General features: G+C 45.2%; 1 protein-coding gene and 1 long non-coding RNA gene across 3 annotated transcripts; both read left to right on the top strand.

Moving 5' to 3' along the window:
* Positions 1 to 24,604: 24,604 nt before the first annotated feature.
* On the top strand, positions 24,605 to 39,115 carry LOC138266465 (uncharacterized). Its single transcript, XR_011199527.1, has 3 exons — positions 24,605 to 24,759; positions 34,629 to 34,691; positions 38,983 to 39,115. It is a non-coding gene; the product is annotated as an uncharacterized lncRNA (long non-coding RNA).
* A 9-nt stretch (positions 39,116 to 39,124) lies between these two features.
* DGCR8 (DGCR8 microprocessor complex subunit) lies at positions 39,125 to 147,641 on the top strand. Of its 2 annotated transcripts, XM_069215281.1 has the most exons (13): positions 39,125 to 41,937; positions 42,336 to 42,507; positions 55,023 to 55,165; positions 66,082 to 66,385; positions 92,755 to 92,952; positions 97,015 to 97,116; positions 98,279 to 98,377; positions 109,104 to 109,186; positions 110,476 to 110,576; positions 111,093 to 111,199; positions 111,295 to 111,422; positions 134,978 to 135,091; positions 143,330 to 147,641. In XM_069215281.1, exons 1-13 carry the CDS (start codon positions 39,265 to 39,267, stop codon positions 143,411 to 143,413), a joined length of 4,308 nt encoding a protein of 1,435 aa, XP_069071382.1. In that variant the 5' UTR covers positions 39,125 to 39,264; the 3' UTR covers positions 143,414 to 147,641. The 2 variants fall into 2 exon arrangements, with proteins under 2 accessions (XP_069071382.1, XP_069071383.1); XM_069215282.1 differs by lacking the exon at positions 98,279 to 98,377.
* Positions 147,642 to 213,420: the final 65,779 nt, after the last annotated feature.

The raw sequence follows: 213,420 nt of genomic DNA, 5'->3' as shown, positions 1-213,420 counted from the left end.
ACGGTCCAGCATCTCCACTCGCTTGGTTTTGTTCTGCACCTGGTCCTGTAGTAGATGTAGTGTTGGGCCAACTTCTCCAAGAGCCTGTGTGTTGTGTTTACATTTGTCTGCCTACTTCTGGTGGTCGCCCCTAAGAACATTCAAATCAAGGGACACTATGTGCTTTATTCTCCAATACTTCTCGGGTGGCATTGACAGTATTCAAAATCTGATCTAGTGAATCTACAGTCCCTGGGTCTTTGCTCTGAGGCTGTCAGTCCCTGGTCCTGCCTGTTGTCTTGCTGCGACTGGCCCCTTGCCATTATGTGTCACCCCACAGGGACAGCCTTGACCAACCTGGTACAGTCTCTCATGACTCGGTTACCCAAGTCCAGCCACTGAGGTGAGGGAGTTTGCCTCTTCCTTGGCCACTGCATCACTTCCCAAGGTGCACGCCTCAAACCCTCTGCATCTCCTCAGGCCATTGCGGAAGTTCCCAGGGTGAGAGTCTTACTGCACCATCAGTGACGTCACATTGTGCCCTGCACCCATTAATGGTGTCCCTGCAGGTGTGAGCAGGCCTCACCGTATGTTCAGGACCAATGCCTGCAGAATCAAAGTCCATTGCCTCGTTTAGGGCTGAACGCCACCAGACAAACTCCGCTGGCCCTGTGCCATCCACAAGGCGCCCACTCCACTAGCCCGCCACACTGCCCTTTCCTAGTCTCCTTTCCCTGCCTCGACCTCTCAGGCTCCCACCACAGGTGCTCCAGTCCTGCTGCCACCCCTCACTTGCCTCAGGGCTGTCGTCGCGGAAGGCATCAGTGCCTGTGCCTTTTCCTCTGCTCTCGAGCAGGGGCCCGCCCACCTCTAGCAACCTTGGACTTGGCTGAGCAGGCCATCTGAGTCCTTCCTCTCAATCAAGCCTGTTGCACCTGCAGGTCTTGCACCCAGCAGGTACAGGCACCTGCGGTCTCTGCAGTCACCTCATTGCCCGTGAGGTGTCTGCTCCATCATGCCGCCACGCTACTCCTCCATAGGCATTGCTGCCCGTGCAATCCTCTCGGAACTCCTCTGTGCAGCCACTTCATTTTTACCACTGCTGATGCTCTGTGTTTATCTCAGGGGCAGAGCCTCAATCAGTGTTAGAGTCCCCAGCCCGCAGGCAAGGCAGCATCTACTTTGCGCAGCGGATGCAGGTCACCATCTTGGCCAGACTGGCCTCTCAGCTCTTTCCACTCAGCCACATCACTACTTGGGCCACAACAGCAGCCAATTCAGAAGGCAAAAACCCTGCTTGGGTCAACGCTGTAGTTTCCTGCCTCAAGCATTTCCTCCCGGCCGCAGGATGGGTGGGGATCTGAGGGTGCCACACCGGAGATCAGGCGATTGTGACCATTTTGGTTTGCGGCTAGGCACACAGCCACCCCTTGGGACCCCCCACACTTATAGAATGTAAACTTAGAGTCTATGGCACCCATGTTGCATACAGTGTGTCATGGGTATGAAGGAACCCTGAGCATAGATTACAAAGGGCAGATTACAACAAAATCCTAATGTTGTATCCCAGGAATGGGACTAGCAAGAAAAACTATTTGTAATAGCTATTAAAAATCCAACTCAATAGTGGAAGTCAGAAGTTTATCAAATATTAAGGAAAAGTAACTTCTAGAATATTACCTTTTCCCTGCCTGAAGCTCCTGGAAACTAAATTTGCATTTGCTCGCCCATTTCTGCCACCCAATAATTAGCATTTGAAGAGGTGTGAAAACTGGTCCCATAGCAGAGAACAAAGGCCTGGGTGTAGGAAGGCATTGTTGTTCCCTTGACAGCATGACCAGTAGGATTTGGCCTAGGAAATGTATTAACTTCAAAGAGGACTCCCCGGTAACAGGTAAATGTTAGTTGACACCTGGGTAGGGTGCTTCCTTTGTTTCCCCAGCCAGGCAGTGGACCTCTTTTAGACATTACAGTGACAAATCCTCCTGGAGTGTCAATTCTTCCTTGACAGGCTGCTAGGGCTAACATACAACATTAAGGGGGTCATTCCGACTCCGGCGGGCACCGCCCGCCTGGCGGGAACCGCCACTTGGCCGCTCCGCGGTCAAAAGACCACGGAGGCCATTCTGACTTTCCCGCTGGGCCGGCGGGCGCCCGCCAAGGGAGCGCCCGCCGGCCCAGCGGGAAAGGCCCTGCAACACAGAAGCGGGCTCCGAATGGAGCCGGCGGTGTTGCAGGGGTGCGACGGGTGCAGTTGCACCCGTCGCGATTTTCACTGTCTGCTATGCCTGTAGGGGGCCCCTGCACTGCCCATGCCATGCCCACGACACCCGTTCCCGCCATCCTGCTCCTGGCGGTAAAAACCGCCAGAAACAGGCTAGCGGGAAGGGGGTCGGAATCCCCATGGTGGCGCTGCTTGCCATGGAGGTTCAGCCCAGCCAGGGGAAATCCGGCGGGAAACCGCCGGATCCCCTTTTCTGACCGCGGCTTTACCGCCGCGGTCAGAATGGGCAGGAAAGCACCACCAGCCTGTTGGCGGTGCTTTCCGTCGTTCACGGCCCTGGCGGGTTTTACCGCCAGGGTCGGAATGACCCCCATAGTGCCACTCGTGAAAGACAGAAACATGATTCCTGGTAAAATTTGCTTTGTTGTACTAGACTTCTGTCTCTGGGCTTATTGGGGGTACAGTGACTTACCCCAGACTAGATGTTAGTGTTTGATGTGGGAGGACACTGGAATTACCATATTACACTCCTTAGAGCCGAAGTTGAGTGTGACCAACGACTTTCGCTATCTTGAAAAATTCCCAAAGTTTGTAGTTTGGCACTGGGAACTTTTACTCGAGGACTCATTCCCACGCAGTAGCTCATGCCAGGCATACATGTGGCCATTCCATGCACCCACTGCCTGGAGGTAGACTTGTGAAGGTCAGAAGAGGACCAAGCCTGCTGTCTGAGATCTGAGAAGAGCCCAGAAGACTGGACCAGCTCTCCCTTTGGTACCCAGGACAAATAGGTGAGCTCCAGGGGTCATAAGGCTGACCTCCTGTTAAAGCTATATGGACACAATAAGCTACAAGAGACCTTTTCCTGAAACTGCCCAACTGACCAGTGGCAATTAGACCTGGACCCTCCTGTTTGACACCGTGTGAGGTTTAAGTGAATCCCTGGGGTCCTGGGGGAATCCCCTGGTGGATTGGTACTTAAAGCTCTAATTTAGAAGATAAAATCTTTGACCAGGGCAAATCTGGTTGTGTATCCAGCCTGCGCCCCATTTCAGGAAGCCTCAAATCCTGCCTAGATCCCAATCTACTGTGACCTGTGACTATCATTGGCAGTTTGTGCTTTTTGGTGCTATTTCTACCTAAAAGGTAAAAAAATTAATTTCTTTTTCATTTTGGTGTCAATTGGTGTATTAATTTTTACTGTATGTTTGGGGTTTTTATTTTTCTGCTTTTGAGTTTTGACTGTATTACTTTACACATTGCACTAAGTTAAGCCTGTCTTCCATAAGGGAGTTGAGCTCAGGTTACTTAAATGACATTGAGGGTTCACCCTGACAAGGATTGTGATTATTCCTTGAGAGGTAGTCACTTACTCCATAAAACAATCCAATTTCTTAACGGCTGGAATTAGATCATGAGCTGAGCCAAAGAAATACAACAAATCTTGAAGTTCCATGAGTGTGGATGTGGATTATTGGGAACAGCAAACTCAAGCTCTTTGTGCATGTATTACCCCAGTTTACTACCATGCTGGACCCTGTAGGCCTAAGTAGAGTGACCCTGTACTTTAGGGCCCCACCAGGCTTCCAGTAAGCACCACTGATCTACTCTGTGAACGCCCACTCATAAGGCCTACCCCAACTGAGTACTAATCCTTGCAGAGTCCTTTCTATGGCAGGCTCTCTGTGCGCATGACAGTAGCCATACACGTGTAGCCCGCACATACGTGTGCACAAGTGTTCATGGGTAATCAGCCCACTGCCCCTTACCCTTGCTGCACAGCAGAAGCCTTACCTTAAAAAAGCCGACATTGATGGTTAACACGCTCAGTCTAATTATAATGAATTCACCAGACACAGTAGTGAGACTCCCTCTCATTAAAATTCCAAAAACTGGGTCATAATTTGCAAAATAAAAAAACTGGTGGACTGAATGGGCGGGACCCATTTGCTACTGTGTTGGTAACCACAAATTCAGAAGTGTTTAAATAACCACTGTTCTCAAACTTGGGGCCAGACCTATCAAGGTATTGCATTGCCCTTGCATCATGAAGAGTGTTGCAAGGGTAACGCAATCCCTAAGTCAGGTTTACCAAGCAACGCAAGGTCACCGTGCATGACCCTGCGTTGCTTGGTAAATCTGGAGTAAAGCAAGGCAGCGTAAGTTGCTGCTTGGCGTTACTCTGCCCTGAGAAGGCATACCATGGGTGGACCGTGGGTGTTTCAATGCATCCACCCATGAATTTTGGAGCATTCCCAGATTTACCAAGACAGGTAAACCTGGAAATGCGCTGAAATGCTGCGCCTTCCAAGGAGAAGTGAAATAACTTTATTTCTCCTCAGTGATTCTTCATTCTGCGTGTCTAAGGATTGTTTTGTGCAACAAGGTACCCCGTCCAGCACAAAAATAATCCTGCCTGCAACACTGGCACCCTTGCACCCTGGCACAAGGGTTCCTACGTTGGCGCAATGTAGTACATTATGTGCCAGCATAAGGAGAGGACAGGAATATGACATATGATGTTAAATATGACAAACCCCTCAGTTTCATACAGTGCAGACGATATCTTGCTGCATTTTGTTGCATGAAAGTATCTTGTGCCCCTCAGTATCTTGTGTACATTTCAGAAATAAATAGGTTTCCTTCCTACCCATCTTTCATTCTTTAAATTTGTACCTTATGAACTGCTGCAGAGTCAGTACTATATGAAAAATGATTGCAAAGTGCATCTCAGTTGTTGGTGCTGAGTATCACATGTTTTTGGCAAACCTACAATGCCTAAACTTCCTCACAACCAAAAGGGTCTCTTGGGCATAATAGTATCTTGCTTTTGTAAATCAGCCTTTGTGACAAGCAGTAACAGGTGAAGATGTTGCCAGACATTTTGTTTTTTTTCCTACTCTTTTAATTATATTTTTTATGTCACCAGTAAGTTTCTTTGGGAAAACCTTGAGGAATATGCACAATGCCCCCTTACTGAATTCAGAATGTGGTCTAATTTTCAGAAATGTATAGCATTTCGGGGTCACCAGTAAGTTTCACACCTGTTTCCACCACAAACTGCAAGTAGGTTGAAACCACTAAAATTAGGAAAATGGGCTGCCTCTTACAAAAATACCAAAATTGTGGAAAAACACATTTGTGAAATAGCTTTTAGAAAAAAACCTTACACTTTTTTGCACAGCACTTTTTTCAATCTCTGTTTAAGAAATAAAAATGTAGCTATATTTTAGCTATTTTCTATGTTCCCTCTCAGGCATCTACAATCCATGGGTCCTTTTTAGAATCCACAGAATATTGAAACAATGAACACAAATTTAACATGGATACATTATTGAATTATTTGAAAAAAAGTTATGAAGTTGTAAGCGTGAAGTACCCCAAAAATTAAAAAACGTGCTCAGCATTGTGGGTGGAAAAGCCTGTAGGTTAATAGAATACAAAATTTCCTAGCTTTCGTGTCTGAAAGTTTTAGGTCAATGAAGGACAGAGGCAAATATTATGCCGTCTCTTTCCGTAACTTGATTAGTCAGTATCCTATTAAAAGCACAGATGGAAAAACTACAACTTACATGACCAGTGGAAACTAAACTACAAATCATAAGACATTAATACAGCAAATCAGTACAATAAACTACAACATCACCTCTCTCTGCCATTTCATCTTTGTTCTTTTGCAGCAGAGAATAACAAGTCTGGTGTCTGTCGTTCCTTATTCTGTTTAACTTCTGATCATACAAAAATATGAAAAGTATTACCAATCACAACCAACACATATTGTATTATATATTTTTTACTTACTGGGCGAGAAATAGCACAATCAGTTTATAAAACATCTCCTTAATGTACAACAATCAGAATAACTTAAAAGGGTAGGTTAATCCTTGCCTCTGAGTCCTTAACAGAACTAGAACTGTCAGAAGCGAAAACTAGGAAATGTTGTATTCTATGAAAGGACCTCTAGCAAGGATTAAGCCAGCCCAAAGCTTTGATGCTCCCTGTAACACCCTCTACGAGCTGGATGAAAACAGAATTTCTTGAAAGTTGATTCTCGAGATCAATTCGCAGCTCTCAAAATGTCCTGTAATCGAACACCTGTCGAGGGTAAGTTAGTTGCCATCGCAATCCTTACTGAATAAGCTGATTAAGCCACATTGATGGCCGCTGCAGCCATTATCTTCTTCACCCACCTACCGATGATAGCCATTGAAGTTACACAAGAAATTAATAATTGTTTAATTTCTCAGGGTCTAAACTCTCTCATAGTATCTATATATCCTTTAGGCAATCAATCACACCTAATTTAGGATTATCTGGAAAAGTTTGTTATGATATTGATGTAGCAGCTGTCTTGGTCCTTGTAGCAGTTACAAAGGTAATTCCTTCATGGGTGAAATCTTTCCATTGGCATCTAGGAATTTAACATCAGAGACCATTCAGGTTCTCTGGCCATCTCTCCAAAAATGTTAAAACAAAGTAAAATCCCAGTGGCAATTTTTCGGCTTGGAACAGTGAGCCAAACACCTTTCAAAAGTTTTTTTTTATTTTATTCAGGTGATGTTCTCCTACAAATACCTTGACCACAGCAAAGTATCAGTTTAACCTGCAGATATGGCTGACCTAAATGAATTAACAGTACGATATGCCCCACCAGCACCCGCAAATTCAGCCAGAAATTTTGCTACAGGGATTACACCTGCCCCTACAGGACCCCAACCCCATTCCGTGCACCAACCAGTTCATCTAGACCAAGCAGAAGCATATCTTTTCTTCAAAATGATGGCCTGGGCATGATCAATGAAAAAGGTAGGTTCTGACGGAAAGCTCAAAACTTTCAAATGTCCTCAAAGAATTTTACTCCATCAAAGTCAATCTTACAAATTAATGGTAGACGTTGACCCAGATATTTTGTTAGAAGACATTCTGACACAGGTAGTGGCACTGAAAGTCCTATCTCCATATCCATCAGAAGCCAAAATCATACTTGTGATCTCCGGAACGCTATGACAAGAACTAGCTTGCCCTACTTGTGTTATGTTTGCATCTCCGTTTGGGGAATTTTCACATATAGTGGGAATGCAAACAACCTTTGACCTGACCAGTTTTGCAGACATGAATTCATGACCAGTGCTTCTGGATTCCGAAGCCAACTGAAAAAACCCTGAGGTTGATTTGAGTCTTGATATAAAGAGATCCACTTTGCATGGTCTCCGTTTCTTCATCAAATGTAGGAACACTAGAGGATCTAGCTTCCAATTGCTGGAATCCTCCAAGTCTCTGAAGTTGTAGGCTGTTGTGGAAATGCTGATATGTGGGAGGCACGTCAATGGCACCAAAATATTTCCTTTCAGGCAATAAGGCCAGAATTACCTGACCATGTTCGGTAAGGCCTTCAAACCGGTACCTGTGTGCTTTTTTGTGTAATGAACAACTTGTGCATCTTTAATAGGCCACAGAAGTTCATCATGTCCATTGTCATGTATCTGACTGCAAAGGGCCCTGTTAAAAGCACCAGACAACTGATATGGAGCTCCCAGTCCTGTTCTGACCATTTTCTTCCTGTGTAGAATTGAACTCTTTGGGCTCCCAACCTGTTTACATTTGGATACCTAGTAACCACCCAAAAACGGCTTGGCCATTCCAGGCACCCCCTATACGTGAAATACCTACCCTATTCCTGTCTGCCAACTTATGAGAATTCTATCTTCTTATTACATAACAAGCCCCTCCAAGGATGTAAAGTCTTGATTCTCTGTAGGGCCTTGTCACATAAGCCTCGAGGGAAGATGGTATGATTAGAGGCTTAAAAAAGTCTAAACAAAGGTGTCCTGAGCATGAGAGAGGTCTTCAGCTCTCTCGACAGCTCTCAACTGTGCACTTGTGTTCTTTAATGTGGCCTCCATGGCATTTTATTTGAGGCTGAAAAACTCCATGTCCTTTGAAGGATATCAGAGCCAGTTGACCGTTTATGATGAATTCCAAGTGCTGTAGTAACGCAACTGTCATCTCCAGTGTAGGAGGCTGGCCCTCTATGTAGTGTCAAAAACTAGGCACACTGTGCAGGGCATCCAGGCAACCACACAGTGGTTTCCAGAGGTAAAAACTTGATCACCTAATGCTCTAATTTTTATGGTAGCTTAGTTGAGCAATTAGGCTAATCTTGGAGAAGTGCAAAGCATTTGTTGTACTCACAGTATCAATCATGCAACTCACACGTTCGAAGGAATAACTCGACACCAATTTATAAAAATACTTCAGATTTTTATATACATTTTAAGACCCAGATTATCAAAATTGGTTAAGTACTTTTGAAGATATAGATTTGTGAAGTTTTAATAATTGCAGTCTTTGCGTAATTACACACCATAATAGGAAGGCACCTTTAAAAATACATATAAAATCACACAGTTGCTTTACCAAGTTCCGCTTTTGCAGGTTGGTCGAGGTCGTCGGTGGGCACGCTATGCCAGCTGGCGAAGTTTGGGCAGCTTCTGGTTCCGGCGGGAGCAGCAGTGAAAAGTCTCTTGGAGCTGGTGCAGAGCCACTGAGGGGAACCACATGGAAAAGGTCTGTTCTTTCAGATTTAAAGATGGTAGCTTGGGGTCCCCTTGGAGTGTCGAGGTTGCAAGGGGTGAGGGACCCTTGGGGCACAGCGGGTTCTTCATTGCAGGGCACAGGGCAGGTGGGTGCAGAGCGAATCTTTGAGCCAGAGGCAGTGCACAAAGGAGCCCTTTGGATCTGGAGGTAGGTCTCTTTGAAGGTCGTTTACAGGACAACGGGGGCACTCTGGCAGGAGGCCTGGGGTGTTGCTAAAGTCCCTCGACTGGGGCTTCCTCCTGGTCCTTTTTCAGCTCTGGGCAAGCTGGTTTTCCTGGTGTCCGATGTCAGCTGACTAGTACCCAGGGTATTGTATGTATAGCCACTGGAGAGCTCAATGTCACCAAACATGGCACACTTGCAGGGTTTGTCCTCCTGGTTGTCAGTGTGTCATCGGGTCCGACTGCGGCTTCCGGTTCGGGAGTTATTGGCTGGTCAGTGAAGTGACCCTCACTGGGTTGCTGGTCCTTCGGTTGTTGCAGAGTGGTACCTCCACTCTGGAGAGTTCTTGGGCGATTGGTGAAGCCTGGAGTCCTCTGGGTTTCTTGAGGTCAGTTCAGTGTCCAGCTTCTCCACAGCGGCGATTGTTGGGTCCTGGGTGCAGCCAGCAGGGTTTGGTTCCTTTTCTTGATGCAGCAGGTCCACAGTTCTTGTGCCTTGCTTCATCATTGTGCTGGTCTTCTTTGTGTCCTTCAAATCTCCTTATCTGGTCTAGGGGTACCCACTAAATACTTATTTAGTGGTTGTTTTAGGGGGAACCTGGTAGTGTCCAATGGGACACTTACCTTTGGGTGGCTAAACCTACTATAGTGACCACTTCCTGTGGGAGGGGTCACTTCCCTAAACCTGATTGTCTATTTTCCTTCCATCCAAGATGGAGGAAAATGAAATGGAGTGTCCACCTCGCAGGCAACACCTTAGGGGGGGTGTACGCCAGGTGGGGCCACTCCTCCTACCCTTTGTGTGGTTTCCCACCTTTGCTCCTGCCAAAAGTGGAGGCTTGTAAAAGGGGAGGCCATCTGCTGTTAGTAGCAGGCCTGGGGGTCGAGTTTAAAGGGCGGTGAGCCCTTTGTAGTTCACCACCAGGGCAGTGCACATTTCTGAGGGAGGGGTGTTCGCTCTTCCACCCAGGAAGGGCATTGTTTTACAAACCAAAGAGACAGGGCTCTCCCCTAAGGTTTGTACTTTGGCTGTCTGAGGTGGCAGCTGGATAGAATCAGTCAGCAAACATGGCAGGATAGTTAGCTTTTGCAGGGGGCACCTCTAAGGTGATCTCTGCGTACACGTAGGGATAAATCCAATACTGGTACCAGTTTGGATTTATCATTCTGAGTTGTTTGATACCAAACAACCCAGGGTTCAGAGTTCCCATCATGTAGCTAGGAAACATGTGTTGACCAGTGTCCAGCACATGTATTAAAATGGCTGGTCTGTTCAGTCACCATGTCCCAGGTTTGGCAAAGACACAGTGGGGGCACATTGCTCATGCAGGTATTCCCTCACACATAATATGGAGCACCATGCCTTAGGGCTGTGAGGCCTGTGAGAGGGGTGTCTTACCCATAGTAAATGCAGTGTATGGTGGACAGGGCACACTGTTGTGTTTGTGTTTTAGGTTTGCACCAGGACACTCAGCCTGCAATGGCAGTGCTGGGTGCGTGCATCGGTATGCAGGGCCCTAGAGGGTCTCACAATCAGTGCTGCTGCCTTCAGGGGCCTACCCATAGTACCCTATGCCCTGGGTACCTAAGTACCCTTTTACTAGGGACTTATAGTGGTAGCTGAGGGTGTATCCCATAGTGCCAATGCATCACAGTAGTTTTAGGGAAAGAGCTCTGGCCTAGGGAACCTGGTTAGCAGGGGCCCTGGACACTACAACGTCTGGGCTACATCAAACATCAGGCAAAAAGTGGAGGCTAACTGTGTCAAAAAAGGGCCTTTTCTCACATCCATTTGTGGGAGGATTTGGTTCCCTTGTGACATGAGGGTCATATTGTCTGAGTAAATGATAAGCCAGACTTTTCGAGATCTTAAGAATGCCACTGCAAGTCTTATAACTTTAGTGAACCAGCATTGTACCAATGAGAGTCAGAAGGGAGAAAATTTTAAATTTTGACAATTCCACCAAAACTGCAGGAATCTGTAGTGGGGGAAGACTTTTCTGGATGATGCGGACAGTTCCACATTCTCTCTCCCAGATGGCCCTATTAAATATTCCTTGGTTAAAAATATTTTTAGAAAAAGATTTGTGTTGTTCAGAGCCGAAAAGGTGGTAATGAATCAAGATGAATAAGAACTAATCGGGCATCTCTGTGGAAAGCACAGAGTTGGCAAAGCCGGACAGACAAATAGCCCGCTGGACTCATCCTACCAGGATATCGGGATCAACTGTCTTGTTATTTTCTTTCACAGCCAAAGCCAAATCTAATATTTTTGTGAAAGGACCCTTCAAATCTAATAATTTGCCCAGTAAGACACACACAGCAATCCAAAAGCAAAATGGCCACCTTCATCGACCGTGCATCTGCGACCCCTGTCTTTCCCTATGGTGCCTCTGCCCTTGCGACTTCTATGTTAGGTATCAGTCGGATAATACCATCTGAGAGAACTAGCACAGGGCTTTAAGAGCTATGTTTTATTCCACAAAGGACATCTCTCTCTCTCAACACATGCCCTTTTCATGCCGAGGGACCTGCCAAGGATGGGGGAAGCAACATTGCATCTATCCCCGGCTGGAAAGGGCGTGATAGGTGGATGCATTATAATACCTCTTCATGACCCAGGATTCATGGCAGTGTTAGTGAAAAACAGGACGAGTCATGCAGATACCTCTGTTGTGGGAAAACAGGTCTGAATGGGCTTCTGCAGCAGTACTGGACGCAGACTTCCAGGGGTAGGTTTGGGGCTTCTTGCATATGGGGTAGAGTGTGATCTAGCAATGCCAGGTTAGCAGCATGGTAGTTTAGGCGTAAGTTTCCCTTGTGGCTCTGATCATGGAGACCTGCGCGACATCACCTGACCATATTTAAAATGCATGTTTTAAATCTGCATCAGAGCACTGTGCTTTTATGTGAAAGTTATCAGAGCTCTGCTGCTCGAATCAAAGTATTCATTTGGAAGAAAAGTGTTTGGCATGGTTCATACTCCATTTACTGTATCTTCTCCCCAACTAACGCTTTGCTTCCACTGAAACTTTTTCTGCTTCTCCTTCCAGTTTCCCATGAATATAACCCGCTCTCCCAGCTGATAGTTTTTCCTCCTTTTTTTTAATCTCTTGTAACTCACACTGTGGCATTACTTGATGTCTCAGCTGGAGCACTAACACAAGGGAAATAGAAATTGGCTGCACTGCCCCATGTCTGGATCTTTAAACTCAGCCATAATTGGAGGTCAGTTTAATAGACAGCTCATCCTCCTGGTCCCAGGTGCTGCTGCATGTGCTGTGCTATTCATGGCCATCCTTCTTCATTCAGTAGTTTCAATGTCTCCTTTAATAGCCAAACATGTGTTTAGGGGCTTTAGATTGGCAGGAATTGTTTTTAAAATGATCAGAATAAGCTGGAAATGTATAATTTTGTTGATCTAAGGAACACAAGCACAGTATTTACAACACTACACAGGCAGGAAAATTGAGAATTGAGTTGGAATAGCCCTACAAGTTGGACATTGCATTGTGTATCTTTTATGTTCTCTATACCGTAAATCAAAGGACATTGCGTTCTATGTTTTCATTCTGAATTGTGAAATACATGTTTGAGAAATGCAACATGATCCCCAGGAGAAAAAAGAGCTGTGTGTATCCTGAGCACATCATGTACTTACAAGACTACTTTGTGCAAATATTAAAACTTGGGACAGTATGAATTAGTTCTTTTAAATAGAGTTGAAAGTACGATGTGTGTTTGGCAAGTGATGAAAAAGGGTCATTTGAGACTTGATTTTTTTATGTACTGAATTTTGCAGTTATAGTAAATAGGCAGCGTTTAACATGTGTTTGGACCAGTGAATTTTAGATGTTTTTAAACTGCATTCTGTGTTTGCTTTGGGTGTTGCATTCTTCTTCTTCAAATGGACAGAATATCATGTGGTTTATAATTAAAGCTGGGTGATGGGTGGTCTTATTTAGAACTGTATGAGCACTAAGTTCCTGCACTTCCTTTTGGGACTGATCACCGCATTATGCATTTCTTTTAATAAGACTCTATGCATAGCTCTAGACTTGACTGTTTTAAATATGGTTCTTTTCACATACAGGTGAATGTATAACCTATTACAGAAATGCGCTAGATCAATATTATTTTTTGGTGGAACAAAATAAATGATGATAACTTGATAGTTGGTATGTCATGACTAGGGAGCAGCATTATACATTTTTCTTTTTTTTTTGTATATGTTTATTGAGAAGTACATGTCAATATACAAACAATGTGTTAAAAAGAGAAACAATAAATCAAATTATGGTCACATAGTAAAAATATTATGAAATATTAACTTAGATTTCTAAACACAAAAAACATAATACACACATCGATAAATGCAATATATGAGATTATTCATAAGGCATCCATCTCTGAATTAACTCTTAGAAGTATACCTATAAAAGAAAATCTGGAAAGAAAGTATTATGCAATATGTATTAAACCATATATTATAGGTAGTTAGTAGATAGTCGAGGTAGTAATATCATACAAATCCACATCTATAGCATTTCAAATGGAGATATTCCTGCCAATTCAACGGTGTTGAATATGTGAGCAGTAAGTCCTACTTAAAATAACATTGTTAATGGGTGAAGTGTCAATTGTCTTAATAATAACAGCATGACTCATTTTTCGAATTAGACAAAATAACAGGTAAAGACAAATTTCAGTGCAGCATTTCAGACTGTTATGAATCTAATTAGGCTGTCCAGTTTAAAATAATTGCTCAATGAAATGTGTTGAGTCTACCACATGTTGTATGTCATTGACTGTCATGTGCTTAATGCATGGTATTTTTATTTTTTTGTAATCTGAACGAATGTTAATGTTTTGTCTTGCATTGCACATTTTCATAACTGAGCACAGCCATGTGCCTCAAACTGTAAAGAAGTTTCGTTTGACCTTTAAGTGTTGGCCAGTTAAATTTTACTTTTGAAAATAACTGGATTGAGTAATGACTATTTGAGGGATGCTGCAAGAAACAAACTTTATAAACTAAAATCTATGGCAACGTTTCTGCACAGACTTTAGTGTATGTCATGTGTAGAGCTTTATACTTTAGCTTGTTTAGCAACTGGCCAGAATTGGTTTAAAATGCACCAGCCCAGAAACCATTACCACCACACACTATTAGCAAGTTAACTTTCAAAATAGCAATGCAGGGTTTACAGTCTTTGAAGTACAAGTCTTTGGATTTCTTGTGATTTTTTTAAGCTGCAAAGACACCAGGCAGGAGATCAGAATGTGTCATGACTGTGGCCTCTTGCATAGATGGAAGAGAAACTGCTGTAACAGAGACACCTATTGGTTTGCAGGGGAAATGGGGAATATCATAGCTGAAAGTTAAAAAAAAAAAAACAAGCATTGCCAAAGCCAGTAGGTTGCGCCTATGCGAGAGCTCCTGGTTTTGTCAAAAAGTTTTAAAAGAAAAAAAGTGAAATGACGCAGTCAGTGCTGGCTGCATCTTAGCACTTTCGTTTTCTTTACTTTCATCTATACTGCTTTACAGAATAGCTAAGCAAAACATTGACAAAGCCAATAGCTCTTGCGTTGGTGAGAACTGTTGACTTTGCCCATGCTTGTTTAACTGGCTGCCATAAAAGTTCAGTAAAGAAAGTTAAGAATAACCTTTTTTCTCTGTGTCCTTAATAGAATTGAAACTTTCGTTCAGGACAGCTAGGACATTTCTTTTCTCCTATGTGAGGCTTCTAGTGCTTCCTTTCAGCATAGGCCGACATAGCTGCCACGTTTTCAGATTGCATATGTTTGACATTTCTATAGTTTCAGTGTTATTATGATGACCTTCACCTACCTAATGTGTGATACTTAGAGTGACACTTTCTCGTCTGCAAAACCAAACAATGAAGTCCATCTAAAGAGCTAATTATCATAAATTACCGCTTTTCTAGAAGTGACAAGCAGCAGCCTAATTTATTTACAAGTAAAACACTGCCCTTCCCATTCATTCTCATAGCCCCATTGCCAGTCTGAACCAGCCAGCCCTGCCCAGTGCAATTGAACATCATAAACAGCCATCCAAAACTCCAGTGCAAGCCATGTATATTGACCACAACCAGCCTTACAAAAGGCTTTTTACCGCCTGACCGGTATTTTAATGTCATGGCCAGCACACAAAATTAAGAAAATCACCTTAAGCTGTTGTTTTCCTCTTATCAATACATACTTAAAACAGCAAATAGGAGAAGAAATACCTCTAAAATATGTTCTAGAGCTGCCCTAATGACCAGTGAATGAGTAGGGACGATTTTATATAAAGTCCCATTTATCATTTTCATGCCTTTGATGAATCATGAACAAATACGGTATTATTCTTGGTAAAGGTGATGACACAACTGGCCTACAAAAGCATTCACAGCCCTGGTTAACTCACTTGTGCCAAGAGTCACAAGTGCCACTTCAGTGACTCACCGCCAGGCTGAGCCAGGGTGTTTTCATGCCACCAAGCGGGCTGGTGGTAATCAGGCAGTGCTCTGCTGTAATATAGTATTGAATACTGAGATCCTGGGCCTAACTTCAGACAGAAAAGCTGCTCCCTGTAACCGCAGCTCCTGTTTCAGTCTAGAAGAATTAAGAGTCCAGCACAGTTCATCATCTTTGCTGCTGTGGGAGGCAGAAGCTGGGGACAGCTGGGGCAATCTGGTCAGCTGGAAGTGACCAGGGAGTAACTCACAGGTGTGCTTAGAGTCAGTCTGTGCTACTCTCCTGCCCAGAGGGTTACTCTTGGACGAGGCAGCAGCACAGGTACGCAGAGTCAGCTTTAGGGCAGTGCAGCTGCACCGGGTGCGGACCTGGATTGGGGGACACTGACCTTAGGGGGGGTGCTGTGTTTAGCAATAACTTACAAAACTTGCTCTTTAAAAGCATCTGCTGAAAGGTTCCTTGTGCCTCCAGCCTTCAGAAAGCATTTAAAATGTTGAGATACCTCTTGTGATTATTGTTCCTTCTAGGGAGGGAGATGGGAGTTTGTCTAGTGGCAGCTTTGGCCATAAAGTAGCATAGAGGGTTAATATGCCTGCTGCAAAGAACGGAATTATATTTTATGTTGATACCTGAGTGGATTAGTAAAGCCGGCCTTTACAGACGCTTTTAAACAAATTAATGTATGTGAATTAATGTATGTGAAAAGGGGGCTATGGAGAGATGAGGGGCACAGGGCGCCACCAGCGTTAAAGGCCGCCCTGCAGCTACGGCATGAAAACCAAAACCGCCTGCCACAGCCTGTGTCTGCCCTCATCCAATTCTGCAGCATTGTCACAGTGGAACAGGTACCTTGTCGTAATAAGGGGAAAACAGGCAAGGCGCTGGATGCACGTGAGCGACCAAAGTACTGTCTGTGCAGGCAGTCTGGAATGTTTGTATCTGAGGCGTCTCACTTCATTAAACTTCCTCATGTAAGGAAGTGATATCCCCGGTGTTACATACATTCTATGCCATTGTTAGAATGTTGTTATGTGTTAGAAGGGCAAGGAGGTGCTATGTTTTATTACATACATATATTGTTACTATGTCCATCTGTTCTGCATGTACCTTTAAAGTGTAGAATATTTAATGTGATTCCTTTAGAATCAGAACTTTATGTGTCGGCTATTCTCCTGGAGTCGGGTAACCTGTGGCTGGCAAAGGGAAGGATCGCGCCGGTCCAGTCTACAATAAATCTCTATTTGTTTATCATCAATACCCACTGTGTGCAGTGTACCTACTTCATGATGTCACCTTGGAACCCTTCTACATAAAAGATTCCTTACAACAGCTGTCAGTGATGCCCGCTGCAGGTCTTTCATATGGAAAGTCGCTTTCCTGTGGGCTACCCTTTTACACTGAATAAACTTCAGTAAACTCACCATCTTGTTCCTGGTATTTATTCTCAACATATTGGCGACGAGTTAAACCCAGAGGAGCTCACACGGCGATTCTGTTTCTGGTATCTTGACTTATGGGTGCGGACGGAGCATCGGGGTAAATTGTCAGCTATCTGCGAGCCGACTTGAGGCTTTCAAGACATTCTGCAGCCTCCCATACAGTCCTGGTCCTGGCACAACCTAGTGAACCAAGGTGACTCGCTCGTGCAGCCAGTTTCAGAGTTTGACATTGAGGCAGGTCTTGAGCGCAGAAGCACCTGTTTGAGCAGTTTCATCGAGGAAGCTGCACACCTTGGGCCAGATGTATCAAAGCGTTTTACCCATTCTGTGTCTATGGTAAAATGTGTTCGTACATATGGCCCCTTGTGTCAAGCGATTTAGTCCTTGCTCCAGCGCATCGCTGAGAGCTTTATGTCCTCCTTGAAAGCTGCCAATCGTGTGATGTATGAGTCAGGCTGCGGTGTGCACGTTATACAAGGAAACTGTCTTATATGGCCAGGCAGTCATACGTCATCACGTTTGATTTGCTCCAAGAGTACAAACAAAGCGTACTTACGAGCTTGCACCTTCGGTGACAGGCACACCTACACATTATTATGTGGGTAGTCATTTTCAGCTGTAAACAGTCTGTGCTTGCCTCTTCATTCGGTGACAGGCACACCATTATTGACTGCAAGTAAGAACATTTTGCAACAACAGGGAACTGTGTAAACACATGACTTTGCCTGCACTTTCGGTGACAGGCACACCAGAATTCCTCTATCTTTGGTTTCCTAAATCAGTAAAATACAAAGTACAGATTTATGGTGCATGTTTTCTGTATTTTAAATAACTGTCTGTGTATTACTTGCTTTGTAAACAATATGGCTTCCAATCAATATTTATTTCAAATAACACCATTTTTACAGCAACCAGGAAAGCCACCCATGAAGTGGAAAGAATTAGTGGCTGTGGATGGAACTAAATTTGAACCTAGAAGAAAATTGTCCTTACTTTTCAGTCATCCAGGTCAGGAAGGCCAACAGATTTTTGATAATCTCTTAGAACTGGATGCCCCATTCGATCAATTTGGACAGTGGGATGAGTATTTGGCAGCAATTACACAGCTGTCAAAAAGTTTCCAGAGCAATCCAGTTTTCTTTTAGAAAGATTTAACTTTTTCAAAAGGAACCAGATGGCTTATGAAAGCATAGAAGAGTTTGTGTCTGCCCTTAGGCTGTTGGCTTCTACATGTAATTTCAGGGACATTAGATATGTATATAAGAGATCAGTTGGTTTCTGGTTGGTTTGCAAAAAAGATACAAGAGCGTCTTTTGGGGTGCAGAGTTCCCTCCTTAGTGAAAGTTGGAGACCTTGCAAAAGGAATCAAACGTTCCCTGATTTCTAGCAAACTCATGGCTCAAGATCAAACGGTAGTTGGAAATAAAGGGTTAGCAGAACCTGACACCTTGGGCTTTGTTTCTGTCAAAGATAAGAAGTCAAGTATGTTGCAAAAGAAGACACAAATATCTTATTTCGCCGGGGTCAAAATTGCATTTGAGTAATAATGAAAATGTCCTGCTGTGGAGAAGCATTGCAAAAAAATGCAAGAAAATGGGACATTTTCAGGGTGTTTTCAAAGGTGGAAAGAAACAACTGAGAGTTAATAGTGTAGATATTGATATGGATTGTTCAGTACAAGATGTCGCTATTTATTTGTCAAACGTTTTAAATGTAGATCTGGGAGCGGGGCAAATTTCAAAAGTGCTGTTATGTGAGGTTTCAGTGAGTGGTGTCTTGCTTAGAATGATGACAGATTTAGAGGCACCCATTACAATTTTATTGTATATTATATTCTTCATTTTGTAGGGACATAATAAGAAATTTGAGCCATCCGATGTCCATCCCAAGGCTTTTGAGGAACAAGCTATTAGTGTGCTGAGTCATTTTGTGGATGTTCTGACATGTCTGGGTAGGGAGGCTACTACTAAAGTTTAAGTTGTCTTAAAAGGTCGGAATCTTGTTGGATGGCAAGATTTAGCCAAACTAGGGTTAATGTTGGTGCCCGGGGCAGATACACCTGTTGTGGTACCACCTATGCACATTTTGTCACTAGAAAATGTTACAGAAGATGATGCTAAACATGTTATAAAGGATTTTCCATAAGTATTTAGTGCAAATGTTGGTAATACTATTATGTTTGAACACCACATCTGATTGAAGCATGATGCTGTTCCTGTTGCCTACAAGGTGAGACCTGTTCCATTAAGTGCAAGAGGTGATCTTAAAGTTGAACTACAAAAGTTAATTGAGGAAGGTAAAATTGCTGAAACCAACTCTTCGGAATGGGTTAGTCCCATTGTCATTGTCAGGAAGAATTTATGCAGCTTAAATAAAAATATCAAGATTGGCTGTCATCTTCTTCCAAAAATTCACAAATTGTTAGCCAATTTGAGAGAAGCTAAATATTTCAGTATCCTTGATTTAAGGTCAGCGTATCATCAAATACCCCTTGATACTGTTTCACAGGAGTTGCCCACTTTTGTTACTCCCTTTGGTGCCTTTAGGTCTCTCAGAATGCCGTTTGGTTTGGCTTTGGCTGCCAGCATTTTTCAGAAACTTATGAACACAATTTTGAAGGGTATAAAGGGAGTACAAGCATTTCAAGATGATGTTTTGATTTTTGCAGACAACGTGCATAAACATAATTGTATTTTATGGTGTGTTTTGACCATATTTAAGGAACATTGTATTATGTTAAGGTCTGATAAGTGCAAACTTCTGGTGAAGGAATTGGATTATCTTGTTCATAGAATAATGTCTGGTGGTATTAGACCAAAACATTGTCGTATTAAGACCATCAAAAAGGCACCATTACCAAAGGATAAGGATACTCTTAGGCATTTTTTAGGCCTAAGTGAGTATTACTCAAGATTTGTCAAGGGGTATGCCTTTGTGGTGCAACCTCTTAGGTCCTTGCTCAAGAAAGTTGTTAAGTTTGTTTTGCAGCTTGAAGAGACAAAAGCCTTTGAGAAGGTTAAAAGACATAGGGGGTTATTACAACTTTGGAGGAGGTGTTAATCCGTCCCAAAAGTGACGGATATACCACCAGCCGTATTACGAGTTCCATAGGATATAATGGACTCGTAATATGGCTGGTGGTATATCCGTCACTTTACCGTCACTTTTGGGACAGATTAACACCTCCTCCAAAGTTGTAATAACCCCCTTAATTGTATCAGCCCCATTTTTAACACCATTTACTACAGGAAAGGACTGTATGTTGACTGTAGATGCTAGACAAGTGGGTCTTGGTTCGGTACTGTCACAGTGGGTTGATAATAAGGAAGCTGCTGTAGCCTTTGCATCACGTTACTTGAAGATACCTGAAACCAACTATAGTACCATTGCGAGGGAGGCATTAGCTTGCACTTGGGCCGCTGAGAAATGTAAGACTTTTTTATAGGGTGATCGTTTTGCCATTTATATTGATCACAAACCTCTTGTTAATCTCCTCAAAGGTACTGGTACAGGAAAGGCCTTAGCCCGTTTGGTTTGGTTGTTACCACGACTTAAGGAATATGTATTTGATACTAAGGGCCACATGTAGCAAAGTTCAGATTTGCGACTTGCAAATTGCGAGTCACAAATCTGAATGTAGGGCAGTGTCCTTGACACTAACTGCGATTCGCAATGGGGTCGCAAATGCCCACCTCATGAATATTCATGAGGTAGGTCGCAATTTGCTACCCCATTGGGAATAGCAGCCCTCACAGGGATGGTAGCCTGCTGGAGACAGCAGACCACCATGTCTGTGACTGCTTTTCAATAAAGCAGTTTTTTTTTGTAATGCAGCCCGTTTTCTTTAAAGGGAAACGAGGTGCATTACAAAAACTAAACATTAAACGTTTTTGTTTCATTTTTTCAGAACAGGCAGTGGTCCATAGGACCACTGCCTCCTCTGAAAAAAAAAATTCTGTGACATTCACAAAGGGGAAGGGGCCCCAGGGGGACCCCTTCCCGTTTGCGAATGTGTTACCACCCGTGTGACACTGGTGGTAACTGCGATGGCTTTGCGACCGTGTTTGCAGTCACAAAGCAATCCTACATCTCATTGCGAGTCGCAATTAGGAAGGGAATACCCCTTCCTAATTGCGAGTCGCAAACCCGTTACCGAATTGCAAAACTGGGTTTGTGCATCGGGAAGTGCTTTTTGCACGTCGCAAACAACCAAATTTGCTGTTTGCGAGGTGCAAAAAGCTACGTACATGTGGCCCTAAGTATATTTCTGGGGGAAAATGTGAGAGCTGACTGTTTATCTAGAACGCCTCTAGTTGCTAGTGGTGAAGATGACTGTCATGAGGAAGTAGAATATGTTGTTGCTATGGTTGAAGATCTGGTAGAAGGAAATACTAGTCTTGTGTGTGAGGAATGGTTAGACGCTTTAAAAGAGGATAATGTTTTGCAGGAAGTCATACAGTTTGTTAAACATGTTTGGCCCAGAGCAAGAAAGTTGAATATTGCGGTTAAAAAATGTGCACATTTCATTGTAAACTTTCAGTTCACAATGGTGTGCTCATGCGTAATGACAGATGCATTCCACTATAAAGCTTAGAGACACGCTAATTGAATTGGCTCATGAGGGTCATTTAGGTGCAAATAGTACAGCCAAATGTTTAAAACAATTTTAGTGGTGGCCATGTAAGAACTCACACATGATTGATTGGGTCAATAATTTTACTACTTGTCTTCTCTCTGACAAACATTGGAGAACTTCTGAAATTCCTCTGAACACATTGCCCATCCCTGATACGTTTTGGGATAAAGTTGCCCTAGATTTTGCAGGTCCATTTAAGTTCTTAGATGCTGAAAAAATACATTGTTGTGTTGGTGGATACTTTTTCCAGACGGGTGTATATGGATTTTGTACCATCTCCAAGTACTGAGTGTGTGATCCGGTTTTTGGTTAAAAAAATGTCTATTGAGAGTCCACCACACAAAGGGACACATTTTGCATCTAATCGCCTGACACGTTTCAATATATCTTTTGATACCAAACATCTTGAGGAGACATTGTATCCCCCTACTTCTAATGGTTTGGTGGAGAGAGTCAATGGAATCCTTAAAGAAGGGATGGACACTGTTGTAGCGTGTGGTGTGGCTGTGGAAGGATTTGTAAGACAGAAGCTGTGGAATTATCTTATTACTCCACATACCACTACATTTGAACTTATAAGGAGAAGAGTTCCTGAGTCATTGGTGAGTCCAGATTGGGTGAAGGATTTGAAGTTTCACAATGATAAATCTAGTCTTGCTCTGGATGATATGTTGAAAAGACTATCAGAAAAGCAAGTCTCAACACAAGAATGATTTGATTAAAAAAACACAATGTGAGAGTAGTGGCGTCCTCAGTAGATGATTGGGTTTTGATTAAAAAACCACTTAGAGTCCATCAAAGTGAATCAAAATATATGTCTCCTGTGAAAATTGTGAAACTTTCAAAAAATTCTGCCGTACTCTCAGATAAAGGGTGGTGTAGCAAAAGAAATTTGATACGGTTGACGAATTTAGAGGCGAAGAAAATAATTAAAAGTGAAAGAAAGTAAAAGGAGTAGAGCACTAAGAGGTTTGTTGTTTTATCTTGTACACTTAGCCTGGAGAGAGATCTGTAAGAATTGAGCTGATCCATCTCCCCCCCCCCACCCACCACAGACTGGCTCAAAGCGATATGTTGATATCATTTGGCTACTGGAGGCAAGGCTGGTGGGACAAACAAGTATATGGGCCGACTTACTCAGGTAGAGTGTTATCTTGGCCCCGGAATCTGTCAAATAAATGGTTTTAGGATTACACCAGGTGCTGCTATGTGTGACATGTGATTTGGCTCAGCTGGAGCAGTGGGGCTAAGGCATTTGCAGCAGGCTGAAGATCAGATAACAATTGAGAGGCGGCTTGAGTTTGCAGAAGCTTATGGTGATATAAGGACTCTAAAAAGAAAAAAAAGAAAGTGAGAGGAATAATGACTGGCTTGGTTATGATCATTCACATGTTAACAATACTTCTTCCAATAATGTAATTCAAAGTTATTCCACTGTTTTTTTCTCTTCGAGGAATACCTGTAGGTGTTGGATCGTCTGCTGATACTTCAGTTGTTACTGATTCTGTGACTCATAACAAGTTGGTTCAAAATACCAGTGGAAATGTAAATGTTTCTGGTAACAACAGGGTTGTGTTACTTCTGTACCCATAAAATGTTAAGATTTTTAGTTATATTAATGCATGATGCTACTTCCCCACACAGTTATATGTAAAAATTATTTTTGTTATTGTGGTTTATAAAGGGGAAGATGTGTCCCATACAAACTATGTCATTGTTAGAATGTTGTTATGTCTCTATGGAGCCCTTCTACATAAAAGATTCCTTGCAATGGCTGTCAGTGACAGTACTGCAGGGCTTTGATAACAAAGGTCACATTCCTGTGGGCTTCACTTTTATGCATAATAAACGTCAGTAAACTCATGATCTTGTTCCTCGTATTTAATCTCAAGACCCAGCCATGCTGTGGTGAAATGATAATGATAATGTTTTAAAATAAAGATAGTTGTTGCCGCTATTGTGAAGGCATAGTGTGTGTAGCTGGGCATCACAGCACACTCACTGCATAAATAGGGTGACCGGATTTAGAAAAGCAAAAACTGGGACAGGTCAGACATAAAAGTTGAAATAAAGCCCTTAGCCATACTTTTATATCTGGTCTGTCCCGCTTTTTTGCGTAGCTTTTTAAATGTGTATGTATACTGTTGTAAATCTTGTAAATGCGTGCAGATATACACACACACACATTTTCCATGAACATTTACACGCTGTTTTAGCAATGGAAGGACTTCCACCCTTCACCCTCCTGCCCACTCCTCCCCACTTTGTCTCCCTGCTAGGAGCAGTCTCCTCCTGTGCTGCCTGGCGGGAACAGACACTTATATTATTTCAGGCTTTAGCGGCACAAGTGGAAAGGAAAGTATACCTTTCATTTCTCCTTTGCAGGATGACCTGAATTTCGCCCAAAAACTGGGATTTATTTAAAATTAGCAAAAGCGTCAGGAAACCGGACCGTCCACTGAAAACCTGAACTGTTCCGGGAAATGCAGGATGTCTGGTCACCCTATGCATAATGTACTGTGGCCTCCCCTCATTGCAAGCGCCCATTGGGCTGGTCCATGTGTAGCTATATTTGCATGACTAATGCATTTTAGTGTAGTGATTCGGACACCAGCACTGAAATGCGTTAGTCTGACCCCTTATGCGTGGTACTTGGCAGGGCTGAGGGAGTGGGGCCGCCCAGACTGTACCATTTCATGGGATAGGGGTGCTTTCGTCAGTACCACTGCATGGGATTGAATAGACGGGGGCGGGCTCTTGTCTGTGCCACTGCATGGGATTGGCTGGAGGGATTCTGGTCCGCTGCCGGGGTAGGCTGTGGGGCAAACGCTCGATCGTGCGGCAATACCGTGATGCTAAGTCCCTCCCGCTGCCACAAGTGGGCGGGCTTGAGTGACGACTTTAGACGATGACGGGCTTTCATTGGGCGGCTACCCGTCACTCTCGTTGATGGGCCGTCAGAGCGGGACAGGAGACTGAACTTTCGCAGGCGGCCTCAGAATCGAGCTGCGAATCCTGGGACCGCCGCAGATTGAGAGGCGCCATCAGCTGCCGAGAGCCATCCGGCCTGTACCGGCTCGCTCACGTCACATCCAGGTACCCGCGCAACCTTCTTCCGGCGCTGCCGGGGCCTAGCTCCGTTCTGTGGCACCGCGGACCGCCGCCGGCTTGCTGCTCGGAGGTCCTGGGGGGGGGCCCGTCCGCTACCACCTTCACCCGGGGACCGCGCCTACCTCCGGAGCGGTGAGTGCGGCGTCGGCAGGAGAGGGGCGCGCGCAGCTCCCACCGCGGAGCTGTCCTGCTTCCAGGCGCTGCATTCCCTCCTTTCTGGGTGCTCCCCGGCGGGGTGCGGGCTGAGCCCCGGCACTGGCTGCATAGACGCCCGGACGGTGCAGCATAGGTTGAAGTGGGAGGGATCGAAGGGGCCATGTGTTTGTGTGTTTTTATCTTTTTATTTATTTTTTTAAAATTTGTATTTATGTATAAAAAATGTCAGTCTCCTGGGCTGTAAAACTGAGCCTGGGCGGACAGCTCAACAAGCCCCCTTTCCAGGGAGCCTGCTTGTCTGAAAGGGGTGAAAAGGGGCTTGAATTGTTGGAATCACTTGTAGTTTCCTGATAGGTTATTCTGTTTTAGTGGTAGTGCAAGGAATTACCACCCGAGGTGTGAAGTGTGTGCCTTTAAGGGACAGGTATTTAAAAAAAAAAAAAAAAAAATCATTACATGAAGTCTGGATATTACTTAAATCTATTATATAATAATTTGGAAGAATCTTTTAATCCTAACTCTCTTTGCATATTTTGTAGCGACCTATCTAAAACTGTGTGTAATGCATGTTTAAAATCATGACTTACCAAAGTTGTTTTGCTGCAGCAAATATTGATACATCTGGCTCTTAATTCTGTGGCTCTCTAGTTACAGCCACAGACCTCTGCAGTGCATTAACTGATATAGGTTTCATAGTGTATTCCCTACTGATTAACTTAGCTTGTATTTATTTTTCAGTTAAGGTGCACATTATTTTATATGTAGTTAACTGAAGGTAAAATGTTTAAAAAAAATACTTGGATACTTTATTTTTTTGTGTGTGTTTTAGCCACCTCTGACCCCGCCCCAATGCATCCAGCATCACAGTTCCCTACTTTGTTAATGCACTTCAACCCCTGTGTATATAACTTCCCAGTGACTGGTTTCAGCATCACACATGCTGAAATCAGTCTTTTCAGAGAGCAGCAGGTACTGTGATTTTTGCAATATCTGCAGTGGTTGTAAAGCACTGCCCACCCCACTCCCACCTAAGTGACCTCCCTACTCCCCCCAATAACATCTACAACCACCACCTCTTTAAAGCAAAGCAGCAGCAGCTCCCACCCTCACCACGAGATGCAGAGTGTACAAATGTGTTGTGAAGGGAATGCCCCCTCCACAAGCACATTTAGGGGCTCTGTCATCCGGCACTCAGTGGTGATGGGGTTAAGGGTGAAAATTGAGATTTACAAGCGCTGTCAAAATTGTGGTGCAGGTTGATCGACACATGAGGGCCACAGGGTTAGGACCAAGGCTGTACTTTTTCTACACGGTCTGATGTATTAGACAGAGGTCAAATTGGGTAGGATCCGAGGGGCATAACATGCTCATACTTTTTGATTTATGGAAAAAATCGTTCCCCTACTACTCTTAAAAACACAACTGTCCCGTAAAAGTTAAGCTGAAGCTTAATGCGTCAGCTGAAGTGTCATTCAATAAGTACCCTGCGCTGTGAAGCTACAGCTGGGTAGACAGCTAAATACGCTTTCTTGGAAGGTGCCTGCTTGCCTGAAAGAAACGCAAATATGTGCTACAAGTTAAACTCCAAATGTAAAGGGTAATCTGCAAATGTAAAGGATGCTTGGGGGCTGGGATTGCCTTTAATTGATCAAATAACTCAAAGCTTTGTGATGACAAAGATTTATACTTTTTGAATGGCAGTGAAAAGAGTTAGTAACTGAGCTGTGAACTGCATGCTTTTAATTGTAACTGTGCCGCATTTACTACCCCTGGATGTGTTGCTGGGAAAGTAATGTAAAATGTCTTCATTAAATACAGTCTGGGTATTACTAAAATCTATATCTTGGAAGCACTAATTTGTTTTAAACCTTTTGGGCATTTTGTAGCAGTCTGTCCTATATTGCTTTTGATGCAAGTTTAAAATGACTTACATATTCACAGTGCTTTCTGTTACAGACTGCAACATTGTAGTACTAAAAATATACACGTTACTACTCTCCACTGCACCAACCAAGATTTAATTTTGTGGCTTTCTGGTTACACACAGACCTCTTAACTAAAAGGTTTCATAATATACTATAGTGCATTTTGCACTAACAATAAAAAAAAATATATATATATTTTCCATTTAAGCTGCATGTTATTTTATATTTAGCTACCTGGTGGTGAAAGACACCAGGTAGCTAAATATGCATGCAGAATCAGTTCCCATGCTTGTTTTTTCAATGCACTTAAACCATGGCTAAAAAGTCATAACAATAGCCCAGTTAAGTTTTGTAGGTAGGTGCCTGATCTCTTCAGGCAAGTTTTTTTTTTTGTCCTTGGAATGCTAGTTCTTAGTCTTGTTTGTTTATTCCATTATAAACCAGGGTCTTTTAGTCTTGCTTATTCCATTATAAGTCCAAGCCAGCAATTTCCCGTATTTCAAAGGGGAAAAATCCTGTGCTGGAACAGGTGCTCCACCTGGGCCTAGCATGCAGGACCAAGCTGAGATATATATATATATATACACACACACACACACACACACTGAAAAGAATCTCTGGAATGCAACTCTCAGTCTAGGAAATACATTTAATAAATCACTCTGCGATGTGTTCGTAAAGGAAGGTCAGTACAGCTGAAAGTGCACATTAAGAATGTGCTCAACAATAACAATGATTAGACGTACAAAGAATCTTCAATCTATAAACCATATATATATATATTTTTTTTTTTCATACACAATACAAAGCAAATAATTAGTAAAAATCTATCACAATGGGGCACAGTTCCTTCATCTTTCTCCCAGCACTTCAAGCCGCAGACCCCAGATCCACTGTCGGGATCGAGGAACCTGATTTATCCCCACAGGAGATGCCAGGCATTGACGTCTCAATCCTGACTGAGGTCTCTGAATCTCCCCACTGAAAATCCTGGGTCTCTTGCATACCTTAAACAAGCCAGAGCGGATATTTCTGGAAAGTCCCTCCCCTCCCTTCGCAGTTGGCTGTTCAAAAAGGCTGGCTACTTCAGGTCAGTTTTGAAAGGAACATGTTAGAATTGGCCAAAATCCCAGTGTGCCCTCTCTCAAAATAAAACCGTTCCCTGCTGTACCATAAACATCATCATAGTACATTCTTATCTGCCTAAGCCCTTTGTGAGAGATAACACGCAGAATAAAAACATGAGCAAAAAGCACATTGCATAACGTGGGCACTGAAAAAATACTTGCAGCATTTAACTTGGTGGTGGCTAATGCTAAAATAGTAGGAAAAATGAAGTTGGTGGTCACTAGTGTGACAGTGTGCTGCTAGGCGCAACGTGGAGTCTGGTCAAGACACAGATAACGTGGCACTCCACCCTTTCGACCAATGACTCGTATACCCTATAGTCCTAAAATCAACATTACATTTTTTTTTTTTTTTTATAGCAAGCAAATTAAGTATGCATTGTACACAGTAATATAATGAAATGACGAGCAATCACTATAAAGCAATAGACGTGTCACTAATTTTTTAACCATTAGACATGCTAACTTATTGATCTTTCGGGTATCGTGAACAGCTAAACAAGGCACAACTACAATAGAAAGACGTAAGCTTATATCTTCTGATTGGGATAATAATTGAATGTCTGAATCAAAGTCTTCACTCAATTGAATAGTGTCTCTTGGATAACGAGTATGTACAGAGTTAGATGGAAAGATGATGAGCCATAATCAGCAGTCACCGGGTGATAACAAGCCATGCGGTTGGTTCCATTAAAATTGCAATCAAAAAGGATGATAGGACATCCATGGTACTCTGCATTATTCCCATGCAGGACTTTTATCTGCGAAGCACAACTTGCTCCAAATGGATCCATATGTGTTGCCCTTCAAATGCAGCAGGGGTGTTGAATGATCATGATGGGCAATCGGGTTGAATCGGGGGGGGTGTTGGATCCCTCCTGGCCCCACACACCCAAAGGGAGACCACACAGCACACTCCTGGTCAGAGGCAGTCTATAGTATGATCCGTAAAAGAAGCAAGTATGATCTTTCTCGCAAATAACATTTGTCAGCTGGGACTTGTTCCCATTTTTCCTTTCCTGGTATCATGATCAGCAGGACATTATTAGGGCCTTTGGCTATAATTTTCTGCAGGTTCTGGAGATTCCACCCACACCTTAGCACCAGGGTTTTTGTCAGTTGAACCAAAACCTCCCTCCTCACATACTGTCAGAAGTGCTGGGGCAGTCTCCTTCCTCACCAATCCTCCATACACTGGAATTAGGACAAGTTGGGCAATTTTGTAAGCATATAGGTGAAGACCTGCAGATTCAGCTGTGGCTTTGTAAGGAGCTGAAGCTCCAGGTTGTATTCCCCAGTACATGATGCTGTTGGTTGCCACACGTGGTTGTATCAGGGGTGTTTCAGCATTTTTTAATGGTCTGTTATTCAGAATCTGGAGAGCTTCATTTGCATGTTCTCTCCAGTTTTTCAAAGTCTCATCAGATAATTTTTTAGTCCAGAATTCCAGGGGCACCTTTGTTCTTCCCTGCTTTTGCCACCTGCTCCAATTTACATATTGTCCCTGGACAGTTACATGTAACTCGGTGGCTCCTTCCTGCACTGGCCACAAGTCTAAAACCTGTTGAATTGCTTCTTTGCCGAATCACATGCACACTGCTGCTCTTCACCCCATTCAAACTCCTGTTTTTTTCCTTGTCACTTTGTACCAAAGAGTTAAGATTTGACTTAAATGGGGGACATACAGTTTCCAGAAATCAAACAATCCCATGAATCGCTGTTTCTTGCTTAGTGCGGGCATGGCAAACTCCCAAAATCTTTTTTTGCCTGTAGCAACACCTATTACCTTGATTCTACCGAATCCATAGAAACTTCACATTTTGAGAGGGTCCCTGTGTCTTGTCTGAATTAATCATCCACATTTTACTCTCAAAGTTCCACAACCCGCTGCATAAATATATCTTTAATATCCTTAACCTCTTGCTGGGTGTAATCTTCTAAAGAATGCACTTCAAATTCTGTGGGTTACTCCTTCGTGTGTTTTTTTTCCCCTGTACATAATGGCTGTGCACGAACTACGTTCTGCTCCTCTGACTCACCCTGGTCCCCACTTTTGTTAAGCTCTTCATCATTAGAAAAATCAGCTGTCCCTGTGATGGCTTGGTAGATATCAGCTTTATCTTGTAATAACTTAGTCTGACAAGACAGCATAGTTACTGTATTTGTTTTGTCAACATATTGTTTCTCTAATATCAGATTTTCATATTCTAACTGCTTTCACCTCTCATTCATTTTCCTGTAAGCAGAGAGGAGTATCCAACCCCTCCTGTCAAGAACAAAAGGGTCATCATTCCGTTCAAAAGACACCTTTTTTTAAACATGTAAGAACATTAATAATTCTGTTTTATCCAGGCACCCACCCCAAAATTACTGCACCAAAGTGTGTTGCTTCACTGCTGACCAGCTGAACTATATAACACCCCGCCCCCCTCCCCCACACACACTAAAGAATCTCTGAAATGCAGCTCTTAGTTTAGGAAATATATTTAATAAATCACTCAGTGAGGTTCGTAAAGGAGGGTCAGAACAACTGAAAGTGCACAACAATAAAATGAAAACATGTACAAAATCTCCAGTCTATAAACAGAGCATTATTATTATTTATATATATATATATATATATATATATATATATATATATATGTGTGTGTGTATATAATAATGTAGGTATGTGCAAAGATACAAATACCTATATAGATAGATATTCATACACGCCAGATCGACTGTCAGGAGAAACCGAGATCTGATTTATCCTCGTGGGAGATGTCAGGCATTGATGTCTCAATCCTGACTGAGGTCTCTGAATCTCCCCACTGCCGATCCTGGGTCTCTTATATACCTTAAACAAGCCAGAGAGGATATTTCTAGAAACCCCCTCCCCTCGCTCCACAATTGGCTGTTCAAAAAGGCTGGCTACTTCAGGTCAGTTTTGAAAGGAACATGTTAGAATTGGCCAAAATCCCAGTGTGCCCTCTCTCAAAGCAAAACTGGTCCCTGCCGTACCATAAACATCTTCCTTGTACGTTCTTATCTGCCTAAGCCCTTGGTGAGAAAGAACATGGAGAATAAAAACATGAACAAAAAGCACGTTGCATAATGTGGGCACAGAAAAATACTTGCAGCTTTTACTGTAACGGTGGCTAATGCTAAAATAAAGTCAATAGGCAAAATTAATCTGGTGGTGACTATTGTGACAGTGTGCTGCTCGGCTAAGTGCAACCTGGAGTCAGTGGTCAAAACACAAATATTACAGGGATGCCACCACTCTTTCTTTGTTGGTGTCTTCCCAGACGTGCCCACCTGCTTATGCATGATTGTTACATCTTTACATGTTGATTTTCCAAGGAGTGTTAATGTTAGCAGCGAGCTGCTCACATGTCCAATGCTATTTTTGCTGTCTCACCAGCTGGGCTGTTTAACTTTTAGCCTACAAGAAAAGTGCAGAAAGTCTTTTTATTTTTTATTTTATTTTTAAAAAAAAAAGTAAAAAGTTCATTTTGCATTTCTGATGGTTGCCAAGAGGCAGTATGACAAATAAGACCATCAGCCATTGTGTTGCAGCCAACAGCATATTGTATTGTGAGACTTTAGTGTTGCTTTCAGTACTTCTATTATGGCCCAAAGCATGGCAAATGATGATGTAAGCTCAAATGACAGAATTGAGTGATGGTGTTATTCAAGACGCAGAGCAACGGTGTGAAATTTAATAACCTCTACTTGTCCATGTGACAAGTTGCTTCATTAATCTACTTGTCCTGTAAAAAAAAAAAAAAAAAAATCTGCTTATCCCTTTGGTGCCATGCACTGCACTAAATTATGGCAGCAATCTCATTATATAATAGCCTTCAGCCCTCAGCTCCTGAAGAAGATTATCCCTTGGTGTAGGGAATTGGGTTTTTGTTGCAGTACCCCTCTTACCTTAACCCCCCTCCCCCCCACACACACACACACACACCCAGACACATACTTTTTGCCTGGTATTTGATGCACCTTTGACTGGAGTGCACTGGGTCCCTGCCAACCGCTTGAGATGATAAAGAGTGCTGTTAAGGGCTGCAGCACAAACTGTGCCACCCTAAGGGACCCCTCACGAAGCACATGACAGTTTACCATTGTTCACCTTCTTATCTTGGTGCAGACAAAAGTGAACACGACATGGTACACAACCTGTGTCATGTCCCCTGACACTACATGCAATAGATGTCGCCCCTGTAGCAGGCCCTAAGGCAGTGTGTGTTGCATGTGAGAGCATATCTGCACAAGCAGATATGCCCCTGCTACGTCTTTGTCAATTCTCTGACATAGTAAGTGACAAGGGAAGCCATTTTAAATGCATGTGCTGGACACCCGTCAGTACGGGTTCCCCAGCTACATAATGGTTTCAATGAAGATAGAGATGTTTGGTATCAAACATACCAAATTTCGTATTGGTGAATGCACACTGATGCCAGTGTTGGATTTTCCAGTACATGGGCCCAGATGGCACCTTAGAGGTTCCCCCTGAAGCCCTACCAACCTCTTGTGTGCTCACTGACTGGTTTCTACCAGTGTGCCACACTGTTCTGACCCCTAGGGTGAGAGCCTTCTGCTCTCAGGAGGCCTAGAATAAAAGGCTGTCGGGGAAGAGGGTGTAACACATTTTCCCACAGGATGACCTGCTGAATAGCCTCCCTAAGGCGCCAAGCCTCAGTGGGCTGCTGCCTTTGAAATGCGAATCTGGCTCTCGCCCCCACCACCACCACAAGGGAGAAAAACAATCCCCACCCATCAAGAGCCATTTGGCACCTGGACAGGTGGGAAAATTAGCTGGTCAGGCGTGCCACGTGCAGGCTAGTACCACCCCTAAAGGGGCCTACTGCGAGATGGACACACTTTTTCAAAAGTAGCGAACTTTGTAATGGGTAATTAGGAATTCTGGGACTGGGTTATGCCCACTTCCCACTGGAAGTGGTCCTATGAGGGCGTAGTGACACCAAGGGTCGGTAGCCCATTGGCTACCACCCTGCACACCCCCTAACACCCATAAATTCAGTATTTATGGGAGCCCCTGGCACCAGAGAAGCAGATCCTGACTCCCTAAGAAGACCAGGGAAAAAGAAGAGCTGCAAAAGCAGAAGAGGAGAAAAGAAGCAGCAGGCCTTGTATTAACAGCACGAGCCTGCCTGCTTACCTCATTGAAAATCAACACCAAAGTCAACTTGTCTTGCAGCTGTGACTCAAGAAATCTGGGAGGGCTACCTGCCTTTGAAAAAGACTCGAGACCTCCCATGAACTGCGGACTTCTTTTCCAAAAGAAGGGGCTCTGAAGCCTCTGGAATTACCAAAACTTGACACCTGTAGTAACCACTGCCCTGAAGCCCCCCATATCTGGCCCAAGTTGAAGTGGACCACCTGTGCCAACAACGTTCCCCAGTCCTTCAGAGTCTGAATCCATCGTTGTTTCACCCCCTCCTGGACTCACTGATGATGCCTGCAGCCTCTCAACGCAGCCCCCCTCTACAGTGACTGCTCTGGTCAAGAAGACCCAACACCTCTACACCAGTCACCCCTGAGCTGTGGAGAAGAGGATCAAAGGTTCCTACCTGTCCGCTAGCATTGTGAGGCCCAAGCCCTGCAGATGGGTCAGCCCGACCGGCCTCCTGGCCAGAGCCTGCAGCCTCTATCCCTAGTGACTGATCTCCATAGGAACGTATTGGGCACCCACTGCTGGTTTGCGCTTTGCACCCAACCACCCCCATGCCACTGTGGGTTCTGCCTTGTAAGTTGCTCTACTCTACCTGTTTGCAGAACTTGATTAACCTGCCATAGGATAACATTGCAGAACTCAGAAATTGCACTGTCCACTTTTTAAAGTGAAAATAATTCCTATTTAAAAACGAACTTACTGAACCATTTTTCCTCTGCCTAAACATATAAATATACCTGCTATTTTTATAAATTGGTGTGGATCTCCTACTTGCAAAGTGTTGTATCATTTATTGACTATTGTGTGTTTGTAAATGTTTGGCACTCCTCTGTTATCTGTAAATGGAGCACTTTGGGATTGCACAACAAGCACTGTCCATTCACTGATGTACCGCTGGACCCTTTCCTTGGTATTCACATACCACATAAAGGGCCAGCTTTCTACACTTGTGTAAGGTCACATCTCACAGAGGGGTGTGAACACTGGGATGTGAGAGGCTCCTTTGCCCACAATCCTTGCTGATGGTGCAGCGTTGCAGACATCCTCCTCTAAGCTCTGCCTCCTCTGCTGCTGAAGGGAGGGGTGGAGCTAACACTGTGCTCTGCATTCTTCGACTTGGGCTGAGCTGGACCCAATCTTCGTACACCTTCGGAGTCTGGTATACTTGAGTTAGACAACTAACACCCATTGCTTTCAACTGCTAAGCGGTTATTGAGTTTTTGCCTACTCTACATATTATCAGAAGAATTCGGTGTTTGGTAGTTTGATTTCACCTCTTTCAAATTGCGGTTGTAAATTCAATCTGCATGCTTTCCCGTGTGTTAGTAAATACACTTTCTTTAAATAGCAGAGAATAGTGACTACGTAGGGTAAGGAGGTGAATCTTGTAATTAGTACACTGGAAAGACAATTATAAAGTTTCAGGAAAGGAACTAGCTGTTAAGGGTCACTATGCCAGTGCTTTAGAAGGAAAATATGTTTAATCCTATATTTTAATTTCAAACTTTCAAAATCTTACAACTTGAACCCATTGTGAGTAACAAGGTATAGCTACAGCAGGTGAATTTATATGTAGTTTAACTGGCTAATGAGATTTGTTCTACCTAGGCTGTCAACAAACCTGCTTGACTGACCACAACACGCATCAAGGAATCTGAATTTCTTCTCTAGGTAAGTCCTTTTAATAAGTATTGCTTTTGGGTTGCTGTGATCATGTTTGGAGCAAACGTCCAGGTATGTATGCTCTTTAAAATGCTCTCCCTTGCTGTGGAAACTGTACGTCAACACCTAAAGCAGGTAAGGAGAGTTTCTGGTAAGCCTTTGCACACGTGTGCCCTTCTTCCCTCTTGCCAATTTGTGAGTGGGGGGGCCCCCCTGCTAGAGGGAAGTTTTTGACACAGCATTAGCAAGCACACCACAAGATGGAAAATTGTGTTCTTTATGTTGGCCGTTTGATCTTTAATTTGATAGTGTCTGTATCATCAGCATTCAGTTAAACGTAAATCCTTATTTGATGATACTTGTCAGTTTTTCAGTTTGTTCATTTTTCGCGTTATTTTGGAATTGAGTAGTGGCTGAAGACAACCTTAATATAACATTCAGAAGTTTGCTTAAAAAAAAAAAAAAAGTTGGGGACACGTGCAAGTGAATGTTCTTTTGGGGATAGGTAAGTAAGACTTCAGGATGACTGAGTTTCAGTTTTGTTAAGTGGGGTGGGTCTTCGTTATGACTGGGGTTGCTGTCCTCCTTCATCACCCTAAACATTGCTGGTGTTTTTTGCTCAAACTGAAAACCGACTCTGGTTTGTCGGAATCGTTGATTAGGTTGTGAAGACACCCAAACCAAGGAGTGCTGTGAGGCCATGCAAATAGCAAATCAGCACTGCCCAACTCTTTTAAAATATCACATAACTGGAGTGCAGCTAACTAACGGGTCACAGCTTGGTGCATGATTTGACATATGCCAAGGCTAGTATGCAGTGTGAGGCATCATGGTCCGTTTGTACCAATGTGGTATCATTACTACCCTGGTGGTAATGTGCTTCCTTGTGCAATTCTATCGTTGATGCTGAATCAGATTATTGTTAGGCGGGCAAATTGCTTTCATTTTTTTTTTTTCTTTTAGCTTTAGTACTGGCTTTTACCAAAACTCCCCCAATGTGGTCTGATATTTTTGTACACCTTTTATTAACACTTGCTTTTTGGTAAATAACGATATTTATGTTCCTAACTATTCAGACTTTAACACCTTGCTCTTTAACGGTGTCAACGTTTATGAAATGCACTGTATGATTTTCCAGGTGCTGGGCATCAGATGTGTGTGGAACACAATCAAGAGGTATAACATTTGTTTGCCATTTTTCGGTTGTGCGCAAAAGCTTTGACCTGTTGTAAGTACTGTGGGCTTTTAACCATGCCCACGTTGCGCTAATCAATTTCACTCATTTGTGGGCTTGCCTTTCACAAATCACTTGATGTAATTGATAAATATTTTACCCTTGAGTCTGTTTTTGTCATTCCCTGTTACATGAATAATTGCACGATTGCCGATCTACTTCGGTGTGGGCAAAGTTGTGTTTTTTTTTTTTTTTTTTTTTCCTTTTGTCTCTCCCCTTCGTGCTGCATGGCGCTCACAGTGCGAACAGGCACAACAGAGTGAACTCTGTCGGCAGTATTGAAGGGCTGAGCAGATTGTTCAGTTATGTAATCAGTCATTTCTTGTGGCTTTCCCCTTAAAACACTGGAAATTGGTAAGTGCTTTAAGTAAAACGGAAATCCTCAAAGCAAAAGCGGCTCTCCTGACACAGCAGAAGAGTTGATACTACAATATTTACTGCATTTGGGGAAAGCTCGACCCATAATGCTTTGCAGGGCGTTACTTTTACAAAACATTTTCACTCATAACTCGGCTGGGGTGGTCCTAGGACAATGGGACAATGGGACAAGGACCAAAACGTTCCCAACAGCATGCTCTTTCTGTCTACATCATCTTCGGGTCCCCTCACTAGGTTAGTGGGGACCCCAGGATAATAACCCTTTCCACCATTCAGTATCTGTTTAAGCTCTCTCATGGCTGGAACCTTTGTTTTACAGCTGGGAATATCTTGTGTTAAGGGCCTTGTTTGGAGTATCACCTGCTATAGGCCTGCTACCCCTGAATATATGTAATGCAGTATGCCCTCTAGGGACTAAGTGTATGGCTACATTGCATTATTTATTGCCATTTTCTTTTTTGTGTGGTTGTGCCCACTAGGGGCTAACTATATAGTTACATGACCATGTTTCTTACAAATGCTATTTTCATTTTAGGTTCCTCTAGGGCTGTCATATCGACATATTAAAATATTTGTGGCATGGAAACGTACCATAATGCTTTGCAGGGCATTAGTTATACAAAACATATCTGCTCATAACTCAGCCTATGGTGGTCCTAGGACAATGGGGTCACCTTCAAAACATTGACGGCAATGTGCTCTTTCGATCTACACCATCTCCGGTTCACCACACTAGGTTGGTGGGGACCCCACAATAATACACCCTCTCACCGTTCAGTGTCTTAAGCTTTCTCATGACTACAACTTTTGTTTTACAGTTGGGAGAAGTTTTGTTTTAAAGGCCTTGTTTGTTATATCATTGCAGTAGGCCTACTAGCCCTAAAAACAGCCTCTAGGGGATAAGTAGATGGTTACAATGCATTACTTTTCTCATGGGGTTATCCCCTCTAGGGGCTAACAATATGGTTATATGGCCATGTTTCTTACAAATTATTTTTTGGGAATTATCATGGCAGGTTTAATTTAGGATGCTAAATGGCAACACTTTCATTTTTTGCTGCAGGTAAAGGAAGAAGGTAAATGGAAGTGCTTTAGTTATATGCAAGGCACTGAAAGTATATGGCAGGGAAAGACCAAATTATGAGGCAGTGTTGACCAATGTATGTGGCAAGAAAAGTCCAGTTATGGCTTTACAATGCCAATAGCTCTAACTCACGCAAATGAGACCTATTGCATTGCAGACGCTTGTTTGTTTCTGGTTATCTAGACCTAGAAAGAAAAATATTTTGGCACCCTGTTCTCAGCGCATCCATGGGACAGAGAAAATATCCTCCGTCTGCCTGCACAGGTGCCCTTTAAATCTGCCTGCACAGGTGCCCTTTAAAACCTCACTGGAACCTAAGCAGTAATTTTGTCTTTCAAATAAAATGGGACAAGTGCCTCCAAGCGGTATGCATCTTCATTACACCAGCCGGCTATCATTATTTTTGTCAGTCTAACACTAGTGCTGATCAGAAGTAAATCCAATTTTATTACATTTGGGCGTACACAACGTGCAAAGCTGTCTGTAAAGATTTAGGCCTTGAAGTTTGGGATGACACACGTTTAGGGTAGAAAAGGGAGAAGTAAGAAACACTTTATGAATAGAGCTTTAAAAGTAAATTTTCTTCCCTGTAAAATGTCTAGAAGTTATAGAAATGTCTTGAAACACCACGATATTTGGGTTTTTTCTAATGTGCAGCTGGAGATCAAGGCTCTGACTTTTCACTCTTCTCGTGTCTACTTAGCCAAGTAAGTAGTCAATGAGATGTATAATGCAAAGTTTTATAAAAAAATTTTTTTTTTTGATTATTGAGACCCAATTTGCAGCATCTCTTGCAAGATATTGGAATGTGAAACTTGGGGGCGGGGGGGGAAGGGGTAGATCTTTGTCAGGATAAATGTGTGTGCAAGTTGAGCTCACTTTGGTGAGATGCATGGTGTCTTGCCAAGTGAAATCGGTTGTATTTCTAGATGAAATGTTGATGAAGCAAGCAGGGAAGAAATGTGTCTTTTGTTGTAAGAAAATCAGTTTGTCATTTACTGGTAAAGCCTCTTAATCTGCATTTTTCTTATGGAAGTACTTGTAGAAGAGAAGTGTCCTATGCTGTGCCGAAAGACAGAGGGACAGCCACTGAATGAAGGCCAAATCCAGAAAAAATTGATTAGTTTCATTCCATTTTATCTGAAGGCTTATGTAGAGGAGCTCCTTAGTAAACGCAAGTTTGCTCAAGCTGGCAGCTTCCCATCATTGGTTGCTTTCTCTTCAGGAGTTAAAGGTTTTGCTTATGGGATAGTGTGTAACGTCTAGGGTGGATTGGTGATCAGTGCTGCTGTAATTTGCAGGCCTTTTGTTGAAGCTGCTTAATGTAAAAACAGTCGTAAGACTAGAATCCTATAATTTTAAAACAGGTTTCTTATTCACTTCACAGTTGTGAAGGGGGGTTTCTTGTGTCTCTTTCCCTGATGCTTATTTGTTCTTAGTTTTTATTGCAAACTACTAAGTTAGCATAAAGTACATATTTTTCTCTAGCTCTAAACTTGCTCGTTTGTAGATTTTCCTTAATACTTGTATTTGCAGTGTTTTTGCTTATTAACCATGATTATACTCCGTGCCTCTAATACTCTGTTTGTTTGCTGTCTTTGCAGGTTGAAAAAAACAAACCTGGTTTGTGATGAAGAACCCTTCTGCCAACCTTGAGCCTATTTAAGCTGAGTGCATTGTGATTTCCAGTGATTAAGACAGTGATTTTTTTGAAGCTGTCTGCATTAATGAAAAGAACAATGTAGTCAGGTTAACTTAATCATCAGTCCCACATTGACTCGGACAGCTGCTATACTTCGATGGATTTGTGCATGTCAGGAATATAGCATTTCTAACTTATTTGAAGTCTTGTGTCACCCAAATATTTGAGTAATTGTATTTTAGATATGGAAAAATGCAAAGATTTACCACCCCTTCCACAGGAGCCTGGAGGAGAGACTGTGGCAGCGGGTACTGCCTGGCCTTTGTCTGGGGAGATGCATCCACCGCTTTCCCTACAATGTGAAAAAAATGTAAATCTATGCAGTCCCAGCCTTCGGATATCTGATTTAGAGACCATGTCCTCCCCCTTCCAAAGTCAAAAGAAAGAGATCTCTGCGGATGGCGCGCTACCTTTCCCTCAAGGTGACCATAATGAGCTGCCTACAAAACATTTATGGCATCAGATGTCTGCTGAAAGGCCTTTGTTGCCCACCCTGCAAAGTGAAAAAAATGTGATGCCATTTAATCCTCAGCCTTTAATGGCTTGCCTGCAAACTGAACAAGAGAAGGCCACACCATCCGGTACCGAGCCTCTATCTGCTGAAGAGCACCAATCACCTGCACGTAAAAAGCGAAAGAAAAAAGTGTTGGCATATGGTCCAGGCCATCTGCAGGCTTCTGAAGGATCACAGGCTATTCCCCGAAAAAAGCTGAAGAAAAAGGTGGCAGCATGTAGTTCTGGGCCTGTACAAGCTGGTGAAGGACCGCTGCCAACTACCAGTAAAAAGCGAAAGAAAAAACTGGTAACAGGTAGTCCACGGGCCCTGCAGCTTGGGGAAGAACCTGACCCAGACTCTCATAAAAATCAGACGAGTAAAGTTTTCCAAAGTAGTCCTGCTCCTGTACAGTCTGTGGATGAGCTACAACTGCCTCTCCTGCAAAGTGACCAGAATAGGGAAACTCCCTTTCCTGTGCCTACCAACCCACCTTTGTGTTCTCCGCATCCAACTGAAACCGTAGTAGCCCCTCCATATTCTACCTGGTCCGACCTACCTGACAAAGAGCCACCATCAGCTCCTCCACTTCCTCTCGAAGGTGAAAGAGATGGTCTCTCCCTAAATAGCTTCTGCCCTTTGTCATCCTGTGATCCGCCCTTGCCAAGTCCAAAGCATGAGATTGCATCATCCAGTGCCTTGTCTCAGCCTGCTGAGCTGGTCACACCGCTACCTTTAATTGAGGTAAAGAATGAGGACACTCCATACACTTCATGCCCTTACCAGCACGCTGAACAGAATGTGGACACTTCTAATAGTTTCTTGCCTTCACTACCTACTGGGGAGCTTCATTCCCTTCCTTTGGAGAGTAAAATAATTGAAGCAATTCCATCCTGTCCATGGTCTCTGCTGCCTCCTTTAGAGCCTCCTCGATCTCCCCTACACGATAAGTTGTGTGAGGCAACTCCGCATAGTGTCTTGTCTCTCACACCTCCAGAAAAACTTGAAGCACTCCCAGTTCCTTATAGGCCCTGTCTTGAGATGCCGTCCGATAAAGCAACACCACCTCCGGGAAACCAGACAACAGCCTGTAGTCCCTGGCCTTTGCCACCTGCTGATGAACCCACTTCACCCACCCTAAGCATAAAGAGTGAGGGCTCCCCATATAGTATCTGGGCTATGACGCCAGCTGAAGACCAACCATTTTCTTCCCTTCACAGTGTAAAGGAAGAGCAACCTTCTTACTACCCGTGGTCTCAGCAGCCTGCTGACGAGCACACCTCGCTTTCTCTGCAAAACCAGCAGAATGAGACAGCCGCAAATGGTCTCTGGCCTGCGCAGTCTCATGAAGGGCCTGAGCAACCTCTCTTGCAGCCTCAAAAGATAGAGTGGGCTCCATATAGTCCTTCTTCTCCAACACGTGATGAAGATGCCACACCACCTTCCCTGCCTACAGGCATACTGAAAACTGTTAAGACTGAGTCAGACCCATCTTGTCTATCAAGTTGTCAGAATGAGGCCACTCCATCAATCCTGCCGACACCCCAGGAAGAACCACCACACCCCCAACAGATCAGTAAAATTGAGACAACTTCATTTCTCCCCTTCCCAACAACACCGGTTGAGGCTTTGCCATCTCTGCTGCATATTTCAAAAAGTGAATCCTTGCAGTCTTGTCCCGCACCTCTTGAGCAACCCCCACCAGCCCAGCTGCCACGTAAAGAGAGAGAGGTAACGCAGTCTTGTCATTGGCCTCCAGCGCTTGCCGAACAGCCTCCACTGCCTCCCCTGCAAACGTCCAGTGATGACGTGGATATGGACGTTGGCTCTGGTGGTGATGGACAGTCCAGTATCCCCGCTGGAGATTCTCAGCCCTTCTTTGCTACACAGCTCCTATCAAAAGGATCTTCTTCACAATCTTGTAGTACAGTTTTGCAGCCTCTGTTTAGCAGGCAAAGCCCTAAAACATCGCTGAAATTCACCCCTGATCTTAACAAGCTGAAAGGGGTACAGATTAGTGTTCGCTTTACAGAAAGCTCCAAGAGTAAAGACAGAACTGTTCAGTATACCACAGAGGGAGAAGCTGATGAGGAGGATTTTCATTGTAGCGTGGAAAGTGTCAGCGGGGACTTGCATGTTTGTCCTTATGGGGGTAGTAATAAGGACACGGGAAGAAGTGGGGGTGAACATGTTATCAGCAAAGATGATGTGAGTAATGTCGATCAGGAGAATCAGGTGGAGTATGCTGTACTGGACGAGCTGGAGGATTTCACTGATAATCTCGGAGAGGACAGCATGAGCTTCACCTCAAAAGCCATCATTCAAAGGGACCGTGCCGAGCCTGACCTCTTACCCTCATTTGAGGTATGTCTTAATGCATGAATTGTGAATGTATGTGAAATGTTTCATCCAAAGCAGTGTGGTTACAGTTAAAAGTACATTAACCTAGAAGATTTATATATTTTTTAAGTGACTCTCCCTCATTCCCCCCAAAAAACCCTATCTTACCACATAAAAGCAAACATTTGTAGAAACTGTTGCTTTTGAGACCTGTGGTTTACAGTGGCATGTGAATTTGTTTCTTGTACAGCCTTGAATGCTGTTGGTGTCATTTCCTCTCATTTGTGTAAAGGTAGTTTTCTTTTTTTGTGGTTTGTTTTTTGCGTGGCTTGCCTGCACACCATGGATAGCGTATACATCGGCAAGTACTGCTATTTAGGAAACTACCTTAGCAGGATTGCTTCTGCCCATGTGTTTTGCAGGATGACGATGATAACGATTTTGACGTTCTTCTGGAAGAAGTTGATGCACTGCTGGAGGAAACCTACCATGCCCCCAAGCGCAGGCGACTGGTTGATTATGATAGCGACCCTAACTCTGATGGCGAAAGTCTTGTGCAACCAGTGATGACCAAAATAAAAACTGTACTCAAAAGTAAGTTAACAACACTTTTTACATATAACTTTCTATTTTTAATATACCATAAAAGAAATGGGCATGTTTGTATTGCTGTATTCTTTCCTGCTGTTTATTTTATTTTATGCCACCTAATGCCCGGGGTGCTTTACATTAGTACAGAACTGTGCAGATGGTGTTTTGATTTACGTGAACATTGTGCTAACCTTTAGAACACAACTGTGGCTATAGAAAGTGTCAGGCTCTATATATGTAGCAGCGCTCAGACCTGTTCAGTCATATTGCGCATATAAACAGCACTACGGATTGTGTGGGTAAACTGCCTGAAGTTTAGATTCCTCATTTGAACCAAACATTGAGCTGAGTTCCTTCATGCAAAAATCAGCAAACGCATTATGGCGACCATTAAAAAAAAGTGACCAACTTATAATAAGAGATTACTTTCGTGCCATACAAGCATCTCCCCACTTTCTTCAATTCATTGTAAAGAAACTATTTAAATACTGTTGTATTAGTATTCCTAAGGGAGTATAGACGTGATTTTATGCTTAGAATTATTAACCAATGTGTACACAGAATCTGCCCCTTGCTAGATGTAAAACTAGCAAGAAGGGTGTAAAGGAACTTCAATTTTCTTGTTTGGAGTTGTATGCATGAAGGATAATGCACTGTTGGCTAAAGAAAAATTGTATCTTACCTGAATAGTAATTGTAAAATGATGTACAGTGTGAATGTTAAAATAAGTAGAAATAGTAATCTAGTGCTTTTAAAGTTCATTATTAGAAATCACAAGCAACTTTGAGAGCTAATGTTAAGGACAGTTGAGTATGCAAGTGATGTTCTCAAATGTGACAGGTGAAATGTAATTGGTGAAATTGCATAGAATTCTCTGGTTATGACTGAGCTCTTGAAACCAGTGTGCGTATGAGTTCGTTTGTAAGCTTGTCAAGGTGTAATTATGTGGGCATTTTATGAAGTAATCTAATTGAGCAGTAAATATTGGGAAGTTGTCAAACTCTTTCCACTTATTTTTTTGGTTGTGCACTTTAGCCAAGTTAAAAGGTAGGGGTTTGACAATTCATTAATGCTACACATATTGGAACTCAGAAAAGACTACAAATCAGCAAGAATTTATAAGAAATAATATATACTTAACGGTAACATTATTACAAAATCTAACATGTATTTTAGGAGCAAGTGGCTGAAGCTCTATTTTTGCTTTCCTACTCCAATATATCATGGTTACTTATTGCTCTAGTTACACTGCTGTAGATTAGATGGTTAGATGGTGGTCAGAAGGACATTTATATTGAAATCAGTGCAGGAATGAGGACATTGAGTGTGTGTGTCGTGTGTGTGTGTGTTCTTACATATCTAATCATTCGCTCTTTTGTCAGTGATGTTGGTGTAGCTTTCTTGCGTTCTAGTGAAAAGTTAACTGTGGCATTGTGGGCCTCAAAGTCCTTCTTCTTAAAATGAAGAAGGCTTTTGTGATCCCTTACCTTTTTGTTTTCCTCTCTCTGTATATTCTGTAATCCCAAAGAATTGTGGGGGTCACATGACCTGAAGGGCTTTTCTGTGAATACTTCATTAGTACCAGGATATGTCGATGCCATTTTGGCTTTTACCATCAAGATTCATATGTTGAGTGAAAGCTGAAGGTGGTGTGTGTTGTGTGTGGGTTTTTTTTTTGTTTGTTGTAAGGAAATGCCTCCTTGGCATGGTTGCCCCCTGACTTTTTGCCTTTGCTGATGCTATGTTTACAATTGAAAGTGTGCTGAGGCCTGCTAACCAGGCCCCAGCACCAGTGTTCTTTCCCTAACCTGTACTTTTGTATCCACAATTGGCAGACCCTGGCATCCAGATAAGTCCCTTGTAACTGGTACTTCTAGTACCAAGGGCCCTGATGCCAAGGAAGGTCTCTAAGGGCTGCAGCATGTCTTATGCCACCCTGGAGACCTCTCACTCAGCACAGACACACTGCTTGCCAGCTTGTGTGTGCTAGTGAGGACAAAACGAGTAAGTCGACATGGCACTCCCCTCAGGGTGCCATGCCAGCCTCTCACTGCCTATGCAGTATAGGTAAGACACCCCTCTAGCAGGCCTTACAGCCCTAAGGCAGGGTGCACTATACCATAGGTGAGGGTACCAGTGCATGAGCATGGTACCCCTACAGTGTCTAAACAAAACCTTAGACATTGTAAGTACAGGGTAGCCATAAGAGTATATGGTCTGGGAGTCTGTCAAACACGAACTCCACAGCACCATAATGGCTACACTGAAAACTGGGAAGTTTGGTATCAAACTTCTCAGCACAATAAATGCACACTGATGCCAGTGTACATTTTATTGTAAAATACACCACAGAGGGCACCTTAGAGGTGCCCCCTGAAACGTAACCGACTATCTGTGTAGGCTGACTAGTTTTAGCAGCCTGCCACAAACCGAGACATGTTGCTGGCCCCATGGGGAGAGTGCCTTTGTCACTCTGAGGCCAGTAACAAAGCCTGCACTGGGTGGAGATGCTAACACCTCTCCCAGGCAGGAATTGTCACACCTGGCGGTGAGCCTCAAAGGCTCACCTCCTTTGTGCCAACCCAGCAGGACACTCCAGCTAGTGGAGTTGCCCGCCCCCTCCGGCCAGGCCCCACTTTTGGCGGCAAGGCCGGAGAAAATAATGAGAATAACAAGGAGGAGTCACTGGCCAGTCAGGACAGCCCCTAAGGTGTCCTGAGCTGAGGTGACTCTAACTTTTAGAAATCCTCCATCTTGCAGATGGAGGATTCCCCCAATAGGGTTAGGATTGTGACCCCCTCCCCTTGGGAGGAGGCACAAAGAGGGTGTACCCACCCTCAGGGCTAGTAGCCATTGGCTACTAACCCCCCAGACCTAAACACGCCCTTAAATTTAGTATTTAAGGGCTACCCTGAACCCTCGAAGATTAGATTCCTGCAACTACAAGAAGAAGGACTGCCTAGCTGAAAACCCCTGCAGCGGAAGACCAGAAGACGACAACTGCCTTGGCTCCAGAAACTCACCGGCCTGTCTCCTGCCTTCCAAAGATCCTGCTCCAGCGACGCCTTCCAAAGGGACCAGCGACCTCGACATCCTCTGAGGACTGCCCCTGCTTCGAAAAGACAAGAAACTCCCGAGGACAGCGGACCTGCTCCAAGAAAAGCTGCAACTTTGTTTCCAGCAGCTCCAAAGAACCCTGCAAGCTCCCCGCAAGAAGCGTGAGACTTGCAACACTGCACCCGGCGACCCCGACTCGGCTGGTGGCGATCCAACACCTCAGGAGGGACCCCAGGACTACTCTGATACTGTGAGTACCAAAACCTGTCCCCCCTGAGCCCCCACAGCGCCGCCTGCAGAGGGAATCCCGAGGCTTCCCCTGACCGCGACTCTTTGAACCTAAAGTCCCGACGCCTGGGAGAGACCCTGCACCCGCAGCCCCCAGGACCTGAAGGACCGGACTTTCACTGGAGGAGTGACCCCCAGGAGTCCCTCTCCCTCGCCCAAGTGGAGGTTTCCCCGAGGAATCCCCCCCCTTGCCTGCCTGCAGCGCTGAAGAGATCCCGAGATCTCTCATAGACTAACATTGAAAACCCGACGCTTGTGTCTACACTGCACCCGGCCGCCCCCGCGCCGCTGAGGGTGAAATTTCTGTGTGGGCTTGTGTCCCCCCCGGTGCCCTACAAAACCCCCCTGGTCTGCCCTCCGAAGACGCGGGTACTTACCTGCAAGCAGACCGGAACCGGGGCACCCCCTTCTCTCCATTCTAGCCTATGTGTTTTGGGCACCACTTTGAACTCTGCACCTGACCGGCCCTGAGCTGCTGGTGTGGTGACTTTGGGGTTGCTCTGAACCCCCAACGGTGGGCTACCTTGGACCAAGAACTGAACCCTGTAAGTGTCTTACTTACCTGGTAAAACTAACAAAAACTTACCTCCCCTAGGAACTGTGAAAATTGCACTAAGTGTCCACTTTTAAAACAGCTATTTGTGAATAACTTGAAAAGTATACATGCAATTTTGATGATTTGAAGTTCCTAAAGTACTTACCTGCAATACCTTTCGAATGAGATATTACATGTAGAATTTGAACCTGTGGTTCTTAAAATAAACTAAGAAAAGATATTTTTTCTATATAAAAACCTATTGGCTGGATTTGTCTCTGAGTGTGTGTACCTCATTTATTGTCTATGTGTATGTACAACAAATGCTTAACACTACTCCTTGGATAAGCCTACTGCTCGACCACACTACCACAAAATAGAGCATTAGTATTATCTCTTTTTACCACTATTTTACCTCTAAGGGGAACCCTTGGACTCTGTGCATGCTATTCCTTACTTTGAAATAGCACATACAGAGCCAACTTCCTACATTGGTGGATCAGCGGTGGGGTACAAGACTTTGCATTTGCTGGACTACTCAGCCAATACCTGATCACACGACAAATTCCAAAATTGTCATTAGAAATTGATTTTTGCAATTTGAAAAGTTTTCTAAATTCTTAAAAGACCTGCTAGGGCCTTGTGTTAGATCCTGTTTAGCATTTCTTTTAGAGTTTAAAAGTTTGTAAAAGTTTGAATTAGATTCTAGAACCAGTTGTAGATTCTTAAAAAGTATTCCAACTTTTAGAAGCAAAATGTCTAGCACAGATGTGACTGTGGTGGAACTCGACACCACACCTTACCTCCATCTTAAGATGAGGGAGCTAAGGTCACTCTGTAAAATAAAGAAAATAACAATGGGCCCCAAACCTACCAAAATACAGCTCCAGGAGCTTTTGGCAGAGTTTGAAAAGGCCAACCCCTCTGAGGGTGGCAACTCAGAGGAAGAGGATAGTGACTTGGAGGACAATTCCCCCCTACCAGTCCTATCTAGGGAGAACAGGGTCCCTCAAACCCTGACTCCAAAAATAATAGTCAGAGATGCTGGTTCCCTCACAGGAGAGACCAACACCTCTGAAATCACTGAGGATAACCCCAGTGAAGAGGACATCCAGTTAGCCAGGATGGCCAAAAGATTGGCTTTGGAAAGACAGATCCTAGCCATAGAGAGGGAAAGACAAGAGATGGGCCTAGGACCCATCAATGGTGGCAGCAACATAAATAGGGTCAGAGATTCTCCTGACATGTTGAAAATCCCTAAAGGGATTGTAACTAAATATGAAGATGGTGATGACATCACCAAACGGTTCACAGCTTTTGAGAGGGCTTGTGTAACCAGAAAAGTGAACAGATCTCACTGGGGTGCTCTCCTTTGGGAAATGTTCACAGGAAAGTGTAGGGATAGACTCCTCACACTCTCTGGACAAGATGCAGAATCTTATGACCTCATGAAGGGTACCCTGATTGAGGGCTTTGGATTCTCCACTGAGGAGTACAGGATTAGGTTCAGGGGGGCTCAAAAATCCTCGAGCCAGACCTGGGTTGACTTTGTTGACTACTCAGTGAAAACACTAGATGGTTGGATTCAAGGCAGTGGTGTAAGTAATTATGATGGGCTGTACAATTTATTTGTGAAAGAACACCTGTTAAGTAATTGTTTCAATGATAAACTGCATCAGCATCTGGTAGACCTAGGACCAATTTCTCCCCAAGAATTGGGAAAGAAGGCGGACCATTGGGTCAAGACAAGGGTGTCCAAGACTTCAACAGGGGGTGACCAAAAGAAAGGGGTCACAAAGACTCCCCAGGGGAAGGGTGATGAGACAACCAAAACTAAAAATAGTAAAGAGTCTTCTACAGGCCCCCAAAAACCTGCACAGGAGGGTGGGCCCAGAGCCTCTTCACAAAACAATGGGTACAAGGGTAAAAACTTTGATCCCAAAAAGGCCTGGTGTCATAGCTGTAAACAGCATGGACACCAAACTGGAGACAAGGCCTGTCCCAAGAAAGGTTCCACTCCAAACTCCCATCCAGGTAACACTGGTATGGCTAGTCTCCAAGTGGGATCAACAGTGTGCCCAGAGCAAATCAGGGTCCACACTGAAGCTACTCTAGTTTCTGAGGGTGGGGTGGATTTAGCCACACTAGCTGTCTGGCCGCCTAACATGCAAAAATACAGACAGCAACTCTTAATTAATGGGACTAGAATAGAGGGCCTGAGGGATACAGGTGCCAGTGTCACCATGGTGACAGAGAAACTGGTTTCCCCTGGCCAATACCTGACTGGAAAAACTTACACAGTCACCAACGCTGACAATCAGAGAAAAGTACATCCCATGGCAATGGTTACTTTAGAATGGGGAGGGGTCAATGGCCTGAAACAGGTGGTGGTCTCCTCAAATATCCCAGTGGACTGTCTGCTTGGAAATGACCTGGAGTCCTCAGCATGGGCTGAGGTAGAACTAAAAACCCATGCAGCAATGCTGGGTATCCCTGAACTGGTGTGTGTGAAAACAAGAGCACAATGCAAGGCACAGGGTGAAAAAGTAGAGCTGGAGTCTGGAAAAATGGCCCAGCCTACCAAGAGAACAGGAAAGTCAGTTGGGAAACCAACTGCAACACAGCAAAAGAAAGGGAACCTCTCTTCTCAGGAAGAAGTTCTGCCCTCTGAGGGAACTGAGCCTTTGGAGCTTGAACCTTACCAGGTTGAGCTCTTAGGCCCAGGGGGACCCTCCAGGGAGGAGCTGTGTAAGGGACAAGAAACCTGTCCCTCTCTTGAAGGCCTTAGGCAGCAAGCTGCTGAAGAGTCCAAAGGCAAGAAAAATGGAACGCATAGGGTCTATTGGGAAGATGGACTCCTGTACACTGAGGCCAGAGACCCCAAACCTGGTGCCACTAGGAGAGTGGTAGTGCCTCAGCTGTTCAGAGAGTTCATCCTAACATTGGCCCATGACATTCCCCTTGCTGGACATTTGGGACAAACCAAGACGTGGGAGAGGTTAGTCAACCACTTCTACTGGCCCAATATGTCCAACATGGTTAAGGAGTTTTGCCTCTCCTGCCCCACCTGTCAAGCCAGTGGTAAGACAGGTGGGCATCCAAAGGCCCCCCTCATTCCACTTCCAGTGGTGGGGGTTCCCTTTGAAAGAGTGGGTGTGGACATAGTTGGTCCACTGGAACCTCCCACAGCCTCAGGAAATATGTATATCCTGGTAGTAGTGGATCATGCTACCAGGTATCCTGAAGCTATTCCCCTTAGGTCGACTACTGCCCCTGCAGTAGCCAAGGCCCTCATTGGTATCTTTACCAGAGTGGGTTTCCCTAAGGAGGTGGTGTCTGACAGAGGTACCAACTTCATGTCAGCATACCTAAAGCACATGTGGAATGAGTGTGGAGTGACTTATAAATTCACTACACCATACCATCCACAAACTAATGGCTTGGTTGAGAGATTCAACAAGACATTAAAAGGCATGATCATGGGGCTCCCAGAAAAGCTCAAAAGGAGATGGGATGTCCTCTTGCCATGTCTGCTTTTCGCTTACAGAGAGGTGCCACAGAAGGGAGTAGGATTCTCACCCTTTGAACTTCTGTTTGGTCATCCTGTAAGGGGACCACTTGCCCTTGTTAAAGAAGGCTGGGAGAGACCTCTCCATGAGCCTAAACAGGACATAGTGGACTATGTACTTGGCCTTCGCTCTAGAATGGCAGAGTACATGGAAAAGGCAACCAAAAACCTTGAGGCCAGCCAACAGCTCCAGAAGTTTTGGTATGACCAAAAGGCTGCACTGGTTGAGTTCCAACCAGGGCAGAAAGTCTGGGTTCTGGAGCCTGTGGCTCCCAGGGCACTCCAGGACAAATGGAGTGGCCCTTACCCAGTACTAGAGAGGAAGAGTCAGGTCACCTACTTGGTGGACCTGGGCACAAGCAGGAGCCCCAAGAGGGTGATCCATGTAAACCGCCTTAAGCTCTTCCACGACAGGGCTGATGTCAATCTGTTGATGGTAACAGATGAGGATCAGGAGGCAGAGAGTGAACCTCTCCCTGATCTTCTGTCATCAGACCCAAAAGATGGTACAGTAGATGGAGTGATCTACTCAGACACCCTCTCTGGCCAACAGCAAGCTGATTGTAGGAGAGTCCTACAACAGTTTCCTGAACTCTTCTCCTTAACCCCTGGTCAGACACACCTGTGTACCCATGATGTGGACACAGGAGACAGCATGCCTGTCAAGAACAAAATCTTTAGACAGTCTGACCATGTTAAGGAAAGCATCAAGGTGGAAGTCCACAAGATGCTGGAATTGGGAGTCATTGAGCGCTCTGACAGCCCCTGGGCTAGCCCAGTGGTCTTAGTCCCCAAACCTCACACCAAAGATGGAAAGAAAGAGATGAGGTTTTGTGTGGACTACAGAGGGCTCAATTCTGTCACCAAGACAGATGCCCATCCAATTCCAAGAGCTGATGAGCTCATTGATAAATTAGGTGCTGCCAAATTTCTAAGTACCTTTGACTTGACAGCAGGGTACTGGCAAATAAAAATGGCACCTGGAGCAAAAGAAAAGACAGCATTCTCCACACCTGATGGGCATTATCAGTTTACTGTTATGCCCTTTGGTTTAAAGAATGCCCCTGCCACCTTCCAAAGGTTGGTGAATCAAGTCCTTGCTGGCTTGGAGTCCTTTAGCACAGCTTATCTTGATGATATTGCTGTCTTTAGCTCCACCTGGCAGGATCACCTGGTCCACCTGAGGAAGGTTTTGAAGGCTCTGCAATCTGCAGGCCTCTCTATCAAGGCATCCAAATGCCAGATAGGGCAGGGAACTGTGGTTTACTTGGGACACCTTGTAGGTGGAGGCCAAGTTCAGCCACTCCAACCCAAGATCCAGACTATTCTGGACTGGGTAGCTCCAAAAACCCAGACTCAAGTCAGGGCATTCCTTGGCTTGACTGGGTATTACAGGAGGTTTGTGAAGGGATATGGATCCATTGTGACAGCCCTCACTGAACTCACCTCCAAGAAAATGCCCAAGAAAGTAAACTGGACTGTGGACTGCCAACAGGCCTTTGACACCCTGAAACAGGCAATGTGCTCAGCACCAGTTCTCAAAGCTCCAGATTATTCTAAGCAGTTCATTGTGCAGACTGATGCCTCTGAACATGGGATAGGGGCAGTTTTGTCCCAAACAAATGATGATGGCCTTGACCAGCCTGTTGCTTTCATTAGCAGGAGGTTACTCCCCAGGGAGCAGCGTTGGAGTGCCATTGAGAGGGAGGCCTTTGCTGTGGTTTGGTCCCTGAAGAAGCTGAGACCATACCTCTTTGGGACTCACTTCCTAGTTCAAACTGACCACAGACCTCTCAAATGGCTGATGCAAATGAAAGGTGAAAATCCTAAACTGTTGAGGTGGTCCATCTCCCTACAGGGAATGGACTTTATAGTGGAACACAGACCTGGGACTGCCCATGCCAATGCAGATGGCCTTTCCAGGTTCTTCCACTTAGAAAATGAAGACTCTCTTGGGAAAGGTTAGTCTCATCCTCTTTCGTTTGGGGGGGGGTTGTGTAAGGAAATGCCTCCTTGGCATGGTTGCCCCCTGACTTTTTGCCTTTGCTGATGCTATGTTTACAATTGAAAGTGTGCTGAGGCCTGCTAACCAGGCCCCAGCACCAGTGTTCTTTCCCTAACCTGTACTTTTGTATCCACAATTGGCAGACCCTGGCATCCAGATAAGTCCCTTGTAACTGGTACTTCTAGTACCAAGGGCCCTGATGCCAAGGAAGGTCTCTAAGGGCTGCAGCATGTCTTATGCCACCCTGGAGACCTCTCACTCAGCACAGACACACTGCTTGCCAGCTTGTGTGTGCTAGTGAGGACAAAACGAGTAAGTCGACATGGCACTCCCCTCAGGGTGCCATGCCAGCCTCTCACTGCCTATGCAGTATAGGTAAGACACCCCTCTAGCAGGCCTTACAGCCCTAAGGCAGGGTGCACTATACCATAGGTGAGGGTACCAGTGCATGAGCATGGTACCCCTACAGTGTCTAAACAAAACCTTAGACATTGTAAGTACAGGGTAGCCATAAGAGTATATGGTCTGGGAGTCTGTCAAACACGAACTCCACAGCACCATAATGGCTACACTGAAAACTGGGAAGTTTGGTATCAAACTTCTCAGCACAATAAATGCACACTGATGCCAGTGTACATTTTATTGTAAAATACACCACAGAGGGCACCTTAGAGGTGCCCCCTGAAACGTAACCGACTATCTGTGTAGGCTGACTAGTTTTAGCAGCCTGCCACAAACCGAGACATGTTGCTGGCCCCATGGGGAGAGTGCCTTTGTCACTCTGAGGCCAGTAACAAAGCCTGCACTGGGTGGAGATGCTAACACCTCTCCCAGGCAGGAATTGTCACACCTGGCGGTGAGCCTCAAAGGCTCACCTCCTTTGTGCCAACCCAGCAGGACACTCCAGCTAGTGGAGTTGCCCGCCCCCTCCGGCCAGGCCCCACTTTTGGCGGCAAGGCCGGAGAAAATAATGAGAATAACAAGGAGGAGTCACTGGCCAGTCAGGACAGCCCCTAAGGTGTCCTGAGCTGAGGTGACTCTAACTTTTAGAAATCCTCCATCTTGCAGATGGAGGATTCCCCCAATAGGGTTAGGATTGTGACCCCCTCCCCTTGGGAGGAGGCACAAAGAGGGTGTACCCACCCTCAGGGCTAGTAGCCATTGGCTACTAACCCCCCAGACCTAAACACGCCCTTAAATTTAGTATTTAAGGGCTACCCTGAACCCTCGAAGATTAGATTCCTGCAACTACAAGAAGAAGGACTGCCTAGCTGAAAACCCCTGCAGCGGAAGACCAGAAGACGACAACTGCCTTGGCTCCAGAAACTCACCGGCCTGTCTCCTGCCTTCCAAAGATCCTGCTCCAGCGACGCCTTCCAAAGGGACCAGCGACCTCGACATCCTCTGAGGACTGCCCCTGCTTCGAAAAGACAAGAAACTCCCGAGGACAGCGGACCTGCTCCAAGAAAAGCTGCAACTTTGTTTCCAGCAGCTCCAAAGAACCCTGCAAGCTCCCCGCAAGAAGCGTGAGACTTGCAACACTGCACCCGGCGACCCCGACTCGGCTGGTGGCGATCCAACACCTCAGGAGGGACCCCAGGACTACTCTGATACTGTGAGTACCAAAACCTGTCCCCCCTGAGCCCCCACAGCGCCGCCTGCAGAGGGAATCCCGAGGCTTCCCCTGACCGCGACTCTTTGAACCTAAAGTCCCGACGCCTGGGAGAGACCCTGCACCCGCAGCCCCCAGGACCTGAAGGACCGGACTTTCACTGGAGGAGTGACCCCCAGGAGTCCCTCTCCCTCGCCCAAGTGGAGGTTTCCCCGAGGAATCCCCCCCTTGCCTGCCTGCAGCGCTGAAGAGATCCCGAGATCTCTCATAGACTAACATTGAAAACCCGACGCTTGTGTCTACACTGCACCCGGCCGCCCCCGCGCCGCTGAGGGTGAAATTTCTGTGTGGGCTTGTGTCCCCCCCGGTGCCCTACAAAACCCCCCTGGTCTGCCCTCCGAAGACGCGGGTACTTACCTGCAAGCAGACCGGAACCGGGGCACCCCCTTCTCTCCATTCTAGCCTATGTGTTTTGGGCACCACTTTGAACTCTGCACCTGACCGGCCCTGAGCTGCTGGTGTGGTGACTTTGGGGTTGCTCTGAACCCCCAACGGTGGGCTACCTTGGACCAAGAACTGAACCCTGTAAGTGTCTTACTTACCTGGTAAAACTAACAAAAACTTACCTCCCCTAGGAACTGTGAAAATTGCACTAAGTGTCCACTTTTAAAACAGCTATTTGTGAATAACTTGAAAAGTATACATGCAATTTTGATGATTTGAAGTTCCTAAAGTACTTACCTGCAATACCTTTCGAATGAGATATTACATGTAGAATTTGAACCTGTGGTTCTTAAAATAAACTAAGAAAAGATATTTTTTCTATATAAAAACCTATTGGCTGGATTTGTCTCTGAGTGTGTGTACCTCATTTATTGTCTATGTGTATGTACAACAAATGCTTAACACTACTCCTTGGATAAGCCTACTGCTCGACCACACTACCACAAAATAGAGCATTAGTATTATCTCTTTTTACCACTATTTTACCTCTAAGGGGAACCCTTGGACTCTGTGCATGCTATTCCTTACTTTGAAATAGCACATACAGAGCCAACTTCCTACATTTGTTTTTTGTGCTAATGTTTATTGAGCAAGAGACTTTGTGTAGAAGTCCGAGTAATGCAGCACTGGCAGTATTACCAATCAATATAGTTTCTTTAGAGTAATTACATTTTTGTGCCCTAATGCCCTATGAGTCTCAGCGGAATAAACCAGACTGAACTCTTTTTACTCCAAGTACAAAGGCAGCCTTTTGTTATTTGCTAACCCGCTTAAGTTTTCCAAGAAAACATTCCCCCTGAGTGATTTCAGTGACTTAACATATTCTAAAATTGTTACTATTGAAATAGAAATGTTGTCAGAGGTTTTGCCATGTCCTATGTTAAACAGTTGACATTGTCAATATGTATTGTCTTTTTTTCTTTCCCTTGTTTTTTTTTTTTTTTTAAAGGTCGTGGCCGTCCTCCTACTGAACCTCTACCTGAAGGATGGATTATGACATACCATAACTCTGGCATTCCTGTTTACCTGCAGAGAGAATCTCGAGTAGTTACTTGGTCGAGGCCTTACTTTTTAGGAACCGGAAGCATAAAGGTAGGTGATGGGGAGATTTATATGTGTGTGTGTGTGTGTGTGTGTGTGTGTGTATATATATGTGTGTGTGTGTATATATATATATATATATATATATCTATCATTTCTGTTCAATGAACCTTATCTGTTGTATGACTCTGTTCTTGCCACCATGGTATTAATTGTGTGCTTGTAAAAAGGAATGCAAACACGTTCTGCTTTTGTAAGCAGTTGAAAATCTAGTTAGGATTTAGTTTTTTTTTTTTTAAATCTAGAGTTTTTCAGTACTTTTCGGTAGGTTGTTTTTCTGTAATAAAATTAGCAGTCTGTTCAGATTTTTTTCCCCCCGTTAACTTTATTGGTATTTGGGCCGTTTTGAGTCACTGCAACATAATGTTGTACAAAAGTGAAGGGGCTCATGTGGTACACCTGCCAACCTGGCCAACAACAATGTATAGGAGCAGTGGTACCTTCAGGTACAGGTTAAAGTCCTTTATGCCTAAGGGGCCAAATTGACTTTATCCCAGATGTATGAAGGACTTGGGTGTATAGAGATAAAACAATAGCATCACTTCTTATTGGACATAAAAAGCATACCATCCATTGACAACAACTGAACTTGTGGAATAATATTAATTGTTCATCTATGTTAGACAATTGTGTGCCACCACTTTCATCCTACTTAAATCTGCTCCAGTTGGACTGGAGTAGAAGGTTGATAGTAGGAGTTAAGTCGCCTTACTACTTTTTTTCACGTAAGACCCATTAACGTGAAGCAGTTCATTCACTGTATCTTTTGTTCTTTCATGCCCTTGTTTACATTGTGTAACTCACACGGTGCCTCTAATCAAGTCTCCAGATACTATCTTAATACCTTTTGAATGTGTTTTCATTGGTGGTGTTTGTCTAGGTACTGTTATGTGTGTGACTTTGGCTCCATTTGACAAATCTTCACAAAATCTTCCAAAAATGTTTGCCTACTTCAGCTGCGTAGTGGAACGTTTTGTTGTGATAAGGTCCGGGGGGGTGGGGGGGGGGGGGCGGTAGCTCGCTGTAGCAGAATTATTGAAGATTAAGTGGAATTACTTGAGGTACATAAACCTCTTTTAGCTCAAAAATGCACCCTGGTGTCCAAAATGAACCCAAGGGTGCATTTTGTGGTAAGAAAGTAGTGGTAATTGCAACAGAACAGCAGCAGTCGGGATTCTTGCCCCAAATTACTCCAAATACGTGAGTGGGAGTAATTGCTTAATTTTCTGTAATTTTGGGTTGATCTTGTGACGCCCAATTACCAAATTTACTCTGGTGTTTACATTTTGCTTAGGCCTAGTCATGATCCGTCAAGGGGACCAAAAGCAGAAAGCTGACCACAGAAGGCAGGCCGTCAGGGGCAGCAAGCTGACCACTAAGGACCGGCAGAAAAAGGGGTAGGGGCACAGATGAAGAAGGGAAGGCAGACCGAAGCGGTGAGGATGGGTGGGGCAGCAAACTGACTATGGAGAGCAGGAGGGAGGCAGCATGGACACACATCTGGAGAACTGAAGGCAGATGGAAAGGAGGCAGGGGCAGCAAACTGACCAGAGTGCAGGCTGCATTGGGTTGGCAACTCTGGGACGTGGGCTTGCATAACCCTACTCACCCCCTGCACTTGCCTTTGACCAAAGCACCTGTAAAGTTGGATGTTGTCTAAATATGATTTTAAAATATATATTTATATATATATAATATCCCTGACACTCACTGAACAAATCAACGGGTAAAGAGACCTCATAGTTAGATATGGTAATATCTTACCTTTCATTAAACAGCTTTGAACTGAATAAAACAAAGGTTGAAGAGGTCTTCTAGTTAGGTGCTGGTGTTGAAATGGGTTAACAACTAACATTAAAAAAACGAGATGTGCCAGTTATAGTTCATGCACTGCTTATGGCCTCACATTTTACAGCACTCATGGCATTGTTGATGCCATCACTGACATCATCCAATAATATGACAGTTTGGTAAGGTATTTAGCTAGGCATCTAGAAATGTACGTAAGAGTAACCTCGTGTGTGCAAATTGCTTAGAAATGTTACCTTTGTGACTTGGCCCGGTATTGTCTCTTTAGAGGCACCACGCGATCAGCAATTTATTAACCCTTCAATAGCGTTCAGAAAAGTTTGATTATTTATCTTAATAACAAGATGTACCTGCTAAATACAACTGCTTCACAAATGCTTTAGCCAGTGATAAGGCACTAACAACCAGGTCATATGCACAGTCCTCTGTGGTTTGCAGAAATACCTTACACATATGCCTGAAGTGAGCAGATGGGTTATTCTGAGGGACAGCTCTTACAGTCCTTTTGAGGCTTGAACAGTTGGTATGCAAATCACCCATATATAATACTCTATCAATTTATGGCTCAAAATGTTCTCAGAGCTTCTGCAAATAACTGCACCTTAAAATTCTCTTATATAGAAATTGTCAATAGCACTACATGACAACAATTTTAAAATCGGCATGTACAGAAATCCACAGGTGAATAATGTATTGTATGGATAAGGTGTAGTCTCACACATTTTGGCAGCGTGACTGAGTTAAGCCGCAACCTGTTATGTCTGCAACTCCCACTAGTTGCACTCAGTACTTCATTTAAAAAGGGTAGAAACCTTTTGCACTTAAAAGTTTACTGATAGTTAAACTGTTGACAATATAATTTTTATTATATTGAAGCAGTCTCCAGTACTACACTGTTTCTATTTTGGACATGCACACATAGTGAATCTATGCTGTATATCTTTTCGGGCCCTCGTTGTCTACTTTGTTTATATAATCTTGAGGTTTTATAGAGCCGTTTGAGAAGCATTAGCTTGAAAGATGTTGTCAGTGATGTCCTTTTACTTGTCATTAGTGATGTAATATGCAAGATCATTAGCAGAGCATGCTGGGGCACAAGTTAGTTCACTGAACTGTAACTGGCCTTTTGGTTTAAGAACATTAAGTCATTAAGTTTTAACCAAATTCAACACCTGCCTTTCAACATCATCTTAAACTGTTGGCACATAACTTTTGATTGGATGACTTGTTCTTCCACTGCTTACACAAAGGGTAACTACTATCTTTTCTGCTGATTTACCCTGGATGTGCAAGTGCATGTGTTCCCCTTCTACTTCCATTTGCAACCCCCACGCTCTCTGTGATGTTTTCCCTCACCATTGGTTCTATCACCATTACCACTCATTGTTTTTTATTACTACCTTTGTTATGGTCTCTCAGCTCCATTGCTCTCCTTCCTGTCCTGTTGTTTTTTGATGTATGTGTGTATATTTTATGTTAAGATTGTACTTTTAGGACTAATAGTATACTTAAAATCAGTACCCTCAACCAGGCCTTTTTCTGAAAACATGTAATTGATCCATGTCTGAGACTTTCAAAAGTATCTAGTGGCAGTGAAAATTGTACGCCATGTCCCCAGATTAAAAATCAGACGTTCACATTCAAGGGATCAGTAACATTCTTATAGAGTAGTAAAGTCCGAGGGCTCTTTTCATTAATTCTGCATATAGTATCAGATACAGGCATACTTGAAGTAATTTGCAGTGCAAGATCGCTGTACTTTTTGCAGTATAGTTTTTTAGTATATAGCTGTTATATTGCTCTCAGCAAAGAACATGGCAACCCCCAACTTTGCAGTTTACTCCAAAGAGGGCCTCTTGGTATGCTGTCATAAGCGACTTTAGAGTCAACAAACGTGTAAAGCACCTGTTTATTACTAATTGCTTTGTCTCATATGAGGGCCAGTGCCACCAGATTTGAGGTTGTACCACATTTGCCCCTGAAGCTGCATTGATTCCGTTGAATGGTCTGGCGCTCCTCTGACCAGGCTCTGAGGTCATCAGGTAGCAAACTTGCATAAATCTTAGCATCATTGTCAATAAGGGTAATGAGACTGTAATGGCGGGGGTCAGATTTCGTACCCCCTTTGATTGGCTGAATGATAGACCCTCTTGACGACTCCAGGATATTGTTAGTAACCAAGCAGTAGTTGAATAAGGGAGTTAGAATGCTCTGTCTGATGTAGAGGGTGCAGTAGGGAGCCCATTGGGGCCTAGAGCCCCAGCTTTCATCTGTTTGGCTGAATGTGTACGGGAAGGTTAATAAGCTGTCATTTGACGAATCCCTTACTGGTGTTTTTTGTGGCCTCTAGAGTAACGGAGAATCCACTTCACGTGCAGGTTCAGTGAACAAACAGTCGGCTTGCAATACAGAGTGAGCCGTCAAAAATGAAACCCAAGCAGATCAATGATATTTGCATTAGCACCCCCTCTTGCATCCAAGTGTAACGTGATTAATCAACGACCAGAACCTTTTTGTGTTCTTTCCCTTGCTTGCAAGCATCAGTTGGGTCCAAAATACCTCGTTCTATTTCCTTTTGGCATGCCTGATTGCTCTCCTATAAAGAGTCCCTCTTCACTTAGATTGGATTTTACAATTAGTGAAGAAGGCTTTGCGGTTTGCGATTGACTTCACATTTTGGGATCTTCAAGGATTCTGTCATTTTAAGTTTGGATGAAGGAGGATCACACTGATTCATGTATGGCGGGGAACTTAGTTTGAAATTTCTGAAAAATTTGGCAGTAAAAGAATGTCCACTGTCTAATGGGGGAGTTGCTTTGGGCTGTGGATGCAATAAATAGAGCTCTTATCCACAGCAGATGTCCCGTTTTAGTTGTTTTAAGTTTTCAGTCTGCAACCCTGTGCTGGTAGACGAAGCAGCTTTCAGTTTTAATGGGCAGATAGAGCGCCTAATATGCTGTGGTCTCTGATCGCTGTCAGAACTGGACCCTAAGGAGAAATTATCAACATGTCTAAAAAGTCCAAGTGTACTAAGGGTAAAGTCAGTATAGGAGGTAGACTTTCCCACACCCTCGTCCAGCCAGGGGTATGTTGCAGTTGAAGCACCCATTAAGGAGCCTAAGACCTAAGGGATCTCGCACTGTTGAGAAGAAATCTGCTAATTTGCTCAGATGTTTTTCCACTGGTACATCTTGAACTGGGATATCGCACTCTATGTCCAGGTTGTTAGCCCCTCGGCCTATTAATTCTCCAAAGAGTCCTGAATTTCTCCTTCCTACCAGGCTTGGAGGGTTTGACGTAGACCTTGATGATCGCAAGCGAATGATTTTCATCGGCATACTGTATGCTAAGTTGGATTGCTTGGGCCATACTTTAAGGGCAATCTCTTCCACTGGGTGATACAACGACGAGACCATAAGGCCACCCATTGAGCGACTGCAATTTTGAGTTTTAATGGCTGGTTTCTAGACCTTGACGTGGCCAGTCAAAGGAAAAGTTGTTTGGAGGGATTTTGATTCTTATGCTATAATAAACATAAGCTCATTGTGTTGCGGCTTCGCCCTCCTACAATTCGCAGTTTTGCAATTGTTCCATGAGCATATGCGGAGTCTGGTCCTACCTGAGCGCTCTGTTGCGTAGCTTGCCTTTGAGACTGCCGGTCACAAGTGCTGAGCCTTAAGCAAAAGGTATTATTAGAGGTGCTGTTTCTCGCCTTCCTCTCCTGACTCCAGCAGAACTACAAAAGGTAAAGCATGATGTTTTCAGCGGTTTATATGCTCTTGTCTAGGTCCAGACCTAGCAAACAGGGTGGGGAGGGGGCAGAGGGTAGGGGTACTCAGTTGCTGTAAGAAGTGGCCAATGTCTTCCATGCAACACGTAAAAAACCCATTTCTTTCTAAAGATTGCTATTTTTCAAGAAAGACTATACATAGATTTTGATTGCAAGGTGAGGACTGTATTTGTATACCAATTTGTATACCAACTTCAGAAATATGGACGATTCCTTGATGACGCGTTCAAAAGCCCAATGTTCTTTTGGGGTGACTTAACTGCAGAAATCGGCTTTTCTCCTGGTTAGCATAAAAGTGCAAATACATTTCTATTTCAAACGCTATGCTTGGCCTCTTTGCTGCTGCCCCTCCCTCCCATTTAATTCAAGCAGTGTTGTTTTTCCCACTGCATCAGAGTAGAAGAATCTTACCCCAGTAGGTATGCAAAGCTTTACAATCTGGCTCGAGGGATTCACAGGGGAGAGACCATGTTATTCCGAAAAGGTTTTAAGTGTCCAATCCGTCTTCCTTGCTGGCTTTCCTTTGATCCCATCTGGCATGAGTTGGTCAGTGGAAGTAGTGCTAGAATCTGATGGATGCTGGCTGACTCGTGCGCCTGGTTGCTGGTCAGTTTGTGTAAAACTGATTGCAGCACCAGTGGCCTTCCTAACCAGCAACGCTACAAAAATGGCAGCTGCTGTGCCTCAAGACCCCATTAAAGCACAGCAGAGGTGGCTGCAGTTGCCTCCTGTAGCCTTCGACCATGCTTCATTGCGTTGGGTGAAGTGGTGCTATAAATCTCCTGGTACATACAATTCAAGTTTTTGACTGGAAAACTTTCTGCATTATGGAGCTCTGATGCCATATAAAGGCAAAATGCAGGTGGCTTCTGATTTCAACCGAAAACCCATATTTTATTCTGGCTGCTTTTTACCCTGGAGAATTGGCTGAAACCGGAATCCCTAGGTATATCAAAGTACTTGCTTTGTAGGAGGACAAGCAGTGGGCTGGACAGTTAACTTATTTGATTACTGGGTGCAGTGCTGAACAAAAGTGCCGTGCACTAACCTCCATGAGAAGCCTGTGAAGTAACTATTGTACAGATGGCCAAGTGCTTGAACATGTTTTACCTGTCCAAGTTTCCGAATCCATAGTAAGACGGACCCAAGGACACTTGAGGCAAACTCTGCCTGCCCTGTGTTGTCCCCCATTTCACAGCACCCTCTCCCTTCCGGAATGAAGTCTGACAGGTGGTATCCTTTGGCATGTTTTACAGTGCATGTTTAACCCACCTTTGCAGTACGTGCCAGAAATATGTTTCTTCAACAGCAAACATAAAACTGATTAGTTTTATCCTCTTCTGAAGGTTTTTTTTTTTTTTTTGCGCAACATGTGATTCTTTTTGTTTTTATGGTTTTTCCTCTCCAGGGACAGGACTGTACATTCCACACATTATCTCAGAGCTTCATCGGCTCCCCATTCACAAGTGCAGCCAATTCAGCCTTCTTGTAAGGAAATGCCTCCTTGGCATGGTTACCCCCTGACTTTTTGCCTTTGCTGATGCTATGTTTTGAATTGAAAGTGTGCTGAGGCCTGCTAACCAGGCCCCAGCACCAGTGTTCTTTCCCTAACCTGTACTTTTGATTCCACAATTGGCACACCCTGGCATCCAGATAAGTCCCTTGTAAGTGGTACCCCTGGTACCAAGGGCCCTGATGCCAAGGAAGGTCTCTAAGGGCTGCAGCATGTCTTATGCCACCCTGGAGACCCTTCACTCAGCACAGACACACTGCTTGCCAGCTTGTGTGTGCTGGTGAGAACAAAACGAGTAAGTCGACATGGCACTCCCCTCAGGGTGCCATGCCAGCCTCTCACTGCCTATGCAGGTATAGATAAGTCACCCCTCTAGTAGGCCTTACAGCCCTAAGGCAGGGTGCACTATACCATAGGTGAGGGCACCAGTGCATGAGCACTGTGCCCCTACAGTGTCTAAGCAATACCTTAGACATTGTAAGTGCAGGGTAGCCATAAGAGTATATGGTCTGGGAGTCTGTTTTACACGAACTCCACAGCACCATAATGGCTACACTGAAAACTGGGAAGTTTGGTATCAAACTTCTCAGCACAATAAATGCACACTGATGCCAGTGTACATTTTATTGTAAACTACACCCCAGAGGGCACCTTAGAGGTGCCCCCTGAAACCTTAACCGACTATCTGTGTAGGCTGACTGGTTCCAGCAGCCTGCCACACTAGAGACATGTTGCTGGCCCCATGGGGAGAGTGCCTTTGTCACTCTGAGGCCAGTAACAAAGCCGGCACTGGGTGGAGATGCTAACACCTCCCCCAGACAGGAGCTGTAACACCTGGCGGTGAACCTCAAAGGCTCACCCCTTTGTCACAGCACCGCAGGACACTCCAGCTTAGTGGAGTTGCCCGCCCCCTCCGGCCACGGCCCCCACTTTTGGCGGCAAGGCCGGAGAAAATAATGAGAACAAGGAGGAGTCACTGGCCAGTCAGGACAGCCCCTAAGGTGTCCTGAGCTGAAGTGACTCTAACTTTTAGAAATCCCAATAGGATTAGGGATGTGCCCCACTCCCCGTGGGAGGAGGCACAAAGAGGGTGTACTCACCCTCAGGGCTAGTAGCCATTGGCTACTAACCCCCCAGACCTAAACACGCCCTTAAATTTAGTATTTAAGGGCTTCCCTGAACCTAAAACTTTAGATTCCTGCAACTTACAAGAAGAAGAGGACTGCTGAGCTGAAAACCCCTGCAGAAGAAGAAAGAAGACACCAACTGCTTTGGCCCCAGTCCTACCGGCCTGTCTCCTGCCTTCCAAAGAAACCTGCTCCAGCGACGCTTTCCCAAGGACCAGCGACCTCTGAATCCTCAGAGGACTGCCCTGCTTCAAGAAAGACAAACTCCCGAGGACAGCGGCACTGCTCCAAAAAGACTGCAACTTTGTTACAGAGGAGCAGATTTAAAGACCCCTGCAAATCCCCGCAAGAAGCGTGAGACTTGCAACACTGCACCCGGCGACCCCGACTAGACTGGTGGAGAACCAACACCTCAAGGAGGACCCTCCGGCGACTCCAAGACCGTGAGTAACCAAAGTTGTCCCCCCTGAGCCCCCACAGCGACGCCTCAGAGGGAATCCCGAGGCTCCCCCTGACCGCGACTGCCTGATCCTAAAGTCCCGACGGCTGGAAAAGACCCTGCACCCGCAGCCCCCAGCACCCGAAGGAACGGAACTTCTGTGCAGGAGTGACCCCCAGGAGGCCCTCTCCCTTGCCCAGGTGGTGGCTACCCCGAGGAGCCCCCCCCCCCCCCCTTGCCTGCCTGCATCGCTGAAGAGACCCCTTGGTCTCTCATAGGAAACCATTGAAAACCCGACGCGTGTTTACACACTGCACCCGGCCGCCCCCGCGCTGCTGAGGGTGTACTTTTTTGTGCTGACTCGTGTCCCCCCCCCCCCCCGGTGCCCTACAAAACCCCCCTGGTCTGCCCTCCGAAGACGCGGGTACTTACCTGCTGGCAGACTGGAACCGGGGCACCGCCTTCTCTCCATTGAAGCCTATGTGTTTTGGGCACCTCTTTGACCTCTGCACCTGACCGGCCCTGAGCTGCTGGTGTGGTAACTTTGGGGTTGCTCTGAACCCCCAACGGTGGGCTACCTTGGACCCAAAACTGAGACCTTTAAGTGACTTACTTACCTGTTAAAGATAACAATACTTTACCTCCCCCAGGAACTGTGAAAATTGCACTGTCCACTTTTAAAACAGCTATTTGTGTTTTATGTAAAAAGTATATATGCTACTGTAATTATTCAAAGTTCCTAAAGTACTTACCTGCAGTACCTTTCAAATGAGATATTACATGTAGAATTTGAACCTGTGGTTCTTAAAATAAACCAAGAAAATATATTTTTCTATAACAAAACCTATTGGCTGGATTTGTCTCTGAGTGTGTTCCTCATTTATTGCCTGTGTGTATGTACAACAAATGCTTAACACTACTCCTTTGATAAGCCTACTGCTCGACCACACTACCACAAAAAAGAGCATTAGTATTATCTCTTTTTGCCACTATCTTACCTCTAAGGGGAACCCTTGGACTCTGTGCATGCTATTCCTTACTTTGAAATAGCGCATACAGAGCCTACTTCCTACACTTCTCATATGCACACATACACAGCAGTGGACTAACGTTCCTCAACAGTCTAATACACTTCCCCGCAGCTTGCCAGCCACCTACATTCTGCCTCATTCGCGCACACCCCACAGATCCTCAAAAGCAGAGCAGGAGGTCGCTTATTGTGCATTGCACCCGAAACATGGCATGACCTCCATCGCCTTCGAGCTTCCTCAGCATTCTTGAATTCAGCAAGAGGCTAAAGACCTGGCTCTTCCAATAAAACTGCAGGGACTAAACAACCTACTCAAGTATCTGGATACTGTCATGGGTGGTTAGTGTGCTATAAATCAACAGAACAAGGGAGTATAAGTGGGGTGACTTGTAAAAGGCATCGCCAGTTTGATTAAATATATTAATTTTGGGGTAATTTTATTTTGATATAAATATAATTTCACAGTAGTCTTAGCTGTTGCATCACTTGCACAATATTCAAACATATACATTAATTTCATGGCAGATAAAATAACAAAAATGTGCCGAAGTTATCCACGTTCAGTCCTTATAGTCTTGACAAGAAAATTACATAGGTACATTAAGATGCAGCATAACATGAAATTGACTGGTGCTGTCAACAATGTAATTGTTTTTTAACGTAGTATTTAAAAGTCATTGCTTTTCTGTTTTATGTTTTACTCTTTTTTTTAATTCTTTGTACTATGCTTTTATGGTATACTTTTACCGAAATAAAGAGGATTTTGATTTGATTTGACTGGTGCTGTCAATTACATCACTTTGAAACTGCCCAAATTTCAGAGGAAATTGTCTCCGCGTCAAGAACGGCATAAGTGTAAGCCTTGCCTAATATGAAGCATTTCAATTTGAAACACATTTGGGTGGAGTGAGCTGATGTACCACCTCCTGTAATGCCTGGTCGTGTGATTGTTGCCTGTTAAGAAAGCTGCATGGCTTAAGACATAGGCTGCAGAAGTCTGTGGAAAATGGATGTGATGAAACCAAATCCTGGTGGGTCAGCTTTTCGAATTTACGATTTTGATACAAGGAGTTCCTCTGAGTTTGGTTAATGAGGCCTGGATATCAATAAGTTTGTGACGGTCATGAAGGTTTACTTGTTGATCTACTGATCAATATTTGTTTCCTTCTTGTGCTTTATGTATTGTGTGCTGTTTGCAGAAACATGATCCTCCGGTCAGCAGCATTCCCTGTCTGCATTACAAGAAAATGAAGGACATTGATCAAAAAGAGCAGAGTAACGACCTAACACCTTCAAACCAAGTATCACCAGAGAAGCCCCCTGAAATGTCCTCTGACCAAAACTGCCAGGTTGCAGAGCCGGACTCCACTGCCGAACTCAGTGCTACAGCAGTTGTCAGCCAGGACCCCCCAGATGAGCGAGAGGACAAAGACCCCTCTGTGCTTGAAGGACCCTTGGGGCAAGTGCAGGCTAAGGTGGAGGTGTGCAAGGATGAATCGATCGGTACGTATCTCCATTCTCTGCTTAGTGTTAACATTGTGAGACGAAGTTGGCACAGCAGGCTGTGTATGTCTAGTTCTAGTTTGTTTTTAGTTTTCCATGTTTTTTTGCTGTTTTAGCTCGACTTATCTAGGTGGCTTTATATCCACTGACCCATTTCATTTTTAGGTGTCTCTACAGACTACTTTGAGTCTTCTGTTGACAAAGGCATTTGGTGGACAGTACTAATACTTTGAGTGGGCTTTGGGTCTGCTAATTGCTGACTTTTTTTTTTTTTGTTTTTTTTTGTTTTGTTTTAGCTTTGCCTTTCTCCTTGCATGCTTACTATTCTTGCTTGTCTTTCTTATGGACCACAACTTCTTTACAATCCCTTTTGATTGGGTGATTTCTGTTCTTCCACTGCTTACATTACTTTTTTTTCTGGTTTTGTTTTTACATTCGTGACCAGCCCAACAGCTCTTTTTTTTTTTTTGGTCTGGCTACTCCTTTCTCTGAAAAATAAATACATTTAAAAAAAATGTCCATCGCGTCATGATGCATGCACACACATGCATCATCTTTTGACTTTTTTGGGGGGGGTGTGGGGGGGAGAGGGTCGGTGGAGGGGTTGTACAGGTATGCATTGCCAAGGTTTTTTCATGCTTCTGACATTTTGGCGATGCTGAACAAAAGCTGTATATGTGTTCGATGGCATGTGTAGCTGCAGATACACATGCTGTGCATATACTTCTGCCATCTAGTGTTGGGCTCGGAGTGTTTCAAGTTGTTTTTTTCCGAAGAAGTGTTTTCGAGTCACAGGATCGAGGGGGGACTCCTCTTCAGCTCCATTGCGCATGGACATCGACTCCATGTTAGATTGTTTTCTTTCCGCTGTCTGGTTCGGATGTGTTTCCTTTAGCTCCAATAGTTTGATTTGGGAAACTTTGAAAGCGCTTCATTTCTCGTCGTATTGTTTCGATCGCGTTACATCTTCTATCAACACTTCGGTATCGTCGGAACAAACATCTCTACTCACCTTTCGGGGCGCGCGTGCCCAACTCGGGCCTGGTCGTGCCGACTGCGTGGAAGCCTTATGGATCAGACTCCATTCCGATTTTGTCCTCCGTGCCACGCTAAATTCCCTTTACAGACCAAGTCTGCAATCTTTGCCTTTCCCCAGTTCATCGGTAAGAAAATTGTGAGGCCTGCCGATCCTTCCAATCAAATAAGACACTTCGGGACAGAAGAGCACAAAGACTCGAGATGGCGTCAAAAAGCTCTGAACACTCGGCGCCGAAGAGGAAGAGATCATGCAGACGGCAGCCTCCGTTCGAAGATCCGACTCCGACCAGGATTCTGAGGAGTATAGACCGGTCACGGCAGGACAGCACGTGGGTACGCCTGCCCCTGTACCATCGAAACCGAAACATAAGGCCTTGGGGACGCTACTGCCGGAAGGCCATGGCTCGACCCGAAAGAAGACACCCGGTGAACAAACCCCCAGTTCGGCACTGAAAAAGGCCACTCCTCAGAAGCCATCGGATTCAACCAAAAGCTCCGTCTCCGACTCAAGCAACACCGCTCTTCGGAGTCTAACTTTCGGAAGTCCCTTTCAAAGCTGAGACCATCCACAGCGTCATCTTTTTTGATACCGTAAAAGCCAGCTTCGGAGACAAAAAAAAAGCAGGTTACACTGAGGAGCATGCACTTTCTAAGAGACTTAAAGAAAGCCATATAACTACTGAAGAGGACTCCCAGATACAGCCAATACTGGAAGTAATGGATGGAAAGGCAAGCCAGAATTCATATCCATAAAGAAACTGGCAGAATTTTAACAGCACCTCCTCTAAAGCCTAAGAGGAAATTAGCCTTACAGGAGGAATTGGACACTACACAGCCTCCAGCTAAAGTGCCAAAGACAAAGGAGAGACCTCCACCTCCTCAATTTTCTCTTCCTCATTTTCCTCCTCTCTCCACACCGGCATATATCTCCTACTACCAGTCCTACACCAATGCAGTCACCATCACATTCATTTGACGCGCAGCAAGACAATGTGGACCCATGGGATCTTTATGATCCAGACTCCCATTCCGGACAATGACCCTGATTGCTATCCCTCTAAGCCTTCACCACCTGAGGATAGTACAGGCTACAATCAAGTGTTGGCTAGGGCTGCAGCATACCATAGTGTCACCATGCACACTGAACCGTTGAACGATTTTCTGTTTAATACACTCTCCTCCACGCATATACCATACCAGTCTATCCCTATGCTCCCGGGCATGCTAAAACATGCTGGTCAAATATTTGGGAGCCTGTCAAAGCAAGAATAATAACTCCTAGAGTAGAAAAGAAATACAAGCCACCTCCATCTGGTCCGGTCTATGTAACTCAGCAACTCCCTCCAGACTCAGTAGTGGTAAGTGCAGCCAGGAAGAGGGCAAACTCAGTCTGGTGATGCACCCTCACCAGACAAATAGAGCAGAAAATTTGATGCTGCAGGGAAGAGAGTGGCATCCCAGGCAGCCAACCAGTGGAGAATAGCCAACTCTCAGGCGTTGTTGGCTAGATATGACCGGGCCCATTGGGACGAGATGAAAGATATAATTCAGCATCTCCCCAAGGAACAACAAAAGAGGGCACAGCAGATAGTGGAGGAAGAGCAAGCCATCACCAACAGTCAGATTAGGTCTGCCCTAGACTCAGCAGACACAGCAGCCAGGAGCATCAACACTGCCGTCACACAGGAGACATGCACGGCTTAGGGCCTCAGGGTTCAAACCCGAAATCCAACAAGCGGTGTTGAATATGCCATTCAAAAAGAAACAGCTTTTTGGCCCAGAGGTGGACACTGCAATTGAAAAAATGTGGAAGGATTCAGACACCGCAAAAGCGATGGGTGCACTATACACCACACAATACAGAGGATCCTTCTGGAAACCCCAGTTTAGAGGTGGATTTAGGGCTCAAACTGCAGAGGCCTCCACATCGCAGCCAAAACCGGCCTACCAACCTCAATACCAACGAGGTGGTTTTAAGAGCACATATAGAGGCCGGTACCCCAGAGGTAGAGGGAAATATCAGACACCTAAACAAGCCTCACAACACAGTAAACAGTGACTTGTTTCTTTCCCTCCCACTCCACACCTCCCCTGTGGGAGGCAGACTGCAAAATTTCCGCACCAATTGGCAAAACATTATCACAGACAATTGGGTATTATCATTTATCCGCAATGGATTTTGCCTAGAATTGATACAAACATTCCACCAAAACCACACAAACTATCCACAGAACACATCACTCTCTTACAGGAAGAAGTCAAATCTCTATTACTCTAACAAGCAATAGAACCTATGGCACAAAATCAAGTAGGGATGAGAGTTTACTCACTGTATTTCCTCATTCCCAAAAAAGATGGCACCCTAAGGCCAATATTAGATCTCAGGACCCTCAATCTTTACATCCTGTTAGAATAATTTCACATGGCAACTCTCCAGGATGTTATCCCATTGCTCCAAATACACAATTTCATGGCAACATTAGACCTCAAGGATGCGTATTTTCATATACCCATCCATCTGGCGCACAGAAAATATCTCAGGTTTGTCATTCAAGGAAAGCACTATCAGTTCAAGGTGTTACCCTTCGGAATAACAACAGCTCCAAGGGTATTCACAAAGTGCCTAGCGGTAGTCGCAGCCTACCTAAGAAGACAACCTATACATGTCTTTCCATATCTAGACGATTGGCTAATAAAATCAAACAGTCATACGCAGTGTCAAAACCATGCGCACTACGTAATTCAAACCCTACACACGCTAGGGTTCTCAAATTACCAAAAGTCGCAGCTACAACCTGCGCAAATACAACAGTATTTAGGGGCAATACTAAATACTTAAAAAGCGCTGACAAGTCTAAATATGCAAAGAATACAAGCATTTCAAAATATAATTGTACAGATACAAACAGGTCAACAGTACACTGTCAGATTTGTCATGAAAATGTTACGGATGATGGCATCATGTATTGCAATTGTTCCACATGAAAGACTAAACATGCGGCCCTTACAACAGTGCCTTGCACAACAATGGTCAGACACACGGTCGACTTCAGGATCTCGTGTTGATAGACCGCAAAACACACATGTCCCTTCAGTGGTGGAATTCCACAAATCTAAACAAAGGGCGGCCATTTCAAGACCCTGTGCCTCAGACCATAATTACAACAGATGCATCAGTGGTTGGCAGGGGAGCTCACCTCAACAATCACAACATCCAAGGACAATGGGATGCTCAACACAAACAGCTTACACATAAATCACTTAGAGTTGTTGGCTGTCTTCCTAGCATTCAAAGCCTTTCAGCCTCTTCTCACTCAGAACAATGTCCTGATCAAAACAGACAATATGACCACCATGTATTACCTAAACAAACAAGGAGGGACACATTCTTCCCAGCTCTCCATCCTAGCTCAAAACATTTGGAAATGGGCAATACACAACCAAATTCACCTGGTAGCACAATACATTCCAGGGATAGACAACCAATTGGCAGATATTCTCAGCAGAAATCATCAACAAACACACAAGTGGGAAATTCACCCTCAAGTACTTCAAAAATACTTTAATCAATGGGGAACACCAAACCTAGATCTGTTCGCCACAAGCAAAAATGCAAAATGCCAAAACTCTGCATCCAGACACCAACATCCCCTATCCAAGGGCAATGCTCTATGGATCAATTGGTCAGGGATATTTGCTTACGCTTCCCCCCCTCTCCCACCATTCCATTTGTAGTCAACAAATTGCATCAAAACGCACTCAAGATGATACTCATAGCACCAATGTGGGCACGTCAACTGTGGTACACAACATTGTTACTACTGTCAGTAGTACCACACTCCAAGCTCCCAAACAGACCAGACCTGTTGACACAAAACAAAGGGCAGATCAGGCGCCCAAATACCAACACACTCAATCTGGCGATTTGGCTCCTGAGGTCATAGAATTTGGGTATTTAAAACTACCATCAGAATGTATGGAAGTGATTAAGCAAGCAAGAAAACCCACTACTAGACAGTGCTATGCTAACAAATGGAAAAGATTTGTATATTACTGTCAATCTAAACAGATTGCCCCTCTTAGCATACAATATCTTGTATTGATGCTTTATCTACTTCATTTACAAAAATATAATTTAGCATTCTCTTCCATAAAATTACATCTTGCGGCAATTTCTTCATATTTGCAAAATGTACAGCACAGCTCTTTAGAGTCCCTGTTATCAAAGCCTTCATGGAAGGCTTAAAACGCATCATTCCACCCAGAACGCTTCCAGTTCCTTCTTAAAATTTAAACGTAGTGCTTACCGAACTTATGGGCCCACCATTTGAACCTATGCACTCATGTCAAATGCAATTCTTAACATGGAAGGTTGCCTTCCTAGTTGCAGTTACATCATTGCGAAGAGTCAGTGAAATTCAAGCTTTCGCTATTGAATAATCGTTCATACAAGTACACAAACATAGTTGTACTACAAACTAATTCTAAATTTCTACCAAAGGTGGTATCACCTTTTCATATTAATCAAACAGTGGAACTACCAGTCTTCTTCCCACAGCCAGATTCTGTGGCAGAAAGAGCTCTACATACATTAGACATTAAAAGAGCACTAATGTACTATATAGATAAAACAAAACCATTCAGGAAAACTAAACAGCTGTGTGTAGCCTTTCAAAAACCCCATACTGGTAACCCCATTTCAAAACAAGGATTAGCAAGATGGATAGTAAGATGCATCCAAACATGTTACCTTAAAGCTAAAAGACAACTCTTAGTTACTCCTAAAGCACATTCCACAAGGAGAAAAGGTGCTACAGTGGCTTTTTTAGGAAACATACTGTAGGAAGTTGGCTCTGTATGTGCTATTTCAAAGTAAGGAATAGCATGCACAGAGTCCCAGGGTTCCCCTTAGAGGTAAAATAGTGGTAAAAATAGATAATACTAATGCTCTATTTTGTGGTAGTGTGGTCGAGCAGTAGGCTTATCCAAGGAGTAGTGTTAAGCATTTGTTGTACATACACATAGACAATAAAGGAGGTACACACACTCAGAGACAAATCCAGCCAATAGGTTTTTATATAGAAAAATATCTTTTCTTAGTTTATTTTAAGAACCACAGGTTCAAATTCTACATGTAATAGCTCATTCGAAAGGTATTGCAGGTAAGTACTTTAGGAACTTCAAATCATCAAAATTGCATGTATACTTTTCAAGTTATTCACAAATAGCTGTTTTAAAAGTGGACACTTAGTGCAATTTTCACAGTTCCTAGGGGAGGTAAGTATTTGTTAGTTTTACCAGGTAAGTAAGACACTTACAGGGTTCAGTTCTTGGTCCAAGGTAGCCCACCGTTGGGGGTTCAGAGCAACCCCAAAGTCACCACACCAGCAGCTCAGGGCCGGTCAGGTGCAGAGTTCAAAGTGGTGCCCAAAACACATAGGCTAGAATGGAGAGAAGGGGGTGCCCCGGTTCCGGTCTGCTTGCAGGTAAGTACCCGCGTCTTCGGAGGGCAGACCAGGGGGGTTTTGTAGGGCACCGGGGGGGACACAAGTCCACACAGAAATTTCACCCTCAGCGGCGCGGGGGCGGCCGGGTGCAGTGTAGAAACAAGCGTCGGGTTCGCAATGTTAGTCTATGAGAGATCTCGGGATCTCTTCAGCGCTGCAGGCAGGCAAGGGGGGGGTTCCTCGGGGAAACCTCCACTTGGGCAAGGGAGAGGGACTCCTGGGGGTCGCTTCTCCAGTGAAAGTCCGGTCCTTCAGGTCCTGGGGGCTGCGGGTGCAGGGTCTCTCCCAGGCGTCGGGACTTTAGATTCAAAGAGTCGCGGTCAGGGGAAGCCTCGGGATTCCCTCTGCAGGCGGCGCTGTGGGGGCTCAGGGGGGACAGGTTTTGGTACTCACAGTATCAGAGTAGTCCTGGGGTCCCTCCTGAGGTGTTGGATCGCCACCAGCCGAGTCGGGGTCGCCGGGTGCAGTGTTGCAAGTCTCACGCTTCTTGCGGGGAGCTTGCAGGGTTCTTTAAAGCTGCTGGAAACAAAGTTGCAGCTTTTCTTGGAGCAGGTCCGCTGTCCTCGGGAGTTTCTTGTCTTTTCGAAGCAGGGGCAGTCCTCAGAGGATGTCGAGGTCGCTGGTCCCTTTGGAAGGCGTCGCTGGAGCAGGATCTTTGGAAGGCAGGAGACAGGCCGGTGAGTTTCTGGAGCCAAGGCAGTTGTCGTCTTCTGGTCTTCCGCTGCAGGGGTTTCAGCTAGGCAGTCCTTCTTCTTGTAGTTGCAGGAATCTAATTTTCTAGGGTTCAGGGTAGCCCTTAAATACTAAATTTAAGGGCGTGTTTAGGTCTGGGGGGTTAGTAGCCAATGGCTACTAGCCCTGAGGGTGGGTACACCCTCTTTGTGCCTCCTCCCAAGGGGAGGGGGTCACAATCCTAACCCTATTGGGGGAATCCTCCATCTGCAAGATGGAGGATTTCTAAAAGTTAGAGTCACCTCAGCTCAGGACACCTTAGGGGCTGTCCTGACTGGCCAGTGACTCCTCCTTGTTATTCTCATTATTTTCTCCGGCCTTGCCGCCAAAAGTGGGGCCTGGCCGGAGGGGGCGGGCAACTCCACTAGCTGGAGTGTCCTGCTGGGTTGGCACAAAGGAGGTGAGCCTTTGAGGCTCACCGCCAGGTGTGACAATTCCTGCCTGGGAGAGGTGTTAGCATCTCCACCCAGTGCAGGCTTTGTTACTGGCCTCAGAGTGACAAAGGCACTCTCCCCATGGGGCCAGCAACATGTCTCGGTTTGTGGCAGGCTGCTAGAACTAGTCAGCCTACACAGATAGTCGGTTAAGTTTCAGGGGGCACCTCTAAGGTGCCCTCTGTGGTGTATTTTACAATAAAATGTACACTGGCATCAGTGTGCATTTATTGTGCTGAGAAGTTTGATACCAAACTTCCCAGTTTTCAGTGTAGCCATTATGGTGCTGTGGAGTTCGTGTTTGACAGACTCCCAGACCATATACTCTTATGGCTACCCTGCACTTACAATGTCTAAGGTTTTGTTTAGACACTGTAGGGGTACCATGCTCATGCACTGGTACCCTCACCTATGGTATAGTGCACCCTGCCTTAGGGCTGTAAGGCCTGCTAGAGGGGTGTCTTACCTATACTGCATAGGCAGTGAGAGGCTGGCATGGCACCCTGAGGGGAGTGCCATGTCGACTTACTCGTTTTGTCCTCACTAGCACACACAAGCTGGCAAGCGGTGTGTCTGTGCTGAGTGAGAGGTCTCCAGGGTGGCATAAGACATGCTGCATCCCTTAGAGACCTTCCTTGGCATCAGGGCCCTTGGTACTAGAAGTACCAGTTACAAGGGACTTATCTGGATGCCAGGGTCTGCCAATTGTGGATACAAAAGTACAGGTTAGGGAAAGAACACTGGTGCTGGGGCCTGGTTAGCAGGCCTCAGCACACTTTCAATTGTAAACATAGCATCAGCAAAGGCAAAAAGTCAGGGGGCAACCATGCCAAGGAGGCATTTCCTTACACAACCCCCCCCCAAACGAAAGAGGATGAGACTAACCTTTCCCAAGAGAGTCTTCATTTTCTAAGTGGAAGAACCTGGAAAGGCCATCTGCATTGGCATGGGCAGTCCCAGGTCTGTGTTCCACTATAAAGTCCATTCCCTGTAGGGAGATGGACCACCTCAACAGTTTAGGATTTTCACCTTTCATTTGCATCAGCCATTTGAGAGGTCTGTGGTCGGTTTGAACTAGGAAGTGAGTCCCAAAGAGGTATGGTCTCAGCTTCTTCAGGGACCAAACCACAGCAAAGGCCTCCCTCTCAATGGCACTCCAACGCTGCTCCCTGGGGAGTAACCTCCTGCTAATGAAAGCAACAGGCTGGTCAAGGCCATCATCATTTGTTTGGGACAAAACTGCCCCTATCCCATGTTCAGAGGCATCAGTCTGCACAATGAACTGCTTAGAATAATCTGGAGCTTTGAGAACTGGTGCTGAGCACATTGCCTGTTTCAGGGTGTCAAAGGCCTGTTGGCAGTCCACAGTCCAGTTCACTTTCTTGGGCATTTTCTTGGAGGTGAGCTCAGTGAGGGCTGTCACAATGGATCCATATCCCTTCACAAACCTCCTGTAGTACCCAGTCAAGCCAAGGAATGCCCTGACTTGAGTCTGGGTTTTTGGAGCTACCCAGTCCAGAATAGTCTGGATCTTGGGTTGGAGTGGCTGAACTTGGCCTCCACCTACAAGGTGTCCCAAATAAACCACAGTTCCCTGCCCTATCTGGCATTTGGATGCCTTGATAGAGAGGCCTGCAGATTGCAGAGCCTTCAAAACCTTCCTCAGGTGGACCAGGTGATCCTGCCAGGTGGAGCTAAAGACAGCAATATCATCAAGATAAGCTGTGCTAAAGGACTCCAAGCCAGCAAGGACTTGATTCACCAACCTTTGGAAGGTGGCAGGGGCATTCTTTAAACCAAAGGGCATAACAGTAAACTGATAATGCCCATCAGGTGTGGAGAATGCTGTCTTTTCTTTTGCTCCAGGTGCCATTTTTATTTGCCAGTACCCTGCTGTCAAGTCAAAGGTACTTAGGAATTTGGCAGCACCTAATTTATCAATGAGCTCATCAGCTCTTGGAATTGGATGAGCATCGGTCTTGGTGACAGAATTGAGCCCTCTGTAGTCCACACAAAACCTCATCTCTTTCTTTCCATCTGTGGTGTGAGGTTTGGGGACTAAGACCACTGGGCTAGCCCAGGGGCTGTCAGAGCGCTCAATGACTCCCAATTCCAGCATCTTGTGGACTTCCACCTTGATGCTTTCCTTAACATGGTCAGACTGTCTAAAGATTTTGTTCTTGACAGGCATGCTGTCTCCTGTGTCCACATCATGGGTACACAGGTGTGTCTGACCAGGGGTTAAGGAGAAGAGTTCAGGAAACTGTTGTAGGACTCTCCTACAATCAGCTTGCTGTTGGCCAGAGAGGGTGTCTGAGTAGATCACTCCATCTACTGTACCATCTTTTGGGTCTGATGACAGAAGATCAGGGAGAGGTTCACTCTCTGCCTCCTGATCCTCATCTGTTACCATCAACAGATTGACATCAGCCCTGTCGTGGAAGAGCTTAAGGCGGTTTACATGGATCACCCTTTTGGGGCTCCTGCTTGTGCCCAGGTCCACCAAGTAGGTGACCTGACTCTTCCTCTCTAGTACTGGGTAAGGGCCACTCCATTTGTCCTGGAGTGCCCTGGGAGCCACAGGCTCCAGAACCCAGACTTTCTGCCCTGGTTGGAACTCAACCAGTGCAGCCTTTTGGTCATACCAAAACTTCTGGAGCTGTTGGCTGGCCTCAAGGTTTTTGGTTGCCTTTTCCATGTACTCTGCCATTCTAGAGCGAAGGCCAAGTACATAGTCCACTATGTCCTGTTTAGGCTCATGGAGAGGTCTCTCCCAGCCTTCTTTAACAAGGGCAAGTGGTCCCCTTACAGGATGACCAAACAGAAGTTCAAAGGGTGAGAACCCTACTCCCTTCTGTGGTACCTCCCTGTAAGCGAAAAGCAGACATGGCAGGAGGACATCCCATCTCCTTTTGAGTTTTTCTGGGAGCCCCATGATCATGCCTTTTAATGTCTTGTTGAATCTCTCAACTAAGCCATTAGTTTGTGGATGGTAAGGTGTAGTGAATTTATAAGTCACTCCACACTCATTCCACATGTGCTTTAGGTATGCTGACATGAAGTTGGTACCTCTGTCAGACACCACCTCCTTAGGGAAACCCACCCTGGTAAAGATACCAATGAGGGCCTTGGCTACTGCAGGGGCAGTAGTCGACCTAAGGGGAATAGCTTCAGGATACCTGGTAGCATGATCCACTACTACCAGGATATACATATTTCCTGAGGCTGTGGGAGGTTCCAGTGGACCAACTATGTCCACACCCACTCTTTCAAAGGGCACCCCCACCACTGGAAGTGGAATGAGGGGGGCCTTTGGATGCCCACCTGTCTTACCACTGGCTTGACAGGTGGGGCAGGAGAGGCAAAACTCCTTAACCATGTTGGACATATTGGGCCAGTAGAAGTGGTTGACTAACCTCTCCCACGTCTTGGTTTGTCCCAAATGTCCAGCAAGGGGAATGTCATGGGCCAATGTTAGGATGAACTCTCTGAACAGCTGAGGCACTACCACTCTCCTAGTGGCACCAGGTTTGGGGTCTCTGGCCTCAGTGTACAGGAGCCCATCTTCCCAATAGACCCTATGTGTAAAGAAATGGCTCCCTGTTGCAGTTACCCCCCACTTTTTGCCTGATACTGATGCTGACTTGACTGAGAAGTGTGCTGGGACCCTGCTAACCAGGCCCCAGCACCAGTGTTCTTTCACCTAAAATGTACCATTGATCCCACAATTGGCACACCCTGGCATCCAGATAAGTCCCTTGTAACTGGTACCTCTGGTACCAAGGGCCCTGATGCCAGGGAAGGTCTCTAAGGGCTGCAGCATGCATTATGCCACCCTAGAGACCCCTCACTCAGCACAGCCACACTGCTTACAAGCCTGTGTGTGCTAGTGAGAACAAAATGAGTAAGTCGACATGGCACTCCCCTCAGGGTGCCATGCCAGCCTCTCACTGCCTATGCAGTATAGATAAGACACCCCTCTAGCAGGCCTTACAGCCCTAAGGCAGGGTGCACTATACCATAGGTGAGGGTACCAGTGCATGAGCATGGTACCCCTACAGTGTCTAAACAAAACCTTAGACATTGTAAGTGCAGGGTAGCCATAAGAGTATATGGTCTGGGAGTTTGTCAAACACGAACTCCACAGCACCATAATGGCTACACTGAAAACTGGGAAGTTTGGTGTCAAACTTCTCAGCACAATAAATGCACACTGATGCCAGTGTACATTTTATTGTAAAATACACCACAGAGGGCACCTTAGAGGTGCCCCCTGAAACTTAACCGACTGTCTGTGTAGGCTGACTAGTTCCAGCAGCCTGCCACACCAGAGACATGTTGCTGGCCCCATGGGGAGAGTGCCTTTGTCACTCTGAGGCCAGTAACAAAGCCTGCACTGGGTGGAGATGCTAACACCTCCCCCAGGCAGGAGCTGTAACACCTGGCGGTGAGCCTCAAAGGCTCACCCCTTTGTCACAGCCCAGCAGGACACTCCAGCTTAGTGGAGTTGCCCGCCCCCTCCGGCCACGGCCCCCACTTTTGGCGGCAAGGCTGGAGGGAACAAAGAAAGCAACAAGGAGGAGTCACTGGTCAGTCAGGACAGCCCCTAAGGTGTCCTGAGCTGAGGTGACTCTGACTTTTAGAAATCCTCCATCTTGCAGATGGAGGATTCCCCCAATAGGGTTAGGATTGTGACCCCCTCCCCTTGGGAGGAGGCACAAAGAGGGTGTACCCACCCTCAGGGCTAGTAGCCATTGGCTACTAACCCCCCAGACCTAAACACGCCCTTAAATTTCGTATTTAAGGGCTACCCTGAACCCTAGAAAATCAGATTCCTGCAACTACAAGAAGAAGGACTGCCTAGCTGAAAAACCCCTGCAGAGGAAGACCAGAAGACGACAACTGCCTTGGCTCCAGAAACTCACCGGCCTGTCTCCTGCCTTCCAAAGATCCTGCTCCAGCGACGCCTTCCAAAGGGACCAGCGACCTCGACATCCTCTGAGGACTGCCCCTGCTTCGAAAAGACAAGAAACTCCCGAGGACAGCGGACCTGCTCCAAGAAAGGCTGCAACTTTGTTTCCAGCAGCTTTAAAGAACCCTGCAAGCTCCCCGCAAAAGGCGTGAGACTTGCAACACTGCACCCGGCGACCCCGACTCGGCTGGTGGCGATCCAACACCTCAGGAGGGACCCCAGGACTACTCTAAGACTGTGAGTACAAAAACCTGTCCCCCCTGAGCCCCCACAGCGCCGCCTGCAGAGGGAATCCCGAGGCTTCCCCTGACCGCGACTCTTTGAATCCTAAGTCCCGACACCTGGGAGAGACCCTGCACCCGCAGCCCCCAGGACCTGAAGGACCGGACTTTCACTGGAGGAGTGACCCCCAGGAGTCCCTCTCCCTTGCCCAAGTGGAGGTTTCCCCGAGGAACCCCCCCCTTGCCTGCCTGCAGCGCTGAAGAGATCCCTAGATCTCCCATTGACTTCCATTACAAACCCGACGCTTGTTTCTACACTGCACCCGGCCGCCCCCGCGCTGCTGAGGGTGAAATTTCTGTGTGGACTTGTGTCCCCCCCGGTGCCCTACAAAACCCCCCTGGTCTGCCCTCCGAAGACGCGGGTACTTACCTGCAAGCAGACCGGAACCGGGGCACCCCCTTCTCTCCATTCTAGCCTATGTGTTTTGGGCACCACTTTGAACTCTGCACCTGACCGGCCCTGAGCTGCTGGTGTGGTGACTTTGGGGTTGCTCTGAACCCCCAACGGTGGGCTACCTTGGACCAAGAACTGAACCCTGTAAGTGTCTTACTTACCTGGAAAAACTAATCAAAACTTACCTCCCCTAGGAACTGTGAAAATTGCACTAAGTGTCCACTTTTAAAACAGCTATTTGTCAATAACTTGAAAAGTATACATGCAATTTTGATGATTTGAAGTTCCTAAAGTACTTACCTGCAATACCTTTCGAATGAGCTATTACATGTAGAATTTGAACCTGTGGTTCTTAAAATAAACTAAGAAAAGATATTTTTCTATACAAAAACCTATTGGCTGGATTTGTCTCTGAGTGTGTGTACCTCATTTATTGTCTATGTGTATGTACAACAAATGCTTAACACTACTCCTTGGATAAGCCTACTGCTCGACCACACTACCACAAAATAGAGCATTAGTATTATCTATTTTTACCACTATTTTACCTCTAAGGGGAACCCTTGGGCTCTGTGCATGCTATTCCTTACTTTGAAATAGCACATACAGAGCCAACTTCCTACATTGGTGGATCAGCGGTGGGGTACAAGACTTTGCATTTGCTGGACTACTCAGCCAATACCTGATCACACGACAAATTCCAAAATTGTCATTAGAAATTGATTTTTGCAATTTGAAAAGTTTTCTAAATTCTTAAAAGTCCTGCTAGGGCCTTGTGTGTTAAGTCCCTGTTTAGCATTTCTTTTAGAGTTTAAAAGTTTGTAAAAGTTTGAATTAGATTCTAGAACCAGTTGTAGATTCTTAAAAAGTATTCCAACTTTTAGAAGCAAAATGTCTAGCACAGATGTGACTGTGGTGGAACTCGACACCACACCTTACCTCCATCTTAAGATGAGGGAGCTAAGGTCACTCTGTAAAATAAAGAAAATAACAATGGGCCCCAAACCTACCAAAATACAGCTCCAGGAGCTTTTGGCAGAGTTTGAAAAGGCCAACCCCTCTGAGGGTGGCAACTCAGAGGAAGAGGATAGTGACTTGGAGGACAATTCCCCCCTACCAGTCCTATCTAAGGAGAACAGGGTCCCTCAAACCCTGACTCCAAAAATAATAGTCAGAGATGCTGGTTCCCTCACAGGAGAGACCAACACCTCTGAAATCACTGAGGATAGCCCCAGTGAAGAGGACATCCAGTTAGCCAGGATGGCCAAAAGATTGGCTTTGGAAAGACAGATCCTAGCCATAGAGAGGGAAAGACAAGAGATGGGCCTAGGTCCCATCGATGGTGGCAGCAACTTAAATAGGGTCAGAGATTCTCCTGACATCCTAAAAATCCCCAAAGGGATTGTAACAAAATATGAAGATGGTGATGACATCACCAAATGGTTCACAGCTTTTGAGAGGGCTTGTGTAACCAGAAAAGTAAACAGATCTCACTGGGGTGCTCTCCTTTGGGAAATGTTCACTGGAAAGTGTAGGGATAGACTCCTCACACTCTCTGGAAAAGATGCAGAATCTTATGACCTCATGAAGGGTACCCTGATTGAGGGCTTTGGATTCTCCACTGAGGAGTATAGAATTAGATTCAGGGGGGCTCAAAAATCCTCGAGCCAGACCTGGGTTGATTTTGTAGACTACTCAGTAAAAACACTAGATGGTTGGTTAACTGGAAATGAAGTGTGTGACTATGTTGGGCTTTATAATTTGTTTATGAAAGAACACATTTTAAGTAACTGCTTCAATGAAAAGTTGCATCAGTATCTGGTAGACCTAGGTCCAATTTCTCCCCAAGAATTGGGAAAGAAGGCAGACCACTGGGTCAAGACTAGGGTAACCAAAACTTCCACTGGGGGTGACCAAAAGAAAGGGGTTACACAAACTCCCCAGGAAAAAGTGGGTGACACTAGAAACAAAGAAAAAGAGTCCTCTGTAGGCCCCCAAAAACCAGAACAGGTGGGTGGGCCCCAAGACACAACCCAAAACAAAGGTGGGTACCAGGGTAAGAACTGGGATGCCACTAAGGCATGGTGCCACAACTGTAAACAGTCTGGGCACCACACCAAGGACACTTCTTGTCCCAAAAACAAACCCCAGAACAAAATTCCAGGGGTAACCAGTGTAGCCATGGGAGATGACTCCTCAGATGAGGAGGTCTTCATAGCCTTCAACTGGAAACAGGGCCCAACAGGTGAGTTGGAGATTCCAGAGGGAAGTAGACACTTCCACCACCTACTGGTGAATGGAATCCCAACCACTGCCCTGAGAGACACTTGTGCCAGTCACACTATTGTGCATGACAGGCTGGTGCTCTCAAACCAGTACATCCCAGGTGAGATGGCCAGAGTAAGAGTTAGCCCAGACAGGGTCACTAATAGGCCTGTGGCTCTTGTGCCCATAGAAGTGGGTGGAACTTTTAGCTGGAGAAGGGTGGTAGTCAGTACAGACCTCCCCCTTGATTGTCTCCTTGGAAATGACTACCCAGAGGTTAGTCAGAGCCTAAGAGAAGAACTGGTCCAGGGCCAGTCCTCTCCCAAGGATTCTGGAGTGCCTGCCTCTGCAGTAAATGCAAGTAGGCCCCAGAAGAAAAAGAAAAGGAAACAGAGTAGGAAAGGTGGACAACCTTTAGCCAAGGTTCCAGCAAGCCAAGGAGATTCTGCTCCAGTAGGGGGGAACTCCAAAAATGGCTCTGATAAAGTCCAACCTGACCCACAAGAAGTCCTGGCTAGTCAGGCAACTGTTAAGCCTGAGTGGGTGGCCCCTCAGCTAACAGAAGAAAGAGTGGAAGAAGGGTGTTTACTACAAGATGTGGTAACCCCCCACTCTAATACAGCAGACAGGCACCCTGAACCCAAAGAAGCCTGTAACTTAGCCCCTTCCCTTGTAGGTGAAGAGCTAAAGGTGTGGTTCTGGGCACTGACAGCTGTCAGTGGCCTCTGCTGGGTGTTAGCCTTTATGGCTGCACTATCCTTGGCATGGTGGTCTGACCCCATGCCAAATAACAAGTTAGGCCCCCTGACCCTGTTGGTCATGGTGGGGTTACTCCAGCTCTGGGTAACCTCTTTGGGTAAGCTAGGGGTGACCCTGGCTAAGATAAGATTAGCAGAGGTGGATACCTCTGACCTCAAAATAAAGAGAATGGGTAAAGACATACAAAGCACAGACAAGAGGCAGTTCAGACTAGGTCCTATCACTGTGGAAGTGGGTCAGTTCCCCAGAGGGAATGACCTGAACAGGAGGATGTAAGGCAGAGTAGGCCCTGCAACAAACCAGCCATTTCCTCTACTCTTCCTCGCCTGACAGACTAGGAAGACTCTTCCAGCGTTGGCTGAGTCTCCTGGCCTGTGGGCTGGGGGGGGCTTGTGTAAAGAAATGGCTCCCTGTTGCAGTTACCCCCCACTTTTTGCCTGATACTGATGCTGACTTGACTGAGAAGTGTGCTGGGACCCTGCTAACCAGGCCCCAGCACCAGTGTTCTTTCACCTAAAATGTACCATTGATCCCACAATTGGCACACCCTGGCATCCAGATAAGTCCCTTGTAACTGGTACCTCTGGTACCAAGGGCCCTGATGCCAGGGAAGGTCTCTAAGGGCTGCAGCATGCATTATGCCACCCTAGAGACCCCTCACTCAGCACAGCCACACTGCTTACAAGCCTGTGTGTGCTAGTGAGAACAAAATGAGTAAGTCGACATGGCACTCCCCTCAGGGTGCCATGCCAGCCTCTCACTGCCTATGCAGTATAGATAAGACACCCCTCTAGCAGGCCTTACAGCCCTAAGGCAGGGTGCACTATACCATAGGTGAGGGTACCAGTGCATGAGCATGGTACCCCTACAGTGTCTAAACAAAACCTTAGACATTGTAAGTGCAGGGTAGCCATAAGAGTATATGGTCTGGGAGTTTGTCAAACACGAACTCCACAGCACCATAATGGCTACACTGAAAACTGGGAAGTTTGGTGTCAAACTTCTCAGCACAATAAATGCACACTGATGCCAGTGTACATTTTATTGTAAAATACACCACAGAGGGCACCTTAGAGGTGCCCCCTGAAACTTAACCGACTGTCTGTGTAGGCTGACTAGTTCCAGCAGCCTGCCACACCAGAGACATGTTGCTGGCCCCATGGGGAGAGTGCCTTTGTCACTCTGAGGCCAGTAACAAAGCCTGCACTGGGTGGAGATGCTAACACCTCCCCCAGGCAGGAGCTGTAACACCTGGCGGTGAGCCTCAAAGGCTCACCCCTTTGTCACAGCCCAGCAGGACACTCCAGCTTAGTGGAGTTGCCCGCCCCCTCCGGCCACGGCCCCCACTTTTGGCGGCAAGGCTGGAGGGAACAAAGAAAGCAACAAGGAGGAGTCACTGGTCAGTCAGGACAGCCCCTAAGGTGTCCTGAGCTGAGGTGACTCTGACTTTTAGAAATCCTCCATCTTGCAGATGGAGGATTCCCCCAATAGGGTTAGGATTGTGACCCCCTCCCCTTGGGAGGAGGCACAAAGAGGGTGTACCCACCCTCAGGGCTAGTAGCCATTGGCTACTAACCCCCCAGACCTAAACACGCCCTTAAATTTCGTATTTAAGGGCTACCCTGAACCCTAGAAAATCAGATTCCTGCAACTACAAGAAGAAGGACTGCCTAGCTGAAAAACCCCTGCAGAGGAAGACCAGAAGACGACAACTGCCTTGGCTCCAGAAACTCACCGGCCTGTCTCCTGCCTTCCAAAGATCCTGCTCCAGCGACGCCTTCCAAAGGGACCAGCGACCTCGACATCCTCTGAGGACTGCCCCTGCTTCGAAAAGACAAGAAACTCCCGAGGACAGCGGACCTGCTCCAAGAAAGGCTGCAACTTTGTTTCCAGCAGCTTTAAAGAACCCTGCAAGCTCCCCGCAAAAGGCGTGAGACTTGCAACACTGCACCCGGCGACCCCGACTCGGCTGGTGGCGATCCAACACCTCAGGAGGGACCCCAGGACTACTCTAAGACTGTGAGTACAAAAACCTGTCCCCCCTGAGCCCCCACAGCGCCGCCTGCAGAGGGAATCCCGAGGCTTCCCCTGACCGCGACTCTTTGAATCCTAAGTCCCGACACCTGGGAGAGACCCTGCACCCGCAGCCCCCAGGACCTGAAGGACCGGACTTTCACTGGAGGAGTGACCCCCAGGAGTCCCTCTCCCTTGCCCAAGTGGAGGTTTCCCCGAGGAACCCCCCCCTTGCCTGCCTGCAGCGCTGAAGAGATCCCTAGATCTCCCATTGACTTCCATTACAAACCCGACGCTTGTTTCTACACTGCACCCGGCCGCCCCCGCGCTGCTGAGGGTGAAATTTCTGTGTGGACTTGTGTCCCCCCCGGTGCCCTACAAAACCCCCCTGGTCTGCCCTCCGAAGACGCGGGTACTTACCTGCAAGCAGACCGGAACCGGGGCACCCCCTTCTCTCCATTCTAGCCTATGTGTTTTGGGCACCACTTTGAACTCTGCACCTGACCGGCCCTGAGCTGCTGGTGTGGTGACTTTGGGGTTGCTCTGAACCCCCAACGGTGGGCTACCTTGGACCAAGAACTGAACCCTGTAAGTGTCTTACTTACCTGGAAAAACTAATCAAAACTTACCTCCCCTAGGAACTGTGAAAATTGCACTAAGTGTCCACTTTTAAAACAGCTATTTGTCAATAACTTGAAAAGTATACATGCAATTTTGATGATTTGAAGTTCCTAAAGTACTTACCTGCAATACCTTTCGAATGAGCTATTACATGTAGAATTTGAACCTGTGGTTCTTAAAATAAACTAAGAAAAGATATTTTTCTATACAAAAACCTATTGGCTGGATTTGTCTCTGAGTGTGTGTACCTCATTTATTGTCTATGTGTATGTACAACAAATGCTTAACACTACTCCTTGGATAAGCCTACTGCTCGACCACACTACCACAAAATAGAGCATTAGTATTATCTATTTTTACCACTATTTTACCTCTAAGGGGAACCCTTGGGCTCTGTGCATGCTATTCCTTACTTTGAAATAGCACATACAGAGCCAACTTCCTACACTATGTGTTCCATTTTTCTTGCCTTTGGACTCTTCAGCAGCTTGCTGCCTAAGGCCTTCAAGAGAGGGACAGGTTTCTTGTCCCTTACACAGCTCTTCCCTTGAGGGTCCCCCTGGGCCTAAGAGCTCAACCTGATAAGGTTCAAGCTCCAAAGGCTCAGTTCCCTCAGAGGGCAGAACTTCTTCCTGAGAAGAGAGGTTCCCTTTCTTTTGCTGTGTTGCAGTTGGTTTCCCAACTGACTTTCCTGTTCTCTTGGTAGGCTGGGCCATTTTTCCAGACTCCAGCTCTACTTTTTCACCCTGTGCCTTGCATTGTGCTCTCGTTTTCACACACACCAGTTCAGGGATACCCAGCATTGCTGCATGGGTTTTTAGCTCTACCTCAGCCCATGCTGAGGACTCCAGGTCATTTCCAAGCAGACAGTCCACTGGGATATTTGAGGAGACCACCACCTGTTTCAGGCCATTGACCCCTCCCCATTCTAAAGTAACCATTGCCATGGGATGTACTTTTCTCTGATTGTCAGCGTTGGTGACTGTGTAAGTTTTTCCAGTCAGGTATTGGCCAGGGGAAACCAGTTTCTCTGTCACCATGGTGACACTGGCACCTGTATCCCTCAGGCCCTCTATTCTAGTCCCATTAATTAAGAGTTGCTGTCTGTATTTTTGCATGTTAGGCGGCCAGACAGCTAGTGTGGCTAAATCCACCCCACCCTCAGAAACTAGAGTAGCTTCAGTGTGGACCCTGATTTGCTCTGGGCACACTGTTGATCCCACTTGGAGACTAGCCATACCAGTGTTACCTGGATGGGAGTTTGGAGTGGAACCTTTCTTGGGACAGGCCTTGTCTCCAGTTTGGTGTCCATGCTGTTTACAGCTATGACACCAGGCCTTTTTGGGATCAAAGTTTTTACCCTTGTACCCATTGTTTTGTGAAGAGGCTCTGGGCCCACCCTCCTGTGCAGGTTTTTGGGGGCCTGTAGAAGACTCTTTACTATTTTTAGTTTTGGTTGTCTCATCACCCTTCTGCTGGGGAGTCTTTGTGACCCCTTTCTTTTGGTCACCCCCTGTTGAAGTCTTGGACACCCTTGTCTTGACCCAATGGTCCGCCTTCTTTCCCAATTCTTGGGGAGAAATTGGTCCTAGGTCTACCAGATGCTGATGCAGTTTATCATTGAAACAATTACTTAACAGGTGTTCTTTCACAAATAAATTGTACAGCCCATCATAATTACTTACACCACTGCCTTGAATCCAACCATCTAGTGTTTTCACTGAGTAGTCAACAAAGTCAACCCAGGTCTGGCTCGAGGATTTTTGAGCCCCCCTGAACCTAATCCTGTACTCCTCAGTGGAGAATCCAAAGCCCTCAATCAGGGTACCCTTCATGAGGTCATAAGATTCTGCATCTTGTCCAGAGAGTGTGAGGAGTCTATCCCTACACTTTCCTGTGAACATTTCCCAAAGGAGAGCACCCCAGTGAGATCTGTTCACTTTTCTGGTTACACAAGCCCTCTCAAAAGCTGTGAACCATTTGGTGATGTCATCACCATCTTCATATTTAGTTACAATCCCTTTAGGGATTTTCAACATGTCAGGAGAATCTCTGACCCTATTTAAGTTGCTGCCACCATTGATGGGTCCTAGGCCCATCTCTTGTCTTTCCCTCTCTATGGCTAGGATCTGTCTTTCCAAAGCCAATCTTTTGGCCATCCTGGCTAACTGGATGTCCTCTTCACTGGGGTTATCCTCAGTGATTTCAGAGGTGTTGGTCTCTCCTGTGAGGGAACCAGCATCTCTGACTATTATTTTTGGAGTCAGGGTTTGAGGGACCCTGTTCTCCCTAGATAGGACTGGTAGGGGGGAATTGTCCTCCAAGTCACTATCCTCTTCCTCTGAGTTGCCACCCTCAGAGGGGTTGGCCTTTTCAAACTCTGCCAAAAGCTCCTGGAGCTGTATTTTGGTAGGTTTGGGGCCCATTGTTATTTTCTTTAGTTTACAGAGTGACCTTAGCTCTCTCATCTGTAGATGGAGGTAAGGTGTGGTGTCGAGTTCCACCACATTCACATCTGTGCTAGACATTATGCTTCTAAAAGTTGGAATACTTTTTAAGAAACTAAAACTGATTCTAGAATCTAATTCAAACTTTTAACAGACTTTTAAACTCTAAAAGAAATGCTAAACAGGATCTAACACAAGGCCCTAGCAGGTCTTTTAAGAATTTAGAAAACTTTTCAAATTGCAAAAATCAATTTCTAATGACAATTTTGGAATTTGTCGTGTGATCAGGTATTGGCTGAGTAGTCCAGCAAATGCAAAGTCTTGTACCCCACCGCTGATCCACCAATGTAGGAAGTTGGCTCTGTATGTGCTATTTCAAAGTAAGGAATAGCATGCACAGAGTCCCAGGGTTCCCCTTAGAGGTAAAATAGTGGTAAAAATAGATAATACTAATGCTCTATTTTGTGGTAGTGTGGTCGAGCAGTAGGCTTATCCAAGGAGTAGTGTTAAGCATTTGTTGTACATACACATAGACAATAAAGGAGGTACACACACTCAGAGACAAATCCAGCCAATAGGTTTTTATATAGAAAAATATCTTTTCTTAGTTTATTTTAAGAACCACAGGTTCAAATTCTACATGTAATAGCTCATTCGAAAGGTATTGCAGGTAAGTACTTTAGGAACTTCAAATCATCAAAATTGCATGTATACTTTTCAAGTTATTCACAAATAGCTGTTTTAAAAGTGGACACTTAGTGCAATTTTCACAGTTCCTAGGGGAGGTAAGTATTTGTTAGTTTTACCAGGTAAGTAAGACACTTACAGGGTTCAGTTCTTGGTCCAAGGTAGCCCACCGTTGGGGGTTCAGAGCAACCCCAAAGTCACCACACCAGCAGCTCAGGGCCGGTCAGGTGCAGAGTTCAAAGTGGTGCCCAAAACACATAGGCTAGAATGGAGAGAAGGGGGTGCCCCGGTTCCGGTCTGCTTGCAGGTAAGTACCCGCGTCTTCGGAGGGCAGACCAGGGGGGTTTTGTAGGGCACCGGGGGGGACACAAGTCCACACAGAAATTTCACCCTCAGCGGCGCGGGGGCGGCCGGGTGCAGTGTAGAAACAAGCGTCGGGTTCGCAATGTTAGTCTATGAGAGATCTCGGGATCTCTTCAGCGCTGCAGGCAGGCAAGGGGGGGGTTCCTCGGGGAAACCTCCACTTGGGCAAGGGAGAGGGACTCCTGGGGGTCGCTTCTCCAGTGAAAGTCCGGTCCTTCAGGTCCTGGGGGCTGCGGGTGCAGGGTCTCTCCCAGGCGTCGGGACTTTAGATTCAAAGAGTCGCGGTCAGGGGAAGCCTCGGGATTCCCTCTGCAGGCGGCGCTGTGGGGGCTCAGGGGGGACAGGTTTTGGTACTCACAGTATCAGAGTAGTCCTGGGGTCCCTCCTGAGGTGTTGGATCGCCACCAGCCGAGTCGGGGTCGCCGGGTGCAGTGTTGCAAGTCTCACGCTTCTTGCGGGGAGCTTGCAGGGTTCTTTAAAGCTGCTGGAAACAAAGTTGCAGCTTTTCTTGGAGCAGGTCCGCTGTCCTCGGGAGTTTCTTGTCTTTTCGAAGCAGGGGCAGTCCTCAGAGGATGTCGAGGTCGCTGGTCCCTTTGGAAGGCGTCGCTGGAGCAGGATCTTTGGAAGGCAGGAGACAGGCCGGTGAGTTTCTGGAGCCAAGGCAGTTGTCGTCTTCTGGTCTTCCGCTGCAGGGGTTTCAGCTAGGCAGTCCTTCTTCTTGTAGTTGCAGGAATCTAATTTTCTAGGGTTCAGGGTAGCCCTTAAATACTAAATTTAAGGGCGTGTTTAGGTCTGGGGGGTTAGTAGCCAATGGCTACTAGCCCTGAGGGTGGGTACACCCTCTTTGTGCCTCCTCCCAAGGGGAGGGGGTCACAATCCTAACCCTATTGGGGGAATCCTCCATCTGCAAGATGGAGGATTTCTAAAAGTTAGAGTCACCTCAGCTCAGGACACCTTAGGGGCTGTCCTGACTGGCCAGTGACTCCTCCTTGTTATTCTCATTATTTTCTCCGGCCTTGCCGCCAAAAGTGGGGCCTGGCCGGAGGGGGCGGGCAACTCCACTAGCTGGAGTGTCCTGCTGGGTTGGCACAAAGGAGGTGAGCCTTTGAGGCTCACCGCCAGGTGTGACAATTCCTGCCTGGGAGAGGTGTTAGCATCTCCACCCAGTGCAGGCTTTGTTACTGGCCTCAGAGTGACAAAGGCACTCTCCCCATGGGGCCAGCAACATGTCTCGGTTTGTGGCAGGCTGCTAGAACTAGTCAGCCTACACAGATAGTCGGTTAAGTTTCAGGGGGCACCTCTAAGGTGCCCTCTGTGGTGTATTTTACAATAAAATGTACACTGGCATCAGTGTGCATTTATTGTGCTGAGAAGTTTGATACCAAACTTCCCAGTTTTCAGTGTAGCCATTATGGTGCTGTGGAGTTCGTGTTTGACAGACTCCCAGACCATATACTCTTATGGCTACCCTGCACTTACAATGTCTAAGGTTTTGTTTAGACACTGTAGGGGTACCATGCTCATGCACTGGTACCCTCACCTATGGTATAGTGCACCCTGCCTTAGGGCTGTAAGGCCTGCTAGAGGGGTGTCTTACCTATACTGCATAGGCAGTGAGAGGCTGGCATGGCACCCTGAGGGGAGTGCCATGTCGACTTACTCGTTTTGTCCTCACTAGCACACACAAGCTGGCAAGCGGTGTGTCTGTGCTGAGTGAGAGGTCTCCAGGGTGGCATAAGACATGCTGCATCCCTTAGAGACCTTCCTTGGCATCAGGGCCCTTGGTACTAGAAGTACCAGTTACAAGGGACTTATCTGGATGCCAGGGTCTGCCAATTGTGGATACAAAAGTACAGGTTAGGGAAAGAACACTGGTGCTGGGGCCTGGTTAGCAGGCCTCAGCACACTTTCAATTGTAAACATAGCATCAGCAAAGGCAAAAAGTCAGGGGGCAACCATGCCAAGGAGGCATTTCCTTACACATACCAGTGGCTGAAATATGTAAAGTAGGTACATGGTCAACACTACATACATTTACTAAACACTATTGTGTGGATGTTTTAGCAACACAGGCAAGCCACAGTAGGTCAAGCTGTTCTCAGAACATTATTTCAAACAACTTCAACTCCTACAGGCTAACCACCGCTTTTATGGGAGGACTAATTGCTTTGTAGTCAATGCACAGCATGTGTATTTACAGCCACACATGCCATCGAACGGAAAATGTCACTTACCCAGTGTACTTCTGTTCGTGGCATGTTCCGCTGCAGATTCACATGCACCCTCCCCGGCAGCCTGTAGCCGTTTAAGTTAACAATGTGTGTGTGTGTGTGTGTATATATATGTGTGTGTGTGTGTGTATATATATATATATATATATATATGTATATATACACATTCCATTAGCATTGACATCTCTTTTCTTTATACTCTCACTCCTACCTTACCCTCTGCGGGAAATCTAACATGAAGTCGAAGCCCATGCGCAATGGAGCCGAAGAGGAGTCACTCGGTCCTGTGACTCAAACAGTTCTTCGAAGAAAACCAATGTGTGTGTGTGTATATGTATATATGTATATATATATGTATGTGTGTGTGTGTATATATATATATATATATATATATAACTCAGGAAATTGTGTGTGGTGGTGTGTGTGTGTGTGTGTGTGTGTGTGTTTTCTTTTTCTTTTTTTTAACTTTAAGTTTTTAGGTTTATTAATTTTTTACTTCTTAGATAGCGACCAGTTTCCTAGACAGTGGAAGTCTCTCTCCTTTTTTTCTTGAGGCCGGTGGATGAGGGTGGCGACTCCGACAAATTCAATGACTACTTTTGGAAAGGGTTGCTGATTAGAGGGCGCAGGTGGCAATTTCACTTGCCCAACGTGAGGATGTTTATAGGTCAGGCCTGGCATTTTTTTTATGTCCTTGATTACTGCTCTGAGAACTGTCCTCCAGGTGCAGAAAACTCACACTTCATTGTGCCCTTGTTTTGAGTAGTCCATGCTTGGAGCCTGACCTACTGCGATCTGCTGTCAAAAAGCAGAGATTTACACAAACTGTGTCTGGAGAGCATCCTGGAAAGGACACGAAGTAGAAACCTAATCAAATTGGTTCTGAAGCATGAGGCAGTCAGTCCACACCCCCTGAATAGAAAATGTGTATAAAGTGGAATGTAAACCACTCTGCTTTGTTTCTCTCTCTGTGGAAGAGTGGACTGGTGTCTGCCTGACTCTGTCACCCAGGGGTGAAGAGAGATCATTTGAGGCTTTTTCTTTCCACTAGAGAATGTGAGGCCCTACATAGTGTCTAGAAGCCTGTCTGGGTGCTGAGAGAAGGGAGCCAGGAGGAGAAAATGTCCAGACTAAGCCCAGTGTGAGGAAAACCCAAAGAAAGTGTATGTGAGTGACAGAAAGCATTAAGTGATCTATTCAGTTGTGTTGTGTTCATGGCTATGATGAAGCATGGGATGGGATGCACACAGAGTGGTAAGTGTAGTGAATTAAAACTGTGACCCTGTCTCCTAACATAAATTAAGCATTATTTGTCCAGCAACTATCTTACTGGAAAACCTAACTGAGAAAATGTAATCATGTGCATAGTACGGTTGCCTAAATGTTTTTGTAGGCTCAAGCATGCTACTGCCTTATCATTCTTTTTGTGTGTTTTTGTGGTTTAAGTGCACTGGCGAATGTTTAAGCTTTTCAGTTGTGTTCAAATGCAATTTAGTCTGTGTTGAAATAGACCTAAAAGGAAATATTGACCATAATTTTATCACTGGTATCCTAGCAAGTTACTGATTTTTGGAAGCGGTTAATGAAAACAGGACACTAAAAAGCTGATTGTTACTGTTTCACAGACCTGGAGGAGTTTTGCAACTACCTGAAGAAGCGGTTCGATTTTGAGCAGGTTACTGTTAAGAAATTCAGATCCTGGGCTGAAAGAAGACAGTTCAACCGGGAGATGAAACGGAAGCAAGCAGCGGCTGAACGGCCGATTCTACCAGCAAATCGGAAGCTTATTACCTTGTCTGTGCGTGATGCACCAACCAAGAAAGGTTAGTGTAAGCTGTAGTGCATTAAAATGTTTAAATTGTTAGTTGGCATTAACTGTTTCTGTAGGTTTTGAAACCTGTAAGAGTAAGGGAAATGTTACTTGCCTGTAACGCTTGGTTTGCTGACTATACAGTTGTAGATTAACAAGCTATAAACACTCCTGCCATCAGTGTTTGGCTTAGAATGTGGCTTTTTTTTTTTTTTTTTTTTTTCTTAAATCGTTTCAGTTTTGAGGTGACTTTAGTCCGCCCCCACCTCCCTGAAACCTTCAATGCAGCGGGTGACAGACTACCTCCAGATTTTGTTAAAACATCCCTCACCTTTCCAAACAAACCTATATATTTTTTTCTTTTTTACACGTTTTTAGAAGATGGATTCCTTTGATTAAATTAACAGAGAACATGCCCAAATTTGCAACTTACTTTTTTTTGTCTTCTTACCCAAATAGTAAATTTGGTTGAAACAAAGCTCAATAAAATAGTGAAAAAAGAAGGAATGGTGACACCTCCCCACCCCCCCTCACCCGCTTAGAACAAACCGTACCAATACTCCAGAGCAGTTTTTACCTCTTTAAAAGTCTTTAGAAGCTACATTATCCCATCAATCCTAGTAGGGTGACCGACACTCTCCTTTTGGCGCAAGTAGTAAGACACTTCTATTCATATGTTTTAAATCTGTCCCAAAAAGTGTAGTGGTAGGTGGGGACTTTTATGAATTCAAAGGGGATATCCATGTTAAAGAACATGGATTACAACTAAGTAACGTTTTTTTCCTTTTTAGCAATTGGGTTTCCTATGCTCACAGAGGACTGAAATTCACTTGCCCTCCTCCCATGGGTAATGGCTGTAAAAGGCAACCTTCCAGGGAAGATGTTGAAAATCCGTGTTCTAGAATGGCTCAAAGGGAGGACCAATTAATTTGGAGAGCACCACCTTCATTTCCCATGGAAGAGAGGAGAACCCCTCTAGAAAATGATCTTTCGTTGGAAAATTGACATGAACAGATTACAGTACCAACATTTTAATGTGATAACCTCTTCCAATCTGACAACATAAAGTGGTGGTCTCAGATTGCCCAGGTAATCCCTATCAGCATTTGAGAAGCACCTTTTATACTTCTTGAATTGGATACAGGCGATGAAACAGTACTCTCGTCTGGAGATTATTCCTTCTGCACCACCATTATTAGGGATTGAAGTGCATTTGAATTTAGGAGTTGGGATGAAAGGAAATCAAGAGGTCTGATATACAGTCTTGTACACCAAACTAACTAAATGTGCAAGGCCCTGCATTGAAGAAACCAACACTTACCGAAGTGAAAGATGGTGTCCTCTGAAATTGAATTAACATCTGTATGGTGGATAGACCGATCTCTCCTGAGAATGATGTTCTTTCGCTTAGTCCAGCATCACAAGTATTGAGTACTTTGTGCTGGTTCCATTGTCTTTAATTAGCCAATCGTGTAAATATTGGCAAATAAGCGCCGTCCTATTGCCCAGGAACAAAGGCACCGTGATCTTTGAAAAAGATGGGGCAGGGAATGACTTCAAACCATAAGCAAAAACCTGGTAAAGGTTTAGAGCAAAAAACGCCTGTAGTTTGTAGCAATTGATTCATGAAAGTAGGCATCTTGAAAATCTGTTGTACACATCCTGTTGTAAGAGGTAGTTTTTAGGTCTAAAATAGGACCCTCCACTATTCCAATGATATATTGGAACAGGTTCTTTGCATTTTCCGATTGGAAATTGTTTACTGAACCAATCAGTGCAAAAAGGCTGGATTTATCCTCCTAAAACAGGATTGTGTGCCCATTCAGCCCAATATGTAGCACCCACTTCTCCTTTGTAATTGCCTACCATGCAGAGAGACACAGATGGAAATACTTCTTCTCTTGACATTTCTGAATGATTGAGCAAAAGAAGACCGTTTTGTCAGAGCCTTCCATGGACCTCTAGAAAGCTGCTAACTTGATCTCCTTCCGAAAATTGACTTTTGCTGCTGCTTTACAATTCTGTGCTCCCACTTAGACTGCTAGGTACGAGTGTAACAACTCTGAAATGCCCTGAGCCCTGCTAAACCGAACTCTGTGCATGTGCGCTGATTGATTTGCTTGTCCCCAATTACCATAGCCTGACTTACTTGTAAATCTCTAATATATGGTAACGGTGCTACTAGGACCTGTGAGTTACACCACCGTGAGTGGGACAAGGTAAAAACATGGCTCTGCTACTGCAGACTGGAACAGCAGTTTAAAACTGCTAACTGGACTTTGCCATTTAAGATAATGAAAAAGCCCAAACCTCCCTTTTTAGTGTAGGTCACCCCCCCCCCCCCTATGACCGGCCAAACGAGCCCTAAGAGAGGGTGCTGTATGTTAAACAGTTCATGTACGTTTACATGTTCCAACAGTAAAACCCCTAAATTGTCATGTTACTGTGGGATGGGTAGTAGCCCCATTGGCAAAAAGGAGTTACAGGCTGGCACCCCAGCCCTGCTAACTTCTGAATAGGACTGCTAAGGGTGGTACTGTTGGTATCGAATAAATCCATGTATTAAATCCAATTAAATGGATAAATCTAATTTAAGAGCACTCGGGGGCAAAGTGCCACCTTAGAGGTTGCCACTTTAGTTGCCCAAGGTGTCCAATGACCATTTATTGATGTACATGGGGTTTGTCCTGCAGACAGCTTCTGCCCTCTTGGGGAGACGTGTTAATGCCTCTCCAGAAAGGACACAATAGAGGCCTCCATGCGAGAGAGGTGTTACTTCCCTCTTGAAGGAAGCCACACAGGTGTGTGCCCAAAAGCCGAGCTCCAATGGGGAAGCTGTCTTTGAAGGGCAAATGGGTAATGCTTGGGAGAGGAGCTGCTCTATTGTTTAGTCAGACAGGCAAGTTATGTGGACAAGAGAGACGCTGGTTGTCAAACTGTTTTTTCCAGGAGTTGTAGTTCCTGGGTAGCCACCCCCCTCCTGGGGGCGGGCAAGGAGCTCTGAGTGTAGAGAGGGGGGGGTCCCATTGGCTAGCATTCACGTCCTACCATGAGGGCAATTCAATTTCTGAAAATAAATAAGACGCTCCTGGCACCAAGACCTTGGATCTCGACGGACTTGGAAGGAGGACTGCTCTGCTGCACAGAATAGGACGGCACCTGGTGTTTAGCGAAGAGAAGTCCTACCCAGAGCCACTGAGCCAGCTTCCTACACACGTGTGCCATGTGGTGTTTTTACTCCTGGTTTGCCCCCATGTCACGCAGTATGCAAAGGATGTCTGCACGCAGTTTGTAGTGGGGGTGCTTTAAAGGGGAATAATACATACTACAGTACTTGGGGGCCCTCTTTAATACCCATGCCCTAGGAATAAGGGGTACCATTTACTAGGGACTTACAGGGGGTGCCAATTGTAAACAATTCAGTTTATTTTGTTTTAGGGAAAGAGCACTAGCACTGGGGGCCTGGTTAGCAGCAACCCAGTGCACCTTCAGTCCAAAAACTTCAGTACCAGTGGCAAAAAGTGAGTGTGACAATGTCAAAAAGGGCTTTTTCCTTCAATCCATGGTTCATTCAACAAGGGAAAAGTGGGAACATTAGCATTACTGGCTTATGTTATCCTATCTGAGCTCTGTATAAACGTTTACCCTTTCTGTAAACATTTCCTTTAATTCCTATATGAAGCAATCGGCAGTGGGGCATTTGTCTTAAAGAATACTTTTCTCATCTTCCAAGTACTTGATGCTCTATTTTGAACTTTGTTGTAGAGAATGCCTTGCCCTAGAAGTAAAACTACTTGAACAGCTGCTTTTAAACAATAGGTGATGTGCTGCCTAGGTTCTCATTCAGCCCTCCTTCCATTTGCAGATGTATATTTTGAATAGTGCTAATACAAAATGTAAAATGAGAATTGTAAAACTATTCTTGGATCCTCCTCGTGCTGGAAATGTATAAAGCCTAGGAGTGTGAAATCATTTTGACACGTTCTTGCGAAGGATTCTGATTTATACTCTCAATGTAGCTCACTTCCTGCCTTTGTGACGTTTGCCTATAAAGATTTCTTTTATTTTGTCTTAGAATTTGTTATTAATCCCAATGGGAAATCTGAAGTTTGCATTCTGCACGAATATATGCAACGTGTGCTGAAAATTCGCCCTGTTTATGAGTTCTTTGAATGTGGTAAGTCTGTGGCTTTTTTTTTTTTTTTTTTTTTTAAGACGGAAGTTTGAATTACTTGGGTCATTAAGTGATATTTCTGTGCAGCACCCATATATCGTTGAAGGCTTAGTGTGCCATTCTTTTAATATGAACCCTTTGCCAATTTTCTGTTGTGGTAGAAAGATGAAATACTACGTTCAGGTAGAAATCCCATCAAAACTTGTCAGGCTGAAATGTTGTGGATTACTGCCAAGGTTGCTTTCCTTTCTGCACACAGATAGGAGAGCAAGTGTTTGCTCTGAATTTGCTGTCATCTTGCTGCTGTAATCATATTTGCCTAATGTCAGAACTTGGAATCGTAATGAAGTAACCAATTTCACACACATGCTGAGAGATGGAAACATTGGTAGACATGGGCATTTCATACTGCCACTTGGAAGCCAGTCTACAGGAACCCCGGCAGCCTAGCGCCATAAGGCCTTTATAATGGCAGAGGTGCAATAAACAAAAACTTCACATTTAAAAACTAGGATTTTGCTAACATTCATGAGTCTTTCATTGCTCTCTTATAAACTAAAGGCTGAGTCGATTTTATTCCAGGGTCCAGACAGTCCTTTGGATCAACTGTTTGTATTTAAGAATCCCAAACCTATTGATGCAAATGTAGGACTTGCAAGAGTAGGCACATTGTGAAGTAGTTCATGCCACATTGGTGGCTATACTATCTGCAAACACTTCTTTTGGAACTCAAAACGTGGACAAATGTAGTGATTTTTGACCTTTCTCTTTCAGAACAGTGTAATATTTTATGGCCGCATCTTCTTGGGTGGATGTCAATTGTAAATTGTTGTTTTTCTTAATTAGTCCCTTAATCTCTACCTTTTTTGGATCAGGAAAAAATTGAACCTTAGCTGGCTTGTTAGTGCCATTGGATGCATTGATTGTTTTTTTCCTGCTTAGCTCTTGTCTGCATACGCACTTTAAAGTACCAAAAAGTTTCCTATTATGAGTAATAAGTTATTTGATTTCCAGTTAGATACTTTTGCGTTCAGTAAGAACACCTTTTCAGGTTATGAGTAGGTGTGGGATATCCTGATGGTTACCTCTAAGCTGGGAGTGTCCATATAAGTTGCACCATGACTGTTTCATTTTGTCTAACATTGTCAATCTCTTCTTATGTAAGAAACACCAAGTGAGCCCTTTGGAGTGTCTGTGATTATCAATGGCGTGACATATGGAACTGGAACTGCAAGCAGCAAAAAACTTGCCAAGAATAAAGCTGGTAACACATTTATGTCTACAGTTCACACTGCTAACCAAGTGTAGATGTGTAATCTTGAATGTAGCATTTCTGGGATTGTTTCGTAGTGGAAATAAGTTAGACTTCTGATTCCGTGCCAGTCTGGTTCACAAATCTGTGTATTGTACTGGTAAATGGCATAAATACTTTTAGATCAGTACCAGTGACTTAAAATGAGCTTCAGGTTTAGACTTTTATTTTCCTGCATATTTGCACCATCACGCTAACAAATATATTTTGCTATCCAGAAAAGGAAAGTATCTGGTCTATTGTATGCAAGTTGTAAATGAGGTGCAAAACTACACTACTAAAATAAACCTTGTTGCAAGAAAGTCGTTTACAAAAGATTACAGCAGTACATTGGAAATATCCCACACCCCACCCTGAGCTGTGTCTTCACTTAGCAACTTGTGTCACTAAGTTTTGGCCCATTCAGAGACCTGGGTGTCCCTTCTGATGAATACACCTCTCTGAGATTAGTCACCTTAACAGTTATCCTTTCACCTGTCAAACTGCTCAGGAAAACCCTTTTCTCCAACAGTAGCTCCCCAGTGCTGCCAGTTGGCACTGTGCAGCTTCAACAGTCTGCACATTTGACGTGACGACATTGGTTTATAATTGAGGCCGACAAGCATGCCCGCCTCAGTATTTGTATTTACTCCCATAATGGACATCGTCCCAGAACACTTTGGGGGTCATTCCGACCCCGGCGGGCGCCAGGCACCGCCTGCCGGACGGAAACCGCCCAAAGACCGCACCGCGGTCAAATGACCGCGGGGGTCATTTTAACTTTCCCGCTGGGCCGGTGGACGATCTCCAGAAGATCGCCCGCCGGCCCAGCGGGAAAACCCCTGCAAAGAGGAAGCCGGCTCCGAATGGAGCCGGCGGATTTGCAGGGGTGCGACGGGTGCAGTAGCACCCGTCGCGATTTTCACTGTCTGCTAAGCAGACAGTGAAAATCTTTGTGGGGCCCTGTTAGGGGGCCCCTGCACTGCCCATGCCAGTGGCATGGGCAGTGCAGGGGCCCCCAGGGGCCCCACAAAACCCGTTCCCGCCAGCCACAGGAAGAGGCTGGCGGGAAGGGGGTCGGAATCCCCATGGAGGATTCCCTGGGCCAGGGGAAAACCGGCGGGAAACCGCTGGTTCCCCTTTTCTGACCGCGGCTTTACTGCCGCGGTCAGAATAGCCCGGGAAGCACCGCCAGCCTGTTGGCGGTGCTTCCTCTGCCCTCCACCCTGGCGGTTTGAAACCGCCAGGGTCGGAATGAGGGCCTTTGTGTTTCAGTGACAAAATACCTCCACTTTTATCAGCAACCAGGGCACATGTCTTTTCCAAAGTTCTTGAAGTTCAAACCCTGTAATCGTTGCTGCGGGATGTTCTGAACACTTTTTTTTATTTTCTTTTTTTTTCATTGAGGTTTTTTGCTGGAGTCTGTCTTGGCTGCCTGGAAAAAGAACTTTTTTTAGGCCCAGAGCTCAACTTACAGGTTCCATATAATTGCTCTGGCTTATCCCAAGGTTTTGTCCTCTCCAGAGAACACAGTGGTTTACAATTTGTCCTTTAAAAAGGACTCTAGGTGACTTTCTTATTACCCTTGCTGATGGTGATTTAAGTGATGGAACACCATAGGTTACAAAGGTTTTGCCTATGGCAGTCTGTTGTGCCGCACTGTGAATGCTTCACACCTTGCCATTATGTCCAAACTGTGAGAGCTTTCAAACCTGTCTGTCATAGTCCTCCCAGAGCAATTGAATCCTTTCTCTGATGTAGTTGGTTTGACCTGGTTGAATCAGGAAAAAGTTCCTGAAGAGCAGTTTGGATGCTGTGGACACTGCAGGCTGATCCAGGGGCACTGCGTTCATGCACCTCCCTGGATGCAGTCACTGAGTTTTTGGCAGATGTCTAAGCTGCCCTCATGGGCGTGCCACCCGATGGCAAGCAGCTGATCTGAGAAAAGGCTGATTTCTAGTACCCAAACTTTGGAACAGTCCCCCGTGGACCTGAAATCCCAACAGTTGTAAGTGAGGTTCAGCAATATCCTTAAAACCTATTTGTTCTAAAGCTCTGTAATGTTCCAGGGTCCATGTGATGCTTCAGCCAGAGTGGTTGCTTGCAGTGCTGTGACGCCCGGTTGGATATCTGTGTGCTTTACAAAAAACATCAGAATAGAACTTCTTGCAGAGCTGCTATTGTCTCAGACTTTAGGCTTAGTCTTACCATGTCTACCCTTCCTCCGACACCATCAAAGTTTCATGGCTACTCTAAGGCTCAGCAGCCTGCTAGAAGCAACCTTCTCAGACACTACAAAAAATATACTACTACTTTCAGGAATCAATGGACCAAAGGGTTGCCCGCACCAGCATGTCCAGCCCCCACCAACCTCTTCTGATGATGCTGCCTTCAAATCTATCTGCATCCCCACCACTACACCTCCAGCCCTTCACACTTTGCACCATAATCTCCTGATTGGGTTCACTTGTACTTTTCCACAGCTGGGAGACTCACACAGTGGGTAATCTATCCATCTTATCAGCAAGGGTTACACCTTACCCCTTCTGTCCCTCCTTGCCAGACCACCCTTCTGTTTGGTTGTGCTCCTGCCAGTCTGAAGAAAGGGACTTTAAATGTATTCCCTCCTTGTGGATGGTCTCGTAGTACCGTTGTCTATTACATCAGCAGATGGGGCAGTTTGGTGTTGTGAAACCTGTTTGATAGTGATTTGCTTCTGAAGGTGTGCTCTGTAATGAGTTTTGAAGGGGAAGGTGTGCCTTTTTAGCAGCTCATCTGACATCCTCAAAGCGAGAGGACGTCAGATGAGAAGATCATCAGTGGGACCTGTTTTGATGTGAAGCTGGTAACCAAATATATTGTTCCTCTTGGCTCAATTTGTATTGAAATCTGCTGTGCCTTTGCCCAGAAAAGGCCTCTGGAGTGCATTCATACCTACTTCTCTAGAGTTGTGGCTGCTTCTTCGGCTCTCTCCAGAAGCGTTCTGGTGGTTGACATCTGCAGGGCAACTACATAGTCCTCCTGCATACATTTGCCAAACATTGCTCCCTCGTTTCATATGCACGCAGTGACTGGTACTTTGCCAAGGCAGTGTCGCATGACTTATTTGAGGAGCTGTTCTCCATCTGCTTTCCAGGGAGGTATTGTTTTGGCATTTATGATTGAGGTAAGGAATCTGCGGGCAAATTAATTTTAAGAAGTCATGTGCTTTCAGTAATCTGCCCGTAGCATGTGCAGCAGTAGATACACATGCTTAGAATGCTCCTACCATCTGGTGTTACGCTCTGACATTTGCAAGTTGTGCTTCAGAGAAGTCTTTCTAGTCATGAGATGTAACTCCTCTCTGTCATCGGCCTTAAACGTGCATTGAGTGGGCTCTGAGGTTGCCATGCTTCTTGATGTTTTCACTGGGCCCCTTTGGTGTTTTCTTAGGGCATGGATTCCATTCTTCGCTTCGAAGCGTATAATCCGCTTTCTCATGTTAACCCCCAGTTAACCTCATGGTACTTTCAATCCTGACAATCCGCCACAGGTGAGGGTCTCAGTGACGACCCCCGGATGCTTGTTATTCAGCTCTGACTAAGACTACCCCCCCCCCCCCCCTCACTCCCCCCCCACCAGCTGCTGTTCTTGAGCAGCAGCAAGCTCCAATGTCCATCGCACACTCCAGAAACAGTAGCCTTGCTCCAGAGCTTGGGCTTAATCTCTGAAGGACTCCAAGTCCCATCTACAGCCACTTCAAAGACCCTTCCCAGGGCCCATTCTATGGGCGGGCACAGGTGAAGCCTACCCACACAAGCAGTGTTTCTGCTTTTCAGCGACTGCTGTGTCTTTTTCAACCCAGTCGCAGGATAACGTTCACATTGTTATGCAACTTTTAGGAATGATGGCCTCCTGCATCACAATCATTCCCTATGCAAGGTTGTACTTGCTCCCCCTTTTAGTGGCTGGCAAATCAAGTGGTCTCAAGCAGGGTGTCACTAGGAAAGATGTACTCTTGGTACAGGCCAAAGCACAACTTTCTGCAGTACTGGACACCCACCAAATTATTGTATGGCAGGCCTTTTGTAGACTAGGTCCTGCACATGACCTCTACCACTGACTCCTCTCACTGCATAGGGTGCGCACCACAACCGGTACACAGTCCAAAGAAGGACTTCGGACCCCCTGGATTACCACATCAGTTAATTAGAAATGCTTGCTATTCAGAAAGCCTTCCTGTAGGTCTAGCATTTCATCCAAAAGCAGGACGGCGCACACTACCCTCAGCATTCCCACCTAGCACAGAGCATCTGACACCGGGCACTCTGCTACAAGATTCACATTATGGCAGAGCCCCTCCCGGAGTGGACATTGACTTTGCAGACTTGATGAGTATGACTCCTCAACTGGTCTACAAATGGGAACTTCACTCCCAGGTCGTTCACACATACTTCAGTGTTGGACGACCTGCAAATAGACCTGTTTGCTATCTCTGAAAATGCAAAACGACCACAGTTTGCTCACCACCAGTATCCACTTCCACGGTTAGCAGGCAGAGCACTAGATGAACTGGTCTGGGATATTTGCCTATGCTTTTCTGCCTTACCCACTGCTTCCTTTAATGGTAAGGAAGCTCGGACAAATGTCACCACCTCGCTTCCTGGTAGCACTGCAGTCGTACCATTCGAGGTCCTAAAATTTGGGTGCCTTCACCTTCTACAAAGTCTATGTTCATCTTGAAGCAGGCCAACGGACCACAACATGGGGCTGCGACGCAGCGCAAAGGAAGAGCTTTGCCCATTACAGCATTTCAAACAACCTGGATCATTTAAAGCCATTGGTCCGGGAGAGTGTTACCCCCTCTTTAGCACTTAAAGCAAACCGCCTTTTCTCTTTTAGCCTACTTAAGATTAGTTATGAGCTATATGCCAAAGACAACCCGTCTCGTATAGAGCACTGCACACATTAGATGTCAGAAGGTCGTTCATGTAGTACATTAACAGGACCAAACCACTCCGTAAGTCAGACCAGTCCTGCCTGCTTTGCAAAGCCTCATGAGGGTCATGCTATCTCCAAGGATGGTATGGTCTGGTAGATTTGAAAGTAGTGACGATACCATAAGGCCAAAGTGTTCTACGTGCCCCACCTAGGGGCACACTACTCTAAAAAAAGGAGGCTGCTGTGGCCTTCATAGGGCACAGCCCACACCTACACCTTTATCAAACATTACTGTGAGTGGATCTTAGCCCTTCAAAAGGCTCTAGATGACAAACTGTGCTGATAACATTATTCCAGACAACTGCAGCATCCACTCTATTCTGTCTATGCTAAGCATGTTTATCGACAGCTAGACATGCTAAGAATGCGAAATACTACTTACCCTGTAAGCATCTGTTCGTAGCTTGCAGTGCTGTAGATTCATATGCCCACCTTCCTCCCTTGGTGCAGGTGACTTTTGCAGATCATTTTCCACTCCCATTATTGTAAGATAGATATCTATTTTTTTTTTTTTTTCATTCATTATACTTTTAATTCACACGCCGTACATCTCATTCCCCCCCACCACCCCCACCATGTGCGAAAAACTGTTCGATTGGGTTCGTGCCATGGGAAAATCACAGTCGTAGCTCCTCTGACTCATGAGTTCTTCAAAGAAAACAACTTTCAAGCATCTTGTGAACAAAAGCGTCTTTCTTTACAAGAGCACAATGTCTTCACTATTTTTCAGAAAAACATCAGAAGGGCATACGTCATTGTGTGCCTGTGCATCCTGGTAACTACTATTATGTATTTTGCTGCCCAGTGCACTGCTGGACAGTTTCTACCCAGGAGGAAAGAAGACAGCCACAGCAGTTTTGCCAGTGATTCTGTTCCCGGTTGACACACATGGCACACCTAAGCTCTCGATGTTGTGAAGAAAAAAAAAAAAAGAGAGAAAAATCCCACCAATTGTTAGATGCAAAATCGCCATTGAAGCACTTGACAAAAATGGGTTATCAAACAGACACCCGTACCCTGTTTGTTGAAGAAATGCTGTAAAGTAAGAAGTTTCGTTAGAAAAGTAGTACAGCGCATGTTCCTGAGGGAACAATTTCAAAGGTGTAATCTATGCCTCCTACATATAAAAGACCAGAACGAGATGTTGCAATACCACGTTACTCACCTGCAGAGCGATCCACCCCAAGGGAGCAGACACCTCGACCATTCTAAAGAGAGCACTTGTGAAAGGCTTCGTTGCCTTAAATGTCATAGATGGTTTCCCTGAATGTCCTGAAAGGTTTAAAGCGCTTTAAATGTAAAACCTCAGAAATGAATCTATATCGGGCAAAGTCTGTCTTTCTCCAGAACTGGGCATACAAAATTAAACACAAAATATGCCTTCTTGATGGATATGACTTTCCAGTATCAATATTTTGTTTAATTTTCTTAAGTTGAAATTGTACTTAAACATTTAGTTTATAGGCCTTTAGCTTTTATTTCCTCTCAAAATAGTTGTGATTTCAGAACTTCGATAGTCTTGTCACGCATGAAAATGTCTGCATTTGGCAAGCAAGAGAGGATAGGAGAACTTGTTCTCTTTCCAATGTATTTGGAAAAGGGGACAGTTGGCAGCAAGGGCTCTACCTGGCGATATTTTGGTTCTTCTCAGTAAAACGCCTGCCTTTATGAGAGTGCCTCCTTTTCTTATCTTGTTTTTTTAAAGGGTTAAAAAAAGCATAACCACGTGAAGCCAAAACTCAGTTGGCACCATCTTACACTGCAGGTCACACTAGTTCACAAAAAGGAGGTTGCTTTGCTCTGCCTAGGGCATCAGGGCCTAGTTTTCCAGCCTTATCGGCCTCTGCTGGAGGTTTGAATTTACACACCAGCAAAGGGTTGTTATTAGTTGTTCAAAAGGCCGGCCTGTAAATAGCAGAGCATTTTCTTCCTAAACCGATTAATCTTATGCAGTAGTTGAGATCCCAATATTTTATTAAGACGAAGACTCAGAGGCCATGTATTGCCATGGAACAATTTTAGTGGTCAGAATAATTGGAAGTATGAAATATTAAAGTGCAGTAGAGTTAAAACATGTTTAACAGCTCACCACCACGTCAACCTGTCAATGCAACAACTTGGTTGGACATTGTGTTGGAAAACGTGGCTTACTTCTTTCCATTTCACACTTGCGGAGTCTCCTTTCAGGCATACGGTGCACAGTCAAGTGCAAAAAAATAAAGTAGTGCTTTGATGACATCCCACTGTGTATTTTATGTGCGAGTATCCTTGATATCCCTCTCTTCCTTGCAGAGAGACCTACTTGCCTTCCCCCCCATTGACCTCACCTGCCAGATCTTCCTCTGTGCTGGTTGTTGCTCTGAGGTTTCTGACTCGTGTGATTTCTTCTGAATAATTTTCTCAACCCTGGATTGCTTTATTCCGGGCGGCTTCTATTGAACTTTGTTGTCTTTAAGACTGTTTTGGTTTAATTGATAACCGCTGTAGGAAGTTGGCTCTGTATGTGCTATTTCAAAGTAAGGAATAGCATGCACAGAGTCCAAGGGTTCCCCTTAGAGGTAAGATAGTGGCAAAAAGAGATAATACTAATGCTCTATTTTGTGGTAGTATGGTCGAGCAGTAGGCTTATCCAAGGAGTAGTGTTAAGCATTTGTTGTACATACACATAGACAATAAATGAGGTACACACACTCAGAGACAAATCCAGCCAATAGGTTTTTGTATAGAAAAATATATTTTCTTAGTTTATTTTAAGAACCACAGGTTCAAATTCTACATGTAATATCTCATTCGAAAGGTATTGCAGGTAAGTACTTTAGGAACTTCAAATCATCAAAATTGCATGTATACTTTTCAAGTTATTCACAAATAGCTGTTTTAAAAGTGGACACTTAGTGCAATTTTCACAGTTCCTAGGGGAGGTAAGTATTTGTTAGTTTAACCAGGTAAGTAAGACACTTACAGGGTTCAGTTCTTGGTCCAAGGTAGCCCACCGTTGGGGGTTCAGAGCAACCCCAAAGTCACCACACCAGCAGCTCAGGGCCGGTCAGGTGCAGAGTTCAAAGTGGTGCCCAAAACACATAGGCTAGAATGGAGAGAAGGGGGTGCCCCGGTTCCGGTCTGCTTGCAGGTAAGTACCCGCGTCTTCGGAGGGCAGACCAGGGGGGTTTTGTAGGGCACCGGGGGGGACACAAGCCCACACAGAAATTTCACCCTCAGCAGCGCGGGGGCGGCCGGGTGCAGTGTAGAAACAGGCGTCGGGTTCGCAATGTTAGTCTATGGGAGATCTAGGGATCTCTTCAGCGCTGCAGGCAGGCAAGGGGGGGGTTCCTCGGGGAAACCTCCACTTGGGCAAGGGAGAGGGACTCCTGGGGGTCACTCCTCCAGTGAAAGTCCGGTCCTTCAGGTCCTGGGGGCTGCGGGTGCAGGGTCTCTCCCAGGTGTCGGGACTTTGGATTCAAAGAGTCGCGGTCAGGGGAAGCCTCGGGATTCCCTCTGCAGGCGGCGCTGTGGGGGCTCAGGGGGGACAGGTTTTTGTACTCACAGTCTTAGAGTAGTCCTGGGGTCCCTCCTGAGGTGTTGGATCGCCACCAGCCGAGTCGGGGTCGCCGGGTGCAGTGTTGCAAGTCTCACGCTTCTTGCGGGGAGCTTGCAGGGTTCTTTAAAGCTGCTGGAAACAGAGTTGCAGCTTTTTTTGGAGCAGGTCCGCTGTCCTCGGGAGTTTCTTGTCTTTTCGAAGCAGGGGCAGTCCTCAGAGGATGTCGAGGTCGCTGGTCCCTTTGGAAGGCGTCGCTGGAGCAGGATCTTTGGAAGGCAGGAGACAGGCCGGTGAGTTTCTGGAGCCAAGGCAGTTGTCGTCTTCTGGTCTTCCTCTGCAGGGGTTTTTCAGCTAGGCAGTCCTTCTTCTTGTAGTTGCAGGAATCTAATTTTCTAGGGTTCAGGGTAGCCCTTAAATACTAAATTTAAGGGCGTGTTTAGGTCTGGGGGGTTAGTAGCCAATGGCTACTAGCCCTGAGGGTGGGTACACCCTCTTTGTGCCTCCTCCCAAGGGGAGGAGGCCACAATCCTAACCCTATTGGGGGAATCCTCCATCTGCAAGATGGAGGATTTCTAAAAGTCAGAGTCACCTCAGCTCAGGACACCTTAGGGGCTGTCCTGACTGGCCAGTGACTCCTTGTTGCTTTCTTTGTTCCCTCCAGCCTTGCCGCCAAAAGTGGGGGCCGTGGCCGGAGGGGGCGGGCAACTCCACTAAGCTGGAGTGCCCTGCTGGGCTGTGACAAAGGGGTGAGCCTTTGAGGCTCACCGCCAGGTGTCACAGCTCCTGTCTGGGGGAGGTGTTAGCATCTCCACCCAGTGCAGGCTTTGTTACTGGCCTCAGAGTGACAAAGGCACTCTCCCCATGGGGCCAGCAACATGTCTCTAGTGTGGCAGGCTGCTGGAACCAGTCAGCCTACACAGCTAGTTGGTTAAGTTTCAGGGGGCACCTCTAAGGTGCCCTCTGTGGTGTATTTTACAATAAAATGTACACTGGCATCAGTGTGCATTTATTGTGCTGAGAAGTTTGATACCAAACTTCCCAGTTTTCAGTGTAGCCATTATGGTGCTGTGGAGTTCGTGTTTGACAGACTCCCAGACCATATACTCTTATGGCTACCCTGCACTTACAATGTCTAAGGTTTTGTTTAGACACTGTAGGGGTACCATGCTCATGCACTGGTACCCTCACCTATGGTATAGTGCACCCTGCCTTAGGGCTGTAAGGCCTGCTAGAGGGGTGTCTTACCTATACTGCATAGGCAGTGAGAGGCTGGCATGGCACCCTGAGGGGAGTGCCATGTCGACTTACTCATTTTGTCCTCACTAGCACACACAAGCTGGCAAGCAGTGTGTCTGTGCTGAGTGAGAGGTCTCCAGGGTGGCATAAGACATGCTGCAGCCCTTAGAGACCTTCCCTGGCATCAGGGCCCTTGGTACTAGAAGTACCAGTTACAAGGGACTTATCTGAATGCCAGGGTGTGCCAATTGTGGATACAATGGTACATTTTAGGTGAAGGAACACTGGTGCTGGGGCCTGGTTAGCAGGGTCCCAGCACACTTCTCAGTCAAGTCAGCATCAGTATCAGGCAAAAAGTGGGGGGTAACTGCAACAGGGAGCCATTTCTTTACAACCGCATTTTTTTTTTTTTTTAATAAACTTCAGTGGCATTTGAAAAGCAAAATTATGTAGGTTTGTCCTGTAAGCCTGACCTTTCCACACTTCTCAGTTCTTCAAAGAGCCAGTGCCCATCGCTTGATTAAAATATTTGTCTTCTAGCAGTGTATGTTAAGTTGGGTATATTCTTAATTTAACTTTCTTCGCCAGTCTTCAAAGATCGTTTTTACATCATTTGCTGTGAAGGTAACAGTTTTACATTGTATTTCTTAAATTTCAATTGATCATTTGACAGGGAAGCTTTTCTGAACATGTGATTAGTTGCATTTTGAAGACCTTGATTCCATTTAGTTTCTAGTTTACAGCTTCTTGGCAGGCATATTGTCAGTGTAAGATTCTTTACTATATAATGCATTGTTGAGTTTTCTTAGATTCATGTCAAATTAATTTGTTTGATCAAGGCTCTGTAACTGCAGTAGAGCCTCTTAACTTGAGAAAAGACACTTTTTTTTTTTTTTTGGCCAATGTGAACTTACATTTCTTTGCAATTTTTTTTTTTTTTTAAAGCACGAGCAACGCTGGAAATCCTTATCCCAGACTTCATCAAACAGACCGCTGATGATCAACCCAGAGACAATAACGAGCTTGGGGTTTGTGTTTCTCTTTCTTTTGGTTGGGGTGTGTGGGGGGGTGGAAGGGGGGGCTGTATTTTGGGCTTCCTGATATAACAATGCACATTTCGTTTTTGTAATTTCCCTCGAGTGTCAATTTCAAATGTGAACTGGACTTTAAGCAAAAAAAATTAGATCATTGTTTTGTCTTTGTATCGTATGCACTGTTCATCACACTTTAAAACCTATTTTTTGTTGTGTTGTACCATTAGTGAGCACTCTGGAAAATTTAAAGTAAAATAAAATGATCAACCAATGAGTCATCAAATTTTCCTGAAATTCCCTTTCATACTTGGTCATCTCTAATCCGTGGATTAGTAAGGCTTGTGCATTGTATCCCCTAGCTGAGGAAACCAAACCTATTCCACATATTTGCAAACATTATCTTGAACGTGTTACACTAGATAAGAACTTCCCTACAGATTGGCATCCTTGCCCTCTAAAGACTGGTTTGCTAGCAGTATAGAGTACATACATGAATCTAAAGCAAGCTTGGTACTGGGCGTTTCTAAATCTGTGACTGAGCAAACTCCAACATTTCTATAATTGGGTTCTTATTTCTGAATCTATTATGGTTTCTGATTTATGTCAACTCTGATTTCTTTTTTTTTTTTTTTTTTAATCAATTGAAATTCATGAAATGGTTTAATGCTATGAGTCTGGCAGGTGGCTGAGGATCTTAACTATATTTAGGCCTTGGTTCGCTCCAATTCTCTCTAAATATTGGACGTTGTCAAACTAATCAACGCCCCGTATCCACCACTATTTCTCCCCACAAACCCCAAAGTAGGAGGGGGATTCTGCCAGATCCTGTGAACCAACAGGCAGATTTACCCCGAAACATCACTGAGGCATCACAACTGCTGTGACAGTTCATACGTGTGCTGCCTAGTAATGTTTTCGTAGTGATTTCATTGCGGGGCCCTGAAATCAGTTTTAAGGGATAAAAGACCCTTCTAAGCTGAATTAACATTTAATAGAGCTGATTTCTAAATAAACACAGCACAATATTTGGGTATGTTAAAACGTGCATTTGCTAGTGAAATGATCCATATACCTCATGAAATGTCTGTTTATTTATTTTATTTTTTTTATACCAGAGATGAAAAGATCTCAACATGTAAACTTCTGCCCCGCTACCAGTCATTTATGTACGCTTGGCATTCATTTCCCACTAAATTCTTTCTTCTTCATTGCTGTTTTCCTCCCCATTTAAAGGTTTTGTGTATTCTGTAGACAGTGTCTTAACAGATGTTTTTCTTCTTTAGTATTTTAACCATATCAGCATTGAGGACTCTCGTGTATATGAGCTGACCAACAAAGCTGGACTGTTGTCTCCGTATCAGATTCTCCATGAGTGCCTTAAAAGGTGAGTGTCCATGGGTGGTCAGTTAAAAAAAAAAAAAAAAAAAAAAACTCCTGATGCGAGGTGTGGTGTTTCTTTTTTTTTTTTTTTTTTTTTTTTCCCTCTATTTCTTTTTAAACTTTCCCCAAGGAATGACTTAATGACCTTGTGATGCAATGACTTACATTTGGAGTTGTTTTCCACATAATTCGATACCCCATTAACTTAATGGTGGTGTGTGTGTGATGCACAAATCTCTCCATCTTTACAAGGCCTCCCCTTCTAATTCAAAGTCCAGATCAAACACTAATCATTCAAGGTGATGGCAGCCTTTTGTCTGAAATGAAGATCCCATTTATAATATTGTTGAAAGCTCATTATTAAATGTTATCTGTTCACTGTTACAGGTTAAACAGCCTCAAATGCTTTGCAGGTGATTAAATCTGTGTTATGCCATTTATGACTCGAAAGTAAACATAACTACCTTGGAAAAGCTAATCTGTAAACCAGGATATGTAAAACAGATACTTTTGTCTCTAGAAATCAAGGAATGGCTGATACATCCACCAAGTTTGAAGTGATACCTGGCAAAAACCAGAAGAGTGAATATGTCATGACTTGTGGCAAGCACACTGTGCGAGGCTGGTGTAAGTAGTGTGGCTGGTATTTCTCGTGTCATTAGTGAGGACTTCATTTAGCTTTCGTTATCAGTGTTAAACGTTTGCTGCTTTTTTTCATGTAGGCAAAAACAAACGTGTGGGGAAACAGTTGGCCTCCCAGAAAATCCTGCAGCTGCTTCACCCACATGTCAAAAACTGGGGATCCCTTCTGCGAATGTATAGCCGAGAGGACAGCAAGCTGGTTAAACAGGTAAAATAAGCACTTTAGGGCTTTTGTTCATCACCTTGCTGAGATTTTGGATTGGATCTCATTGGCATAAATGGATGCTAGGTATTGTGGGTTATTTTTCAGGCAAAGAATTTCATTACTGTCATTTGTTAGCAAAAGGCAACAGCAAAAAGGCAGCCCTCTCCCGTGTTTCTTTCAAAGACACCTTTGCAGAGGTTTAGAAGTGCATCAAATTTGGGTGTCTGTAAAGAATGGAATAAAGGAATGCCTTATTGGTGCTACAGTTTTCTTGATTTCCATCCTTTTAATGGTGGGGTTGATGTTTATTGGTCGATGTGCAGTTGGGTGGGTGTTCGGCACCTGAGACATAGCTCCATGAATCCTCTCAGTCAGTTGTATATTTCTACCCCACCCCAAACCACTAGTCGATTTACCTGGTGAACCAGTGTATTCATAGCTCAGTAGTTGATGAACTGAAAAGTCATATTGTCACCTAATAGCATTGTTAGTTTTAAGTGCACTGGGGTGACCATACTGCCTTTCATCTCAATTTGGCACCTTTCTAAGTAACAGTAACCTGCATATGATGCACCTTGTCCTAGACTTTCCTTTATTATGAAAGGAGATGCTTTGTGGACAGAAGCGCAACACCTGTGAATTGGTCAGACCCTCTCCTTGTACATTTCCACCTCGTACATTCCCACCTCATACATTTCTTCCAGGTTTTATTATTAAACCACAATGCAGATTATGGGTGAACTCTGATCTTTAAGAAAAAAATGAAATGGGCTCAAATGTGTGTAAAAAGGTAAGAAGCTCACAAAAGTAGAGCGTATATGGTGTTGGGGTCCATTAACCTTGAACCTAAGCCACTTTGCAAATCTAAATAAAAACTTGCATCTTTAAGGCAATGGCCTCTTGCTTCAGATCTCATTTGGACTAAGTCAGTCTTTCCCAAGTATCTTTAGACATTGTGAAACCTACTAAATCTCATTATAACTTAGATGTCAAATGCAAAAGACGGGACTGCAGGAATTTCTGAAATCGAAGATAACTAGATCTGAAAGATGAAACCCCTTCTCCCAGTTGGTTGAAATTGGCTATACTCTGCTCCTCAATTTGGGATGGAGTGGCTTCAGAGCATATTCAGCAAAATGGATTCATTACGACTAGAGTAAATACTAGATAATTTTGACAAATTTTCGGATAAAATTCCTAGCATCATACTAAAAATGATCATCCGATTGCTTGCTCCATGCTAGACTAGCCTGATCAACTCTCAATTTATTATCCAAGACCCAAAACATCTTTCTGTTCATCCCTGTTCTTAAGACAATGATCAAGACTGCTTTTGAGCCCTTTAAAGATATTGAAGGCAAGGGTTATTTCCATAACACATACTCCAGAGTTTCTCTCCAACCCCCACCCTTCCCCATAGGGGCCGTGTACCTCCGGGCTCTCACTAGTAGTCCACACAGTGCATAAATCCCCAGGCTAAAGGAGAAGCTTCCCTTCCTATGATAAGAGTGAAAAGCTTTACACAGCGGATCTAAGGGTAGCAGTACAATCAGTTACACAATGGAGAATTGCCAACTCAGTTGACCTGTTATCCCAATACGTCAGGATGCAATGGGATGAGAGAGAGGCCTCCCACTGTAGTCTTGTAGGGCAGCTTTAAAATCTCTAACTCAGCCTGGCAAAGTAAACCCTTTTGCGAGGCCAATTCCTTCCTTTTTAGGTCACAGCCTACCGGACGGCATGGCCGTCTGATTTGCTAATGACGTCCTGGGGACATTCAGAAAGCTTCCCTACGAATGTATTTCACCTGTTGCTTACCATTGCCTTTGTGATTTGTAACCCATACTTGCTTGCTTTCTGTTTGCCGGCCCTTTTATGTTTGAGGCTGCTCAGCTTGCGTTCGTCCCTTCCTTTGCTCAAACGCTATTTTCGTTTTTCTTGCACCAGTGCTCGTTTTCTTTGAACTGGCCTTAAAATCTTGTTCTCATCACATTTGCATTCAAAGACAGAGGTAATTCTGAAGTAGTGGAAGCACATTTTATTATGCTCAAAAGAATTCAATACATTAGGTGATATTTGCACACATAATTTGTATGTTGAATACTTTTATGAGTTAAACTGAATGTCTGCAAATTTAATGGTTATTTCAGTTAAAAATGTGTTCTCTGTAATGGCAGTGCGCTGTCAGACCATGCATACTTGAGTTTATCCTGCTCCATTCAACGCTGCCTCAATGCACTGTATTCCTCACCACTCCGCTTTATGCCATTGCACTCTGCCCCGCTCCACTGTACTATGCAGCACTGCGCCTTTCACCACTCCACAGCACTGCACTCACAGTCCACTCTGCCCCTCTAATCTACTCTGCACCATATGCCAGTGTACCATTGTGCACCTTTCCACTCTGGAACAATCTACTCTGCGCCACTCCACTCTACTCCAATGCACTCTACACCACTTTACTCAAAACCAGTCCATTTTACACAATCTGCTCTCCACCATAACACTGTGCACCACTATATTCTACTCTGCAAACACTATACGCCCCTGCACTCTATGCGGTTGTTCTCTGTACCTCTCTATTCTACTCTGCACCACTGCACTCTACACCACTGCTCTATAAAGCATTCTGATATACACCACTGCACTTTACCACAGTCTACTGTGCACCACTAACCCTCTGCCAATGCACTCTGATACTACACTCTAGTCCAGTGCACGCCACACCACTTTACTCAAAACCAGTGCACTGTATGGCACTCTACTCTGCAACCCTACTTTCCACCACTTAAGTCTGCACCACTCTTCTCTGTACCACTGGACTCTTTGCCACTCTGCTGCACTCCACACCACTGCACTGTATGCGACTACACTGTACGCCTCTACACTGCATCACTCCACTCAAGGCTACAGCAAGTTATGCCAATCCACTCTACCACTCTAATCTACTCTGTGGCCCGTGCCTGCCTATTCTACACTGCAGCAATCTTGGCTCACGCCTGTCTAATCTACACTGCTGTGCTCTGCACCAATTGTGAGGAAACGGGTTGTATTATTGGAGGAAACCGTCTCTTTATAACGGTGGACCAAAGACTGGTACACTGTGCAAAGACTTCAGACAAACCCCAGAGGAACCAAAGAGGCACAAATGACACCCTAAATGCTCTTTTATGGTAGTGTAGGCAAAAAGGCATATCGGAGGGTAGTGCTAAGCATGTAAGTCACACACACAGGCAGTAAGTGAGACACGCAGTAGAGAAATCGAACACCAATTTCTTTAAAAAAAAAAAAGTACTATTCTATAAATTTACATACCAAGATCACCAGAATCAAGTGAGTACTTTTCGATATAGTAATTTTTTTGACTATTCAAAAGTCAACAGTTAGTGCATTATTCTGTAGCTGCAATGTTTCTCTGTGGGAGAGAGAACCTACCCGGCAAACAGATACTTAATAGCAATTTACAAGACCAATCTTTTGGACTTAAGGTGAGTACAGGGCAGGGTCCTAGGCCACACCAACAGGTCCCCTCAGGTGGCATGGGGGCGGCCAGGTGCAGTTCTGCGTAGGATGCCCCTTTTTAGTCTATGGGGACAAGTCTGGTCACAGAGATGCTGTAGGGATGGTCGGAGTCCAGCCCAGGTGAACCACCAAGGGGGTTCAGTTCTTGTGATGCTCTGGGACGTAGGGACACTAGTCGTCCTCTTGTACTCTGTCTAGGGTGGCCGAATGCAGAGGCATCCTGGACCATTTGGTTCCTGTCTCTGGGGGCGGTTGTGTGGAGGGGGCTCACAGAAAGGGCTTACTGGTGTGAAATGGGGGACCTGTCCGGATGAAACAACAAGTGGGCTCAGGCCTCAGGGTACTGGAGGGCATAGATGCATTGAAGCAGCTCTTCTGCTCCAAGGGAGTTCTTGGTGATTTGTGAAGTACTGACAGCTCTCCCGGTTTCTTGGAGGCTGCAGCGACAGGACAGGTCAGTTGCTACGCAAGGGCCAGGTGCAGCGGGCTCGCAGGGTTGACGCCAAGTCCGTCATGGTCCTCTGTTCTCTGGTCAGCAGGCTTCTTGTCCACTCCTTTTGTGTCCAGAAAAGATCTGTTTTTCTGGTATCAGAGGGTCCCATAAATGTTCAATTTAGTGGTGTTAAGTGGAGTGCAGGGTAGTAGCCAAGGGGCTGCTTGCCCCTGGGGTCACTTTGCCTCCAAGATGACCACTTCCTTTAGGATGTGAGCATCACCCTGTCCCAGAATTCCAAATTCCACCACACACAAGATGTTGGAACTTCTAAGGCTGTGTTCACATCAGGCTGGTCACCCTAGAGGTGTGTCCAGCCTGCAAGTGCAACATGCCTACTGCATAGCTAACTTTCCCACCTATTCAGGCACCTAATGGACCCTGGGGCAGGGGGGTTGGCATCGCCATCTGAGGAGAGACAGATCTGCAGACCAAAGGTGGTGGACTCCTTTGACACTTCCTGCCTTGGAATGCAGATTTGCAAATCATCCTGTTGGGAGGGATGTGTAACATCCCTGCCAGAGCAGGCTTTGTTCCTTACCTCCAGAGTGCAAAGGCTGTCACCCTTGGGGTCAGAAACCAGTCTGTTGGCGGCAGGCTGGCTAGAACTAGTCTATTAGCCTATCAGCAGCTGAAGGGGGCACCGAGGATCAATACCTGAGCAGAGTTGCACTTGAGGTTACTGAGCTGTTGAAGAGATCCTGGGAAGGAGGAGAGTTATCGACTCAGGAAGGATTGGCCTTTGACTGTGACAACAGGAGACTGGACTTCGGCCTGACTGTAACGGACTGTTCGATGGCATCTGTCGCTGTAGATACGCATGTTCTGCAATAGCTCGCCATCTGGTGTTGGGCCGGAGTGTTACAAGTTGTTTTTCTTCGAAGAAGTCTTTCGAGTCACGGGACCGAGTGACTCCTCCTTTTGTCTCCATTGCGCATGGGCGTCGACTCCATCTTCGATTGTTTTTTTTCCGCCATCGGGTTCGGACGTGTTCCTGTCGCTCCGAGTTTCGGAACGGAAAATTAGCTAATTTCGGAAGATTTTCGTCGGTATTGTTGCGTTCGGGATCGGCGTACTTAGATTCCACACCGCATCGAAGATCGAAGAGCTCCGGTGCCCTTCGGGGTAGTTTTTTCGATCCTCCGTCGGGGCCTGGTCGGCCCGACCGCGTGCTGAAGAACGCCGATGGAACGGACCCCGTTCCGTTTCTGCCCCAAATGCCACAATAAATACCCCTACACAGACCAACACTTGGTCTGCAACCTGTGCCTGTCACCTGAGCACAGCGAAGACACCTGCGTTCCGGTCCCGAAAAACACTCCGAGACCGTCGAGCCAGAAGACTTCAAATGGCGTCCGCACCGACAGCCCAACGGGAGTTCGAGGAACAGGAAGAAGAAGGTACCTTCTCGATCCAAGACTCAGACTCCGAAGGATTCGACGACACACAAACCGTGAGTAAGACGTCGAAAACCACACAAAGAAACATTTACAAGGCCCAGGGGACGCCACTGCCACCAGGCCATGGCTCGACCCATAAATTCGGTGACCGACCGTCGGCACCGAAAAAGGCCCAAACAGTGCCGAGATCGTCCGACTCCGGTCGAGACACCGGCACGCAGCCTTCTCGGGACCGAGAAAGTGCTGGAGACAAGCCTCGACACCGAGATGCCGGTGTGGACACGGCTCGACGCCGAGACAGCGGCACCGAAACAGATCGACGCCGAGAGGTTTCGGCCCCGAAAAAGAAAAAAGTCACCTCGGAGCCGAAAAAACACGCAGACAAAGTTTCGATGCCGAAACAAACTGCAAGCGACCCAGCTTCAGGCTCTTATACAGAAGAGCACTCGCTAACCTCCCAAATGCAAAAGCATAGGTTTGAGGAAGAGCTACAAGCAACTGATGTGGACCATACGCAAAAGCGTATCTTCATTCAGCAGGGGACGGGAAAAATAAGCACCCTTCCCCCCCATTAGGAGAAAGAGAAGGTTGGAGTTCCAGACGGAACAAGCACCACAACCAAAAGTGGTGAAAAGAGTTACACCACCACCCTCTCCTCCGCCCGTGATTAACGTTTCACCAGCACAAACTCCATCACACTCCCCAGCTCACACCACCATGAGCCAGGGTGACCAAGATCAGGACGCATGGGACCTATACGACGCCCCAGTGTCAGATAACAGCCCGGAGGCATACCCTACAAAGCCATCTCCACCAGAAGACAGCACCGCGTACTCTCAGGTGGTGGCTAGAGCAGCACAATTTCACAACGTAAGCCTCCACTCAGAACAGGTCGAGGATGATTTCTTGTTCAACACACTCTCCTCCACCCACAGCTCATACCAAAGCCTGCCTATGCTCCCTGGTATGCTCCGGCACGCAAAAGACATATTTAAGGAGCCGGTCAAAAGTAGGGCAATCACACCAAGGGTGGAAAAAAAGTACAAGCCGCCTCCTACGGACCCGGTTTTCATCACTACACAGCTGCCACCAGACTCTGTTGTTGTAGGAGCAGCTAGGAAAAGGGCCAACTCTCACACATCTGGAGATGCACCACCCCCAGATAAAGAAAGCCGCAAGTTCGATGCAGCTGGTAAAAGAGTCGCAGCACAAGCTGCAAACCAGTGGCGCATCGCGAACTCCCAGGCACTACTTGCGCGCTATGACAGAGCCCACTGGGACGAGATGCAACATCTCATTGAACATCTGCCCAAGGACTTCCAAAATAGGGCAAAACAAGTGGTTGAGGAGGGACAGACCATCTCCAACAACCAGATACGTTCCTCCATGGACGCTGCAGATACAGCTGCACGGACAATTAATACATCTGTAACTATCAGAAGGCATGCATGGCTCCGAACGTCTGGATTTAAACCAGAGATTCAACAAGCAGTTCTCAATATGCCTTTTAATGAAAAAGAACTGTTCGGTCCAGAAGTGGACACAGCGATTGAGAAACTCAAAAAAGATACGGACACTGCCAAAGCCATGGGCGCACTCTACTCCCCGCAGAGCAGAGGGAATTACAGCACATTCCGTAAAACGCCCTTTCGAGGGGGGTTTCGGGGTCAAAGCACACAAGCCAGCACCTCACAAGCAACACCGTCCACTTACCAGGGACAGTATAGAGGAGGTTTTCGGGGACAATATAGAGGAGGCCAATTCCCTAGAAATAAAGGGAGATTTCAAAGCCCCAAAACCCCTACTACTAAACAATGACTCACAGGTCACTCACCCCCTCCACACAACACCAGTGGGGGGAAGAATAGGTCATTATTACAAAGCATGGGAGGAAATCACTACAGACACTTGGGTTCTAGCAATTATCCAACATGGTTATTGCATAGAATTTCTACAATTCCCTCCAAACATACCACCAAAAGCACAAAATTTAACAACACACCATTCCAATCTCCTGGAGATAGAAGTGCAGGCACTATTGCAAAAGAATGCAATCGAATTAGTGCCAAACACACAAACACAGGAGTTTACTCACTGTACTTTCTGATACCAAAGAAGGACAAAACGCTGAGACCAATCCTAGACCTCAGAGTAGTGAACACTTTCATCAAATCAGACCACTTCCACATGGTCACACTACAAGAAGTGTTGCCATTGCTAAAACTACACGACTACATGGCAACTTTAGACCTCAAGGATGCTTATTTCCATATACCAATACACCCATCGCACAGGAAATACCTAAGGTTTGTATTCAAAGGAATACATTACCAATTCAAGGTACTGCCTTTCGGATTAACAACAGCACCAAGAGTCTTTACCAAATGTCTAGCGGTAGTCGCTGCACACATAAGAAGGCAGCAAATACATGTGTTCCCATATTTGGACGACTGGCTAATCAAGGCCCATTCGTTCATACAGTGCTCAAATCACACAAATCACATCATACAAACCCTCTTCAAACTCGGGTTCACCGTCAACTTTACAAAATCCAACATTCTGCCGCGCAAGGTACAACAATACCTAGGAGCCATAATAGACACATCAAAGGGAGTAGCCACTCCAAGTCCACAAAGAATTCTAAATTTCAACACCATCATACAACGCATGTATCCAACACAAAAGATACAGGCAAAGATGGTATTGCAACTCCTAGGCATGATGTCATCATGCATAGCCATTGTCCCAAACGCAAGACTGCACATGAGGCCCTTACAACAATGCCTAGCATCACAGTGGTCTCAAGCACAGGGTCACCTTCTAGATCTGGTGTTAATAGACCGCCAAACTTCCCTCTCGCTTCTGTGGTGGAACAACATAAATTTAAACAAGGGGCGGCCTTTCCAAGACCCAGTGCCACAATACGTAATAACAGATGCTTCCATGACAGGGTGGGGAGCACACCTCGATCAACACAGCATACAAGGACAATGGAACGTACATCAAACAAAACTGCATATCAATCACCTAGAACTTCTAGCAGTTTTTCAAGCACTAAAAGCTTTCCAACCAATAATAGATCACAAATACATTCTCGTCAAAACAGACAACATGACAACAATGTATTATCTAAACAAGCAGGGAGGGACGCACTCCACGCAGTTAAGCCTGCTAGCACAGAAAATTTGGCATTGGGCAATTCACAACCAAATTCGCCTAATTGCACAGTTTATACCAGGGATCCAAAATCAACTCGCAGACAATCTCTCTCGAGATCACCAACAGGTCCACGAATGGGAAATTCACCCCCAAATTCTGAACACTTATTTCAAACTCTGGGGAACACCTCAGATAGACTTGTTTGCGACAAGGGAGAACGCAAAATGCCAAAACTTCGCATCCAGATACCCACACAAACAATCCCAAGGCAATGCCCTATGGATGAACTGGTCAGGGATATTTGCTTACGCTTTTCCTCCTCTCCCTCTCCTTCCTTACCTGGTAAACAAACTCAGTCAAAGCAAACTCAAACTCATATTGATAGCACCAACTTGGGCAAGGCAACCCTGGTACACAACGCTGCTAGACCTATCAGTGGTACCCTGCATCAAATTGCCCAACAGGCCAGATCTGTTGACACAGCACAACCAAAAGATCAGACACCCAGATCCAGCATCGCTGAATCTAGCAATCTGGCTCCTGAAATCCTAGAATTCGGGCACTTACAACTTACCCAAGAATGTATGGAAGTCATAAAACAAGCCAGAAGGCCATCCACCAGGCACTGCTATGCAAGTAAATGGAAGAAGTTTGTTTGCTACTGCCATATTAATCAAATACAACCATTACACACAACTCCAGAACATGTAGTGGGTTACTTGCTTCACTTACAAAAATCTAACCTAGCTTTCTCTTCCATCAAGATTCACCTTGCAGCAATATCTGCATACCTGCAGACTACCTATTCAACTTCCCTATATAAGATACCAGTCATTAAAGCATTCATGGAGGGCCTTAGGAGAATTATACCACCAAGAACACTACCTGTTCCTTCATGGAACCTAAATGTTGTCCTAACTAGACTTATGGGTCCACCTTTTGAACCCATGCACTCCTGCGAAATACAGTTCCTAACCTGGAAGGTGGCATTTCTCATCGCCATTACTTCCCTAAGAAGAGTAAGCGAGATTCAGGCGTTTACAATACAGGAACCTTTTATACAACTACACAAAAATAAAGTCGTCCTAAGGACCAATCCTAAATTTTTGCCAAAGGTTATTTCACCGTTCCATCTAAATCAAACAGTGGAACTTCCAGTGTTCTTTCCACAGCCAGATACCGTAGCTGAAAGGGCACTACATACATTAGATGTCAAAAGAGCATTGATGTATTACATTGACAGAACAAAAAACATCAGAAAGACTAAACAACTCTTTATTGCCTTTCAAAAACCTCACGCAGGAAACCCAATTTCAAAACAAGGTATAGCCAGATGGATAGTTAAATGCATCCAAATCTGCTACCTTAAAGCTAAACGACAGCTGCCCATTACACCAAGGGCACACTCAACCAGAAAGAAAGGTGCTACCATGGCCTTTCTAGGAAACATCCCAATGCAAGAAATATGTAAGGCAGCCACATGGTCTACGCCTCACACATTCACCAAGCACTACTGTGTAGACGTGTTAACCGCACAACAAGCCACAGTAGGTCAAGCCGTATTAAGGACATTATTTCAGACTACTTCCACTCCTACAGGCTGATCCACCGCTTTTGGGGAAATAACTGCTTACTAGTCTATGCAGAACATGCATATCTACAGCGACAGATGCCATCGAACTGAAAATGTCACTTACCCAGTGTACATCTGTTCGTGGCATCAGTCGCAGTAGATTCGCATGTGCCCACCCGCCTCCCCGGGAGCCTGTAGCAGTTTGGAAGTTACCTTCAATTATTTATATATGTATCATCTCAACCTTAAATAGGTGCATACTTAGTCACTCCATTGCATGGGCACTATTACTACAATTCAACTCCTACCTCACCCTCTGCGGGGAAAAACAATCGAAGATGGAGTCGACGCCCATGCGCAATGGAGACAAAAGGAGGAGTCACTCGGTCCCGTGACTCGAAAGACTTCTTCGAAGAAAAACAACTTGTAACACTCCGGCCCAACACCAGATGGCGAGCTATTGCAGAACATGCGAATCTACTGCGACTGATGCCACGAACAGATGTACACTGGGTAAGTGACATTTTCATTATGGAACGTTGAACCTGCAACCAGGACCCCCCTCAGTCTTCGTGCAACAAAGAATCCCTGGATGGCAACGCCCATAGACCACATCGCCTTCACAGCATCATTCGAGGATCTTCAGCATCCATCTTGCCTATCGTTGACACCACTCCATGAGAATCCATTGCAACTTGAATAAAATAGCTGAAACTACTGTTTCTGTGAAGGTGACTCTGAAGGGGCCTGATGGTCCCTTTTAACTAGCTCCCTGTCAGAATTGGTCGCCCCAAGTACTTCTTACTAACCACACTGACACATAGTTAAGTTTTCCTTGAAAACATTTGAGGGTCCAATTCCTTGACTTTGCCAAGGCTTGTTTGCATTTGAGTGGGTGGGGAGTGGAGCTGCTCGGGACTCGCTTGCTGCAACATAGGTGATCTAGTCCTGAGGATACCATGGTGACTCCTGGAATGCTTGCTGCATCTTCTCAGTGTCCTGCATCTCAAGCCACTTGACCACTTCTTGAAGGTACTGCGGTTAAGGAGCAAAGTACTCTGAAGACTCTTAAGACTGCTGGTCTTGACCGGTATCTGTGTCCCAAAAATAGTCATCCCTGTGACTATCCTTGACCTGGCAATCCTTCCTTACACTCATCCTGATGGCTCTCATGCCAGACAACCCTGGTTGTCGACCCTCCTCAAGTGTCTGTTGTACCACATGCGCATCTCCTGAAAAAATGCTTATGGACCTTCTCACTTGGAATCAGGCATCTCCAGAGCCCCCCATGCCAGGTTACTCATGCACTCGTTGGAGAAGTCTGCTCAGTGGCCACATGGTTACTGGGAAGATCTACTGTTCATAAGGGCCAGTACCCATTAAACTGCAGTGATGAAAACGCAACATGTTGCAAAGCACACTTCATGGAAACCATCCTGCAAGAAATGATCACCAGGGACACATCCCTCTCTGGCTGGTGACGCAGCTCCTCAACATGATAGTTCAGGGACTGTAGGGACCTCAACAACAGAGATTCCACATCAACTATTTGTAACTCCTTGTCGTTCAGCTAGCTCAAAGATTAATTTCAGGGTGTTAGGGGTAAAGTAGTGCCAGTGAAAACTTGGCAACACAACTGCCATTTACTATCTACAGAAACAGGGTGCTACTCATTCACCACACTTTTCAGCACGGACATAAAACATTTGGCACTGGGCAGTTGCCATCAAATACACCTCCTTGTGATGTACTTGCCAGGATTACAGACCTGCTCAGAAGGATGTATCAACACGTTCATGAGTGGGAGCTCCACCACCAAGCTCTGCCACAGTACTTCCAATGCTGGGGTTTTCCACTCATGAAAACTCAAAACACCAAAACTTTGCCTCCAGTTTCCCACATTCAGTCCGTGGACCATGCTCTACAGATTAACTGGTCATGGATGTATGTCTACCTTTTTTTTTGTTTTTTTTTTTTGTTTTTTTTTTTTTTTCTTCTTCCCACCCCTCCCCTTCCAAATGTGGTAAGGAAGCTCTGGCAAACCTCTCTCCTCCTCATTCTGGTGGCTCCGTTGGCCAAACCATGGTTCTCAACACTTTCGTCAAGATGTTACCCCTCCAGGAAAACAAGGCAGGACCTTCTCACTCCAAATCAAGGCAGGATCAGACATACAGGCCCCTGGCAATACTGTCTACCAAACTAGCACCTGAGATTTTAGGCCCATATTTATACCTTTTTAGCACCACATTTGCATATTTTTTTTGACACAAGTGGCGCAGACTTACAAAATATAATTGTATTTTGTAAGTTTGCACCACTTTTGCGCCAAAAAATGAAGCAAAAGTGGCACTAAAAAAGTATAAATATGGGCCCTAATGTGTTTACCACAAAAACATATTGAAGCACTATAAGAGCCCTACAGGCCTATTATTAGGGCTTGCTATACCACCATGTGAAAAAGATGTGTCCACTATTGCAGCTCTAAATAGGTGGCTACTCTCAAACCAGCTGTGCAAGATAGTTTATCTGCTCCACCACCAAAAATTGTGGCTAGCATATACCTAGCCTTTTTGTTGTATATATGCAGAATCAGGAACATTCTTCACTCTTCAAAATTCCAGTAATTAAAGCCTTTATGGAACGCCCTCAAGGGACTATTCCACCCAGAGACTTCCACCCGCCCCTCTCTGAAATTGTAATCCATTTTTCTTTTTTTTTTTTTTTGGGCATGCTTCTGCGGCATTTTGTGAAAAAAAGTGTATTTCTCACCAGAAGAATATCAGCAAATACTCTCAGTCCTAAAGGACATGTAGTCAGCCACTTTTGAAATGGCTATGGTGAAAAGGTTTAAATGGAAAAAGCCCTAAAAAGGCAGAGCTATGCCCCAGGATCCTGTCATCAGGAGCCAGAAAAAGAGAACGGGCATCTGCAGGGCATGATGGATTACTGTAGGTCAAGGAGCCTCGAAAGAGACAGTGCTCTACTCTTGGTTTTTGGTGCTGAAGCCTACAGTTATAATGCCCTACATTTCCCCCATCATTTACTTTTAAAAGCAAGTAAGAAGTTTGTGAAGGAGTTTTAAAAGGTCACTTTTACTGTAGCCTTATAGCCCGCTGTAGTGGGCTATAGTGGCCTTTTAAAGGCCTGAGCAGAAGCAAGGGCTTTTAACAAGGGAGCTGGACTTATATGCCGGTATAGCCCAGCTACTGAGGGCTATAGGGCTATTAGAACATTCCACTATTAGAGGGCAGAATGTTATAATAAATCAAACCAAGGACTTAAAAAAATAAAAACAAAAAGCCTCACGGAGCCCAAGGGGATTGAAATCTCCTCAAGCTCCATGAGGCCCTTGTTCACTGCAAGAGCTGAGACACACATTGGGATGTTGGAGCTCTGGGCTTCTACCGGCCATTAAAAGCCCAGAGCACTCCATTATTCTTAATGGAGTTCCCAACATTCCAGTGCTCTAACTAAGGCTAAAAGACTGACATTCTGATTGCAATAACGTCTACCTGTAGGGTTAGTGTTCATGCCTTTTGCAGCAAACCACTATATACTGTCAGGGATGTGGAATTCCTATCGCCCACGCCCGGGACATCTTGTTTGGGGTCAAGGGCAACAAGTTTTTATGTTTACTTTGTCCTCTGGACAAGTAGGCCCAACCCTTTGCAGTACAAACCCTTTGGCTGCCTGTTTATAGGGAGTGGAACTCTCTGCATTTGAGGTAATGTGTTTCTGAAAGATTATGCTGTTTGAACTTGTATTTATGGTTCATTATTTGAAAGTATTCATTATTAGGGTGAGTGCTGTAAATAAATGTTTTAAGGCCACACTTCACTACTGACGTTGGTTCCAGTACAAAAAAAAATAACGTGTTTGAAAAGTTTAGGCTATTAGGCTAAGTATAATGCTCCCAGAATGCTCTCTGGTTAGATGCAAATGAAGTGTCATTTAGTAAAATGTGTTGACGCATGCTAGTATTTCCCAAAAATATTTCTAATGGAAAATCAGTGTAACCATTTTCAACACGATTATGGGAAGCATGAAAATAAACAAACACTGACAAAGCCAACTGATCTGACATATTTTTATAAGTCTCTTAGTTTAATCAATGCGTGTCTTGTTTTGACATGGCTTTTGTAACACTTTGTTGTTGTGGGAGCTACCAGGCCCTCAACATTGTAACAAACACTGGCCAAAAAAAAACAACGTTTTTGAACTCTAAAAGCACACGTTGCCACCAGTGGCATAACAAAGGCCCCACAACTGCCCTCCAGGGGGCCCCTTCAGCACAGCACCTGCCCTGAGTGAGTCTGGAGAGGGGGCTCCTCCATGTTCTTTGGAAAGGGTCACCCTCCAGTTTCGTTACGTCACTGATTGCCACTGTAGTTCCTGACACTGAACAAAACGACTTTGTGTGCCAATATGCTCCTTGTGGAAGAGCAGAATGCGATCACTCACAGTAAAGCCAGCTGAAAGAGAGAGAAATAGAAGTTTAATAAAAACAAAATGTCTTTGTTAACACTAGACCTAATTAGAGACCAAGAGCCACATGTAGGTAGCTTTTTGCATGTCGCAAACAGAGACTTTCGCTGTTTGCGGCGTGCAAAAAGCACATTGCGATGCACAAACCCAGTTTTGTGATTCAGTAACCTGGTTACCGAATCACAAAACGGGTTTGAGACTCGCAATTAGGAAGGGGTGTTCCCTTCCTAATTGCGACTCGCAGTGCAATGCAGGATTGTTTTGTGAACGCGGGCGCAAACCAATCGCAGTTTGCACCCATTTCAAATGGGTGCTAACACTTTCACAAAAGGGAAGGGGTCCCTATGGGACCCCTTCCCCATTGTGAATGTCACTGTAAACATTTTTTCAGAGCAAGCTGCGGACCACTGCCTGCTCGGAAAAAATTAAACGAAAACGTTTAATTTTTCGTTTTTGTAATGCATCTCGTTTTCCTTTAAGGAAAACGGGCTGCATTACAAAAAAAACTGCTTTATTGAAAAGCAGTCACAGACATGGTGGTCTGCTGTCTCCAGCAGGCCACCATCCCTGTGAGGGCCGTCATTCGCAAGGGGGTCGCAAATTGCGACCCACCTCATGATTATTCATGAGGTGGGCATTTGCGAAGCCCTTGCGAATCACAGATGGTGCCAGGGACACCATCCTACATTCGGATTTGCGACTCGCTAATTGCGAGTCGCTCTGACTCGCAGTTTGCAGGTCGCAAATCTGAACCTACCTACATGTGGCCCCAAATTCTTAAAGAAAGTCAAAAGTGCACCCATGGTATATGTCGTACCCCTATAAAATATTTGTGAACTGTATTTTAGCATGGGTAAACACGATGTGTAGATTTGCTCATGTGAAAATCTATTGAGCATTTGCAAGTTCATTTTCCCTACAGCCACTTTCTTCTCAACCCTGGAAGAAATTCTAATTCTGCCATTGTCAGGAGTAAATGTCCAACCTTTCCTATTATGGGAAAATATTAGAGAGAAGCTGGTGAAAATCTTTAAAACATGCAGGTTAGTAGGTTTGCAGACTCAAAGGCATTCCAGCTCTGGAACTATTGCTTACTGCTCCCTCCAGCCCCAGTATGCAGATCTGCAGAAAGGTGGCAAAATAAGGAAATTGCTACAGTAGGGATTGAAACTGCACGTATTCAAGCCCTACTATGGTAGTAGCCCTGGCATAATCAGAGAGGCTATTATCAGAGCTCTTACATAATGAGGTTGCTGCCATAATTTGTCGCCACACTACATGGCACCAAAGGGACAAGTAAATTTGAGAAGCAACCTGTCCCCTGGACAAGTAGATATTTTAATAAATTCCACACCCCTGACTATTTTCTGTAAAGAAAAGGTTGTGATGAGAACACATTTCAGTTTCCTTCCTAAAGTTGTATCTAACTTTAAGGACAACCAGACAATTTTTCCTTCCAGATCACCTCTTCTCCAGCAGCAAGGGATTTACGTTCTTTGGACGTTAAGTGTTTTAAAATTTTCCCCTGACAAAAACCAGACAGATGGCATATTCACCACCTTTCTGTAAAATTATGGCCCAGTATTTACAGGTTTAGACCCCTCAAAGAGCCCATCTCTAGGTAGATTGTTTCCTGTATTTTTAGGTCGAGCTTAGCAGTGTGCAAGCACTGCTTTTCAACTTGTAATCTATTTGTGGGCTGATAATACAATATTTACTGCACTTGGCGGGAGGGGCTTGCCCCATAATGTTTTGCAAGCATTCTTTTTCAAAACATTTTGGCCCTTGACTCAGCCTGCGGTGATCCTAGGACAGTGGGACCAATGGAATTAGGTGACAGAAAGGACCAAAATCTGCGGCATGGTTCACCAATTAATGTGGCAAAAGTCCAGTTATGCATTTACAACGCCAATAGCTCCAACTCAAGTGCAAAACCTACTGCATTGCAAATGCTTGTTAAAGCAATGGCAAACGTTTGGTAGGCCCAGGGCCCATTCAACATGAGGTTGAACCCCACTATGGATTAAGGAACAATAGCATAGATGAAGTATGTAATGTGGCTACCTAAATGTCAATAGACATTGTTTCAACACAGGTTCGAGAGCAGATGCAGTAGTGGGTTTAGCTTTTCTGCAATCTATGTTTTTGTTAATGTAGTCCCTTTTTCTTCTGCTTTTGTGAGGGACGAGCTTGCTATTCGCTTACGTGCTTAGGACTAATGATGGTACCCTAAGAAAAAGCTACTTACCTGTAATCCCAGTTCCCTTCCTCTAAAATAGTCCTTAACGTCCTAGACAACCCTCCTTCCCTACCACGGGAAAGGACACAGGAATTAACTTCAGTTCTGCCATAATACTTAATCTCCGAACTGGCTCAACTGCCAGGTATTTGGCATTAACCATACATGCCAAAACTCCTTATTCAAGCGGGAGACTGCAGATTTCACGGCTAGTATCCTGCCTCGCGATTCCTGCATGCAGAAACCAGATCTCTGGGTTTTGTAAAACTTTTTTTAAAAAAAATAGTGTTGATGCCTGTCTTGCATTCTCCAGTCTCCCTCTCCAAGAATTACCTCTGAGATCCAAGGTTTATGCTTTGTCCTTAATTCTTGGACAGTGTAAGGAAATGCCTCCTTGGCATGGTTGCCCCCTGACTTTTTGCCTTTGCTGATGCTATGTTTACAATTGAAAGTGTGCTGAGGCCTGCTAACCAGGCCCCAGCACCAGTGTTCTTTCCCTAACCTGTACTTTTGTATCCACAATTGGCAGACCCTGGCATCCAGATAAGTCCCTTGTAACTGGTACTTCTAGTACCAAGGGCCCTGATGCCAAGGAAGGTCTCTAAGGGCTGCAGCATGTCTTATGCCACCCTGGAGACCTCTCACTCAGCACAGACACACTGCTTGCCAGCTTGTGTGTGCTAGTGAGGACAAAACGAGTAAGTCGACATGGCACTCCCCTCAGGGTGCCATGCCAGCCTCTCACTGCCTATGCAGTATAGGTAAGACACCCCTCTAGCAGGCCTTACAGCCCTAAGGCAGGGTGCACTATACCATAGGTGAGGGTACCAGTGCATGAGCATGGTACCCCTACAGTGTCTAAACAAAACCTTAGACATTGTAAGTGCAGGGTAGCCATAAGAGTATATGGTCTGGGAGTCTGTCAAACACGAACTCCACAGCACCATAATGGCTACACTGAAAACTGGGAAGTTTGGTATCAAACTTCTCAGCACAATAAATGCACACTGATGCCAGTGTACATTTTATTGTAAAATACACCACAGAGGGCACCTTAGAGGTGCCCCCTGAAACTTAACCGACTGTCTGTGTAGGCTGACTAGTTCCAGCAGCCTGCCACACCAGAGACATGTTGCTGGCCCCATGGGGAGAGTGCCTTTGTCACTCTGAGGCCAGTAACAAAGCCTGCACTGGGTGGAGATGCTAACACCTCCCCCAGGCAGGAGCTGTGACACCTGGCGGTGAGCCTCAAAGGCTCACCCCTTTGTCACAGCCCAGCAGGGCACTCCAGCTTAGTGGAGTTGCCTGCCCCCTCCGGCCACGGCCCCCACTTTTGGCGGCAAGGCTGGAGGGAACAAAGAAAGCAACAAGGAGGAGTCACTGGCCAGTCAGGACAGCCCCTAAGGTGTCCTGAGCTGAAGTGACTCTAACTTTTAGAAATCCTCCATCTTGCAGATGGAGGATTCCCCCAATAGGGTTAGGATTGTGACCCCCTCCCCTTGGGAGGAGGCACAAAGAGGGCTAGTAGCCATTGGCTACTAACCCCCCAGACCTAAACACGCCCTTAAATTTAGTATTTAAGGGCTACCCTGAACCCTAGAAAATTAGATTCCTGCAACTACAAGAAGGACTGCCTAGCTGAAAACCCCTGCAGAGGAAGACCAGAAGACGACAACTGCCTTGGCTCCAGAAACTCACCGGCCTGTCTCCTGCCTTCCAAAGATCCTGCTCCAGCGACGCCTTCCAAAGGGACCAGCGACCTCGACATCCTCTGAGGACTGCCCCTGCTTCGAAAAGACAAGAAACTCCCGAGGACAGCGGACCTGCTCCAAGAAAAGCTGCAACTTTGTTTCCAGCAACTTTAAAGGACCCTGCAAGCTCCCCGCAAGAAGTGAGACTTGCAACACTGCACCCGGCGACCCCGACTCGGCTGGTGGCGATCCAACACCTCAGGAGGGACCCCAGGACTACTCTGATACTGTGAGTACCAAAACCTGTCCCCCCTGAGCCCCCACAGCGCCGCCTGCAGAGGGAATCCCGAGGCTTCCCCTGACCGCGACTCTTTGAACCTAAAGTCCCGACGCCTGGGAGAGACCCTGCACCCGCAGCCCCCAGGACCTGAAGGACCGGACTTTCACTGGAGGAGTGACCCCCAGGAGTCCCTCTCCCTTGCCCAAGTGGAGGTTTCCCCGAGGAATCCCCCCCTTGCCTGCCTGCAGCGCTGAAGAGATCCCGAGATCTCTCATAGACTAACATTGCGAACCCGACGCCTGTTTCTACACTGCACCCGGCCGCCCCCGCGCCGCTGAGGGTGAAATTTCTGTGTGGACTTGTGTCCCCCCCGGTGCCCTACAAAACCCCCCTGGTCTGCCCTCCGAAGACGCGGGTACTTACCTGCAAGCAGACCGGAACCGGGGCACCCCCTTCTCTCCATTCTAGCCTATGCGTTTTGGGCACCACTTTGAACTCTGCACCTGACCGGCCCTGAGCTGCTGGTGTGGTGACTTTGGGGTTGCTCTGAACCCCCAACGGTGGGCTACCTTGGACCAAGAACTAAGCCCTGTAAGTGTCTTACTTACCTGGTTAACCTAACAAATACTTACCTCCCCTAGGAACTGTGAAAATTGCACTAAGTGTCCACTTTTAAAACAGCTATTTGTCAATAACTTGAAAAGTATACATGCAATTTTGATGATTTGAAGTTCCTAAAGTACTTACCTGCAATACCTTTCGAATGAGATATTACATGTAGAATTTGAACCTGTGGTTCTTAAAATAAACTAAGAAAAGATATTTTTCTATACAAAAACCTATTGGCTGGATTTGTCTCTGAGTGTGTGTACCTCATTTATTGTCTGTGTATGTACAACAAATGCTTAACACTACTCCTTGGGTAAGCCTATTGCTCGACCACACTACCACAAAATAGAGCATTAGTATTATCTCTTTTTGCCACTATCTTACCTCTAAGGGGAACCCTTGGACTCTGTGCATGCTATTCCTTACTTTGAAATAGCACATACAGAGCCAACTTCCTACAGACAGGGAAATATAGAGCATGTGACAGACCTTTACCTTGTTTTCTGCAGTTTAACATAGTGTAAACAAAAGCAGTTTAGAACTCTGTTTTTGTTTTTACTATGTTAATAAAATGCCAAAAATAAAATCCTGATGGTCACTTAACCTACCAGTTGACTTTATTCTAGCAGATTGCCTTTGCTTCAATAAGTCAGTGTGAAAAATACATTATTTGGACTTTCTATTTTTATTTTTTTCCTTTTTTTTCTCACACTTGCCTGCACTGAAATGTTGGCAGGTGTGCTTGAAAGGATACTGGTAGAATGCTATTCCATAATGATCAGTCACAATTTTCCTAGCCTTTCCCGTTTCACCCTGTTAAGGTTACACTTTTTTTTGTTTGTCCTTTTACAGTAGATGTATCGTGGATCTTAGTTACCTCCATTGTCTCTTGCCTTGATACATCCAAACCCCTCAGGTCACTTATCTTTACGAGGATTTTCACCCTCAGAATGTAAGTGATCTTTAGTAGAATCATCAAACCTGCTTCCCCCTCCTCTCTACCACTGCTCAAAAGGCACCCACCAACTACCTTTCTTCCCTTTGTACAGTCTTCATGTATCTTAGACCATCTACCCCTCCATTACTCATTGGAGGCTCAGATTGCATCCGTTTTTTGTAGATTTCCCGTCACGCCTTTAATATGAGGTAAAAGGTCAGCTTTTTCTCATCTGAACCAATCACCACAGCTCCCAGTTCGTCCACGTAAACACCAAAGAAAACAGTAAAACCTACCTTGATCTCGCACTTAAAGATCAATGGCAATGCTTTAACCACACTGCTCCAGAATCTGTCCAGGGCTTGGCAATTAAACATGTTTGTCTTCCTCTGCCACCTGGCCACATCTGCACATAAACTGGGCTACGTAAACAGGAGCAGCTTAAAGGGAGAACCTTGCCTAGTTCGTCTTTCAATATCCACTTGTTCTGTAACTCACCATTTGTCACTCTTTGCCGTAGGGAGCTATAAATCAGCTGAATCACCTAACAAAGTTGTTCCCAGCCCCAAGTGTGCTAAAACATCCTCCAGTTCATCTGTTCGTGCATTGGTGTCATCCAATGTTACCACTGCCAAGGGGGGCTGAGAAGGTCGTAGTTATATCTAGTCTCTGCTAATGTGTATGTTGGCTCGTTATATATCTCCCGGCATAAACCCCTTCTGGTCCTCATGCAAGGGCATAGCGAAGCCCCCACTATACCAGCTTAAGTAGGGGTGCTTGGGGCAGATTCAGTTTTTTTTACACCCCTTTGTATCTTTTATCTCTGGCTTGCAAGTCCGTGGAAGAGATTAGGGAAGACAAATTCTGAAAGAAATCAGTGGTACCATTGTGGGATGAGCCAGGGTCGGGAGTTCAAACCAGCTTGAAATGGTGACAGAATGGAAGAGAAATGTTTTGAATATAAAAGAAGAAAAAGGTGAGGCAACTACAATGAAATAACTTGAAGGAAGGAAAGAATAATAAAATTAAGGAAGGAAAGTTAAAAAGGGAAGCTTGATGGAATGTAGGCACTAAAGAATGGAAAGGAGAGGAAGACAAAGGGAAAAAATGGGAGGGAGAAGAAAAGAATGGAACCTGGAAATGGGGGTAGCAAGAATTAAAAGGAAGATACAAATAAAAATGGGAGGAGAGAAAGGAAAGCAGAAAATTGAATGAAATTATGAGAAGAAATGAGACGGGTGTGGAAGAAAAGAAAGAATTAGCAAATGGAAGGAATGCAAGAAGAAAGGGGATAGGAGAAAGGGTAAAGGAATGACAGAAGCATAGGAAGGAAGAAGATTACGACAATGGTACTAAGTAAAGGAAAGATGGAAAGTAGGAAGGAAAAATTAAACATGAATGTAAAGGACAAAGCTCAAAAGATAAATGAGAGGAGAATGTAAAGGGGGAAAAGAAAAAAAAAACAAGTATGACCAGGGAGAGAAAAAGTAGAAATTTAAAAAAAAGTCTGCGCTAGTTAATGTGCACAAACTTTGGCCACGTTTATTCCAAATCATGCTGTAAAATACATCATTCTGAAGCGTTTTCATCTTGGATAGGTGCCACTTGCTCCTAAATAGAAATGCAAAAATCTTATAGATTAAATTTAGAAGCAAAATTGGTCTAAGATTCACACTTGTCAGGGGGATTGAGTTGTAAAATCAAGCTAATTGTTTCTTTGCACCATTTGGCCGGTAATTCAACAGTCCCTCCCATAATCTCATTAAATTAGCCTTTCCAGATTGGATCTATTACATCGTTCAAAGTAATTTTATAACTCTACTGGTATCCCGTCCTGTGCTGGGGCCGTTGTTTCTTACTAGATTTTAATATTGTATTGATTCCCTCTTTTGTCTGTTAGTCTCTTCTGCTGTTCATGGCTTTATGCATTCACTGGTCATCCCTTTAGCCACTGCCTCATGCTTTACCCTTAGTTGGACTCCATAAGTTATCTGTTGTACTATCCTTTATTTCCCTCATGGGTTCCTAATTAAAGCTTTATTTTTCAGGTTCACAATTTCCCACACTTTTCACCATATTCAAAATGGCTAACTTTGCTGGCTTTTCAAAAAGACCATTCTACTGTGTGGGAAGTTAGCGAGAGAGGGCTCCGTTACGAGGACCACAGAATACTCTCTCCCTTATGAATCACTCTTACAGAAGGTATCCTACCCTCCTTTAGGCTGTCCTGTTGCTCCAATGAAAATATTAATAATTTTATTGTGGACCCTCGTGTAATGCTCCATCATAGGGTCGCACCCTGGTCCCTATAAACCCGGGTGGGGCTTGGCCATTTTCCTGGGAGTACTTTGGATAATGATCTAATCCTAATGTGGAGAGTACATATTTAAAAAATACCTTGTCACCCCAGTAGCTATTATTTGCATCCCACTGGTATGGTTAAAAATACAAAAAAAAAATTAAATCAGGTGGGTCAATTAAGGGAAGAGTACTATCTTGTACCCTAGAGTTAAGCTAGGTTTCAGCCCTTTATCAGGTCCCTCCTGGGGTCCCAGGCTTTCATCAGGACTGATTATGAATCCCCCACCCCCTTTTTTTTTTTTTTGTGTTATTTTCACAGTTTTGTAAAGGCTTTTGTCTTGTCGGTCATTGATTGTCACAAATATGGGACATAGACAAACATACTGGAAAATGTGATGCTGGCCTACTTGCCCGCATCACATTTTCCAGTAGGTAAAGAGACATGCCATTATGCCTTGCCTCAAAGGTGTCTCCAATCACCATGTATGGGTTGGTGGGACATGTCCATGTAGTCACACTCACTCCAAGGGCTGCATGTTGTGGAAAACCGTCACTGCCACCAGAAACGCTGGAGTTGAGCTAGGATTCCTTTACCAATAGTAATAAATAAGCCTGGCTGTCTCCTGTCATACATTTGCAGCTTCCATTTCTCTTGCATTCTTATTACTTGATTCATTTATATGTAGATATTGAAAGTGTATCACTAAATTCTGTTGAGTCTCTAAGAACTTTTTCATTTTTTTAAAAAACAAATGATGCATCAGTTGTTGACTGTCAAGTGAATTGTTGTGTCTATAAAGCACTTGAATATCCTGTCATACATGCTACAAAACCAAATAACCTATTTTTTTTTGCTCACTCTTCTTTAGTACATGTCAGATAGAAGTGTGATTGAACTACAGCAATTTGCCAAAAAGAACAGACCAAATCTACGATTACTTAACAAACTGCAGGAGGAAATGAGGAAACTTGCCCAAGAACGAGTGAGTATGGGAACCAGGAACATCTATAAAGGATCAACAATGTTACAAGCTAGCAAATACATTTTCAGTTCTAGTTAAGTGTTTAACATTTTTTGATGAATTCTTCTAACCACATATTCCCTGCCTCTTAGAACATCCCCAGATTGGGTCTGGGAGATTTTTCAACATAACCCCTACACACTGATATGTGGCGCTGTGCTGCTTTGCTACACCCCAGGAGTGACTGCTGATACTGGATATAGGCACCACTTAAACATGCTGCTGCCAGTTTCTTTCCGCGCCTTTGCCAGAGCTAGAGCCAACGATATCCTTGTCAGTTCATCAGGGTTTTTCCAAAGTTTTCAAGAGTGCATCATGTGTGCCCTTCTAAAACTACAGGGTTTAAGACTTGTAGGGACTGTCGCAAACAAATGTCTTTGACATATCTCCGAAACATGGAATCGTGGTCCAGAAGCTAGAGGTTCACATCCTGTGGGTTGTGTGCCCCGATAAGGCCAAAGAAGATCCATCACCACAAAACCACGCTGTTAGACACAGGTCATCTTCACTATCCAGGTCTTTAGGTAGGTTGAAAGTAAAGAAGAGGCACAAACCACGTCCCTGCCTCGCCACTTTTTCTTTAAGAAATCTTTAGGACATCAATGTGCCCCCTGGTCTTGCTCCTGATCCCCACTGAGGAGCTGATTCTGCAGTTGCTTTTGATGCACCCTGATTTTTGTGTCCGTTGTTGGCACCTCTGCAGATTGAGATGTTCAAGGTTGGCACCTTGCCAGCTGTCTCGCAGCCTTTGGGGCCTCATGCATCAGAGGAGGACTCTAGTTGGGTTAATGTGGGCAGGTCTGCCCTCTGCACCTTCTTGTGTCTCAAATCTGCTTTAGATTCGGCTCTGGCTTCAGTGCCGGCTCAATTCACCGCTGTCCATGTTAGTTCCTTCTGCCTTGTTGTCGCAAGACTACGTCATTTTTATCATCCTGTCTGACTTAACCAAATCTATCTCTACCTCTGCCAAAGCTGCGCTCTGGCAGTTACGACGTGCCCAGCCCAAATACAATTTTTATGTCCGACCCCGACCAGAGTCCCTCACCTCTCGACGAATGTGATGAGATGAGTTTGTCCCTCATACTAAAGATGACTACTTTTATATGAACTTTCAAAAGCCTAGTGGGCTGGACACCTCCCCTGACACATCGTTTAATCTCACCCGTCCCTTCCGCGAAGGAATTTACTTCATTCACCATGGTTTAGATGAGTGGCAGAGGTTTTTGTTAGGGTCCATTGAAGTGAAGACCAGCATCCTTATCAAGGTTCTATAGCCTGGACAGGGGTCCTTCGAACCATTACTTCACTTCAGTGTGGCCCTGACCAACACTTTCTTGGGCACTTGTTATAAAACCTGCCAAGTAAGTAGGTGGGACACTATTACAGATCTGCTCAGACTGACCCTGCTTTTTTGTTTGTGTACTCTGCTCGTGAGAGCCTGGTAGCACAGCCCTCCACCAGCAGAGTCAAACCCAGTTCTCACGTAGGGGATCTATTTTAATAGGCGGGACTATTCAGTGCTTATGACTATGTGCAGGGACCCAGAGCATGTCTTCAAAATATATTTTCTTAAGTGTAATGTTCGCCTTTCTTCGGGAAGGCCAACAGAGTCACTTAGAAGTGAAACATATTATGCAACCTAATGGAGTTGGCTTCAACTGCCCAATACTTCATCTTAGTTTCAAACAAGAGGCCAGGAGAATTATGTCATGATATTTTGGTAAAACAGCATGAATGCCTTTCACAAACCATTTGGTGATAGAGAGATGAAGTAAAGCAGGACATTGTAGCTCCAAATGCTCTCCGTATAAATTAGTAATTGACTGTGCCTTTAAGAACACAGAGACAACCAGTATCCCATCATGCTCAGCAGGTGGCAGTTGCTTTAGGTCTTCTTTCCAGCTGCTGCTGACAGGATCCTGGAGCATGGAGCTCAGCCTTTTTAAGCTTTTTGTCAAAAATATTTTCCAGTAGAATTTGGTGACGGTTTTCATCTCTCCCTGCCTTTGTCTGTTTTTTCTTGACAGTGAAGAAGTTTGAATTTTTTTTTTTTTTGTTAAATAAAATGCCTTCTTTATTTGACAAGTGTGGCCCACATGTGGGAGGAAAAAGGCCAAGACGGACCCTCATGAAGTCTGCATCATCTGCCTTCCAGCATCTTACATTCCTGACTACAAAAAAAGGAGGAGATTTTGCCTCCATGGGACTGAGGAGAGACTCATCAAGCACTGGCTGGAGGTAAGACCTCGGAGCGCGGGAAAGGTCAGACTTCCACCAGGGCTTTGCCATCAACCTCTGAAGGATGTAGGAGGTCTGAAAGGAGTGTTCCTTTGCAAAAATGCCAGGTATGGTTCCTACCTGCTCACTGTTGAGCTGGGTTGATGTCCAGAAAATGTCTGTCATTGTCGAGGCAAAACCAGTCGCCTTCGAGGGCCCATACACTGACATGCAGACTGGTCGACCTTGATGAGTGTCTTGTCAGGGAGGAGTGGATTGACGTCTGAGTCAACAGAGGTCGACATTGAGGAGCAGATCGACCGTCTGCTGCAATGCCTCAACATCGAACATGATTTAAATCTTAAACAACATCCCATCATAAATCTAGAAATTCTCCCTCTGTCTGCAAGATGATGATATTCTCCAACATTGTCTGACTCTCCACCCCCTGGTGTCTCCACAGTGGGTGACATTGCAACCCTCCAGGAGGTCCTGGTACGAGGGACGGCCAAACTTAATATACACATGTCTGTACCAGCAAGAAAATCTTTCAGACCGTATCAATGCGGTTTTTACCCTCTGAGGGTTCAAACCCTTCAGTGGTACTCTGGTATATTTCTGCAACCACACCAAAGAGCATACCAACAGCCACGAAAGCAGACAAGGAGATGATCTACCCAACAGCCTGCTCAAGGGTATAAGCAGGCAACAACATCCAAGCGGAGTCCTTCCTTCCCCCTCTTCCGTTACCCACTCCGGTAGGGGGAAGCATTTCTCCTTTTCACCACACAAGATGCCTGGGTTCTGAATAGTGTGTAACGTGTATTGTCTCAGGTTCACCAGCCTGCCACTATCCATACCTCTGAAACTGTCCATTTTCCTTTTCCATTGGTATGGTTGGAAGTCAACGTCATCTTACAGAAGCCATTCCTCAGAGACAACGGGTGAAAGACATTTACTCCAGGTACTTTCTGGTGAAAAAGAAAGACTAGAACAGATTCAGAGCTATGCTCGACCTTAAAGTAGCAAACAGGTGGTTTCGGCAAGAAAAGCTCTGTATGTTGGCATTACATCAAATCTATCCCCAATTACACCAGGAAAAATTGGCTTTGTTCCACCTTCAGGATGCAAACTTACACATTCCAGTCGCCACAAAGCATCAAATTCTTGAAGTTTGTTGTGGGACAGGGCCATTACCAGTACACAGAACTTCTATTCGGCTAAAAGTCAGCATCCAGAATATTCTCAAAGTGCATGGCAGTAGTGATAGCCCATCTCAGAAAGCACTGTATCTTTAGTCTACCCATACCTAGACAATTGGCTCATAAAGGAGTCAACTTCTCAAGAAGCCCAAAGTCCTTTCAGTCTCCTTCAAAGATTGGGGCTTCATGTCAACCACGACAATTCCACACCTACTCCAGTTCAGGCTTTACATTACCTGAGAGCCGCCATCGACACAATTTGGCAAAAGTGTCTTTCGGAAGAGGCGCTTACTGGTCCTTCAGAAGTGTCATTCTCTCATAAAGGTATCTCATTTGACAGTGAGGACAGTGTCCTTTCTTCTCTGTTCGAGGACATCCTGCATCTTCCTCAAGCCAAATGCCTCCAAGTGGAGGCAGTGTCCTCGTCTCGACAGGGGGCCTCCAAAAATGTCATTGGGACCTGCTAACGGACAACTATGAGGACAGGATCAAGCTGTTCCTTCATGCAAAACAGTACCTGAAATGGTGATGCTCTCCAGTCAATCTCCTGCAAGGGATGCCTTTTCACCAATAGTGGTGTATCACTACTAGGATGGGGAGCCCACAGAGACCATGTGCCCTGAATTTGGAGGTGATCCGAGAGAGAGGACCTGTCGCATCAATCTCAAGCTTTGTGCTGTTCATCTAGCGCTCCAAGCCTTTCGCCCATCAAGCTTGCTTTTTCAGATGGACAATACAATCACCATGTACTACCTTAACAAACGGGGGAAACAAGGTCCAGGCTCTTGTCACATGAGGCCCAGGTGATTTGGAAATGGATCTTAAACAGGAACCTGAAGATCACGGCAACTCTCCTCCCAGGTGTCCAAAATGCTCAAGCAGAAGCGCTCGGCATAGTTCTGGAAGAAAACCATGAATGACTTTTGCATAACGATATCCTACAAAGCATCTTCCAACTATATGGTACTCCAGCCATCGACTTGTTCAGCACCGCAGAAAACTAAAAAAAATGCTGCAGCTTCACCTCGAGGTACTACCAACTAGGGGCACTGGTAAATGCCCTATGGATGGACCTGATCTGGCAAATTTGTTTACACCTTTCCGCCAATTCCCCTGATTCGACAGTCCTCATCAAGCTGTCCTACTCAAGAGCCAAGGTGATCCTCCTAGCTCCAGAGTGGCCATATCAATGGTGGTTCACAGACCTGCCTCACCTGTGACAGCGTCCACATCTCAAGCTGACATGCAGAGACCAGTCCTGCTAACTAAATTTGGAGGCCAGATGGTTCGCCTCAATCTCTCCTCCTTGAATTTGGCTGCATCGCTACTGAGCTATTGCAGTATAGACATTTGAACCTGCCACAAATCTTCAAGAAGATCCTCAGAGGCAAAGCAGCCTTCCACCCACTGTGCATATTCCTTCAATTGGAAGAGATTTAGCATTTTGTGTTCCTCCAAGTATGTGGACCCTACAACTTGTCAAGGAAATGTCATTTTTCCATACCTACTACACTTGGCTAAATCTGGCTTTCAATTCTGTTCCATAAAGGTTCACCTGGCAGCTCTCACTGCCTCCGGAAGCCTCTTTATCAAAATCCCTGTGATGAAGAAAATGTATATAAAAATGTTATTTACTTTATTGTTTTTGGAATGGTTGAGTAAGGTTTTCCCTCCCATTAGGCTTCCTTTGCCTAAATGGCTAACTTCTCAATCCACTGTCTTCTGCACTGCTCTTACTAGGGGTGGCCTCGCTACTCTTGTCAGTGCTTATGACTATCAGTGGAGAGCCCCTACGAGAGAATGGACAGTTTCTTATCTGTAACACCAGTTCTCTCGTAGGTGAATCTCCATTAAAGTCATAAGCAACCCTTGCTCCTCTCCGGAGGATTGAAATGAGGTACACATATCCCATGCATACATTCTACCATCGCCTCCATGAACTGAAGCAACTGCCACCTGCTGAGCATAATGGGATACTGGTGGTCCCTGGGTTCTTAAAGGCACAGTCTCTATTTTTAGCTCGTGTAATGACAGACTATGGGGCTGCACTCTCCTGCTTTACTTCATCTCTCTACTCTATCAAAAAGGTTTGGCAAAGGCATTTATGCTGTTTTACCAAAACTTCGTTACGTTACATACATATATAATTCTCCTGGCTTTTTTTTTTTTTTTTTTTTTTTTATCTAGTATGAAGAATTGGCCTATTGTAGTCTACTCCTATAGGCTGCATAATATGTTTCTCTAAGTGACTGCAGGCCTTCCTGTAGAACAGCGGACATTACACTTAATAAAATATATATATAAATGCTGCAGGGTCCCCACAAGTGGGTGGTACTAGTCAGTGCTTATGATTTCAGTGGAGATTCCCCTACGGAGTTACAGGTTAAAAAAAAAAAAAAAGTTATTTCTTTCCAGATTACCCTCGCCCCCTGTCCCCCCTCCCCCCCCCCCCCCGGTGGAGGAAAGAGAATTGAGCTGTTCTCTTCCATTAACCTCACCCTTTGTTCTGTCAGTACAAGCTGCTTCCTAGGCAGGTATTCACTTACCTTATGGGACTCAGTTGATGAAATTCTGCCAGCGGTCATGGGCGAATCACTTGCTGATTTGGTGCAATCCATTCTAGAGGAATTCTGTGCTAATTTGGCTTCACTTTAGGCAACAACCAGGTATTTGGGGGAGAGCCCCAACAGCACCAAAAGATGGAGTGAGCCATAGGGTACATGACGCAGGTCTTTGCTTCCACATACCTCATTGACCTACACCCACAGTCTGGGATTTGAAGAACGAGCGAGTGTGTGGAGCACTGAGGGCCACAATTATGGATTTTTGGAATGTACCTCAATGCCTCCAAAACTGGAAGGAGGTGCTGAGGGCCCGATGAGGGTCCAGATTTGTCTAGACAGCCCACTCTTGTATCCCAGCACGCTAGGCAAGAATCGTAGTTTTCTGGTAGTGCACCAATGAGATCAAAAGAGGAGTGAGACGATGTCCAGCGCAGGTCCAGGTCTCTCTACATGTCTGGAATTCTAGCCTCAGGAAGTAAAGCAATACACTTCCTGTGTCTGGTAAAGTTGCCCATGCTACATCCAAGGGGCTTCCAAAGGGATCTTGTCATGCTGCTTACATTTAGGGCCCCCAGTGTTCAATTTTATTGATTCTCCCCCCCCCCCCCCCCAATAAATATAGACAGAAAAACGATCTTCTTGTCTTTATTTATTTTTGTATATGAATAAACATGGAAAATAGGATTTAGTTTGGATGATCCTCACTAGTGTCAATCATGAGTGCTAGGTCAATAGCTGTGCAGGCTGACAAGTAGGCAAGTTAAAAAAAAAAAAAAAAATACAAATATTTCTTAATAAAGCTTATATAACAGCAGCAGTACCGCTGTTTAAGCTGTTGTACAATCCATAATGTTATAAGTGGCTAAAACCCATTAGACACTGAAATGTGTAAACATTTGTTGGTTAAATAAATATGGAATGTACCCACCGGAGCTTCACTTTTTTTTTTTTTTTGTTTCACAAATACGCTTGGAAATGTCAAATATTTTCCACTCAACCAGAAACCCTACTTAGAGTTAATAATGTGAGCCACAGTTGAGGATAAGCATCACCAAGCAGCCACTCCAGCATCCGCGGTATCTCATTTCCAATGTTGGCACTAATTGCTGCCTTCTGATTCTTTTCCCTTTCAAAAGTACCAAGTATATCACTACTGTCGTATACAAATTATGCTATTTCTACCACAGGCTTGCATGCCAGATTCGATGCCATCTCTGAAAGCATTGTCTGTATTTTTTTAATCTAGCATGGCCCACTGCTTACTTTCCAAACTCTGCATGTCTCATCCCTCTGAGCACAACCTGTTTTTAGTCACATACATGTTTGCCTTAATCTCTATGAATATATCTCTGAAAAAAATGCCCACAACTTGCATCAAAGATCAGAACCTCTCCTTCTTACAAAGATGATATCCCTGCAACCTAACAATACCTTACGTCACTCAAGCTTGTCTGCAAACACCCACCCTTCATCTGCACGATGGGCGACACCACTAATGATCCTGCTTAATGCCTAGTATTGTAATCTATCACAAAGAATCTGGAATAAATGCATGGAATGGTTTGCTGAGGTTCCAGAGCTAATCCAAATAACTAACAACAAGTAATATTGAATTAATCACAAACTTCGGGTTCCGGAGCAGTGCGCTGTCCAGCGTAAAGCACTCCAATGCCTCATCGGGGTAGTGAGCCCTATAATAAAATGCACTTAGTCACTCAGTTCAGACTGCCCAAAACGCATAGTGCGCAGGCTTTGCTCACTCAACACTCCATATACTCACTCGCTGTGCGAAAAACAATCCAAGATGGAGTCATGGAACTCTGTGACCAAGCACATTTCGAGCCAAGAGAGGTGTTGCAGCGCCTCGTGACCTGAAAGACTACTTCAAAGAAAAACAGCTTGCAAATGGCCAAGCTCAACACTAGAAGGCAGGAGTTTGTAGAACTTGTGAATCTACACCACTACACGCTACAAACAGATGCTTACAATATGAGTAACATTCCTTAAGTATTTTGGGGACATGGAGAGGGTTCTTTTCAGATTTTCCCAGCATTTTTGTTAACAAAAGACTTGAGGTCATAACTGTTTGTGAACTTCCAATTTGCTGTACAATACAGGCGCACGTTGGTGCCCTGGATTAACTTGCAGAATTGCAAGAAGTAGGAGTCCACATTGTGTGTAAACCTGGTCGTTTAACAAATATCTTTTTGTTTTAGGCGGAGACTTTGAGGAGACCCAAGATGACAGTTGTGCAGTCAGCCCAGCCAGAAAACGAGCCGCTCTGCACACTTGATGTGTAACCTGGAAAGTGCTGGCGAGCCGGACACTGCTGCAGAGAACAAAACTGCTAAACAGTGTGGACTGCTTCGCACAGGCATTGTTTGTATGGCATATGGTCAATATTACTGCAAGTGTAAACTGTCCTTGGTAAGGGGCATGCTTTGCCAAGTGACTTATCAGATGTCGGCAGGGCCACTTGAGAAGGTTGATTTAAACGAGCATCTTCTCTAAATGCACCGGTGTGCCAGAATGAATAGCTTCTCGTCTTTGCTGGATTTATTGGCTGCATTTCGGCACACAGCAGTGTATGCACTGAAGGAAATGCCAGATTACTGCTGTTGGCAATACTGATGTTGCCTTAATGTTTGTTGGTGAGCCAGCAGTGCTGGGACTTTTTATTGGTGCAGGTTAATATTTCCTGTGCTCTGAATATGCATTAAATATCTTTTTACCTGAAGCATCATGGACATCACACAGCAGTGTGAGAAAAGCCTCAACTTTATCAGTTGTCACATAGTCCTCTCTCTGGAACTCTGCCTCACTCGAGTCACTTTCATGAGGTGTAATTCAGTAATGGATTTCAGGAGACAAGCAGCATAAGGGAAGAAAACTGTCTCACTTTCAGCCTTTTGCAAACATTGGAGTTACTACAGAGCGTTTGTCTTGTGTAGTGTTACAGTTCAGCATACAAAACCAACTCCAACTCCTTTTGCTATTCCATCTTCATTTCACAGATTACCCTGAATGTCGCTTGGTATTCTTTGTATTCAAGAGTAAGGAATATTAATTGTTACTAAGAGATTATGCTGCGACGTCTGTTTCGGTAGAACATACTGTTACTAGTCCTGCAGTATTTTCAATTTTTTCACTGTGCAAGATAATGTATTGCTTTCTCAATCCTAAAATGCATTTTTCTTCTGTAGTGATCATGTTGTGGTCGTTCTGTTTGATAAATTAGCAGTTTCAGTAAGTTGTACTTACCGCATACCTCATGCCTTATCTCTCCCAAAGTCCTGCGTTGTTCAGAGTATTTAAGCCAGCTCTTACTGTTGTCACTTTAGTGATCCTTGCATCTTACACAAATAACCAACCTTCCCTGAGCTTCAGATTGTGTGCTTGATAGAGGGTGGAGTTTGCTGATTCTCTTATTTCTCATTAATTAAAATATCCCACTTTGGGTGGAACTTTTTTTTTTTTTTGTTTAAATCCTTCATTACCACTGTAGATTGGTTCCCTTTCACCTTGATTGTAAAGATTCCTTTTAGGAACACAGCATCTGTGTCTTTCACAGCAACAGTATTTCATCCGCTGAAACCTTGAAGCACTTGCAGTGTGGTCGGTACCAGACTGCAGTTCATGTTGCTGGTGTAGCACGACTTGGATCTCTTTCCATATTAGTTTCAATGTGGAGATGTTCCCAGAATAAGAGTCACTCTGAGATGTACTGTGTGGTGGCAGTGGGCATCAATTACACTAACCTACATCACTGTGACCAGTGGTTCTTGCTAGTAGAGCAGCTGTACATGTTTTTGTATTTTTAGGAAAGGGCATTAATACTTCTGCTGCACTTTAACTAGTCACTATACCTGCACCAGGCATTCTTAAACACTGCAGTAAATAGTTGGGCTTCATTTCTGGAAAGGAAATTACTAGTTCGCCTCAACCATGTTGCACTTTGGGATATACTCCATTTAAGATTCCAAACCTGTTCGAAAAGTGAAATGAACTACATATATATTGTCTTGATTACTTGCTGCACTTAATTTCTCGGCGGATGTTTTTAAATCCATTCAGGGTTGTAGCGGATCTCGGATCCCACCAAACTTTTTTTTGTGCTAAACGGTGCAATACATTACAGTCTCTAGAAATAAAAGTAACTTTAGGAGGCTTTCAAAAGCACCGGATTCATTATCCCCTAGTGGGATGGGGCCGTTGATTTTAGATTTTTGTTGTTGTTAAATCTACTCTGTTTGAGAGGTTAACCTCTAACAGATTAAACTGAGCAATGCCCTATGATCTTAAGGTCCAATTTGCTGATCAGTAAAACGGATCTACTCAAAACATGGTGTTAGTAGTGTGCTTTATCCTGAGTTCATCCATGTGGCCTCATTTTGGACATAACATTCTTTCCATTGAAATAGTTTTATTTTCTGAAATCTGAACACTCGCCTTTTGATATGATTGGATAATAAAATGTACTTCACAGGGAGATAGACTGTTTTGATTGTGCTAATTAGCTGACTTTCTTGTTTCATTGCCCACTTCTGTAGCTTATACTGATATTCATTAGCCTTATTAACCAATCACTGCATTAGATACAAGTCAGTTTATGCCTATGAGAGACAACTTTCTTTGAAGCACTGAAAGGTGCTGTGCTGCTTTGAGGGGATGATCGTACTCCTAGAGACCCTCAGACTGAACAACTTGGTGCATCTTTACCTTTCGATTTGCTAAGCCTGTCCCTTTCTCGCACAGAATGTTTAGACTTTTAGTGCCTAAGAATGTTCAAACTAGGCTTTCTGCTTGGGTGTGCAGTGTTAGTGGATTACATGTACTGGCATAGTATACTCAATCAGAAACCTGGTTTTAGTGCTTGCTGTTTCTCACTACAAGGTTGAGCTATAGGTGCTGTTTTTCTTTCTCCCCTGAATATATTAATTTTCATCCTGTATTGAAACTTGCAATTCGGGGTAGTAGCATCTGGATCCAAATTGTCTATATGGTTATTTTGTACTTTGCAAGTCGTCTTTGCGATCAAATGAAGTATCAACTTTTTTATTCTTTCAAATAACTATTTTAGAGGCTTTCTTTGCGAGTTCACAGCCTGGTAATTTTGACAGAGGTTCATGCATGGCTTGCTGTCTTAGTGTTTTAAACTGCATTTATTGGTAGACATAGTAATATACCGGCATAAAAATATTTGATTTGCTGAGTTCCATACTGTGTATTGGGAGTGCGGAATATGAACACATTTTGTATGTCATGGAAATATTTTGAGTAGGAGATCCATTTCGTGCTGTATTGTCTTACCTCACAACCTGCAGCTCCTGGGATTACGTTCACACCCTTAGACCAAAGCTTGATTATTGAATGGAACTTATTCTGAAAATAATGGCGTTTAATTTGCTGCAGCTTCCGTAATTGGAGGGGAGTTCAGATGTTAATCCATGGAATGCATTAACTGCTGGCACAAACTGCTGTTTATTGTTAATCTGTAAAGTGCTGTGTCTTCGTGTTTACTCTTTTAAGTACACTTCTTTAGCAAGAGAGGAGAGTCTTCTGTTGTGATCAGATGGTGTATGCTTTGGCTTTAACAGACTGATTTTTATTGCTTTCTGCCCATCTGTGTGGGTGTTGTGTGCTGTTGGGTGAAAACGTCCCAAGCTTAGATATGTGTTGAGAACATGCAGAGACAATTTGGAGTAAAAGGGACAGTGTAAGCCTTTTTATCAGCAATTGTTTGCCAACACTCATTTTCCTGTTTCGGCAACAACAACAAAATCGAATCGGTCTCTTAACCGGATTTCCACAACGTAAAGGCATCTAAGACTAGAACATAGCTCTTCAAGTTCACTTCTTGTTGCTAATAATTGTGTTTTGGCAGCTGTGTCATTGTTTACTCTGCTGGTACTGAAGAACTTAGCCTGTTTCAAAGTCTGCTAGTTAGTTAGCCTTGTTCGTTTTTAAAGAATAGCATATATTTATTGAAAAACTGTATGATAAAGGTGAGTTCTTAAAATTTCTTTTGAGCCTGATGATTTTATTGCCTAGCTATCATATGTTGAGGCCTCATCCACCAGAGACGCACATTACCTATGAAGTGTACATTCCACCTACAACGTTTGCTGTACATACAAACGACCTTTTGCTGCATGTTGGTTCGCACAGGATGTTAGTTGAAGTGTTTAGCTGCAAAACTAATTTGCAGCATTGACTTAACAAAACTGAATTCTACAATTTTTAAACTTCAAAGGCCATAAACCTGCTTCCTGAAGTGATGTGATGTATCTGAAAGAAGTGAGTAATTGGCTAATACACCCAAGTAGATCTTGAGGTTTGTGTATGAATTGTGTTACATGCACTTTGTTGGCTGTGTGGCATTAGTACAAATGTAAAATCTATTTTACAGGTCTTTGCTTGAGATCTTCTGCACTGCCATACAGGCAAATGTGTTTGGTCTGGGTACAGCTACATGTGAACTTTGTTTTACAAAGACATTTGTTTTAAGCAATAAAGTTTGATATTTCACTTTGTGATTTCTCTTTAATTGTGAAACTATGAGGTAATGTTCTGTGGACTACCTAAAACATGTCGAACGATAGAGGACATCAGTGATTACCGCTTGGTAGCTGTCTGTGAATAGAAGCTGCAAAAGAACTCTTGTCGAAATTCACGCTTCACTCCCTTTGTTATGCCCACCCTCCTCCGTAATTGGTTGGGAATTTCCTTCACTGACTGGTAAGATCAGAAGAAACTCTTTAAAGAATGTATTGTAACCTTAAACTAATTTGGAGTCCTTGATGCATAAGCAGCCGTCTGCATGCAAGTTCCATTTCGTTCTTCTAATTCACCCACCTGCCATACCCATTTTATTTCTGCCTGACAAATTGTCAGGATCGGCTTCTCTGGTGCTACTGCTTGTTGGGTGGTACAGTTTCCTTCCATTGTTTATCATTCGTAGAAAAGACACATTTTAATTAACTTTTTTAATGTGATTGGCCCATTAAAGAACATATTTTCCTTTGCCATTTCTGCCGTTCGTTATGAAAAAAGCAGTGGTTCTCGGTGAGGTTATATAAATCTGTTTTATTCAGGTAAAACAAACGTCTCATCCATGTCCGCAGCAGGGACCATCTGGCACCAACATTCCAGAACTCTATTATACATTCTAAGTTCTCTACAGACTATTAAAATACATTGTCATGGCTACAACTAGAGGCAGATACCAAACATACATCCTACTACACACCTTTCCCCCAACATACTTAAACAAAATTTAACAAAAAAACATTTTAAACAAACTCCTTCAAAAATTTAGGATGTAATTTTGTGCGCTCACTTCTCCGTAAGGTAAGAGGAACATGTTTAACCTCCCGATTATAATCAAGACTTTTGGAGACACCAGGAACAGCGATTCTGTTTAAATTCCAAATGCAATTATCACCCTATTTAACAGCACTGTGAAATAATTTAATCTCTTCAAGAGGTGAAGAATATTTAGAAGACACCCCCTTTTGAGGAAAACACACTCACCATGTCTTCTACTTTTAACTTAGTTGATGAAGGCAGTATGTCTCAAGTCAAAATGTAACTTGCGTTGCTCTATCTCATCTTGAACCACTTCCCAGTCATCAGAGACTGCACCCTCACCTACTTCAATATAATTCATCCATGTGGGACACATCATTGTGATAGGTTTATGACCCCGAAATAATTCAAACCGCATTTTTTTTGTGACTGAATGAGGGGTGAGATGGTATAAATACACTCTTTCAAACCCTGTTTTGATATTTAGCAATTTGTATGGCCTCCTTTAGCACGCAGTTAAACCTCTCTACTGTGTCATTTGTCTCTGGGTGATAGAGAGAACATTTTTTATGTACAATGCCATGCTCCGATAAAAACTCCTCCATCTCTTTGGAGACCAATTGCACACCATTATCAGTTAAAATACACTCCGGTAAGCCTTCCCTGTTGAACAAACATTCAATGGCTTTGTGTTTCTATATTTTGAGTAATATACATTTCTGGCCACCTTGAGTACATGTCTATCAAGACTAAAACATAATACTGTCCAGTCTTGCTGGTCAGTGGCCCTAATATATCGAAGGCCACTTCCTGCCAAACCCTTACAGGTTTCTGTCTAACAAGCACGGGTTGAATTCTGGTCTTACACTCTTTATCACTGGAAATACAGTCCCACACAGCCCGTTCAACTTGTACCTCAATACCAGGCCACCAGAAGTACAGCCTGATTCTTTCTTTTGAAATCCCCTGGTGTCCATGTTGGATAACCTCTTCCCCGATTTGACCAGAAGGCACAAGTCTTGTGCCCCTCCAAAGAAAACCTCCTTTGACAAAAAGCTCATTACGAACCTCCCAATATTTCCGGACTTCATTACTGTTATAAAGTCGAACGCAGATTGATTCGCAAGTCAGACTTTATTATCATCTCCAATACTTCAATTCTCTTCCATCACATCGTTCCGTCCTGGCACCTCAACCGCCCGCTCCTCATCTCTCCACCCAACATTCCGAACCCTCTAACATTGGACTAAAAAGGGGGGGGAAAACAACGGAAACTACCATTCCTATTGCATTGTAAATTCCAACATATTACCTTATTCAGATGATGTTACCTAACTTAATTTATGATAATTGTACTAATTAAATATAATAAAATGTTTTTATGTTACTTCTACAATATAAGTAATTATACCAACTATATTACAACACATCTTCCCCTTTTAACATTTAAATGATTTTACATCTTATTATCGCTTATCAGGAATGTAAGCCTTATTAAAACTTCATAAAAAAAACCATACATTTTTTTGTATACAGGATCATTCAGTGGTAATGTCATAGTCCTTGTGCCATATTGGAGGGTTGACTCGTCGATGACTCAACTCCCTTTGTAATTTGCCTTGTTTTTCCGGACTGGATCCTTCCTCCACATTTTCCTTTTCTTTTCCATTTATAGTCGACATTTTAACAAGCCTGTCCATGCTCCAACATTGACCATTTTCCAATACTACCACATTCTTCTTTACCTTGTTGATACGGAAAGGACCCATGAACTTGGTGCCTTTCATGCCTGCCTGTACTCCACTCCTTGGTTTCTTTACATATACTTGATCACCGATATTCCAATCCTGTTCTCTTGCACCCTGTATAGTATCATACCTACTTTTGTACTTGTCCTGATGTTTAGAGATTCTTACATTACTAAGATGGTTGGAATATACACATTTGTCCCCTCCTCCTAACCAAACAGGAAAAAGTTTTGTACACGGTTTTCTGCCTCTCAATGCCACAAATGGTGATACATTAGTGATGGAATTAGGGGTGGTGTGGTACGCCCATAACATATCTCTGACTGCACATTCCACATTCAAGTGATTTACACTGGCCAGCTGAATACAGTCTTTAATCATACAATTTGTTCTTTCTGCTAGACCATTAGCTCTAGGACAATAAAGAGCTGTAGTAAGGTGTTTCACTCCTATAGAGTTAAGGAAGTTCTTCATCACTGAGGAGGTCAACTGAACCCCATTATCCGTGATGAGAGTTTCTGGAATACCCTCCGCAGCAAACGCATCCTTGAGAAAATTGATAACTGCCTCAGTAGTTATCTGATTGACCAATTTAGTAGAGATCCAATGTGATTGATAATCAATCAGAACTAATCCAAATCTCTTAGTCACACCAGGGATATTGATAGGACCAATTATATCAAAAGCTACCTTCACCCAAGGTTTATCTGGTACCTTAACAGGAGATATAGGGACCTTGTGAACAATTTTACTTTTGTCGCTGAGTGCGCATATAGAACAAGTTTTGACTTCCTGCTCAACCATAGTATCCATATTGGGGAACCAAAACCTTTCTCTTAACCTAGCTTTGGTAAGGCTTCTGCCTAAGTGACCCTCATGTGATAACGTAATAATCTTGTGCCTCAGACTTTGCGGTGGTATGATCTTGTCATTTCTGAACACAAGCTTATTATTCTCGTTGATTTCATACCTCACCTCCCAATAATTGCTGATGATATCTTCTATGTCTTTCTTCGATGATGGCCAGCCCTCCTTTGCTTTGGCCCTAAGCAAGGATAATGATTCATCTTGTTCAGAGGCGGATACCCATTCCTCCTTACTGATTGAAGGAATGTTGATCAACATAATAGGGTGTTCGTCAATTTCAAAATCCTCTTTAATATCTAAAGGGACTCTGGATAAGAAATCAGCAGCTGTATTTTTGTTGCCAGGAAGGTATTCAACTTTAAAATTAAAAATTTCTAAAGCCAAAATCCACCTAGCGATTCTAGGTGTGCTGTTGGGAAATCCCTTTGACGAGAAAACATAAACCAAGGGTTTGTGATCCGTTCTCACGTCAAATTGAATGCCCCATAAGAAAAATTTAAAATGCTTGATGGCCCAGTAACATGCTAGCGCCTCCCTCTCAATAACCGAATAGTTGGATTCCGCCTTACTCAAAGCTCTAGAAGCAAATGCTATAATTCTTTCGTTCCCTTCCACTATCTGAGACAATGTTGCGCCTAAACCCAACTTGCTGGCATCAGTGGTGAGAATTGTTTTTCTTTTATGATCAAAATTGCATAGACTTGGAGCATTAGCTATAGCTAATTTAATCTCATTGAAAGCATTCTCATGATGTTCAGCCCAATTATATAGCACGTGACTTTTAAGTAATTCTCTGAGGCCAAACGATAAAGAAGAAACATTTCTAACGTACTTTGCCATGAATTCTGCTAGACCAAGGAAAGATCTCAACTCATCCTTATTTTTGGGAGCCTCTGCTTTTCTTATCGCATCCACCAGTGAGGTTTTGGGCTTAAACCCATCTTTAGAAATGATGTGCCCTAAATATTCCACTGAATTTACACCAATACGACACTTGTCTTTCTTTAAGGTGAGCCCTGCTGTTCTCAATTTATTCAATACAATCATAAGATATTTATTATGTTCATCCTCATTGGCTCCATAGATCAGGATATCATCCTGAAAACAGAGAGTATTCTTTGTGTCACCTAAGATATGGTGCATGATTTTTTGGAATACAGCTGAGGCTGAAGCTAGCCCAAAAGGCATCCTATTAAACATAAATGAGCCCAATGGAGTAGTAAAAGCGGTAAGCAGTTTGGACTCAGGATGCAATTGTACTTGGTGGTACGCACTTGAAAGATCGAGTACCGAGAAGTAACCAGCTTCACCCATTGTACTTAATAACTCGTTAATTCTAGGAAGAGGATGCCTTTCAACCCAGATGTTTCTGTTTAGGTCTCTAAGGTCAACACAGATTCTAATATCATTGCTACTGTTTTTCCTAGCTACGACTATGGGGGCCAACCACTCTGAACATTCAATAGGTTGTATAATTCCGAACGACTCCAATCTTTCAAGCTCTTTTTTGACTGCACCTTCCAATAGGTGGGGAATGGGTCTGGTTTTGTGTATTATAGGTTTGGAATTAGGCTTCAATTTAATTTTATGTTGGAAATTTTCAAGCAAACCAAGCTTTTCACAAAAAACTTCCGGGAATTCATGGAAAATTCGATCATCATCACTAGAAGTGTCTACACACAAAACTTGTTCAGGATCATTAGGGTCTAATTTTATCCCAAGCTCTTTCTGATGTTGCCATCCCAGCAAACTAGACCCATCCTCCACTACGTATATTTTTCCGACTGTGGAACGACCCTTGAACGAAATGACAGCTTTGAACATGCCCCTAAGGTGAATAGGATCCTTATTATATCCCTTAGGGTTAACATCAGGTTTTTCTAATACAATTCCACTGTCACTCTTCACCTGTCCGAAATCAGAAGCATTTATAATAGTGAACGGCGAACATGAATCTGCAAATACCCTTATGTTTCTGTCATTAATTGAAATCATGCATTCAGGGTATTGCGATAGCTTGGAATCACTAGTTTTGACCTGGAGCACAATTTTCTTAACTACTTGGGAGTTATCCTCCCATTTCCTATCGTCAGAATCCCCTTTGGATAAGTTCTTGCATACCCTAGCAAAATGGCCTCTTTTGTTACATTTCCTACAAACTGCTGATTTTGCTTGGCAGGAAGGCGAATTAGCTAAATGATTACTACTTCCGCAACGGAAACACAATAGCCCCCCTCTGACACTCGATTGTTTGTGTGCTATTTTATCACTAGATTTTACTTTTAGAACATTCTCGTTAATATCTGAGATCTCATTCACATGCTCATTTGAAGAAGTAGAAGAAGATCTGATTTCTTGCAAACATTGCAGTGTGCTCAATAGATTTCGCTATCTCAATAGCTTCTTGTAAATCAGGTTGCCTTTGGAGCAATTTTTCCTGTATCTTAATGTTGTTCGTACAACGGACCAGCTGATCTCGTATTAGGGAGTTACTTAGTTCTCCAAAATTACACAATGAACTTAGCCCTCTTAGTGCAGCAATGTAACTAACCACACTCTCTTGTTTCCCTTGGCATCGAGAGAAAAACTTGTGACGTTCAAGAACTACATTAATCCTATCCCCGAACTGTTTTTCAAGCTTTACAAACGTGGTGACATATTCATCTTGTGCTTGATCTTCAGGAACATGTGGATCCGGTAGGGATTCATAAATTTTCCTGCCATGGGTACCTAAATTATGTAGCAGGATATGCTGCTTCCTGACTGGATTGAATTTGTCCCCACCAATAGCAATTAGGTATGATTCAAACATTTTTATCCACTCTTTCCATGGTACATTCTGTTCCCCCATCTCATTTAAGAAAGGTACAGGTTGAGACATGCCAGCAGCAGCCATTGTCACAGAAATACTGATAATGCTATAATTAAACTGATTTTATCCTTTACTATTATGCTATATTATTAAACACTTAACAATTGTTAACAACGTTGCATTGGATCAGTGTACATGAATAAGTTGTGCCTGTCAGCGTGATTGCGTACTTGTTAATGCGTTCAACAGGCCTGTGTTCTTCCCACGTCCTTTATTTTCCTTAAAAACCCAGTTTTCAATTTTATTCAAAACTGAGCCTGTAGTGTTTCTGTCGAACGATTTATTGAGATGTGCCTGTCAGCGTGCTTGACAGGCTTGTCAGCGCCAAGAGTTACTGTTCAGTACACTGGAATGTAAAAGCGCGCGTTGTTGAGATATTGGAACGTTTCAGCGCGCGCTGTTGAAGGATTGGAACGTTTCAGTCAGGTTCCTGACGCACTTCTCAGCACCACACGTAATCTTTGTTGTTTCCCTGCTACAACATCGGAGAGTTTTAATTTGAAAAGAGTGCCTCTCATCGACGCTCGCCTGCCCTCAAGTCGATGTTTTCACCGCACAGAAATGTGCTGGTTTGACCGTTGACTCCGACCTTGTTTATACAAGCTGTTCGCTAGAAGCTTTCACCGTCATATGCGTGTCCGCTGTCAATAATGATGTGGAGCTTTTAACATGGACGCAATTTCAAATGCTTCCAAGAATCTCTGTAATGCCTTATCACTTCATCGTCAATACTCGCGTTCGCAGATAAAATGGTGTGAAGCTTTTAAAACTACTTCTGTTCGTTCCCTTCACTTTCCCATTATTAAAATGCTTTCCAGATCTTGAAACGCCTTATCATTTCATCGCAGACTGTCAGTTTCGTTTTTGACCGGCTACAAACTTGAAATATTAACTTACTGAATCACGAAGTCCTTAGAAGGCAATTGAAGAACATTAGGAGGGGTGGAGATGGTGATGATTGATGTCCCCTCACACACCACTTCTCGTCGCCAGTGTTATAAAGTCGAACGCAGATTGATTCGCAAGTCAGACTTTATTATCATCTCCAATACTTCAATTCTCTTCCATCACATCGTTCCGTCCTGGCACCTCAACCGCCCGCTCCTCATCTCTCCACCCAACATTCCGAACCCTCTAACATTGGACTAAAAAGGGGGGGGGAAAACAACGGAAACTACCATTCCTATTGCATTGTAAATTCCAACATATTACCTTATTCAGATGATGTTACCTAACTTAATTTATGATAATTGTACTAATTAAATATAATAAAATGTTTTTATGTTACTTCTACAATATAAGTAATTATACCAACTATATTACAACAATTACATAGCCCATTCTTGTTAGACCATCCATCAGACACTGAAGTCATATAATTCCCACCAGTCTTTTTTTTTTTTTTTGTCGCAATTTGTTTAGAAACAAGATGTGACAAACAATAAGCTACCTTGTATGCAGGTCCACGAATATACTCAACACTGAAACTGTATTCTTGTAATGCAATCACCTACTTGGTGATACAGGAGGAAATGGCATCCAGACCTTTCTTACAGAAAATCTTTCTCAAAGGTTTATGTTCAGACCTTACAACAAACGTTCCACCCCAGAGAAGCTTCTTGAGTTTTTTTTAATGGCCCAATAAATACAGAGAACCTCTTTCTCAATCACGGAGTAGTGAATTTCAGGTCCTATTAAAGCTCTACTCAGGAACATTATAGTTTCTTCCTTACCTTCTTTAACTTGTTTCAAAACAGCTCCTAGACCTTTGGCACTAGCATCTGTGACCAAAATGGTACATCTGCCAAGGTCAGGTTTTAAGGAGGGAGCATTATGCAAAGCATTCTTGACGTCCTGAAATTCTGATTCACACCGAGTGCACAAGAGAACTTTTTACACGAGAAAGCTCCTCAAGAAAGGTATAAAGTGCAATGTACAAACTTATTATAATATTCAGCCATGCCTAGAAAAGTGACTAGATCCTCCCTGCAGCTAGGAATGGGGAGTCTTTTCAATAGGCCAATTGGTTCTTTGGCCTAACACCATCTTTAGTAAGCCAGTGACCAAGGTACTCAATTTCTGGAAGATTGAATTTACACTTCTGTTCCCTCAGAGTAAGACCTCTTTCTTTAAATGTACTCAAAACATGTTTGATTCTGTCATCAAGTTCCTCTTGTGTCTTCCCAAACACTAAGATATCATCTTGATATATCTTAACCCCAGGAAGGCTACCCCCAGGAACATCTTCCATGACGCTTTGGAACACAGAGGCTGCAGAGCTCAAACCAAAAGGCAGCCTCATGAACTTGAACATCCCAAATGGTGTAATGAAAGAGGTCAGGTTCATAGATGTATCATCTAACTTGATCTGATGGTAAGCCGCCCTGAAATCTAAAGTAGAAAAAACAGCCCCCTCAAGTAAAGAGAGCATCTCTGATATATTTGGACCATTCCACTCTTATTAAGACTCCTCAGGTCTATACAAAATCGAATTCACCAGACGCTTTCTGAGCAAGATCGGGCGCAAGCCACTCAGTTGCCTCTGTATCAACAATGATGCCCTCACTTTTCAACTTGTTAAGTTCTGAGAGCATGGCATCACGTAATGCCAGAGGTACCGTCATCACAAGATACTGGTAAAACCCCATCTTTAAGCACAATTTTATGAGTGTATTTGTTAAGACAACCCACTTTGTCAGTAAACACTTCTTTAAACTCATTTTGCAAATTTGTAATCATTAGTTCTCTCGTAGGGGATTTCCATGTATAGTCATAAGCACTGAATAGTTCCGCGCGCCTGCGGGGACCCCGGAGCACTGTTGTATAGTATATTCTTAAGTGCAATCATCAGCTCCTTGACAAAAAAGGTCTGTGAAAAACACTTAAGAATAACAATGTGCAGCCTATGTGAACAGCTACACAGGCCAAATTGTTAGAAGAAAAAACAGTTGTAGTGTAAATTCACGTTTAAACCTCTATTTATTCTATAAATACATAAATAAATACATTCTCATATTTTATTTACACCTCATGAGAATAAAACAATGTAGGGCAGTGTAGCCCATAGGCTGCCATTATACAGAATGAAAAATAGAGCTGTGCCTTTAAGAAAGTAAAGACTTCCTGTTTCCCATCATGCACAGCAAAAGGCAGCTGCCTCAGTTCTTTTTTCCGGCTCCTTTCTGACAGGACCCTGAAGCATTGAGCTCTACCTCACAAAATCCTTTTGTGACAGAAATTCATTTAAAATCTTTTGAATTTCATTTTCACTCGACGTTTTTAACATTGAGTGATCATTTTCTACTTTTTTCTGTTAGATTCTGACAGAATTTTAAGGTTTTTCTACTTCAGAAATGCCTTCACTGTTTGACAAATGTCCTTCTTGTGGCAGAAAAAAGGCCAGTCGGATCTTCTCCCTGTCACACCCTACAATCCCTCAAGTGGTGGTGTTTACCCAGCAATCTCTTGGTGGGGATTCCGTTCCAACAACGGCCTCCATCTCAAACCATCGTAACAGATGCGTCACTGCTCGGATGGGGAGCGCACATGGAACATCTTCGAGTCCAAGGCGAGTGGTCACAGAGACCTATCACATCAACCTGCTGGAACTTCGCGCAGTCCATCTTGCGCTCAAAGCCTTCCTTCCCTCTCTGAGAACGGAAACTCTCCTTCTCCAGACAGACAACGTGGCCACTATGTACTACGTGAACAAACGAGGAGGCACCAGGTCCAGAATTTTATCCAGAGAGGCTCAGACAATCTGGCATTGGCTTCTAGCCAGGAACCTGTCGCTAGTGGCAACTCACCTGCCCGGCATCCAGAATGTTCAAGCGGATGCCCTCAGTCGGGTAATGGACGAGAACCACGAATGGGTACTACACAACGACGTCGTTCATTCCATTTTCGCACTCTGGGGTACCCCCTCTACAGACCTATTCGCAACCCCAGAAAACAAAAAATGCCAAAACTTCGCCTCCAGATACTACCATCCAGGGACACTGGGGAATGCCCTGTGGATAAGCTGGTCAGGAGCATTTCTTTACGCCTTTCCACCGCTTCCCCTGATTCCGGCGGTCCTCCAGAAGCTGTCCAATGCTCGGACCAAAATGATCCTAATTGCTCCGGAGTGGCCACGCCAGTGGTGGTTCCCAGACCTTCTTCACCGGTCACTCAAACCACACATCAGGCTACCATATCGTCCGGACCTTCTCACGAAGTTCAGAGGGCAGATATCTCATCCAAACCCCTCATCGTTGAGTTTGGCAGCATGGCTCCTGAGCTAGTGCAATATGGACACTTGAACCTACCTCAGGACTGTATGGAAATTCTGAAGGAAGCAAAGCGCCCTTCCACACGATCAGCCTATGCAAGCAAGTGGAAGAGATTCTGCATTTGGTGTTTACACAACAACATTGACCCGGTTTCCTGTGGAGAACAATCTATCCTGCCATACTTGTTAAGTTTGGCAAAATCGGGCTTACAACTGTCGTCAATAAAAGTTCACTTGGCGGCGATAACGGCATACAGAAAGAGTCCTTCACAAACTTCCTTTTTTCGGATTCCGATTATTAAGGATTTCCTAGAAGGTTTAAAGAAGGTTTTTCCTCCCATTAGAAAGCCTTCTCCTCTATGGGAACTGAACGTTGTCTTATCACGTCTGATGCTGCCGCCATTCGAGCAGATACATAAGGCATCGCTGCAGCATCTCACATGGAAAGCTGCTTTTCTGGTGGCAATCACTTCAGCGCGTAGGGTCAGCGAAATCCAGGCCCTTTGCGCTCAGGAACCCTACACGGTTTTTCATTCTGCGAAAGTGGTAATGAGAACTCATCCAAAATTTTTACCTAAGGTAGTCTCCGACTTCCATGTGAACCAAACAATTTCATTACCGACTTTCTTTCAGAATCCAGCTACTCCTGCTGAGAGAACTCTGCACTCTCTGGATGTGAAGAGAGTCTTGAAATTTTACTTGGACAGGACAAAAAGCTTTCGAAAATCACAACAGCTTTTTATTAACTATGGCCCAATCAGAACAGGTTTGGGCACATCTAAACAATCGTTATCCAGGTGGATTGTTTCATGTATAATGTTATGTTATCAGTTAGCAAACAAATCCCTTGGTGGTAGGCCAAAAGCCCACTCTACCAGAGGGAAAGCAGCTACTGTAGCCTTGATGAGAAATGTCCCTTTGGCAGAAATATGCAAGGCTGCCACTTGGAGGTCGGTCCATACCTTTACTAAGCATTACTGCCTTGATACAGACGCTAGGGCAGATGCTCAGGTTGGACAGGCTTTGCTCAAGAATTTGTTTGCATGATTCATGTTTTTCTCAGTATTCTTATATCTACTCCACCGCGGTTATGGGGGATGGGCTTGCTACTCTATTCAGTGCTTATGACTATACATGGAAATCCCCTACGAGAGAAGGAATGGTTTCTTACCTGTAACTCCAGTTCTCTCGTAGGGGTATTTCCATGATAGTCATAAGCAACCCTCCCTCCTCCCCGGTGGAGTTGACATAGAACATGAATGTTATGGAGGTTGGTACTCCAACAAATGTTTTGTTTTTCTTCATGTCAGGTTAATAGCCTCCAAAAAAGAACTGAGGCAGCTGCCTTTTGCTGTGCATGATGGGAAACAGGAAGTCTTTACTTTCTTAAAGGCACAGCTCTATTTTTCATTCTGTATAATGGCAGCCTATGGGCTACACTGCCCTACATTGTTTTATTCTCATGAGAGGTGTAAATAAAATATGAGAATGTATTTATTTATGTATTTATAGAATAAATAGAGGTTTAAACGTGAATTTACACTACAACTGTTTTTTCTTCTAACAATTTGGCCTGTGTAGCTGTTCACATAGGCTGCACATTGTTATTCTTAAGTGTTTTTCACAGACCTTTTTTGTCAAGGAGCTGATGATTGCACTTAAGAATATACTATACAACAGTGCTCCGGGGTCCCCGCAGGCGCGCGGAACTATTCAGTACTTATGACTATCATGGAAATACCCCTACGAGAGAACTGGAGTTACAGGTAAGAAACCATTCCTTCATCTTCCACCTTGATAACATCCTCTTTAAGAGGAGATTGAACTGTTTTTTCGTTCTTAGCTCTTTCCTTCAAGATAATGCAAGGTTCACTACTTGAATCTAATAGGATCTCAAGATCACCTTGGTGTATCCAGCTGATACTTTCTCCTTTACACAAGATATAGATTTTACTTGCAGTTAAACGATTCTTATACTCCAGGTCACCCCAAAAATATCCTAGCAATTTTATCTGTTGACCACCATAAGCAAGTTGTTTAATAGGCTTTAGTAACTGGACTTTTCCTTTTAAGTATTTAACTACATAGAATTTTCTTGGCACTAGAAACATTTTCGCCCCAGAATCAAACATCTTCACTGAATAACCATTGACTAATACACTGTCAAGGGGACCTTTTGGTTTCTGCGACCATCAATCTGGAGTACTACCTTGCCAAAATGTACTTCACCATAATCACAATTCCAATCATCACCACGATCAAACCCTACTTCCTTCACACGTTTATTTTTTGAAGACTATTTGCAATACTTAGCAAAGTGTCCAGTTTTCCCACAACTGCGACACTTGACAGAAAAGGCAGGACAGGATTTATTAGCGAGGTATACACCACTTCCACAGCAAAAGCACTTCTTTTTACCCATGTTCTTGTTGCCAACAGATGAGGAGTTATCAGTTATGGTAGGAAAATTCCCCACACGCTTAGTAGTGGTGTTATCAATTGTCTGTACCTTCTCAGAACTAGCAGTACAATTATCCTTTTTTTAGCACCTCAATGCAAGCAAGAGAATGTTCAATGCGTTTAGCAACAATAAGTACTTCACCCAACGTAAGATTACCTTTCTGCCAAATTTCATCCTTGATTTTTTTTTTTTCAATACTACATCCCAACATAAATTGGTCACGTATACGTTCTATGAATCCCTCATACTTTCATGTTGCGCCTAACCTTTGTAAGTCAGTGATCTAAGATTCAATTGGCTCTTGTGTTCTTTGCATGTGTCTACCAAAATGGTAGCGTTCTAGAATTGTACTCACCTTCGGTAAATAATGCTTTTCTAGTTTAGTTAAACAAATCTCAAACTCATTTAAGTTAGCTGCTTCACTATCACTTAAGTCTGGTGAATGCTCAAAGACTTCCTGTCCCTCTGATCCCAAACAGTGAAGCAGTAACGATGTGTTCGATGGCATCTGTCGCTGTAGATACGCATGTTTTGCAATAGCTCGCCATCTGGTGTTGGGCCGGAGTGTTACAAGTTGTTTTTCTTCGAAGAAGTCTTTCGAGTCAGGGGACCGAGTGACTCCTCCTTTTGTCTCCATTGCACATGGGCGTCGACTCCATCTTCGATTGTTTTTTTTCCGCCATCGGGTTCGGACGTGTTCCTGTCGCTCCGAGTTTCGGAACGGAAAGATAGCTAATTTCGGAAGATTTTCGTCGGTATTGTTGCGTTCGGCGTAGTTAGATTCAACACCGCGTCGAAGGATCGAAGAGCTCCGGTGCCCTTCGGGGTAGTTTTTCGATCCACCGTCGGGGCCTGGTCGGCCCGACCGCGTGCTGAAGAACGCCGATGGAACGGACCCCGTTCCGTTTCTGCCCCAAATGCCACAATAAATACCCCTATACAGACCAACACTTGGTCTGCAACCTGTGCCTGTCACCTGAGCACAGTGAAGACACCTGCGAGGCCTGTCGTGCGTTCCAGTCCCGAAAAACACTCCGAGACCGTCGAGCCAGAAGACTTCAGATGGCGTCCGCGCCGACAGCCCACCGAGAGTTCGAGGAACAAGAAGAGGAAGGTACCTTCTCGATCCAAGACTCAGACTCCGAAGGATTCGACGATACACAAACCGTGAGTAAGACGTCGAAGACCACTCAGAGGAAGATTTACAAGGCCCAGGGGACGCCACCAGGCCATGGCTCCACCCATAAATTCGGTGACCAACCGTCGGCACCGAAAAAGGCCCAAACAGTGCCGAGATCGTCAGACTCCGGTCGAGACACCGGCACGCAGCCTTCTCGGGACCGAGAAAGTGCTGGAGACAAGCATCGACACCGAGATACCGGTGTAGACACGGCTCGACGCCGAGACAGCGGCCCCGAAGAAGATCGGCGCCAACAGGTTTCGGCCCCGAAAAAGAAAAAAAGTCACCTCGGAGCCGAAAAAGGACGCAGACAAAGTTTCGGGCCCGAAACAAACTGCAACCGACCCAGCTTCAGGCTCTTATACAGAAGAGCACTCGCTAACCTCCCAAATGCAAAAGCATAGGTTTGAGGAAGAGCTACAATCAACTGATGTGGACCATACGCAAAAGCATATTTTCATACAGCAGGGGACAGGAAAAATAAGCACCCTTCCCCCTATTAGAAGAAAGAGAAGGTTGGAGTTCCAAACTGAACAGACACCACAACCGAAAGTGGTGAAAAGAGTTACCCCACCACCCTCTCCTCCGCCCGTGATTAACGTCTCACCAGCACAAACTCCATCACACTCCCCAGCTCACACCACCATGAGCCAGGGTGACCAAGATCAAGACGCATGGGACCTATACGACGCCCCAGTGTCGGATAACAGTCCGGAGGCATACCCTACGAAGCCATCTCCACCAGAGGACAGCACCGCGTATTCTCAAGTGGTGGCTAGAGCAGCACAATTTCACAATGTAAGCCTCCACTCAGAACAGGTCGAGGATGATTTTTTATTCAACACTCTCCTCCACCCACAGCTCATACCAAAGCCTGCCTATGCTCCCTGGTATGCTCCGGCACGCAAAAGAAATCTTTAAGGAGCCGGTCAAAAGTAGGGCAATCACACCAAGGGTGGAAAAAAAGTATAAGGCGCCTCCTACAGACCCGGTTTTCATCACTACACAGCTGCCACCAGACTCTGTCGTTGTAGGAGCAGCTAGGAAAAGGGCCAACTCCCACACATCTGGAGATGCACCACCCCCAGATAAAGAAAGCCGCAAGTTCGATGCAGCTGGTAAGAGAGTCGCAGCACAAGCTGCAAACCAGTGGCGCATCGCGAACTCCCAGGCACTACTTGCGCGCTATGACAGGGCCCATTGGGATGAGATGCAACATCTCATTGAACATCTGCCCAAGGACCTACAAAATAGGGCAAAACAAGTGGTTGAGGAGGGACAGACCATTTCCAACAACCAGATCCGCTCCTCCATGGACGCTGCAGATACAGCTGCATGGACAATTAATACATCTGTAACTATCAGAAGGCATGCATGGCTCCGAACGTCTGGATTTAAACCAGAGATTCAGCAAGCAGTTCTCAATATGCCTTTTAACGAAAAAGAACTGTTCGGTCCAGAAGTGGACACAGCGATTGAGAAACTCAAAAAAGACACGGACACTGCCAAAGCCATGGGCGCACTCTACTCCCCGCAGAGCAGAGGGAATTACAGCACATTCCGTAAAACACCCTTTAGAGGGGGGTTTTGGGGTCAGAGCACACAAGCCAGCACCTCACAAGCAACACCGTCCAGTTACCAGGGACAGTATAGAGGAGGTTTTCGGGGACAATATAGAGGAGGGCAATTCCCTAGGAATAGAGGAAGATTTCAGAGCCCCAAAACCCCTACTACTAAACAGTGACTCACATGTCACTCACCCCCTCCACACAACACCAGTGGGGGGAAGAATAAGTCATTATTACAAAGCATGGGAGGAAATCACTACAGACACTTGGGTTCTAGCAATTATCCAACATGGTTATTGCATAGAATTTCTACAATTCCCTCCAAACATACCACCAAAAGCACAAAATTTGACAAAACATCATTCCAATCTCCTGGAGATAGAAGTGCAGGCACTATTGCAAAAGAATGCAATCGAATTAGTGCCAAACACACAAACACAGGAGTTTACTCACTGTACTTTCTGATACCAAAGAAAGACAAAACGCTGAGACCAATCCTAGACCTCAGAGTAGTGAACACTTTCATCAAATCAGACCACTTTCACATGGTCACACTACAAGAAGTATTACCATTGCTAAAACTACACGACTACATGGCAACTTTAGACCTCAAGGATGCTTATTTCCATATACCAATACACCCATCGCACAGGAAATACCTAAGGTTTGGATTCAAAGGAATACATTACCAATTCAAGGTACTGCCTTTCGGATTAACAACCGCACCAAGAGTCTTTACCAAATGTCTAGCGGTAGTCGCTGCACACATAAGAAGGCAGCAAATACATGTGTTCCCATATCTAGACGACTGGCTAATCAAGGCCCATTCGTTAATAGAGTGCTCAAATCACACAAATCATATCATACAAACCCTCTTCAAACTAGGGTTCACCGTCAACTTCACAAAAATCCAACATTCTGCAGCGCAAGGTACAACAATACCTAGGAGCCATAATAGACGCATCAAAAGGAGTAGCCACTCCAAGTCCCCAAAGAATTCAAAATTTCAACACCATCATACAACGCATGTATCCAACACAAGGGATACAAGCAAAGATGGTATTACAACTCCTAGGCATGATGTCTTCATGCATAGCCATTGTCCCAAACGCAAGACTGCACATGAGGCCCTTACAACAGTGCCTAGCATCACAGTGGTCTCAAGCACAGGGTCATCTTCTAGATCTGGTGTTAATAGACCGCCAAACTTACCTCTCGCTTCTGTGGTGGAACAACATAAATTTAAACAAAGGGCGGCCTTTCCAAGACCCAGTGCCACAATACGTAATAACAACAGATGCTTCCATGACAGGGTGGGGAGCACACCTCGATCAACACAGCATACAAGGACAATGGAACGTACATCAAACAAAACTGCATATTAATCACCTAGAACTTCTAGCAGTTTTTCAAGCACTAAAAGCTTTCCAACCAATAATAGTTCACAAATACATTCTCGTCAAGACAGACAACATGACAACAATGTATTATCTAAACAAGCAAGGGGGGACGCACTCCACGCAGTTAAGCCTGCTAGCACAAAAAATTTGGCGTTGGGCAATTCACAACCAAATTCGCCTAATAGCACAATTTATACCAGGGATCCAAAATCAACTCGCAGACAATCTCTCTCGAGATCACCAACAGGTCCACGAATGGGAAATTCACCCCCAAATTCTGAACACCTATTTCAAACTCTGGGGAACACCTCAAATAGACTTGTTTGCGACGAAGGAGAACGCAAAATGCCAAAACTTCGCATCCAGATACCCACACAAACAGTCCCAAGGCAATGCCCTATGGATGAACTGGTCAGGGATATTTGCTTACGCTTTTCCTCCTCTCCCTCTCCTTCCTTACCTGGTAAACAAACTCAGTCAAAACAAACTCAAACTCATATTAATAGCACCAACTTGGGCAAGGCAACCCTGGTACACAACGCTGCTAGACCTATCAGTAGTACCCTACATCAAATTGCCCAACAGGCCAGATCTGTTGACACAACACAACCAAAAGATCAGACACCCAGATCCAGCATCGCTGAATCTAGCAATCTGGCTCCTGAAATCCTAGAATTCGGGCACTTACAACTTACCCAAGAATGTATGGAAGTCATAAAGCAAGCCAGAAGGCCATCCACCAGGCACTGCTATGCAAGTAAATGGAAGAGGTTTGTTTGCTACTGCCATATTAATCAAATACAACCATTACACACAACTCCAGAACATGTAGTGGGTTACTTGCTTCACTTACAAAAATCTAACCTGGCTTTCTCTTCCATTAAAATACACCTTGCAGCAATATCTGTATACCTGCAGACTACCTATTCAACTTCCCTATATAAGATACCAGTCATTAAAGCATTCATGGAGGGCCTTAGGAGAATTATACCACCAAGAACACCACCTGTTCCTTCATGGAACCTAAATGTTGTCCTAACTAGACTTATGGGTCCACCTTTTGAACCCATGCACTCCTGCGAAATACAGTTCCTAACCTGGAAGGTTGCATTTCTCATCGCCATTACTTCCCTAAGAAGAGTAAGCGAGATTCAGGCGTTTACAATACAAGAACCTTTTCTACAACTACACAAGAATAAGGTCGTCCTAAGGACTAATCCTAAATTTTTGCCAAAGGTTATTTCACCGTTCCATCTAAATCAAACAGTGGAACTTCCAGTGTTCTTTCCACAACCAGATACCGTAGCTGAAAGGGCACTACATACATTAGATGTCAAAAGAGCATTAATGTATTACATTGACAGAACAAAGAACATCAGAAAGACTAAACAACTATTTATTGCATTTCAAAAACCTCATGCAGGAAACCCAATATCAAAACAAGGTATAGCCAGATGGATAGTTAAATGCATCCAAATCTGCTACCTTAAAGCTAAACGACAGCTGCCCATTACACCAAGGGCACACTCAACCAGAAAGAAAGGTGCTACCATGGCCTTTCTAGGAAACATCCCAATGCAAGAAATATGTAAGGCAGCCACATGGTCTACGCCTCACACATTCACCAAGCACTACTGTGTAGACGTGTTATCCGCACAACAAGCCACTGTAGGTCAAGCCGTATTAAGAACATTATTTCAAACTACTTCCACTCCTACAGGCTGAGCCACCGCTTTTGGGGAGATAACTGCTTACTAGTCTATGCAAAACATGCGTATCTACAGCGACAGATGCCATCGAACTGAAAATGTCACTTACCCAGTGTACATCTGTTCATGGCATCAGTCGCTGTAGATTCGCATGTGCCCACCCGCCTCCCCGGGAGCCTGTAGCAGTTTGGAAGTTACCTTCAACTATTTGTATATGTATCATCTCAACCTTAAATAGGTACATACTTAGTCACTCCATTGCATGGGCACTATTACTACAATTCAACTCCTACCTCACCCTCTGCGGGGAAAAACAATCGAAGATGGAGTCGACGCCCATGCGCAATGGAGACAAAAGGAGGAGTCACTCGGTCCCGTGACTCGAAAGACTTCTTCGAAGAAAAACAACTTGTAACACTCCGGCCCAACACCAGATGGCGAGCTATGCAAAACATGCGAATCTACAGCGACTGATGCCACGAACAGATGTACACTGGGTAAGTGACATTTTCATTTCCTTTCAGCACTCAGTGAAACACCACACACGTGCATAATGCAGGAAAACTTTTGTCCATTTAGCCCACCTCATGGGTCAGGATCAGCTTCTCTGGTTCTACTGCTTGTTGGGTGGTACAGTTTCCTGCCATCATTGTCTATCATTCATAGAAAAGACACATTTTAATTAACTTTTTTAATGTGATTGGCTCATTAAAGAACATATTTTCCATTGCAATTTCTGCCGCTCATGACTGCCAACTACATGGGATGAACCTCATGGAACCATTCATTGGTGCCTGATGGCCACAAGGTTTGCATTCTTATGTATTGGTATCTAGAAAGTGTTTCTGTAAGGGAGCTGTGTCTTCTGTTCATTAGAAGAGTTTGCATTTTGATATGTGTAATTTCAATATGAGGCCCAATTGTGAAGTTGGCAACTGCTGTTTTCTGGCACTGACTATTTCATAGATTTGTGCTTGAATTATTCCACACCATCTGTCTTGGCGGTACCTTCAACTCCGTAACACTCGACGTCACCTAGACCATTTACACCCAATTCACATAATTGTAAATGACCCCAACTCCAGCCACTCTGAGACGAGCATCTTCCGCTCCTTTTCTAACCTGCTTCCAACTGCTAAATTTTCTTACCCATAAAGTGTAAATGTAATGCCGCTTATTAAAAAAAAAAAAAGTGGGTCGCATTGTGAGTCTATGAAATATACCAATACTGGAGGACCAGAGTTGCAGATATCTTATTTCCTTCCCCAGCATTGGATCATTCATAGATTCACATGCTTGAATTAGGTTTGCCAAAGCAGTTAATATCATGAAGAGCTGAAGGTGGGCATACCTTAAGCAAAAAGTGTTATTAGCACTGCTCTTCTCCCCCCAACCCTATCTCCTCCGCCCCACCAATCCCCCACCACTTCGTGCTTTCGAGATAATAGTGCTTTGGGAATCCTGTGTTGTCTTCCGAGTTGCAGCCTTGTAAATGTCTAAGCTGGATTCATGGCAAAAAAAAAATATGCCTTAGTGGTTATTGCCCTTGTCAAATGAACTTTGAGTGCCCTAGTAAGTGGTTGATTCATGGAGTTATGAGCTAACATTATTGCAGGCTACAGTCCGTCTTCCAAGAGTTCACTTTTTTTTTTTACTGTCTGACTGATATCTTTAGTGATTTATAGGTAAAATTGTAATCATCTTTTTTATTTTTTATACAACTATTGAATGCAAAGCTTTTTTTTCCACTATGGTGCTTGGATTTAGAAAACAACATTGGAGGCATGCTCTTTTTTCTCAAGTGGAACATAATTGGTACCTTGTGAGTGAATTACAGATTTGGGAGTTAATGTTAACTTGTCACTAGAATAAACTTGTAAAAGGATTGTTACATGACAGAGCCTGAAGCTCGGCCACTAATCTAGCTGATGTGATGGTCAGTAAGAATGCCATTGTACGTGATATATGTTAAAGCAATGATCTGTAGGTTGGCTAGAAAAGTGCATGCACAAGTACTGCCAGGACTGTGTTGAGCTCTTTCTTACTGGAGGCAGTTTGTGTTTTGGAGGCATTTTACAATTTCTGCAACTATCCTTACAGAATATAATTAAGTTTTGCATGGGAATCCTAGAAACCTTGAACCTGCTGTCAGTTGTACCTTAATAGAAGCAAAGAACATGTTCCCTGTTTTTACAATTTTTACTGTCCATGGGTATTGACAAGTGCTGAATTCTAGGACTTGAGGAGCCAGGTGGTCCGCTAAGGAAACTGAGGGTGAAGTACTCGTCCTTTGCTCCTTAGTAGTCCAACGTCTGGCTTCAATTGTATTTGAGTTTACACCAACATGTCCCACAGTTCAGAGAACCAGCGATGGCATGCTCACACCAGAGCTACTAGGATATCTATGCATCGTTCCAACTGACTTGATGAAAAAGCATATAGGAACCTTCCTGTCCATTTGTTTGAGAATGCATCTTCTGATCATGGGCACCTCCACATGCGTGTGAATCTGTGTAGGAAGTTGGCTCTGTATGTGCTATTTCAAAGTAAGGAATAGCATGCACAGAGTCCAAGGGTTCCCCTTAGAGGTAAAATAGTGGTAAAAAGAGATAATACTAATGCTCTATTTTGTGGTAGTGTGGTCGAGCAGTAGGCTTATCCAAGGAGTAGTGTTAAGCATTTGTTGTACATACACATAGACAATAAATGAGGTACACACACTCAGAGACAAATCCAGCCAATAGGTTTTGTTATAGAAAAATATCTTTTCTTAGTTTATTTTAAGAACCACAGGTTCAAATTTAACATGTAATATCTTGTTTGAAAGGTATTGCAGGTAAGTACATTAGGAACTTTGAATCATTTCAATTGCATGTATACTTTTCAAGTTATTGACAAATAGCTACTTTAAAAGTGGACACTTAGTGCAATTTTCACAGTTCCTGGGGGAGGTAAGTTTTTGTTAGTTTTACCAGGTAAGTACGACACTTACAGGGTTCAGTTCTTGGTCCAAGGTAGCCCACCGTTGGGGGTTCAGAGCAACCCCAAAGTTACCACACCAGCAGCTCAGGGCCGGTCAGGTGCAGAGTCAAAAGTGGTGCCCAAAACGCATAGGCTAGAATGGAGAGAAGGGGGTGCCCCGGTTCCGGTCTGCTTGCAGGTAAGTACCCGCGTCTTCGGAGGGCAGACCAGGGGGGTTTTGTAGGGCACCGGGGGGGACACAAGCCCACACAGAAATTTCACCCTCAGCAGCGCGGGGGCGGCCGGGTGCAGTGTAGAAACAAGCGTCGGGTTTGCAATGTTAGTCTATGAGAGATCAACGGATCTCTTCAGCGCTGCAGGCAGGCAAGGGGGGGCTTCCTCGGGGAAACCTCCACTTGGGCAAGGGAGAGGGACTCCTGGGGGTCACTTCTCCAGTGAAAGTCCGGTCCTTCAGGTCCTGGGGGCTGCGGGTGCAGGGTCTTTTCCAGGCGTCGGGACTTAGGTTTCAGAGAGTCGCGGTCAGGGGAAGCCTCGGGATTCCCTCTGCAGGCGGCGCTGTGGGGGCTCAGGGGGGACAGGTTTTGGTACTCACAGTCGGAGAGTAGTCCGGGGGTCCTCCCTGAGGTGTTGGTTCTCCACCAGCCGAGTCGGGGTCGCCGGGTGCAGTGTTGCAAGTCTCACGCTTCTTGCGGGGAGTTGCAGGGGTCTTTAAAGCTGCTCCTTGAAACAAAGTTGCAGTCTTTTTGGAGCAGGTCCGCTGTCCTCGGGAGTTTCTGGTCGTCGTCGTCGAAGCAGGGCAGTCCTCAGAGGATTCAGAGGTCGCTGGTCCCTTTGGAAGGCGTCGCTGGAGCAGAGTTCTTTGGAAGGCAGGAGACAGGCCGGTGAGTTTCTGGAGCCAAGGCAGTTGTTGTCTTCTGGTCTTCCTCTGCAGGGGTTTTCAGCTGGGCAGTCCTTCTTCTTCTTGTCGCAGGAATCTAATTTTCTAGGGTTCAGGGTAGCCCTTAAATACTAAATTTAAGGGCGTGTTTAGGTCTGGGGGGTTAGTAGCCAATGGCTACTAGCCCTGAGGGTGGGTACACCCTCTTTGTGCCTCCTCCCAAGGGGAGGGGGTCACAATCCTAACCCTATTGGGGGAATCCTCCATCTGCAAGATGGAGGATTTCTAAAAGTTAGTCACCTCAGCTCAGGACACCTTAGGGGCTGTCCTGACTGGCCAGTGACTCCTCCTTGTTATTCTCAATATTTTCTCCGGCCTTGCCGCCAAAAGTGGGGGCCGGGGCCGGAGGGGGGGGGGCAACTCCACTAGCTGGAGTGTCCTGCGGTGCTGTGACAAAGGGGTGAGCCTTTGAGGCTCACCGCCAGGTGTTACAGCTCCAGCCTGGGGGAGGTGTTAGCATCTCCACCCAGTGCAGGCTTTGTTACTGGCCTCAGAGTGACAAAGGCACTCTCCCCATGGGGCCAGCAACATGTCTCTAGTGTGGCAGGCTGCTGGAACTAGTCAGCCTACACAGATAGTCGGTTAAGTTTCAGGGGGCACCTCTAAGGTGCCCTCTGGGGTGTATTTTGCAATAAAATGTACACTGGCATCAGTGTGCATTTATTGTGCTGAGAAGTTTGATACCAAACTTCCCAGTTTTCAGTGTAGCCATTATGGTGCTGTGGAGTTCGTGTTTGACAAACTCCCAGACCATATACTCTTATGGCTACCCTGCACTTACAATGTCTAAGGTTTTGTTTAGACACTGTAGGGGTACCATGCTCATGCACTGGTACCCTCACCTATGGTATAGTGCACCCTGCCTTAGGGCTGTAAGGCCTGCTAGAGGGGTGTCTTACCTATACTGCATAGGCAGTGAGAGGCTGGCATGGCACCCTGAGGGGAGTGCCATGTCGACTTACTCGTTTTGTCCTCACTAGCACACACAAGCTGGCAAGCAGTGTGTCTGTGCTGAGTGAGAGGTCTCCAGGGTGGCATAAGACATGCTGCAGCCCTTAGAGACCTCCCTTGGCATCAGGGCCCTTGGTACTAGCAGTACCAGTTACAAGGGACTTATCTGGATGCCAGGGTCTGCCAATTGTGGATACAAAAGTACAGGTTAGGGAAAGAACACTGGTGCTGGGGCCTGGTTAGCAGGCCTCAGCACACTTTCAATTGTAAACATAGCATCAGCAAAGGCAAAAAGTCAGGGGGCAACCATGCCAAGGAGGCATTTCCTTACAATCTGAGACTCTTCATCTGTTGCAAACATGTCCAAACCCGAGTTCCCCACCCAAATATTAGATGCCTCTGTCGCCTAATTCCCGTTCATGAGACTCTGCATATTGCCTGCTTAGGTGACCTTCTGTTTCTCTGTGTATTCCAGGGGCATACTAAGCTAATATTTTGAAATTGTTGATTGCTCAGAGTTTTTGAATCTCTTTAGCAATGGCTGGTATCCAGTACCCCTTTGTTTGTGAAGCATATAGTACAAGGTGGTAGTGTTGTCCCACCTCATCATGACGTGAGTTTTGCATCAGTGGAACGAACAATAGTAGGACCATGAGTTCCCAGTAAGTTTTCAAAACTGTTTAACCCCTTCCCCGCCAAGGACGTAACTGTTACATCTTGGCTGCGGCGGTGAGACACCAAGAACTGTAACTGTTACGTCCTGGTAGAAGCCCTCGGGAGAAGCTCTAGTTTTCCCCTGAGGGCCTTCTTCCCCCCATCACCCCCCTCCACACCCGGGCAGGGCTGGAAGGGGAATCGCTTCCCCTTTCACTCCTCCCCTAACCCCACCCCTGAAACGTCGGACGCGGTCATGTTCTGACAGCATCAGAGGAAAAGCATTTCTCGTCTGATCGTGGGCTGGGGGTGGGAGATGCATCAAAGGCAAGGAAAGTTCTTTCCTTTGTGTCTCTGAGCATTTCTACAGTTGATTGGGCTGCAGAAATGCCCACTAGACACCAGGGAGATTTTCTTTTTATTTATTTATATATATATATATATATATATATAATGTTCGATGGCATGTGTAGCTGCAGATACACATGCTGTGCACATCCCGCCATCTGGTGTTGGGCTCGGAGTGTTACAAGTTGTTTTTCTTCGAAGTAGTCTTTTCGAGTCATGAGACCGAGGGACTCCTCCCATTGCGCATGGGCGTCGACTCCATCTTAGATTGTTTTTTTTCCGCCATCGGGTTCGGACGTGTTCCTTTTCGCTACGTGTTTCGGGTCGGAAAGTTAGTTAGAATCTCGGAAAAATCGTCGGTATTGTTTGCGTTCGGTATCGGGTTAGTTACAACAGATCGACACCGACTTTTGAAGAGCTCCGGTGGCCCTTCGGGGTTTTTTTTTCGATTCCCCCATCGGGGCCTGGTCGGCCCGGCCACATGTCTCTTCAAGGCTGATGGAACGGACCCCATTCCGCTTCTGCCCAAAATGTCATAACAGGTATCCATATACAGATCAGCATCTGGTCTGTAACTTGTGTTTGTCGCCGGAACACAAGGAAGATACTTGTGAAGCCTGTCGAGCGTTTCGGTCCAGGAAGACACTCAGGGGCATATTTATACTCCGTTTGCGCCGGGTTTTTTTGTACGCAATTTCGACGCAAAACTAACTCCATATTTATACTTTGGCGTTAGACGCGTCTAGCGCCAAAGTCCATGGAGTTAGCGTCATTTTTTAGCGTCGACACCTACTTTGCGTTAATTATATGCAAGGTAGGCGTTCCCGTCTAAAAAATCGACTCCGAGGCATGTGCGTCGGATTTATACTCCCGGGCAAAAATCACACCCGGGAGTGGGCGGGTCAAAAAAAATGACATACGGCCGCTTTTGCGCCGTTTTTTAGCGCCTGCAAAAGGCAGGCGTTAAGGGACCTGTGGGCTCTGAAGGAGCCCAGAGGTGCCCTCCCATGCCCCCAGGGACACCCCCTGTCACCCTTGACCACCCCAGGAGGACACCCAAGGCTGGAGGGACCCATCCCAGGGACATTTAGGTAAGTGTGTTTTTTTTTTTTTTTGGTGGCATAGGGGGGCCTGATTTGTGGCCCCCTACATGCCACTGTGCCCAATGACCATGCCCAGGGGACAGAAGTCCCCTGGGCATGGCCATTGGGCAAGGGGGCATGACTCCTGTCTTTGCTAAGACAGGAGTCATTTCTATGGGGGTTGGGAGTGAAAAAAAATGGCACAAATCGGGTTGAGGTGAAAAAATTGCCTCAACCTGACTTGCCCCATTTCTTGACGCCCAAGCCCCATATCCCACTACGCCGGCGCTGCCTGGTGTACGTCGTTTTTTTTAAACGCACACCAGACGGCGCCGGCGGCTAACGCCGGCTAACGTCATTCAATAAATACGGCGCCCGCATGGCGCTTCAGAATGGTGTTAGCCGGCGCTAATTTTTTTGACGCAAAACTGCGTTGGCGCAGTTTTGCGTCAAAAAGTATAAATATGGGCCTCAGAGACCGACGAGCAAGGAGACGGCAAATGGCGTCGGCGCCGACAGGACAAGAGCGTTTCGAGGAGGATGAAGAAACATTCTCCATCCAGGAATCAGACTCGGATGAGATCGATCCCGAAGAAACGCCGAAAACCGTGAGTAAGACGTCGAAACACAAAACTCACGAAAAAACAACTAAAGCCCAGGGGACGCCACCGCCAACAGGCCATGGCTTAACCCGAAAAATAGGTGACCGATCATCGGCACCGAAAAAGGGCACGCTGGGGGTGAAGTCATCCGACTCCGGTCGAGATACCGCCACACAGCAATCTCGGGCTCGAGATAGTGGCTCCGAGCAGGTTCGGCACCGAGATAGTGGCACCGAAATGGGTCGCCACCGAGAGACCACGACGCCGAAAGTAAAGAAGGTTTAGTCGGAAACGAAAAAAGCAGCCGAAAAGGTTTCGATACCGAAACATCCGGCCTCGGAACCGAAAACAAGTTCCTACACTGAGGAACAAGGACTGTCCACACAAATGAAGACACATAGATTTGGACAGAAATTGGAAACAATAGAGCCAGACTATACACAAAGAAGGCTCCATATCCAAAAAGAAACAGGGAAGATCAGTACTCTCCCTCCGATTAAAATAAAACGCAAACTTGCCTTTCAGGAAAAAGACAAGCAGCCACAGGCAAAGGTGGCTAAACAAGTAACCCCGCCACCATCTCCACAATGCTCTCCGCAACCATCACCGGTAGCCACTCCACCAATGATGCAATCCCCAACTCATACAGGAATGAGTCAAGATGACCCTGGCGCATGGGACCTTTATGACGCACCAGTGTCAGATAATAGTCCTGAATGTTATCCAGCTAGACCGTCGCCACCAGAGGATAGTACAGTCTTACGCACAGGTGGTGTCGAGAGCAGCGGCATTTCATAATAGCCTGCATGCTGAGCCCATCGAAGACTACTTTCTTTTTAACACACTGTCGTCCACAAACAGCCAGTATCAAAGTCTTCCTATGCTACCCGGAATGCTGAAACACTCCAAACAAGTGTTTGAAGAGCCTGTAAAAGGAAGGGCCATTACTCAAAGAGTGGATAAAAAATATAAACCGCCACCAACAGACCCCGTGTACATCACACAACAGCTAACACCGGACTCAGTTGTAGTAGGGGCAGCGCGCAAAAGAGCGAACTCGCATACTTCAGGAGATGCACCACCTCCAGATAAAGAAAGTAGAAAATTCGACGCAGCAGGCAAAAGGGTGGCAGCACAGGCAGCAAACCAGTGGCGTATTGCCAATTCACAGGCTTTGTTGGCCAGATACGATAGGGCCCATTGGGACGAAATGCAACACTTTATAGAACATTTGCCCAAGGAGTTCCAAAAGAGAGCGCAGCAGGTAGTAGAAGAAGGACAGAGTATCTCCAACAATCGGATACGGTCAGCAATGGATGCTGCAGACACAGCTGCTAGAACTGTCAACACAGCAGTAACAATAAGGAGACCTGCATGGCTGCGTACATCAGGATTTAAACCAGAAATACAGCAAGCTGTGCTGAATATGCCATTCAACGGACAGCAGTTGTTTGGGCCGGAGGTGGACACTGCGATCGAAAAACTTAAAAAAGACACTGACACGGCCAAAGCCATGGGCGCACTCTACTCCCCACAGGGCAGAGGCACATTTAGAAAAACTCAGTTTAGAGGGGGGTTTCGAGGACAAAGCACAGAACCCACAACCTCACAAACAAGACCCACTTACCAGAGCCAGACGGGGAAGTTTTCGGGGACAATATAGAGGGGGAAAATTCCAAAAGAATAGAGGCAAGTTTCAAAGTCCCAAAACTCCTCAAAACAAGCAGTGACCTCCAAGTCACACATTCCCAACACATAAAATCTGTGGGGGGGGGGGAGACTAACCAAATTTTACAAACATTGGGAGGAAATAACAACAGACACTTGGGTCCTAGCAATTATCCAGCATGGTTATTGCATAGAATTTCTCAAATTCCCTCCAAACGTCCCACCGAAAACACACAATATGTCAAAACAACATATAGATCTTCTAGGACTAGAGGTTCAGGCATTGCTACTAAAAGAAGCAATAGAATTAGTACCAAAACATCAGAAAGGAACAGGAGTTTACTCTCTGTACTTTCTCATACCCAAAAAAGACAAGAGTCTGAGACCTATATTAGATCTCCAAACATTAAATACCTACATCAAATCACTTTCACATGGTGACATTACAAGACGTAATCCCACTACTCAAACAACAAGACTACATGACAACACTAGACCTAAAGGATGCATATTTCCATATACCGATACATCCTTCACACAGAAAGTACTTCAGGTGTGTATTCCAAGGGATACATTACCAATTCAAGGTGTTGCCATTCGGAATAACAACTGCGCCAAGAGTTTTTAAAAAGTGCCTGGCAGTCGTAGCTGCACATATCAGAAGGCAGCAAATACATGTGTTCCCGTACCTAGACGATTGGTTAATCAAAACCAACACGCTAGAAAAGTGTTCACAACACACAAAGTATGTCATAGAAACCCTCCACAAACTAGGTTTCTCAATCAACTACACAAAGTCACACCTTATGCCGTGTCAAACACAGCAATACTTCGGGGCGACAATCAACACAGCAAAACGGATTGCCACTCCAAGTCCACAAAGGGTTCAGGCATTTCACAATGTAATACAGGCCATGTATCCAAAACAAAAAATATAAGTCAAAATGGTGATGAAACTCCTAGGCGTGATGTCTACAACTACAAAGCGTTAATGTACTACATTGACAGAACAAAACTAATTCGAAAAACAAAACAATTATTTATTGCTTTCCAAAAACCTCATACAGGAAATCCAATTTCTAAACAAGGCATTGCTAGATGGATAGTTAAGTGCATTCAAACCTGTTATCTTACAGCAAAAAGAGAACTGCCTATTACACCAAAGGCACACTCAACTAGAAAGAAAGGTGCTACCATGGCCTTTCTAGGAAATATTCCAATGACCGAAATATGTAAGCTACATGGTCTACGCCTCATACATTTACCAAACACTACTGTGTAGATGTGCTAACGGCACAACAAGCCACAGTAGGCCAAGCAGTACTACGAACATTGTTTCAAACAACTACAACTCCTACAGGCTGAACCAACGCTTTTGGGGCGATAACTGCTTACTAGTCTATGCACAGCATGTGTATCTGCAGCTACACATGCCATCGAACGGAAAATGTCACTTACCCAGTGTACATCTGTTCGTGGCATTAGTTGCTGCAGATTCACATGCGCCCACCTGCCTCCCCGGGAGCCTGTAGCCGTTTAGAAGTTGATCTTGAACATCTGTATATCTGTAAATATATTACTTTAAACTACATTATGTACATTACTCCATTGCATGGGCACTATTACTTGCATACACAATTCCTACCTCGCCCTCTGCGGGGGAAAACAATCTAAGATGGAGTCGACGCCCATGCGCAATGGAGCCGAAATGGGAGGAGTCCCTCGGTCTCGTGACTCGAAAAGACTTCTTCGAAGAAAAACAACTTGTAACACTCTGAGCCCAACACCAGATGGCGGGATGTGCACAGCATGTGAATCTGCAGCAACTAATGCCACGAACAGATGTACACTGGGTAAGTGACATTTTCCATATATGTATGTATGTGTTTGATGGCAAGTGTAGCTGCAGATACACATGCTGTGCACTGTTCCTACCATCTAGTGTTGGGCTCGGAGTGTTACAAGTTGTTTTTCTTCGAAGAAGTCTTTTCGAGTCACGGGACCGAGTGACTCCTCCCGTTCGGCTCCATTGCGCATGGGCGTCAACTCCATCTTAGATTGTTTTCTTTCTGCCATCGGGTTCGGACGTGTTCCTCTTCGCTCCATATTTCGAGTTGGGAAAGTTAGCTAAAGCATTGAAAATTCTACGGTATTGTTCTTGTTCGGTACCGGTTTAGTGTAAGTGTATCCGCATCAATATCGCTTCGGCAGCTCTTCGGGGCTTCCACTCTTCATCGAGGCCTGGTCGGCCCAACCACACCTGTCATCCCAGACTAATGGACCGGACCCCCTTCCGTTTCTGTCCTAAGTGTCACGCAAAGTATCCTTATACAGACCAGCACCGGATCTGTAACCTGTGTTTGTCACCCGAACACAGAGAGGATACTTGTGAAGCTTGCTCAGCGTTTCGATTGAAAAAAAAAACCTTGAGATCGACGCGCAAGAAGACTGCAAATGGCGTCGAAACCAAAAGAACAGCTCGACGTCGAGGAGGAAGAAAAGAATCTCCATCCAAGAAACGGACTCGGATGAGTCCGACAGTGAACGACCCTCGACGGTGCAACAAACCGTGAGTAAACCTGCCCGTCCCAAACTCAGGGTCACACCAAGAAACTTAAGGCCATGGGGACGCCACCGCCAGCAGGCCATGGCTCAACCCACCGAAAGGAAGGTGACCAGATAACATCGGCACCGAAAAAGGCCAAAGAGTTGCCGAAGACTTCTGACTCCGGTAGAGATTCCGGCACTGAAAAATTTCGACACCGAGTGATCGAATCGAGCAAACCCCGTAAAAGCTCCTCGGAACCGAAAAAACTTTGGTACCGAAAAAAGCGGCCTCAGAGCCAAAACGAACCTCATACACTGAGGAGCAAGGGCTTTCCATGCAACTCAAGGAAAGACATAGATTTGAGCAAGAGTTGGATATAGAGGAACCGACCAAAGACAACAGAGGTTACATATCCAAAAGGATACTGGCAAGATTCAGTCTTTACCTCCACTCAAATCTAAAATAAAACTTGCATTTCAAGAAACAGAAATGCAACCAAAGGCCAAAGTGGTTAGAGACAAGTCACCAACACCACAGGTCTCACCACAACCATCCCCACTACACTCGCCACAATCGTCACCAGTGGGAACACCAATAATGCAGTCACCCACACATACTGGGATGACCCAAGATGATGCTGATGCATGGGATTTATATGATCCACCAATATCGGATAACAGCCCAGAGTGTTATCCAACCAAGCCGTCACCACCAGAAGACAGTACAGCATATACGCAAGTACTAGCCAGGGCAGCTACGTTCCACAACGTAGCGATGCACTCTGAACCAGTGGAGGATGACTTCCTTTTCAACACTGGCATCCACCCACGCATCCTATCAAAGCCTGCCAATGCTACCAGGCATACTCAAACACGCACAACAGGTCTTCCAAGAGCCTGTAAAGGGAAGAGCTATCATGCCTAGGGTCGAAAAGAAATACAAACCACCTCCAACAGACCCAGTGTTTATAACGCAACAGCTCACACCAGACTCAGTGGTTGTAGAGGCAGCAAGGAAAAGAGCGAACTCTCAATCGTCAGGGGATGCTCCACCACCTGACAAAGTCGAAAATTCGACGCAGCAGGCAAGCGAGTGGCATCACAAGCAGCCAATCAATGGCGAATTGCAAATTCGCAAGCCCTACTTGCACACTACGACAGGGCACACTGGGACGAGATGCAAATACTACCACAATTGGACACATATTACCACAGACACATGGGTCCTATCAATTATCCAACATGGTTATTGCATAGAATTCACAACATTCCCTCCAGATGTGCCACCAAAACCGCACAGACTGTCTCAACAACACTTAAACCTATTACATATAGAGGTCCAGGCACTGCTACAAAAACAAGCAATAGAGCTAATACCCAATCACCAAAAAGGAACAAGCCTTTACTCACTATATTTCCTCATTCCAAAAAAGGACAAAACGTTAAGGCCTATCTTAGATCTCAGAACACTGAATCTCTTCATCAAATCAGATCATTTCCACATGGTAACACTTCAAGACTTAGTTACCTTACTTAAAAAGGGGAATTACACAACAACACTGGATCTCAAGGATGTGTATTTCCACATACCCATCCATCCTTCTCACAGGAAATACCTAAGGTTTGTAATTTAAGGCAAACATTATCAATTCAAAGTGCTACAGTTCGGGATAACAACAGCCCCCAGAGTATTTACAAAATGCCTAGCCGTAGTAGCAGCTCACAAAAGGAGACAGCACATGCACATATTCCCATATTTGGACGACTGGCTAATAAAAGCCAACACTCAACAACAATATCAATTTCACATGCAATACGTCATAGAAACTCTACACAAACTAGAGTTTTCTATAAATTACCAAAAATCACATCTGCAACCATCCCTAATACAACAATACTTGGGAGCAACACTCAACACACAAAGAGCAATTGCCACTCCAAGTCCACAAAGAGTCCAATCGTTCCGAAATGTAAGATCAAGCATACAACCAACACTACACGGTAAGGTTTGTAATGAAACTACTAGGCATGATGTCCTCATGCATAGCAATTGCCCAAACGCAAGACTACACATGCAGCCCTTACAACAGTGCCTAGCAAAACAATGGACGTAAGCACAGGGTCAACTACAAGATCTAGTGTTGATAGACTGCCAAACACACTCTTCGCTTCAATGGTGGAACCCTATAAATTTAAACAAAGGGCGGCCATTTCAAGACCCAGTGCCTCGCGCCATTATCACGACAGATGCTTCCATGGTTGGGTGGGGAGCACACCAACAATCCCAGCATACAAGGTCAATGGGACAATCGACAAAAACCACTTCACATAAATCACTTGGAACTGCTAGTGGTATTTCTAGCATTAAAAGCGTTTCAACCACTGATAGCCCACAAACACATTCTTGTAAAGACAGACAATATGATAACAATGTATTATCTCAACAAACGAAGGGGTGGGGTGGGGGGGACACACTCGTCACAGCTGTGTCTCTTAGCATAAAGAATTTGGCATTGGGCAATTCACAACAACATTTGCCTAATAGCACAATACATACCAGGCATTCAAAATCAGTTAGCCGACAATCTCAGTCGAGATCAACAGCAAACTCATGAATGGGAAATACATCCCCAGATCCTACAGGATCACTTCCACCGCTGGGGAACACCAAAAATAGACCTATTTGCAACAAAAGAAAACGTAAAATGCCAAAACTTCGCGTCCAGGTACCCACACCCTCAGTCCAACGGCAATGCTCTATGGTTCAGCTGGTCAGGGATATTTGCTTACGCTTTTCCCCCTCTCCCGCTCATTCCTTATCTGGTCAACAAACTGAGTCAAAACAAACTCAAACTAATACTCCTAGCACCAACCTGGGCTCGCCAACCGTGGTACACAACACTGTTGGACTTATCAGTAGTACCCCACATCAAACTACAGATCTGTTGACACAACACAAACAACAGATCAGACACCCGAATCCAGCATCGCTCAATCTAGCAATCTGGCTCCTGAAGTCTTAGAATTCGGACATTTAAACCTTTCACAAGAGTGTATGGAGGTCATTAACCAAGCGAGAAAACCTACAACAAGACATTGTTACGCAAACAAATGGAAAAGATTTGTTTGCTACTGTCGCACTAATCAAATTATGCCACTAGATGCCTCCACACAAGACATTGTAAGCTATTTAATACACTTACAAAAGTCTAATCTAGCTTTCTCTTCCATTAAAATCAATCTCACTGCAATATCTGCAGATTATACATACAAAATCGCTTTTTTGAATCCCAGTTATTAAAGCATTTATGGAAGGACTAAAAAGAATCATACCCCCAAGGACACCACCAGTACCTTCGTGGAACCTTAATATTGTATTAACACGACTCATGGGCCCACCATTCGAACCCATGCGTTCTTGTCAAATCCAATTTCTAATTTGGAAAGTAGCCTTTCTAATAGCCAACACATCCCTTAGAAGAGTGAGTGAAATACAAGCATTTACAATTCAAGAACCCTTTATACAAATACATAAACATAGTGGTTCTCCGTACAAATCCAAAATTCTTACCAAAGGTCACATCACCATTCCATCTAAACCAAACTGTGGAACTCCCAGTCTTCTTTCCACAACCAGACTCAGTAGCTGAAAGGGCCTTGCATACATTAGACATTAAAAGAGCACTAATGTACAGGGAGTGCAGAATTATTAGGCAAGTTGTATTTTTGAGGATTAATTTTATTATTCAACAACAACCATGTTCTCAATGAACCCAAAAAACTCATTAATATCAAAGCTGAATATTTTTGGAAGTAGTTTTTAGTTTTAGCTATGTTAGGGGGATATCTGTGTGTGCAGGTGACTATTACTGTGCATAATTATTAGGCAACTTAACAAAAAACAAATATATACCCATTTCAATTATTTATTATTACCAGTGAAACCAATATAACATCCACAAATATACATTTCTGACATTCAAAAACAAAACAAAAACAAATCAGTGACCAATATAGCCACCTTTCTTTGCAAGGACACTCAAAAGCCTGCCATCCATGGATTCTGTCAGTGTTTTGATCTGTTCACCATCAACATTGCGTGCAGCAGCAACCACAGCCTCCCAGACACTGTTCAGAGAGGTGTACCGTTTTCCCTCCTTGTAAATCTCACATTTGATGATGGACCACAGGTTCTCAATGGGGTTCAGATCAGGTGAACAAGGAGGCCATGTCATTAGATTTCCTTCTTTTATACCCTTTCTTGCCAGCCACGCTGTGGAGTACTTGGACGCGTGTGATGGAGCATTGTTCTGCATGAAAATCATGTTTTTCTTGAAGGATGCAGACTTCTTCCTGTACCACTGCTTGAAGAAGGTGTCTTCCAGGAACTGGCAGTAGGACTGGGAGTTGAGCTTGACTCCATCCTCAACCCGAAAAGGCCCCACAAGCTCATCTTTGATGATACCAGCCCAAACCAGTACTCCACCTCCACCTTGCTGGCGTCTGAGTCGGACTGGAGCTCTCTGCCCTTTACCAATCCAGCCACGGGCCCATCCATCTGGCCCATCAAGACTCACTCTCATTTCATCAGTCCATAAAACCTTAGAAAAATCAGTCTTGAGATATTTCTTGGCCCAGTCTTGAAGTTTCAGCTTGTGTGTCTTGTTCAGTGGTGGTCGTCTTTCAGCCTTTCTTACCTTGGCCATGTCTCTGAGTATTGCACACCTTGTGCTTTTGGGCACTCCAGTGATGTTGCAGCTCTGAAATATGGCCAAACTGGTGGCAAGTGGCATCGTGGCAGCTGCACGCTTGACTTTTCTCAGTTCATGGGCAGTTATTTTGCGCCTTGGTTTTTCCACACGCTTCTTGCGACCCTGTTGACTATTTTGAATGAAACGCTTGATTGTTCGATGATCACGCTTCAGAAGCTTTGCAATTTTAAGAGTGCTGCATCCCTCTGCAAGATATCTCACTATTTTTGACTTTTCTGAGCCTGTCAAGTCCTTCTTTTGACCCATTTTGCCAAAGGAAAGGAAGTTGCCTAATAATTATGCACACCTGATATAGGGTGTTGATGTCATTAGACCACACCCCTTCTCATTACAGAGATGCACATCACCTAATATGCTTAATTGGTAGTAGGCTTTCGAGCCTATACAGCTTGGAGTAAGACAACATGCATAAAGAGGATGATGTGGTCAAAATACTCATTTGCCTAATAATTCTGCACTCCCTGTATTACATTGACAGAACGAAACAATTTCGTAAAACAAAACAATTGTTCGTAGCTTTCCAAAAACCTCATGCAGGTAACCCTATATCGAAACAAGGCATTGCCAGAAGGATAGTTAAAAGCATTCAGACCTGTTACCTTAAAGCTAAAAGAGAATTACCCATTGCACCAAGGGCACATTCCACTAGAAAGAAAGGCGCCACAATGGCTTTTCTTGGAAATATACCAATGACAGAAATTTGTAAGGCAGCCACCTGGTCTACGCCTCATACATTTAATAAGCATTACTGTGTAGATGTGTTAGCAACACAACAAGCCACAGTAGGACAAGCTGTATTAAGAACATTATTTCAGACAACTTCAACTCCTACAGGCTAACCACCGCTTTTGGGGAGATTACTGCTTTGTAGTCTATGCACAGCATGTGTATCTGCAGCTACATGCCATCGAACGGAAAATGTCACTTACCCAGGGTACATCTGTTCGTGGCATGAGACGCTGCAGATTCACATGCACCCTCCCACCTCCCCGGGAGCCTGTAGCCGTTTTTAGTTGTATGAAAATTGGAAATATGTAAATAAATATTATTTTAATACACACTATGTACATACATTACTACTCCATTGCATGGGCACCTCTAGTATACTCACAACTCCTACCTCACCCTTTGCGGGGAAAACAATCTAAGATGGAGTCGACGCCCATGCGCAATGGAGCCGAAAGGGAGGAGTCACTCGGTCCTGTGACTCGAAAAAACGTATTTGAAGAAAAACCACTTGTAACACTCCGAGCCCAACACTAGATGGCAGGAACAGTGCACAGCATGTGAATCTGCAGCGTCTCATGCCACGAACAGATGTACACTGGGTAAGTGACATTTTCCATATGTTCAATGGCATGTGTAGCTGCAGATACACATGCTGTGCACTGTTCCTGCCATCTAGTGTTGGGCTCGGAGTGTTACAAGTTGTTTTTCTTAGAAGAAGTCTTTTCGAGTCACGGGACCGAGTGGCTCCTCCCTTTCGGCTCCATTGCGCATGGGCATCGACTCCATCTTAGATTGTTTTCTTTCCGCCATCGGGTTCGGACGTGTTGCTCTTCGTTCCGTATTTCGAATCGGGAAACTTAGAAAAGAATCGAAAAATCATCGGTATTGTTTACGTTCGGCACCGGTTTAGTTTATAGCATCGGCACAGACATCAAGACCGCTTCGGCAGCCCTTCGGGGCTTCCGCACTTCAACTAGGACTGGTCGGCCCGACCACACCTGTCGTCCAAGACTAATGGACCGGACCCCCTTCCGTTTTTGTCCTAAGTGTCACGCCAAGTAGCCTTATACAGACCAGCACCGGGTCTGTAGCCTGTGTTTGTCGCCCGAACACAGAGAGGATACTTGTGAAGCTTGCCGAGCGTTTCGATCCAAGAAGACTTTACGGGATCGACGCGCAAGAGGACTACAAATTGTGTCGAAGCCGAAACAACATCTCTATGTCGAGGAAGAGGAGAGAATTTCCATCCAAGAATCGGACTTGGATGATTCCGACGGTGATCGACCTTCGACGTCGTGGCAAACAGTGAGTGCACCTGCCCAGTCCCACACCCAGGGTCACACCAAAAAACTCAAGGCCACGGGGACGCCACCGCCAGCAGGCCATGGCTCAACCCACAGAAAAGAAGGTGACCAAATAACATCGGCACTGAAAAAGGCCAAAGATTTGCTGAAGACTTCCGACTCCAGTCGAGAATCCGGCACTGAAAAAAGTCAGCATTGAGTTGGGCAAGCCTCGGAAGAGCTTATCGGAACCGAAAAAGACAATTTTGTTGGGAATTTCGGTACCGAAAAAAACGGCTTCGGAGCCGAAACGCTCTTCCTACACTGAAGAGCAAGGGCTTTCTATGCAGCTCAAAGAAAGGCACAGATTTGAGCAAGATCTGGATTTAGAAGAACATGACCAGACACAACAGAGGTTTGAAATCCAGAAGGACACAGGGAAGATACAAACCATCCCTCCACTCAAATCTAAAAGAAAACTCGTTTTTCAAGAGACTGAGATGCAACCAAAAGCCAAAGTGGTTAGAGAAAAGTCACCACCACCACAGTTCTCACCACAACCATCCCCACTGCAATCACCACACTTGTCACCAGTGGGTACACCGATGGCGCAGTCACCCACACATACTGGGATGACTTAAGATGATGTGGATCCCTGGGACCTATACGACCCACCTATATCGGACAACAGCCCAGAGTGTTATCCAACCAAGCCTTCACCACCAGAGGACAGTACAGCATATATGCAAGTACTAGCCAGAGCAGCTACGTTCCACAACGTAACAATGCACTCTGAACCGGTGGAGGATGACTTCCTGTTCAACACTCTGGCGTCCACGCACGCATCCTACCAAACTTTACCAATGCTACTGGGCATGCTCAAACACGCACAACAGATCTTCCAAGAGCCTGTAAAAGGGAGGGTGTAAGGAAATGACTCCCTGTTGCAGTTACCCCCCACTTTGTGCCTGATACTGATGCTGACTTGACTGAGAAGTGTGATGGGACCCTGCTAACCTGGCCCCATCACCAGTGTTCTTTCACCTACACTGTACCATTGTCTCCACAATTGGCACAACCCTGGCACCCAGGTAAGTCCCTTGTAACTGGTACCAAGGGCCCTGATGCCAGGGAAGGTCTCTAAGGGCTGCAGCATGTCTTATGCCACCCTAGGGACCCCTCACTCAGCACAGACACACTGCTTGCCAGCTTGTGTGTGCTGGTGGGGAGAAAATGACTAAGTCGACATGGCACTCCCCTCAGGGTGCCATGCCAACCTCACACTGCCTGTGGCATAGGTAAGTCACCCCTCTAGCAGGCCTCACAGCCCTGAGGCAGGGTGCACTATACCACAGGTGAGGGCATAGGTGCATGAGCACTATGCCCCTACAGTGTCTAAGCAGAACCTTAGACATTGTAAGTGCAGGGTAGCCATAAGAGTATATGGTCTGGGAGTCTGTCAAAAACGAACTCCACAGCTCCATAATGGCTACACTGAATACTGGGAAGTTTGGTATCAAACTTCTCAGAATAATAAACCCACACTGATGCCCGTGTTGGATTTATTAAAAAATGCACACAGAGGGCATCTTAGAGATGCCCCCTGTATTTTACCCAATTGTTCAGTGCAGGACTGACTGGTCTCTGCCAGCCTGCTGCTGAGAGATGAGTTTCTGACCCCATGTGGTGAGGGCCTTTGTGCTCTCTGAGGACAGAAACAAAAGCCTGCTCTGGGTGGAGGTGCTTCACACCTCCCCCCTGCAGGAACTGTAACACCTAGCAGTGAGCCTCAAAGGCTCAGGCTTCGTGTTACAGTGCCCCAGGGCACTCCAGATAGTGGAGATGCCCGTCCCCTGGACACAGCCCCCACTTTTGGCGGCAAGTCCACAAGAGATCATGAGAAAAACAAGGAGGAGTTACTGGCCAGTCAGGACAGCCCCTAAGGTTCCCTAAGCTGAGGTAACCCCTGCCTTTAGAAATCCTCCATCTTGGTTTTGGAGGATTCCCCCAATAGGATTAGGGATGTGCCCCCCTCCCCTCAGGGAGGAGGCACAAGGAGGGTGTAGCCACCCTCAAGGACAGTAGCGATTGGCTACTGTCCTCCCAGACCTAAACACCACCCCTAAATTCAGTATTTAGGGGCTCCCCAGATCACAGGAAATCAGATTCCTGCAACCTGAAGAAAGAAGGACTGCTGACCTACAAGCCTGCAGAGAAGGAGGAAGACGACAACTGATTTGGCCCCAGCCATACTGGCCTGTCTACAACTTTGAAAACCTGCTCCAGCGACGCATCCGACAGGGACCAGCGACCTCTGAAGCCTCAGAGGACTGCCCAGGACTAAAGGACCAAGGAACTCCCGTGAACAGCAGCCCTGTTCAAAACCTGCAACTTCTTTGCAACAAACAAGCAACTTTCAAAGACTTCACGTTTCCCACCGGAAGCGTGAGACTTCCTACTCTGCACCCGACACCCCCACCTCGAGAATTCAGAGAACAAACACCACAGGGAGGACTCCCCAGCGACTGCGAGCCCGTGAGTACCCAGAGATGACTCCCCTGAGCCCCCCCCCCCCACCAAGCGACACCTGCAGAGAGAATCCAGAGCCTCCCCTGACCGCGACTGCCTGTAACAAGGGACCCGACGCCTGGAACCAACACTGCACCCGCAGCCCCCAGGACCTGAAGGAATTGAACTTTGACGCAGGAGTGACCACCAGGCGACCCTCTGCTTAGCCCAGTTGGTGACTGTCCCGAGAAGCCCCCCCCCCTGTGCCTGCCTGCAACGCTAGAGTGACCCCCGGGTCCCTGCATTGTTTTCAATCTAAAACCCGACACCTGCTTTGCTCACTGCACCTGGCCGCCCGTGTGCCGCTGAGGGTGTACTTTGTGTACCTTCTCGTGTCCCCCCCCCCCGGTGCTCTACAAAACCCCCCTGGTCTGCCCCCGAGGACGCAAGTACTTACCTGCTGGCAGACTGGAACCGGAGCACCCCTGTTCCCCATAGGCGCCTATGTGTTTTGGGCACCTCTTTGACCTCTGCACCTGACCGGCCCTGAGCTGCTGGTGTGGTAACTTGGGGTTGCCTTGAACCCCCAACGGTGGGCTACCTATGCCCCAAACTTGAGACTTGTAAGTGTTTTACTTACCTCCCCCAGGAACTGTTGATTTTTGCACTGTATACACTTTGAAAAATAGCTTATTGCCATTTTTACAAAGACTGTACATGATATTATTTTCATTCAAAGTTCCTAAAGTATCTAAGTGAAGTACCTTACATTTAAAGTATTAACTGTAAATCTTGAACCTGTGGTTCTTAAAATAAAGAAGATATTTTTCAATATAAAAACCTATTGGCCTGGAGTAAGTCTTTGAGTGTGTGTTCCTCATACATTGCCTGTGTGTGTACAACAAATGCTTAACACTACCCTCTGATAAGCCTACTACCACAAAATAGAGCATTAGAATTATCTATTTTTGCCACTATCTTACCTCTAAGGGGAACCCTTGGACTCTGTGCACACTATTTCTCACTTTGAAATAGTATATATAGAGCCAACTTCCTACAACACTCATTAGATTCACAGCAGGAGAATGTGGATCCATGGGATCTTTATGCTCCAGACCCCATTCCGGACAACAACCCAGATTGCTATCCCTCTAAGCCGTCACCACCAGAGGATAGTACAGGCTACAATCAAGTGATAACCAGGGCGGCAGCATATCATAATGTCACCATGCACACTGAACCATTAGAGGACGATTGTTTGTTTAATACACTCTCCTCCATGCATGCAACGTATCAGTCGCTCCCTATGCTCTCCGGCATGCTAAAACATGCTGACCAAATGTTTAGCGAGCCTATAAAAGCAAGAATAATTACTCCTAGAGTAGAAAAGAAATATAAGCCACCTCCTTCTGATCCTGTCTATATTATTCAGCAACTATCTCCAGACTCAGTAGTGGTACGCGCTGCCAGGAAGAGAGCGAGCTCACAGTCGCCAGGTGATGCACCCCCACCAGACAAAGAGAGTAGGAAGTTTGACACTGCAGGGAAGAGGGTGGCATCTCAGGCAGCCAACCGATGGAGAATAGCCAACTCACAGGCGTTGTTGGCTAGATAAGGCAGGGCCCATTGGGACGAGATGAAAGATATAATCCAGCATTTCCCGAAAGAACAGCAAAAGAGGGAACAGCAGATAGTGGAGGAAAGGCAAGCCATCACCAACAATCAGATTAGGTCTGCCCTAGACTCAGCAGACACAGCAGCCAGGAGCATCAACACTGCTGTTACAATCCGAAGACATGCATGGCTTAGGTCCTCAGGGTTCAAACCCGAAATCCAACAGGCAGTGTTGAATATGCCATTCAACAAGAAACAGCTTTTCGGTCCAGAGGTTGACACTGCTATAGAAAAAAAATGTGTAAGGATTCAGACACTGCAAAAGCCATGGGTGCACTATACACCACACAATACCGGGGATCCTTTCGCAAACCCGAGTTTAGAGGTGGATTTAGAGCTCACACTGCGGAGGCATCCACATCACAGCCAAAGCCGGCCTACCAACCTCAATACCAACAAGATGGTTTTAAAAGCACATATAGAGGCCAGTACCCCAGAGGCAGGGGAAAATATCAAACACCAAAACAAGCCTCACAACAAAGTAAACTGTGACTTGTGCCATTCCTTTCCAATCCACACCTCCACTGTGGGAGGAAGACTGCAAAAGTTCCACAACAATTGGCTAAGCATTACCACAGACAACTGGGTATTATAAATTATCCACAATGGCTGTTGCTTGGAATTGATACAAACTCCACCAAACATTCCACCAAAATCACATAAACTATCCCCAGACCATATCGCTCTGTTACAGGAAGAAGTCAAATCTCTATTATTCAAACAAGCAATAGAAGCCGTGCCCCAAAATCAAGTAGGGACGAGAGTTTACTCACGGTATTTCCTCATTCCCAAAAAGGATGGCACCTTAAAGCCAATATTAGATCTCAGAACCCTCAATCTTTACATCCTGTCAGAACACTTTCATGTGGTAACCCTACAGGATGTTGTCCCACTACTTCAAAAACACGATTTCATGGCAACATTAGGCCTCAAAGATGCGTATTTTCACATACCTATCCATCCAGCGCACAGAAAATCCCAGGTTTGTCATTAGAGGAAAGCACTATCAGTTCAAGGTGTTACCCTTTGGAATAACAACAGCTCCAAGGGTATTCACAAAGTGCCTAGCAGGAGTCGCAGCCTACCTAAGAAGACAACACATACTTTGTCTTTCCATATCTAGACGATTGGCTAATAAAATCAAACAGTCATACGCAGTGTCAAAACCATGCGCATTATGTAATACAAACCCTGCACACTCTAGGGTTCTCAATAAATTACTAAAAGTCACAACTACAGCCTGTGCAAATACAACAGTATTTAGGGGCAATACTAAATACTCAAAAAGCGCTTGCAAGTCCAAATACGCAGAGAATACAAGCATTCCAGAATATAATAGCACAAATACAGACAGGACAACAGTACACTTTCAAATTTGTCATGAAAATATAAGGGATGATGGCATCATGTATTCCAATTGTTCCACCTGCAAGACTAAACATGCGGGCCTTGCAACAGTGCCTTGCACAACAATGGTCACAAGCACAGGGTCAACTTCAAGATCTAGTGTTGATAGACCACCAAACGTACACGTCCCTTCAGTGGTGGAATTCCACAAATCTAAACAAAGGGCGGCCATTCCAAGACCCGGTGGCTCACACCATAATTACAACAGATGCATCAATGATTGGCTGGGGTGCTCACCTCAGCAATCACAACATTCAAGGACAATGGGATGCCCAACACAAACAGCTACACATAAATGGCTTAGGCCCATATTTATACTTTCTGAGCAGCGCATTTGCGCGGCTTTATGATGCAAAAACGGCGCAAACTTACAAAATACAATTTCATTTTGTAAGTTTGCGCCGCTTTTGTGTAAAAAAATTTGATTTAAAAAAAAAAAAGGTCGAACGACCTTTGGGTTCGGCGCTGAAAAAGGCCAACTCTCTGTCGACATCGGAGTAAATCTGTAAAGAGTTCTGCCTCTGACTCGAGTAAGTGTCCTCACTCCTTGGAGTCCAAGCCTCGGCACCCTGCTTCGGAGCCGAAATAATCAACTCCATTTTCGGAACTGAAAAAAATCTTCTTATTCAGAAGAGCAAGGACTTTCGAGCCATCTCAAACAGAGTTCGAAACCACTGCATGAACAATTTTATAACCCTTCTGATGAGGACACTGAGATTCAGCCTATCCTTGAGGTTATGGATGAGAGACAATCCAGGATTCACATCCACAAAGAGACTGACAGAATAGTTACTGTACCTCCTCTGCAAACCAAAAGGAAGCTGGCCTTTCAGGAACAATTAGACACTGCTCAACCACCAGCAAAAAAATTATAAACGGAAGGAGAAGCCAGCACCTGCCCCTACTTCTCCCCCTCATTTACCACAGCTTTTCTTTTCACCTCCACCCACTAGCCCACCACCTTTACCTTCACCAACGCATTTGCAGTATTCAGATGGTGATACAGTAAATTCTTGGGAACTATACGACCCAGATCCTATTCCTGACAATGACCCTGATTTATACCCCTCCAAGCCTTCTCCACCAGAGGACACTACTGCATACACACAGGTTGTTTCCAGGGTAGCTGATTACCGTGGGATGCTTATGCACACTGAACCCCTAGAAGAGGATTTCCTGTTTAACACTCTATCCTCCACCCACTCTAGATATCAGTGCCTTCCTATGTTACCTGGTATGGTTAAACATGCAGATAAAAAAAATTGTGAGCCAGTCAAAGCTAGAGAAATTACTCTGTGTATTGTCAAAATATAAACCTGCTCCTACAGACCCTGACTATATCACACACCACGTTCAGCCAGACTCAGTGGTAGTGAGTGTGGCTAGAAAGAGGGCTAAAAGCCAATCATCGGGGGATGCTCCTCCCCCTGATAAGGAGAGTAGGAAATTTGATGCTGCTGGCAAGAGAAGTGTCAATACTGCCTTTACTATGAGAAAACATGCATGGCTACGTTTTTCTGGTTTTAAACCAGAAATCCAGCAGGCAGTACTCTGATAAAAAGCATTTGGCCCTGAAGTCAATACGGCCATAGACAAACTGAGGAGAGACTCAGACACTGCTGAAGTAATGGGAGCATTATACACAACACCGTATAGAGGTTCCTTTCACAGGCAACAGTTTAGAGGAGGATTCAGGTCACAATGCACTGAGGCTTCTACCCCCCAGGCAAAGCAAGGACAACAGCAATACCAGAGGGGGGGATTTAGAGGGTCTTACAAAGGCCAATACTTTAGAAACAGAGGCAAGTTCCAAACCTCAAAACAAGCCACTACCCCATCTAAACAGTGACTTATTTACCATCCCTCAACCCGCACCTCTCCTGTGGGAGGAAGACTGCAGCAATTCCACTCCCATTGACAAAACATCACCACAGACCATTGGGTGTTGTCAATTATCTGCAATGTCTATTGCCTAGAATTGATTTCGACCCCTCCAAACATTCCTCCACGTTAACACAGGCTGTCCCCAGAACACAATGTTCTATTACAACAAGAAGTGCAATCGCTACTACTAAAACAAGCAATAGAATTAGTCCTACATGCTCAACAATACTCACTATACTTCCTTATTCCCAAAAAGGATGGACCTCTCAGGTCCATCCTAGACCTCAGATCTCTAAATCTATATATCCTGTCAGAACACTTTCACACGGTAACTCTGCAGGACGTCATTCCACTACTACAAAAACAAGATTACATGACTGCATTAGACCTCAAAGATGCGTATTTCCATATACCCATCCATCCAGCTCACAGAAAATACCTCAGGTTTGTTCTAGCAGGAAAACACTGTCAGTTCAAAGTTCTACCATTCAGCATAACAACAGCTCCAAGGGTATTCACAAAATGTCTAGGGGTAGTAGCAGCCTACCTAAGAAGGCAATACATACGTGTTTTTCCGTATCTAGATGATTGGCTAATAAAATCAAGCAAATTTATACAATGCAACTCAATACGTAATAGACCCTACATACACTAGGGTTCACTCAACTACCAAAAAACTCATCTTCAGCCAGCACAGGTACAACCTTACCTAGGTGCTATTTTAAATATGCAAAGAGCCCTAGCATATCCAAATACACAAAGGATAGAAGCGTTCCAAAATCTCATACTACAAATACAGCCAAATCAACAATACACTAAGATTTATCATGAGAATCCTAGGACTGATGGCATCCTGCATTGCAGTAGTACTGCATGCAAGACTCAACACGAGGACACTACAACAGTGCCTCTCACAAAAATGGTCTCCAGCACAGGGTCAGTTGCAAGATCTAGTATTGATAGACCGCCAAACGCACAAGTCTCTTCAATGGTGGAATCTCAGCAATTTAATGAAGGGGCGGTCATTTCAAGACCCTGTGCCGCAGACCACAATAACAGCAGATGCATCAATGATAGGTTGGGGAGCTCATCTCAACAGCCTTCATTCAAGGGGAATGGGGTTCGAAACCGAGACATTTTCACATAAACCATTTAGAATTATTAAATGTTTTCCTTGCCCTAAAAACCTTTCAACCCCTTCTCAAACACAAGATTGTTTTGATAAAAACAATATGATGACCATGTATGACCTGAAAAAACAAGGCGGGACTGATTCGTCTCTACCTCCCACCATTCCGCTCAGACCCCACCGAGATCATCTGCGGCGTCCCACAAGGCTCCTTGCTCAGCCCGACTCTCTTCAATGTCTACATGAGCCCCCTCGCCGACATCGTACGCAAACACAACATCATGAATGGATGAAACTCAGCCATCTGAAACTGAACTCAGACAAAACGGAAGTCCTCATCCTCGGAAACACCCCGTCCGCCTGGGACGACTCCTGGTGGCCCACGGCCCTGGGCACCGCACCGACCCCTTCAGACCACGCGCGGAACCTCGGATTCATCCTGGACCCACTTCTCACCATGACCAAACAAGTCAACGCCGTATCATCTTCCTGCTTCCTCACCCTCCGCATGCTCCGAAAGATCTTCCGTTGGATCCCCGCCAACACCAGAAAGACTGTGACCCACGCCCTCGTCACGAGCCGCAAACGTCTGCAGCCAATACAAAACGCCTCCGTCCGCCTCGTCCTACCCCGCAACAGCCACATCTCCGCCCACCTGAGACACCTGCACTGGCTTCCTGTCAACAAAAGGATCACCTTCCGGCTCCTCACCTACGCACACAAAGCCCTCCACAACAAGGGACCCGAATACCTCAACCGTCGCCTCAGTTTCTACACGCCCACCCGTCAACTTCGCTCCGCCAACCTCGCTCTCGCCGCCGTCCCTCGCATCCGCCGCACGACAGGTGGGAAATCCTTCTCCTACCTGGCGGCCAAGACATGGAATTCCCTCTCCACCAACCTCAGGACCACCCAGTACCACCTCGCATTCCGGAGGCAACTCAAGACCTGGCTCTTCGAGCAGCAGTAACCTCCTCCCCCTAGCGCCTTGAGACCCTCACGGGTGAGTAGCGCGCTTTATAAATGTTTTTGATTTGATTTGAACTGTCCCTTTTATCGCATACGGTATGGAAGTGGGCAATTCACAATCATCTATTAGCAGAATACATTCCAGGAATACACAATCAGCTGGCGGATCTCCTAAGCAGGACCCACCAACAGACACGAATGGGAGATTTACTTTCAGGTACTTCAAAAGTACTTTCAAAATTAGGGGACACCAGAAATAGACTTATTTGCAACAAGCGAAAACGCAGAATGCCAGAACTTCACATCCAGATACCCACTTCCTCTATCCAAGGGCAATGCTCTATGGATCAACTGGTCAGGGATATTTGCTTACGCTTTTCTCCCTCTCCCACTACTTCCCTTTCTTGTCAACAAACCACATCAGACATCTCCGACTATGATGCTCATAGCCCCAACATGGGCACGAAAACATTGGTACACCACACTTCTAGACCTGGCGGAAGTACCTCACTCCAACCTTCCAAACAGGCCGGATTTGTTAACAGAAAACAAAGGTCACATCAGGCATCCAAACCCCAGTGCTCTCAACTTAGTGATTTGGCTCCTGAAGTCATAGAATTTGGATACCTAAAACTTCCATTGGAATGCATGGAAGTGCTCAAGGAGGCACGTAAACCTACTACTAGACAATGTTATGCTAACAAATGGAAAATATTTGTTTACTACTGTCAATCTAAAAAAAAACTGATCCACTTACAGCATCAATACAAGATATTATGTTATCTACTTCATTTGCAGAAATCAAATCTAGCTTTCTCGTCCATTAAAATCCATCTTACTGCAGTATCAGCAGACTATTCAACACACCTTTCTATTCAGAGTTCCAGTTATAAAAGCCTTAATGGAAGGATTAAAACGTATTATTTCACCTAGAACCGCCACCTGTTCCTACTTGTAATCTAAATATTTTACTCACCAGACTCATGGGCCCACCTTTTGAACCCATGCATTCGTGTGAGATTCAATTTTTGACATGGAAGGTCGCCTTCCTAGTAGCTATTATTTAATTGAAAAGAGTTAGTGAAATACATGCATTCACTCTTGAAGAACCTTTTTTTCCAAGTGCACAAATATAAAGTTGTACTTAGAACAAATTCCAAATTTCTGTCAAAAGTGGTATCACCTTTTCACATAAATCAAACAGTGGAATTGCCAGTCTTCTTTCCACAGCCAGACTCAGTTGCAGAAAGAGCCCTTCATACTCTTGACCTCAAAAGAGCTCTAATGTACTATGTAGCTTGAACTAAAGAATTTAGAAAACCAAAACGTTTTGTTGCCTTTCATCAACCACATAAAGGCAATCCTATCTCTAAATGAGGATTAGCAAAATGGATTGTTAAATGCATACAAACATGTTATATTAAGGCAAAAAGACAACTTTTTATCACACCTAGAGCACATTCCACTAGAAAGAAAGGTGTGTTTTGTTGTGGGGTGCAAACATTATTGTTGCCCATTTCTGCCCCGCCTTGTGGGCAGATTGGCCTATTATTGTAAGGCCCATGTGGGAAACGTGTTTTGTGGGTTTTTTTAAGCTAAATTTGAGGTTTGCTGAGGACTCTGGGTAAGAAAACACTGGGGAATCCAAGCAAGTCACACCTCTCTGGACTCCCACGGTGTCTAGTTTTCAGAAATGTTTGGGATTGGTAGGTTTTCCCTAGATGGCTGCAGGGCACAGGACCAAAAACGCAGCCCCCGCACCTGCAAAAACTGGTAGTTTTGTATTTGATAACTTTGATGTGTCCACATAGTGTTTTGGGGCATTTCCTTTTGCGGGCACTAGGCCTACCCATACAAGTGAGGTACCATTTCTATCAGGAGACCTCTGGGAACGCTGGTTAGGCAAACGTTTGTGGCTCCCCTCAGATTTTGAGCACCGAAATGTGAGGATTTTTTTTTTTTTTTTGCCAAATATTGAGGTTTGCAAAGGATTCTGGGTAACAGAACCTGGTGAGAGCCTCACCTCATTTTGGATTCCCATAGGTGTCTATGCACAGGTTTGGTAGGTTTTCCTAGGTGCCGGCTGAGCTAGAGGCCAAAATCCACAGCTAGGCACTTTGCAAAAACCAAGTCTGTTTTCTTTGGGAAAATGTGATGTGTCCATGTTGTGTTTTGGGGCATTTCCTGTCACGTGCACTAGGCCTACCCACACAAGTGAGGTACCATTTTTATCTGGAGACTTGGGAATGCTGGGTGGAAGGAAATTTGTTGCTCTCCTCATATTTCGGTGACAAAGATCTGGAATCTGAGAGAAGTGTTTTTTTTAAATTTTATTTAATTTTATTTTTTTGCCAAATTAAGAGGTTTGCAAAGGATTCTGTGTAACAGAACCTGATGTGAGCCCCACAAGTCACCCCATTCTGAATTCCCCTAGGTGTCTAGTTTAAAAAAAATGCACAGGTTTGCTAGGTTTCCCTAAGTGCCGGCTGAGCTAGAGGCCAAAATCCACAGCTAGGCACTTTCCAAATAACACGTCGGATTGTTAAATGCATACAAACATGTTATATTAAGGCAAAAAGACAACTTTTTATCACACCTAGAGCACATTCCACTAGAAAGAAAGGTGTGTTTTGTTGTGGGGTGCGAACATTATTGTTGGCCATTTCTGCCCCGCCTTGTGGGCAGATTGGCCTATTATTGTAAGGCCCATGTGGGAAACGTGTTTTGTGGGGTTTTTTAAAGCTAAATGTGAGGTTTGCTGAGGACTCTGGGTAAGAAAACACTGGGGGGTCCACGCAAGTCACACCTCTCTGGACTCCCTCGGTATCTAGTTTTCAGAAATGTTTGGGTTTGGTAGGTTTTCCCTAGATGGCTGTACGGCACAGGACCACAAACGCAGCCCCCCACCTGCAAAAACTGGTAGTTTTGTATTTGATCATTTTGATGTGTCCACATAGTGTTTTGGGGCATTTCCTTTTGCGGGCACTAGGCCTACCCATACAAGTGAGGTACCATTTCTATCAGGAGACCTCTGGGAACGCTGGTTAGGCAAACGTTTGTGGCTCCCCTCAGATTTTGAGCACCGAAATGTGAGGATTTTTTTTTTTTTTTTGCCAAATATTGAGGTTTGCAAAGGATTCTGGGTAACAGAACCTGGTGAGAGCCTCACCTCATTTTGGATTCCCATAGGTGTCTATGCACAGGTTTGGTAGGTTTTCCTAGGTGCCGGCTGAGCTAGAGGCCAAAATCCACAGCTAGGCACTTTGCAAAAACCAAGTCTGTTTTCTTTGGGAAAATGTGATGTGTCCATGTTGTGTTTTGGGGCATTTCCTGTCACGTGCACTAGGCCTACCCACACAAGTGAGGTACCATTTTTATCTGGAGACTTGGGAATGCTGGGTGGAAGGAAATTTGTTGCTCTCCTCATATTTCGGTGACAAAGATCTGGAATCTGAGAGAAGTGTTTTTTTTAAATTTTATTTAATTTTATTTTTTTGCCAAATTAAGAGGTTTGCAAAGGATTCTGTGTAACAGAACCTGATGTGAGCCCCACAAGTCACCCCATTCTGAATTCCCCTAGGTGTCTAGTTTAAAAAAAATGCACAGGTTTGCTAGGTTTCCCTAAGTGCCGGCTGAGCTAGAGGCCAAAATCCACAGCTAGGCACTTTCCAAATAACACGTCGGATTGTTAAATGCATACAAACATGTTATATTAAGGCAAAAAGACAACTTTTTATCACACCTAGAGCACATTCCACTAGAAAGAAAGGTGTGTTTTGTTGTGGGGTGCGAACATTATTGTTGGCCATTTCTGCCCCGCCTTGTGGGCAGATTGGCCTATTATTGTAAGGCCCATGTGGGAAACGTGTTTTGTGGGGTTTTTTAAAGCTAAATGTGAGGTTTGCTGAGGACTCTGGGTAAGAAAACACTGGGGGGTCCACGCAAGTCACACCTCTCTGGACTCCCTCGGTATCTAGTTTTCAGAAATGTTTGGGTTTGGTAGGTTTTCCCTAGATGGCTGTACGGCACAGGACCACAAACGCAGCCCCCCACCTGCAAAAACTGGTAGTTTTGTATTTGATCATTTTGATGTGTCCACATAGTGTTTTGGGGCATTTCCTTTTGCGGGCACTAGGCCAACCCATACAAGTGAGGTACCATTTTTATCAGGAGACCTCTGGGAACGCTGGTTAGACAAAAGTTTGTGGCTCCCCTCAGATTCCAGAACTTTTGAGCACCGAAATGTGAGGATTTTTTTTTTCTCCAAAATATTGAGGTTTGCAAAGGATTCTGGGTAACAGAACCTTGTGAGAGCCTCACCTCATCTTGGATTCCCATAGGTGTCTATGCACAGGTTTGGTAGGTTTTCCTAGGTGCCGGTTGAGCTAGAGGCCAAAATCCACAGCTAGGCACTTTGCAAAAACCAAGTCTGTTTTCTTTGGGAAAATGTGATGTGTCCATGTTGTGTTTTGGGGCATTTCCTGTCACGTGCACTAGGCCTACCCACACAAGTGAGGTGCCATTTTTATATGGAGACTTGGGAATGCTGGGTGGAAGGAAATTTGTTGCTCCTCTCAGATTCCAGATCTTTGTCACCGAAATATGAGGAAAGTGTTTTTTTTGTTTTTGGCCAAATTAAGAGGTTTGCAAAGGATTCTGTGTAACAGAACCTGATGTGAGCCCCACAAGTCACCCCATTCTGTATTCCCCTAGATGTCTAGTTTAAAAAAATGCACAGGATTGCTAGGTTTCCCTAGGTGCCGGCTGAGCTAGAGGCCAAAATCCACAGCTAGGCACTTTCCAAATAACACGTCAGATTTCAATGTAAAAATGTGATGTGTCCATGTTGCGTTTCCTGTTGTAGGCACTAGGCCTACTCAGGCAACTGATGCACCTTTTTTATCGGGAGACTTGGGGGAACACAGAATAGAAGAAGAGTTATTGCCCCTTGTTTTTCTCTACATTTTTTTCTTCGAAATGTAAGACAGTGCGTAAAAAAGACATCTATTTGAGAAATGCCCTGTAATTCACATGCTAGTATGGGAACACCGGAATTCAGAGATGTGCAAATAACCACTGCTCCTCAACACCTTATCTTGTGCCCATTTTGGAAATATAAAGGTTTCCTTGATACCTAATTTTCATTCTTTATATTTCACCAAATGAATTGCAGTATACCCGCTATTGGCTCTGGGTACCTGGGGTCTTGATGAACCTACAAGCCCTATATATTTCCGCAACCAGAAGAGTCCAGCAGACGTAAAGGTATATTGCTTTTGAAAATCTGACATCGCAGGAAAAAGTGGAGAGAAATGGCTGTTTTTTTTTTTTTTTTTACCTCAATTTCAATATATATTTTTTTTATTTCAGCTGTTTTTCTCTGTAGGAAAACCTTGTAGGAGCTACACAAATGACCCCTTGCTGAATTCAGAATTTTGTCTACTATTCAGAAATGTTTAGCTTTCTGGGATCCAGCATTAGTTTCACACCCGTTTCTGTCACTAATTGGAAGGAGGCTAAAAGCACAAAAAATAGTAAAAATGGGGTATGTACCAGTAAAATGCCAAAATTGTGTTGAACATGTGGTTTTCTGCTTCAAGTCTCCCTGTTCCTGAAAGGTGGGGAGATGGTGATTTTAGCACCACAAACCCTTTGTTGATGCCATTTTCAGGGGGGGGGGGAACCACAGGCCGCCTTCTGCAGCCCTTTTTTTTTTTAAACAAATATTTGCTGTTATTTTGCCTAATTTCTTGGTGTCCTCCAGGGGAACCCACAAATTCTGGGTACCTCGACAATCCCTAGGATGTTGGGGGAAACAAAGGATGCAAATTTGGCATGGGTAGCTTATGTGTACAAAGTTATGAGGGCCTAAACGCAATCTGCCCCAAATAGCTAAAAAAAAAAAAAAAAAAAAGACGACCTGGCACCTGAGGGGGAAAAAAAGGCCTGGCAGTGAAGGGGTTAATCTATTTATTTATGATTTCCATAAAACAGTAAGAACAGAGCACCCAGGATGGGTATATCCCAAGTAATTATCAGTAAGTGCCTAGAGGGAATAACTGGCAGAGTACCAGAAGGACAAAAGACGAAGCATGACATTCTGTGGCAATGTGGGTGCACAGCAAAGAGGCAGTAACAAGCGGGCATGGTATATAAAAGCTGTATGGGCACCAGACCATAAACCTATTCAACAAATCAAGGCATGAGGGCCAGCACCAGTGGGTAAAAGATAGTCCCTGAGAGGTTGCCAGGTATCTAGGCTGTGATGTAGGCGGTTGTAGTGTGGCATAGATTTCACTGGTGGTGTCACAGTAAACCAAACTAATAAACCAGGCTTTAACTGTTGGACAAAACCTACTGCCCCAGAGTATTGCTCTCTCTTTTGGGCAGTAATAGTGCGAGTTATGTATACTTGCGGATTGACTTGGGACATCTGACAGGGGACCTGGACAAAGGTCCATATTTGTCATTAAGACATTGTCCAGTACTTCCCGTTGTGCAGATATGTCCAGGTAAGATGTGCAAAGTCGGCATCGGGTGCATTACATTTTGCACAATGTGAAGAGCTAGTGGGATCTATTTTCACGAGTGCACTGGGGGTGACGTAGGCTCTGTGTAGGAATTTAAATTGGAGCAGCTTGTCGGTGCTAGGGAGAAACTAGTTTAATTCGTGAGCATCAGTAGTGCCATGTCTTGTCTGACAGGGCAATGCCCAGGTCTGCCTCCCACTGCTCCCTTATACTCATGTCGCGGGGAGGTTTGCGACATGGGGGCTTTCTATAGTTTGGAGATCATTCCACTCCCTTCGGAGTTCAATATTAGTAGAGTTAATGGGGAGAAGTCTGCAGGAGCTATGGGATAGGAAGGGATGCAAGCAAGAAGTGCAGGATGGAAAGGTCCAGCCGGGTAGCCTGAGGGAATCTAGCGTCCTCAGCACGTGATAGGTTATGTCCATTGGGGAATAAATCTCCCAGCACGTGCTATCCCAATTTACTGAGTGTGCGGTGTACCACTAGCTCACGGGTAGGTGGGATCCATGGATCATCGGACAATGGAAGTAGAGGAGAATATAGCCTTAGAACCCGCCGTAGCGGGCTCTAGCGGCTATTAAAGGCCCGCTTCCGTCTTTAACAAGGGGGCAGGTTCTAAGGCTATTAGAACATTCTGCCATTAGAGGGCAGAATGTTCTCATAAATAAAAGGCTTCACGGAACCGGAGGGGATTAAAATCCCCTCAGGCTTGGTGAGGCTTTGTTCACAGTTGTTGTGAACAAAGAACATTGGAATGTTGACTGTAAAGAAATGGCTCCCTGTTGCAGTTACCCCCCACTTTTTGCCTGATACTGATGCTGACTTGACTGAGAAGTGTGCTGGGACCCTGCTAACCAGGCCCCAGCACCAGTGTTCTTTCACCTAAAATGTACCATTGTTTCCACAATTGGCACAACCCTGGCACCTAGGTAAGTCCCTTGTAACTGGTACCAAGGGCCCTGATGCCAGGGAAGGTCTCTAAGGGCTGCAGCATGTCTATGCCACCCTAGGGACCCCTCACTCAGCACAGACACACTGCTTGCCAGCTTGTGTGTGCTGATGGGGAGAAAATGACTAAGTCGACATGGCACTCCCCTCAGGGTGCCATGCCAACCTCCCACTGCCTGTGGCATAGGTTAGTCACCCCTCTAGTAGGCCTTACAGCCCTAAGGCAGGGTGCACTATACCACAGGTGAGGGCATATGTGCATGAGCACTATGCCCCTACAGTGTCTAAGCAAAACCTTAGACATTGTAAGTGCAGGGTAGCCATAAGAGTATATGGGCTGGGAGTCTGTCAAAAACGAACTCCACAGCTCCATAATGGCTACACTGAATACTGGGAAGTTTAGTATCAAACTTCTCAGAATAATAAACCCACACTGATGCCAGTGTTGGATTTATTAAAAAATGCACACAGAGGGCATCTTAGAGATACCCCCTGTATTTTACCCAATTGTTCAGTGCAGGACTGACTGGTCTGTGCCAGCCTGCTGCTGAGAGACGAGTGTCTGACCTCATGCGGTGAGAGCCTTTGTGCTCTCTGAGGACAGAAACAAAGCCTGCTCTGGGTGGAGGTGCTTCACACCTCCCCCCTGCAGGAACTGTAACACCTAGCAGTGAGCTTCAAAGGCTCAAGCTTCGTGTTACAATGCCCCAGGGCACTCCAGCTAGTGGAGATGCCCGCCTCCTGGACCCAGCCCCCACTTTTGGCGGCAAGTCCAGGAGAGATAATGAGAAAAACAAGGAGGAGTCCCTGGCCAGTCAGGACAGCCCCTAAGGTCTCCTGAGCTGAAGTGACTCTAACTTTTAGAAATCCTCCATCTTGCAGATGGAGGATTCCCCCAATAGGATTAGGGATGTGACCCCCTCCCCTTGGGAGGAGGCACAAAGAGGGTGTACTCACCCTCAGGGCTAGTAGCCATTGGCTACTAACCCCCCAGACCTAAACACGCCCTTAAATTTGGTATTTAAGGGCTCTCCCTGAACCTAGAAACTAGATTCCTGCAACAACAACAAGAAGGACTGCCTAGCTGAAAACCCCTGCAGAGGAAGACCAGAAGACAACAACTGCCTTGGCTCCAGAAACTCACCGGCCTGTCTCCTGCCTTCCAAAGAACTCTGCTCCAGTGACGCCTTCCAAAGGGACCAGCGACCTCTGAATCCTCTGAGGACTGCCCTGCTTCGACGACGACAAGAAACTCCCGAGGACAGCGGACCTGCTCCAAAAAGACTGCAACTTTATCCAAAGGAGCAGCTTTAAAGAACCCTGCAATCTCCCCGCAAGAAGCGTGAGACTTGCAACACTGCACCCGGCGACCCCGACTCGGCTGGTGGAGAACCAACACCTCAGGGAGGACCCCCGGACTACTCTACGACTGTGAGTACCAAAACCTGTCCCCCCTGAGCCCCCACAGCGCCGCCTGCAGAGGGAATCCCGAGGCTTCCCCTGACCGCGACTCTCTGAAACCTAAGTCCCGATGCCTGGAAAAGACCCTGCACCCGCAGCCCCCAGGACCTGAAGGACCGGACTTTCACTGCAGAAGTGACCCCCAGGAGTCCCTCTCCCCTGCCCAAGTGGAGGTTTCCCCGAGGAAGCCCCCCCTTGCCTGCCTGCAGCGCTGAAGAGATCCCTTGATCTCTCATTGACTTCCATTGCGAACCCGACGCTTGTTCTAACACTGCACCCGGCCGCCCCCGCGCCGCTGAGGGTGAAATTTCTGTGTGGGCTTGTGTCCCCCCCGGTGCCCTACAAAACCCCCCTGGTCTGCCCTCCGAAGACGCGGGTACTTACCTGCTGGCAGACTGGAACCGGGGCACCCCCTTCTCTCCATTGAAGCCTATGCGTTTTGGGCACCACTTTGAACTCTGCACCTGACCGGCCCTGAGCTGCTGGTGTGGTAACTTTGGGGTTGCTCTGAACCCCCAACGGTGGGCTACCTTGGACCAAGAACTGAACCCTGTAAGTGTCGTACTTACCTGGTAAAACTAACAAAAACTTACCTCCCCCAGGAACTGTGAAAATTGCACTGTGTCTACTTTTAAAATAGCTATTTGTGAATAACTTGAAAAGTATACATGCAATTGAAATGATTCAAAGTTCCTAATGTACTTACCTGCAATACCTTCCAAACAAGATATTACATGTTAAATTTGAACCTGTGGTTCTTAAAATAAACTAAGAAAATATATTTTTCTATACAAAACCTATTGGCTGGATTTGTCTCTGAGTGTGTGTACCTCATTTATTGTCTATGTGTATGTACAACAAATGCTTAACACTACTCCTTGGATAAGCCTACTGCTCGACCACACTACCACAAAATAGAGCATTAGTATTATCTATTTTGGACTCTGTGCATGCTATTCCTTACTTTGAAATAGCACATACAGAGCCAACTTCCTACATTGACGCTCCGGGCTTTTACCAGCCAGTAAAGGCCCGGAGCAACCATTGTCTGCAATGGAGCCACCCACATTCCAATGTTCTAATATAGCCTTAGAACCCGCCGTAGCAGGCTATACCGGCTATTAACGTCCCGCTCCCGCGTTAAATGGCCGAGCCGAAGGCGAGGGCATTTAACAAGGGAAAGGGCCTTTAATAGCCGGTAGAGCCCGCTACGGCGGGTTCTAAGGCTATTAGAACATTCTGCCACTCAGGGCAGAATGTTCTATTAAAATAAACAAATTGCTCACGGAGCCCGAGGGGATTAAAATCCCCTCGGGCTCCGTGAGGCTTTGTTCACAGCTGCTGCTGTGAACAAAGCGAAGATTGGAATGTTGGTGCTGCTGGCTTTTACCATCCAGTAAAAGCCCGCAGCACTCCATTGTCTTCAATGGACATGCCAACATGCCAATGTTCTAATATAGGGGAGAAGTCCCAAGAAGCTGATTAAGTTTCTTCCAAGCCCAGCACATGTTGGATAGCGTTTGGGTTTCAGTGGGATTAAGTTTGATGCAGCACGGTAAAACAGATGACATTGGGGTATCATCCACCTGATCCCTTTCTGTAATGGAGTAAGGCGATCTTGAATCTGGGTGGAACCAGTGCGAGGCAGTCTGGCCCTGCGCCACTAGATAGCAAATTTGTTCATCAGGGACACCAAACCCTCCTCTGCATAAGGGAGTACAAGGGTGTTCCGAAGAGTGCGCAGCCTGCGGCTAGCCCAGATGAGGCACAGTAGGAGACTCCGGAGGAGCGGAAGAATGTGTTGGTTAGTGGTATGGAGATATTACAAAAGAAATGAAGAAAGTGGTTATCCTTCCCGCCATTGAAAGGGGGGGGGGGGAGGGAGTCTTATTCACCTCTCAATCTGGACAGTCAGTTATTCGATGGCAGGCCCATCATTTAAATGGATCACCTGTTCACCAAATATCTTGGTGTTGTACTCCATAGAGGTGGGGGAGTCACTCCATTGCCGCATGTAGGTACGGCCGAGCCGGAGTGAGATAGTGAGTAGGATGACGCAGGAACCACAAATATTGTCCGCCTACATGGAAATGTGTAGGTGCCCCCAGTTGAAAACAAAGTCTGCGGTGCATGTGTTTCTCTTGTAGGTGGCTTGCGGGGCGGAGGGTGGTCCATGGCAATAATCAAATCAAATCAAATCATTAGCATTTATAAAGCGCGCTACTCACCCGTGCGGGTCTCAAGGCGCTAGGGACAAAGGGGGTGGTTATCGCTGCTCGAACAGCCAGGTCTTTAGGAGTCTCCGGAAAGCGGAGTGGTCCTGGGTGGTCCTGAGGCTGGTGGGGAGGGAGTTCCAGGTCTTGGCCGCCAGGAAGGAGAAAGATCTCCCACCCGCCGTGGAGCGTCGGATGCGAGGGACGGCGGCGAGTGCGAGGCCAGAGGAGCGGAGGGGGCGGGTGGGGACGTAGAAGTTGAGGCGTCTGTTGAGGTATTCCGGTCCCTTGTCGTGGAGGGCTTTGTGTGCGTGGGTGAGAAGTCGGAAGGTGATCCTTTTGCTGACTGGGAGCCAATGCAGGTGTCTCAGGTGTGCGGAGATGTGGCTGCTGCGGGGTACGTCGAGGATGAGGCGGGCCGAGGCGTTTTGAATGCGTTGTAGGCGATTTTGGAGTTTGGCTGTGGTCCCGGCGTAGAGGGTGTTGCCGTAGTCCAGGCGGCTCGTGACAAGGGCGTGGGTCACGGTTTTTCTGGTGTCGGCGGGGATCCAGCGGAAGATCTTGCGGAGCATGCGGAGGGTGAGGAAGCAGGCGGAGGACACGGCGTTGACTTGCTTGGTCATGGTGAGAAGAGGGTCCAAGATGAAGCCGAGGTTGCGGGCGTGGTCTGCGGGGGTCGGTGCAGTGCCGAGGGCCGTGGGCCACCAGGAGTCGTCCCAGGCGGACGGGGTGTTGCCGAGGATGAGGACTTCAGTTTTTTCAGAGTTCAGCTTTAGGCGGCTGAGCCTCATCCAATCTGCGACGTCCTTCATACCCTCTTGTAGGTTGGTCTTGGCGCTGGTGGGGTCCTTGGTGAGGGAGAGTATAAGTTGGGTGTCGTCGGCGTAGGAGGTGATGATGATGTCGTGCTTGCGTACGATGTTGGCGAGGGGGCTCATGTAGACATTGAAGAGTGTCGGGCTGAGTGATGAGCCTTGAGGTACGCCGCAGATGATCTCAGTGGGTTCTGAGCGAAACGGAGGGAGGTAGACTCTTTGGGAGCGGTTTGCGAGGAAGGAGGCGATCCAGTCCAGGGCCTGGTCTTGGATCCCGGTGGAGCAGAGGCGGGTGATTAGGGTGCGGTGACAGACGGTGTCAAAGGCAGCCGAGAGGTCGAGAAGAATGAGGGCGACTGTTTCACCGTTGTCCATCAGGGTTCTGATGTCGTCTGTGACTGAGATGAGGGCGGTTTCAGTGCTGTGGTTGGTTCGGAATCCGGTCTGTGAGGGGTCGAGCAGGTTGTTGTCTTCCAGGAAGGTGGTCAGCTGTTTGTTTACGGTCTTCTCTATTACTTTGGCTGGGAAAGGCAGAAGGGAGATGGGGCGGAAATTTTCCGGTCGCTCGGGTCAGCCGTAGGTTTCTTTAGTAGGGCGTTGACTTCAGCGTGTTTCCAGCAGGGAAGGTAGCAGAAGAAAAAGAAGAGTTGATGATGGTCTGGAGGTGCGGGGCGATGATGTCGTCGGCTTTGTTAAAGATGAAGTGCGGGCAGGGGTCCGAAGGGGCGCCGGAGTGGATAGAGTTCATGATGGATTTGGTTTCTTCCGTGCTGATGTGGGTCCAGTTGTTGAGGGTGATGGTCGGGGATGCGGGTTCTGTGGTGTTTGGTTGGGTCTGGTGTCCGAAGCTGTCGTGGAGGTCGCTGATCTTGCGATGGACGAAAGTGGCGAGGGATTCGCATAGATCCTGTGAGGGCGTGACGGCGTTGGCGCTGGGATTGGAGAACTCCTTGATGATGCTGAAGAGTTCTCTGCTGTTGTGGCTGTTTTTGTCCAGTCTGTCGGTGAAAAAATTCCTTTTGGCAGCGCGGATCAGGTGGTGGTTTTCGCGGGTAGCGTTCTTGAGGGCGGTCATGTGGTCAGCGGTGCGGTCCTTGCGCCAGGCTTTCTCAAGTGCGCGACAAGTTTTCTTTGATTCTTTGAGGGTGTCAGAGAACCAGAGGGGTTTCTTAGTGTTGTTCTGTCGCTGCGAGCGTTTGAGGGGAGCAAGGTTGTCTGCGCAGTTGGAGATCCAGTTTGTGAGGTTGAGGGCTGCGTCGTTGGGGTCGGTAGTGAGGGTGGGTTGGTTGGCGGCGAGTGCGGAGAAGAGTTGCTCTTCAGGGATCTTGAAATGTAAATGAAATGTAACGGCGATAAGGGGCATCCCGGACATGTGCCTCTAGCAATTGGGAACTGAACAGTTAATGAGCCATTTACTCAGTCGTGCCACTGGTTGGGAGTAAAGGAGCGTAATTAATGCTATGAATCCCCCAGGGAGCCCGGGTTCCTGGAGAGTAGCATGAAGGAAAGGCCAGTCCAAAGAGTTAAAAGCCTTTTCCACGTCAAGTAAAGCAATGGCCGAAGGAACCTCTGGTGAGATCCTGTTGAGCATCGCAAAAACCATGCAAAGATTAAAGGCTGTGGATCTGCGGGGGGAACGGATCCCATTTGGACTGTTGAGATGATCTGATCCATTAATAACGCTAGTCTGGTGGATATTACTGAAGCTAGAATTTTACTATCAAAATTTTGTAAGCAGAAGGGCTGGTATGAGGTGCCCAGGTGGGGGTCCATATTAGATTTAAGTAGGAGTGTAAAAACTGCTTGCCGAAGTGAGGGCAGTAACACATCCTCCTCAAGGGCCTCAGATTTAAAAGATGCGGGATTAGAATAGATTTATTTGTTTTCTTTAAAAAAGAAAATGCTGGTTAAACTGTCAAGGCCAGGGACCTTGGTACCACCTCAATAGCCAATGCACCAATAGCCTGTGCTATTTCTTCCACAGGGGTGGGCTCGCTCACAAATTGGCGTTGTGCATTTGTGATCCACACTATTGTGACCTCCTTCAGATAGGCAGCTGTGGTGTTGTCACCTGTAAGCCTGGTGGAGTAGTTTCTGATAATAGTGGGGTTGGGTATCGGCACTTGAGGTGACCCGCGTGCAGTTGTGAGGTAGCAATTCTGATATGTAGTTGGGACATAACATTTGTGGCAATGTGCATCTGGGACACTCATCATATTGACGAGCCTGGGCATACTTGCCCAGTAGGCCACCTCTCTCAGCTAACGAGCGGTATTCACCCCTTAGATTGGCTCGTTTATGTAAATGCGTCTACATGCAGCTACACGTGAGCCCCATCAATGTCCTTAAGTGCAGTTTCTACTCATTAAGGCCCATATTTATACTTTTTGACGCAAAACTGCGCCAACGCAGTTTTGCGTCAAAAAGATTAGCGCCGGCTAACGCCATTCTGAAGCGCCATGCGGGCGCCGTATTTATTGAATGACGTTAGCCGGCGGCGCTGTCTGGTGTGCGTTAAAAAAAACGACGTACACCAGGCAGCGCCGGCATAGGGGGAAAATGGCGTATGGGCGTCCAGAAATGGTGCAAGTCAGGCTGAGGCAAAAAAATCGCCTCAACCCGATTTGCGCCATTTTTTTTTACGACGCCCATCCCCCATTGAAATGACTCCTGTCTTAGCAAAGACAGGAGTCATGCCCCCTTGCCCAATGGCCATGCCCAGGGGACCTCTGTCCCCTGGGCATGGTCATTGGGCATAGTGGCATGTAGGGGGGCACAAATCAGGCCCCCCTATGCCACAAAAAAATAAAATAATAATAATACTTACCTGGACTTACCTTAATGTCCCTGGGGTGGGTCCCTCCATCCTTGGGTGTCCTCCTGGGGTGGGCAAGGGTGGCAGGGGGTGTCCCTGGGGGCAGGGGAGGGCACCTCTGGGCTCATTCTGAGCCCACAGGTCCCTTAACGCCTGCCCTGACCCAGGCGCTAAAATCCGGCGCAAATGCGGGTTTTTTAGTCCCGCCCACTCCCGGGCGTCATTTTTGCCCGGGAGTATAAATACGACGCATATGCATCGCAGTCATTTTTTAAGACGGGAACGCCTACCTTGCATATCATTAACGCAAGGAAGGTGTTCACGCAAAAAAATGACGCTAACTCCATGAACTTTGGCGCTAGACGCGTCTAACGCCAAAGTATAAATATGGAGTTAGTTTTGCGTCGAATTTGCGTCGAAAAAAACGCAAATTCGGCGCAAACGGAGTATAAATATGCCCCTAAATACTATTCAGGATGTCTTGAAGGAAACCTGTGTGTATCGAGATGCAGGTGTCCCAAATGCATTCCTTGATTGCCTGGTGGGTCACCGAGCCTGCATTCTGCTTGAAGTATTCTGTTAGAGTCTCGAAGTTCGGTGCGGAACACTTTGTGCAGGAGGTCTGAGCCTGGAAAGCACCACTTTCGTTCAAGCCTGCTACGGAATGGGATGGTAAGGGTTATCCATACAGGGGAGTGATCGGATGAGGTCCGTGGCCTGTGCTGCTCTTCCCTGAGCCAAGGGAACTTGTTGACCTACAAAAGCAAGTAATCAATGTGGGTCCATACGGCATGTGGTGCGGAGTAAAATGTATAAGCGGGTGTTGTAGAGTGTATGCCGCCGAGCGTCTTTCAAGGAGTAAGTTTCCCCAGTGTCCTTAGCCACACAGGTGGCTTGAGGTTTGGTAGTGGTGTGCGCCTGTTGGAGTCAAGCAGCTGTGAAGTCTCCCCCTAGCAAAACGGTTGCCTTATGAAAGGGGCCCATGATGGAGGAAAGTTTGTGAAAGATGGCGGGGTTCTCAGTAATGGAGCATACACGTTAATGAGAGGAACACAGTGAACAGTGAGGTGGCCGGCCAGGACCACATTCCGGCCTTCTTTGTCCATGAAGCTAGCGGTAAGGGTGAAGGGGATGCTTTTGTGGTTGTGAACCCCCCCCCCCCCCCCACCCCACCCCCTTTTGAGTAAGTACTGTAATTGGAGAAGTATCTGTGTGCCCCCCAGGTTTTTGCAAAGATGGGGGGGGAATCTTGTGGAGGGGAGGTGCGTTTCTTGTAAAATAAAAATCACAGACATGCAGGCCCCACTCCCAAGTCCTGGGAATCAAGATCGCATGCGCACTGTGGCCCGAGCAAGCCGTCAAGCAAGAAAGCACCAGAACAGACTCACTGGGACTGGAGGTCGGTGTCTGGGCATGGTGGCGGCGTGCAACTCAAGGCAGCTGTTGCTAGAGACTGTGGCGGGTTAACATTTCGCCGCGCAAAGTTTCTGCAGTTATTGGGCCGCATGGTCCCATCCTTCAGCAGTGTCTGCCCTCCGGCTGGCAACATATCCAGAGCCGCCAGGGAACACAGTTGTGGTAGGCAGGGATCGCTGGCGCACTTGGGCTGCAGGGCGCCTGGCAGGGCTTGGTAGCCCAGTCCTCAGGCCCGTCCACGACCTCTGTCGCTGCAAGGCATCTGAGGAAGCTGGGTCCGTTCAAGCACCCACAGGTTTGCGGTCTCCCCTCTGCATTTTCTGGCCTACAGAGCAGAATATGTTGCAGTAGGGATGCAATGAGGTAAGCATATAAAACGGATGAAGGGGTATTGTTGAAGCCTGCAAACTGCAAATTATTTGGCTGGTGGAGATGGAGCTTCACTGACATGTGGCTATATTGGATGCCAGCATGGCCATGCCCAGAGTTCCCAGTAAGTTGGAGGTTTTTTTATTTTTTATGTCCAGACACTGTTGATGTCTATATCTAACATATATGTTCCCCATTCCAAAAGAGAAGCATCTGTACTCAGATATGTATAGTTGTTACAATGTTGACTGCAAAGGCTGGCCTTTGAGGATATTGTCTTTCTTCATCCAACACTGCAAAGCATAGTTCAATATTTCTGTCTTGGAGTCATTGTTACTAAGTTGTCCTGATCTCTTGATTTGTTACCATTGAATGTTCAATTCTTCAATTAATCTTGGCAGAATAGACATTGTAGTATGAGTAGGATACATGACAACATAGTCCCTAGAGCCGACTTGACCCCTCTTGCTTGTTGCTTTGGTCTTGGTTGCTAAAGACAGTTGCATAATTAGTTTGTTTCCTCTGAAGATTGAAAACCCATCCCTTCCTTTGTGAGAATCCTGGCACCAAAAAGACGAGGTCTTTTGATGGAGACAGTTTTGATTTCTTCATGTTGACACCCAGACCAAAGTTTTTGTCAGTTTTAAACATCATCTCTGTCCTACCTGGCATTTCCTATGCGTTTGTGCTCTTATGAGCCAGTCGTCCAAATAGGGGTACACCATTCCGTGTTTTCTCTTTTTACAAACTGCTACTAGAGGTATGCATTTTGAGAAAATGTGAGGTGCCGATTTGAGGTTGAATGGTAATGCCTTGAATTATTAATAGTGACCTGCAATCATAAAGTGCAGATATCTTGTGTTTGACATTAATTGTGATGTGCAATTACGCATTCTCTAGATCTAAATATGTGAGAAATTAATCTTTTTAAGGATAAGATCTCTCAAAGAGTGGCCAGGTGGAAACTTCTGTTTTTAATATCAACACAAACGCCATGTGCAGTTTAATTATGATTAGACTTTGTACAATGTGCCTAAATCCATCCACACCAGTTCCCTTCACTCAAGTTCTGCTCTAGACTCCTGACTAGGCAACATCACAAACTGCTGTTTCTAAGTTATATCTCAAAATGTGTTTCCTGGAATATTGCTGGCACTATCAGTCAATTAAAAGATGGGGATGAGAACTTGAAGAAATTTCTTAATTCCTAGTCTATTTTTCTCTTATTTGTCTGCAGGTTCCTCCCCGTGTGAATTTCTCCTAGGCACCAGACTGAATCTGGAAGATTTTTCATGGCAACCCCCTCGCATGCTCATGCAACTCTGGTTCAGGTCGTCCCCCCCCCCCACTCACTCACTCACTCACTCACTCACTCTCTCTCTCGCTCTCTCTCTCTCTCTTTTGGCCTGTTTGTGATTATATGTCAGGGTGTTTTGTTTTCACTGTCTCACTGGGACCCTGCTAGCCAGGGCCCAGTGCTCATAGTAAAAACCCTACGTTGTCAGTATGTTTGTTATGTGTCACTGGGACCCTGCTAGCCAGGACCCCAGTGCTCATAAGTTTGTGGCCTATATGTGTTCCCTGTGTGATGCCTAACTGTCTCACTGAGGCTCTGCTAACCAGAACCTCAGTGGTTATGCTCTCTCTGCTTTCCAAATTTGTCACTAACAGGCTAGTGACTAAATTTACCAATTCACATTGGCATACTGGTACACCCATATAATTCCCTAGTATATGGTACCCAGGGTATTGGGGTTCCAGGAGATCCCTATGGGCTGCAGCATTTATTTTGCCACCCATAGGGAGCTCTGACAATTCTTACACAAGCCTGCCACTGCAGCCTGAGTGAAATAATGCCCACGTTATTTCACAGCCATTTACCACTGCACTTAAGAAACGTATAAGTCACCTATATGTCTAACCTTCACCTGGTGAAGGTTGGGTGCAAAGTTACTTAGTGTGTGGGCACCCTGGCACTAGCCAAGGTGCCCCCACATCGTTCAGGGCAAATTTCCCAGACTTTGTGAGTGCGGGGACACCATTACACGCGTGCGCTGTACATAGGTCACTACCTATGTATGGCGTCACACTGGTCACTCCAAACATGGCCATGTAACATGTCTAACATCATGGAATTATCACCCCAATACCATTCTAGCACCCCATACCCCTAGCACAGAACCCGGTCACAGCCAAACTGCCTTTTCAGGGTTTGCACTGCAGCTGCTGCT

This window comes from Pleurodeles waltl, chromosome 11, assembly GCF_031143425.1.
Source record: "Pleurodeles waltl isolate 20211129_DDA chromosome 11, aPleWal1.hap1.20221129, whole genome shotgun sequence".
Taxonomy (NCBI): domain Eukaryota; kingdom Metazoa; phylum Chordata; class Amphibia; order Caudata; family Salamandridae; genus Pleurodeles; species Pleurodeles waltl.
Note: the sequence above shows the minus strand (reverse complement) of the source record. Positions and strands in the feature narration are given on the sequence as shown.

Excerpts from the sequence above, each read along its gene's own strand:
- DGCR8 (XM_069215281.1), top strand. The coding sequence starts at position 39,265 with ATGGAAAAATGCAAAGATTTACCACCCCTTCCACAGGAGCCTGGAGGA. Across the intron at positions 55,166-66,081 it reads TAGGAACCGGAAGCATAAAG|AAACATGATCCTCCGGTCAG; the intron begins GTAGGTGATGGG and ends TGCTGTTTGCAG. Across the intron at positions 92,953-97,014 it reads TGATGCACCAACCAAGAAAG|AATTTGTTATTAATCCCAAT; the intron begins GTTAGTGTAAGC and ends ATTTTGTCTTAG.